General features: G+C 41.1%; 15 protein-coding genes across 20 annotated transcripts in view; 2 read left to right on the top strand and 13 right to left on the bottom strand.

The window, feature by feature from the left end:
• Positions 1-383: 383 nt before the first annotated feature.
• On the bottom strand, positions 384-19,112 carry arhgef18a (rho/rac guanine nucleotide exchange factor (GEF) 18a). The gene is made up of 21 exons (XM_041949961.1): positions 18,840-19,112; positions 14,441-14,507; positions 13,368-13,499; positions 12,873-12,979; positions 11,961-12,101; positions 11,124-11,374; positions 8,785-8,910; positions 8,371-8,488; positions 7,956-8,207; positions 6,899-6,975; positions 6,593-6,774; positions 6,222-6,277; positions 4,864-5,043; positions 4,438-4,581; positions 3,709-3,824; positions 3,564-3,614; positions 3,410-3,457; positions 2,707-3,192; positions 2,187-2,499; positions 1,743-1,847; positions 384-1,394 (listed from the first exon to the last, which is right to left on the bottom strand). Exons 3-21 carry the CDS (start codon positions 13,433-13,435, stop codon positions 1,240-1,242), a joined length of 2,976 nt encoding a protein of 991 aa, XP_041805895.1. The 5' UTR covers positions 13,436-13,499; positions 14,441-14,507; positions 18,840-19,112; the 3' UTR covers positions 384-1,239.
• Positions 19,113-21,386: 2,274 nt separating this feature from the next.
• insra (insulin receptor a) lies at positions 21,387-73,574 on the bottom strand. The gene is made up of 21 exons (XM_041950027.1): positions 72,533-73,574; positions 62,300-62,848; positions 43,523-43,859; positions 39,449-39,588; positions 39,105-39,249; positions 38,524-38,738; positions 37,171-37,297; positions 36,535-36,788; positions 33,549-33,716; positions 32,054-32,252; positions 30,827-31,113; positions 29,983-30,122; positions 29,180-29,339; positions 28,503-28,602; positions 28,337-28,404; positions 27,145-27,374; positions 26,710-26,820; positions 25,431-25,590; positions 24,664-24,793; positions 23,972-24,106; positions 21,387-22,929 (listed from the first exon to the last, which is right to left on the bottom strand). The coding sequence occupies exons 1-21, from the start codon at positions 72,636-72,638 to the stop codon at positions 22,572-22,574; spliced, it is 4,119 nt and encodes a 1,372-aa protein (XP_041805961.1). The 5' UTR covers positions 72,639-73,574; the 3' UTR covers positions 21,387-22,571.
• Positions 73,575-82,904: 9,330 nt separating this feature from the next.
• mfsd14a2 (major facilitator superfamily domain containing 14A2) lies at positions 82,905-101,571 on the bottom strand. Its single transcript, XM_041949832.1, has 12 exons — positions 101,352-101,571; positions 98,315-98,410; positions 94,662-94,724; positions 93,079-93,206; positions 92,724-92,838; positions 92,332-92,550; positions 90,935-91,048; positions 89,748-89,819; positions 88,953-89,065; positions 87,399-87,496; positions 86,931-87,088; positions 82,905-86,833 (listed from the first exon to the last, which is right to left on the bottom strand). Exons 1-12 carry the CDS (start codon positions 101,433-101,435, stop codon positions 86,621-86,623), a joined length of 1,473 nt encoding a protein of 490 aa, XP_041805766.1. The 5' UTR covers positions 101,436-101,571; the 3' UTR covers positions 82,905-86,620.
• Positions 101,572-102,926: 1,355 nt separating this feature from the next.
• On the bottom strand, positions 102,927-131,042 carry myo9b (myosin IXb). Of its 4 annotated transcripts, none has more exons than XM_041948759.1 (41): positions 130,946-131,042; positions 129,379-130,218; positions 122,637-122,731; positions 122,386-122,448; positions 122,053-122,152; positions 121,402-121,502; positions 119,634-119,757; positions 119,231-119,320; positions 118,944-119,060; positions 118,379-118,513; positions 118,013-118,134; positions 116,726-116,867; positions 116,183-116,372; positions 115,938-116,013; positions 115,288-115,380; positions 115,118-115,157; positions 114,781-114,903; positions 114,329-114,409; positions 114,112-114,222; positions 113,274-113,396; positions 112,911-113,060; positions 112,556-112,695; positions 111,653-111,994; positions 111,384-111,465; positions 110,949-111,146; positions 109,985-110,091; positions 109,774-109,853; positions 109,107-109,291; positions 108,298-108,405; positions 108,021-108,191; positions 107,897-107,938; positions 107,692-107,803; positions 107,518-107,591; positions 107,196-107,388; positions 106,557-106,685; positions 106,313-106,418; positions 105,966-106,097; positions 105,697-105,820; positions 105,290-105,390; positions 105,074-105,198; positions 102,927-104,489 (listed from the first exon to the last, which is right to left on the bottom strand). In XM_041948759.1, the coding sequence occupies exons 2-41, from the start codon at positions 130,150-130,152 to the stop codon at positions 104,206-104,208; spliced, it is 5,685 nt and encodes a 1,894-aa protein (XP_041804693.1). In that variant the 5' UTR covers positions 130,153-130,218; positions 130,946-131,042; the 3' UTR covers positions 102,927-104,205. The 4 variants fall into 4 exon arrangements, with proteins under 4 accessions (XP_041804693.1, XP_041804692.1, XP_041804694.1 ...); XM_041948758.1 differs by lacking the exon at positions 130,946-131,042 and adding an exon at positions 130,548-130,839; XM_041948761.1 differs by lacking the exon at positions 130,946-131,042 and adding an exon at positions 130,548-130,839 and having other exon boundaries at positions 104,353-104,489; positions 105,062-105,198.
• Positions 131,043-154,266: 23,224 nt separating this feature from the next.
• On the top strand, positions 154,267-162,110 carry LOC121615209. Of its 2 annotated transcripts, none has more exons than XM_041949462.1 (3): positions 154,267-155,689; positions 156,821-157,468; positions 160,489-162,110. In XM_041949462.1, exons 1-2 carry the CDS (start codon positions 154,682-154,684, stop codon positions 157,364-157,366), a joined length of 1,554 nt encoding a protein of 517 aa, XP_041805396.1. In that variant the 5' UTR covers positions 154,267-154,681; the 3' UTR covers positions 157,367-157,468; positions 160,489-162,110. The 2 variants fall into 2 exon arrangements, with proteins under 2 accessions (XP_041805396.1, XP_041805397.1); XM_041949463.1 differs by having other exon boundaries at positions 160,492-162,110.
• A 7,123-nt stretch (positions 162,111-169,233) lies between these two features.
• Positions 169,234-173,250, bottom strand: LOC121614910 (protein-lysine 6-oxidase-like). Its single transcript, XM_041949007.1, has 7 exons — positions 172,380-173,250; positions 171,830-171,938; positions 171,266-171,403; positions 170,937-171,093; positions 169,636-169,731; positions 169,425-169,540; positions 169,234-169,240 (listed from the first exon to the last, which is right to left on the bottom strand). Exons 1-7 carry the CDS (start codon positions 173,248-173,250, stop codon positions 169,234-169,236), a joined length of 1,494 nt encoding a protein of 497 aa, XP_041804941.1.
• Positions 173,251-175,263: 2,013 nt separating this feature from the next.
• On the bottom strand, positions 175,264-179,792 carry LOC121615542 (lysyl oxidase homolog 1-like). Its single transcript, XM_041949920.1, has 5 exons — positions 178,922-179,792; positions 178,372-178,480; positions 177,810-177,947; positions 177,481-177,637; positions 175,264-175,416 (listed from the first exon to the last, which is right to left on the bottom strand). The coding sequence occupies exons 1-5, from the start codon at positions 179,790-179,792 to the stop codon at positions 175,408-175,410; spliced, it is 1,284 nt and encodes a 427-aa protein (XP_041805854.1). The 3' UTR covers positions 175,264-175,407.
• LOC121615543 (E3 ubiquitin/ISG15 ligase TRIM25-like) lies at positions 175,286-177,280 on the bottom strand. The gene has a single exon (XM_041949921.1). It carries the CDS (start codon positions 177,263-177,265, stop codon positions 175,577-175,579), a length of 1,689 nt encoding a protein of 562 aa, XP_041805855.1. The 5' UTR covers positions 177,266-177,280; the 3' UTR covers positions 175,286-175,576.
• Positions 179,793-181,805: 2,013 nt separating the features above from the next.
• Positions 181,806-183,839, bottom strand: LOC121615541 (E3 ubiquitin/ISG15 ligase TRIM25-like). The gene has a single exon (XM_041949919.1). It carries the CDS (start codon positions 183,805-183,807, stop codon positions 182,119-182,121), a length of 1,689 nt encoding a protein of 562 aa, XP_041805853.1. The 5' UTR covers positions 183,808-183,839; the 3' UTR covers positions 181,806-182,118.
• A 1,045-nt stretch (positions 183,840-184,884) lies between these two features.
• Positions 184,885-187,906, bottom strand: LOC121615540 (tripartite motif-containing protein 16-like). The gene has a single exon (XM_041949918.1). The coding sequence runs from the start codon at positions 187,829-187,831 to the stop codon at positions 186,137-186,139; it is 1,695 nt and encodes a 564-aa protein (XP_041805852.1). The 5' UTR covers positions 187,832-187,906; the 3' UTR covers positions 184,885-186,136.
• A 7,925-nt stretch (positions 187,907-195,831) lies between these two features.
• LOC121614773 (nicotinamide riboside kinase 2-like) lies at positions 195,832-198,784 on the bottom strand. Of its 2 annotated transcripts, XM_041948834.1 has the most exons (8): positions 198,637-198,784; positions 198,440-198,530; positions 197,540-197,588; positions 197,124-197,301; positions 196,945-197,016; positions 196,743-196,849; positions 196,526-196,611; positions 195,832-196,420 (listed from the first exon to the last, which is right to left on the bottom strand). In XM_041948834.1, the coding sequence occupies exons 1-7, from the start codon at positions 198,660-198,662 to the stop codon at positions 196,526-196,528; spliced, it is 609 nt and encodes a 202-aa protein (XP_041804768.1). In that variant the 5' UTR covers positions 198,663-198,784; the 3' UTR covers positions 195,832-196,420. The 2 variants fall into 2 exon arrangements, with proteins under 2 accessions (XP_041804768.1, XP_041804769.1); XM_041948835.1 differs by lacking the exon at positions 197,540-197,588 and having other exon boundaries at positions 198,637-198,674.
• Positions 198,785-201,942: 3,158 nt separating this feature from the next.
• Positions 201,943-211,824, bottom strand: atcayb (ATCAY kinesin light chain interacting caytaxin b). Its single transcript, XM_041949228.1, has 14 exons — positions 211,757-211,824; positions 211,249-211,450; positions 208,803-208,915; positions 207,611-207,669; positions 207,299-207,526; positions 206,891-207,049; positions 205,980-206,082; positions 205,704-205,835; positions 205,509-205,595; positions 205,170-205,268; positions 204,586-204,621; positions 204,423-204,470; positions 203,967-204,013; positions 201,943-202,563 (listed from the first exon to the last, which is right to left on the bottom strand). The coding sequence occupies exons 3-13, from the start codon at positions 208,877-208,879 to the stop codon at positions 203,974-203,976; spliced, it is 1,068 nt and encodes a 355-aa protein (XP_041805162.1). The 5' UTR covers positions 208,880-208,915; positions 211,249-211,450; positions 211,757-211,824; the 3' UTR covers positions 201,943-202,563; positions 203,967-203,973.
• On the bottom strand, positions 211,289-217,475 carry LOC121614911 (excitatory amino acid transporter 1-like). Its single transcript, XM_041949009.1, has 12 exons — positions 217,286-217,475; positions 216,935-217,072; positions 215,348-215,522; positions 215,218-215,293; positions 215,053-215,122; positions 214,775-214,949; positions 214,194-214,427; positions 213,901-214,095; positions 213,514-213,648; positions 213,057-213,149; positions 212,050-212,149; positions 211,289-211,450 (listed from the first exon to the last, which is right to left on the bottom strand). The coding sequence occupies exons 1-12, from the start codon at positions 217,473-217,475 to the stop codon at positions 211,289-211,291; spliced, it is 1,743 nt and encodes a 580-aa protein (XP_041804943.1).
• Positions 217,476-231,285: 13,810 nt separating this feature from the next.
• rx2 (retinal homeobox gene 2) lies at positions 231,286-236,290 on the top strand. The gene is made up of 3 exons (XM_041949813.1): positions 231,286-231,638; positions 235,451-235,707; positions 235,853-236,290. Exons 1-3 carry the CDS (start codon positions 231,356-231,358, stop codon positions 236,288-236,290), a joined length of 978 nt encoding a protein of 325 aa, XP_041805747.1. The 5' UTR covers positions 231,286-231,355.
• Positions 236,291-242,283: 5,993 nt separating this feature from the next.
• Positions 242,284-258,195, bottom strand: part of LOC121615557 (dynein heavy chain 8, axonemal-like) — a 34,317-nt gene continuing 18,405 nt past the window's right edge. Inside the window, exons 48-92 of the mRNA XM_041949938.1 lie at positions 257,959-258,120; positions 257,617-257,863; positions 257,103-257,344; positions 256,874-257,014; positions 256,555-256,786; positions 256,278-256,420; positions 256,051-256,185; positions 255,606-255,728; positions 255,288-255,501; positions 255,088-255,197; positions 254,836-254,999; positions 254,561-254,753; positions 254,346-254,468; positions 254,127-254,257; positions 253,096-253,249; positions 252,707-252,871; positions 251,861-252,087; positions 251,620-251,738; positions 251,396-251,499; positions 250,881-251,057; positions 250,629-250,796; positions 250,182-250,397; positions 249,759-249,896; positions 249,542-249,669; positions 249,264-249,435; positions 249,010-249,165; positions 248,770-248,925; positions 248,507-248,689; positions 248,108-248,213; positions 247,763-248,015; positions 247,274-247,464; positions 247,066-247,187; positions 246,570-246,685; positions 246,273-246,475; positions 246,085-246,158; positions 245,841-245,993; positions 245,522-245,677; positions 245,219-245,335; positions 245,034-245,135; positions 244,773-244,933; positions 244,517-244,673; positions 244,287-244,439; positions 243,827-244,016; positions 242,778-242,899; positions 242,284-242,571 (exon numbers count right to left, since the gene is read on the bottom strand). Of these exons, the coding sequence (XP_041805872.1) occupies positions 242,284-242,571; positions 242,778-242,899; positions 243,827-244,016; positions 244,287-244,439; positions 244,517-244,673; positions 244,773-244,933; positions 245,034-245,135; positions 245,219-245,335; positions 245,522-245,677; positions 245,841-245,993; positions 246,085-246,158; positions 246,273-246,475; positions 246,570-246,685; positions 247,066-247,187; positions 247,274-247,464; positions 247,763-248,015; positions 248,108-248,213; positions 248,507-248,689; positions 248,770-248,925; positions 249,010-249,165; positions 249,264-249,435; positions 249,542-249,669; positions 249,759-249,896; positions 250,182-250,397; positions 250,629-250,796; positions 250,881-251,057; positions 251,396-251,499; positions 251,620-251,738; positions 251,861-252,087; positions 252,707-252,871; positions 253,096-253,249; positions 254,127-254,257; positions 254,346-254,468; positions 254,561-254,753; positions 254,836-254,999; positions 255,088-255,197; positions 255,288-255,501; positions 255,606-255,728; positions 256,051-256,185; positions 256,278-256,420; positions 256,555-256,786; positions 256,874-257,014; positions 257,103-257,344; positions 257,617-257,863; positions 257,959-258,120 (7,287 nt within the window). The remainder of the gene's footprint in view (positions 242,572-242,777; positions 242,900-243,826; positions 244,017-244,286; positions 244,440-244,516; positions 244,674-244,772; positions 244,934-245,033; positions 245,136-245,218; positions 245,336-245,521; positions 245,678-245,840; positions 245,994-246,084; positions 246,159-246,272; positions 246,476-246,569; positions 246,686-247,065; positions 247,188-247,273; positions 247,465-247,762; positions 248,016-248,107; positions 248,214-248,506; positions 248,690-248,769; positions 248,926-249,009; positions 249,166-249,263; positions 249,436-249,541; positions 249,670-249,758; positions 249,897-250,181; positions 250,398-250,628; positions 250,797-250,880; positions 251,058-251,395; positions 251,500-251,619; positions 251,739-251,860; positions 252,088-252,706; positions 252,872-253,095; positions 253,250-254,126; positions 254,258-254,345; positions 254,469-254,560; positions 254,754-254,835; positions 255,000-255,087; positions 255,198-255,287; positions 255,502-255,605; positions 255,729-256,050; positions 256,186-256,277; positions 256,421-256,554; positions 256,787-256,873; positions 257,015-257,102; positions 257,345-257,616; positions 257,864-257,958; positions 258,121-258,195) is intronic.

Below are 258,195 nucleotides of genomic sequence, written 5' to 3' on the forward strand. Positions count from 1 at the left end.
ATACATTCAAAAGTTCATCTGAAGTTAATACAAGGCTTCAGCGATTAATCCGAGACAATAGTAATAAGAGGGAAACTGTCCTAAATTAAGACTGACTTTGGAAGGTTTTCACATGATTTGTCATATTAGCATCAGATGAATCAGACTTCAACAAAAACTGTTTTGTTTTTTTTCTGTTTTAAGACAGAATTCGTTTTGCTCTTAATGTAAAAGCACGTGTGCTGCATTTAGATGTCAAACTGGATTAAAGGAAATTATTGGAGCAAGTCACAAGGCCATGAAATCAAAAACCAAGACCTGAATTAACTTATTGTTTTAACGTGTCTTTAAAAACAATTTTTGGGTTTTCATCCACATGAAGTCAGTCCACAAAATGCTCAATGTCAAGTCAACCATCTTTTTATTCCATGACCCATTGTTGGGATTTGGAAGACAATTTACAGACAATTTACATGGAACCAAAAAGGTGACGGCGGCCATTGTGTGCAATGCTAAATGTTACGTTATGCCAGATTATTTACCAGTAAATGACAATCGTTCTGCTACATTCTCATAAATGCTTCCAAGCAGCTGTCTGAAACAGCCCTGCTCATATCGTGGACTGTCTCCAGTCAGAAAGTGCACAAAACAGCTGATAGTATTTACAACCACAATGCAGTTTCTTCCAATACCCCACAATTTATGATTTGATTATGATGCATACTGAGGAGCAGGGCCACAGCACAAATTGTAAGGTTATTTGATTCTTTCTGAAATAAAAATGTTGCGCTTTGCAGCTCATATCTAAACAGATGTAAACTTTGTAAATCTATAGCTTCCTCACACCGTATTATATTCATTAAATTAAAATCAAAGCTCGAGAGTTAAGACACGAGTGCTAAAGACAGCCTATGTTCATTTCACATAAAAATGCTAAAAAAGTACTTCTCAAAGAAGTCTTTGGCAAAGTCTTTTGCATCATCTTCGTTAAAATCATGATCTTCTACAATGTACAAATGGGCAAAGCTTTTGATATTTTTTGACCAACCTGTGCCACAGATACTTTCTTGATTTTAAGTTCAGCTAATTTGAAGGCAAAAAGCTGTTTTCAGAAAGAAAATTCCACGATGTTCCTCATATTGGACACACGGACGTCATGAAGTCAAGTCCAATGTCTTTTAACAGCTCCAGCAGTCTTTCCATGTGCACAAGTCTTTACGATAGACAAGACCTCATCCAAACTCAGTCTGTAGTTCAGGATTAAAGGAATATCACCTTCTCTTTGCCCTTTTCGAGAACATCTTTGGGAAAAGGAGGTGGCGCTGGTGGTGGAGCCTCTCTGCCGCCCTTGTTGTATGTGCTGAACGACTGAGACATCTTTACACCGCGGACAGATGCTGGTGGGTTGAAGGTACCTGATTGGAGAAGTTATGGTAAGTACCTGTAAAATGACAGTCATACCTGACAGTGTAAGATAATTCTCCCCTCCTACTTCTGTATTGCAATGTGCAACTGATTTTCATCCAAGAGTTATGGGAAACAAGCTTACGTACCAAAATTTCAGAATATTACTTTCCTGTTTCTTGGTTGGCAACCAATTTGTAAAACTTGCCCGTGCTCAGGAACCTCTTTACTTGTGTGCGGGAGGTTGCAGATTCTCCACAAGAGGGAGCTGTTCAGTCACTAACCAGCTCTGCAAATGCCAACCAATGTGGATTTATGTCTTCATGACAAAGTAAGAAGCCATTTCTCTTTGTCCGTACCTGACTGGAAGATTCTTTGAGGACTGGCGTCCCTTTTGGCTCTTAGACTGCCTCCTTCTTTCCCCGTCACTCGGATGGGCAGCACCTGGTTCACATCTATAGATGCTGGATGTAGACAGACAGGACTGAGGTTGACACACTAATCAAATCTTTAAGGTTGACTGAGCTTGCCTTTTGCTGGCTGTGGTGCTAATAACTGACCCACTGCAGACAAACTAAATGCTTCAAATCAAAATGTAATCAAATGAGATAGTTTTGGTCAATGTCTGCAAGTAATTCTTTGTCTAAAGTCAATTAACATCTGCTGTCTCTTGTATTGTACATGCATGATTTAGAGCTCCAGTTTTAAAACATTTGTTTTTACACAAAGGTTTAAAACATAACATCAGCATCATCTCTTTATGTTTTAGAACAAGGGTTAAGCCAGCAGGCCTGTATCCTGACCTGCACTGTGTGTCCTCTGGTGGGACCCCTTCGTCTTGAAGCCTTTCTCCTTTCCCTTGGACAGAGCAGCCAGCTTGGTGGGAATCTGCTGCTGCACGGCGGCGGGCTTGTGCACCTGGTTGGTGGTGCTGATCAGTTGGATGGGCAGCTCGGGCTTGGCCGGCTGGGGGCTGATGCTCTCCTTGCGTGGTGGAACCTTTGGAGGAACTTCCAAGGAGTTTTCCACAGCAGGGAGCTTTGGAGGCAAGGTCAGATTCCCACTTCCGTTCACTACGCTTCCCCTGAACGACTGATAACTGGAGAGACCCCAGTACTAGGGAGAGAGAGGAAATGCTTCACTCAAACACTGTAATTTCAGGGAGTTAAATCAACTGATCTCACCTCTGACTTCTCCCTCTCAGGTTTTGACTCTTCTGATCTTGTATTTTACTACAACATTCTAATTTCAGTCAGCCTGGAAACCATACAGACATGAATACACAATGTCAGTAATCATTCATTTCCTATTCCTACTCCTTACTTGTGCAGGATCATCGTAGTTGGACAGTCCTTGGTTTGGGATGCACTTCTTTATTTTCTCCTGCAGCAGCTCGAGACGCTCCTTCTCCTGAGTAAGACGCTCCTTCTCCTTGTCAACTGATTTGGTGGATTCCCTCAGCCTCTCCAGGCCCTGCTGGTAGCTTTCCTTCTGCTTCTCCAGCTCGGCCTTCTCCTCACCGAGCTTCTCCTCCCACTTCCGGCAGTCCTCCTCCCTCTGTTGCAGCTGAGCCTCCAGAGCCTCGATGTGCATCCTCTGACGCTCCCTCTCCTTCTCCCAGCGCTGCTGCTCCTCTCGATGCTGGGCCTGCAGCTTGTGCAAGTTAGCAAGTTCCTCCTTGTGCTTCTCCAAGTTGCGCTGCTTCTCCTGCTCGAGCAGCATGCCGCTGTAGTGACGAGCGGGCTGCTTGGTCTTTGACTGAAAAGTGCGCTGCAGCTCAATCTGGCTGTCCTGCTGGGCGACGATGGCCTGCGGGGGGAAGAATTTAATATAAACACATGACAGTGAAATCTACCATAGGCAAGCACACAGTTTATTGTTGTGGTACAAAACTGAAGTCATTCTTCTCTCAAATCACACATTTAGAATCACAAATTTAGCAAAAAGCAACGTTGGCAAGACGCTTGTGGAAATGAGATGGCATCTGAATAAAATATAGACTTCAGAGCAATTTACAATGTCTTACTTGTAAACTGTATAGCCTCTGTGCGAGCAGTATCACGCGGTCACACACCTACAGAGAAAAGGAATTGCAGCAACCGATATCAATATTTTTGCTTGAATTAACACAGAAGGAAAAAGAGGAACATAATTAACAAAACAGGTATCAAAAGGGTTACCTCTGCCTCAGGGAAATGACGGCTCTCTGGAATGTCTGTCTCGTCATCAGCCTTCAAACAAAGTGTCACAAACAATGTAAATGCTTCATATTTTGACCACCAGTGTGGAGGTAAGGTTTAGATCCTTTACATCTGTCTCACTCACACACTGTTCTCGGCTCCCAGAGGGGTACGTTTCCTGGAGCTGAGGGTCAGAAGTGGAGTGACTGCTGTAGACGAGGCTGCCCTCGCTGCCATCTGGCCTCGTGGCTGCTTCGCCATCTGAGAAAATGAAATCATACGCATCAAAAGTCGATTAACACCTTCACATATTCGATATGAGCAGAGCTGCATATATTTAGTGTACAGGTACAAACAGCGGGCTGGAGCCACAGTCACTACCTGGTCCTTTGGATCAGAATGTTTTTTTTAAAAGGAGTTGACAGTAGCATTGGGCTTGCTTTGAGGAAAAACGATTTAATTAATGTTTAAAACAAATACTTACATACATTTTAGTATATTGGCACATTTCATTTCATTGGTATATTTTATTGTTTACTGTTTATATACATTTTAGTATATTTCAGCTGCTGTCGGTTCATTTCACTGGTATATTTTATTCTGTTGGCACATTTCACTGGTATATTTTATTGTTTAGTATATTTTTATTGTCTTAGTATATTTTCATTTCTGGCATATTCTGAATTGCATTTGTGAATATTTTTATGCATGTCGGTTTATTTTATTCTAGTATCTTAATTTTATTTTAGAATCTTTCTTATTATCTTGTTTCTAACATGGGGGTTGCAATGCAAATTTCATTGACATGTCATGCTCAATGACAATAACGAAACATTCATTAAAAGAGGACCAAGTTAGCTTTAAGTCAGCTTACTTTTCACAGTGCTTGCAGCAGGGTTACTATCAGCCACTCCAAAGGTTTCAGCCCTCCAGAGCAGCTGCCCCTGCATCTTGCTCCCATCCTTAAAAGGGCTTGGGTCTCTTAACCTTGAGAAGAGCAGGTTCTGCAAGTTCTCCACTGCAGAGAAAAGAAAAATCCTTAATCTCCTCCCTAAAAGACACCATCAGTGTTCTCTAAGTCATGACTTGGCTGTATGGGAAAACACAACAGAGTATATTTACTTTAGTGCATATATCCAGAATTCAAACATGGACTCATGACAATGTTTTCATAACTAACTAATATAGAAATAACTGCAAATGCTGAATACTGCTTCATCATTCCACCCATGACAAACAAGACTAACTGACAAAACTGAGGCCGACTCTTCAAAACTGATCTTGATATCTCAGCTCTTACCCTCATCGATGGCTCCTATGAGCAGTGTCTCCCCCTGCTGGAGGTCAGTAGCGTCTCCTCGGAGCAGCAGCCCTTTGTGGGGGGTTTCCTGCTCCATCACTGTCTCATAGAGAGCAGCAAAGATCTGCTGTTTCTCGGTCAGATTTTGCATTATAAGGTCATCCCTCATCTTTAGAACATCTTAAGAGAAAAAGCATCAAATAACAATGTTTGTCGGATAATGCAGAGGTAAGTTGACTGAGCATGGCTGCCATCCAGTGATTCTTGCTTGATGTAGTGCACATAACCAAGGAAAATATTAATGGCAATATATTTCCATATTTTCAACATCAAAATCAAAAGAAAAACAAGACATCGTACAGACAATGAAATTTGCAGGCTCACTGCAAAACAACTGAACAACAAAACATTTCAACCTTCATGGACTTCATCAGGTGGAACAATTTTCTTTTCCTTTATGAAAATCTAACCAATTCCATATGAAAAATACCTCAGACCAAAAACCTCTACCCACTGCCATTCATATTGTACATAAATTACAATAGGTTGGGTGGCTGCAACCACACATATGCATTTCACCTCTGATGAAATGCATATGTGTGGGTAGACTATATGCATATGCAACTGGGGGGATGTAGAAAATGACTCAATTGAATTTCCTTCTGTACACTGATAATAAAGTAATCTTAACCTTAGAAGGTTGTTTCATTGCACCTGTAAGGCCTTTAAGTTTGGCTCCAATGAAACTGGCTAGCATTCGATTTTTGCAGAACAACAGGTGCTCTACTAGTAAGCTGTTGGCGAAGCACATCAGGATAGAACATTTATGCACCACATGGGCAATTCTTTTGTTGACTATCACCCCATTTACACCTGGTATAAAAATAGAATCTGGATAATAAACATCTGATCTTGCCTTTGTGTTTGCACCTGGTATTTTGTATACGTTTGTGTTTATTACGATCGAATCTCTCTCCTCCAGAGCAAAACCTGTGAGTGAGTAATCTGATGTGGTGGCAAATCAGCCCCATACTCCCCTTAAAAAAAAAAAAAAAAAAAAAAAAAAAAAATCCATTTGTCCCCTCTTGTAAATGTGGCAAATGTAATGCATTAAGTTATTCCTTTGTATAAAAAATATTGGGTCAGTTTGTTCCAGTGTGTTGCAGTGCAGGTGTGTCGGCTACTCTGTGACTTGATAAATTATATGCCTGGTTAACAGCAGATCAAGTGCATAGTCCACCTGTACTGCATTCGTTTTTCACCACTTCTGTTGAATAATAATAGATCTGACCCTCTGATTAGCTTTGTACACTGTTCTGTGGGACGTAATAAGTAATCGATCATCTTGGCTGTCTTACCTTGATACTGTTGCAGTTTAGCAGTCAGTTCGCGGTACAGCTCCTCTTCTGGATACCTGAATCACACAGACATCTTACTCAGTACTGTCAATGTCATATTTATGTACTACTATGTATGTATGTAAAATTATTAGTAATTTACTTATTTAAAAAACAGTTTTCCATCCATCTTAAAGGTCAGCGTCGCACAAAAGATACATCATAATATAACTGGTGTATTCTGGTGAGGATGTATTGCCCTAACACAGAAGTCAATAATGATGCTCTTATTTAAGTCATATCATCAATGCTATTAACAAAGGCTGTAGCACCTGTTCTAACATTTCCCATTAAAACAAATTTTTGTCTCTTCCTAGAAGTCCTCAGTTTACCGGTTCACAGCCTCCCGAATCAGTGCCGTCCATGTGATGCGTTCCTCTCTGGAGCCTGTGTGGATCTCGTACATCTCTGGCATGCTGGTGGTGCATGCACAGATAAGGAACATGGCTTTGTCCTCATGAGCCACTTCCCTAACTATCAGCCTTTGAAGGGGGATGACGGGTGGTTTGTTATCCTGCATGAGCCACGATAAAACAGCAGGTGTTATGATTCACATTGTTATCATGATCTGTCCTGGATTATTACATTATATCTTGATGGAATAATTTAAAATTCGGCATTAATTTTGCAGAACTCACCACAGCAGCAAACACAAGCTTCTGATCTTTCTCTTGTAAGAGGAGGAGCACGTCTGACAGCAGCACAGCGTGGATGTCTGCAGGAAGACAAATGCTGCTCAGCATCAAAACAAACAAAGTCCTTGATGTTTTTGACTCAAGACATTTCTACTGCACCTTGCGTTATGTGTGACTGTTAATATTTGACGTTTAACATCCGGGACACGCTGTCTACCTCAGTAGTGGGTGTACATTACGGAACCTCTTGCTCTTCATTTCGGGGCCCATGTCAGCATGTTAGAGAAGCCACAGCCTGTCTGTGTGAACAGCACTATTCTCGAGATTCAGCTGCGTTGCCTGCTTTTTAACATGTGATGTGTCCAGTTCACAGCAAAAATAGGCCGTGAAAATAATCTGTTGATATCTGTTGACATCATACCAGCAACACTACACCTGTGTGAACACCACATGCATGTGTACAGCAGTTCAGTGAGGCAGTTGTCACAGATAGAGGTTGGCAGTGTGTCCTGGACATAATGACATAGAAATATGCTGCTATACTAGTTCTCTTAATCTATTGGCTTTAATAAAACAAATTTGCCCCGAAGCTCCTATTAAACTAGAGTCATCACCTCATAGTCACCACATGTATAAAGCTGCTCTGAAGTGGCTCATTGTGGCCCATAAAAAAACAGCTTGTGCTTTTTTCCATGCCGATGTTAATATGCAGAGTTATTAACTGCATGTCTTTTTGCCGCCTTCTTAAGCTGTAATAAATACCACTGTAATAAAACTGTCACTTCATTATCATCTCTTAGGGTTTAATAAATCAGGAAAAAGCTGTGAATAAGCTATGTTATCAGGGAGTCTGACGCCAGATTCTCTGCAGTGTCGGGAAAAAGAAACAAAACAATACTGATCATCAGGCCATTAGTCTCACTTCATTTTTAACTTTCATTGATGACAACTGCTTACATTAAGAACATCCAGAGAAATGTTTTACATACACACATGTGAGCAATGGTCACTGACTAAGCCACAAAAAAGCAGCCACAGTGTCAATAAACTCATTACAAACCTTTTTGTCTACCAGAGGACTTCCAGGTGACGGCGCCTTCATGCAGCAGCGTCCTGTTTCCCTGGATCAGATCCTCCCTGCGGAACAGCTGACCCTCCTTCAGTCGGCTCTGAGATTTCGGCTCCAGACGCAGGCCGATCTCTCTCAGACGAGCAGCTTTCTCGTATTCACTGACATTATCGTTCACCTGAGAGATGGCGTCTTTGATCAGCGCCAAGCCCTGTACCAGAGATGCGTACTCATCTGTGTCAGCTGAAAGGAGCATAATATATATTAATCGACCTTGTCTTTACTTATATATTTAAAAACATTTCATATATGGGACCGTTCCAGCCCTTATTTGTGTTAACGAACAAGGTAGCCAATTGGATTTTAGTATTGCAGTTTGAGATGTGGGTAAGTGATGAGATTTTACCTTCAGTGTTCTGTATGAGTCGCTCCACCAGGGTGGGATATTTTGTGATGCGTTGAGTCACCAACAGAAAACACTCAGGGATTCCTAACCTTCGCACTATGGCCAGCTGACCTATTTTCTGTTATAAAAAGAAAGGTTTTGTTTTTCAAGACTTGCATCATTCCTGCCATTCTCTCTTTCTTTTTCTTAGTGTCATCACTGTTTGTAGAAATGTCATCACAGTCGTTTGTGAAAAGCCCCGTCTCTTAGATACCGTCACTGGTACTCCAGGCATGTACCTAATTCACTTCAGCTTCTAGTTTTTCTATTTCCAGTGCATTTTCTCTGTCACAAAATACAACCACAAGCCTCACTGTGTCAAGAAGAAAATCACATCCATGTACATAAACTGACCAATGGCTGTAGAGTGCTTACCCTAATGAGCAGCAGCAGTTTCTTGTTGTTCTGTAGCTGCTCTTTGTAGAAGCCGATGGCTTCATTTTGATGACTGCAGAAGACACTGTAACACTCCACCATTCCTTCTCCCAGTGCACCTGAAAACTAACATGAAAGGTACAAACATGATTTTACATAGTTGCATGTAAGTTACTGACAACATATGACTTAAATCATCAGGAAGCATTGCATCATATGACAGCCAAGTCACACAAACTGGACATGTCATACAGACACAAGAAACAGTATGGTAGTAAAAGAAATGCCAAATTGGAGAGCATATGCACTAAACTGCTTCAGTGACACACATCAAGATGCTGCCTGTGTGTGGGTTGCAGTTTTTGCAACCATTTTGCAACCATCGGATATTAATGGATGGCAAAAACTCTTTTCGCTTGGAGCGCTACAAGGAAATAATTGAGAACCGAAAGCTCTGGCGCATCTGTGCTTCTGTTATTCCTCAATCAGGAAAATGATTGACCATAAAAATGAAAATGCTCTCCAGGAATTCGATCCCAGGGAGCCAGCATCATTCCTGAGCTCATGGAGCAAACGCAGTTCCTTACAGCGTGTTTCAGACATACCAATCATTCCTATGGGCGTCTGTACACTCACTTGGCACATGCAGAGAGAATGACAATGGTGAAGAGAGGTGGCTGAACATACTAAAGAGCGAGGTGCAGCTAAGCAGGAACAACATGGGTGCAGTATAAACACAATTACTTACTCCTAAATAAAGCCAATAACAATGTCAGTGCTGCTGGGCATGACAACATGCACAAAGCACCTGGGATCAATGGTCGCAACTCATGTGCATCTTATTTTCAAACTGTAAAAAAGGTCATCAAAATATAAAAAGGTTGTGACTTAATCCCACTTTTGAAAGATGAATTACTGGTTAAGACAGCTAACAATGCTCCATGTCAGACTGTTTGTTGTAGAGGTCTGTGTAGAAATGTAAACATAGCATGCTTTTGAAAGCAACAGTTTTAGTTCAAATGTGCAATAGAAAAACATGGAAATACAGTGTATTCGGTACTAAAATAATCATTATTCTTAAGAACATTTGGATAATGTTGAACAGTCTGTTTACGGTACATTTGTGATCCTTTTCAACCTTTCTGGAACTTCAAAGGACAGCTTCCATATCCCATCAGCTGTTTTGAAGACATGCATGGAAAAGCCTCTACCTCACTGTGTTATGTTGACATACAAACTATACTGGCATTTTGACTTGAAGGTGAATAAATAGGGTCCAAAAGGGTCCAGGGTCCAAAAGGGTCCAGGGACCAAAATTAACACTCACCAAGTAGTGTAGTAGTGGCAGTGTAGTGCCAGGTTTACATCGCTGTGTTTTTTTATGTGACCCTAATTGTCCTCCTTATCGTGATGTCAGTGAATTAAATCAAAGTGGCTTTGCACGTTTTGTTTAACATCAACTCGGGACAACATATGACCCTCAATAATTGGCTATTTTTTAGTGGAACCTCGCTATTTCACACAACTCTGCTGTGAAGAATGCAGGAAGACACTGCAATAACACTGTGTGAACAGGGACTTTTAATTTGTCTTTTGTGACAGTGAAAACAATACACAGCCTCTCAGTAGCTATTATTACATGCTTATTTAGCCACATTACAGTTGATTAAAGTAACTTACCAGCACACACTTTTCTAGGCAAAGTGCTGGTACTCTCACAGACCAGGTGAGACTCACTTATCACAACAAACTCTTTAGTCTATGTCACATCCAATTTACCCACAAGGCCACCTTACTTAGGGGAAGCCTTGACTGGTAACACATAGGTGCAGTTAGGCTGTGGGTATGCTAACCTGACTTGTTAAAAGGAAAGGTAAAGTAAATATATCCAATTAGAAAAGTGTTTGTTTTGTTAGCAGTAGTGGAGGAACTACTCAGATCCTTTACTTAAGTGCAAGTAACGATACAACACTGTAGAAAACCTCTTTTACAAGTTAAAGTCCTACATTAAAAATGCTATTTATGTAAAACTTAATACATATTATCAGGTAAATGTACTTAAAGTATTAAAAGTGAAAGCAATCAATGCAGAAGAAGAGTAATTAAAATGAAAAGTGACAAATCCTCACATTTGTGGAGTTGCAGTTTGCGGCTGGTTAAACAACATTTTGGCCAGTAATTTTTTTCAGTTTACAGGCCATTGCCAGATAGACCCGAATGTTAAAATTTTGGACCCTGCTCCTCCCTGCTGGAACCCATTGATTTAAAAAGATCACTTAGATTGACAATGATTTACACAAGAATCTAGCCTGCTATGGCTTTAAATTAATCTGTCCTACCTGAGAGATGAGAATATCCCCCAGTTGTGTGATCTGGTAGTTGTTTGGGCTTCCTTCCTCCTGGCTTTCAGTTTGGCGCACTTTGAGGCAGTTAAGGAAGTGCTGGTGGAGGTTGAGCAGGGATTCCACACCAAAGAAGAGCCGTTCCAGTCTGGACTCCTCTATCAGCAAAGACTGCCCCAACTCGTGCATGTAGACATGGAGAAGGATTTTTAAGGTGCGTACATGGTGCATCTCCGTCTGGATCAACTCTAGGAAATTGATAGAAGAGGGATCTCTCGATTAAAATTTCAGAAAGAGGTCCAGGTTGCGTGTTTGAAACAATGACAGTAACATCTGTATACTTGCTCAACAGCTATCAGAGGCGATCTCTTGAGCAAGGCATTTAGCTCTAAATTGGGTCAGTGAAGCTGCTTCACTGACAACACAAAAAGAACTGCTGCTGTACGTGTGAAGGCAAACAAAGTCATGCAAGTAACAAAAGCAGTCCACCAGGTCAAAGCTGTAAAAATGTATTTTAGCGTTACAGTCATCATTATCATAGTAGACGTGTTTACCATCAAATGATGACTGAATTAAAGAAAACATCAGTCATCACCATCATCATAATTACAGACACTCATTGCTGCCTCAACACTGCAATTACCATGTTCTCTGCCATTAGTGATCAAAGACTTGTCTTCTAAACAGGTGATTGGCATGGGAAACTTCTGTCTGAATATACACACATACTTTAAAAGATTATATATGACCGCTGAAAATACAATTATGTTTTTGGAATTTGGATGGTTCATTTTTAAAGATTATCCATTTACAGACCTAGTTGGTCAAGCTTACCATAAATGATGTCCTGTTTTTTAACAGCCTCTTTGTTCAGGGCCTTCAGGTAGTTCTGGTCCACAGCCATGCTCCATGACTCCGCCTCCAGGTTCTGGGCGTTGGACTCGAGCTCGCCTCGCAGTACAGCATAATGATAATCTGGATGACACACAGAAAGTCATACTGGGACTTGTATCACACAAACAAGGCTTGTGCTTTGTGGTCAGATGGATGCATCTCAGTGATTCATTACTGGTCATGTACAGGTTATTTTTAATCATCTTCAAATGTCTTACTTTTGTGGCAAAAATGCTTTACACGGCGCTAATAGAATAATGTTAATAGAGGGAGTCAACAATAAGAAAATCTATTTAAAGAAAAACTGACTATTCTAGCTGCTTATAAAGGTGGATATATAAAAATGTTATACAATGTTAAACAATAATGCCACTGCTTCATTCCACATTATGCACGAACAAACCTTCTGTCCATCCATTATTGCTAAAAAATGATGAAATAAACAGCATGATTTCTATCCTTCTGTTGCTGAATTTTCTACATCTTAAATATCTTCAATGACAATATTTACTATTTAATCATTTATCAAATCTTTGTCAGTTGTATTCTGAATTCCCTGTCCAAAATGGCATTTGTCAAATTCCTATCACCAGGTCAAACTCATTCATTCAGCAGGCCGATTACAAAAGGTCTTATTGACAGGTGCATAGGATCAAAGTCAATGACGTTTGTACAATGTCACATATTTCATAGCAGCGGTTTAAACTTCACAAAAATAGTAAAGACTCAGCCATTCAAATTACATAAAAGTTGCATAAGCTCTGTTCCACATTTAAGTTACACCATGCTGTTGTGACAAAGGTAGAGGGAGCTTTCAGCAGCTTCTTATCCAGCTCATAGTGACCAGCTGACCTTCTATGTTGATGGCCTCAGGCAAAGAGGAAGCGAGTGACACGGCGTCCTCAGAGGAGAGCTTCAAACGCAGGCCTTCGATCTCATCCATTTGCACCGGACCGGATCTAGTTGGTATGTGAGGAGATAAATTTCAACAGGTAAGAGTGATGTCAGTGCACAAACATGAAAAACAAAGAGAAAACACATACACTGGTGCTTGTAAGCCTCCAGTGCTGTTGTTTGGACGGCTGACTTTACCTATCCTGTGCCAAGCGCTACACCTTTCAAAAGGAGAAATGTTGGCAGGAACAACAAAACAGACATGACATGACTCTGAATCAGGTTTTGCACCACACATCTCTATCAGGCTGACAATTAACATGTGTCAAACTCTTGACTGGAAAACAGTCTCTCACATATGAGGAAAGTTTATTTAGTACTGCCTGTTGCACTGTGAATGTAAGACACAAAGGTACAGGATGGAAATGAATACTTAAATAAATGTGCACCAACCTGGGACTTGTGTCGCTGTAAGAGGAGGAACCAGATTGAGCACTGTGTGTTTTAGGGGTGACAGTCATGCCTGGACTGAGGAAGCAGGCAGGGAGGCCATAGGAGGCCGGAGGAGAAGCTCTCTGCCCAGAGCTGAGAGAGAGAGCAACAAACAGAGAAATGTTGTGTGAGAGAGGTTTGGAGAAGACAAGTGCTGAGGAATGTTTAAAAATGTGGACACCATGACTGTAAATGTGCAGCAAAGTTGTTCTGGGGGAAAAACACATTGAGGAAGAAGTGCCCACTTTTACAACTGTGTCAGGTTTACATCATGAAAACAAAATAAATCCCTCTCAGAGCATGCGACCGTTTTTAAGTACATTACATTACAACTTCTGAGACTAATATATATCACAAAATGGCAAAGGTAAAATCACACATCCAATTTTCAAATGAATGCTTTAAAAAATCAGCTGTCACTCTAATGCAAGGATATTGTAATGCATATTTACAATAACTTCATTTCCCTTTAATGTACAATTGTCTTTTGTATGAAACACAATATGATCACATCACCACAATACAAAACCACCCAGGGCCATGTTAAAAGCAATGACGATTTCGATGATGAAGAGTTTACTATTCAACAGGAAATGCAAATAACACATTGTTTTGTTTCTGAGAGCACTTTCCTGACTCACAAACAACAGGCTCTTGCAAAACTAATCTAGCCGTGCAGAGAGAAACTGGTTTGACAAACTATGACAGCAAAGCTCAAGTCAGACCTGCTCGCAGGGAAAGATTTTTAAAAAATGGTGGCAGAGAACACAGCTGCATTACAGTAACAGCAGCTGCAAATGACATGATGTTTTTACACTGACACAGATACTGCACATGCACAAATACTTTCGTTGTTACTCTGTGACACACATCTCTGCAGACTGACGCAGTGAAAATGTTGATAGATGCCATAATAATCCTGTGACTGACACATCCTTTCAAATGCAGCTTTTAAGTTTGAAGTGTCCTGCATTTCTGTTCTTAAATGATTTAAAAGCCAATCTTCTTTCTGTCTGTGTCCAAGAATGACTCACCTTGTTCATATATACTTCTGTTTATTGTGTTCTGTGTTGTGTCTTCCACAGTTTCCTTGTTATGACACTGGAAAAAAAACATACAAGGGGAAAATCTGGTTAAACCTGTGAATAAACAAAAAGAGGAAAATGCAGATAAAAGCTCTTTGGTCACGTATTGATTGAATATGGTCCAAACCCTGACAGAAAGCAGAGTCTGTCCCAGTTTTAGAGCAGTGGCCCTCAGTGACCACACAGACTGGGTCTATGAGTGTCTTTACATGGACAAGAGTGTTCAGGTTATGAGGCTGAATGCAGTTTTGGTCATATTTGGGATATGGCGATTGTGCGCGTAAACACAAAACATGAGATACTTCAAAAACCTGATTAAAACTGGAATACTTGCTCATGTAAATGCACGCCATGAGTATCTGTACTGTATGTGTGCACATGCTAATGGGCCCTTGAGGGACAATGAGTCTGATCCACCGTTGTGTGCAAAGGCCTCCACCTGATTCAAAGGCAGCACTAGCAACGCTTGTGGCAAATCAAACAGAAGGAAAATAGCTCTCTCGTGGAGGTGGTAACATAAACCATGCTTAACAAATAAACTTGAACAAGGCATAAAATAAATGTTGAAAAAAGAAGGAAAAAAAGGCATAAACATGAGAAGCAGCGACAACTACGAACTGCACTGCATCAGAGCAAATACATTTAAATAGAGGTTTAAAGGAAATGGAACAGTTGTTCAACCACACCTAAAACATACACATTACTGTTTGACTAAAGGAGTTGTGACACAAAGTCACACAGGAGCTCTCCCGCTAACCTCTGTGACACCTGTCTGACACACACTGCAGAACACAAGCACTATAACCTGTCTGCAGCACGCTACTTAGATAGGCTGAAAACATCTCACAGCCATGAGGACTTTATCTCCCACTGAAATTAAAGTCTCCCAAACTGCTAGAGGTGGACATCATTCTAAAAATACATCCCATTGATTTGAAGTTATTCTCTAAATACAGGTGATATGGAAGCTGAAAAAAACAGTACGTCCTAGTAACAGAAAAAATAATGTGGTCAGGAGGACGCATTTTTTATTAATGTCATTTAGCAGATGTAGATTGATTTCAACGATTTTGTTAGTTACTGTACTGCCGTCTTAAATACTACAAAAGGCTATTAAAATATTTAGCTGAAGTATCCACAACTGTTCCCCTACCATCTGGCCTTAAATCTAGTGCCACTACTTGTAAAAGAATTAGTCCATTAATTGTTTAGTCAATTAACAGAATTGTGATAATTGATTAATTGTTCAAGCAATTTATCTACAGCCATGCTAGAAGACTTAAGGACAGTAGTGACTTGAGCTTGATGTGTACGACAACATGCCAACATGCCAACATGCTCACAATGACAATGACATACCTAATCATAATTAGCACTCAAAGCAAAGTACAGCTGAGGCTGATGGGAATGTCATTAGCCCTACAGGTATTTGGTCATAAACCCAGGTAATGACACTAGGTGAAAAGTTAAGGGATCACCACAGTTACAAAAAAAATCGTGCCACTAGAGGAAAAGCCACCAAAGTCATTAGGATTTGTCCTCTGGGGACCACAGAAGTTAATGGCAGTCCATCTAATAGTTGTTAAGATATTTCAGTGTGAACTAAAGCACTGGAACAATCAACAGGTAGACCAGCCAAAAGATAGACAGACAGTGCCATCCACACACCAGACATTTGCGGATTCCTCCTTCACTAGCGTGAGGAAGTATGTCAATTTTGCATTTACAGAATCAGTTATTTGTAAAGAAAAAAATCCTAGCCCAGTCACAAATCTCATTACTGCTTAGATTGTTCTGCTCTACCTGCTATTCATCCATTTTTTTGTTGTGTCCTGAATAATATTGTACAAATTGTAATAATTTGTATTACAATACTTTGCCAAAAAAAATCACATGATATTTTATTACTTTTTTCTATGGTAAAATAGTAGAAACTCCATGCTTTGGACTGAACCAACCATATATAAGTACCCCTTATGTACATGATTGTTAAGGTCAAGCACTTTTTCCCAGGCACTTGTATCATATTACTTTCTTTAAAGACCTGTTTCTAAGCCTCATGGTATGTCATTAGCTATACTGTGGTTGTATGGTTCAGCCCCTTGTTGTGAGTGGCAGCCACACCTCAAACGATTCGCCCACGCTGGGCGGGAACAGAGGAGCATGAAATACAAGAGACAAAACAAGACCAGCAAGTCTGCCAAGTATCCTGCAGAGGAAGGAAAGACTGGGGAAAAACAGCTAAACGCTGTGTTTGTGGAAAGCAGTGTCTCTTAGACAGACACTAGGTCCTGATCACCTCAACACCACAACAAGACTATTAAAACAAGTGAGAGGTGCTGATGTTCTGTCACAAGACCAGTGAAACCAGGCCATTGGCGGTTAACAGCTGTGAAACTATACCCATTAGCCTGGGGAGGACATAAAAGCTGACTGATACAAAGAAACCAGTGATCCGTGTTGCTCGTGTTCCTAATAAACCTTGGAGGCTGTATTTGTTTCGCATTATCACACAGGTATAATTTGTCAAAAACAGGAACACCAGACGACTGAAACTGCTCCTTCCTCACAGCAACAGGTTTTGCTTTGCACTTTCCATGTTACCTTCACATCATCCAGCCTTGACAGTTTACTCATTAACCTCCAGATACTGGCTGTGCACACCTTTAGTGTAGTGTGCTGTTAACACATGCCAATGTGTTTCTGTCAGTACATATAGATGAATCCATGACCTGAGTCTGAAGAAAAAGTGACGTGTGTGCATGCAATGCAGTTTGAGCCTTGGGTAACCTACAGCACTTCCTAACTATGAATATATGAGACTGGCAAGAAGCTGTATTCTCTTTAACGACTGGGCCTTTATCCCGCATTTAGGACCCTGGTCACCCACTCAGTTAAAGGCTAAATTTGTTTTGTTTGTTATTGAATGTTTCTGACTGTGTCAGGCATCGATTGCTTTAATTAATTCCTGTACAGTATGAACATTATTTAGGAGACTGAATTAAAGGGTCATCCTGAGCCTGCATTATTTTTTCTTTGTCTTGCATCGTCATTGAATGATAATGCCATTTAAGCACAGATTCATTTGACCAGTCTGCACTGCAATACCTCCTAATATAGTTTTGCCACAAGAACATACAGACAGGATGTTTGCTGTGATGTCAAGAAACTTGTTGAGTCTGCTGTCATGTTGTCTGAAAAAAAAAAGTAAACTGATGGCTGCATGGAACAGCAAATAAACAGTTTTTAAAGTACAACAGAATGGTTTGCAAAATGGTTAGTTGTGCTTTACAGTATATGTTGACTAAAGGTAAAATGGGCTGTTAAAAATGCAAAAACCCCAGGTATGGTATCAGTTACCCAAAAGAACTTCAATATACAATATGATATGCATGTCAATGTATTAGATTACATTTTAGAACAGAGGTTTTCATGTTTAAGAGGTCAGGATCCAAGGTTGAATCCTGTGGTTAGCAGGGGGATTAATTTTAATGTGCTGTACTGTAAACATTCAGTTATCACAGCGCTGTATTTGGTCAAACCTTGTACTTTACGGTTGGTTTTCAAATCCAAATGAAAGGATTTTATGAAATATGAGGGTTCATGCCATAATCTCTCATTTGGCCAAGTTTTGCAAGCCGTTAATTAAAAGACAGAAAGTGGGTCTACCGACATTATCGTTGTGTTGTCGAGCAGAAGGGGAATGTGAGGAATGCCAAGGTGCTAGTTGAGAGAAACTGACCTGGATTCATAGAGTCGCTTTACCCACTGAAAAAGCGGCGGATTTAATCAACAGAAACAGGTGTATCAGGGTTTCAGCTAGTTAAAACAAGCAGGTGAAATGTCAAAGAGTCGAGACAGGAGTGGCAGCAGAATAACTGACTTAACATGCAACTTATCCCAATGTTGGTGCTTCTGGTTAGCATTTGGAGATGTACGCTCATTGATACGCTAACTTACTTAAGCTAATAGCGACCACACTGGCAGCGACAGTAACGTCAAATTGCAGGACACTGGCATTATATATATTGCCTCAACTATTCAAAGTCAAAACTGACATGTAAAAGACGAAATTCGTGTTTCCCGGGTCATATCGAGTTAAAAAATAAGCAAGAGGTCACCGCTGTGGAAGCAACTGCTGTTTTCATGATCGTGACGTATGTTTTATAAAGTTAGTTCGCGTTAACTGCTAGCTAGTTTCGCTCGCTAACGTTAACCCAGTAACGTTACGTACAATATGCTCCAATTATTAACGTCAACAAATGGACGTTTAGCAACTTGTTTGGCGCGGACGCCCAGTTTATCCACTAACAAGAACAATTAAACAGCCCAACAAGTTTCATCTTACCTGGTGTTGAAATAAAGCAGGGGTGCGCACCTACAGCAACAGACACCTGCTAATTTCCAGGCTGAAGCGAGAGAGGGAAGATAATCTCTCTCAACAACTTCCACTAAAAATAAGAGGCAGTGAGTATGCCTCAGGAGGAACAAGTGCACGAATAAGATATAAATAAGCAGAAATGGAGGGGTTGTTTAAAGAGAAATCCCAGCCTCCTCTGAGTGAGCCCTCCTTCCCCTTCTAAGCATTGTGGGAAGCTGGTTCACATTCCGCGAGCTCGTTCAGCAGATTGACGGCTGCCGCTCCGCTTCACGTTCATGCTAACATGAGGCGTTCACGTCTCCACCCGCGTGGCCCTGCCTGTTCTCCTGTATGCTCACACTATTTGACATTGATGTAAATGATCAGATTGATCTTGGAGGCGACTTTCCCTCTAAGAGAGCCACCGATCCAGCAAGGTGGAAAACCAGTTCAGGTGCTTTTTATTTTGGCAAAAATTAGCAGCCTTATCTTTCTGTAGGCAATTCCAGGAAATGCAGGTAGCTCAGGTAAGTGGTCACTGTCACCCAGAATTTTTTGGCCAAACTGACTTATCTTATGGTTGTGTTTTTGGTATAGCTACTCTTACCAGATATAGTCCTGTGTGAAAATAATTAATCACTGTAATGCAATAATGACGTTTACCTTTTTCATTTTGATTGCTCTGTTTCAGGGTGTATTTTGATAACCAGACTGAGACGGGAAGCATCTTCAGCAGGTTTGCCAACAACATTGAAAGCAAAGGTGGTCAGTCAACAGGAAGAGAAAGTCACTATACTAACTAAACACTACCTTCCACCTCATTTAAGCCAATGTGCACGAGAAGTCCCTAACGTGCTCAGAAAATGGAAATGCATCCTTAATTCTACAACAACTGGGTGACTCTATCTGCTGGAGAAGTCTTGTATCATCAGAGTTTGTATCATCCTAGTTGCCCAGACATTAAACCCGTCCATACCCATTCCAAAAAGAACACCTCCTTACGGGACTCTAATGTGCAGTAAAAGACGGTGGAACAAAAAGCAGTCTTCTTTCACAAAAGTGCATTTTTAAGTTTACCCAAAGATTATTTGACGCTGCAGAAGTCTGAGTTAAAAAAAACCTGTCCCCATCACTTACAGTCACGTTAGTAAGGGGCAGGAGGAATAATTACAGCTGTAGATAAAGCTTTTAGTGTACACATGATCATGATTACTATATTAAAATGTGAACCTACCATTTAATACCATTTGCAAGCCCCTGCAGCTTTATGGAAGAGGGTCACAGTTATGTACGAGTTAGAATACATTATGACCTTGACTTCACTGCCTTTACACTGACAGTGTTATCTTCAAAGCTAATTTTCTGTTTCACACCAGGCTTTGTCACTAAAATGTATGCATTTTTAATATTGTGCAGACATAAGTGCACAATATTATTAATAAGTGTCAAAAATGTAAAGCTTGGCTTTGTAGGTCTCACACAGATGGTAGTTTCTATGCCATTATTGTCCAGCAGGTGGCATCATTGCACTAGAAAACACTTCAGGAGTTTAGTTGGGATCTTGAACACTGAGGCCTGAACTGTGGCACAGCCATCCAGCATTGTACCCACTCACAGATGATGCCCTCATTATGGCAACATTTAAAATATGCAATTTGATAAATACCTGAGATATGTGATAAGTCAATACTGTGATTTACATATCAGCATACATACAGACATAAATTGCTGTGCATGAACATTTTATAGCCTGCATTTTAATTTATATAGACTTGTATTTTTCTTTCTTTAGGGTTGGTGTAGGTGTTTTCACTTCTAGATCTCTGTCATATCTATAATTAATGCAATTTTGGTAAAATTGATTCAGAATTTAAAGGCAGAATGAGTAGGATTTTCACAATGTATAGACTCATACAAAAATAATTCCTCTTAATCTGTCTGCAGAGACCCTGTCCTCTGCCTGTATTTTCTTTTTTTGCTGTGTTCAGGACATTTCTGGGCGTCAACCTTTGGGCAGTGGGTGTGCAGCCCCCAGCCAATGACAGCACACTGGGTCTGAGGGCAGGACTCATAGGGACCAGGTGCCATCCAAGGGGAAGTTATGAAAATGGAGGAGCGGTACACAATGTTGTGTTTATAAACTGCAACTGACAAATCCTACTCATTCGACCTTTAATGTCTTCATCTGTTAGATATCTGTATGAGAAATGTTGCATAACTACATATCCTTATCAAAACTGGGAAAACATTTGATCACGTGGTTTAAGTGGTTGTGTAAAAAAAGGAATATCTACCAATATATTATTAAAAGATTTTCTACAGATATTAATATCTGAATGTCTGTAAATTGAGTTGAATTTGTGTACAAGGCTCTGTTGGAAATAAACTCCAACGTTTCCATGCTCTACTCGCTGAGTTAAAACCACAACTTCTCTTTATATACACATGACAAATCTCAGTATCCACTGAAGAAACAACACCGACTGGAAAAACACATGAATTCAGAGAATGGAAAATAACTGAAGCACTGCCAGAGCCTCTTCATGAATGCACCTTGCTGCATTATTTACAGCACTATTTTATTTGATCTTGATATGATGGGCAGACATTTTAAGATGAAGACGCCAAACACTCTTTTTCCGGGGCATCGCGTAGCAAAAAGACCAAGTGCTGTGGGTTGATCATGAGTCCAAAAAGCTAATTAGTATAATTTTCTGGATTAGAAAAAATAAACATAAGAGACTAACATGTAAAAACATTTTCTATGACCAGAAAATACCTCAAGAATGACAACATATCAACTATGTACAAAAACATCAATAATATATTTATATATATATTTATATATTTTTCATCTTCTATACCCACTAAAATATACCAAAGAAGCAGCTATTGGTCAATCTGAGGAACTCGTTCACCAACATGTTTTTGAAAATGGTTTAAATATCCTTCAGCTGTAAATGTGAAAACTCAAAAAGGGGGAGAAAAAAAAAACGGAAAAGTAAAGAAAGACACGTAAATAAATTTAAAAAATATAACCTGACAAAAAGTCCTGTGTTCATCCTGTGTGCCATTTTGGAATACTGCAGAGTGTGAGGAGGTAAGCCACTTCAACCAGCTTCTCCAGTGGATAAGAGTTTGTTCGAGGATGGGCCGTCTTTGACCGTCCAACAGAGAGTTCCCCAAGTCTTTCATTTTCAGTTCGTCATCCACTTGCGTACAAAGATTCAGACACAGTTCCATGACAACTGACGTAGGCCACAGACAAAATAGAAGGGCACTTTTTTCAAATCTTAGCAATCTGGGGATGAACCCTTTTTGTTGTATGAGGGGAGAGGGACACAGTCTGGACTCGGGAAGGGGCAGTGGGTTTAGCAGCCTTCTTGTTTGTCAAGAGTTTGTTTCACAGTTGAATCCATTATCCACCCAGTCTAGCACAAGCTTGACAATATATATACAGTATATAAACTACAATCATGAACAAGAGAGACGTGGGAGATTCATCCTTAAATACAAAAAGTGTCTTCTGGCATCCATATGTGGACTTGCTGTAGTGTGTGTTTGTGGCATCTGAGGAGAAAAATAAGGTCCTGAGATATGCGCTGATGGGCTTCTGAAGAGAGAGTGCTAAAAGTGTGATCTGTATAAAATGACAACAAAAAACAAAAATATATTTAAATCTATAGCATCGTCATGTTTGCGGGGGTTGTGTACAGTATGTTAGGAGGGGCTGGACCGCGGTAGGGCCAGTATTCGTCCATTGGTCTTTCCCCCGTTCATGTGTGTGAATGGGATGTGGTGCTCCTCGTAACTGCCCCTCAGGCCCATGGAGGAGGCCTCGTCCCTGTCCAAACACTGTTCCCTCTGGGAGTAGGACGACGGGTCCAGCGGGATGCTCTCCATGTTTTCCATGTCCAGGTCAAAGTCTTCGCTCTCCGGCGGCTTGTTCTCCTCACTGTAGAAGAAGGAGACCTCTTGGAAGGTCGGATGCAGGTCCTCGCGCAGCATCTCGATGATCTCCTGGAAGGTGGGGCGCATCTTGGGGTTGTACTGCCAACACATCTGCATGAGGTTGTGTCTGGGTGAGGACAGAGGGAGAGTGAGATCATGGTTAAATGATGCTGTCTGAAGTTTAGTTTGATCACCAAAGTTATTTCTTTCTCTCGCAAAGTACTGATGTTTCTTATTCCCCATAGAGCTCCACTGTTGTCCAAGAGCTACTAAAAACACATCACTGAGCCACACTGAGTTGTGGATGTTCCTTCACTACAATGAACGTGGGAATTGTAGTTTATTTTGAGCCAAAGCCACATTCACTGTCCTTCTGCTCTAAATATTTACTAGACTATAAAATGTGTCTTAATCAACATTAATCTGCCCAAAAGCAGGTTTAAGTAACATTTGCAGTTTTAGAAAACTACTTTGCTTTTATAAAAAAATAAATCTGTAGCATGTTTTTTATAGGAAAAATATAGAACATCACCAGCCTTACTCTACAATACACTTAATATTATATCTGTTTGTACATATTGTCATTTAATTATTGTTACTACATTCTAATCTGCATGTTCAGCCTCTATCGCACATCTGTCAGTACTCAGGAGGAATCTCTCCTCTGTTGCTCTTCCTAAGGTTTCTTTTCTTTTGCCTGTTTGTTTCTGCAACTAACTATTATTGTCACGATTTATTAATCTGCCAGTTATTTTTTCAATAAATCAATTAATCATCTGGCCTATAAAATGTCCAAAACTGTGAAAAGTGTCTTCTTTTCCCAAGTCGGAGATGAGGTCTTCAAATATCTGATGTATCTCACCAGCAGTCCAAGACGCAAAGATTTCAGTTTACAATGATGAGATATTAGAATATATGTTGTATAACATGATATAAAACAGAGAGAAGCAGTAAATAGTTGCTAACTGACTATTTGTCAAATAAGTAATTGATATATTGATTGTTGTTGCAGCTCTAATGCAGATTGTAAGAGGAGGAAAATCTGTGATTGTGAGCTATGTGAAAAATAAACTGACTTGTGTCAGGCAGTGTGAAATAAGTAAACCATTACAATACAACTCTTGTTCTTCTCAGTCCATATTTAACCTTGGCCCTACTCTTGTACTCACAGTCTGTCAGCGCAGTTGTCCGGCCGGTCCAGGTAGCCTCCGTCCATGACAAACTTGAGGACCTGCTCATTGGACAGGCCCTGGTACGGCTGCTCGGCCAGCGTGCTGATCTCCCACAGCACGACCCCAAACGACCTGGCAAACAGGCGGGTGAGAGACAACAACAGCAACACGGGGAGAATGAGACAGGCCAATTAGACACCTGGCAGAGTAAATCTGTCTGTAAACACTCCAAGCAGTGAACAGGTAGACTGAGGGCAGAGGCGCAGGCTTGTAAACAACATCGAATGAAAACAGGTTAGCTACACACAAGGATTCACATTTTAATAATTGTGATGTGTTTACTGTTGGTTATTCTAGTCTCTAAAAATGAATTCAACAGGAAATTATTAGCTTTTGGAACAAAGAAAAAACATTTAAAAAACAGAGCAACACAACTGAAATAATGGTTTTGTAAGGTAAAAATTTTTTCAAAAGCAAGCTGCTTTATTTTTTTCTTGCAGAATCTCTGAATATGCTGTACGATAAAAAATGCCCTCCACGAACCCTTATTTCTTACCCTGTCATTTTAGAGCTGCTAATTTTTCTCCTCTTTAAGATACGGCTTGACACCAAGTGTCACTCGACACCATATTATGCTAAATACAGCACCTACACCTACACACAAACCAAAAACGAGAGGTGTCACTGACCAGCAGTCTGAGTGTGCGGTGAAGACTCCGTCCTTCAGGGACTCAGGAGCCATCCACCTGACAGGCAGCAGGCCCTTCCCTCCCTTCCTGTAGTAGTCGGTCTCGTAAATGTCTCTGGTCATACCGAAGTCTGGGAAGAAAACATGGTTTTCATTAGTTGCAGTCAAACATACACTGATGTCATTTGATACAAACTGTTGAATGTTTAAGGGAAGTAATGAATTCTAATATGTCATCTGTTTTTCAGGTATGTCTCTTTGTTTATTCAGGTTATAATCTGTTGGAATATCGTTTTAACCTTGTGAAGCACTCTACAAGAAAGTGTTTTATTTTCAAGATGCTGAATAAATACATCTAATTTGACTTGAATGGTGTTGTTGAGGTAATGCCGGCCCCACAAAAGAGGATAACTGGGCAGATTCTGGGTCTGATTCCTGACAATTGCAGGGGTGTTCCCAAGTTGAGGCTGGTCTGAACAGACTATCTGCACATACAATGGTGTGGTGTGAGGGGTTTCTCACACATAATCTTAATAATGGCTCTTATATTGGTAAACTAATTTCAGGTACAATCTACTGTGACATTGACGCAAGTAGCAGCATGTTTTTACTACCACTGGGGTCAGTCAAAGTCAGAAAATGTCCAATTTTGCACATCGACATGTTTTTATTCATATGTTCTTTATTTAGAACTTTTAGAGTAATTCTAAACAAAAGCACAAACAACAGACAAGTACACACAGGCCTCCACCCTGTGCTACAACTTACCTCCTATTTTGACGGTGAGATCGTGAGCTACCATGCAGTTTCTGGCTGCCAGGTCTCTGTGGACAAACTTCTTGGCGTTAAGGTATGCCATGCCGTCTGCGATCTCAGCGGCCATTTGGATCATCTCCTTCAGAGTGGGCGGTGGACGCCCGGGGTTGTTCTGAGGGACACAAGGAAGATTTTTTTACATTTCTGATCTGCAAACAAAGATTCACACATTTTTTCTCCACACTCATGATTTTTTTAGCGATTTTGATTCCAAGTTTTGATACTTGAAAACTTCTTAGATCCCACTATCTATCATCACACTTCTCTTGAACAGCTGAGTAGCAAGTTTTCTCAGTCAGGCTGGAGGCCTGGTGTTCATCTCCTAACAAGCCTGTTTGAGGCTACTGCCGTTTTTTCAGCTGACTTGCTGAAGTCCTCCGTCAACAGCCATCCGCTTATCCCAATCCAAGTGCCATCTGTATGTTTACACACTTCAGAGGATGACACACAAGTCATCTGTACACACATCAAAAGTAAATTCAATGTGGGATTTAACACTGAGCAATGGTAACTGAAAAGGTATAGCAGTTTTAGTTACTGTGATGACACCACACAAATAGATCCATATTAGGCCACACAGCCCCTTGTTTAATTACATTACATTTGGTAATTTGGTTTCAACAATCTGGCTGGCAAGAAAACAGCAGATGGAGCAAGATGTGTTAGAAAAGTCAATTTACTTATTGTGCTAACTGCTGGTTAATTTAAACACTGATGGATTTAAATTGCTCTGTATTTGTGCAGTCTGTGTCTGAGTCTTCAGTGCTGCAAGAAGTTGAGGAACCATTGTGCTTTTACATGTAGAGTTAAGTAAAGTGTTCTCATATAGATCTATAGAGAAAGAAGATTCTAATTTTCAGAAAAGAGCGGTACAGGATCACAGGATAAGTAAAAATGATTATAGTAAAACAGTATATATGTATAAGCCACTGATAGTTGACTCGTCCTGTCTGTTATGCCCTATGTTGTAAAATGACATTTCCCACACAGAGATAAAAAGAAACCATGAGAAATTTGCGTACTGATAAGAAAAATGCCGCAAAGGACAACTGTACCATTTATCTACTTGAAATGCAGAAGTGAAAAGAAGAAGTTCATGACAGAAGTATTTCTGCATGTATACTGTCGCAAGTAAACTAAAAGTTCAATCCAACCTAAAACAAATATGAGCGTAATTCAGACACTTCATACTTGGCTCATGATTCAAGGGTCAGTGTTGCACTCTCGTTACCTCGGCGTCAGGTCGCAGAGAGCGCAGAAAGCTCTTCAGGTCTCCGTGGGTCATCAGCTCCATCACCACCAGGGTGGGCTGGCCTTTAGACACGACGCCCAGCAGACGCACCTGGGGGACGAGAACAAGGGGCGGTTTCATTTCTATACAGTCTGATTTAATCACATTATGACAACTGGTCTGGTAACAGCGGGTGACACAGCTGCCCTTCACGCAGCTAAATGTAGGAGCGGTCTGGTATTTGCACATGATGGGACATTTAGTACCTACTATTCTAGATCAGTAATGTGTCTAATTATTGACAGTTAAAGTATATTAGTGGGGTGCGCTGAGTCACACCCTTCCTTGCACATTTACACGTTGTCAGTAACCAAACGACACAACAGTATATTTATGAACGAGGTTCTCTTTAAAAAGATGTGGCCTTTTCTTTACCACATGATGGCAGCTGAAGGCCTTCATGACCGAGGCCTCGTTTAGGAACTCGATTCTCTCTCGGAGGCTGGCCGACTCGTTCACCGTCTTCACCGCCACACGTGTGTCCCCCTCGCCTTTGATGATGTCCTTGGCGATGCCCTCGTAGACCATGCCGAAGGAGCCCTGACCCAGTTCCCTCAAAATGTTGATCTTGTCTCGAGCCACCTCCCACTCATCCTCCTCATACACTGCCGGCACACAGGAACATGTTACACATGCGGCTGTATACTGTATGACTGAGTTCACGTGCACACAGGAAGCAGGTTAGCTACAACAAGAAACTGAATATTCTGATTATGCAGAACATGAGGAGTATTTCTCAATTATGCTCTACCATCTTCCCGAGATGATGGTATTTTATGTGAATGAAATGTTAAATTCAAAAAGAAACAGGTTAGTGCAGCTTCAAGAGATTTTGGCCAAGTTTCTTTGCTGTGGAGCATTTGAACCAATTGAATGAGCAAGCACTGAGTTCAGCAAAGTGGATTAAACTGTGTCACAGATTTCATACATGAAACATTACACTGTTACCTTTAGTTGTGTGTTTACTGCAGTGGGTGACTGTTTAATGCCCACTTAATGAGCTGTCAAACAGACCGGGGTCTGAAGAGTGCATTTTTGGTTTGATGAATAATTCTGCGAGATGGTCGAGGCTTAGATCATCAGCACTGCAAACTGTAGCTGGTCACCAAGTAACACAGAGTTGCACAAACCGTCATCTCCGGTGTTACTGGACTGTTTTGTTTTTGAGCTGATTGAATCCTTATTAAATGAGCACCATGAAAATATGGATTAAAAACTCACCTGCAGCACATAAGTGACTGAAAGTTGCTTTTAGTGATTTAGAAGTCCTCTTAACTGCCTCTCACTACTCTCAGACTTAGGACCTACAGTACTGTTAGAGTTAACATGCTTTGTGAATACTTTAAAACCAAAAACTAAAGTCTGGACTGACACAAGTCTTATTTACCAAATGCTGCCAGTTAGGAGTGACTTTTAGCTTTAGTATGTTTTGTGAATTTGGCCGCAGATATGTAGCTGGATTTTGAAGTAATGTGCCACAATCCCTAAAATCAAAACTACAAATCCAGTTTAAAGTGAAAAAACAGCTTCTGTATCATTGATCAAATGGCTTAAACAGTTTGCTCACCATCATTAGCACTGAGATACTCTGGGTTTGAAGAGGCATAGATGGGACCACTGGGCCCTTGAGTTTGACTGTGAAGATAATGAGAAAAACATTTTATAAGAATACTAAAAAAAATTAGGAAATGTAAAGAGCATGAGTGACCGAACAGGATGTGGTAATTGCGTACTTCTTCTTGAATATGAAGAATCCTGTCACGGTCACAAACAGCAGCAGGACAAAGCAGATGACTGGTCCGATGATGATCTTTACGATGTAGAGCGGGTCACCTGTTCAACACATCCGCCCGGACAGTGAGTCACATTTCAGGTGAAGCACAAAAACAAGCTCTTATGAAAGCCACTCATTCAACTGCAGCTAGGACCAATATGCTGCTCTGTGAACATGATCCGCATCACGTAGCATCGTTTGATCTTGTGATAATGCTTTCAGACTAAACAAACACGAAGTCCCAAATTCACACTACTGATTCTATGCAGGTTTTGAGTATTTACTGTCTAAACACGAGGAAAGTGACAAAATAAAGTGTACCAGGCAGCATGCAAACTAAAAACTATCGATATTTGAGTGTGCTGCTAATGGAAACTGTTCTCCCAAATGTGCGATGCACAAAGGAAATGGAGGAGCTGCTCAGTGCTGGGAAAATTTAAATACATTGTGTGCAGAAAAAGCTAAAATTAAGTGTTAACTCTTTGGAAAAACATTTTAATGTGTCTCTGTGAAGCTTAATCTGCAGCGGCTCAGTACACTTTGATGATAGTGTGTAGTACATACTGCACAGAATTTGTATGTTGTAAGGATTTGGGACAGAGCCTTGGTTTGCCTTTGTGGCAGATGGAGACTTACTTGCATCCTGGACGTAGAAGTACGTGGGCTCGGTCCAGGATCCGTTCCCAGCCAGCGAGGTGGCCCGGATCCTCACTGTGTAGTTCCCAGGATGCATCACTTTCAGCTTGCAGCCACGGGTCACCTTGTACATGTTCCTTGACACACAATAGTGCAGCTCCTGCAGAGAAACAACATTGAGGTTCAGGCTATGGACAACAAATGAAAAAACAGCGTCATATGGCAAACAGATGCTTCATAATTTCCAAGTTTAAAATAGTGTTTTGACTCATTGTATAGGATACACTGTTTCCTCTCCCTTGTTAAAAGTGTTTCATGTCTTTTATGTTTCCAATGTGGAAACATCTGAGGGAATAACAGCCAGATGTTTTGTAGATCAGTCTCCATAGCAACTAAAACATGGCGTGATGCTAAAGTAACTTCTCCATTAAGCTAATCAACCAAATTACAGTAGCGAGACCACAAGGCCAAATTTCAAAATATGAGTGAAGTAATGAGTATTGCCTCCCTTATTTGTTGGTGCTGCATGGCTAGTTTTAAGATGGACAAATTCAATTTGATTCTCAGTTAGCTTGCCATTAGCATTCATTTATTAGTAGCCTGAGCCATTATGCTTAATGAGAAAGGGGAATAGAAAAAGTGCCTTCTGAGTAACAATGAGGGTATGTGTTTACATGTTGTGGTGAACTCAGCAGTGAACTCATGCACTCGGTGACCCAACAACTCAAATCACTGCAAACTCTAAAGCCATAAAGGCCTGACAGATGTGTGTGCAGATGTGTGAATGTGTTGTGTTTCTTCACCTCTGTGTCTCCCAGTCTCTTGTAGTTGACCTCATACAGGATGATCATACCATTAGGGGCTACTGGCTCCTGCCATGTGATGTGCACTGTATTCTCTGTCACTTCGGAACTGATGGGACCCCCGATGTCATCAGCTTTGTCTGTGGAAAGCAAAATCACATGGTTTCATGAAAGATATTTCTATTAAAACTCATTTCTATTAAAACTGCATTAAAATATAAGCTGAGGTGCTGGGGTGTTCTTTCAGTTCTTACACTGTCATCTGTCAAACAAATGTAAGTGTGCCAAAAAAGCACAGACATTATTACTAAAAGTCCCATGAAAATGTCTCATTAACTCCATAATTCGACTTAATTCTCATTGAAAAAGGATGTTTACAGTAAGGACCACAATGAGGGATCAATTTAAAGCATAAAGCAGTTAAAGGGGATCTCCACTGATTTTAAACATCAAAGTCTGTTTACAGGTCTTGGGGGCTGTCACTGGGTACGATTACACGAATGATTACAATTAGGGCTGAAGACTGAAAGTGAAAAAAATCTGCGAGTGTGGAGTTAGGAAGAAATGCGCTTAGCAGATCTCTGTAGCTCACTTTTCATCTCTGCTCCAGGCTACATTAATGCTACGAGCAACACGCCTAAATCTCCTACCGAACTTTGAAAAGTGGCTGAGTTGCATTGTGGGTAATATAGGTGCCGGGTTTTGACAAGGAAAGAGGAAGGAAGAAAATCACCCAGTGAGGCAGCTACTACACTCTTGGAGTTGATGAGATTTTATTAAACAGACCCAGCTCTTCCCCTCTTTAGTAACTTTAACAAAGGACGAACTCTCAGTGCCTCCTCACCTTCAGGCATTGTGCGGGCGCTGACATACGCTGCCATGCTGCAGCGGGCCGGGTCGGTCGGGTGGTTGCAGGCGTGGATCTCAATCTGGTAACTGGTGAAGTGGCGCAGGTTGGAGACGACAGTGGACTCCTTGGCGTGGACGGTGACCACAGTCTTTGTGCTTTCAAAGGTTTCCTCGTCCTCGTCCTCTGGGACGTCTGTGCCCTGCGGCGGGCTTGGGGCGGTGGTGAGGAAGGGGTGCGTTCGGTTGGCGACACCCATCACAGACCGACGCTGTCTCGAGCGTCTAGGCAGAGATGGGCAAGTTTAAAGTGATTTACATGTTGCAAAAAGACGTCAAATTTGAAAAACAGCATTAGACTTTCAGAGGGTAAAAGGAAAATTTAGAAGAAATGAAAAAGATTGCTCGTATACTCCGTCAGAACTGCTTGTCGTGTGGTGGAAAAGCTTCAGAAACCCCCTCCTGTGTCTGACAATTTCTGTAACTTTAAGAATTCAACTATGCAACATTCACACCCATTTTACGACATGATTGGCCAGCTGTGCAGCATGAGAAAGGAGCCAGAGCTTGAACTTCTCTCTCTTTTTCTTTCATTTGCTACACAACTATTTCTGTAACTTTTAGTGTAGAATGAGTGTAAGATCATGAATGTTTACCAGGAGAGATGGTCTATTACCCACATGTTTGAATGATATTGCATCTCTCACCTCTCTATGACGGCCGGCTTTTCACTCTGCCGTCCAGTGTGGCTGTTCAGGTAAATAAACAACTTCTCTTATCGTGTAACCAGATTATACAGAGTCCATTCTGAATTTTGTTTGTATTTTACTGTTGACCATGGTACAGAAAGGTGGATGGTCCTAAAAGCAAGTTTAAGCTGAATCCCTGATACTCGGGTAACGTTTAAATAAAACGTAATTGGGCAGAATGTATTAGGACCATTTAATTCAGTCTTACACTAATGCTGCTCTTTTAATGAGGTTGCTTTGCATGATCCAAATACCAAACACAAGATGGTGCATGAGGACTTTGTTTTGTTGTGTGGGAGGCTAGACAATGTTGAACTGGATTGAGTTTGACAACATGAAGACAAAGAAAAGAAAAGCCTTTCTGATTTAGTCCAACATGACTCAAACCTTAACATTTGTGGACAATAAAGCTGACAAACAGGCCAGTTTCTTACATTTAATTCATAAAAAGACAACTATGTTGTCAGTTGTCTTACTTGATCTCAAACACTTCATTGTGGAGGTAATTCTCAAAGGTTTTGCGGTACTCTGAGTCCTCTTTCTCCTTCTTGAGCTCCTTGTCGGTTTTTGGGCAGGCACAGCATCGTGTCCCCTGGCCCTGCTCTTCCGTCTGGTTCCACTTCTGCTCCTCGTCACTGTCCACCTGAGTGGGCACTCGTGACGGAAGCTTCATCCCTGGTGAAATGGAGTATGAGAAAGAGAGAGAGAGAGAGAAAAAAAAACAAAATCAGACAGGGTGGGATGACAGGTGCAACAAACACAGACACATAACACAGTCTGAAGCACAAGTATCGACGCACACATCCTCCCACACACATGCCTGAGGGGCATGTCTGTCATTGTCATCCCCAGGTCCTCACCCTCTGTAGTGGAGATAAATTTCCAGTGACACGACCTCCCCGCAGACTCCCATCTCTGATGTGTGGGAGTTATGGGAGTTCAAAAGAGGAAAAGTTTGGGCTTGGTTGTATGCTAACATGGAAGGGCAGTGATGGCAGGGCATTGACGTAGGTCGGGCTGTGACAGGAATAATTCAAACGAGATAAATTTTTGAACTTTGCCTGAACCCGAGCTGAAGTGGGAAGAAGATCATGACTGTCCAAGTGTCAGGTTTCACATAGTTTAAGATACATAATACCACCCAAATACAAGACTCACCTTCACCGCAACCGATTTTCTTGCTCACTGGATCTAGAGTAGCATTTTCCCTCTAAGGGGCAACGGTTCAATTCAGAAGGGGGTCACTGTGCTTAAAATGCACTCAAAGATAAAATGATTCCACAAATTGCCTTTCTGTTGCACTTTTCTGTCCAAAATCTCATCCTGCAGAAACTCCATGAACACTGTGCCTTAGACATATTGCTGCCGTTATGTGGAGTTTTTTAACTTAGTGATTTGAATGTTTTCGTTTCATGAAAAAATGATATGCAACTGTGTGGGTTGAGTGAATTCTGCCAGTGATTCTGCAGCTTATGAAACCTTTTTGTAAAATGAGAAAGATGTCATCAAGTTAACAATGAGCGTTTTTTTCTGGTCCTAGAAAAGTTGAGTTATATCAGACTTTATTATTATTATTATTATTATTTCATGTACATGGAGTAAACTAACAAAATCAAGACAAGAAGGTTGAGATCGTTTGTGTTTGCTGCTTTTTTTGTTCTTGTTTTGTAGGTTTGAGGTGGAGGTCATTGTTAAGATTGGGATTGTGTTGATTTGTATATAATGTGGGTTGACGTATACTTGGATTATCTAAATAAAATCTACCCATCAAGGAGAATCAGATCACAGAGAGTCCTGGTAGCAGACTCGAAGTAGTCAAGAGCCTTTGAGTGAGGAGCTATTCTACTAATATAAAAGTGGCAAAAGACATTCATTCGCTCTCTTTCTTTCGCTCTCAGACAGTCAGACACACAAAGCCACCAACACAAAAGCAGACACTACAACAGGACGACCACAAACAATGTGGCTCACCCTTCTGACAGTAGTCAAACTTGTAGAGCTCGCTGGCTTCAGGCTGGCGCTGGCAGAAGACCAGGTAGTGAGTTATGTTGCCGTTGGGGTCATTGGGAGGTTTCCACTTGAGGATGATCTGTGAGGAAGAGTTGGATGAGGAAATGGGGTCCAGCGGGACTGAGGGTTCTGGGGAGACATCACAGACAAACAGAAGAGGAGGTTTAATACGTAGGAAAGGTCAATGTTTGGTAGGACCTCTTAAGGCATACTTATATTTGCTCATCCACCTCATTTATATCAAATAATGAACACTGAGCTGCGCAGTTAATCAATTCAAATTAATGTAAGTAATTCTACAGACCATGATACTGTTTAGTGAGTCTCCAGCCTGTGTTTCTGCAGCGTCAAAGAGATTCTGATTCTGATTTTACCAGAGAAAACAACTATTAGTCTGAATCACTGGGATTTGACGAAGATGCCAGAGGTGAAGTGCGGTTTCAATCTGATTTGCATTCATGTTACAGAACTCATGAAACAGGCTTACTTGTAGGGAGTTGACATGTGACCAACAGCTGCCTGCTCTGGGCAGTTTTGGTTTTGGTTTATGACACAAATTGATGTGTGTGGTTTGCTTATATCAGAGCCACATGTAATGTTAAAATTACAATGAGTGTTTGATATTCCCATTTACATTCAGATGTCCAGATTTTGCAAGTTGATGAACACCAAATAAGCAAAACACTTTAATGCTACTTGCTAAACTCTGGGCAGTACACGAAAGATCGTTTGTCTTTGTTGTAATTTGCACATTTTGGCAGATATTTTATTACCATTTTTTATGCTGATTATATGTTTTGATGACTGATGCTTCTCGACTCTACACTGGCGTACATCACAGTTTCCAGTGTAACTTTGGTAACTTTGGCTTAGTTCTTTTCAAGTGTTCTATCTGTGGTTTAGATGTTCAGTTTCACTTCTAGTTTTCAATGTTTTGCCAGGTGTGGTATTTTGTATATTTCAAAATTTCTAACTATTTACATTAATTCATCAACTTGTTTTCATAATAAGTTTTACATTCTCATAGAAAATTGTAGCTACAAGCTGCCTTTTTTAACCTTTATTTTAAAGATTGATCAATTGAGGAAAGTGCCTCAATTTTGTTTTTTTATCGATGTAGTTTTAGCTTAGATATATACTTACCAAAAATCTCTCCAACTAATTTGTAGTTTTATTTTAAAGTAATAAACATGGTAATCACACTAATCGGTTTGTGTTGACAAACTTCACATGATACATAACCTTTGGGGTATGTGATGCACCAGTGAAATTTCAGTATCAATTCATCGAAGACACGGCATGTGCTTTCAAATTGCAAAACAAACTGCAATGTGACGCACATTTTTCTATTCTTAATTCGATCCGACTTAGTGAAAACAGATTAACAGCACTAATGCAAGAGGAATAATAAACGTGAGTCAGTGTGTGATTTGCAAAAGCAGGACGGGGACTTTGGCACCAGCCACAAGTGCTTGTTGTTGGGGAGAATTAAATGCAGCTAAAATGTCTTTGGCAGCGACATAATCATTGTTTCAGAACAGATTGTTCTTTCTTCATCCTACCGTACATCTAAATGTGTTGTGTGATCTTTGCTTTGCATCAACTGCAGCCAGCTGATAACAAGTGTGTCTTCTTTGCTGCAACTACAAAAAGAGGTTACCAGCTACATGTGGCGAGACCACTGATCTCTGTGCATCACCGTATATCTGATTGTCTGGTGATTTTTTTTTTTTTAAGCAGATTTTCAAAATCAAAAAACAATGACAAATGTAACTGAACAAAGGTTTATGTGTTAACATTAATACTTCATAAGACGATCTCTGTGTGTGTGTGTGTGTGTGTGTGTGTGTATGTGTGTGGGATAGATGTGAGGAAGGAGTGGCGTGTGGGGAAGTCAGACTGAACCCTAAAGAGACACAGACACCAGAGCTTCGTTGTCGCAGTGTGATTATGTTGTCCCTGTTTCATGACGGTGCAACACACTGGTCCGACCGCATTGTCAGACTAAGTTTCATCAGCAGCAGCTCATCTGTAATGACAGCTTTGCCCTCTGACGAGGTATGCTGGTTAGAGATGACACAGACCAGGAACCCGGAGCGGTTGCCAGACGGATAGAAAACAACCCTGGCTGACTGAATGATGCCTTTCTGCTGGAAGCCAGTTTCGTGTGAGCGAGGGATGTCATGTTTGATGCGGTTTATCAGGAAGGAAACACACATTGTGCTAAAGGAAGCCAGTTAGACAGGACATCATGGCAACGACGAACTCAAACTGCACATGACACACACCGCGGGTGGCAAAGTACAATTAAGTGCTGGGGAAGAGATTTATGATTGCTGCATGGCCGACTGATGCATACACCTTGCACGCGGCGGCGCCCTGTCGGTCGCAGGCCCCCCAGGCGAATCATCCCATCTGTCTTCCTCTTCCCTGTTCTTGTGCCAAGGACATTTTGGCAGCAGCCAAACTGACACACACAAGGCTAAATCCACCAGTCAATGATAGTAACACCACAAGAAATGTGGATTCAAGACGACCCTAAAAATAGTTGAACTCTAGTACAGGAGAGGAAAACAGGCCTTTCCCACTACGGGAACTAACTGACCCAGTTTAGTTTGAGGTTCTACCTTGTGTTTCCACTATGTTTTACAAACCAGAACATTTTTTATTTAAAAATGGCAAAACCTCAGGACAAACTTAGTCATCAGATATTTTGAATCATACTATTGCCTGTATACTGAAACACACCTCCATGCAGTGCTTAGCCTTTTAGCTGCCATTCATTAATTCCATTTAATGCCCCTGAGAGTACTTGGAATTTGGATTTAGTTCCACCTCCTGAGAAATGCTGAAATTTAGGTTAAGAAACTCACCCCCAAATGGTGGGAGTACAGTGGAAACGGCTACACATTGAGCTACAGGCTGTTGAGTTCTGCATGGGTCTTACTGGTGGCGTTGGTGCGAACATAGATGATCTCGCTCTTGGCTCCGTGGACCTGGTGCTCATCAGAGGCTGAGAGCTGGGTCTTCACCATGATGGCGTACTGCGTCCAGGGCTTCAGAGGCAGGATGAGATGACCTGGTTCAAACTGCTCTTTGTCCCCCTCCGTGGCTCGACGTGGAGGGTCCACGTCAGCTATCACCCAACTGTTGGAGCCGCAGGCGTCTTGTCCATCAAACTCTGTTACGTTCTGAAAAGGTCTATTGTGGGGAAAAACAATAACAGGACATGGAAGAAAAAGATATTTTATATTATTTATTAAACTGTATTTCTGTGAGAAAAGTTAGAGTTTCAGTTTGATGTTTTATGTTATTGTATTTATTTAGGAAAAGAACCTTGAATAATATCACTGAGGCCAGAGAGATCCTCAAAATGATGCTTGTTCATGGGAAGTATAATCCAGGAGATCAGGGCTGACATTTTTTCAAAAACATCAGCAACATCGCTGAAGATGTGCCCTGGTTGGAACGACTGATGCATGGTAGTTTTTCTTTTCTTTTGTATACTTAAGCAGCTAAAAACAATACTTGTCTGAGAGATACAGGTCTCGCTGTGACTGTGGCTGACTGAAGATGAACTTACGCTTCTTTGTAGAGCACCATGAAGCCCAGCAGATCTCTGAAGTCTGGAGGCCAGAAGGGTTCCCACTTGACCATTATTTTATCGCTCATTGTTCGAATCTGTGTAAACTTCAACACATGGTTCTCACCTGAGAAAAGACATTCATCAATTAAAAGCAATGAACAGCAGAAAAGGTTCAAAGTAAATTTAGAAATATGGAGACATTAGCGAAGAAACATCTGCCTTTGTTGATTTAGTTTGAAAATATCCCAATGTCCTGAAGCAGCCGCCCACCTTCACCCACTCAATCATTTAAAGCATATTAAAAATAGATAAGAACAGCCCCCCCCCCCCCCTCAGACAAAACTGAGACAACGGCACTCCCCCAACACCACAAACCTCTGGGGCACAATTTCATATTCATATTTCACTTTTGTCTGTGTGTTTTAGGAGTTTCTTTTTTTTTTTTTTTTATGTATTTTTAGAAAGAGATGCAAAAAGGACCCCTCCTGGACTTGAACAGGGAAGTTGTGGTTCATGGTCTGCATCTGAACCCTTAAGTACAGGGCCACTCCAGTTTTTGGACCTTCTATGACACCTTCAACATGACAGAAACCTCAGTGACTGGATTCGCTCAGGCACCATAAACCACAAAGCTGCAATGTCCTGACCTTAAAATCTGGCCTGGGGCCTTTGTAGTACAGATCTTCACAATGCAAAAAGAACCAGAGGAAAAACTACAACAACCCAACATGGATTTTTTGTTTTTTAAACATAGCGAACAAGTTCAGAAATAGACCCCAGGATTAGAACCAATCCAAAATGCGGTCAATCCTAACAGAGACAGAACAACACTGGCAGCAGCCATCAATAAATGAGCATCCATGGTTGAAAAGAGTCGATTTATATGTCATTTTCCCTCAACTTCACACATTTTGCCTCAAAAACACACTTTCTCCCATGACAACTGGGACATAATCAGAGCTGACAAGGACTCTGCTCGGATCCACTCGGGAGACTCAAGATCTGCAGCAATAGAACAGGAACCCTACCTGACAGACCCTGCATTTTTCTCTCTTTCATGCCTGTTTTTTATGTCAAGTTAAGAAGAAAACATATCAATAAAGGACAAAAATGGAACAACACCTATATTACTGTGTTATCATGTTTAACAGCTATTGGTGCTTTGCTCTGTTGGTTGTTCCTATTTTGACTGTGTCAGTAAAGGTCTGCAGGAAGGCATTTGCAAACAGAGGGGAACAGGAAATGACCATCATAACAACGACTGCGTTTGCATCTGCACTGACTCTGTGTCTTCTGTTGCCATAGTAACTCCTGCAACAACTGTCACGTCTTCGGAGCCGAGGTTCTTACATGAGGCCTGGTCTCCGTTGGTCTTGGAGGCGATGTCGTTCTTGACTTGCCGCTCTTTGGTCCCCGTCACCTCCTCCATCTTGCGGATCTCAGCCATGCAGAGTTTGGAGTTGTAGTGGAAAAACATGCGCCCCTGCAGGATGGTCAGCTTGTGTTTGGACCAATCCCACAGCTGCCGCAGGTTCTGGTTGTCCAGGGCATAGAATGAGTAATTCCTGGAAAAGAACACACAAGATCGCATAAACATATTTTTCATGGTACACAATGCCATTTAGCTGGGGATATCATCACAGAGCTTCTTGAAGAACATGAGTAGAAAAGTATTTCCGCATGGTTAGCCTACAATTTGCATCATCATCATCATCCTTTGACATTTCCACTGTAAGTGTAGCTCATTGTGCTACAAGCCTCTTCCACCTCGTCTGAATGAAGCCTCATATATGATTTGGGAAAGTCTAACCAAAAACAGTTACCACAGAGAGACATTTTGAAAAGGTCAGTCCTTCCGCTTTTAACTCATAATTACAGGAGGAGGCTCTGACATGGCGAGGATAAGATGGGCTCAGAAGAAGGAGTCTCACCCGATTTCCTGTTCCTCCCCACGAATAACACGAAGTTTGCGGAAAAACGAGAGGGATACGAGGGCGTAGGAACGTCGCACTGTCAGGTAGCCAGTGATCTCCTCCAGCTGGCCGAGGCTGGCCTCCAGTTCAGCTGCTATGTTGTCTGCAGAAAACCAAAAGACACAAGCCTTCAAGTGACTTCTGCTTCTACATTATGCTAAGTACAAAACTTTTTTGTACTTTGCAAACCTTTATTTTCTTGAAGGCTAAATTTAAACAAACTGTGATTCAATGTGTTAAAATTCAATCTTTATGTAATTTCTCTTGTTGTTGTTTCAACCACACAGACCACAGTTACTCACTTCCTCCACGGAGGTTGATGACCAGGCTCCCGTTGAGAACAGTGCAGCCTCTCAAAGCCTGGGCGGCCGTGACAGAGTCCACGGTTTTCAGACCCATACATACCTTGGGACAAAGTCCTGCACAGGGAGTGCAGTTGAGCCTATAGCACAAAGGGAAAAAAAAATGATTAGAAAAATATTTCAGAAGAACGTGTGCACAATAACAAAGCATGGTGACATTACTAATGTATGGTATTTTCAAGTACATTACTGTCATTTTTCACCTATCTTACATTTCAACTCAACACAGAAATACTACAACATTAAACCTGAAATTAATTTTCTTTTGGGGGGGGGGGGGCAGCGGAAACAAATTGTAAAAGTGACACGGACAAATCTACACATTTTAAGTTGATATGGCAAACAAGTTAGCAAACAGTTGCTTTTTTATGAAACCAAAAGTTACCGAGCAACATTAATACTCATTTTGAGTCATGTTGTGTCCACTCTTGAATTTAAGTCCCATATTCACTCTTTTCTTCGCCCTCCACCATCTTCTCAGGGAAACATCTGGCTCTATACTTGCTAAATGCTCCGCGACTGTGTGTTCACCAGCTCAACGCTAATGCTATCTGTCTGCTGTGTGGTGCTGAGCAGCTAGCTCACAGTCTGTTGTCTTTCCAGGTGCAAAGAGCTGCCTGCTGCAGCCGCATACGCTGATGAGATTGAATTAAAAACAATCAATTTGGTCGCCAGACAACTAAACAGTGAGCTAACAGACATTAAAATGCCCTGTAGAACTGAGGAGAACTAGGTGAGCTGAGGCGAGTGGAGCGGTAAGTCTCTTATTTTCACTGTAAGGTAAAAATATTGATTAAAGTGGCTTCAAAAAAGTTCCTATCTGCATTGTATTACTAACAAAAGGTCTGAAAATGAAGCTTTGACTCATCTTTTGGTTTGAATGAACTGAAAATGAACTGACCACTACTCTTCACCTTAACAACCGACTTTTACAACCTAGCTTACATAATGTTTTCATAACAAGTCCCTTCTCATAACAGATATATGGTTACGGCTTTGTGTGCTGCCCATATTAACCCATTTCCTGAAAAGCCATCTGTACAATCCCCACACTCATAATGCAACAAGTGCAAACTTTGATGAAGCAAAATCCAGTAAAATACACAGTGACCTCTGCATCCTCTCAGACTCACATAGAGTGAACATCTTTTAGCGGTGCTGCGGCGAACATTTTTTTGAAGAGGATTATGGCGTGATTAGAGAATGATGGGCTGCCTGCATGGGGCCATTGTCCTGAGTGTGTTAAAGTATTTTTTTTGCTGCTAGCTGGTTCATGAGGTGAAAATGTCTTTGTCTGGCAACAGTGGAGTAAGCTGGAAGGACAATTACAGAAGAATGTGGCATTTCTTTTGTGAATGGCAAATAATGGGAGCGGGTGCCAGCTAATGTGCTACAGATTTCATGGTACTGCACGTCTACTCTTCAAAGTATAGATACATGAGAAATATAAAACAAGGGGTTTGCATTGTGGTCGGTGATCATGTGGCACTTGAGATTAATGCCAGTTTTCAGCAACAAAACAAACCACCCATATGACACAAAGGCTAAAGAAAAAAGAGCTGAAAAGTGTGTCTGTGTCTTGCAAATAAAAGAAGGTTCAGGGCATTGTTCCGTTATCTGGCTCATAACTTTGCTGATCCTTCTTGACCCTTTTCCCTCTCTCGTGCCATGTTCGCTCTTTCAGCCTAGACACTCATAACGCCTTTGAGTACACCGCTTATCCTCAAAGCACTTTCATTTCCACAGCTTAGTTTAAAACCAACGACGGCAGAGAGATGCCAAAGAGAGGAGATGGGCCATGAGGGGAATAGAGAGGGAGTTAGAATAAAAAAGATGAGATAGGAGTGCAGCAGGGTTCACTACAGGTCAATGGTAGCCTAAAGGTGGAGATGAGAAGGATTTTTGGATGAACTATATTATGATACTTCATATTTTTTACAATAAAGTAATATCTGATAATTTTCTATTAAAAAACACTACACATTTACATGTGATGCAATTAGACGTAACAAAACTATTCTCTTTCTTAAGCTTTATTCGAATAAGTGAATATTTATTTGGTGGTACCACAAATTCTACTGTTGCCCAAGTGTGTAACTTCATGACTTAACGTCTGCATCATTTTGGCCAGTCTTCTAAAGATGCAACCGGTCATCTGTGTACAGTATGTCATGTCAGAATATTACTCAGCCTTTATGTCACGCCACCCAATCGATCAGCTGGTTCCAGATGATGACAAAACACCTCATCCTGTGTGTATGTGTCTGTGTGTGATTGGTTGTGCTTTGCTGCATCTTTTGTCTGTTTTCATGACTCTGCTGCAATAACTATATCTAGGTTTCAATGACATTACCTGATTCAATGAAGGTTATATTAAAACACACCAAACAACACAAACATATGTCAATAACATTTTTGGACTTTCTCTGATGAAGAGTTGCACAGCTTGGAACATTTTATTGAACTGATAACAAATCAAGTTAAAGGGAGATTCTCAGTTCTTCTCTGCTTAGGTGTTCTTTGCTGAACACCTGAGCATATCCAGCAATGCTAAATATTCTAGCATTTACTAACCTGTGGACCAACCAGGAAAATCTTAACAGTGAAAGAAAGTCACCAGTGTACTTTTCTTTCTCTTAAACGGTGGGGTTACATTTGTGCAAGGCACTTCACCCTCATCTGCTCCAGGGGGCCGGATCTGCTCAGAGAGTCCCACTACGAATCTCTCAGGTGTGAATGTGAAGCCGCGCGTTGTTCAAACCGAGATTAGGAGCTTGGCAAATCCTCCATGGATAAATAAAGGTTAAATACACATGACAATGCAAACACCGCAAGCAGTAGCACAACCACTTTTCCTTGTCATCACCGTTGTCAGTGACAGACTGCCTGGACTACGCTGCTGCAGTTGCTTGCCACACAGACCCTCTATCTCTTTGCAGCCAGCCAGGAGAGTCGAGGCCCAGCACCCCCGGGGCACTGACACAGTCTGTCCTGAATGTCTCTGACTCCCCTGGTGTTTAACTGCCACCCAGTAAACCAGCCAGTCATGCTGTAACAAAAGACAACAAGTCTTGAAGGATCCAGCCGGGTTTTCAGCCTCTGCCAGGGCAGAACGATTAGGGATGTCTGGAGTGTCTGTGCTTTCAGGCACGCCCACACTAATCAACAGCCATGTCACGGTCAATGAAGGTGTCAAAGAGGGAGGCGATAAAGGTCACTAACAGGTCAGCACAAGTACAACACCTTTCTTTTTAGAGGGAAGTCTGTTCGGGTGCAGCTATAAAGATACACGCACGACAGAGGTTGTAATTTACAGATGAAGAGAAAAGGGAAAAAACACTTCACATCTGCAACTGCCTATAGCTCGCACGCCGCAATGCAGACACCAGCGGTTGGTAAACAACCATCAATTTTGTGCAGCGTGTGAGCCACAAAAAAATGTAGCGGACGGATACTGACTCAAAAGCAGAAACATAGATGTGCCAGCCTTCCTACTGCGCTGCACCACTTTGACCTAGCTGTCTGCAGTCTCACACACACAAAGAGGCGTGTGTGTGTTTGTGTGTGCACATAAAGAAAGTGTCGTCTAAGATCAGATAGAGGACCTTCAGTTCCTGTTCATTCTGTGCTACAAATACACTAAGAAAGAGCTAAACCAAGACAGGAATGTATGCTGGATGACAGATATTGTCTGTCATACTATGCTTTTATTCTCTCTGTTGTTGTATTCTTTTATTTTGTGAAGCACTTTGTGTTGCATTTTAAATGGATGAAAAGTGCCATGTGAATAAAGTTTGATTCATTGATTGAGAATTGGGGTTTTTAGGGAAATTATACACATGGAGGAGAATCAACAAGTCTCCTATGTAAAGGCCCAGGATTAAATCTCAACGTGTATATGAATGCGCATTTTCACGTATGCATGCACGCAGAATATCAAGCCAGCTTCACTGATCACACATTGTTCCATCAGACCATCAAGAGCCCATCAGACCGGCATGAGTATCCACTTACGAGGAAGAGCTGACGGTCGTGTAGCCGGAGGGACACTCAGGGATGCAGGCACCGTTGTGGATGACGTACTCGTGACAGTCGGGGCTCTTGCTGTGCTCCTTCTCCCGTTTGCATCTGTTGTGGAGATCCTGGCAGAATGCGAAGGAGACGCAGCGCCAGCCCTTGTAGGTGAAGTGGTTTTCGGGGCAGCGCTCCACACAGTTGCCCTCGTGCTGGAGGCCGCGGCAGGCCACGCAGTGACTGGCTGAGTTGGGCTTCAGACAGCCGCCCAGGCACTGGTCATGGCAGCACTGGTCGTCCTTGGTGCAGGCTCGGTGTTTACACTGAACAGGGCACACTGCAGGTGAGAGAGGAATAACAAAGGCAGGTTAATAAAGGCAAGGTGAGATAAGTTAAAGAAAAAGGTCCATCTCAAAGTGTACAAGTGCTAAGAATTGAATGTGAGCAGCAGGAAGAGAGACACAAGAAACAGGAACTTATCATTCAAACAGCTACATAGTATTTCAGCTCCCCGTGTCACAGGTGATTTCAATCAGTCTTCAATGACAGTATATCTTTATATCTCTAATGCCACAGAAATCTCATATGGTCAGATCAGCAGGGGAGAAATCCCTCTTCACTGCACTCGCCAGCAGCCCAGAGGACCATCTGCCATTGGCCAACAAGCGTACTGAATACAAACAGCGGGGATCCAGCACTAGTTGACAAAAGACAGACACTTATCCAGAAGGCTTGGTGAAAGTGAGGCAGAGGGGAAAACTGGCATTGGAAACATACACTATTTTGCAAGCGAGACACGTGTAAGATGTCTTTGCTTGGTTCCTTTTTTGTTCTTGTAGAACAAAAAAAACTAATTTCATCAGTGACTACGACGGTTAAATGAGTTAAACAAGTGCTTGGAAATGAAGACAAATATAATGAAAAGACCCGATGGATCAGCTGTTTTCGAAAACTATTGTGCAACTACAAAATTAAGCAAAAAAATGAAAGAAAATGTAGTTAATTGTCATCTCCTTTTTATGTTGTGTAGGGTTATTAAAAATCTGTATCCTAGGATGCTGTGCAGGTAGATAAAAATATATCACGACATCTGCTTCGATACGGCAAATCACACACAGCAAAGCGTTCGACTGGTTAGTGCTAAAACAATTATTCGACTAATCGACAGATGGTAAATTAATATCCAACAATTGTGCACACTGATTAATCATTTAGGCCATTTATCAAGCCATAACGGCAAATAGCCACTGGTTTCCCATTGAAAATGTACTTCTTCTGGGCTTAAGTAAAATAAGGTTTGTTGGACAAAACAAGGCAGATGATACAACATATTGTGTTAAAAAAACTGATAATGAAATGAATCCTTAGTTGAAGTCCTGCAGTGGATATAGTTGTTGTTCAACAACATGACAATAATACATGATACATTATAAATATCAATGCATTGCTGCAGTTGCCACAGTACAACTAAACTAAACTTTATCACAGGCCTCTTTTTAGCATGACCTACACATGCTCTTTGTGAGCAAGCAGGAGAAATAAACACAGAAAGATGCAGTGGCAGTCACACAAACAACAACACGCACACACTGAAGTAAAGTCAGGTTTCTGTGGCATAAAAAAAACGATCAAATAAAGGACAGAGACACAAATCTGTAGTTTGGCTGTTTATGCATACGTCTGCAAGTGTGTGTGTGTGTATCTGTAAAGCAGCCTGTTACGTAACATTAAACATTAGACTCTCAGGACTAGCAGGTGTGTGTGTGAGAGAGTTAAGTGTACCAGAGTTTGTGTGTGTGTGTGTGGACAGTGAGGACAAGTGTGCAAGGATGGATGGAGGCTCCTCAGAGGTAAATACAGCTGACTGACCTGCCTGCTGAGATTAGCTTCTCATCCACAAGAGCCATATTAAGACCGCTCAACAGCAGGGGAGATAATGAGTCGCTGAGGTTAGGGGCAGGTCACAGGTCAGACCGTAAAGATGTGAGTATGTGTGTCTTTAACGAGTCTGAACTAATATTCAGTCACAAAAACCAAGATGGGAAAGGGATATCTGGGTGCTGCACTTCAGATTACAGGAGGCAATGAACCTCAGTAATCTGTTATTCTTTGTGATAGTTTTCTTTTGATTGCCGAGCATGACTCGGTCAGTGACCGTCCAAAACTGCTTGGCCTCATTAGTGTCATGGGGTCAGCCCTTAAACGAACAAAACAACATGGACCCCCTGCCCTCTTACATTCACAGAGGCAGGCTCTTGAAGTGCATGGAGAGCGTGTGTTTGGGGCGGGCGGCAGCAATATGAGAATGGCAGGGTGAGGGGGAAGCTAAAGGGGGCACAGTGCTTGAAAACAAATGATATAACCACCTTTTATCTACGTCAGCCTGCTAGTCGAAATAATCTGCTCCATGGTGGGATTTACAAAGAGCACTGACGATGATTTCCACACGGACAAACAGAAATGCCCTCTTGATACGATGTTTTCCAGTTTATTTCAAAAGCTGCCCTTCAACTTTTCCTCAAATGCATGTACCGAACACACGCACATGTGCACACACACACAAAAGCTTTGCTGTATCCTCACACCGACTCCTGATCCTCTAGCAGGGCTCCATGTCGGAGCACAGGCCCAGCAGCAGATCCACCCTCAGCCTTAGCCAATGTGTTGGCTAGCTGTAGAAGCTAGCCATTCAAATGGCCTCTCCCATCTCCAAGGAAGACAGGCGCACAGTTTAACCCTTTGTGTCCCTCTCCCCTCCCTCCCAGCCAGTCAGACAGCAGCAGCAATGGGAGGTGCGCAAAAAAAAAAAAAAAAACGACACGAGAGCCACATAGTAACAGGCCGGAGCTGAAGAAAAAAGCACTGCACCGCTCCACTCTTTCTCTCGCCACACTACAACGAATCGGCTGCTTTTATACTAATGAAAAGCAGAAGCAGTTTTTATTAAGTACTTTTGATTTATTTTGGCATGCACATCTGCAGAGGGACGAACGCAGTGCTGCAGCAAAATCTTTCTATTCAGGAGTCCTTGTTGAGAGAAACGTGGTGCCTTCTGTAGTAAATGAGTTCAAACTCACGCTGACACAATCATGTCAGGATGGTGCTGAGCAGCCTCGGGATACGCATCATGTCTCATCATGTCCACAAGTGATTAGGAGTTTTTACAGACTTCAATGGTCCTGGAACAACAGAAAAATTTCCATCCACATGGAGATATTTGTTTAAACTGATACCTCCATCTGTAAAATGAATGCAATCAGTTATAAGAGTAAAGTCTTTCAGACACTTTTTGTTAATCTTTATTTTTTTTAACAAAGTCTGGTGGAAATGTTTTCTTTCTAAACTGATCACTATCACTTTTGGGTGAGATCCATTTGATGTTGCAACCTTTTAATTACAGTTAAATAATGATGTTATCTACATTTTGGCCGACTAACATTCTGCTCACATATAAAACACTGCATTAAAGCTGAAACAATTAGTCAGTTAACTGATTAGTCGATATATGTATAGTCAACATACAAATTAATCAGTGACAATTATGCTCATCAGTTAGTGTATGAGATGTATAGTCAAGCAAAAATTCTAAATATTTACTGGTTCCAGCTTTTCAAAAGTGAGGATGTGCTGCGTTTTTCTGTTTTCTATCATTTTAACTGAAATATATTTGGGATTTAAACACATTGACTGGACACAAGATATGTGAAGGCATCATCTTGAATCTTTCAGTTTTTGACATTTCATGTACTTTCAATGGAGTTTTACTGATTCATCAAAAAAAAAAAAAACTGCAAGCTGCAGCCCTACATTATATCTTCTATAGGTTTAAATTAGAGCTGAAACGATTTGTCTATTAACTAACTAATCAACAGACAGAAAATTAGTTGGGAACTGTTTTGATGTCACTTAAATCATTTTTCAAGTATAGATAGAAAACATGATCTAAAATAAGACTGTGTGAGGATTTTCTGCTCCTCTTTGTTTTATGTTATTTTAAATTGAATATCTTTACATTTTGAAGTGCTAGTAGGACAAAAAACGTCACTTGTGACGAGCATTATTTACTTATTTTGATATTTCAGCCTGAGTAGATCATAATAGGTAATGAAACTACCGCCAGCTGCGGCCCTAGATTGCATGCGCAATGCAAGTGTCACATGTCTGGTGTTTTTTGACGGAGGCACCAGTGAGTGCAAAAAACAAGGGTTAATGTGGGTCAGTCAATTTCAGGGACTGATGTCGAGCTCCAGGCATGCACTGAGTGCCACCTGAGAGAACAAGCAGGCGACCACTTTCATGAAGGACCAAAACAAACCACTCACTGTCCAAAAGATTTGTACAGTTCACTTCGCCAGCTGCTGACTTGGCCGTGTCTGCGGAGTTGCAATCAATGCTGGTAGCTGATCCTAAATTAGCAGCATTATTCACTATTAGACATCATAAGAGGCTTTTATAATATCAACAACAGTGACCACACTGAAGGAGATATACTTGTTTCTTGTGTGCTTGTCAAAAATGCTTTCAAGGTCGAGACCCTGAGGACCTTTGAGAGTGGGGCCACCCCAAGCCGTCTTTGATCTCCCAGAGCGGGAGAGAGCTAAGGAGACTGTTTGGGAGTTTGTCATTCTTTCCTTAAAACATGCAAATCTCTTAATGCAGACCCAGTTTCTTTATTATCATTACAAACCCAGCAGCCAGGACTGTTCATGAAGAGCATAGGTCGATTAGTTATGCTCGGCTTGAGTTTGGTCTTGTCAGCATCTCCACTACTTATCTTCCATTTGGACAGAGTAAAATCACTTGACAACAATAAATCAATGGGGATTTGGGGAGGCAAGTGCTGGGTCGGCAGTTGGACTTAGGTCTGTTTGCGACTCGCTACATCTTCTTAAAAAAAGTCTTGGGGCTGGATGTGTGTATCGCCTCCCTTCTCTCCTTATCCTTATTACTATGGTTCCTCTGGCATGCTGGTCAGGGCCTGTCTGATCTCTTGTCATGCGGTTTGTGCAAAGTACAGCAGGATCACATGAAGGCCGGGGTATAATGCTGCAGACATGCCTGGCTTTTTATCTCATCAGCGGAGGTTTTACTTGGATGAGGGGGGGCAGAGCCACACAATGAGATGCTCAATCCCCAAAGCCCGAATTGGACATCAAGAACAAACCAACGCAACTCCAGACCCCTGTGAGACAGAGATGAATGCACCATGTCAGGGCGATGCCAACATGGAAACGAGAGGTGAAGAAACAGATTTGCACAGCCTGCCAGGCAACGGCGAGCTTCAACAGCGTGGGGTGTCGAAAAGGCAGAAAGAATCCACATTGCTTGCAAGGAATGACTCATACAGTTCATAACGGTTCCTTGTCTGCTGTCTGCAAACAAATGCACACACTCTGTATGAAGACTTTTCTGTCTTTGTTTCTAGCAACATGAAAATGCACACCACACACTTCACCATTTCCTAAACTCTGGGATTTCTGCCTAAAATTAAGAGCCTCAGTACTTGTCATTAACCACAATCGTCCCTAACATCTTTGTGGTGAGTTTTTCCAAGTTCCCTTTTATGGCTGTGATGAAACAGCAGCTTATTCTGGCTTTTTTGTATTGAGATGATATTAGAACCCAGTAAATGCCAAATGGGAATGCGGTCGTGCGCTGGTTGGTAGTTAAAATGCCACGTCCATGACGAGGGTAGTATTTAGTTTCTTATGAAAGAAAGTTTTTTGCTGAAGGCCCAGAAGAGAATAATCTAAAGAAGAACAAATAATGTGCTTTTCTTTAAATGTTTCCACACTTCTGACAATTTAAAATAAACTGACAGAATAACAGCGCAGCAACTTGAGTATTAAAGAGACTGCCAAAATTGAAAAAATTAATTCCTGTTTCACGTACAAGTATGACATGGGTTGCTTAGCACTTACTGCTTGTACAGCAAAACAGCTGACTAGATATTTAAGGATAAGAAGGCCATACAAACATTATAAGAAAGGCAAAAAGAAAAGACAAACTAATTCACTAGTCTTGTAAATGCATAGGGGTTCAACTAATTACTATTTTCATTTTGACTTAATCATTTCAGTCAATAAAAAGTCATAAAACAGTAAAAGAAAAATGCCCCTGAACCCAGGCAACTCAAAGATATTCAAGTTGCAAAATAACAGAGAAACACATTTTCATTAACTACAACCCCAATAGTTGGGGCGCTGCATAAAACATAAATACAACCCAACCTTTTTGGAATCGGTTGTAAACTAAACTCTGTGAAGGAGGTCATTTAACTCATTGTTTCAGCATGAAATGCATACGTTACATCAAATTACAACAACCAGTGGTCATTGCTCAACAACCCAATCTACATGCAGCTGGTATGCCCACTTGGGGATTTTTTTTTTCCTAACCGAGGTACATATTCAAAATAACATTCCCTACCAGCTTGTTCATCTGTTTTTGTTGGTCACACAAGGGTTTGTTGCAACAGACTTGCTGGTGCAAGTTCAACAAGCTATTTACAGCACTGAGCCTGCTCTTCAATCACTGCGATATTTTTTAATACATTCAGTAAACCATCAGTAGAGATTGATCAAAGTTTATTCTGCTTGCTACAATCCTGTTTCCTGTCAACTGATTTTGGCAATTACCTATGTTTTTGTCTCCCAAATTCAATGTTTTCTATTTCAATTTTTGTGTCTAATCAATCACGAAGATATTCTAAATGTAATATCAATGAATTTGACGTTACATGTGATTGCACTATTCCTGATCAAACGGATCTTCTGCAGGAGAGCCTCCACATGCATCTTGAACACACCAGGTAAGTGGGTCTGACCGAGGCTACGCTCACGCTGGGGACCAGAAAACGGTTGTAGCTTTTTCATTTGTTCCATCAGAATATCTGACTCAGCGCATGCAGCCAGGAAGCCTTCAACAAAGTCGGGTTTTGCATGTGCTGATGTGGTTGCACTTTTGGGAGTTTGGTGACTTGATGAGCTCTTGCTAATGCGCTGTGTCTCTCTCTCTCTTCTTCTCTCAGACGACTTCCTCAACAAGACTGTGTGAGTGAGTGTGAGAGAGACCAAAATATAGCAACATAGTTTTTTTCCCCCTGTTCATTTGGATTTGGATGTTTATAAATTTGCATCCACATTTTGGTAATGTCTGCAATATTCCGCATTTTAGCAAAAAATTATGCCTGTGTCACGGACGCCGCACAACACAGGCCATCATTTTTGACTATTTTGCTTTCATCAGGCTCGTACATGAGGTTGTTTTTGGTCTTTTAATATGGCACAAGGCCTTCAGAGCAGTTCGTTGAGTATTGTCAGTTCCATAACCTCCAGGTCTATCCAAATACAGCAGTCAGAACATAAAAACTGTCCTAGAAAACACAATGTTCGAACTTCACAGTGCCTGAAGAATACAGAGTGTAAATACACGAAATGTCCTAAAAGCAATGGATGCAAATATGAGCCAGACATCTGAGCCCCTTTTCCTTTGGTCCTCTATCCAATTTGAATATAACAGATAACATTAGTCGACACCATCTTTGACGTTTCTAGTTTTATAACAGAATTAAAATCCTTGACAGTGCCCTTGGCACATTAAATTTATGATTCAACTCGCCTCAGGCGGTGATGACCGGTGTCTCTGCCCTTAGACTCACTAACGTCTGTCATTAATACAGAGCTGCCTGGTTTCCTCTCCACTAGTGAGGAACAGATGTTATATAGTCCCCACTTCTATTTCCAAACATGTCTCTGCCAACTGCAGCTCCCTCTATAGCTTTAATAAGAATGAGATGGTGGCAAATGAAGACGGATGGACGGAGGGACATAAAATCAACAATGAATGAATTCATCGAGTACGTGACATCTGAGTCGAGATGTTGACTTTGTAAAGAGTTGCATATAGACAGGAACATTATGCCAATCTACAATGTTAAATTCGCTATAAAAGCAAATCATTGACGATGCCCAGTGAAATTTAATGAATTACTTTATCATGGCTCAAACAGCCTCAGGCTTTGTTGACTGAAGTTAACACTGAAATTAACATCTCACATTTCTGAGTTTAGGTTTTGTAAGAGTTGAGGGTTATTACAGATAATCAAAAATGTATCACTAAAAATAAACAGATTTTGCAAACGGTGAGAGAAAAACTGTGCAGTTGTTTGGAGGGCCTCCACATGTAAAGGAAAGGCTTTTATTGACATGTGAAAAAGAAGAAAAACTCATTTATTGACCTTAAACACGAAACATTCTGTTTTCAGCATGTCTCCTTTTTTTGTTTTAGATTTTAGAGCTGTAACAATTGGCTGATTAATCCATAATTCAATCAACAGAAATTAATAACAAACATTTTAATAATTGATTAACTGCTTGACTTCACTTTTTTCAAGTAAAAACACAAAATATTTGCTTGTTCCAGCTTCTTAAATGTATGTATTTGCTGCATTTCTTTGGTTTATATAATAGCAAATTTAGCATCTTCAAGTTGTGACTGTTGCTTGGACAAAACAAGACACTAAATATGTTACTTTTGGCTCTGTGGTCTTTTTTTTTGTATTTTGTAATATTTTATAGACAATGCAATTCATTGATAAATTGAACAAAAGTAATTAGATTAATCGCTAATGAAAAGTTAGTTATATACCTATATAATTGTAAACTGAATATCTTTGGGTTTTAGACTGTTGGTCGGACAAAAACAAATTACATTTCACCATCTCTCGGTTTTGGACATTTTACACACTAAACATGTCATCAATTCATCCAAAAAACATAACTGCCAGATCAATCGTGAAAAAAGTGCAGCCTTTGAACAAACAAAGTCAGACTAGCAGGGGCTGATTTTCACCTTGTCGCAGCTGTGTCAAACATCTTTTTTATTGTTCTTTAAAGCAAAATAGATGGCAAACACACACACACACATCAGTCAGGAACATTAATAAATGTCATTCTGACATCTAGATAGTCAATCATGCATCGCTAAGACTCAGAAACGATTAATCTCATTTAAATTAAGGCAAAACTAAGTACGTCACAGAAAAAGATTAAAATTGTTGCCTGAACGTGACCTTATAAAAAGCAATGGCTCATGAACTTGGTTTATTTGTCTCATTTTTTCTTGGTAACCACTTGCCAGCTGGTCTGACTCAGCAGCAGCAGCAGGGCTCGTTTGAGACGACTCTGGTAGCAACAGGAACCGTAAACAATTTCATTAACCGGCCCCGGCCTCCGCTAATAGAACAAAAACACACAAACAACATGGAAAAGCACTTTTTGTTTTTAATGTCGCCCTGCTGCAGCGGCCATCTGAAGGCAGGATATCCAGTTTGTCCGTGACTGGAATAGAAATGATAAACACTGTGCACTCATTGATGGGCAATTATGCTGCCTGCTTGACAGGCAAATGACGCACGCTACAGCCTTGAATCTTCATTTCCTTCCAGGGCTCAGTGTCAGGCTAAAATAATGACTACCTCTGTGGCTGTCTTTGACTACCTGTTGTGACACCAAAAGCATTTATGTCATATTTATGTCATTTATGCAACATCACACAACCCTTTGTCTTTTTTAAGATGCAAATTTTAACGAATGTAACTGATCTCCTGTTGAGTGCAGAAGTCCACAGTAAAAAGAAATAAGAAACGCTAGCAGGAAGAGAGCAGTCACCAGACCAGAATTAAGGGTCGATAACAAATTTCTTACGGTTTAGATTGCCTTGTCGTTGTTTTCTCTGCATTAACTTTACTTTAAAGCTCATTGGAAGTGAGGAAGGGACTGTTGTTGACGGCTTTTAGATATGACGCTTGTGTCTAAAGTTGGGCCAAATTTTTGATTAGTGACTGATCTTTGGAGAGTTTAGTGGATATACAACAGCTCTGCATCCAAAATATCACAGAAGGACAAAGCCAATAATCCTGAGTCAACAAAAAGTTAATTGGTACTATTTCAATAATGGTTTAATTGAGTAATTTTTCGAGGTAAAAAGCTGAGGATTTTCTGTTTAATATCAATGCAAACTGAAAATATTTGGGTTTTTGACTGTTAGTTTGACAAAACAAGTTTTCTTAGTTTATACGCAAAACAACGACAATTAATAGAGAAAATAACGTGCAGATGAACGGATAAGGAAAATAGTCATTGATTGCAGTCCTGTTCAACACTAACGCCAATTTTGTGTTGTCCTCACAAGTTTGCTGCCATTTTCTATTTGATAGATTTTTTTCATTTTGCTTTTCTTGGACTGCAGTAACTAAACTAAGAAGCCAAAATCAATTACATCTGAGTCCCTGAATCAACTCCCTTTCACAAAACACACTTTTCAAGGGTACAGATGTCTGTAATTTCTTCATTTATTTGCAGCCTTGAGTAGACACAAAACAAAATATTAAGGCTTGGCTCTGACGGTGTGAGGTGTTATGATATTAGACAACAGTGATATTTTGGCGCACTTCACAGAAATGAAAAACAATTTGGTACACGCGCAACAGACTGTGATGACAACACAAAAATGATTTCCCCAAATAAAACAAAACTACTCATTTAACATAAAAATGACTAATAAACTGATAAAACATCTGGTGGTTGCATGTCACTTGCGAGAGTAGATAAAAAGAAACATTTTCCTGCGGGCCTGATTAAACCAGCAGTAAAACAGCAGCTTGTAAATCGAACGCTGTGGTGAGTGTGAGCGTGTACAGCGCTGAAGAAACGCCTGTCGGCCCAGCTTTAACAAATGCCTGAAATGTCTGGGATTCCACGGGAATGGCTCCAGTAGCTGAACGGCGAGGGTTCGCAGGGTGCAGCTCCACAAGACTGAGTGCCAGAGCAGTTAAGTCAGCTCAAAGGAAAGGACTCATGGTGGGTGGGTGTGTATGTGTGCGTGTGTGTGTGTGTGTGTGTGTGTGTGTGTGTGTGTGTAGGGGTGTCTGAGAGCATTCTGGATTTAGGCTAGTAGAATCAATCTGCATACTGAACCATGGAAAGAGTAGACTGGGGGAAAAGGGAGTAGATTTTTTTTGACTTGTACGCATCTGTCCGATCTCACGTGATTGCTTTTTTCTTTTTGTGGCTGATTACAAAGCGAAGTTTCCTGATAGAAATCAGGTCAAACAAGCCAGAATTTATACTCCAAAATAACTTTACTCGTTGGGTTATGAAGGTCCGTGTACAGAATGAAGCATTTTCATTTGTTGCTTTGTGCATTGTAATCAACGGACTCACATGAGTAGCGGGTAATACACGTAACTGGTGAGGATTTCAAGTTTTGCTACAAACAATCACCAGCTTTAGCGTGGCAGCTTCATTTTTTTCCTCTTTACTGGGGGCTAGAGCACAACTCCATTGAGTGTTTTAAAGAAGAATCAATTATCCGAGGCAAGCAAAGAAACCAAAAATGAAAGACAAATAGCTCACGGACTAGTTGAATACTGGGTTAGAAGCTTTTGCAGAGCGGAAACCAATAAAGGAATTGATGATGCCAGGGCTGTACTATTTCTTTTGGACGTATAATCTACTAACCCATAAGAAAATCTATGGCCTTTACCTTGTAAACTCGTTGGCCATATGTGCACTAACAGTATAGTTTATTATATTTAGATGACGTCTGATGTAACGCTCTGTGAGATCACTGAACAGCAACTGAAGGCCTCTAATAAAATCCCAGCAGTCTGCACTGACGAGCAGTGACAGCAAATACATTTAGCACATTGCGAGGTAAGGTAAAGTAAGTTCATCTGTGCTGGTGAATTGAGGACATTTTCATCCATTTCATGACTGTTTATCTTCAGCAAGGTTGTAACGTCTTTATCGAGCGCAAATCTCGATTTCCTATCAGCTTTGTCTTCATTTTAAAGCAATTTCATTTACTTCTCGCTGCAGTGGCGGGCAACAACGTGCAGGAAGCTACAGATTGAAGCTTTAAGGTTTAATATTATATAGAGGAAACTGAATGAATAGGGGCCATGACAAAAATAGAAACAGAAGGAATGATTCATGTGATGGGAGGACGACAAGGCTGTCTTGGCTTTCAAACACTGTTCATGTTTTTAAGGCAGTGCTACAGGCAATGAATATATAAGCTCCACCAGACTGTTAAAACTGGCCCTTGCCGTGGCAGAGCAACATCAAAGAGCACTGTTCTTACACCGTTGGCAGGTATAAAGCGACACAGAGTCAAAGTTTTCAGCGCCAATACTGAACACCAGTCAAAACAGTATAATACAACCATGGTTCCTTCACGTTTTGCCACAGCAGGAGTCACTTCCATCTCAAAATAATAAAGCTCAGTAACAATATCCTCCCATTTCCCCACAGACAGCTTTACTAGCAGCTAAGTTTGTCCTCTTTCCTGCCTTGCTGACCTCCACGGGTCACCCATCAGTATTTTGGTCTCATAAAAGTGTCCGCTGCTACCGAGGCGGCACCCCAGGCCCCTGTGTCCATTCATAACCTCAGAGAGGAAACAGACCAACAAAGACAGGAAACAATTGGGAAGAACGCTCCGTGAACTTCTACGACCACGGTTGTTCAGAGTGGAAAAGGACCGTGGCGCCAGCGCTGACCGTTGCGTGTGGGAGCCGCGACAAGGTCGGCAGAAAGGAGAGCTGAGGGTCAACGGTGAGGCGGGACCCATTCCCCAAACCCACTCACCCCTCCTCACCTCCATAGTGACCAGTGACCTCGCTTTTCCTTCTGATCCGGCCTGGGTGAATGACTGATGTGTTCATATCCACGATTACACCACAGTGTTACTCTCCTGTTTCCTAGCAGCAAGACTAAACAATAGCTGTCCACTCTGTCTGCACACACGCACGCACACCCACGCACACACAGAGGTTATGTCCCTGTGTGATTTATAACCCATGTCTGTGATGCCGTTACACACACACTGACCCTGACAAATCTCCAAGTCCATCTTGTGATTGGTGGACAGACATAAGTGATGTGAGCCAAGATTAAATTTGGAACATCCATATCAAGAAAGGCCTGGCACCTCACCTGACCTGACTCAAATGTGATTCATAACAATACTCCCAATCGTGAAACCGACAGTACTCTCCCTCTGCCCACAGGCTACAGAGGCACACATGCTACAAGTGTGGAGAGTGCCAAACCAATCGGAGTTTGAGGCGTCTGCTGAGAGCTGCTCTCCACCTTATGGGAGCTTATTAAATATGTAACAGATCCTGCAAACCCAAACACTGTTGAAAGCTGCTGCTGCTGCGGCGAATGAGGAGGAGGACGGCGGCCTCCCGCCCTGCGCAACTCATCTCTGGCAGAGGTTAGATAATCAAGACCACTTTTAATAATGTGTGCAAAATACTAGCCAACAGGGTAATACATGCTCTTTTATATATCTCTCTGGGCTCGGTGAAAGGCTTGCAAGAGAAACCGCTCCGCAAAGGGAACAAACACAAGCTGCACTTGATTACGACAAAGATATTAAAAGGACCTTTGAAGATGAAGATGACACTTTCACTGCAATAGAAAACACAACACCGCTTTTAATTACTATGCTGAAAATCTAGTAATCACAACATAATTACTAATGACACAAAAATGGATTAACAATGAAAAATGTTTCATCCATTTAAGTTCATTTGTGCTGAAACTGACACTTCCACTTTATGGGCTTTTGACCCTCCTAGCTACTGTATGTAGCAGCTCTGACAGTGCACAAAAGATTAAACAGCCTCCTGTGTGTACAGTCCACTGCCACAACAATCTCACTTTTAGATTATAACCTCTCCAGACAGCCCACAATACAAAAACTGTTTATAACCAACATCCCTGTCACAGCAGACAGGAGAAAATATTTAATACTTTTGTAAATTAAATTTCAAAAAGACTTTTAAATGCCTTCTAAGGGCTTTTTCAAAAGAAAATGAACTCAAAAGCTCACCAAGACAGGTTTGAACAAGTTTAGAAGGTTAAGAAAGACCCAGCATTTATTAATGATAATTTTAAATGGGTTCATCATTCCATCACCTCAAGTCCTGTCAATGCAGGACCAAGCTGGAAAACAAATGTCGCTTTTGAGAGGACATGCCACTTCATTTCATTTTACAGTAATTGCAACTTTGGTGCACAGATATGACTCATACTTTTATCCTTCTACTGGTGTTTTCCCCAAATTTGAATAAAAAGAAGAAGACCACCCTTCAGGGCCTGGGTTTTTTTGGTGCATTCCCAATTTGAGTTTGGCCAGGCTCGATTGTCGCACGTCATTCCCCGTCTTTCTCCCCTCATTTCCTGTCAGCTTACTACTGTCAACTCTCAAAGACATAAAATGTCTAAATATATTTCAAAGAAAAAAACTGGCAAAATTAAAGAAAAAAAATGATGGACAGATGGTCAACCTACCAGTGCAGTTCAGCAGTGGAAAAAAAAAATAATATCCCAACAGGAAGCCCCTGATTTCTTATTGAGTCACAGCCAATATATTCAGCTGCCAGCCCTTTTCAGGGCTCAAGCAAAGCTGACGTCCTAACAGCCAAAAAGCTGTGCCACATAACAGCCATTACCAAAACATAATCAAATGCCCATTATCTTCAAATGAGTGTTGGCAAGAATAGTAATTCATTACAAGTAAATAGACACAACAGTAATATTTCTCTTCACACCAGCTCATAATTTCAAGTCAATTTTTAAAAGGAAATAAAGGTTTGCTTTGTTTTGCAACAAATTTGATATCGAAAACTAGACACTAGACACATTAAGCGTTTCACAACTACCGACTATTGCCAGTAATGGGGTTTTTCATGTCTTTTGGAATAACATTTCAGGCCCTGATACACTTCAAAATCAATGCAGGCACGAACAACAGGACAGCGTAGTGCACACAATTTGGTTTATTACATTAGGCGTTACGCAGACGCGCTCACACATGTGTGATGCATACAGTCCATATGGTCATAAATTTTGGGCTGCATCTGGATGTCTGCAATGACCCTCACGGACATGGGCTGTTGGCCAAAATTACGTCATGACTCTCTCGACTACATGGAAACTAGTCTGAACTTGATTTTTAATAACATTAACATACTGAGATAGTACAGGTTTTAAAATGCTTCGGCAGGCCTATTCCCCAACACAGCCTGGAGACATGTACCAACATTTATGATGATTTGTCAAAGTGTTAACAAGTGACGGCCATTTTCGCGCTCCACGCCTTGCAAACTTCTTGCTCATTAAGAAAAGGAACATGTATCTCAGTCCAGCAGTGGTTTATACCCATTTTGGTGTTGAGGTACAGGGTGTGGCCTTCCCAAAACTGCATTTCAGGGCCTTAATTATAGCGCCTTCCCCTTTTAAACCCTAATAATTTGTGACGTTGAAAAACGACCCAACCTCTAAAATGCACATGCACATGTTAAGTGTTCAAGCTCTGTTCGGAAAGCTTTTTTGCATGAATGTCTGATGTGTGAGTGTGTTTGTCAGGCATTTACCTTTAATAAAACTCTACAACATATACAACATAATTAGACTCAAAATTAATTGCAAAGATGAGAAAGATATTTTACAGGATGATGTCTTGTATTTGCCACTATTACAGCTGTTGACATTGTGTCTGTTTGTGTGTGCCTGCAGCCAAATCTAATCAGCTTTGGTAATGAGCATCTCCTGCAACCTTGTATTGCCACTTTGCTGAATGGACGCACCCAGTTTGGTGTAAAAAGGAGGGGGAAATAAACATTGGCTGCTCTGGGAGAGGCTCAAATGACCCCTGTTATAGAAGCAGGGAAGGGAAATGGGCTGCGACTCCAAACATGGGAGCTAAGCCAAGCCTCGTGGTCCTGCAGCTTTGTTTTCTGTTGGTGTACAGACCACAGAAAGTGTGTGTGACCTGCAGTGACCTTTGGCACTTACAGCAATTAACCACTGCCTATACTTTGCATTTAAAAACTTTTTCAAGACAGCAACATCGTCATTTTTCAGTTGTTCTCTGTTACATTAAGATACTAAAAGACACTTCTTGGAGCAAAAAATAATGTTGCAATCACAATTTTCTGCCTCTATTGGTATCAGATCCAATCTATGTTTGTGTATACATGCACGGTTTAGTGCATAAACAAAAGAAGACCTGAGACCAGCAGAGGATAAAAATAAAAAAAGCAAGTTTGGGAAAAGTATCGTACATTAAGTACAGAAGGTCTTTAAGAGGGTACATCTGAAGGGGACACTGAATACCTTGCACTCTGTCCTGTGGTTCTAGCTAGGGCTTAACCGATCTTTTCATGCTTTAGTGAAAGTAGGCAAAAAACCACAGGGCTCAGACCACAAGACCACAGGCCCTGCCCCTGCTGAATGCAGACCCATGACTGGAGATCAGAGCTTGCCAGTCATGGCCTGGTCTTAATTCATCGTCATCACACATTTAGGAAATCATCTCTGCTGTGAGACTTTTTATATAACAATTATGCCTGGACTTTCACCACATCACCACGATTTGACAAAAGGCCTTCTGGGCCTGTTCTGCAAATGTCTTTGTGATGACGATGAGGAACCACCTAAAGCACAAAGTCATCAGTGGAAACCCATAAAAACACTCAATCAGCTCAACAGAAACTGCATGTAACCGCCACACCAAACAAACATTAAGAAAAGCCTGAAAAAGCAGACATGTGCAGATAAACTTGTTCAAAAGAACTGTTAAACCAGTGTACGCAGTGTTGCGTAATGGTGTGAGCCAAGGTGTTCAGACAGCACCCATGCGCAAAATTCTTCTCAGCACTTGAACTTGAACTCTTTGGCAGTGTGAAAGGGGTGGGCTTGTCATTTTACAGTAAAATCCAGAACACAGAGGGAACGGCCCACATCGCCGGAGCTGTGCTTGAAGGGCACGATGACAAATGTGCCATGGAGTCTAATATCTTTTTTGCCTTCTCAACACCACATGAACAATGACAACACTAGAGTCTATTGAGAGTAAACATTCAAAGACTAACTGACCAGGTGTTGCGTCACATCTGTGAGGTTCAAGCTGCATTGACACAGAACTTGACCTATTTAAGCAAATGACACAGCTCTGACTTTTCAACACTAAAAGGGGATAAACTAACAAAAAACAAAGAACTATTTTTGTTTTAAATAGTAACCCTCATGTGCTTTAATGTGGTCCAAATGAAGAGTTGAATTCTGTAAATGCTACATGTTGTTGGACGTGGTCCAAAAGCCTCAGGAAATGGAAATAATGATGCGTTGATGGAAAGTAACTGAGATCTACACAAGGAGCTCCTACAGGTCACTGATCTAATCATAGGTGTCAGATACAGCCTCTCATCTAAAACTAGTGTAAAAGTTTTAGATGTAATTAACTCTCAGCATTACAACAAAGTAGAAACCAAACTGTGACAAATATAGGACAAAACTGAGCAAGTTTCTGAATTTTAAGAGTTTTATAATCACCATATTACAGCTGTAACCAGCAATTGTTTTTTTGATTAACCTGTTGAGTTTTGCCCTATAAAAATTGCATATTGATACCATTTAGACAACCAAACTTTAGAATATTCTAGGAGCAAGTCTTGGAAATTACTTGTTTTGTCAGATCAACATTTCAAATATATTAAATCAAAATCATTTAAACCTGACTCCTAAACAGTTGGCATGCTATGTAAATATAGATATTAACAGAATGCTGATACCAACAAGATGTGCATCTGTCTATCTATCTATCTAATTTGCAAATCCCTTCAGACATATACTCAATTGAAAACAGTACAAAAACAATATATTTAATGCTTTACCTCATCACCTTAGCTTAGCTTAGCTTTTTGGGACAGGGGATTTTAGAAATATGAAGTTGGATGGAAGGCAAAGTGTCAGGCAGTAGTAACATACACAGAACAAGATTTACTTCCACTCTATTATACTGCTGTGGTAGTGTGCTCAGTGTTGCCACTGTCAGCCTGTAGGCTTGTGCTGATCAGTAATAGGATCATATATTGACAACTGAAGGGATGATCAATGATCGTTTTTTTCCTACAGCGATATGAAGGGGAACATACTCTCAGACCTAAGACGTTATAAAACTGGAAAAGTCAGGTCTTGTCTGGAAAAGTGAAGGGGGTTAACCACAACATAAGTCCAGCATTCCAGTCTGGAAGCTGATCAGGAAAGGCTCACAATATGCCTGCTCACCAAAGCTTTGCTCTGCGTGCCGTAACAGTAGTTAATGTTATGGATATGAAATGGATTGTGATATTAAAGATTATAATGTTAAACAGAACACGATGCTCTGATATTGTCGCACCAAGCACAGACACACAGACTTTAAAAAGGACTTCACTGGCACACATCTTTTGATATCCTCTGTCTCAGCTTTGGTATCTGGGTAAAGCCCATAATATCCCCAAACACAAGATGTTACGTCACCTATCAGTGATCTCCAGTAACCACGACTGGACAATATGAACATAGAAATGATCGCCTGACCCTTGCAGGCAGAAACTATTTTTTAAAATCACTGAATAAACCACAGTCTCATTGATATATATTGATATATTGTTATAAATTGCTAAGAGGAATGCCTTCATCCAGTGCGTACTTATTCTCACCATTCTCTCTGTATCGAATTTTACGAATGCTAAAATGTTTGGCTTCGCTCCGACCGCTATCCAGGACCTTCATCTCACATATGACGGTCCTGGATTGGGACGAGGTAGTATTGCTGTTTGTTTGCAGATTGCACGAGTCAAATTCTGCCATAAAGAATAACAGAGATCAAACAGATTACATTAGAGTTAGAGGAGTATAACAAAAGACTGCTTACTTCTTTGGCAGTGGTTCTGAGTCCAGCAGCGCTCACTGAAGTGCCCGTTGATGGTGGTCGTCTGGCAGGTGGTCTTTCCGATGGCCGCCCCTGGGCACACGTCTCCACACTCTCTGTCGTTCTTGTTAGCCATGATGTAGTTGTCCTCCACTGAGTCTAGGATTTTGGACCAGTCCAGAGTGGAGAGATAGCAGAGATCTGGGTTCTTCTCGACTCTCACGGCTCCTCGGGTGATGTTCATCAAGCTATGGAGGCCGATCTCTCGCAGCTGGAGCATCTCGAACATCACGAGAGCATAGTTGAAGAACAGATTGTTGCCTCTGATCACAGTTAGGTTGGGGAAGAGGTCGCTAAGGCTCTCCAGGCCGTAAACCCTGAAGAGCAACAGGTAGTCGGTGACCACTATCAGTTTAGGGAAACTGAGACCCCGGAAATCCTCGGGCTTGGTCCTGAACATGAGTAAGATCTTCAGGTGACCTTCAATCACAGTGCAGTTCTCAAGTGTCTGCAGGTTGGTCACATTGTTCCGGATGTCCTTGCTAGGACAAACTGAAAAGACACAAAAACAAAGACAGGTTCTTTAAAACTAAATACCTTCATGTATGACACAAATCAAATCAAGTAAAAACAAGACTTGACCAATGTTGTGTGGAAAGGCAGAGATGGACAGTACAGTCTTAGGGGTAACTGGACAGTATTTCCTCATGAACAGGAAATGTTATGACTCTCGGATAGATTACAACTGCTGAACAAGACTGATGTGTTAGGCAAGACGTCTGCTCTGGAAACTGGAAAAACAGGGTTGAAGAAGTCAGACATGGTCTCAAGGAGGAAAAAAATAGCTCTCTTGGTAATTAGAGGGGATATTTTACTGAAAAATATACAGTCATGTCTCTGGCTTTGATGAAGAGCAGACCATCTTCACTGACATTTTGTTTAGCAACCACATATCTGGCCATGAGCCACTGTCAAATATGGAGTGCTGTCATCAGAGTGAGGCTGTGCTCATCCTTGGTTACGCTGAGTTGATTTGTGGAGCTTCTGTAACTCAAGACTATAAAAAACATTAGCTAATGCATTAAAAATATTTGTCTGCGAGGGGAACTGTGGCACTAATGGCCTTGTATTGCACTAGTTGTAGATTTGTGGCTTTGTCAGTCCTCACCCAGACACATGATCCTGTTTGATGAGAAATTCCTCAACTATGCAATTGCACAGATGGGCTACATTTTTGCCGTCTCAGTCATTTTAGATTCAACTAAACAAGGACACAGTGCAAGATATTAATGTAGGGCTGCAAATAACTTAGTTATCTGTCAATTATTTTTTTAATTAATCATTTAGTACAATGCCAATTCCAAAAAAGTTGCTCATAATTTTTGACACATTCTCAATTGAAAACAGTACGTAGACAACATATTTAATATTTGACCTCATCAGCTTTATTGTTTTTTTTTCAATTTATGCTTATTCTGAATTTGATGCAGCCCAAAACTCAATAACATAACATTTACAATGATATAAAACAGAGAAAAGAAGATCTCCATATTTATTTTTCATTCATTTTAGCATAGGTGCACCTCCTCTAAATGTAAAGTACATGCTTTTTATTTATTATTCATATCTTACTCATGTGCAATTTCAGAATTTTCCTCTGTGAATATCTTATCTTATTTGGGAAGCTAGACGTAGCAGATTTTTTGGCCTTTTTGCTTGAAAGAAAATAACTTCAACAATCAACATACTTGATGAAAAGTTCTCTTTCAAATGACCAACAAATTGTTTCAGCTCTACATAAATGTCAAGAAGCACTATAACTCCAGATAATGCAGTACAGTGATCTTGAAATCTGCAAAATATATCAAACACTATTACACTCAGGTGGGTCTGTATGGAGAGAGCTGACAGTATTAAGGATTTCCTCAACACTCTCTTCGGGAGATCAGCCAAAGACTCAAGGATATGCTTTGTGTGACATAACACAAGTAATGACGGTCGTCAAGACATTTTCCTTTGCAGGTGCAATGTGGGACATCCCAGGCCCCATTTTACAGTTCATGGCCGCAGCTGGAAGTGTGCTGCCTGGTGAGAGGACTGTATTTGTTTACCAACCGACCCACCATTGAGGTGGGCACATCAGGCAAACTGGTCAGCCATGTGGGGGAAGTGGTATAAGAGCTAGGCGTGCACATCTTTATGGCAGCAGCTCATTTTACACCTTCTGTTGCATAACAGTACAAGAGAACCAGCACACACACAGAGTGTCCAATTACGGAGTGTTCAAACAACAAGTTTTTCACTCCATGACCTTAACCAGCATGCTCACTCCGCAGCAATTATCTAAAGTTCAGCCTACAACTCTGAGGCCTGTTTAAAGTACACACAAAATGTCCTAACATGGGTTTAAACTGCAGGCTATTAAAGGCAACTTGGCATGTTGAAAGTACATTTCTCTTTTAAAACTACATTTAGATCTGCAGTTCTCTTTGTGGTCTTGGGAGTATAGCCGAATTGTAAGCATGAATGGCATGCCACAAGCCTGTCATTTCAACACATCCAAATGAAACATTTCCTATCAAACTGACGGTAACTGCCAGATGAGTCCGCAGCAAACGCAGCTTACTGTAAATCCATCAAGGAACACATTTACAACTACAAAGAACCCCACTCTCCCTCATACAACATCCCATACACAGTCAAACAAAACAGTGCAACAGACAAAGAGTGGCGGTGTACAAAATGAGGGGACAGTGGTTCTGTAGTGGCACTTAAGTCAGCCAGCAGAGTACTGAGTGACCCTGTAAAGAAGGCGAATCATCGCAGGGCGGTGAGTCCGGGCTCCTATCAGTGTACACTTTCAGCCAGGCCAGTATTTTTAGCACCGCATTCCCAATAGAGAATCTAATACACTCTGGCCGTACCAATAGTGGCTCACATTGGAAACTGGAACATGGCAGCCCTGGTGTGTAAGTGAGGAATTTTAGAGCAGCAGCAGAGGAAGAACTGGCTGAGCCGACTTCTCCATGTGTGACTACTTAGTTTAGAAACAAAACTTTGGCAGAAGTAGGAACTTTAAAAAAAAAAAGTTGTTTTACAGAAATGGGCTGAAACCCATTTCGTCTGTGACGACACGGCATAGCTCAAGCAAAGCAAACCAGGTGCATCCCAGAATTTAAATTCTCCCCATTTTGTTAGGAAAGAGGAAAAAAAACAGGAGACAAAACAAAGGTTACTATGGTGACTGGGCCAGCTCTAGCTCTCAATACATTACCTAGTCTGAGCCAGACAAGACTGAAAAACACAGCCGTGCTGCTCCGAATCGTCAATTAGAGTCATTAGAGAGGCAGATTTTCATTGACCAATGCCATCAAAGGTCTCTCACTGTCTGAACCTCTGAGACAGACGAACGACGAAGACGAGGTTTAAAGGTTTAGCTTTTTATCATCAGCAATAAGTCCAAAGACAAGACTAAAACCAACAATGAGTTTATCCAACAAACAAAACAAAGCCAAGCTGATTTATAAAGCACTTTTCAAATTCAGAGGCTAATCAAAGAGCCTTACCTGAGGCATATAAGTGCATTATAGTGGCAACTGAAAACACAGTGAAGAGGAAAATAAAATCAATTTAAGTAAAGCACAAAAGTTAAGTCTTAAGTTAAACAATAATGCCAAACAGGATTCTTGCTGCTAGTGTGGGACATGCAGACTCTGCATACACAGCTAAGTATTGATGTGTCTCAGAGCCGCCAGTATTTTTTGATCAGTGGAGGAGAGATGCGCCAGTTTTACCTTCAGCATCAGATCGCATTGTAAAGTCCACATCTCTGTAGCCAACTCATGGTAAAACACAAACCATGTCTCTGAATTCTGTGTCAGGAGGAAGATAATCCGGATGGATGTGTGCATTTCCCAGCCGGAGTTTCTCAAGGAGTTGTGGGGAGGCGCGGTAAAACCCAGAGTTTTGTCTTTCTTTGTGTGGTTGTGAACTGGACTGGAACTGAACTGTTTTGGGGTTATGAGGAAAACAAAACAAACGCTTTGCCAAGTGGACTGAACTCTGGGACTGTGGGACGAGTCTTTCACCGTCACGCATACACTCAGACCGACAAGAATATTGCTTTGCTTACTTGATTTAATGCACTGATTGAAAACTGAATTGAGTTGTAGACTGTTTGTTTTTGCAGCTCTAGTTTTTGGTGACATATACAGTATTTCATTGCTACTTGCTATTTGTTTTATTGTTTTGTACGACTTGGCGGAGCTGTTTTTATTTTTAAAATCATAATTCAGTCAGATGTGACTGACTGGCACCCAACTTCATTCAAAAGTGTCAACCTTGCTACAAAAAAAGGTTCTTCTCATTCCAAATAGAGCTACTCATGTCATCGGGTGAAATTTGATGACAAGTTTTTTTTTTTTTTTTAGTTCCTATGCACTGAACCACGCATGAAGGTGATCTGGTTCAGACCGCAGTCAAAGTCAGCAAGACATAAAGGACATCCATACAGCTTGATCATCTTTGAGAGAAAAATACACCCAGAAGAAGAAAATATCAATTTGTTGATATCTGACAGCTGACTTCTGTGACCTTACTGACGCAGTTTCCATGTCACCATTCAACACAACAATGCAGACAAGCTGCAAGCAAGGCAATTCATTTCCAGTGTAAAGGCAATGCAAATGATGCCATGGCGGTGACCTCGTCACAGACATCATTGTGAATGTCTGATGTAAGTTGCGTCTAGGTCACGAGGTGGTCCTAAATTTAAATCAAAGTGCACTGAACTATAAATCTGAAGTGTGAACACAAATACTGTACATATCATATCGCTGTGCGCTCAGTGGCACAATGTGTACAAAGCTACAATCCTTTCACTACAGCTGCAAGCATCAACAGGCACTGACGCTTCTGATCTACAGGTTGTTAGACTGATGGCATATATTATCACTGGGCCTCTGAGAGAACTGAGGCCTCAGTAAGCATGCAGAAACACAAACACTCAGTGATTGCAACACTTCCCTTTTCAAGGTTTCGCTGTTCTGTTGTTTTCCAACCTAAGCTAAAACTAACCGCAAAATGCCGAGGTCACCGAGATACACGTTCACTGTGTCCAAACTGACATGTGATGTAATCCACTTTAAGAAGGGCTGTAAAACCTAACCATCCGTCAGTTTTAAGGTATGCCGTAAACACAGAAAACAACTTTCAGGAACTTTCTCTTGTCTCAAATGATCAAATACTGACATATAATACGAAAAAAATACTCCTGTTCTGAACGTGACGTCAAAGACGTGCCTGTGTCAAGTCTGACCGTTTCAGCTGAAGGCAATCTTTAATAACTCAGCATACAACCATTGACGTAACTTTGAAAGGCTCTCAGCTGCAACCACAGAGAGGTTTGTCATCTCTTCAGCTGCACAGGATTAAATATTACAGCGGTTAGAAAGTGACATTACTACAACTCTAAAAGATACAGCCCTCTTGCTCTTGCTCAAGAGTCATCCTCAAAAGTACAGGCTCTCCTATAAGTGTCTTGTAAGCAGGGCCCGGGAGTAGAGCGGGTATTGAAACGTGCCAGCTGTTTGGTAGGGGTGACATGGCCAGTGCAGCACACTGACAATACGATTCAGTCCAGGGAATAAAATTAAACTGAAGCAATTCAGGCCCTGGTCTTTAAATAGAGTGAAATGGAGTAAAAGAGTGAGCCTATAAAACCACAAAGTTCCCCCTTGGGATAACTTGATGTGTATCCTGTAGAAAAGTGGCTCTGAACCAAAGATCATTTGGTGATTCAGTTGCCCACCAGCTGCCCTCGCTTACAAACTTGTTCTCTCTGCCAAAGCTGGCAGTGAGGTAATTATTACCTCTGAAGTGTGAAAGGACAATAACAAGCACATTTCCCTTTAACCGGGTCACAGTGTCAAGGGTAAAGATCTGACACAACAAGGCTTCCTTTTCAGACACCTGTGTGGGCAAAGATTGAAGGTCTACTCATTTTGAGGCCATATATAATTTTCAAATGTGAACCTGTCACCCAGGACTAGACAGTCATTGTTGAAGTGCAAAAATCGTTCTATTGTATACATGCCAAACAAGTCATGACTGCGATACTTGAGACAGTAGCGGCAGTTGGTGTGTAGTGTTTTTTTGGAGAGGTGCTGGGGTGGCTGACAGTTTCATCGCCTTCCAATTGCTCTCCTTGTCGGGAGGCGTAAATCAAGGGTGCCAGGTCGCTGATGGTTGCCCCCCCACCTCCTGCTCTGACCAGATCGGCGCTCAACAACAGGCTGCAGGCGGCTTCGTGGTGAGCCCCCGCTGTCTGACACTTTTGACAAAGTGATGTGTTATTATGGCACAACAATACGCTGCAGTCTGACAGCCCGACCACCTGAGACTTCAACCCATAACATGAGGTGAACCAGTTTGTGCCTCTTACATATCACCATCACATGACTCACAGTATATGAATAATAATAAATAAATAAGCAGAGACGTTTGGAAAACCCACAAGGTCGTTAAACAACATTTAGCACTGTTTGGGAGGTATTTCCAGAATCCTCAAAGAGTCTTTTTAACTGTGTGGATTCAAAAATATTTTGTGTGCCGCACAATTAAAAAAGATTTTGAACCTGCTTCCTTGTATAAACTGTTTCCGTCCCAGGTAGTCAGAAATGACATACCTCCTTATTCGTTCTGTACGAGGCAAGAAAAAACGCGTTACTTTGTATGAAAGTGTGTTTCCTAAACACTGATGTATTTGTGGTGGCCCGCCACAATTAGGGCCTTATAAGATCATCATAAGAAAATATTCAAAAAGTAATGAATATCAATGAATTTGATGTAACACAACATTGCACTGTTTTTTTATCAAACAGATTCTGCAGGACAAGGCTCCATATGCTGCTTGAACACACCAGGAAAGAGGGTCTGACGGGGGGGGCATGTTTACAATGCTTGACCAGAAACGGGCATAGTTTTTTCATTTGTTCCATCAGAATATCTGACTCAGCGCGTGCAGCCACAAACTCTTCAACGAACTTGCATCTTGCATGTGCTGATGTGGTTGCACTTCTGAGAGTGAAGTGATGAGCTTGTGCTAGTGCGCTGCCTCCGACATGACTCTGTGTGTGTGTGTGTGTGTGTCTGCCACATTTTTTTCATTTCTTTACCATTCAAAAAGGCAAAATCAGTGCAAGTCAGCCCTCATTTGTGAAAATCCAGTCAAGCCGCCACTTTGAAGCACATCTATTCGCACTGCTACGGTACCGGTGCTTGGAGCGGCCAAAAAGGCTAAATGATTTGCAGTGATTTGACACAGAGTCAAGCAATGGGGCACTGTATATATTTTGTTGTGTGTGAAGCAACAGAGCTGTATAATGTTCAGTTATTTATTCCATTCTGTTTTTTCTATGTAAAGCACTCACTTGGTGCTTGTGATTTCTTTCTTGTAAAGCACTTTGAGCTGAAATTCCTGTATGAAATGTGCTATACAAATAAAGTTCATTATTATTATTATTATTATTATTATTGTAACTATAAAACAAACTAAAAACAACAAATCTTAAAATGCAAGAGGTTTAGCATTGAAGAGTTAAACAGCATGAATGAACAGGAGCGTCGTCAAGTATTTTTTGATATTTTGGTTCACATTGTACAAACTGAGCAATAACATGTTATTTCCAGCTGACATCTTTGTTAGGAAACAGTAACAGAACTTGATAAATGGGTTAAAAATCTCTTTCATTGTGCAGCGGACACAATATTTTTGCATCAAGATTTCTAGAGGAGTCTTTGAGGATTTTGGAGATGCCATCAGACCAGCAGTAAGCATTGTGAAACGACAGAGAAACGGGTGCATCGCTCTGCGGCTAGAATGTACATAAGAGGTCCAAACGGGGGCTAGCTGAAGGTTTTCAATATGCAATAAGTAACAATACAAATGACACATTTGCAGTCAAATGGCCAAACTGGCACTCAAATTTTCAACTGCCAGCCGAAGCTAAATAAATGAAACCAATTCACACTGCTGCTAAATATAAGCTTTCATTATTAAGTGATTTTTTCCATCAAGCTGAGCTGGACAGCTACCAGCTAGTAGCGCACAAGATTTCCTGACTTCGACACTGGTCAGTCGAGCTTATGAAATCAGCCAGTGTGAGGCCCAGGTTTCACTCTTCCCTTCTGTGGTTCACTCTCAAGTCAAGAGTGTGTGTGCATGTGTGTGTGCGGGGGGGTTGCAGTGCAATTACACAACTTGCTTTTGAATTATGTCTTAAAATTCTTGCTCAAACTGGTTTGATGACATCGCTCCTTCACTAAAATCTGATGAAAGGTGAGCGTCTCTGCGGTTCTTGTCGGTCAGAGCGCCTCTTGAATCAAACTGCCATATACTGCAGGAGAGTCACTTTTAAAGCTACCTGAGGCTACATACTGCGTGTACATGCAGGGGGCAAACTGCTTTTTCTGAACGAAGGAAGAGTGTTGGTTCCTGTTTATGTGCTTGTGTCAAGATTACTACAACAAACAAACCTTGGCGCATTTTTTTTCCCCTCAAAGACCAGAAAAACATTAACATATTCTTTTGTATACATGTCAATAACAATACAGAGCATTACTTAATATTGCAAAATACATTTAATTGCCCACAGTGGAGCTTTTAGGCATTACTTAGATTTTTAATGAATTTTGCTTTCGTTTACCTGCCTTTTAGGGCTGAACAATTCATTGAAATATTGACAAAACAACTTTATAATGAAGTACTGCAGAGAAAAAACAATCATTCCTACTAATCGTGAATCAAAATAATAGATTCTTTTTTTTAAACCATATCATGCAGCCCTACTGACTACCATCTATTTCTGCCAATATTTTGTGAGTTAATTCCAAGACAAAGTAGTGAAACATGAACCAAACACAAGCTAACGTTTCTTCCAGCTATGCAAAGCCAAGATTAATTCATTATTTCAATAAGTCCTAAAGTCTGAACAGCGGAGAAACCACATGAAGAGCTGTGAACAGATTAAGTTTGAAATTTTAATCTCACTAAGAAATCACCAGTACCTCCCCCGAATCATCTGTTTAGATAGAAAATTTTAACTGTTTGGACAATATAGGACAATGAGTGAACCCTATCACGCTGACCAGACTGGTCCCTGTCGCTGTCATCTTGAAAGTGCACACTCACAGCACAGCAGTTTAAACCAGCGAGCAGTCCCGAAGGTTTGTTTTACATTTCCTCACAAGCATAGCTAATATTTGCTATAAGTAACAAATTCCAACAGAGTAAAAGAGCCAATGTGTGCAGCAATTGTGGTGTTTGAGAAATGTGAAAATGTCTCCGGATGATTGCAAATGCGTTCATTCATTCTTATCACCCGGGCTTGTTGGCTGGTGAATATAAAGGGATTGTCAGGAGCTGTAAAGAGGGCTTATTGTTTCATTCCTACACCGACCGCAGCAACATGCCAAGGCTTTCCATTCTACAATAACAGCCAATTAATTCTTCTAAATTCTCAGACTTACTTACTTACTTATGTGGGACAAAACATTTTGTTTACAGTTCCTGTAGACTCAAATAGCCGATAAGTGTTAACCTTTGTCCCTTCAATGCAGTGACTGTCTATAAAACCACTGTTGCAGCTGTCCTGCCTTCATCAAATTACCATTATTAAGAAAACAAAAAAAAAATCTTTGTGACAATATTGCAGCATGACTTACAGGGCGTCTGCACTGCTCACTGGTATGTTTACAGTATTCCTCAGCATGTGATTCTTTCCAAATTTTGTTTGTCTGTTTAATGCAATTGCACTATCTGCTGTATATAGTTTAGAACTTGTATGTGCAGCCACATAATAAATAACACCACAATTATTTGAATCCTACGTCTCTACACCCATGGATCTCTCAATTATAAAAGGGTAAAATAATTCACTTAACCCCACACAATTAAGGAATGTGTAATGATTGTAAGATTTCAGTGTTAATCACCTCACCTGCAATAAACAGAAAATTGCACATATTGCAAAAAACTTACATACCTCATTAAAAAAAAATCGAATTTGAGTTTGTATCTACAAATGATCATTTCTGGCTCTTCACTACATTACATAATTTGCATTTTCTTAACTGAATACTCGAGCAGATGTACAAGAGCAACTTTTTCCAAGACAGTTTTACACAGTTAAAAGACTTCACAACAACAATTAAAAATGTGATATTAGTGTAACCTACCCTCTCCACTCGCTCGATGACAGCTCATCATGAAGCAGCCAGCGGTCAAAACAAACCCCAAACACAAAGTCCGGAGCCACATAACTGACTCGGGATAAGACACCATCCAGCACTATTCCCGGTCAAATACAGAATAATCCTTGGCGAGGAGGACTGTTCAAACTGGAGGAGAAAAACCTTCAGGAAACTGGTTTTGTTTTGCGGCGTGGGCCAACAGGTAAACAAAAATAAATAAAAGACATCCCGGAAGATGGGCGGAGGAACGAGTCCAACGTGTTCAGTCAAACACAGGCTAACGCTGCTGCTGCTGCTGCTGTTGCTAAAGTTAGCCACCTCATGGAAAAGCGCCCCTAACACACGCCAGCACGGGACATGGGTGCTCCTTTCATGTGTTTAACTGCTTTAGTTACTGAAACTGGCCCAGTTCGGTGTGTCCGTGTCGGGGATGAAAAGGGCAAAAACAGACTTGATGGCCGAGCAGAAGCTAACGTTGGTGCTAGCAAACGGCAGTTAAGCTAGCTAGCTAGCTGCCTAGCCTGGCTCCACCAGTCTGGTCCAGGCCACAAGTGAAGTTTGCGCTGCTTTTCAGCAACCCCCTCAATTAATCTTAACTTTTAGAAATCTCACAACATACACACGCAGCTGCACGGCATATCACTTATGTAAAAAAACATGCTGCATGCATGAACATCACGGCAAAAGCTACCCTTAACTTAATTTAGAGGAATTTGGGAGCCGTTTGGTGCTACCTCGATCGTTGCGGCATGCGTGGCGTAACGTTAACGTGTCTTTCGTAAAAAAAAAAAAAAAAAAGATAAATCCCCTCAAGTCCTCCAGCGAGCACAAAACATCACAGTTGACTTTGCTTGTGAAATGAGGTGGGGTTTTTTTTTCGGGAAGCTGGTTCGCTCCAAAGCGACAACTCCTCTTCAGTCAGTGCAGAGATTTCAGTGGGACCTCCACTCTCTGAAAGGCTGACAGACAGACTTCGTCGTGGCTCAGCAGCACTCCTCTCCTCTTCTTCTTCTTCTTTTTTTTGTTTGGAAATTAAAAAAAAAAATGCTCCAAGTTTTTATGCCCCGCACAGCTGACTGCTCGCACGGCTGACCGTATGTCTGAACCAGAGCAAAGCAGCTGAAATAAAGTTTTCGACTGATGTTTTCCTTTTCTTCTTTCACACACAGAGGTAGATTGTACAGTCTCCGAGCTCCTGTCGGATCCCCTTCTTCCCAGCCTCTCCGCCAGTAAACAAACCCTGCCAGTGAGCCAGATGGGCTTGAGGGGAAATACGGACTGGAGCTTATTGGATTACACAACAAACTGATCCAACTGTCAGGTGGTAGCGCGTTACAGTGAGTAAAGCAGTTACTTCTAAATCAGATCCTTTACTGAAGTACAAGTAGTAATACCACCGTGCAGAAATACTCTGTGAATGTCATGCATTTAAAATTTAAAAAATGTAAAAGTATTTACATCAAATTCTAATTAAAGTAGCCTACCAAAAGTAAAAGTTCTCATATAATTGGATTATGGTTATTGGTGCATTATTGTGTACATGACAATCTGCATATCTAAATGAATATCTATTGCAATAGATTATTAGTGGCACCCTAGCAAGGTATTTTTTCTTGTGTGTTTTTTTTTTGTGTTGACAGGGTGTCTTATTGGATGGCCATAGATGAAGCTTTCCACTTTCTAAAAAGTAACGACTTTAATATTTAAATTATCTAATTGGATTTTATGTTGCAGTAGTGTAATGCAAGCCAGTGTTAAACATGTGTTTTATTTGGCATTTATTATGTCATTTCCAGAATTAATAATTTGGGGAGAGAGGTGACAGAGGGAGGAAAAAGAGAAGGAAGGAAAGGAGGGGAGTAACGACAGGGAGGGAGGAAGGAGAGACAGAAGGAACAGTCAAGACAGTCGGGGTCATTTTGACCCAGGAGGACAACATGAGTTAATAATATAAGTAGTAATGTATTATGATTATGGTTATTGGTGCATTATTGTGTACATGACAAAAACATAATCAGTTAATTACTGGAGTAGAAGAACAAAGTAGCAGAAAACAGACGTGCTCAAGTAAAGAACAAGTACCTCAAAATTGTACAAGTAAAATACTTTCCACCAGTGAGTGTAAACAACTTCATATATCAGTTATAGTCTGCTATGGATTTATTGGCATTTAAATGAAAATTAAATCTATTAAAATAGATAATATCGTATACAATATATGATTTAGAAAACTAACAGATACTAGTGCATCGTAGTAGTGTGTCCACACAGAGGTGCGCTTTGAACTCACATTGAGAGACTGTGATCAAGTGATTCATCAAGAAAATATTAGGCAGAATAATGGATAATGAAAATTATCATTGTTCAGTCTGGAAATACATTTAAATAAATACCATTTAATAACAATAATAATAATAATATGAAATTATCAGATGATCATCTGAAAGTTAACAGGGATTATGTCTAAATGAGTAGATAAATCTATTAAAAAAATCACTAACACTTTAGTTTCAGTTAAACATTATTCAAGCTAAACAGGCTTTTTGGGGATCATTAACATAATAAGGTAATTATTCATAGATCACTGCTTTGATTGGCTAGAAGTGTTGTTGTCCCCTCCCCTAACAGACACAAACACTGGCCAGCAAGAGACAGGACCACGTGTGGCAGAGTAAAACTCTCACAGTCTTTCTCCGTGAACGGAGTTTGCTCCATTGTCGAGGAGATAGTTCAGTCGTTGTTGATTCGTTCACACTGCAACATCACACAGAGGAGCAGCTTTTCAACCGTTTTATTACATAAAAACCGTGACTCATTCAGGAAAGTCTCGTGTTTTTACTGTAATGTCACAAACCTGAGATCTTATAGTCTCCCTGATATGACATTCATGTAACAGTCATTACTCAGAATCACTCGTCGGTATGTTCAGTAGAAAATACCAGAACAGTCGTGGTGCCTTCAAGATGGAGATTTGCAGAAGACGCGGCTGTTTGAGTAAAAGGGATTGCCAGTTATTTTGCCAAGCCCTCTGCCCCCTCTTCACCCTGCAGTATATGGGTCTTCAGTAAAAACTTTATTGTTACAGGATTATTATAATAACACAAAACAAGCAAAAATGTTAATTGTAATTGAATTTATCCAATTTTTGTGTTTGTTCTGCTCTCACCACAAGAAGCAAACCTAAAAGCCAAGTTCACTGAGTTTACTCAAATGTGAATCAACAATACAGTAAGCAAATGCATCAAAAAGCTCGTAGATATTGCAATTATATTGTTGGAAAAATACTGTGAACTCCAGTTTACAGAAGCTGTGACCATGTCCTCCAATACCAGCAGCACTGACTGCCACACAGGTTTTCTAGCGACCTTTAATGTGGTGCCGAAGTGGTTACTGAATATGCTGCCGTGCTGCTCACCTAATTTGGTTAAAGTAACAAGACAACAAGCCTGCAAACACACGTGGAGTTGACTGATGTTTGTCCAGGAAATAGCACTTAAGCACTGTGAGTTGGCGGTATTCCAAAAAGTGAGAATGTTGAGCACTGTATCTTGCAATCGTGAAACACTGATGCAAACTTTCTGCCAAACCTTTAAATCCCTGCTTGAAAAAAGACAATCTGTGAGAAAGATCTAACTTTTTGACACTTGCACATAAACTATTATCTTCCTCTCAAGTTAATTCAAGATCTCATGCTAATGCGGAAAGTTTTGCAAGGATCCAACCAAAAAAAATCTATCCTTCATTTTCATCCTTGCGAAGAGTAGGTCAGATCTGATCCTTCTGTACGTGTTCGAAATTGAAGGAGATCCTCTGTTATTTTTAGGAAGCTGAGGGAAAAAGAGGAGGAAGGAAAATCCTCGTGTGATTCAGCCATTGTTTGGAAACAGAACCCGATTCTCCTTTTGATCCTGTTCTCACACCCAGACAGGCCAGTGGAAAGAAAAAAGTATTTCACACCGTACACGGCCGAGCTCTCGGAGGCCAAAAATATCTGAGATTGTTCTTCCTGGCGTGTTTGTGCGAGCTGTAATTGTGCCGCAGTACCATCTCCATCACCACTGCTAATTCACTACCTGTTTACATCCTCCATCAAAGCAGCAGCGTGTTTGGTGCGAGATAATTGTGTCCTGTTGTTTGTTGTGCTGAAATAGATTTTACTGGAATACTAAAAAAGCCGCGCTGTGTCACAGCTGCATTTCTGTGGCAGCTGGGACACTTTTAATCATCAGTTCATTGCGACTCTTCTCTTGCTGAGATTCGTCTGTAGTTGTGAATGAACACCAGGCGCTGTCCTCTGTCGATGCAGGCATTGATTCAGCGGGGCGTGACACAGGAGAGCAGCTCATTAGTAATATCAGCACTTGGTAATCAGAGTAATTTGCCGGAAGAGGAAAACTCAGAGGCTCTCGCGTGTTCACGACAACATGTCTGAAATGTTGGAAGGAAAACCCAAGCAAAGGGGTCAAGAGGTGATGCTCGCTAACGGCTTTCAACAAGCGCCACTTACTGGGCAACAAGAGGGAGAGAAAGGCTACCAAAGCCACAGGAGTGATCAGCTGCAGAGCCGATTGGACCATAATGCAGTGCGGGGACATCTGTCTTTCTTTAGGAAGCAGAGCTAAATTGCATCGCTGTGAATTCTATATCTTAAACATAATCCCATATTGAAGTATGCAGTCTGTAGGGGTGAGGTGTCTTAATGAGATTAAAGTCTAGTGAGTGACTGGTTGAAGACATGTTCTGCATCCCATTCACGAGCTCCCCTCTGTTTGAAAGAAACCGTTCTTTTTTTGACTCTCTCAACAAATATCAGTCATGAGGGGTTCAGGCTTTGTCGGATTTTCCGGTTTTCTTCAGTATTATTTCTTTCGATTGGTAGAAGACATCTGCTTCTACCCATCACTGATGATAATAACAATAATGATACAGTGTAAGTGCTTTACAGGGAAAAAAACATTGAAGCATAACAATGAAATGAAATGAAACTGAAAAAAACATCCAAAATACAAGAAGAGAAGATAAAAGCAGCAAAATGGATAAATAAATCATATCAGAACTGTTTTTGATATGTGTTATGTCCAACTGTGTGGACGTCTATATTTCCTTATGTCCTTTAAAACATCCATTTTTTATAGCTAGATGTTTAAAACAGTCACATGCCAGTGAATCATCTCTGAACCATTTTAAAACGTCATCGATCTCCTTCATCTCGAACTACTAAAATGCAAAATTCAAAACACGTTTTCACTCATGCAGAATTAACTCATTTTCAGTGCAACTTGTGTCTAATCTTCAACCAGCGTAGCCAAAGCAGAGTATGTACCCTACTGTGCTATTTTGACCAGATTAGGGTGATTATGGCTCAGAACTATTGATGTGTTATTGAGGCTGCGATGGACAAAAAAACAAATGACTCATAAACACATGATGTGAATGCTGACAGCCTGTTGCTCGGGACTAAAAAAGAGGTTGTTTTTTGAGCTGTGACTCCTAATCCTGATGACCTCCTAAGCCTGATCTCTGCTGGGGTCGTGTCGAACTGTGGAGGTTGGAGCAGTCCCACTGAAACGTGCACAACATGGCCTCTGCAAGTCTTGTTCAGGTGAAAGGTGGAGGGGGGGTCAAGCTGGCTGCTTGAGCACGCAGGTGATGTTTAAAATCAACTTGAGCCACACATAAGAGTTTATTAGATCTGATTTGGGGATGCTTGGTTTGCAATTTTGTATGTTTTTTATATCATTTAGCAGGGAATTAAAGGTTATTTTAGCTCAGGAAGGAAGGCATGCAGTGTAATTCTGATTTAATGGCAAGCCTAAATTATATCATAGTTTGTTTTAATGCTGTTGTTTGAATGGAACAGTTGTGGGTGTAGGTTTTATTTATTTATTCATTATGTTTTGGTAAACAGAGTTGGAGGTAATGTATGCCAACACTTCCTGGTCAAAAAATAAAGAAATAAAAATGAACCATCAAGCCTACATGTTTCTTTTTTTTTTGTCACAGTGGCATTATTGTTAATGCAGTGCAGATTTTGGAAAGCAATCTGTATTAAAACTGCATCACCTCTCCGCAACCATGTAACACTGACAAAATTATAGATGATGTTCACTGTGATGGCTTACAGAGCTCAAACACGGGTGAACAATCTTAATAGATTTTCATACAGCACAAGAATAAATGGAAACCAGTGGCTGGAAAGTAGAGAAAACAGAATAAAAATAAATTAAACAGCTACGTCTTTGCATTATAGAATCTGGAAAGTATACATGATGCTTAGTTCAGATATTTAATTGCATCCATCAACAAATTCCATGCTGAATACTTTAAATCATTGGTTACCATTTTCCAAAGGATACCAAGTGTTTAGACAGATCATTGTTTTCCATTCATTCTTACTGGAGTGTGAAAACTATTACGGTCAGAGCCGAGACTTCCTTAAACATTTCTCCACCATTTGGTTTCCTGCCAAAGTGGCGTGCTGCTATGCTGTGTGGTAATGCTGCTTGGAACAGGAACTCTTCCTTTGTGGTGCCTTCAAGGAAGCTCCGACTTCCATATTTACATGTTGGCTGTCAAAAAGCATTGCTTTCACAAGCCATGTTGTCAGGAAATCGGACCAGGAAGACAAACAATAAGCAAACATGGGTGTCCTGGAAAGAACAGTGAATTTGGCACAGGCATCAAAAAGGTTACTATTCGACAGCTGATTCTTAAGTGGTTTACAAGGTGAAAACAATGTAAAAAAAAACAAAACAAAAAAACCCCAGAGATGACAAAAGAGACATACCACGATCAACAAATGACAATGTATTCGATGAAAAATAGGAAGTAAGAAAATAAAAACAGTTTTAATACTTGCGATAAATTGGCCAAAGTTCTTGGGTCTCCACCTACACCTGAGTAAGTTCTCATGGCTGTGCAACATGGTGGACTTTTTAGGGGAGGACCTGCTTCCATCTAAATTTTACATACTGGACCTTTAAATATGTCAAGAAAAATTAAAGCTTATGTCAAGAATTAAATTAAAGTGATTTTGTGGCCACTTGGGGGCAGAAGAATGGCAAAAAAAGCTGATAGACAAACTAAAATAATTTTGAGTTGGTAAAGCTAACACGTTAGCTTCTTATACATCCAACAAACACAGAACAACATTATGATCTCATTGAAATCGTGTCTCTGGTCACCTTACACCTTTTTTTTTTGCTAAAAACTGCTTCCTGCTGTGGCTGCAAATGGAGCTGAGCGGCAACACTGAATCAAACAGCAGACGTGCCGTAAAATAAGAACAGCGAGATAAGAGAAGCTAAAAAGCTGGGTTTAAGTGAAAAGAAGTTTAAAATATGTCTAAAAAATAGAGAATTTGTGAAGCTGTAAGTGTGATCTCTGCAGGGAGGGTTAACACTGAGGATTGAAACTGACTTGGGCCCAGCTAAAAGGCTACGATGAGGCTCACAGCGAGTTAAAAGTGGTTTAACACGGTAACATGGTACACTGTACAAAGTGGTGGGAAGCGGCATAGAGTTGCCATGATTTGAAGTAAATCGCGAGTGGAGTATCCTAACTGTCACTCAGCACAGGTGCTTTAGTTTGTGTTTTGCCTCTCTCAGTAATGACATGAATCTGCCTGAAATGATCAGCTCACTGCAGGGCAGGATTAAAGTGCTCTTACATAAAAGCCTGAAGCTGCACTTTCTGTCACGCTTTAGGTGTGTGCCGCCTGCAGCCGCGTTAATAACAACCGCACACCACAGTGCGACCTTTACCGTATTCTAACTTACAGGTATGTTGGTAACACCCTGTTTGAATCTGACAGCTAAAACAACAGGGTCAGGGTTCAGAATGACAGGGCTGACTCACGCGCTATTATGAACATGCCGTGACATTCCTGGGTTATTTGTGTCGGTCTACAGCATCTATAAAAGGCGCAGGAGATATCGGAGAGGTAAATACAAGGAGTTTGTTTTTTTTTTTTTTTTTTTTTAAATGCGGCCTCGGAGGAAAGAAGTTTAGCATCCAGGGATGTTGGGGCCTTGTGTGCGAAAAAGCCAGCAACCGGGGGCCCACACCTATCCCGGAGTTAATCGTCAACCACATATGCTGGGAAGTCACATGAGGAAACGCTGGCGGCCTGCATATAGAACATGGGAAAGCAGGCATTGTGGCAGAGGTTAGTGACAAACACAGGTTCACACAGACCTGTTTGACTGGAAGAACAATGAGGTTCACACATGATTCATCCCGGGGCTCTTCCTAGACGCCAGCGCGCTACACTTCTCCACCACAGGAAAAAGATGCTGGCGTGTGTCAGGGCCGAGTGGGACCTCCACCCCTTCCCAGTGCGTCTGCGGGGCTCGAGGTGTACGGCTCTAAAGAAAGATTTCTTCCTGCTGACATTTACAGTGTTTGCAAAGACAATACTTCAAGTTTTGAGGCAGGGCTTGATGGATGCTGTGCCTCTCTGAGGTTAATGGACGCTCACATTTATAGTAACGGCGCTGTGGGCTGTGTGTGGCCTCCAGCCAAGTCCAGGAGGCCAGCTTTCAGACATGTAAGCACTCTTCCACTCTCATGCACCTAATTGAAGCCTGGAAAGTAAATGTGCAATGACAGCGACTCTGCATCACAATACATTCCAGCAGCTCCCCCATTTAGTCACATGGCCCCTTTTTATCCCCAACACGAGCACAAACAAACGACAGGGGAAACACTAGAGGGGCTCTTGCACTCGCACTTGCGCCTTGGAAGTGATCTGAGCAGCTACCCTCTCTAAAGCGCTCCGAAAAGTTGCTCTTGTTATAACATGAACAATCCTTTCCCTGCCAGAGAGCTGCTAATCCTGACAAGGCTGCATGCTCCTAATTCCCAGAAAGCTGGAACCTGCCGTTTGTTGATGCGTTGTGTAGCTACAAGCACCGGAGGCAGCAAAGTTAAGGCATTCCCCCTTCCTTTAAGCGCCACAAGAAAACAAAATATGTCAAACGTGTGTCTGCAAGTCTTCATGTGCAGTGGAAACTGCAATCAAAGTGTGATATAAAACAGTAGCAAGGGGGTCATCTTTCTGACACGATCCACTGGATTTCTGAAGGCCACATGCCACAGTATGTACAGCAGTTGGTGATTATGGATGCTCGATAAGGAACCCCCATTGTCCTGATGAGTCCATCGTAATTAAATCCATCTCAGTGCACAGTGCTGTTAGAGGGCTCGTCAGGAAACAATGGGCATGGATTACAGTTAAGAGTCTTATTATTATCTCCTCTATCCGAGGTTAAGACCACAGAACACCTGCTGCTCCATGTGGACACTATGCCTACATCATCATATTCCAGCAGATAAAAGGAAACCCCGGTCTGCTCGGGCATGCAGAGATTATCCTGTAAATGTAGACGGTAATGTGCCATTACAGTGAGAGTGGCTGAAGAGTCTTCAGGTACACAAATCTCTCAAAAGCAAAAGCGAAAGTGATGCGAAAACACCATCAATCTCATGTCGGACCACGTTAGCACATGTGAGGAGGGAAGTAATGTGCTGGGATTTATGGGAATGATATTTTGCAACACTCTCCTCCTGCCAATCATAGAAAAAAACCCTCATTTACATTCATATTAAACTGTTAATTTCTGGATGTAGAAGCGCACACACACACAACATACGAATGAGTGGAATAAATCCTCCATGAACGTATTTGAATTAATGAATGATTTCACACTCAGTTGAGAAGCTTTCCAATAAACAGGTAACAGTTTCAAAATAAAGCAACATTTCAAAGGGGAGTGGAATAAATACTATTTAAGTCTGAATGTACAAGTAAAGGTTCATGATGCATATTTGTGGTCAGCATTGTACTGTGGTACATGGCCATGGTGAGCAGATCAATACACAGACAGTAGCATCAGTAGGACCCAAATCACCCCAGGAAAGCATCTTTCTCTTCATCTTAGATCACGTATTAACATGCTTTTGTGTACATCTGTGCATATCAATTAACTCCATAGTTTAGAGCATTCACACAATGAACATGTAGTTATCAGTTACAAGAATAGTACAAAGAAATGCTTAATTTTGGTCAAATTATTAGCTGTAATCAAAATATATTTAGAAATAACCATTATTAAACACATTTCTCTCCCCTACATGTTACAGTAGCTGCGTTCAATAATAAAAATTATATTATTCTGGGCCTAGAATTACTTGATATTGCATCAAAAACAATTTTTGTGGTTTCGCCCAGCCCTTGTAGACACTTGTTCAAGGAAAGTAGGGCCTTGTTAAGGATTTGTTCCAGACTTTGCTACTGCCTCCATGTGGCTTCAATAAAGAAAGGCTCAGACCACAGAAAGTAAATGAGCTTAGGTCTGTGCATTAATAACAGCTGAGGATATATTGTAGTGTGAAGGTGGAGGAAGGCATTAGAGCTGCGAAGGAACTCTGGAGGGTAGGATTACTCAACAAACAACCACCAAAGTTAGAGCATTAAACAAAAAGTCTGGTATTAGGGATACTAACTGTTTGTAATGGGATCTAACAGGATTTAACTGCCATTTAATGTAGGATCTGCAATTTAAACACAACACTGAAAGAACTATTGGTTGCTTACTTGCGGAGGCACATTCTGATCACTCACTTAGCTTTGGCATAAAGAAGACGCTCACCCCAAAACCCACAGAGGCAAACTCAAACATTTCATTGTACAATAAACCTTTAATAAATAGTTTGTCATTAGTTTCCCATATTTACATAATAACCACCATTTACTTATGTTGCCATACTCATTTCTTGGCTAATTTTAGGCACACAGAGAGGGGGTTCAGGCCACAAACCACATTGTACTAAAAACAGGAGTGGCTAGCAGGTAAGTCTTGAGAAATATATAATAACTGCACCATACAACCGAATAGACCAAGAGGTGGCCGTCTCCTTGAGCAATAAATATATACATTTGCTGTACGTACAGGTGATTTTTGTACATTTACAGTCGTCTGCTTGGAAGCTGTACGAGTGCACGTGGGGCTGGTGCAGAATCTTACCCAATTTAGTAGGATCTGAATTTATGGGTTTACCAATGTGTTGGTCCAATAAATGAGAAATTAAAACAAACAAACAAAAAACAGTATGATGATATTCAGAGATTAAAGCAACAGCAATGGCCTCCTGTCTAGTAATACCCCCTCTGAAATAATAAAAACTGACAGGTTAAGTCAAAACGTTGAGGGTATGGCGTGGTCAACATGTACAGCTTGGCTGGGAACATTCAGTGACTTCTGTTATGCGTTACTGATAAATCAAGGAAGAATGAGCTTATCAAATGTAACTCACCACGGTGAAATGCTTGTTATCAACTGAAGACCGAGACTGAAAACAGACGGATGGACATTCGATAGTTTACCACGAAGCCACGATGTCGAAAAGATTCCTAAAAACTGGACGAAGATTTAAAAAGCTATTAAAAATAGCAATAAAACTTAAATCTTCAGCCAAAGAAATTAAGACAAGAGAAAAGAAAACAAAACAAACAAAATGCAAATCACTCAAGTGCGCACACATACACACACACATTATGAAAAAGCAAACCAAAAAAAAAAAAACATTTGGCACAAAATATGAGACATACGTTTCTCTTCAGATACAGTAGATGTTAAACAGCATGAGAGCCACTGTTAGTCACTATTCCTTACCAGGTTGGAATTTGGCTATTTAAATGCACTTGAGGCATTTCCAAATTAACTGTTAAAAATTACAAGAAGGATCATTTAACAGTTGCTGACACAGTACGTGTACAAACCAGGCGCAGCCAATATTTTTCAAATAACGAACATGCAGTTCAAGATCAACCTGCGCCACCAACTGACAAAAAAAGAGTAACAGCAGCAGTTACGACCTGCAGACAGATACGCTGATGTGCACCACCTACAAGCAAGAGAAACAGATGCAGCACTTCTGACACTTCCAGGTTCTTTCGCGTTGGTGTCCACATTTGAGGTTTTACATTTCTGGATCATATTTACTAATGAATTGTGGGATGACTACAGTTCTCAATTCACTCAGTGTCATCATGTAACCTCTGACATCCAGCACTGCCCTCCTGTTTTAGTTGTAGATTTCTATATTCACTGGAGGGTACATGGGAGGACAATAACTTCAATTTTAATCCAAGTATATTTTTTGCTGTTGTTTTCTGTGTTATTATCTAATGTTTTTATCTATGGTTTTATTTTCAGGGTATTTATTTTCTATGTTTTGGAAATCATGGTTGGTTGATAAGCATGTTTTTATTACTTCGTAAAACTTATCTTGAACTTTGAGTGCTGATGATGCTATAGCCTTACTTTATTGTAGCTAACAAGTGTTTGTGGAAAGTGTAAAATCTTTAAAACTCTCAAATACATCAGCTTGTAGACAGAAGAAGTTGCTAAAACGGGAGCAGCTTTTACCCTTCTTGCCTGTAGGGGGCGACAGACATCTTTTTAAATCTACAAGTCTGAACCACAGTGACAACTACCTTTATTTTGCTATAGGTGGCACAAGGTGGCATGTGTCGAACTGGGCTAACAATGACCAAACAGCTCCCCCTTGTGGACAATCTGAAGCCTGTTTAAATGTGAGTTACAAGCCAGTTCCACAAGGTGCTTCGCCTCTAACATTTCTACCATCTGATGTCAGTTACAGTTTGAGAAATGTGCAGTGCCTGTTAATAACTGTTTGTACGGAAGCTAAATGTCAAGCATTCAGTGAAACTGTTTTATAATTCATATCCAAATCTTCATCACATGACTTCACACTCTGAATTACCTACTGCAGCAGCACGAGTGATATCCTGTTTAACCTAATGATATTAATTCAAAGACTCTGTATTAAAAAGCCAGTGCCAACACTGGCATGCTGATAACAACGCTCTAGCTCCAAATGGTCCAGAGGCTTTCAAAATAAAACCATGGTTCTGTAAGCCTTAACCCTGATGGTGATAAATGTCAGGAAACAAAGCAACAGGAAGGGTATGAAAACAAAAGGAATAAAAAGTGTGTAACGGCTCCGATGGGAGCGATAGCGTAAGATTACAGAGCCTTCTCAGACCTCGGTCTTCATACAGGTTACGTAATTAATATATATATACATATATATATTAAGTCACTTCGAGGCAACATTTGTTTCTTGAATAAGAACTTGAAGCACAACTAGCCTTCAGTTTGAACAGAGAAAAATATACAACCCAAACTGTACTACTTATCTAGAGAATGGCAAGTAAACATTGAAAAACAGTTTCAGCTAATAAAGTGGTCTCTCTCACACACTTCCCTCTTTAAGAAGTGTGTTGTCTCAACAAAGTGTGGCCTTACCAAGCTTTTTATATCTGAACTGATTGACCCATCCTGCCCTAGATTAGGCAGCGCCTCTCCTCTACCCTCACAGGTACACAGCTGCTTCCCTGCAGAGAAGGGAACTCTGTTCCCTTCTTGGATGCTTTAAGTGAGCTGTGGCCGCGGCGACAAGCATCTGAACAGATGTTAGCTTGTGACAGACTGTTAGACAAGTGCTCAACTAACTGTCTGTTACACTGTCGTTGGACAAACAGACAAAGTTGCCACTTCACTGGCTACAGAGGAATATGAAGAATCACACAGGAATTTAGTAACATTTGATATACCCTACTCACACTCTAAACCAATCACGTCTGTTTTGCTCTGCACTGTGAGGGGGGGGAAGCTGTTGTATTCTCCACTCTGTTGCTGCTTTATCGAAACCAATGATTAGAGTCCAGCTCAGTCAAGTCACACACACACACACACACCTTTCCACTGCAGCCCGAAAAATACTCAACACACTCTCTTTATACAGGGTCTTTAGAGAGTCCTCACAATAACCTGCTTTAAAAAAAAAAGGGGGGGGGGCTGCTAAGAAAGGAGTGTCCACTTTTTGTGCTGTGGACACAAACACCTCTTCATGGCACATGAGCCTGATGTGTGCCTGAGGTGACAGCGTGTCGTCCATGTGGTAAAATGTGTGTATCTGTCCATGTGTACGGGGGGGTGGGGGGTATTTGGTTGGAGCGAGGGTGTCTGCCCCCCTTAGCTAAGGTTATACGCTGCTGTCCTCCAGCAGCGGCTCCTTGCCCTCGGCCCCGCTGCCTTGGGGGCTGTGGGAGTGACTCTGTGCCCCGTTGCTGTGCTTCTTGTAGGCGCCAGGCCTCATGCCGGGCCCCGTGTGCTCCGGGATAAACAGGGCCACCAGCAGAGACAGCAGCACTGAGCATGCACCAAACAGGAAGGGAGGACCTGGGATGATGGCACTCTGAAGAGACGACAGGAAAAAAAAAATGTTCACGAACTGCTACTACATGTGCAGCTTATGATTTGTGCTGTGCACATAATTCATTGATCATGCTCACCTCATCAGTGGGGTTAGCCATGTTGGATTTGGCACCTTTCTCAGAGCCGTCCGTGTCGGACAGCTCCACATGGAACAAGTAGAAGACAAAGCCATAGAGGGCAGGGCCCAAACCGTTACAGAGCCCCCGAATTCCAGTGATCATCCCCTGGACAACACCTGCAGGCAAACAGATATAAACAGAGCATTGTCAGGAAAATCTCTGAAAGATGCTACATTTCAGTGGACAATCAGCATGAGAATTTCTGTTATTTTCTTATTGGCAAATACAAGGCAAAGCACACAACATAACTTGGATTTGTTAATTATCTGTCTCCTAACAGCATCCATTTTCTGGCATACAGGCACTGAGAGGATACATACAAATCTTAAATCAATGGTGGTATATTTCAGAGTCAGCAGGATAGCCACTTTGCGCAGATCACAATTTGCAGGTAGGTATACCTGTGGTAATGGTTGAGAAACTCACCTTGTTGGTCGGGGTCCGCGTTACGCGACACAATGGCGCTGATGGCGGGGAAAGTGATGCTGGACATGGCTGCAACAGCTCCAGCAGCCCACATCATCCTACAGCCAACAACACACAGTTGTTAATGATAAAAACAGAATTCCACCTAACCTTTGAAAAAACTACATTAATACATGTCCTTGAAGGGGAGGTAAAGGCCATACTCTGGTAAAAACCTTATAGCTATCTGTAAGCAAACTGCAGCTATACAACAAACAGTGACTGAGCCTTTAAAGTCCAAAATGTCAAAGCTAATTTTAGATACAGCATTATTTCCTATTTCTTTCATGAAAAACTAAAACCATGACCATGATAATCAGATGGGTGCGTTTCATCATTGACTGCTTAAGAGTCCTGGTCATTTTTATAGTAATCCCAAAGGTAGAGAGACTAGTACTGGATACTGTGTATGTTTTTGTGACCATGTAAAGGCCTCTTAACTTAATATATAATAAGACCAACTTAACCTTTATTTAACTTAATTTACTGGGTACAGACCAAAGCAGACAGGAGAAACAAGGAGACATGTTGTGAATGGTTTCTTTCAGAATCAATAGATATTATGGTTGCTCTGCCTTCCCCCTCCAGGCAAAAACAACAAGAGAAACTGGTGGAGTTGTTAATGATCTCATCTCAAGAGAAATGAAACTGATAGTGTGGCCTGTGTGTATGGGTGGTGGTTGTTTGGTTAAAAGCTCCTTTCTTCATATTCACAGGTTTCAAGTGAATGAACGTGCAAAAACAATGAGTTGTACTCCTGCTTTTCGCTTTCAAAAGCGTGTTTTAAAAAGGTACAGAATCTCAAACTGAAATTTCTAAGACAGTAAAATAGCTTTTCATATGTTGCTCACACGAACTCATTTTGGCATTTACATCCGGAAACTAAAATCTTTTAAGTTACAACACGACATAAATGCCTTTAAAGAGTCTCAGTTATTACAGTGTCTCTACCGAGCTGGTGACAGTGCCATTGTGTAAGGCTATGCTCCCCTCTGGTGGCTTGTTGTGGTATTACAACAACAGTGGACAAAAACAGGTAATTCTAATGAGGAAAAAAAAGGTGTGCCTGTATGTGAGCAGTGTTGATTAGTGGATTGGGCATGAAACACGTATCATCATTTCCCATCTTGTAATGCAAGTTAAATATTTGCTATTTTACTGTGGCTGAATGAGGCACCATTAACGGATTCAGAGGCATTATGACTTCAACTGCGGTTTTGCATCATGCTGCAGGAAATGCTTAGTCATCTTCCTGCCTTGTGTGAATTATACCCACTAAGTGATTACATTTCATTGTATCACAACTTTATTTTGTAAAGCTTGCTCACTGAGCTCCATACATGCAAAACAAGTGATGCAGATAGAAACACCGATGTCCAAAGTCTTTCAAGAATCAATCAGTGGAATTGAAAATCATTTTTTAAAATGAATCTCTGGTTCTTCATGTGTGGGTCTCAGTCCATATGAATGAATGTAGCAGAAAGGTGTGTGTGTGTGTGTGTGTTGGTTACTGACCAGGGCTGAGAGCCGAAGCCATACCACGCCAGCTGGAGGATCTGGAAGCCGAGGCCGAGCAGGATTGTGTTCTTATTCCCTATGGAACGCATCAGGATCCCCAACACCACCGTCTGCAAAAACACAGCACACAGGTCACACAAGACAGTTCTAAGGAGGCATGAAGTCATGTTGCAAATATTTTTTCATGTCACTCTTGAGGTTTGACTGACGTAGAGCTGAAATGATTAGTTGATTAATTGACGGACAGAAAATGTATCTCCAACAACATCTAAAGTAAATGTTCAAAATGTTAAGAATTGCTGCTTTTCTTTGCCTTCTCTGTGACAATAAACAGAATAATTTGGGGTTTGGAGGCATTTTTTAGACAAAACCAGCAGTGTGAAGACCTTGCTGTTTTATCTCCTATATAGACATAGCATCTATTGCATGTCTGTCTGTCCATCCTGGAAGAAGGATCCGCCCTTTGTTGCTCTTCCTCCTTTTTTCCCCAGTTAACTTTTCTTCCCGGACTTTTTCCAAAGCGGTGATCTAAGCACAGAGGGTGCGGTGTGCTGTATAGACTGCAAAGTACTTTTTTGGAAATTTGTGAATTCAGGATATATGGTGCAAATAAAACGGGACTGGACCTCGAGTTGGCAACTTGGATTCTAGCAAATTAAGAATGGCCATTTTAACCATGTTCTGCCATTTTATAGACAAAATGATTAAGAACAACACTAAACCTCCAACCACGAGGAGAAGATGGCTCAACATTACATGTAAAGCTACAGCAAAAGTGTATTATTTCAGTACCTGAGCTAGTATTGAGAGGATCCCCACAACAGCGATAAAGGCAGCCACTGTCTCTGAAGAGAAGCCTATGACCTGAGGGTGAGAGAGGGTTCAGATAACACAGGTTAGGACATGATAAGCACAGTCAAAAACAAGCACGTATCTCAAACACAAACCTCCACCCATTTTTCACCAAACACCACAGAGGGCTGTTTGTTGGTGGCCTTTAGTAAACACATGCTGTTTACTACTGCACCTTTAAACAACAGAACGTGCTTCTCTCTTTACTCCTCTTGTTTTCTCTGGTGCATTTAGGTCAAATATGCAGCATCAGGAGTAAGGCAGCTGGTGCGAGGCGTGTATAATTTATGACACTGAATGTGGAAAGATATATGATAAAGCAATTTCTGCATAAAGGAGAGAAGGAGGAAGTTGTGTACAGTAATGCTAGCCCTAGCTGTGAAGACCTACTTTGCTGTCTTTCTTAAGATGGTCACAGATAAGTATGGCTGCTTGTGTGTCAGACTCGCTCGACTGGTTCATCTGACACTGTTTACACAAACTAAACAGTCCTTTTTCCAAGCAGTTCAGACAAGGAGCTCACATCTTGCCAGTTCAACTCAAAGTTGGCAGCTGCTTCCAGATGCTACTGTATCATTGCATAATGAGTAAAGCTGTACATTTCTGTCTATTTATGCTTTAAAATACATTAGGTTTCCTGCTTTAGCATTTTGCTGAGACACACTGAAACAGGCTGCGCAGCAAACCTGCTGATCCCATCTTTAAGCTATGTAGGTTAAAGTGTGTGTTGGGCAAATTTCCCTGAGATTTGCAGTTGTACCTTTAGCCTAAGTATGCTGTCACACTGAACATGCACATGCACTATTAATAGTAAATTGCCCCTCTTGACAAAATGCGACTTAACCTAACAAAGTCTGCAATTCTAAATATCCAGATTTTTTAGAATTCATTTTACGCTCAAACATCTATCTCATACCACAGAGAAAGCAGCTATTGGTGCTGGTGATGATGGTGTTGGTGTAGCTTCAGATGAAATCCTTAAATAACAATTCGGTGTCACACTGGGATGAGTAGGTGCTTTTATGTGTGGAACTGAGTGTACATAATGTGTCAAAACAATGTGTATATAATACAGTCATTTTTGCAGCCTTTCTCGAAATGTCTAAGCAGGGAGAGCAGAGTGTTACCTGTCTGAGATAAAGGAAGAAACTGGAGTACTGGCCAGCCTCGGGGAGGTAGGAGAGAAACACTGTGATACAGATGAGGAGCACCGTGGAGTCCTGGCCCACCTTACGCAGAGACTGGCAAAGAGAACATCAAGAGACAATTTAGCTTGTTGCATAGCTACATAATACGAAACATAAGCAATGTCAGCAGAAAGACATCTCTGCTGCCCAATGTCCTGCCATAATGAAGATGAATATTTCAACTGTCATGCCGATGAGGTTATGCAAGAAAGCTAGAGCTTTAATATGCATTTAGTCTACATTCATGTCAACGCAACAGTGCTGATTTGAACTCTGCATTAGAAGGATAGGTTAACTTTTTTTAAACTCTGTCTAAAAACAATATCCACTCATCAATATGTACAATGAAACAGGTTTTGCTTGCTGTAATCATTCCATCTGTTCACACTGGCCATTAAAAGATTCCTTCTTAACATACACTCAATGTAAGAGATGGGGAATAAAAATCCTCACGCCTTGTTTTGTGAGTTCATCAAATCAGTTGAGTTTCACTTACAGGTTTTAAAGTTTTTGGTTTTTTTTAGTACAAAATTTCCTCCTTTTGTTTTTCAGGGCAGTGTTTCAATGCTGAGCTGCAGTGGAGGGACAGCAGCAAGAAGGGGGACATTTGTCCTAAAAACTTTTGGAAGATACTCACTGGGTTCGTCACACTCAGACTGCTGACTATTATCTTTGGATTAAGGTGTAACAGGCTTAAAACGTTCAACCAGAGAGATCAGCAAAACACTTTTCAGGTGGTTATTAAGTTACTCTTGAAGGATGCCAATATGCAAATTTGGGAAGTAGGGACCATAATCTGAGCAGATCTATACACACACACAGACTGGCAGATACAACGCCACCAAAACAAACTCATCAAAAGATAAACTGCAGGTGCTTTTCCTTATTAAGAACCAAATCATCCCTAATGCTACAGCATTGCTCTCTTAGTTATATTCATTGATTACAAATAGGCGAATCTGGTTATGCATCAGTGCACTGCTATGCAGGAGTTAATGACGGAATGAATGAAATGTTCATTTTTGTCTGAGAAAGAATTTGACTGTGAGCAGCCCTTGCAGACAATTTGCAGCACCATCAAGTGCATTCCTGGCACTGTGCTATGATGGAAAACATTCAATTATACGGATCCATTTTTCTGTGAAGTAAAAGCTTCCACCCAGTGGCTTAACCTTGAATGATTATCAAGGCAAACATGCCTTTATTCCAATAAAACACTAATACAGATGATGAAACACTGCAATCAACTGCTTTCTGGTTCAAGTAACAACCCGTGCATAATACTGGGTCATAATTAACTGAAAATGATCAACAAAGAGTATTATTCTGTCACTTACAGCGAAGGGGTCTGCCTGCTCCCAGGAGATGGGTGCTCCCCATGATGCTGGCCTCATCTTCTCCGGCAGCGACTCTGGTACAGCCACCAGGATGAAGCAGATGTCGAGCAGGGCGATGGCTGTGGCCAGGATCACCACCAACGTGTCACCGTATGCCACAGACAGGTAGGCTCCGATGGCTGGGCTGGTAACCAGGCTGGCAGCAAAGGTAGCTGATACCTGGAGGGAGAAGCAGAGTTGAGGTGAGCAAAACAGAAGCAACTGATCTTGACAAGTTTTGAAATTAAATAAATGAAGACAGGCATGATTCTTCACAGATAAATACTTCTTTGGGTTATATAAACACACTGTAGGTGTTTAAAGACACATATTTTGGTCGACCATCTCCTTACCAAACCATAGGCTGTGCTCCTCTCATGCTCCTGCGTGATATCTGCCACGTAGGCAAAGATCACAGAGAAGGTGACGGCGAAGACGCCAGACATGGAGATGACTGCAAAGTACCACCTGAAAGAAGGAACAGAGTTTGGTTTTTCAGCTCAGACAAAATAAAATGGCTAAAATTTAACATTTACATTTAAATTGTAGGTCCTAACTTTTTAAAATTCATAATGTTGTTGGTTGCTAACTTCTGATCTTAAGTTTATTCTGTAGTTGTGTTAAATTGTGTTATATTGTATTGTTTCACCCTTCTACCTAAGAACAAGACTGAATAACTGTATCAAGTTGTTTGTGCTTTGAACTCACCATGGGCTGATCTTCATCAGCGGAATGGGCGCGCACGTGAAGAAGACTGTGAGCAGCAAGAAGGACTTGCGTCCCCATACGTCTGACAGCGCTCCAATCAGGGGAGCACTGAGAAATGATAATAGGCCCTGAAGAGGATGGAGAGAGACAGGGGTGGATGTAGGACAGAGAGGGTGGTGGATGGATCAGAAAAGTGCTTTAAATGGATAACTCTGGTGAAGTCACCGCTTAGATTCACAGGGATTGCGATTTGACTAAATTCACACACTCTTGTGGGTTTGGTAGAGGGCAATGTACAAAACGTGACTATGATCTATACATGAAACTGCCTTTTTGCTAATTAACACCAGGCACACATTTTAGCTTTACTTTTTTTGTGTTTAGACATACTGACACAAAGGCAACCAATATCACTTTTATTGAAAGATATTATAATTCTTTCAATTGTTTGGACGATCTAAATTCATGATTATGGACTGTGAAGTCTGGTATCATCAAGCTCTTGAAGCTGGCAGACTGGCAAGAAAATCTTCTCACTCTGAGTAAAGACATGAAGCCAGAGAAAACAGAAACAAAGCACCTAAGGCCTGCTGGTGTGAGGTCCGGTTTGAAGTGAAATCACTTGGGGCATATAGACTGACACATGGTGAAGGCCAGAGAACACAGAAACTGTCTTATCTCGCTAATAAAAATATCTAAAATAATGGTTCCTTTTTATCATCATAAAAATGCATTAGTTTCTGTTTCTTGACAAAATAAACAATCCAATATATGTTGACATATAGACAATAGATTGTAATAAGGGGCTTATGGTGGTCAATAATAGATCACGACACCCATAATGACAAGAAAATAGCAAATTTGGGCCCTCAGGCTATCTGGAGACACACTTTCTTCTCCCTGAATAAAGACTATGCATGGATGGTGCGTTTGAGGACTTCACCCTCAGAGGTGCCTCAGTGAGTTATTCTGTGGCCAGCTGGGGAACCAGCAATTGTTACTGGACAGCTTGCAGGTGTAAACATGTCACTGAATTAGTGTCAAGCAGGGCGTCGCTGAACAAGACCACACATGCTCAAAAAATCTTCCAAAATCAAGACAAACATGCAGTGCTGAAGAAGGATGTGACATAACAGCAGCAGTAGTACTTAAAACAGAAAACGTACATAGTGCTGGCATGCCTTACTGTATGGCTTTATGTGACGAGAAAAATAAGTACATTTAATATTTGCTTAATCCACAAAAACGGTCACACATTGCATAAGTATAAACGAGCTAAAAAATTCTATTTTTGCTTATTTATTTCTTGTGAAAAATTACAAATGAACTCTGCAGTGTAGACAACTGTTAGCCCTTCCATTCACTTACAGTCAATGCATTTCAAGCAACACAAAGATTGATATTGATACTGACAATTGTTATTGCTATGCTGCTGAGATACAGCCAATAAAAACACTAGAGATAACTCGCTCACAATCAAGTGGACTGTGTTTTGGTCAACTTCCTAGTTTCACCGTTCTATCGCAATCATGAGAGAGAGAATACTGAACCTAGTTATTCTGTTGCGTGTACTGAAGTCTTACCTTGACACCATGGATAAGCCCATTCATCAGGAATGTGTGTTGGGGGAATGTCTGGTGTAATACCTGGAAAACAAACACAGATAACAGAGATGAAACCATTTAATCTACCTAGTCTGCATCACTTTTCAAACAATGACCTGTAGTGGGTTATTTACTTTACAGAGTTTCACTACAGAGAAAAACCAACATGACGCCATTGGACAAAAATCTATCAAAGGTACCAAATAATGGAGGAATCAATTCATAAAAATAAACCATGAATTCAATCACTGAGGCCTACGGCAGAAAACAGAATTGCACATTGTCACTGTTAAAAAAAAAAAGGCTAATATTGTACATTGCACACATCTAATGTTTTATGACCCACGTGTTGACAATCATTAAACAGGCTTGGTTTTTAGCCTTATCATAAAACAACCAAGACATAACAAACTTTCACATATTCCCCAGGGAAAAAACACACGCAAAATTGTTTCAAATCAGCGTAAAACACAGAGATGCTGAAAAAACAAAACAAACAAACAAAAAACAAAGACAAAAAGTTTAAGTAACTTATTTCAATTTTAGTCCTGGCCTCCCCACTTCATGACTACTGCTGCTGTGTCCCTGCTTTGTTACTGACATGAAGATTAAGACAAGTTAAGACTTCCTTGATCCCTCACTGGGGAAATTCAGCAGATACAGTGTTACCTCTTATACAAAAGTGTACAGATTTACTAAAATACAATGCTTTACACATTTTTGAAATAGATTCCCACTTTATCTGTTAAACTGTTCCAATGTACTGACATTTAAAGATTTAGATCCAATAGTACCAAATATTTGAATTCAACTATTACTGTACTGGTCTCCAGTACGTTCACACCTGTAAACAGTCTTGTGGCAGAGTTACAAGCTAGGCTCTCACTGTAGATAAACATAATTCCTCCAGTGAGCACAAAATCCTTTTAAATTTACATTCAACTTTGCTCATAAAAGCAAAAGCCAACCTTTTTGGTCTGTAGTGTCAAATAAGAGTTTGAATTCAAAACACATTTTCAGTCCAGTCACTGTCTTTCCACAGGAGATGTCTCAAACATGTTTTGTGTTCTGGGACTACAAGTCATCCACACTCAGCACTAACACACCAAAAGACAGAAAATCATCAGGAGAGAAAGGCGGTACAGTTGGTGTTGTTTTGTTTACACCTAACGGATGCACTCACAAACTCAGCTGTATGAGCAGTCAAGTAACTAAAATAGTTCTGGTTTTCCTGTTTTGGTCTGGACTGTCATTTCACTGCTGTCATGGATGTAAACGACATTCATGGTTATTGCAACACAGAATGATGGAGCACTTTTACCTGTTTAACTGTTCATTTTCTCCTCCTCTGTTGAGGGTGAACATTCATTTTTTAGCAAGTACAATAGTCAGTCAGAGTGTGGCCACAGAGACTAGAGAGCTTTACAGCCTCATTTAAACCTGATATAAGAACCTAGCAATAAGAGCTATGTAATGTCAGGGTCAAGTAATCTCACCTCTGTCAAATCTCTATGACATTATGTTAAAATATTTGACTTTTAGCAACATCCGTTTGATGGTTTTTAGATGATCAACTGTTGCTGGGAAACTGCTCTGTTATCAAACTTTCATTGTAGACTAGGAAGTACTCAGAGAATGCATACCCCCATCAAGGCAGCACAATTGTAAAAACCGTTTCGCATTTATTCAATTTGTTATTTGTCAGTTGGATACCAATTTACAAAAAAAATATTAAAATCATAAAAAGTGAACTTTGTGTGTTTGAGTATCTAAAAATTACATTTTAAAGCTTATATTATAAACACATTAAATAAAAATGCAGAGTAGAACTTTTCTGTTTTTGAACATGCTTGGTTTACAACTGCTGTCCCACAAATAAAAAGAACCATAGTAAAATATGTCAGGATACATACAGCCAGACACTGTATTCTTAAAACCTTTGTGGGAATGTAGGTGTAAGGGGTGTTCGAATAGTTAAAATCCATGGGATGTTCAGATCAAAGTCCATAACATCCATGAGCGCCGAGTATGGAGTGCGAGTGTCATTGACACTAGTGTAGGAACATAAAACCTAGGATTAATTCAGGGCATGTGACGCTTGACAGAGGCTGAACAACAGGATCTGGTTATTGTTTAGGGGTACAGAGGGAAAGCTCACAGCATGGCTAAGAATCCCCTCTCTTCCTCTGGGAGTCAGTTACCCAACACACACAGACTGTGAATGCTCAGTGAAGACTGTTGCTGCTGGATACTAATGAAGCAGCACGCTCATTGGGAGCAGTGAAGCAGTCCCTCTCATCTTCAGGCGCCCTCTGATTAGTCCAAAATGCAAATCCTGCCTCCGCCCAGGAATCTTGAGGGCAACAAACCCCAAGTAATTAATGCTCCACAGTTACACATACAACAACCTCTTCAAACAAGAGACTGTTGAAAAGCATGCATTGCATAAGCCAGTCTGGTTTACATCATGTGGCTCACACGTGTTTGTTCATCATTTGTTTGAGATACCAGTTTCTACCCAACGTAATTCACCTTGGTACAGGAAAACATGTTGGTTAAAAAACTGGACAGGAATGCAATAAATAAGGAGGTTGGCAGAAAGATGAAACATCAGAAAAAAAGAAAACTACTGATACACAACCCCTGCTGGTATGAAATAAAGCATTTCATCATTATGAGTCATCTTAGCACTTTGCTTACAAATTAGATCTGTTTTTGAGGAAACTATCATCTTTGTTTTTGAATTATTGTCCAATGATTTTCTGGTGCCAAGATAATTCAAAAGCGCAGGTTACATTTTGGACAGAAAATCTTCTTAAAAAAACAACAACAAACAAACAAAACTGTTCGGGTTGCTTGTAGCAAATACTTAACCCACACTACTCTGCAGAGCACTGAGATGAATGTGTGGTGTCTGCCTGGCAAGCATCAGTGCTCTGGCCTGACAACACAAACCAGTGACCCCCTGATAAGCCTTTTCAACAAAGACCTGGTGCTTAGACAATACGATTGTTTGATGCGCTTTTCATATTTCTCAGTCCATTAGCGCTTGGCAAAACATCTGCCAACACACACGCACAAAAAACAAAACTGCGTCAGACAGGGCCTCGCTCATTTGATTAGGAATTCAATCATTCATGGACACTGATGGGCCTTGTGTGATTCCAGTCAATGGGAAATGTCACTCTTTGGCTAGGCTTCAAGTGAACAGAGGTGTAGGCGTATGAATACATTACAAACTGTCATGTCAGTTTACATAACAGTGTGTCTTGTGTGATAGGGTTGGGTATTAAATTTTTTTTCCAACTGGCAGCCCAAAATCCAGAGTTTGCTAATATATTTGCTCAGGTGTGTGCCACCTGTGAGTTTCTTTCTTTTACCAAACCAAGACAAGCTTAATTGCCTTGCTAACTCATCATAAAGCACTTCATTAAAATGCAACAGAACTTGGTTAGTCCTTCCACTGTTCCAACAATCACCAGTTCTGGTTTAGTCAAAATAAACACTTAATTTATTGAGTTAAATGTGAAAATATCTGGCTATATGCCGTTTTCCCCCACTGCTACTGGTTTAGTTCGCTGGACTCAGCCAAATTTTCGACATATTGTGTGTATGCATGCATCCAGGCTTACCGTGAGCATCGGGGTGGTGAGGAGACCCCACGCAAAAAACTCCAGGAAGATGACCACCACAGCATGGTAAACACTGGGCTCACCGATTCCCTGAGGCTGGATGGAGACAGAAAGAGACACATACAAATAGGAAGGTGATTAGCTGAGAAGTAATAAACAAGCTGGCATGCAAAGTGCATGTTATTGGTAACACATTAACAGATCGACCATAAACTGGAATCAATTTCAGGAAGCATTCGTCTAATGATACAAAGACTATACATAACCTGATCCTGTTGCTGGGCAATCTCATCTCAATTCTCACACCCAAGTGCAGGCTATCCAACAGAAGAAATTTTGACCTAGCCAATACAGTGCTCAATGTTGAACTAAACAGGCGATTTACATTCACACAAATATTTTGATTACTGTGAATTGACAGCTTCAGGGAAAGTTAGGACTAACAAATTTACATCATTCACAGTAACTTTCTTAAGATGAGTTTACAAGTTGCCTGATGAAATCAGCTACAGTTAGGAAATAAAAACATGAAAATTGTATTGTTTTCTACAATAATGAACTTCTACAGAACCTCATCACAAAAATATAAATGACTATAAATATATTTCTCAAATGCACAGCTTTGTATCTATGCTGTGCCTGCACAGTATCAAAATCACAAATCTCAAAACAAAACCACTAAGCTGCATACACGTCAAGGCTAATTTAAAAGCAGGCGAGCACTGTGGCTCTAGTAATCCAGGCATACTTACTCTCTAATAACGCAATTGATGTGAGAGAGAAAACATGGTTAAGCTTCACATAATATCTGCAGCATTAATTATATTGCCTTAGTCTGATGACAAATGAATTTTGTTGAGTACAAGCAAATGTAGACTAAAGCAAGAGAAGAGGATTCACTGAACTTCACATTCATACAGCAGCATCAGTGACTGTGTTGCCTGTTTACGGGCACAATATTTCCTTAAATATGTAAAAGTAATTCTTAACAAAATCCTTCAGTATTTAAGTTAAGTGTGTCTTCATCTAATTTTCACAACCAGAAACCAAAATGTTTAACTCAACAGGTAAATATGCTGTGCTATTGTTGACTGGGTCACTCTAAATACAGACCTATATCTGTAACGAATAAAACACAAATCCTTTTAACTTGCATAAAACCCAATCCCTGGAGAAGAGGTCACTTCATTGAAGCACAGTAAAATCTATACAAGACTGTCGAGAAAGTATGATGGCGTGAAGGTGGATGCTGAGCTTTGGCAGGAAACATAGTGAGGTGTGATAATTGTGAAGACTATAAAGTAGGGCAAGGCCAACTTAACAAAGACACTTGCTGCTAGTCAGTCCCCCATGTGGTTTGTCATTTTCCCATGTGGAATGGCTGAAAGCATCACAGAAAAAAACAGTCTACAGGTCTAGGAATGACCAACTGGGGTACAAGAAGCAAATCAGAGGAAACTTCCATCTGTTTTGTTAACGGATAAGACTATGATCACACCACCTGCTTAACTGAGAAAATGAGGAACAATCTGTAACGTCTGCAACTTCCTCTCCATTGAAATGACAACCAGCTATGGCTCACATTTTGCTGCTGACTTGTGAGTGTCTAAGCCAATTCGATGCTATGTCTGGATCAGGGCTGAATGTGGAAAGTGAAATCTTTAATGGCTGAGTGGTCAGACCTTGCTGTGGTAATACAGTAAGGCAATAACAATCATCTGAACTAAAGACTGCATCGGAATAGAGCCACATCATTTCAGGAGTTTAAAAACATGCACATCTGCAATAGGGATGACAGGGCCATTACTGAGGGAAAACAACAGTTTCTGGTGTTCATCATTATGATTACGACTGTGTGTCTTCATATAAATATCCAGCATGTTTGGCATAGCTGTCCAAGTGATTACATAACTGATGCTTCAAAGTATTTATAACAATCCTACCATACTCACTCATTGCCATCAGCCTAATTTGGGACAATTACAATAAATTGGGACAATAAAATTAAGCACTTACAACTATCCAGATAACTAGAATCACTGATGCGGTAGTTAGTTAACCATTTAATCCGCCTATTGAGTAAGTTTGATGCTCTCAGTGAAGGCCATCTGATCACATGACGGGTTCATCATACCTGGACTACAGGTGTCAATGACCCAGTAAGGGAGTACGAATACGTCAGAAAAACAAAACATGACAAATATTTACCCAGTCATAAGCACCATATTCTAAACAGTCATCGTATATCTTAAAAGCTATGTTAGGTTACACAGCTGATGTTAGCTTCAGTGGCTGTAGCATATCTGGAATGTTGACTTTAACGTTGTATTTACTTATTTTCAACCAACGCTACGAAACCCAGGGGCGAAATGTCTTGCCCTCGGCCATTTATAAAACACTGTCGTCTAAGGTTCTGTTAAGTGGTCTGACAAGGTACCTTTCTAGGTCGCTTAAACGATTAGCTAGGTGGTACAAAAGGTGGCTAAAAGCTAGCTAAATATATTAACTATATGTTGCAGCGGGGTAAAAACAACCCCACTTAAACACATATGCTAGTGAGCTAATGGTAACTTAGCCAAGTGTGTGCCTGTTATGATGCACTGACACAAGTAATTTCAACAAGCTTTGAATAAACGTGAGGGAACGTTAACATTAAATGCTGGGTTACCTTAGATAAGCTAATATTGTGGGGTAACTGGATTACTGTAGGAAGAGGAAGAGAAACACAGCTAATACTGACATTAGCCAGCTAGCGTTACCTGAGCTGACGTGTAAACGACTACAAACGCAGGCCGCTAACATTCGCGATAGCTAATACCAGTTCATAGCTAGCTGTGTTAGCCAGTTAGCGAGGCGGACCCAGCTAACGGTTAACATTATCCGCTGGAGCGAAGCATCGAACGCAGAAAGCCAGAAAGCGCTTCGAAGGCTACGTTTTCATGAAATAAACAAGGCTGCTAACTAACTTCAGCGACTGAGAGGCAGCTTCGCTCAGTGGCAAGCCAAGTTAACGAAGATAAATAAATATTTAACTCACACTTCCTCCATCTTTTATTATAATTTTCTTTGCAAGAAGAATGCTGCGGTTCAGCCGCTTTTTCTTCTTTTTCTCCCCCGTCATTGTTAACTTATGTCCATTCTTGATGTCAGAGGGTCATCGTTCCACCTATCAAAAGTAAAATAATCTACAGATTTCGGCTACTACGCTCATAACGCCCCAGGAGTCGGCTTCAGGCAGCTAGCAACGAGCTAACTGATGACTTCTCATCCCCACCTCACTTCATCCTGTCTTCCTGAACTAAACATCGACCCGCCCTTCCAATGCAACACCGTTCTACGATTGGCTGTCTGATAAAAGTACAAAACCACACTGTGCATCTGATTGGTTTAGAAAAATGTTAGGTGCGATTGATCCTCAAATGGTGATTTGTGAATATCACACCGCGGGTTCGGTGTACAAAGAGGAAATCCCTTATATGGCGAATTGCTGTTTTTGACGAAGAAAGCATACAGGATGTTCAGCGTTACTTCCCAGAACTCAATAAAACGATTCAGTGACAGTATACACGTATAGTTAATAAAAAATGTTACCATGTTAAAAGATGTTTTAAATTCACAACTCAGTCTCTTTAAACCTTGTTAATCCTCCGAATCAATCCAGCAAAGACAAACAAAGCAAGTTTCATTGATCTAAATTACATTTTCAAATGTGTCTAAAAAGTCTAATAGCTCTGACAAAGAATAGATAAATGTCCTTTTCTGGTACCTGAACCTGATCCCTGAAAGTGTCCACTGTGGAACTACACCATTATTTATGTAGATGTTTTTATACCTGTATTCCTTGTTTTGTTATTATATCATAGTATCTTTCCAAACGGTACTGACAAAAAGCACAACAGACAGATTTTAAATGCTACAATTAAATACAAAGCAGGGACACAATAACATTGAAAAATATCTGTTTTGTTAATGTTGTTACTATTACAACAGATTCATAATATCTCAAAATGTTAAATTAGGTAGGATCTCTTTCCATTTATACAAATTAGGCTTTGACCATAGATAATCGAATTAACTGAAAATATTTCAACCTGCCATTCATTCATGTAGAAGAGCATGGTAGTGCATTCTGGCACACTATCCATAATTTAAGAGGATAATCACAAACTAGAGAAAACTGAATCCATAAAATACATTTCAGAATAGATAGCAGTGGTGCTCACTGAGTTCAGATTCCTGGGAAAAGAATGTGGAGGGAAATTATTCAAAGTGAAACCTTTTGGGTTGGAAATCTGCCACAGGGCGTGTGCAGCTGCATGCATTTATAGTAAGTCACTAAAAAGAACTGGATGCCTGAAATACATGCTGTAGTACAGCTCAAACTGGAAATGTTGAATCACAAAGAATGAAAGGCTAATTTAAAAATGTCTGATCTAGAGAGAATAAGAGCAGGAAGGGTTTCTGACCAGTTTGTAGTTCATATTCAATAAGGATTCATGACTCAAAGTTAACACTGACAAGTCACTACATTTTTTTGAAATATATTTACACATAATTGCAGTTACACTACAATAACATGTCAGTTACATTAAATAGAAAATCAATCTGAATATGGTTTGCTATAGGCATTTTCATTTATGATCACATCTTTTTCTCTTTACAACATGGAGTACATTTTAGCTTCCTCGCATATTACAGTATAGAATTTCCCAAAATAAAATTGCATAGTAGCAAAATGTAGTAGCAAATCATGAAACAAATGTATTAAAGTATTTCAAAATCCTAACAGAAAATCAGATGCTTTGTATGTTTTGCAAAATAACTGATGGACCCATCTATTCAAACAATTGTTCAGTTTTTCATAAGATTTCTCCTCTCAGTATTTTTTGACCAAATTGTTCACAATAACATGCCATATACTGACACTTGTTGCTGTCAGAGCTGCATTATTGGCTTTAGTCATTTTACAAGTGTAGTCATCTGTATTACAGCAGGAAACATTTGAAACCGGTGAGTTTATTTCAGGTGGTGACAAAATTAAGACTTGGAAGATGTTCACCCAAATATGCATTATTCCTACCTCTTATTGAATGTACAGGCATGCATATTTTTAAAAACTTATATGCACAGACAAAACCTTTACTTGATGAAATGGCACAGCCTTGCAATACCAAGGAAAGTGACAGAGGGAAGTATTTTCAGTCGTTCTAAACAGCAGCAATCTGACCATTCCCTTTACAGGTATACCTGAGTGGTCAGTCACAGCAGTTATATACTAGAGGAAAATGAAAAGCAGAAAAACACAGCTAAGTCGTTTCAGACACACAACAATGCGCTCAATGAGAGCCCAAAATGCAACATCAATCTATACAATAGAGAATCAGATTCTCCTATGGACTTTTCTTGTACACTTACTGCATAAGACATCCACAAAACAATATAAACTGCCATTAGTACCACAGTGGTCGAGCTCACAATAATGTCCATTAGACACTTGTTGATTGTTGTAAATTATCTTGTATCCTCAATTGCTCCTCATCACAACAAAGCTGGTCACACAGCTTTACAGAACTGGTCCAAATACCTACCTTTTAAAAATATGTACTGTACAATTCTGAAACATATTTAAAATCACAAACAGTGTCTGGTATAAAGAGGCTCAGTAGTCCTTGCTCTTGGGTCTTTGTCCAGATCGGTTATAAAAGCCCCGAAGGGACTGTCCGAACGATCTCTCATTAAAATACATATAAATTCTCAAAGCACTTTGTTTCCATAGCAGCACTGACAAATGGGAATGTCTATAAAACAAAGTGCACTGTTCATTTTTGAAATAACACAAGCCTTCTATCAACATAAACTTGAGAATATTCCAATTATTACAACTTGTGGCGTTATGCTTCGGTTAGATCTTCATCCTCATCGATGTAAGGAATGTTCAGGTTGTCAAAGCTCCCATTCAAAGTCTTGCTGGTGATCTGGGGCTTGTCGGTTGGGGAGGCGTTGTCTTGGCTGGGCAGGAAGCACATGGATTGGGTAACAGCTGCTTTTTGTCCTGGGATGAACTGTACCTGTTCATCATATGTCTGAGCCATCAGACTCCTGACTCTCTGCGCCAGGTCAGGAGGTTTCAGAGGGCAGATTGGTTTCTGGGTTTTCAATCGCATGGTCACCTTTGCTGGAAATAGAAACATCAGACAAGTAAAATTTTTGCGATGAGCTTGTAGTGCACACACCATCAACCCCGATTTCTTGTGTTAGCCTGATACTGTATCTTATTTATGGAAACAATTAACAAAAGACACTTAGTACAAATAGAACCACTTATTCTAATGAGGGCACACAGTCTATAGGGCTAAAGAGGATATAGAGTTGGATAGTGTCAGTGCCTAATATGTAATCAGATCACCTGCTCTGTTGTGACTACTATCTCAGGGCGTCAGTATAGACGCCTCCTTTCTGGCCACACTGTGGAGTGGTGTAATAGTGAGCCAAGGTTTGAACTTTTCTCTCAAGCTCTATTTCTAATTCTTCACATAACCAATTCCACCAATTGTCATGTGAACATCCAAGAGCAACACCACGAGTGTCTTTGAGGACACACAGAAGACACAAAAGAGTTCCGTGGCACAGAAGGGTTTTTGTTCCGCCTTTGGTCACATTCAGACTGACTTTAGCCCTGCCTGAGAAAACCTGTCAGACGACACATTACACGACCCACTGAGGAAGAGGAAGGTGAAGGTACCTTACCTCCCTACTGACCTTCCGAGTCCAGGCTCCCCAGGCGGTCCTCTAGGCTCTCTGAGCTCATCGATGACGATGAGTCCAGGTTGTCATTGTCAGAGTTCTCCTGCTCCAGTTCAGGTAACCTGCAGGCCAAGTCCACCCTGAAAATAACATAACATAATATCATTCAAACTCATTTAAACAGTGCATTTAGTTCACATGAAAAAAAAAAAAAAAAAAATCTCAGCTCACTTTTCTTGCTTGATGGACTTGATCCTATCGATGAGGGTCCTCTCTGTTTCATCTGTATGAGTTTGCTCTTGAACGTCCAGCTCTGAGGGCTTTTCAATAATCTGTAGAGATCAGAGTAGTGGTTGGCTGTCAGCTGATAAATGAAGACAGTGGCTCAAAATCATTTGAATTTTATTTTAAGAATGAGCAACTCTTTAATTAAGCAATCCACTCTGCAGAATGTTCCAGAAGTTTAGCTCAAGTCATTTAGTTCCATAAAGCTGGAGGTTTTGAGTTTTTTAAATATCAGTGTAAATGTTAGGATGTTAATTTCTTGAATGTTTCTTTCCTCAGACTTATATGGAGTTAAACTATAACTGCTGGCAGACATAGATAATCAAGAAAGCGCTTGACAGTGAATTTAATACCGTGTTTTGTCTCCTCAGTTTGAGCTGATTGACAGCCAGGGCCTCTGCGTACTCCAACTCCTGGATATTCTGCATCTTCTCAATGTAGCGCCTGAGCTGCTCAGAGATCAGGATCTCCACACACCTGCAGACAACACGGTCAAAGATGAATCCACCCACAAAAGGACTTTCACATCTAAAAACAAATAAAATGTATCTCACAAGAACTAATACATAAATTAAAAAAACTTCTTGAAGACAGCGTTATGGGAGTGTGCAGTATGACTCACATTGTAGTCTTGGACACATCCTTCATAGCAAGGAAGGGGTCTTCAACATGAGGTGAACGCAGGATGCAGGGAGCAAACACAATAGCAAGAGAGCTTGGTGACATCTTATTGTGCTCTTCCTCCTTTGCAACCCTAAAAAGACACACAGATCAAGATCTAACAGGGCTTTTATCACACAAAAAGAAACAGCAGGGTGAAGTAATCATCGTGAGGGGCGGAGCATTCTTTCTGCAACCTGCATTTTAGAATAGAGTGAAAACCACTTTGTTTGGGCAGCACACACGACATGAGCATTACATGAGCTGAAGAGTAGAAGCAGGAGTAGGAAGTAATAGAGCTCTTCCTACCGGACGAGGTGAAAGATGAGCCGCTCTAACGTGTTGTAATTAGCAGGAGGAAGCTCATCAATCTTTTGGTAAACAGCCCGTATTCTCTCAGCTTTCTCTGGTAGCTCTGGCGGCAAACAAACATGGAGATCAATAAACTTTCACAACATGTCAGAGTAAGCATCCTAACCTGGGATTTTATCAATGCTAATCAGACCATTCGGGTTTAAACTTAAAAATAAAAATACCATCAATATTTACTCACCCACGGCATGCAGAAAGTCGCTGTAGAGGGAAAAGGTCATGAGGGGGTCCGGCAGCTCTCTCAGCCAACGTTTTACCAGACCTGTGATGGTGTGGATGGGGTAGTTGTCCAAAGATGGTGCCTCAGGATCTGATGCCACAACACAGAACGCAGTGCTGAAAATTATTCTATTAGCAATTGAAAATGTCTTTCGGTTTACGCAGTCGGGTGACAAAGGATGTGATAATAGAATGTTCTCATCATGATAGAAGTATAAAACAGTTTATTAAAATTGTTTTAAAATAACATAAGTTTACATGTTCTAAGTTTAGTTATTAGTTTAAGTTATTTTCCTAGTAGAATGAACAAAGGAGATCAGACTAAGAAAAACAAAAAAGAGAAAAAATAACATCATAATTTCAAGTGCCTCACTGTTATGTAATAAAAAAAAGTTCCCTTGAACTTTTGAAGTTGGAGAAAATTGAGTTGACTATGGCTGTCCTTGCTCCACACCACTGACGCCACTTAATAATACAAGGAACATCATGTCATGTGGAAGTCTAACCTGTCACGGAGACCGTAGCTGACTGGATCTGTTGGGTTCCGAAGATGAACTTTTGTGCATTTCAAGTTTAAGCAGGCGCGCAAAGATTTTCTTACCAGTTTCCAGGATCTGGTGGAGCTCCCTCGCTCGACAGGCCGAGCCCGACTTGCGGTAAATACCCTCCGTGTAGAGGCCGTTCATCTCCACGTGCATGAGCAACAACTCCACCACTTTGGGCACAGGGTTGGCTTTACTTGTGAGGATACACACATGCACCCCAAAGTGAAGGGAACCTGGTAAACTGTCATCCTATCACAAGCAAAGATAAATCATGTGAGATTAACAGACGGGGAGTCTTGAGAAATTGACATGTATGTCTTTAGATATACTCAATCATACTGTAGTATCTGTGGGAGTATTTAAGATGTCGCTTCCTACCTGCTTGGCACACCGTGTCGAGCAGTCTGTGATGATTTTGCTGAGGCATTTCTTGTGACATATTAACTTGCAAGCTAAAATGAGAATAGTTCAATATATTTCTGGCCATCTTTTATTTGTTTTAAAATGCTACATATATGTTACATTCTGTGGTCTTGCACCTTTTGAACTCACCACTACACATGTAGGCTTTTTCCATTCCCCAGATGTAGGAGCCACACAAGTCACATGACTGCATAATGTTCACCTGGTACGTGCTGAACAGGTGATCCAGAGGACTATTAGGCTGTGGAGATAGGTGTACAAACAATGCATTGGGATGATCTACGTCGATATGCAATGGAAAAACTTTACGATTCAGGAAAGATATTAAACTTACACATTTGTCCTTTTTCCTCCTCTTCTTTGTTGTCTTGGTTGCCTGAGAGAAGCCAGAAGAAAGAAAGATGAGTGAGTGATGTGAGTTTAGAGACTGATGATTGAAACAAAATTCTCAAACTTACCTTGGCTGGCTCGGACTCCACTCGCTTTATCTCGCCCCTGATAAAGCCGTCCAGCACAGACTGAAACAAGTTGACCACCAGCGAGACTTCCGTCTTATTCTTGGACCCTGCCAGCGTGCTCACTTTGTTGTGGTAGCCCTTCATCAGATATTTGTAGCCGATCTGCGGCTTCTGTTGGTCACAAAACGTGCATGAAAGATACCATTAGTGACCACTTTCTGTCTACTTTCTTCCTACTAGATTAATCATATTGTACAGAGGAGGCTGCTGAACTGACCTTGACAGAGTACATGCCTTTAATGGTCTCTCTGAACTGCATGGTGGCTGTGAGGAAGATGTTCTCTGTTGGTGACAGCTCTTTGATTCTAGTCCGCAGCTCATTCACCTGAGGATAAAGATGAGGAAATAATGAACATGTACAAAACAGGATTTTTTATTTTATCATTGGATGGGGGAGAGAGCGGTATGACATGCAACAAATGTCCCCAGCTGGAAACAGAACGGGGACAGCTATTTGGAATGTGCCTTAATTTTTCAGCTACTAAGCCAAAGGAATACAGGATTAATTAAAAGAAATATTCAATATTCATTGTCCATCCTGTACAACTTGCTTGAGATGGTTTCCAGAATGATAGAAATCAACATGGAGATGGGACAATACTTATGAAACAGTTTCTATGTAGGAAAAAACACAACTCTATGATACTCTACAAAACTGGACAAGGTAAAATTTAACACATGAATAACGTATTATAAAATACAAATATAAAATGTATATATATGGGTAGATAAAACTGTATAAAAGGACTTGTAAATGGCTAAATAATACAATAAATTATCAAAACTTCACTCACGACATGTTTCAGTGGAATTATTTTTCAAAATGCCGTTCTGAAAAATGTATGTACAAAGTTAAAAAGTTTAATTACCAATATGGTTTTGAGATTGTGTAAAATAACTTGGCTACAGTATGTAACGAAAGTACAAGTGAGAGCCGTATGTGTGTAAAGATTTTCAAAGTGCTATGAATACAACCTGCACTACAATCCTGTGTTTCAAATTCCCCTACTAAGATGAGGATCTCACCTGATTGCCAAGGAATTCGTCCAGGTTCCGCAGCTCTTTGGGGTCGGTGATCTCACGGTCCAGAGACACATTCCACTGCATCACCCGCGTCGCCCGGCTGATTCGAATGGTGGGGTTTCTACTGACCCTCCCACTGTCCTGGTTTGGCATGTGGTAGGGATGTGGAGCGTAGGTGGGCAAGGTGACTGCAGACAGACAAGGGAGATATGGCATTATTGGTCTGAAATGACAATTAAAAACCTGAACACTATATCTGCTGCTGATGTCTAGGGTGCTTTCAATAAAAATCTGAATATATTGCTTTAGTCAGTGGAGCCTCTTCAAACCTCCAAAGACTATGCTATGATATGAAGATGTTTTACACCTATTGCTCCTCTGTTAAGAACCTACAGATGGCAGTAAGTAGAGAAATATGTTAATCAATGATGTATGATGGTAAACTGTGACCATCATAAGAATTACATTTACATACAAAAAGCTGTGACACTGTCATTCTTTCCTCTTTCCTTTAGACCTTGCCCTCAAGTAACTCACATATTCACATTCATTGTTTATACTATTGTACATAAATTAACTGTATGTGCATATTTAAAATGTCCACATTGTACAAATAAATACATTAATGTTGCTGCTTCGGGGAATAAGTCTTTGAAAACTTTTTCGTCACCTGCTTTATCTGATGGAGAGTCATTGTTCGGGGAATTTTTAAGCGCACGCCTTTTCAGGAATTTACTGAGAAACCACATCCTGTAGAAAAGACAGTCTGTATCAATAGCATGCAGCAACATATCAAACACAAAGTGTTGTTAAAAACATAAAGTTTGGTTCTGAAAACTCAAAACCTTAAGAACTTCTTTGTGTTGTGTGAAGGGTTTTACTTTTCAGGGGTAGTGAGCTGTGATTGGTTAGATCCCTGTTGTCCTGAGTCCTCATTGGTGCTCCTTGCCGGAAGGCTGAACCTCGACCCATCAAGTTCTGATGGTATCTGCAATAGTACAAAAACACAAACATGCTTTACGTCAAAGTATAAAAATTGCAAACAAATGACTCGGCAAACAGTTGGTCCCCCTTCCCCACCATGCCCCCCTGCAGCGGCTGCACCACAGCTCCCCCGCCACCAAACCAGACTGCATGAGCAAAATATTAGCACGGCAGTGGTAGTCCTTCACCATATTTGTTCATCATGCAAGGCTTCACTGTCTCCTGCCAATCAACCGAGCTCTTAACTTTGTATGCTTTTGTTAGTATAAGCAAAGTTAGTTCATATACTAATAACACTGTGTCAGTGTGTTATGAACATTTACTATTTACAGACACAAGTGAGATTTAAATCACAAATTCGCAAAATTCAACTCTTATTCCCATGTTACACTCATTATTTGATGTGATTGGCTCTGTGCACTGATTGTTTGAATGTTTTCACTTTGATTTTGATTATTAATTACCTGAATCAGGTTCATAATGCATTTGGAGCATCAAATTTTTTTTTTTATTTTTTTTTTTACTATCTATACAACATCAACAAAATGAATGGTAATGAAGCAATAAGATAAATCAAGTCGCAATCCCTGTCTTAATTCTAAAGTTTCCAAAAACACTAACATAAAAACAATAGTCTGTAATGAGTCTGAACTGTACCTGCTGACCTACGGCTCATTTGGGCAAAGAGACAAAAAAAGATGTTTGCTTTTCGGAAGCAAGAGCTCATTCCTTGTAGTCCTGGGCTGAAGGGCAGAAATAGGAAGCCCCAGAGCAATGCAACCTTCAATAAATTTGGGGTATACACATGCAAGGCCTGCATGCAGAGGAGAGCCGTGGTCGGTCAAAGCATCTCTTCTCTACCTTGACCGAGGATTTTAGGGCCCGGACATCCACGCTACTGGCCGAGCTCTTCAGGTTGGGCATGTGGGGGCTGATTGGAGGCAGCGGAAAGCTCCAGTACTCGCTCTCCTTGGAGCCCCCAAAGTTAATCATCAAACCGCTGCGGGCGTAGGCTAAGCGCCGCTTGCGTTTGGGCTGCTTGCGGTAACGTACCCTGACCTAATTGGGCCAGGAAAGGTGATGAGGCACAGGCTGGGAGGCCTTCTTTGATTCATGTGTAAGGAGCCTCCATTCACGGGTTTGTCAGATTGTCAACATACATACAGCAAACACAGCATTTTGAAAAGCTGATTTATTGTTGTGCATGACACTAACAACAACTACATGAGAAGAAAAAGAAGAATGGATTAAATCACAGTGTTTTGGATTATGCAATAAAACATCAACAAAGCTTACCTCGTTGGTAGAGGGTGAACTATCAGAGCCCGATGAGCTGATCTTGGACAGTTCATCAACAGACATGGACTTGCCTTTGAGCCTGTGTTGCAGAAGGAAATAAGAGCACAGCTGTGTGGTCTATTGTGGGACTAAAATACCAGTATCAAGATATATATTTTGAGAAATATATACGAAAACACCTAACATCTAGAAAAACAGACCCACATGTTCAGATTGTTGACACACGAAGGAAGATTATGACATGTTTATGAGTTTAGGATGCTTACTTAAAATCATCTGTCCTATTGTCTAGACGTCGCCGTATTTCTGGACTTGAATCATCACTCTGCCTTTCCCTCCACCTCTCGGCCTTCTCCTTGATGCCCCCCATATCTTTGTAGCGCTGAAGCGGGCTCTTTGAGGGGCTGGTGGAGCGATCGTCACTGCCAACTTTAGGGTCCAGTGGGACGGAGAAGGGTCGGTTGAGAGGGGGAGGGGATCCTCTGCTCTCTCGCTTCTCCCTGCTCCTGGCCCTCAGTGCAGACTGGCCGTTGACTGGGTCAGGCTGCTGGGCCCTGCTGGGGCTGAGCTCCACTTTGTGCTGCCTCTTTAGCTCTTTTTTCTTCAAGCTGTGATGTAAGAACCACTAAATCAGACTGGCAGCAACTGTATCCATAATATTAATGCTGATGGATTATCTGCTTGATTAGAAAATGACCTGTAATAAACATGCAGTAAACTGAACTACAATGACCTCATTGTCAAGTTAAAACTACTGGATAAAAGCTGGGCAGACACTAACCCATTACAGCTTGTCACAGATATATTGGTATCAATTCGCACAGTCTGTTGGCCTGTAAGTAACAAGAAATGTTTATGTCTTATCATATCTGGCCACCAGAGAGCACTGGTAAGTATATTTTTCCAAAGCTAAATGTCCTGATTTGTACATTTCCTGGTCACAATTCTTTTAGTACCAATACAAAAAATTAATGGAATCCTTATAAAAAATGTTGACATGACGGGTTAACATTTTTTGGCTCATAACATCATGTCCGTGAACACTGCCAGACAGACACGCCTAATTCGCAATGTACTATTTAGAGTGTGGAATACAATATATGAATCTAAAAACTGACTTGAAATCTATGCAATCAGTGTAAGGTGCAACATTTGAGTGGCAGGTATACCTGTCCCGTCCAGGCCGGGGTTTGGACGTCTTCTCACCATCCTCCTTCTCATGCTCTGACCTCTTCAGGGAAATCCTCCATGCAGCCTGGATCACTGTAGCAGCTCGGTTCTGTTTCTCATAAAACTCACGCCAGCTCCTCTGAAAAACATCAGAAATCCTCTGTCAAATTTAGGCTGCTGTTGTGTTCTTTATTTGTTCTTCAAACTTTGGGAATATTTCTCATTTTTGCTGGGGCACCAAGCAGGTATGCCAAGGGGAGTGGCTATCTGCAACATTGTTGGCAACCTGTGATTGGATGATGTTTTTATTGACTTATTGATTTACAGTACAGTGTTCTCTATTATAAATGGTACCTGTATAATCATAGTGGCATCTCTCTTTTGGAGGAAGTGCAACCTCATCAGACAGGCACGGAACCAGCGCTGCAGGACGATGATGTGATGCATCACTTCTTTGTTTAGAGTGTCTTGGAGCAGTTGCCTCTCCTTCTCTTTGAGGAACACCTGAGTAGATGAAAGAGAGGCATGATGTGACCAATGGGAACACTTGTACTGGGTCATGTGAGTTACATTTTAGTACATGCATTACTGCTTAAGTGACTTTTATGGGTTTTTACGACTATGTAAATCATGAAATCTGCAATGTCTTTTTCATAAGTGACAGAGATCTCTGAATAACGACGATGTTCTCCCACAGATACGATAAAGAATATTTACCTGGGTTTTTCCTATTTGATAGGTGGTCTTATCCAGCTCCAACCTCTCAAACAATTCAGTTATGTGCTCTGGCGTTCCCATAGCTCCTTTTGGAAGCAAAACTCTGAACTTCTCGACAAATTCCTGTCATCAAGAGATCAGATGTGCAAATTAACTTTCTACTCGTTGTCAGGTCCAGAAGTGAACAAAAAATATTGTGTCAGTAATTAGTGTCTTTCAACTTTCCTGCTTGCTCGATCTCTAAATTTGTACAACAAAACAAGCATCCATAACAATGTTATGTTGTGGGTGGATGCCAGCATGTTGTCCAGGTTGCATTTACACCTACCTGAGATCTAAACACAATGCGAGCCAGACTACCTCAAAATGTGGCTGTGCAGATCTGAACACATTCTGATGATGATGCATTTACACCTTACATTAATGTGCCTTTTTCCTTCTTCGGATAAGATGTCCAGATACAGATCACATTTCAATACCAGATGTAAACAGGGGCACCATTAAATCATCTGTTGAATAATTCAAAAGGGTCATTGCAATTTTTATGGCCTTTGATGTGAGCAGAGGTTCAGGCTGTCTAGCTGACTAGAAGACCTTGGGATGTCGACATTTCTTCAGATATGCTTGTTAGAAACTGGTTCAGACCGGAGCCACAGACGCCTCTCTTTTTAACCTTGGATGCAAGGGTAAAAAAAGGCTACTGGAAAAACTGTTTGTCAAACAAACCCTTTGCTGAATCTCTGTGTAGAGTTTTGCATCCTGGTGCCAGTACTTGTAATACAATACATTCATGCAACTGTTGAACAGAGGGTGTTTTCTTTTTTCATTTATTGCCCACCTTAAATGTGTATTTGGCACTGTAGCCAGACTTCTGGACGTGAACCATCTGCAGTATGCCTGTGTACTTGATTTGCTGCAGCACAAGTTCATCATCAAAGTCCAGCTCTTTCTGTGAAAAAACAAAACATTTGCCCAAATGGTGAACTGAGGTATACAGCCCAACATGCAGGACTAAGTTTACCAGGATGATGTTACAAATTCCCAGATGACGTTACCTTTTCAGTGTTGGAGCGAACACAGAAAATAAAGAACGGCTCGGCCTTTTGAATCATCTCCATCAGTTTTCTGAGTGAAGCCTGTCAGACAGAGAAGTGCAGTGTCCCACAATTATGCATCAAACAAAAAAGGAGATACTACAGCTAAAACTCAAGTAACATCTGTAAGTGTTTCATTCCAGAATGTTATACTGTATATCGATTATTTGCAAGAAAGAAGAAGTAACAGACAGAAAATGCTGCTTGAAATTTATTTAAAATGTAGAAGTAACTCGAAACTAACAGCCTCCCATAAAGTCGTACATTTATCCATGTAATAAGCTGATAAAAGTGAGCATCGCTCAATCAAATAATGGATATTTCATTTTCAGATAACACAATGACACCTTTCTTCTCTGCATACATGTACGTCAAGTTGGACTTGATATGACAGAGCTACATAGAGGACAAACCTGAAACTGAGCGCTAACTGTAGCGGGCTTTGTCTTCCGATGAGGGTGGAAGATGAATTTACTGGTCCGGTCATGCGCAGTGAGACCAACGATATGTCGGAGTGAGTGCAAATCCATGAGGTTCTGTTTAATTAAACACGGTAAAGTCTGTGAGCTTTCAGACTCCCAAAACAAAAGGATGGACACATGGATGAATGGACAGGTAGACAGACTGATAGACAGATGAACTGACAGAACAAACAGAATTAATGCTCATTTACTTCACAACATCTGTGTCTAAGTTCTGCTTTTGACTTAAAAAGCTTCACCAACGCTGCACCCAGCAGTGATGCTTTACCTTTGGAATGAGCTGCTTCTGTCGACCGCTTCTACTTTTCCTGCAGAAGATACAGACAACATGAGGCTCCATTCAACATACAGCTCTGGAAGCATAATGTGAGAAGGGGAAGCGTAACATGTCAGGTTAGTTTAAACTATGTTTAAACTAAGGCCATATGATTCACTTACTTTCGCTTTTCATAATTGGCAAAGATGTCTTCAAACACATCAAGAGGCTGTTCATCAGAGCGATCGAAGGAGAAATCCAGAGTCAGGCTGTTGCTGTCGATGTCAAAGAGGTACTTTATCAGCTAAGAGTATGTTTTGTTTTGTTTTTAAAGGTGTATTTGCCTTTTGACAAGCATGTCTACAGGTGTTCATTCATGGTAAGTCACATACGAAGTTCCCTTGGGACGACAAAGGGAATATTACTTGTGTTGAGGAAACGTTTCATGTTTTGTTTGTTTGTTTTACGGATGGACTGAAACCATGCTGAGGGTGTCTCTTCTTGGGAAAGACTCCCACCACTGTGTAACTAAAACTAGATCTAGATCACAACATCAGCTAGCTTTAAAAGTTCCTCATACCAACTCTGAACTGGGAAAGACTGGTTTCCAGTACTATGCACCTTAATACTGGTTCTTCTTATGATGATCCATAAGTCTAGCTTATTTGTTCTCAGGTCTCTCTTTCAAATGAGATCTTGATCTCAGTGAGATTTCCTGAATAAGTAAATCTTAACTAAAATTAAGAGAGACAATGAATGAATGAATAAAGAAAAAAAGCCCTGCATGGTTAATGTAAGATCACTATAAATGCATCAGTGGAGAAAATGTTACCTTGACAGCCTGTCCACAGTACTGCTGCGCTGTTTCATGTCTTTAAGGGACTTACGGGAGCCTTTTCTAGAAGCAACTGTGGTGACAATACAAGTCAGTTGTATATAATCAAAAGGACATTACCAAAGAAAAAATAAGAAAACATGCTGATGAGACGGAGGGTGACTGAGTTATTCAGAATAACCTTGTTAAACACATAATCCCTGACTGAAAATGCAACTGGATTAGTAACTAAAGCGACCTACTCAATTCTGCCCGCTTGCGTCCCATGTTCTTGAATACTGTGAGGATGCGAATGGTGGCTCGGAGGACTCCCCATCTGAACAGTGCTTCTGGGCTGGATGCCACCAAGTGATGCAGGAACGCCCGCTCGCTGCTCCGGAGAAGTGATACGACTTCAGGACGCATGTGCTCTGTGTTTTTCTGCCGGAAATCCTGAAGGAGGAGTAGAATCATGATCAAGAGGCTGAATACTTAAATTCTTGCTGCAGTCACACAGAGAGGGGAATCTGCGATGCTCCACATTCATTACATGTTCTCACAACTTTAAACTTCACGGAGCAACAACAGTGCTCTTGGGGGAGGGAGCAGCATTAATCATTCACTTAGTCCACAAAGATTTTCAAGGATTTTCCCACAGTGGCTTATCTACCAAGGCTACTAGAGACCCTCACTATTTTACAGCGGTTGAGCTGAATGATGGAGTGTACATGTTCTGAATTTCAAATGTAAAATTACTATTTACATTGCACAATAAAGCTGTTTGCAGAGTGGGAAATATACTCCACCTTGATGTGATATTTAACTCTGCCAGCAAAGTGTTGAATGACAAAAGTCAGCTCTGTATTTGAAGAGGGTATAAAGAATGGGTTGTCCTGGTGCTGTTGCTTTAACTTGTCCAACAGGGTTTCATCTGTGGCCTGAGGGAGGCTGAAGATACACAGTGAGAAGGACAGAATAGCAATATTAACACATAATATGTGACAAAGAAAAAAAGACTGATCCTGGCTGACCAGAAAATCCGCACAATAATTTAACATCACTCGCTGATATGACGCTATTATGATACGCAATGCTGATGACTAACTAGAGCATTTTTAACTAAAAAAATGTAAGAGTTTTGTTTGATAGTAATTTGATATGATCATGTATAATCATCATGATTTCAACTTTATCATTCAGTTACACTTATAGCTAGTCTCTGTCATGGACTGCATCAAACATGGTCGTAGTCTCCATGATGCCACACAGAGGTTTCTGAAGAGTCAATGTGAAGCACAGTGACTCCGGATGTCGGCATCCTTACCATGCCTGACTACGCCTAACTTGTGTACAAAGAGGTGCAGGGTGGGCGGGGTGAGGCGGGACGAACGAAGCCTGGTTGCTGAAACCTAGCGGCTAGCTGTCACTCAAAGTGGCCATGCCCATATAATTATGGCCATGGCCCTACAGTCTTAATATAATTGTCTTAATATAATTGAGTGAGTTATATAAAAATTCACCCCCGTACAGTTGTCACAAACAGGGAAATTAGCTTTAAAGACCTAATCCATTTTTTGTACCAGGCTGTAAACATGTTTATTTGTGCTGTGAGGTTGGGCATTTTAATATGGGGGTCTATGGGGGCTTTTGGATCCAGCCTCAAGTGGCCATTCAAGGTAGTGCAATTTTTCGCACTTCAGCATTGGCTTCATTTTTCAACCCCAGTGGTTGCCACTTGGTCTCTGTTATCCTGCAAATTTACATTTCTTGAATCTGTATTCTGTGTTTTTAGGTGTTAAGTAGAAAGAACAAACTCTTTGTTTACTTGATGTTGCTTGAATATGGAAGATGAATCCAAAGGAAATGAGTTCAACTGGATTTCTTGAGGTTACTGAACAGCTGACATGATGATCATTTGTTGGCATTTATTGTTCAATAAAGGAATCATTCCTGAGACCTTTTTATAAAAGGTTACAACTAAGACCAGTCAGACTGGCCAGTCTGCCGTTATATTGTAGTTAAAAGCCTTTTACCTTGATATTTAATGTGAGAAATCACAGCAGGGAATAGCATCACAAGCAAAGTTAACCTACTTGCTCTCCTTATCGAGCAGGTCAAAGAGTCCGGTCGACTTCTCGTCGATCAGCTGAATGCAGCCACTGTTGTCAGAGTAGTCGATGTTTTGCCAGGTGATGCCCTCTGACACGTAATCTTCCTGGAATGTATTTTAATTAGATAATCAGGTTACTCAGGTGAAAAAAATGACAATTCATTTGTCCCTGTGAAACTGACAGTACATACAGACACAGAGAAACGCACAGGACAGACGGCTAAAATAGCCACAGTGTCTGCAAGTTTTAAGACTCCTTGCTTAATAAGTTACAAGTGCTAGCCACGAGTCCAAATAAAGACTGAATACTAACCACTCCAGAGTGTCATGACAAATGAAAAACACCCACTTGCTCAAGCTTGAAGATGTGCTGGTTGATGTAATACTGCATTTTCTCATTGGTGTAGTTGATGCACAGCTGCTCAAAGCTGTTTGTCTGGAGGTTCTCGAATCCAAACATATCAAGGACACCGATGGACAAACACTACAAACAAAACAGCAAGCAGGACAATTCATAACCAGCATACAAAGGACAGCACTTGAAACATGCTAACGTAATTAGCTACACTAAGGCTGCACTTTTCCTGCTAAAACTACAGTATATTTTTGATGAATAAAGCAACTATGATATGACTTCAAATACACGTGTGCACACAAATTTTTTAATTCCCTTTTCAGCACTTCAACAAAGTACTTCAGAGTTGCAATATAAAAATAACAAGCAATCAATGATAATTTGGTATATTTGAATATAATTTAACACTTAAATTTGAATTCAAATTACATTTGAAGTTAAAATCTTACTGATACTGAATTTTGGAGGACGACTATTGAAAACATTTTAACGTCTCATCTGACTAAACTACCTTTTTTCTACTTAATAGTGCAGCCCTAAGTTGCATCACATGACTTACCGTGACCGAGTCCTCCATGTCTCGTCTATTGAGCATTGCATGGTTGATGTGGAGGATGATCCAGTCAAACAGAGCGCCGTATAAAGACTTGGCCATGGAGTCCCGCGCTGTGGAGGCCTAAACACACAGAAACATCAAACAAACAAAGCCAAATACAACTTCAGCTGAAATGAAAAAAACAGACACAACTGAGTCTTATGCAATGTGATGATTCAACAGTCATTACAGTTAATGACTTCACAATTCACCTTAGGGGCCAGCCCTAATACTAAATTTGAACTCCATACCTCTTGTAGAGTGTACTGTGACTCCACACTGGCGTTGGCAGTCACGACTCTCCTCTTGGTCAAAGTCTTCACTAGTAGCTCCTTTTTTACCTAGAAACAATTAAAAAAACTGTTAAGACAGCTCTACAATACAGTAGCACATTGTTAATCCACTACTTCTGTATTGACAAACAGAGCAGGTTGAAGCACGTTAAACAATACAGACAGCTATTTTAGGCGTAGCGATGACGCACTTCACAAGTTGATCTGCTCACTGAGTCAAAATATTTTTAAGCTAATGTGATTTTCATCCCCGACTCTATAAACCATCCTGGAGGCTCTAGATGATAAATCCAGATGATGATTTAGCAGCGGGTATCACAGGTTAGCTTTCGTAATCAACTGTTTAACTTCAGGAACGTACTTTGAGCAGGACAGACAGTGCGGACAGAACTTCAGCAGGTCCGACCTCCAGGACTTCAGCGTCCTCTGTCAGTGTGTACGTCACGTTTCCCAGGAGCAGGATGACAGAGAGGATGGAAAATACGCTGCATAGTGGAAATAATGGAGGTCTTCAGTTGAGAATAGCAGGATAACAGGTGGTGTGAACAACAACACTAAATGTAACTTGGCCATCCCACTAAAATTCAATGAAACTTTCTCACTGATCAACTGACTGAAATTGTGGTGATTTTGAAGTATTTCAATCTGTCAGGATGCTACAGGAGTGAAGTAGAAGCCATCGCTCTCAATTATTTCCGACTGAAACGTATATACTGATCTTTTACCTGCTATGTATTCTCAGTTGCACTGTGGACTTTCACTTTAAAGGACCAGCGTGTAGGATTTAGTGGCATCTTGCAGTTCATGTTTTTAAAACATACTCATATTATATTATACTTGTATAATATGATATTCCATTTCTGCCAATAGATCCCCCTAAATCCATCCTATGCAAGACCTTTAAGTATATGTTGTGAAAGGTCTGAGTCACAATATGCATTTCAACAGCTAATCTGACTGACTTGTTTGAAATATTGTTCACTGTCTGCCCTTCAAATCAGGCTTAAGTTTCAACACACTCCAGCTTTATCCAATAGTTTTATTCACACTCTTATATTTCCTGAATATTGACAGTTGTATGTCAGTACTTGTGCATATGTAGCCACCTAACAACAGTGTCTGGTAGGCTAAACAGTGCTGTGTTTATTTAAACACATCAGGGTTGCATTGAAGAAAGCACATCTAGAGCTGCAGTTGATAATAACATGATCCATTTTCCGATATTATCAGCTAGGAAGAGGAGCTGTACATGCAGGTCGAGAGTTACTGAGAAATTCAACCAACTGCAAATGCAAGTAAAAGTATGCCTTAGCTGAATATTCATATCTATTTCTTTTTTTATGCACTTTACTTTGTGCACAACCAATTCTCCACTGGACCTCTGCGACTGCATGAAAGGTATTTATTAAGGAATGTACGAAGTCCTGTCTGCAATGCTACACTGCCTTGCAGATTGATTCACTGTAACAGTTACTGTGTACTCAGTGTGGCTATGCACCAGGGAACCATCCTGAACAGGTTATAAACTGTGCTGCTAGTGCCTTTATATATACGCTGTGTCCCGAGGCTGTCGGGCGCTTGTCGACATGCTTGCTGCATATTTTTCCCAGCTTGACTTGACAAGCTCTGACCTGTCACTGACACCAGTACAGACTGTAGAAACTCTTCGACAGTGAACACTGAGATTAAAAATTACTTCGCCTACCTAGACAGTATTTAGATTGGTGCAGCTTACTGACAGTTGTGCATCGTCACTGTAAACACTGTGTGGAAACAGTGAAATGTTGCTTGGCACAGCACAGCACAGCAAATATTTCTGTAAATCCCAGCTTTCTTCATCCTCATAGAAGACTGAGGGATCTACTGTAATAATATACCCTCCTGAGAGGGTCTATCTGGCATGTACTGTTGTGTCCCTGATGACAAATCCCACACAGAAACAAAATTAAACTAATCGCTATTTACAAACACAAAATACTGCACATTTCAAAGTCATATTGTTTTATTATTATTATTATTATTATTGTTTTTTATTGACTTTCCCTAAAGGTTAAGCACAGGCACACCACCTAGTTTGATCCCGGCCTGCAGCATTCCAGTCGTGTTGTGTATTATCAAATCATACTTACTGTTTCTTAGTGGAGGCCAAGAAGCCAACCATCTCCATAGCTTGATGGAGCCGCTTGTACTCCTGCCCAAGTTTTTCCTCATCGTCTAAATGGAGGTCCTCCTGCAGAACAATCAGACGAGAGCGGGAGCAAAAGAGGTGGTAAATATTAATCATAGCCACAGGGGTGCAGGCATGGACACACATGTTGCACACTGGTTGTTGGTCCATATTGCATTAATAACACACATAAAATGCACCAGATTGCTTGAAACTAGACAGAGACAAAGTTTGAGAGTACATTTCTTAATCTGCAGCAGGGTTAAATCAAACAACAACATTTTCAAAAGACATATATGAACAGGACTAAATAGGCAAAGATATATGAGTGTGTACATGGTCTTAAATTCAAAATATAATCAAATGATTTTGAGGGAAAGCAGGTGCACCACCAGCCTACTTAAGAGGTAGGTTTACAGTTTTATGTGAGTGTCTGTTTATTCGCTACGCAGGGAAAACACGCTACAATTTACTCGAGAAGTTTCTACATATTGTGGGCCTGTCTCAATACCACTAGTTAACCTCATTTGACAGCATCAATCACACATTATGTCTTACTGCTGCTCCTCCCCTTTCTCTCTGACTGCTGCAGCGGTGCGTGGATAAGAGGTACCTGCTTGAGGTAGAGATAATCTTGCGGCTTTAATAGATGAAACTCCTCCTGCTCGTCTTTGGGCGCACCCATCAGCAGATAGTAGAACACGTGGTAGTTCCTGCAGGTCACAGAACGCCAATACAGTTAATCAGGGCTCAGGCTAGTTTTATTTTAACTGTTATTTACACAGTGTTGTAAAGAGCCTCTTTTAATGTGTTGTGAGTGTTGTCTGCTTATACTAGAGGTCAAGGTTCAGGTAGAAATGCGTGATCATGTGAGCAAAGTTTGCACCAGTGAAGCATTAGTTTCTCTGCCCAGGTTTTGAAAATGAAATGTGTATTAGGATTATACCTTTCGCTCTTATCTCTGGACACCAGCCGGGACTTTTCTAGTAGGTACTTCTCAATAACTGCCCTGCATGAAACACACAAGAAGTGAATGTGAAGCTTTGGTGCGGTTGCCAACAGAAAAGAAGAAAAACAAACGGCTAAATGAAATAAATATATCAACCAACATAAACTGTTAACTGTGATGCAGAAGCCTTGAAGATACACCAAATGAGTACAAAAGATTGGTGAGAAAAGTAAAACACGATGTCTTACCCTCTGATGACACCGCTCTCCAGAAAGTTGAGCTGGATGAACTTCCCAAAGCGGCTGGAGTTGTTATTCTCTGAAGTCCTAGCGTTGCCAAACGCCTGTTTAAAACATAGAGAACATAATTTTTTACTAAAATAAACAGACAAATTTGTGGGCATGTTTCTCACAGACACTGGCACCCAGACCTAAACACTTTAAATGTTTGCAGAGCAGCTATCAAAATAAATCACTTTGGTTTGTGGATGGCAGGAGAGTGCTTTTGTGAGCTACCTTACGCAGCATTGAAGATCAAGTTGGTCTAACTCTGAACTAGGGCTGCAACTAACATCTACTGTCATTATCAGTTAGTTAATCTGCCAAACTGATTCGTTTTTGGTCAACAAAATCTCAAAAAATTGTGAAAAACGTGGGAATCACAACTTCATCCCAAGGTGGCGTCTTCAAACTGCTTGTTTTGTTCGACCAACAGGCTTTGTTCAGACTGCAGGCAAAACAGATTTGTCCCCCAAATCAGACTTTGATGACAGACTGTCCACACCATTAAGTGATCAGATTGGATTTGTGTGTCCAGACATCACCGGCCTATCTGCATGAAAACTGATCCAAAGTGCCAGCAGACAATTTATTTTAGCGTCTTTGCATGGACTGTTGTCCAAACCACTCTGCTAGTAACATCATGGATTCTGCTCAGCTGCTCTGATGCACTTCTGTAACTCTGGACTTGACGTTGTCATTGTGTGTCTGATCTGAGAGGCCAGAGAGTCCAGACCGAGACGGATCTGCAGAAATCCGGTTTGCAAAAATCACTTCTTTTTTTTTTTATATACTGTCCAGACTTTCTAAAATTAATCTGGATACAAACTGGATATGCAAAGAAAAGATTTGGACTGGAATATGGCCAAAAAGACTAAAGAAACCAGAAAATCAAAACTCAAAACAATAAACCAGTTGTCAAAATAATGAAAATCTACATCAATCAATTAAATCCACTAATTGTTGCAGCTTTACTTTGAACTAATCTAGAGGAAGCAAACTCTCAGTAATTATTTAGAATTAAGACAAATGAGACAATAATGATGATATAATATATATATATATATATATATATATATAAAACTGAACAGTATAAATACATTGCGTTTTATCAATAATGCAGTTGAATCTGGAGACTCACATCAATTATGCACATGGTTAAGTGGCTACGAGCATTGAAAATAAAAGCGTTATCGAGCAGCCTTATCAGTGAGGTTTCTGAATAAGCAAAAAGAGTTTCAGTCTCACTTCTAACAGTTTCTTCTTCAGTGGTTTTTCTGCTGTGGTTTTTCATTGAAGTGAAAAACATATTTCTCTATCACTGGGCCGATAAAACAGAAACACCACTACTGTTGCCCCAATATTATCATCTGGGAAACAATAAATTAATCAGTTGTTAAGAAACAACTATTACTTATTTGACTGATTAGTCAACCACCACAGAAAATTGACAGCTACCTTAACAGATTAATTTATCATTTCAAATTATTTATTAGGTCAAACATTAAGTGGTTCCAGCTCAAATGTGAGGATTTTCATCTTATTTTCCTGTTTTGTATCATATATTAGGATCCTTTATTTTTCAACTGTTGTTCACACAAAGTAAGAAGTAATTTTAACAGACACTTTGGGGCTTGAAAAACTTGATGAGCATTTGTAATTATCTTCTAGCCTCAACAATTAATCCAATAACAAACTGTCAGAATTGATGATGAAGATAATTGTGTGCTGCAGCCTAAGAGGAAACGTAACTGCTGATGTCACAGTTGCAAGGATTGTTATTCTGTGACTGGAGACAGTAACTAAGGTATACCAACAACAACGCAGAAGACTCCACCCAGGCAAAGACACTGGGAAAAATGGCGCTCATTAGCTGTGGCTGACTCTGGATCAACTTCTACTTCCCAACATTTAACCTGTAACAACGGAGAAGAAAAATCCAAACAGAGCCCATGTCAGCGTCTAAAGGCATCATTCTCCTTCATTCCAGTGCGAGCTATGCTGAGGGTCGTGTCATAACAGGCCAGAGTAATGCTTATGCAGACAGGGCGCTAGACCTTCATACTGTACTGATCGCACGCTGGCAGGTAAAGCTGCGATTCACTGGAATGTTCCAACCCAGTACGCCTATGATTTTTCAAACTTGCATGCTTTTCATTTTCAACCAGATCAGACTTATATACAGGTGTCGAATACGCCGTGGAAAAGGAGGAAAGGCATGTGGAAGCTGGTATGTGGAGGAGGGAGAGAAACAGGTGTCTGCCAGATCCGGGTTCAGGGGCTGGATCCTCTGGAGGACACTATCATGATGAAGAGACCCAGGCTGAACTTGCTCCTCTTTCCCAGCAGAGACAAAAACTAATGATTCATTCAGGGGGGTCCTAGTCTGAGTGTAAAGTCAACAAAATTCCAAGTTTATCAAGAGGAATTTGGCCTAAAAAAAACAAAACAGCCAAAACCTGCCAACAAAGTGTGAAATACCAGCAGTAAAGCTGGACAAGTCTCATGATACCTGAGCTGACAGAGTGAGCTGTGATATTTCACTTCGACAGACGATGGACGCCCGGCAAATAATGTCCAACAAATAAACTACAGATTCATTGATAAAGAAAAAAACGTTAGATTCAGCCTTCATCCACACAACATCCATTTATATGTGATGCTGTCTGATTAACTACCAAGTCATTCAGGCTGCTAAAAAGAACAAACAATGCCTACTTGTGACCCATCATAACCAGTTGCATATGATTATGGGTTTAAATTGGGTACTCAAAGAGTGATTCTTTTTTCTATTACAGTAATTGTTTAAGTTAAGGCCTTAAGTTTTAAAAACATCAATTAATACACAAGAAGAAAAGGAGTCTGGAGGAAGAAACATATCTTCTGTATCTTCATAAACGCTTTTTCTGCTTTTTTATCCTGTAAAATGTCTTGTGACCCCTCAGATTGATCCTGCGACCCCATTACTTGGTCTTAACCCCCAGGTTGGGAACCACTGGTCTAGTTCATATAATACATTTCCCGGTGATAAATGGTGATTTAGATGGTGTGATCATGTGATATTTCCTGAGCTGCAAGGATCACCTAAACACTAATTTGGACAACTGATGCAACTGAAGCGAAATGGATTGTGGGATACTGAGGGCTGTGCGTACCAGCTGTGTCCTAAAAACTCATACAAAAGAAGGAGACACTGGGACAGAAAGTGGTCCCAAATGTGAAAAAAGGGACAAAATTCCACCTTGAAATGCAAACGTTAGAAAAACCCAGCTGAATGAAAGGGGAAGGAAAGAAAGAGTGCATTTGTGAGAATAGAAAGAGAGAGAAAGCAGTCGATTTACACTTTGTTGTGCAGGTTTGCCAGCAGACCTGGCTGAGCCTGTTCTGACACGTTCCTGTTTCTCTCCCCTCTCTGGTGTTCAATCAAAGACAACGCCCTGCACATTCCCCCTGTGGAGCTCAGCCCTCAGCCACCTGATCACCAACCCCCAACACAGACCTGGAGCAACAACCACCCAGTCAGTCAGGACCCAGTCAGTCAGGTAACCACAACGCAAGGTGCCATCACCTGCTGCAGATCTCTCCCTGATTTTCAAATTAAACAACGTTGATATATTCATGACGTATGTTTTAAAGAGGCACTCAAGATATGAGGCAGGAGCTGTTACGTTCCACCAGGGAGATTAAAATCTTGTGTAGTTTCTGTTCCATGAAAGTGAGATAAAATTCAATTATAATGCAGAGGAAAAGACAGTGGTCAGGATTTGTTGATTTCAGATAAAGAAGGAAGTATCTTAAGGTGTGACTCATGTATACAAAGGAAATGCAAATGCTAAACAGCCAAACTACAGAACCATAAAAAAAACCCCAAAACAAATTAACTCATGATTCTCATCACTATAGCAGGAATCTTGTCTCTATGTTTTAGCTTTGCCTCGATTAATATTCAGCTTTGGTGTCAACACACTAAACAAGGCCTTCTCTGGTTCAACCTAAGGCTAAATGCTGTGGCATGACCTCTGCCATCAGTAAGCTTGTTCCTTATCCGTTAAAAAAATCTAATCACACCAGGATCAATCACAACCACTCTCTGCCTCTTTCATTGCCTATTGAGACAAGAGCACAAAACAAGGAAATGCCAGAAAGATCAACTGACAGGAAAAATACTTCAACTGCTGCTTATATCAAGGAGGAACTTGCTGGACTTGTTCAGAAAAGGGAAGAATCCATATTTAGACACCGTCTAAAGAAAAGGCTGGCCCCTTGGGATTGTGTATGTGTGTGTGGGGGTGTGATCAGTAACAAAGTGGGTCAGGATCCCTTGTGTAAAAGGTTAGATGGCCTATCGATGGATAGATAAACCGTGCACTTGTGCAACGATCCGGAAAAGTACAATCTCCACCAGATTTTCAAGGTATTGGTAGCTGGAACAGATTTGAAAGAATGTGCAAAGAGCCACAAACAGCTCTTTGGAAAACAACGTGAATAAAACAAGTAATTTTGTTTCACAATAGTGTATTTTAAAAGGTACAATGTGGAAGAATTGTTCCACCTGTCGAAGGTCATGCAGCACATCGCCAGAGTCTGTAACTGCTGCTCACTGTACTCACCTATGGGTGTAGCTACTAGCTGCCATAAGCTAGTTACCTCAGTTAGCTGTGCCTAGCTAGCGGCCCCATTAGCTGACTTGAGTCCGGACTAGACTTTGTTTGTGTCGAGTTTGAATGTAAAAGAGTGTTTTATGATGAGTTAACGAGACAAATAAGCTCATTTTAGCTCAGTAAAAGAGAGAAACGTGAAAGTTAAGCTTGTGAAACATAGCAAACTCGCTGCTCGCATACATCTCCCAGCTGAAACTATGTGGAGCTACAGTATATTACTGAACTATCTCCATTACAAAGTGGTATTATGAGACACAACTAGCCGGAGCTAGCTGGTTAGCATGCTAACTTAAGTAGTAGCAGTAGCTGTCTGTGTATCGTGTTGCGGCTACTACTACTACTTAAGTTAGCCGCAACACGATACACAGGCGGCTACTTCTTCACATTCTGTTGATAAAGTTAATTTCTTGAATGTTTTAAACTACAGTTTGTTCATACATATTACATATTGCCCAGCTAAATGAACTGAAACCGACTAAAGCCTTGCTGTGGGCTCCTGGAAGAAGAGATAACAGTGTTTGTCCCGTAATACACAAAGTTTGTTAAGTCCCAAGGAGGCAGGCATTTCCCTAAAAAGGCATTTGGCCTAGTTTCATGTCAGTAACCATGTAAGCTAACAGTCAACTGAAACAGAAAGCAGATTTCATAGGAAAATGTGGGCAGGAGTTGCTGGTTTGCTCATTGACACGGTTACTGAAACACAATGCTGATGTGAAAGTCAACAATGAAACCTCTTCATGCGTGAGACTGAAGCTGAGGTGACGTGGTAAAAAAGTGGGAATTCCCAGAGGACAGTTCTAGTCTTTGGTGCTTTTTGATCTGATAAAATGATCAAATGTGAGAAGAATACTGCAAAGCAATTGGTGCAAATGCTGATATTTAGATACTGTTGATCATCAAAATTAGGCATGAACAAAACAGATTTCCTGCCTTCTTACTCAAACTGGTAAATGTTTGTGGCACTTCATGTTCTGCATTGTTGCATTTTGTCTTACTAAAAAATGACTAAGAAAAGACCACAAAGTCCCTCATGGTTTAGAGCACGCAGATGTTTTGTGGTTATTGCTGATTACACTGATGTTTTTATAGCAGGAAATGCAAAACACATGAGGCTGATAGACACAAAGGGAGGGGTTTCTTGTTTCTTATATGCCAATTTCTATTTTAAAGAAGGGACATCTAAAAAAAGGATATGAAACTAAAGATAAGTTAAGTGACTGGTCTCATCAACTAAACTGAAAACACAAGCACCATATGGGGCTTTTTAAACCATTAAAGCAAGCTAGTTTCTGGTGGGGTGAAAGATTGGGGTGGTGCTGGACAGCTGGAAAAGCCTCAAAAAATGCTTTCAATTAAAAAATGGACGGTCAGCTCACTTTTGCTCCCAGAGGCTTAAATTTCATTGCAAAGACAAAAATACCAACCAGTACCACCAACAGTACAAAAAACATACATTTACAGTAAAATAACTAATGTAACTAACTAACTAAGCTATAACTAGAAAATGAATATTTCCTTGATGAGTGACATTATTCCTTCTCTAATTGCTGCTTTTCTCTGTCTCATATCACTGTAAACTTCATAACTTTGGGTTTTGGACAGTTGGTTAGAAAAAACATAATGTGAAAATGTCATGCTGGGCTCTGGGAAACTGTGATGAGCATTTTTAACAATTTTGTGTCATTTTATACACTAAATGATTAAACTTACAACCCTGATTCCAAAAAAGTTGCAAAGCTGTGTAAAACATAAATAAAAGGGAATATGATCATTTGCAAATCCTTCTTGACATATAATCCAATCCCATAATCCCATATATTTGAGGGTTTATAGCTGGGGACTGCTCAACAAATATTCTTCATAAAAAAGGAATGAAGAATAACGTAAATAAAAACACATAGAAATTAAATATAAAGCTCAAAGATATTCAATTTGCAATGATATTCAATAGTAACTCCTGAAACTAGAAAATGTTTTAACCTCAAACTATAAGTTAACACTGTGGACAGACCGGCTGTCAGTGGTTTTAGCTTTACATCACAGTGACCTACCTCTAGCACCGGGCCAGCCCCGAGGATGGTCCGTTTCAGCCCGCTGGAGTACGTCTTTTGGCTGAGGGCAGTCAGGCAGTGGATGAGGTAACTGCTGCTTTCAGTCTTCCCTGATCCACTCTCACCAGATATCACAATACACTGGTTGGCCTGCCTGTTCAGCATGGCACGGAAGGCCACGTCCGCCATGGCAAAAATATGAGGGCTCAGTTTGCCCAGTGGCTGGTTCTCATACATCTTGACATATTTGGGATTGTAGTAAACAGGCAGGAACTTATTGGGGTTGATGGCGATGAGGATTTTGCTGGCGTAGGTGTAGATTTTGAGCCTGTAGAAGCGCTGGCGTAAAACCTCCACAATACTCTCCTCAGACACAGTTTGGAGGTTACAGAGGTCATCATAGTCGTCTCTGCTGCCTTCTACTTGGTTGCCTCCAGCATTGGCTTGCTGCAGGATGAAGTAGTACCCATGGGTCTGATGGTGCCACTTCTGTTTCTCTGGTGGCCACTGCAGGACTCGCTCCAAAAGGCAATCCCCAGCCTCCAGCAACATCTCCTCCCCGCCGCTCTTCCTCACCTCCAGCAGGCTGTACGCCTGGCTGGCATCCAGGCCCAGAGTGACCACGGCATTGTGGATGACCATCCTCGCCGTGTCCTCGCTGCTGATCTGCAGGGGACAGTAGGCGGCTGTGTCCTGGGACAGCCTGGGGTAGATCTGCACAACGCGGGCCTCCTCATCCTGTTCAGGCGCCCCGGCTCCATCTGTAGTGCTCATCCTGATATGCAGATATGCAGGCAGGCTTCAGCATAACTCACTGCACCAAGCCGCTGCCAGCATCCACTGCAGAAACACACACATAATGTGACCAAATGTCAGTTTAACATGAAGAATGGAAAGTAGGAATCTAGATACAAGTAAAGGTTCATCTAAGCTTGAGCACATTTACATTTCAAACACAAGCTTAGCGGTAAAATGTATTAGTTCTGGTACAAAAACGTCCTTGTTTGCCTTATTTCCGCCTACAGTCTCAACATGTAAATCCCTACTGTAACACTAACCACTATTTCCTCTAATGGCCAACCAGATTCCCACATATTCATCCGCACAGGTGACAAATGACACATGGTACAAAGTGACAAACACGACCAAAATGTTAAAATAAGTTTCACCTTTGGAGAAAAACCACTCATTTCATCTTTAAAAGCCGAAATACTCCTGAAAGCGACGAGAAGGCGAAGATCCCCGCGCCTCCGGTTAGCGTTGACGAACTCCAATCACACAACTTCTGACAGAAAAAAAAGAAAGTTTCTTCACCTGAGCTTCCCAAAAAAGGTGAGCCGACAAACTGCTTGTTCACAGTTTTAAATAATGGAAAAGTAATTTCCCGGCAGTTCGGCGACGTTATGCTCGTATAAATCACAGTTCCTTTTGGAAATTAGGGATTAACGTCTCCTCGTCGCCCTGGAGAAGTTGGGCTAAGGTTACTTCCTAGATTTCTCCACACGCACACGCACACACACAACCGTCGACGAGGTGGAAATAAAAGGATGGGTTTCCCTTTACTAACCTGAAGGATGTCAGCCTTTAGCCAACAGGAGATAAAACTGCTGAGACAAAACACCACAGGAGCTTAAAACAGACAGAGAGAATGTGACACGTTCATATTGCCGAGGAGAAGTTAAGTTAGAGAGCGATACGAGTGACCAGTCTAATTGACCTCGTTTATTATTACCGGCGAGCTGTGTGGTTTGGGTACAACCTAGTGGACGTTTGAGGTGTTACAACTAAGTCGTATCACAAGCAGTAATTGTAAAGAGTTCGTTTGTGGAAAAACAGATAAAAGCCATTATTAAAGTTAATAAAGTGACACCAGTTTGATACTGAAAAAAAGAGAGAAGTACTGTTTTACTTTTGCATTCGAAGTTTTACTTAAGTACAAAAGTATTAGCTTCAGAATGTTCTTAAAGCACCAAAAGTGAAATACTTATATTATTATTTCAGATTATGTGTATTAAAAGTATTGATGGATTAATGTGTTCATTAATTCATTAATGTTGCCGGGTGGACCTTTTTAATTTGAATAATTTGTGAATTTACCCCCATAGGACCAACAAAGGCTTATCTTAACCTTTAATAATATATAATCGTTCATTTGTTATATAGTATAGTGCTTGTGTAAATGTACTTGGTTACTTTCCAGCATCGCATTTACTGCAATACTATACTTTAGTACAATTTCAAAATGCTTGTACTTGAGTATTTAGATTCTTTGCTACTTTATACTTGACTAAAATTCAGAGGAAAATACCGTACCTTTTACTCAGCTATATCAATTTGTCCGCTGTTGTACTCCAAGCCTTTTTTAAGATTTAACATAAAAAAACAAACTCAAAAAATGCTGTTGTTCAACATTAAACCTCCTAGATTGGAAACCACTGGACTGAATTACCTAACTGTATATAGTAGTTCAAACTAGCTCCACCTTGACTGAGTACAACACTGCTGCTTACACATTTATGCACCAGTACTAATGGTCTAATGTAATATCTACACTCTTAAAAAAGTATTTCTTTAGCAGAACAGAACAGAACAGAAAAGAGTAAAATAGACTACAATAGAACAGTTCATTATGACTAGGGAAGGAAATTTATCTTTGTCTCACCACAATGTACAATAAACAGTCAAAACAATGAACATTGCACAATAAAGATAATTAACAGCAGTTACACAAAAAAATCATCAGCTGAACAGCAACATATGTGCCAAAGCTGATGCAATTGATTGAAATATCCCAGCAGGGGGGTTACTTCAGTGCTACATGTTCATTATATTGATTGCACATGGTACAAAAGACCACTTATTTTTCTTAAAGTTTACCTTAGGTGCTCCATAGTGTTATCCAGAAGGTGCTGTATCAGATTAATTAATTCAGTCATTAACTGTCACAACTTATGTGCAGGGGAACAGGAACACAGGGGGAGGGCCCAATTGCAGACAACTGAAGCAGTTCTGATGCTGTTCAGTGATTTGATTCTATAAAACTGAGGTACGTGGGCTTCGGGGGGTTCAAAACCAGAAAGCAGTATAACAACAGCAAACAAATCCAACAAGGAGCAGGCAAAAATCCAAAGTCCAATAAACTTAACAAACAAAAACAGGTTGCAGATACAGGTCTCAGGATAACAGATAAACAGAATACAAGTACAGAAGCCAAAGAGCCAAGACATGAAGCACATGGTAACAAAAACGAACAATCTGGCTGGACATAAAGCATGTAAACTGGCATATGTGGAGAATGTTCAGCAGAGAATGAGGTGCTGGCGAGGAGCTGTTGGAGTAGGCCAGCAAACTGCAGGACTGGTGAGAAGTGGGAACAGGTGTGTAGACGGGAGGAGGGAAAGCCCGAGGGCATCTGGTGGAAAGGTGGAGAATGACAGGAAAAAAAGGTTGAAAAGGGGAATTGAGGAGCATATTGTGACATTCACAACAGGCAGAGCTTTTGGTGATGAATTTCTAACTCCAGGATTTAATGGCCTGTGTGATGTTGCTGTATCCTCAAAGTAGAAGAAATGGTCAGCACTCGTAAAGCTGCTCCAGAGGCTACAAATCCTTTCGACACTTTTAATTAACATTTTGGCCTCAAACCATCTTGCGCAAGTGGTGGCTGAAACTTAGGGGTTGTTCGGTCTTGAAAACTAGTGTAACATTTACTTAAAAGGGGTTATGTAAGGTTATTTTAAGGTCATGTTTAACAGTATATGGCTTGTACAGCCGCTCCAGGTGAGGACAAATCCCAACAATGGATTTAAAATAATGAAAATAATCCTGTTGGACTGTGGTGCTCAACAGGGACTGAAACTGTTCTTATTGGCTTTCACTATAATCTAGCCTTACTAGTGCTGCAGTACCAGCAGAATATAATGCAAATCAATGCAAATCTGCAGCAAACCTGTTGTGATGTGCATGATGTTGTTGTGTGTATGCAAGGTTCATCAGTTTTAGTTTAAAAAAACAAGTTCATTTTTAATTACTGGAACATTTTCTGCTGTGTTTTTTCCCTCTTCTTCCTGGTAACCACAAAGGTCTCATAAATTAAGAAAAAAAACACACACATACAGGCAAGGGAAGTCTATTCTGTCACATTTCATACACAGAGACAGTTTAAAGTGCCTCACATAAACATTTAAGAGAAATATAGCATCTAACATATAAATGCAAATTAAATTACACAAAATAGTATATGCCTTTAAAAATTAATAGCTCAGAAATAAATATAGGATAGTTCAAGTTGTAAGTGCAGAGTGGAAACCGAAACTGCTGCAGCTGAAGTAAATAACAAACAACACAAAAACATTCAAGGTTTCTTTATTAGTAGCCAACATTTGTACGTGTGTTGTGTAGACGGAGGTTCAGCATTCTCTGCCAGGCTCAGTTTTTGACATATTCAACCCAGAAAAACACACAGGAAAAGCAGAGTCTGTGTGCTTTTTCTATGTACTCTGCACCTTCAGGCGAGAAACGATAATAATGAGGGCACAGTCCAGTTTGTGGTTCATGCTTTCTCAACATGGATTTAGAGTTGAGTGCCACAGATATGCAGAGTAATTGCAGGAAAAAAAAAGCAATATGAAATTCTGAATTAATTTTAAGCAGGGGTGTATTCATTTTTGCACGTCTGCAGATTTTTTAAATGAATGAGTCCACAGGAAGATGGCCCAAGGTGATTGTTCACACGGCAACCTGACAGCTGAGGACATGCAAAATCAATAACATGTCCTACGATGATCAGCTTTGCTTATGCTAATGCAGCGCCTGTCCATTCAGGTATGTAATGACTGCAGAGGTGTTGAGCCAGTGTATCCCAATTTAGTGAGGAAGCTCGCGGACACAATGACAGCTTATTATGGTGTGAGGAATGAAGAGAGGCAACGCAAAGTGTTACTCAGCACAAATCAGCTGCTGTTGATAACGACTACCTGCAGAGGCAGCCAGATTCACCCACGCAGGAAGACAAATTAAGGCACAAACACACACACACACACACACACACACACACACACACACACACAGACACACACATATACACGTCTTTGTGCCAGAATCGCAAATTCATCAATCCTGACAAAATACCTTCAGCTGCGATAAACATGTTTGTGGTCATTTACAACGTGCTTCCTTCTGATCATTTTAATGGGATCGTGGCGGCCTCGTTAGCGCCGTCGGTGACATATTAGGTGTCACTCTTGTTCCTGCTGGACTGAGCCAGTTCTGCAAAGACACACTGAATCCAGTTCAGTAGGCACAGGAGTACACAACTCGAAAAGTCCACACTATCACACAATCCCAAAATGACTGAGGGCTTAGAATTTAACAAGCTGTGGTTGTATTTTGAACTCTGTGAGGCAAACACAGTCTATTGTTCATACACTGATGTCGTTTTATTGACTGAAATCACTTTTGTTCTGGATAATCTGAAGCTTTCTGTTATTGTCTTTTCCAAAAAAAAAAAATATAGTGTTGAAAATGAGCACACAAATCACACTGATTTGACCTTCTCTCATCCATCGTGAGTCTGCTTCATAAACCACTGTAAATCAGAAGGGGCTGACTCCTGTACTGTGTGTCTGGACATGCAAAACCTTTTGCAGCATTCCTCTTTTTTACAGTACAGGTGGCCCAGCATTTTTCCCTTCTGTGCACCCTTCCTCCCTCACCTCACCGCTTGGGGACAGCTGGGGGCTCTCAGGTATGTGGGAGCTCATTCTTTCATGTCAGACACTGAACTTAGCCACTGTGAACAATTCCTGTTTGGTTCAATGCTCACTAATGAGCTAAGTTCTGCATCTTCAGAAAAGTCATTCCACAGCAGTGTTCGCAGCAGGAAATCTGAGCTTCATGCACGTCTCGCTCTGCAAGAAAAAAAAAATCTTCATACAACTTGTAAAATTATACAGATTTTGAATGGAGATTGTGGACTGAAGTGATGTTGCAATCAGTCCTGTAAAAGCAATAACGTCTGCTGCTCTCATGCTGTGACTTATCCAAATGAGAGGTCCAGATCCACTGCAGTCAAATAAGTCATTAAATATAGAAAAAAATCAGGAAATTTGCTCATAAAAACAAACTATATTGGTCTAAAATATTACACTGACCACTAATATAACTGGATGTGTGGCGACGTAAGTCGAGTGGTTGGCCAAAGAGTTGGACCACAGCTTATTACTTTCAAATGCAATAACTGAATGGGCTCTTTTCAAGACGTGCATGTTAATAAAGCAAACTGCAGCACATCATTCCTCAAATCCAGCGGTGGAAGAAATATTCAGATCATTTACTTAAGCAAAAGTACACATTCCAGTACAAGTGGAAGTCCTCCATTCAAAATGTTGTGTTAATAGCAAAATGTACTTAAAATATGAAAGTAACAATTCACCTTTTAGCGTCATATCATTTTATGAGATATATGACATATTATTGAGTTATTATAACTGATGCATTAAACATTTAAACTCCATTTTACTCTTTGCAGCTTTTCTTTATACTTCATACACCGTTGGAAAAAACAATTCATCATATTTTCTTAAATGTTCCTAATTTAGTTAGTAATAAGTAACTATAGCTTTAATATTTTCCTCTGAAATGTGGTGGAGTTGAAGTATAAAGTGGCAGAAAATGTAAATATTCAAGTAAAGTATCCCCACATTGTACTTAAGTGAGTACTTGAGTAAATATGATATGATGCAACATGATAAGAATGTGTTTAGTTACTTTCCACCACAGCTCAGATGTCAACCCAGGCCCAGATGCAGACCCCAGCTTTGGGCAGACCACATTAAACTGTGCAGAAATTACATGATCTCTAGGTGTGTTATAAGCTTTAAATGCGGATATCGTCTGTCTCTTCACACAGTGGGCATGATGCTCTCCCTCCCCGGCTGTGAAGAGTCTCTACCTTCGTCGTTTGTACTCAGATAGTTTGTCGGAGCCTCAGGACACGGGCTCAGTTTTCAGAATAAACTGTTAGTCCGCCCAAACAGTGGTGCCATGACATCACCGCCCGGTGGAAAACAACTTTGCTCTCACGTTCATGCCGCCTCAATCTGGAGCCTTACGAGAAAAACTTGCTGCACACACAGCTATGTCTTCATTTTCTACAGTTTACTCCTCTTTGGTCATTAAGATGGCAAAATTTGCCTGCAAAGGTCACAGGATCATGTTTAGACTCTTCCCACCACTAAGCTGCACTGGTTAAATGTCAGCAAACAAGAGCAGGACTACATGTGAGGATAACAACACTTATTCACAGTATTAATCAGAGCATTCTCTGATTTCCTTGTCACTTCTTTATTGTTGTTACCCACTTGGATTGACTTTGACACTCTCGCGGCGGCACAAATCTTGTAAACACGACCCAAGAGTTGGATTAGTTTCAGGGGTATCAGTGTCCAAGTGAAGTTACCTGAGCTCGACAGCCATTATGTCATTTTTCACCCTGCTTCAGGAGAAGAAAAGGCAGCTGCAGCCTTTGTCATCCCGCCACCTCCTTCTTTCCTGTGGAGAAGGAGTGTGACGATCCATCTTGGGATAAAACAAGCAAAGCCTCCGCTCTCACCGCCACACATGACTTTTTTCAAACCTCACAAGTCTTGCTCAGCTCAGGTTAATGGTCGCTTTTTGTTTATGTGAACAAAAAATGGGTGTAATAGGAGCAGAAGAGAAAGATAAAAATGGGGCAACAGAGGGAAAGAGTGGCACACTGTAAAAAAAGTCTATAAAAGCAATTAGGCAGCAACATAAAGCAGCCAAAATTTTCCCAAGTAAAAAAAAAATGCACTTAAATGCATCACAGTATAATTCCAAGGCACACTATTGCTTCCATCCTCCATTCCTCCTCTGCTGAACAGCTTAGTTACCAGCCTTCATGCATGTAGTCCTAAAAGTGCCTGAAAAGGTTGTGAATGTCATCTTACCTGTTTGTAAGGAAGCGAGCGAGGTGACAGGAGGGAGGGAGGCCTTCAGCGTGCTCACTCTCTGCTGGTTCCTCTGCTTTCTGTTGCATGTTCTTAGCAAGGCAGCGCCGCTCTCTGCTTCTCAAGCTGTTCGGTGCGAGGTGTGGGTGAGCGAGGGGGGGGGGCGTGTGTGAAAAGAGAGAAGACACAAAAAGGGGAGGGGAGAGTATGATGGGACAGGTGTGGAATTTACACACCCTGCTGGTAGCGCACACTATTGGCATATTTACCTCAGCGTGATGAGTCACCCTTCTTGTGGTGGAGAGAATGTGGGTTCCTGAGTGAGAAGGGGACACAAATATAAAGGAATATGTCTGCAGGATGAATGGTTGTTTCAGTCAGGACCAGCCCAGAAGTTTAGTTTTAAAAATCCCCTCCGGACATGTTGTAAGATGTAAATATAAAACTCTTTGCCTTGAATAATAATTTGTGTCTGCAATGGTTTTCTCCACAACACATTCAAATATCTTGTTAAAATCCTGAAAATGGCCTCTCCCTCTTTTCCCTCGTACAAAATTCCAGAATATGTAATTATTTTTCATTTCCCAAGTCGAACTGTTGGGCACAAGATGTCTCCCACTTCACTGAAAAGCCTGTGTTTGCGCACTGGAGGCTTCAAGAGTCCACATCACACTTGTGCGAGCTGAATATTGGACCACAAATGATGCCCCATATGATGCTCGTAGGTCCGCTTGTTCAAAACTGGATTCTCAGTGAGCACAGACAAACTTTCCACTTTCAGTACATGAACATGAAAACAGCCTTCATGCAACAATCCAAAAAGCACGTATATCTGTTTTTTACCTCGGGAACTGTCTGTACTTTCAAAGCTGGTGGCAGTTTTTTTACATAAAAACCCAAGTAATAAAACAGAATTCAGTATTTTTTAACACTTTCTGTTTGACTCTAATGGATGAGTCTGGTGCTGTTCTATCTGTTTCTTGCTGTCAACGACATGGGCTGAGTCAAACCGACAATGAAACGATCCCACGGACAAGTATTGTCTGTGTGGCTAAAAGCCTCATATAGATTATTCCTCTGTGCTGCAGAGCTCCATTGTTGTCTTCAAAACACATAAATTAAGCACGCTGTTACACTGGGTGACATGTTCCTTCATCAGAATGAGCATGGCCACTGTAGTTTGTTTTGAGTCAATCCCACATTCACTTTCCTGCCACCAGAAATGCTCAACAGGGAACCAAATATGTATTAATCCGCAGACGAAAACAGTCCCCAATAAATGCAACACTTACTGCTGTTTTGTGTTTTCTGAAATCTAAAAATTGTAGTTAACAAATTGAAGCTATATATTTGAGACCCAATTTTTAAAGATTTATGTCTTCATGAGGAAGCAATGGACTTTGGGAAGAGTACTGCAGGCTGCAGTGAATAGATGCACTAACACACAGTCTGCCTTTCCATTGACACAAAAACTTAAAAATACACATGTCAAAGATGACAGTGATTTACAAAATAAAACCTAAATTACTCCAGAACACACTTTTTGTAGTTGGTAGTTTTTTTGTTGCTGTTGTTGCGTGCTCTGTCCAGTTGTAACAAAGCAGAGGAAATGGAAGACGTTCCCCCTCCATCACACGAGGGCCCTCATGTCAGTCACCACACCCTCCATGTACATTCTGCCCTCTCTCCATCAGGATGATTGTTTTGATTTGACGGCCGCAACCCGATACGCAGTGCTTCCATACATGGCTGGTACCTGTCACTGTCCCTCTACAGCGGGGCAGCGGGGCTGAAAAAAAACAGGGAGGCTGTCTCGAGTTGTTTTTCTCCCCTCGCCTTTTAAGAGCACTCTGCAGCGCGCTCCTCTCTGGCCCCTAATGCACCCGGTCCATTTAGCAAGGCAGAGCTGTGAAACCCAAGATCACAGGCATGGTCAAAAACAATTTCACCCTCTGATTGAGCCAATATCCACTTTACATTTTGAGGAGAAACAGGAATTTGATATGTGTTACTGTACACGAGCAATATCCAAGACCTGCATTTTATTATCTGTTACAATCTGCTGTTATATTTGTAACCATTTCCAATATATTTGTCCAGTTAAACCTCAGAAATGTTAATTATTTTGAAAAAATACGTCATATCCTCTCCTTGACTTTACAACCTCAGCTAATAAATCCACAAACGTATTAGTACGAGAGAGAAAACGCACATTTTCTTAGCAAGCGTTTCTCAGGGGTCATTGGTTTGGAGTGAGCAGTGCTCCGAGCACAAAGAGATGAGGCGGCTTCTGTGTGAAACCAGATCCAGTCTCGAGTGATGGGCAGTGCATGGCAGGGAGTCCTGGATGCATTAGCCCAGGCTAATGGGCTAGCTGGCTCCGAGAGGCCTGACTGTCCATTATGTGAAGCTATACGGCTGGAAGAGTTTGACGGTAAACTGCTTTTGACTGCTCTGATGGCCAACAAGCCCCTTAACTCTCACCTAATTATGTTTTACTGATGTCTATGATACTTGATTTCATAACAGATGTATGACAAATTGTTTTTTGGCATTCTGTTGAGTTATAGTTAGTTTTTTTTTTTTTTTTTTTTTTTTCTGGCTGTTGTGCTAATTGGCCATGCATGCAGCTCAGCTCTATGGGATGGCAATGTAGGTCTGTCAGTCAGTCCACCACTTTGGTCTAAACTGAAATATGTGAACAGTTATTGGATGGATTTCTATGGTATTTTGCACAGACATTCATGGATCCCAGAGAATGAAATCATCTGACTTTGGTGATCCTCTGACTTTTGCTCTGGCGCCACCATGAGGCGTGAGTGAGAATCATGTTCCCCTTAGGATGGATTTAACTTTTCAGTTCCTGCAATCATCTGATAAAAACATCTCCAGCTGAGTAGCAAATGTTAGCATGCTAACAAGCTAAACTAAAATTGGTAAACATGGTATATGTTATATCTGACATTCATCTATCTATCTATGTATCTATGTATCTATGTATCTATCTATCTATCTATCTATCTATCTATCTATCTATCTATCTATCTATCTATCTATCTATCTATCTATCTATCTATCTATCTATCTATCTAAATTATTCAGTACACTTTGATTCTCATTTCTAGAAAACAAACAAACAAATAGACCAATGGCTAGTGTGGAAGGATGTACGGCAAAACAATTTAAGAGGAAAAAAGTACAAGACATCAGTTCCATCTGATCTGTCATTTTTATGTAATTTGACATTCACCAAAAATGGCTAGACAAGAGCGAAATGTTCCCTGCTTCAGTGAAAAAGTGACCGTTAACAGATTGATTGAAGGTGGATAATGAGGGACTTGCAGGTTCTCTGTCCTTGCAGTGGAGTTCAGGTCATCAGCAGAGAACAAAAAGCTTAAGATTGTGAAAAAGGACACAGAGATGGGAAGGAGCAGCTCTTTAAGTAGAGACCTGTTGGCATGCAAAGCCAACAGGCAGTTTGGAGTGAGTGAGTAATGTAATAGAGGAGAGAGAGAGAGAGAGAGAGAGAGAGAGAGAGAGAGAGAGAGAGAGAGAGAGAGAGAGAGAGAGAGAGAGAGAGCACTCAGGCTGCTGGTTTTTGGATGCACTGCAGGACTTTGGAGGATGTGCCATAGAGGGTGCTGTTGCATTAATCAAATCTGGAGGTGATAAATGCCTGAATAAGAGTTTCAGCAGCCAAGAATGAGAATGAAGGACAGAGACGGGCAGTGTTGTCGTGGCAGATAAGGTTATTTCACTCAGCAGGATTATTCAGAATAACACCCTGGAAAAGGCTGAGCAACATATTTCTGTGTTTGATTTAACTTGATTTTCATACAACTCTGAAACACACTGAGGCAGGGACCTCATTTACGGTGAAAAAAGCAAGACTAAGATAAAGTCAACTCAATAAAATAATAAAACCTTAGGAATACACGAAACAATTAAAATTTAAAGGAGATGAATCAACTAAAACAAGAACAGCTGGAAGAGAAATGAGATTAAAAATTTAAATGAAGCATTTTAATTGTGCTAAGGAGAAGAAATGAGGTTAATTGTTCTGCATGTTATCCCAGGTTGCAGGTGCACAATGAGAACAACTGGATTTTAGGATTTAACAGGATTTTTAAAAAAGATTTTAAAAACACATTTTCAAATGAAACAGGGCAAAACATGTGAAATCTAGTGAATAAAAAAAGTAATTTGTGACCGACTTCGTGTTCATGGCTCTAATTTATTCCTGTAAAAAGATGACTTAGCAAAACTGTCAAGGATCATGAGTGCCACCTATTGATCATGTTGAGGAATTTAATCCACTGCAGAGGCACAGGAGATCATTTCAATCAATTTCATGCCTGCTTGGTTAAATAATGAAGGCAAAGCAAAACAATTTAGCAATGTTCTACATGCGAGATCATTTACTTTGCGAGCAGCTGCAGAATGTGTAACACATTTAGCCTGATGTCCCAGACCCTCGCTGGGATCAGTAGGTAACCAGTTGCTGACAGAAAAGAAAACAACATTTGTGAAAATGGCTGGGCAACCTTTGACCCTCTCAGGGATTGGCTGGAGTCAGTGACACTTGCGCATTCCAAGCTGTCAGGTCGGCCGCTCGGCCTCTCACTACGCCTCTGTGGTACAAGCGGTATCACACAGGAAGCGCAGAGGAGCTAATTATATTGAGTAAGTGTCTCACTCCAAAACAAGTATTTCAGTTTGCAAGGATATAAATAATCATCTAGAAATTAGGTCACAGTATGTTTTTCCCCCAAATGGTGGCTATCTCACTCTTTTATTAGAGGTTTTGTTTCACTAACACTTAAGTAAGTTTCATGTGTGTTTCACTGACATACTTAAAAAACAAAAATATCCTCATGCATACTGTGTGTCATAGCTGTGTCCCAATTACATGGATTAATTTCAGCTATTTTCTCAATTAATCAGTCAATTGTTTGCTTCCTAAAACAACAGAAAACAGTGAGCCCTTCATTATTTTCTAGTCTTGTGTTTCCAGGCAGCAGATTTTCTGAGCAGCTTGGAAAGTGACTCAAATAATAGTTGATTAATTGATTGACAATTAGTTTTCTGTCCGTCGACTAATCAGTTAGACGGCTAATTGTTCCAGCTCTAAATTCCATGCTACATATTAACTGCATACAGAATACAATATATACTCATCTGTATAGGTTTTTGCAGGGAGCGTAGACAGGAAATCAACTTTTTACCATTTTATGCTAACAGGAAGTGATGCAAACGGTACTGCCACCTGCACAAATAAAAGCAAAGTGGTTTTCAAAGATTTTTGTTTACTTACATCTCTCTGGAGACGCTGCACCATTTGCAATTTATTTGAATGTTTTGCAGCTGTGAGTACCACCTCAACACCTGACCTCGATTTCCCTTAAGCATTGGCAAAAGTGTACAGCAACGCTTACAAAGTGTTTTTAGTGTGCACACTGATTTTTTTAAGTGTTCTTAATTGTGGTACTTTTACCACTGTGATCACACAAACATGACATATTTTAATTATAAAAATTAAAACACTCAAAGTTCTTTTTAAAAAAAAAAAGAAATGTACTGCAAAGGACGGAGTAATCATGATCCTAAAAGTCACTTAAAATGGTGTTGCTGCTCACCAAAATGGCTAATTTAATCCAAAGTGTTTAGCGAATGTTCATCATTCAGAAGCTCCTTCAGGGAAAGCATCGTGCTGACTGGGGCCAGCTGTTGGTGGACAGCGGCATTTATTTTTCAGGCACACAGGGAGGTTTTCCTGTTGTTGTTGTGTAGGTGGCAGTGAAACGATGCTCTCAGATGGCACGCAAACATTCTGTCACACTCTGTATAGTTCCCTGTTTCCACTTTGTTCTAATATTGTATTTTTTGGAACGATAGCATTCCAGCATGCTCTTTTTTCATTGCACTTTTCATTGAGATAATAATTTTGCTGTATTATATATAGCAGCAGAATTTCTTTCCTGTTTTAGTTTGGATTTCTTCCATTTCAGCCAGTTTCCTATTACTTCATCCCTGCATTATAAGTGCATCCCAGTGTCGTTAGTTTCTAGTTAATTGCTACTGGAGATATGAAAGATTTCACACCAATCAAATGTTAAAAAAAAAAAAATGTAAATCATCAGTTGGAATGTGCAGAATAACATGTAATCACTGAGAAAATGCAGGCGTTGTTTTTTAAGAATGACCATTGGGGCTGTTGTAGGGAAAATCCTGATCTGTTCATGCAGTGAAACAGAAATAGAAGAACAGCTGAAGCATCTGCAGAACATGACTGAGGGCAACACAATTCAGAAAACAGAAAACACTGACAAATATATTCACTATGCAGTACTGGGAAGATCGGAATAAATGCTAAGTAAATAATCCATCTTGCCTTAACTTCCAGGCTTTTGAGACAAAGTTAGCAAGCTTGAACACATCAACAATTTCCAGTTTTTACTCATCTGTACACCAGAATATTTCAGGGTTTGGACTCTCTTCAGTCATAGTAACCTGTACAGCACAGTTTAATTTTTACAAGTTTGATAAATGATAAATGTCTGGACTTGAACGGGGCTGAACCTGAGCTTGAAAGTTCCCTCAGATGGTCTTCACTACAGTTTTGAGCAATGATTTAGAGGACAGAAAAAGACTCAGTTCACACAGACAATGCTATATGAGAGCTGCGGCACTAAATAAGACACTGCCACTTAGGAAAATAAGAGAGGTCGCATAGCTGCAGCCAAGATTGAACGTTGTGTCAGCACAGTGTGTTAAACCACACTCCCAGGCTTGGCTCTCGGTGGAGTTGGTTCAACCAAGGTCTTGCAGGACTGCCCATCTTTCTTTAATGGCTGTTTACGAAGCATAAAACTTTCTCGACACCTCCGCTGACCATCAGCGGCCCTTCTAACGTTAAGGCTACATGAGGACGTCTTTGGAAACTTTCTATAAATGAGGTCACAGGGCCCTTTTAATGATGTTTGATCCATGTTGGCACATTTCTCCTCAGATTAGATGTGAAACAAGTAATGGTCTCACCAGCAAGAAACTATTGCTCTCAAGCGTCTCCTCAGTACATCAGAAAATGATTTATCTTTGACATCTGCTGTACATTTCCATTATGTCTACACAATAAAAGACACTGAGAGCTACTTAAAACAGCCACAGCCTTCTATTTCTTCAGAGCAGGCGTTTGTTTGAGGCTGTGTTAAAACCGCTATTTGAAGCGGATGTGAAACAGCGAGAAGCAAATGGTGGTTTTGACGTTAGCTGGTTACCTTGGAGGATTTGCACATTATCATAACGGATGTGGAGTTAAACACAATAGATAGCGGGCGGCTGTCAAGTTGAGCACAGCTTTGATTTGTCCCTCAGCGCGCCGTTTTAAGAGCATCGCTAGTCATCTACAATGGGAGAATATGAAGGCTGGAGGCTTCACGGTTTGTGCTAAAATGCAGTGGTGGACAATAAATGATTCAGCTGCTGTTTGGGGGGTAAACACGAGAGATTGCTCTGAACAAACGGGCAGCCGTGATCGTGAAGGTCAGGGGAATGTTGAGAGCAGTGCTTGCTGTGTCCCGGTGAACTGAAGCAGGCGTGGAAAGAAGCACTATTTTCTGCTTAATATGTATCACAGCAAGGACATTCGCAGTAATTATATCTCACATGCATCTAAGTTCACCAAATCTGAATAAGATTCAAGATTCAAGAGTCTTTATTGTCATTGAGCATGACATGTCAATGAAATTTTCATTGCAACCCCCATGTTAGAAACAGATAATAAGAAAGATAAGAAAGATTAGAAAGAATAAAATTAAGATAACTACAATAAAATAAACCAACATGCAATAAAAATATTCGTAAAAGCAATTAAAAATATACCAGAATGAAAATATACTAAGGCAATAAAATATACTAAACAATAAACAATAAAATATGGAAGTGAAATGTGCCAACAGAATAAAATATACAAGCAGAATAAAATATACACAGTGAAATGTACCGACAGCAGCTGAAATATACTAAAATGTATATAAACAGTAAACAATAAAATATACCAATGAAATGAAATGTGCCAATATACTAAAATGTATATAATTTAGTTAAGAATAAGGGAGGTCTGCTGGGTTTAATGAATGGAGCCTCTAATTTCCCGAAATGGGATGTGATCAGTTTTAAAGGTCTGGATATGATATATAAATAAATAGTTACTCCCAAACCTTTGGGCTTGTGAACCACCAAAATAAAATAAAAAACATTGTCTACTTGCAGACCATTGTCAGGGGCTAACCCCATGTCTGTGGGCTATGATCAGATCAACAAAAGAGGGATTTGCTGATGTTATTGCAACAATTTTTAGAAGCCTGGAAGTAAAACTAGTAATTGACAAGGAAAAAAAAACAAAGAATGGAGAAATGTCAGAAACAACACATAACATTTTACGAGGCATAAATGTTTTTTTTAGCCATGCTAGTGAAATGGCTGTAGGGATGGCTTGTTGGTCGGTTGGTCCACCACTTTTGGTCCAGACTGAAATATCTCCACAACTATTAGATGAAGTGTCATAAAATTCTGTGCAAACATTCCCAGACGATGAACTTTTAATGCCTTTTGGTATCTGTGTGACTTTTCCTCTAGTGCCACCATGAGGCTGACATTTCTGGTTTGGAGTGAAGTGTCTCGACAACCACTGAATGGATTGGCCATGAAATTTGGGACACACACACATTCATATTCCCACCAGCATGAGCTGTACTCACTTTGGTGATCCCCTGACTTTTCATCTAGCGCCATCATCGGGTCAAAATTTCAATTTGCCCAACAGTTCAGTTATTGGCCAAATACCTGCAGAACTAATGCCATTCTTGGCCTCAACCGTTCCTTGTGTTTAGCGTTAATGAGTAAGAATTAGCATGCTAATATGCTAAAGTATGAGGATAAACAGTAAATATAAAGTTAGATAATCTTTTGATTAATCCCACAGCAGGGGAATTCACAGTGTTCTTAAACCTGCTAAACATCAGCATGTTAGCACTATTACTGTGAGCATATTAGCATGCTGACATTAGCATTTAGCTCAAAGCACCTTTGTTCGTAAATACAGCCTTGGAGCTATTAGCAGGCTGCAGACTCTTAGTCTTGTTTCCGGTTTAATTGTCTTGTAATCGCTCAGATTTTCCTAGTGACCTGCCAGAGTTGGGAGCATTACCTCATAGTATATGGCAGCACTAGGAAAGCTGATTTATGTGATTCTTACTCCAAAGTATAGCATGTCAGGAGTTGTAACTTTTTATCATTGTAACTGATAAAGATACTGGTTTTCACAGTTATCATACTGTAGCTGTTTTGCAGTTCACTGATAAATGAAAAAGCATTGCTTTGCTGTTGCCTTCCTTCACTGTGCCTGGAATCACACAAGGAGAAAAAAACAAATTACTTCAACTTACTGTAAATGTGGAACACGTGCACCATTTTGCTATATAATTGTTTTTTCTAAGGTCTTTGTGCTTTTGTTTGACCAAGTCCTGTCGCTTCTCTGTTCAACGCAGACCTTCACGCTGTTGCCTCAAACAAAGTGTTTCTCTAAATATCAAAGTGGGAATACTCTGGTCAGTCATCACAAAATCTTTTTAAAAAATACCTATTTTTTCATTCAAAATTGGACAGCAACTGCCATTCATAAGCAACAGAAACAAGCTATTATACATTTTAAAAAAGCGTGCATTTATGCCAATGTAATAAAAAACCATCCACATATCAACTCTCGTGTGATCATTTTCACATCATGTCGATATTAAGTACTGTACTACTACTTCCTTTTTACTTCAGTATTTGCATTTCATGGTACTTTACACTTGGACTTCTTTACTCCGTTTATTTTTCTCATACACATGCGATCGATTCTAAAATATGATGCATTGTTACAGAAAAAAACACAAAAACTAACAACAAACTATGAGCAAAAACAGTGAAATGCCACACATAAATGCAACAGTAATAGTAAACCATACATATGACAATAATAATATTATACTCTGGGGACAGTGCTTTCTTTGACACTGTAAGTGCAGGACTTCTCATTGTAGCAGTGTATTTTTACATCTTGAATAAAAGATCTGATTACTTCTTCCACCATTGCAAACAAGTCAATGGACTTTGGCAGTGGTCATTACAGATTTTCTGCAGTGGACTAATGACCAAAGGCCCTGGCATTGAGCTGTTTAATGAACAATGTGATGCGGGCTTATCTGGGTCAGTGCATGTTACTGCTGCAGGTCAGATGTGAGTGAAAAGAAGTCTGTCTGTTCCTGTTTTAGACTCCGTGTCCCAGGCTCTGAGACGACGCCAGGCCAGACTTTCATGTTCCAGACTGATGAGTCCGTGGTGCCACTGCGTTTAGTTCCCAGATAAAACAAAAGGTAAGAGCCAGACATCAGACTTCAAAAGGATGTTTTTATTTATATCTTTTATGTCATTTTGTAGCCGCTGGCGACGTTTCTTGACTTGTAAACACTTTGTTGACATCGTAGGCTTGTATCTGTCAGACAGTATCTCCACCTCTGGACATTTCCTTGTCATGGGATCTTGTCATGGCTTTTTAGCAATGTGGCTCTATGGATGGCAGTGTATGTTTTGTGGTCCACCACACCAGACTGAAATATCTCAACAACTACAGGAGGAGCTGCCATGAAACACTGCAGTACACACATTCATATGCCCCTCATGATGAATTATAATAACTATGGTGATCCTTTAACTTTCTGTCTTGTGCGGGCTCCTGGGCCAGAGTTGGACCACAATAAGGTCTGATTTGGCCAAGCAGAATTTATAGAGGAAAAAGAACATAATAAAAAATGTATAATATAAATCCTAAATACTTTGATAGCCCTGGAGTCATTTTTCATATACAAGAGGTGTTTTGTTTTGGCCCCTGCCCTACCATTAAGTGTCAGTTCTGGCCCTCTGACGAAAAAAGTTTGGGCACCCCTGATCTACCATGATTTTCATGTCAAAATTTTAACTTGTACGATTGTCCAAGTACCTGCACCTCCTCAGCTGTACACATCTAATCATCAGCATGCTAGCATTGTTGTTAGCGTTAAGCTCAAAACATTGTTAATTAGTGGCCTCACAGAGCTACACCATGGCTGATGTGAAGTTGTTTTTTTCTCCACCTGGTTCCTTAAATGAAATCATCATTATTATTGTTATCATTCTTATTATTATTTATTTTTAATGTCCTCCTCAGCCCTACAAGCAATTTGTATGTAACGGTCCCATAAGCATCGATTTATCAAAACTTAATAATAATTAAGTGATAATGTGTGGAATGACAAACCATTTATCATTTTACCTAGCTTTTCTCTTCAGCTTGCAGGGATCTGGTCCACATGAACTGACTTACGCTCATCTGTGGTGGTCTTAACTGCAAGCATGCCCTTGCATTTTGCTGTAACGAGTCCTTTTGTGCTGTCAGTGCAGAGCTGATAAAACCCCTCTCCCATGCCCGCCATCTATCTCTCCTTCCCCCTTGTCACTATTCAAGAGCCAAACAAGGTGACCATGAGCACTTCTTTTACCCTCTCCGTACTTTGCCCCCATGGCAAGTGCAATCTAACGCCAGCAGGGCAACATGAATCATTTCATTCCCATTTTCTTACTGTCAGCCATGGCAACAGCTTTCTGCAAACCATCTCAACTGTGCTTCTCAAGGCAATGCTCACTCTCCCCCTGTCATTATTCTGTCCATTAGTGCTTTTTGCCATTGTCATTTGGATTTCAGGCCAGCTGACTCCCATGTGGTGTCCTTCATGTTTGCCACATACACATTTGTTTATTGTGTGCAGATTCACTGCCTGTAAAATATGCTTGGCAAGTTGCATGTAATAATGACTGACCATGTGAAATAGTCTCAAGGACTAAAAGCTATAGATTTAATTTTGATTCCAATAACGACAATGAAGATGTATTGACTCTTGTCTGACAGTAATTATCCAACCTTGTACAAAGAATGGAGGAATAAAAGCAGTAATTTGCTTGATAGTCTACTTTTGTTCCCTTTAAAGCAAGACCCCGTTCAGTCTCTCAGCTTCTAACGTCAAACTGTAACCATTGTGCTCTCCCACGAAATCTCAGGGACTAACTTATCTTATGAATTGAATGACGCAGTGCTCTTGTGGCAATGTGATGCAATTGGGTTTCCTGGCTTGGAAATCGGGATTGTTTTGTAATCCTCTTCGGAACAACGTAACCATTGTGTTTCCTAAAGCAGGACGTGCACCGACACACCGAGCACTGATATGAGATATGACCTCACTGGGTGTTAGACCTAACGTTGTAAAGTAGGCTTGACACTGTCACCAGTCACTATCCGACGGTGGAGAAATCATTTCTGGCTGCCTCAGTGAGTCCTGTCTTACTGAGGCAAGGTTTTTGGACATTAAATACCTCTCGGGAGAGGTGAATTTGGCTTAACTCATGTGATTTTTGACACTTAAAATACACCATTGGTCTGTCGCTACCTCCTCTTACCATAAAAAGAATACAATCTCATTCCAAGGTGAGACAGAAATGTGGCTATTTCTTGGTGATGGTAGCTCCTCATGAAATATAATAATTCACTCACACTATGAGATCGTTTGGGAGGGAAATTAGATTGACCTCATCTACAGATACAGGAGCTGCTCATTCTCATTAAAGAACCCAGTGTGCACTGACTGTGCCAAACATCAGGGGTACTAACTCTTTTTTTTATTGCCATCGATTTCCTTTATGAAGGCAGTTTTTACGGAAAATGCCTGATATCTACATTGCAGAGAACTCATTACACGCCACGTTCCTGTGTGCTGATATGGAGTAACGGGCTGATAAGGCGGAGTAACATTTTCATATCAGAAGATGACACACATATCGCTGTCAAAACCTCACAACTCCAGTTTGTGACTCCATTAAACTGAGCAAAGGTGACAGTTAAAGTTAAATCTGAAAAAATGGTCTCCATCATTTCTGGGAAGTTGGCATTTTGGAGATTCTATCCTATGATTTTATTGAAGGATTATAATTCGGGTTTGATGTTGAATTTATTATCTTGTTGAACTAAATTGGATTTTAAACTGTAACACACTTTCCTTTTGATTAAATAGTTCCAGATTTAAATTCTAAAAAATCCAGTTTTACAGTATAAATTCAACACAACTCTAGTGATGATATTTAGATTTAGATTTAGATTTGACTTTATTGATCTCACAATGGAGAAATTCACTCCAGGATATAGACCTGTTTTACTCAATGAATCCTATAAAACTCTGTCTGGTCTGACAACATTGTCCGTGCCTTTATCCCCGAAGGTAAAAATACTGTAAATAATAAATACACTGCATATATTTTTGGCATTTTGCCTTTAGCTCACAGAAGAGACAGATAGGAAATATGGTGAGAAAGCAAGGAGGGCTGACTTGCAACAAAGGTTTTCAGCATGAATTGAATGTTGCTTTTACATATTGAGGACACCCAATATATCACTTGCAAACCACTTTTCAAAGACAAAATCTTAACAAAAATGTTAACAAAGGGCAATACATGCATAAAGAACAATAAAACACTGGTCAGATTCATAAAAGGAACTGAGACAATAAGCCTAAAGCAGGATATGAACATTTTGGCTCTTCAAATATGATCTGATAAGCTGTTCCATAAGCTTTGTTTCCTTTAGATTTAGTGCCAGCCTGGGAGTTTGTTATTTCTCCATTGTCCGATGATTGCAGACCGACTGAGGGACAGTATGGCTTTAAATTTTTGCCATTGTATTCTTGAGCTTTTTCATAGTAGTGCCCTTTAGGTAATAAAAATGAATTTAAAATCAATATTAAGCCAGTCTGGGAGCCAATTTTAATGAGGCTAAAACTAGCCTGTACAGTATGGTGACATCACAGACAAAACATCATACAGTATTTCTAGTAAATGAATGCCTTCCAAACAATTTCCATATCGTGTGATGTGGGACATGCAAGTCTGGATCAGTAAATATCCATGCATCTGCAGGAGGGGAAATAGGCCACACACAATCTGACACATCCCTGACACCATACTGAGCTCCTGTTATAGACTCATTTAGAAGTATCCATATGTGTTAATTAGGTCATCTTGACCCTGGCCAGGGCAGGAGAGTGGTGAAGTATGGCTCCCATTCTCTTCTCCATGGGTGCCCTCCAGTCGTGCAGCCAAGCGGGAGGTGGGCAGTCCAGCGCAAAAAAGCGTGATGTAAGAGCTGCACAAGCTGGGAACTTTCTGAGGCAACACACACACATACAAGAGCCATCTATATGTATGGGTGCAGACAGTATGACAGCTACAACCTTTGATATTCCTTTTGTAGCTCGTAGACAAGGATCTGCCTGAGGAATCCCTACTGAGAACTGAAATACTGATGACAGGTTGAGGTGTTGTTCTGTCTCCTCTTATCGACTTTCTCATCCTTCTGTCTGGATTTTATGTTTGCATACAGTATATATGAGATAGATAGAGTTGGAGTGCAGTACTTATATTCAGGGGTGGCAAATATCCCAAGATGTCCTACTGAAGTGGAAATATTGTGGCTTTGCTAATATTTTTGCCCAAGTCAAGGGAAATTTTAAAAAGAGGAAAAAAAAGAGTTTGTTTTCAGCAGTGAACAGTGATGCAATTCCCAAGAGGCTGAAAGGACACAGTCGACTAAAAATAAATAAATAAATAATAAAGGAGAGCCAGATTGCTCCTTTTTCTTGGTTGACTGATCGTTGCGGGTGGCTCATCCACCGGCCGTTTCACAACGGGCTCAGTTTCAGAGACTGTGCTTACTAAGAGACGACAACGTTTGTGTAGTAGCATTTAAAATGCAGCGAGGCTGCTTGTGACGTCAATTATTGTACATTAGAGGTCAGTGATATATTGCACTCTGTGAGACAATGCAAATCAAGTGAGATTTTGTCACATGTTATTTCTGTCTTTGACGATGGTCTGCATGTCACATCCAACGATCACAGTGCCATAAACTAAAGCCACGGCTTTGGTCGGGTGACCCCGACCAATCACGGCTTGTCTTATTTCATCATGCGTGAGTTGAGCATGAGAGGCGGGTGAAGCAGCTGTCAATCATGGCGACAGAAGTGTTGTGCGTGATGGTGGAGGTCTGGTCTAGCAAAAAAAAAAAAAAAAAAGAAAAGAAAGAAGAGGCTGGATTGGTATAGTCTGATCCCCTCATTACAGACAGAGATTTTTCCTTTCAGCTTGTTGTTTTGGTTTTATGGTCAACAGAATTGCTATTTTGGTTCACTCTTGATGCTCTCATAGTGCTCTAAAGCAGACTTAATCTGCCCAGCATCAAACAGCAGACAGACACAGTTAGCGAGTTGATGGTGAACATAGTGGAGCAGCTAAAGAGAAGATCTTCCCCTCAGGAGTCGGTGGAGACCAAAAACAGAGCTAACAGCGACTTGACACTCGCCAGGTGGACGGAAACACAATGTTGCACCGGGTGCACTAGATGTGTACAGTGCAGCTATTTGCTAAAATATTAGCCTCATCAACTTTACGATTTGATATGTCAATGTTGTGTTCACAGCTTATTTCTGCTGCTCCCACGTGGCACAAAATAACAGTAATTGTACATTTAACCTATTAACAGTTTCTTAATTGATTTTGCAGAAAATGTTTTAAAGTACCACAATATCTGCAACATCACTACAGAGGATTTTACCCGTCTCTCCCAGCACTGTGTGCCTACTGATTTATATATTATTGCTCTCCTGTGAGATCATATACTCTATATGTTACGGTAAAGTCACTCCAGCTGCGTTTCATCTACAACAACAATCTCTCCCAGCGGCTGGGACGAGACTGCTCATCCTCCTGTTGGGATGGACGAATCTCCTTCATCCTCCTCTGCTGTTATTCTCAGCAGTTTTTTTTTTTAAAAACAACCCATTGTTTTCAAAGCTTCAGTTATTTTCTTTGAAAATAAACTCATAGCGGTCTTCAGTTGCTGTGGATTAAGAGCCACAACACAGGCGCGTTATGCTATTTTGGAAAGAGAGATAGATCTTGATTGCTCATCCTGCTTTTCTAATTTTGTATGAAGGAGGGTTTTTTCCCCATCTGGAGATTATGGTTATCTACAGTGAGCAGAGATTGATTTATATTGAAAAGCATGATGGATTTAACATGGCTTCGAACACATGGTTCGACTTCTCTGACAGTGAGCTGTTTAAGCTGCATTGAAACACTATTGTGTGGAGTTGAGGGGGAGAAAAGTGCATACTTTTTTATACAGTGCTGCTATAATGCCTGTGCCTGCCTCAGCAAAGTGAAGTTTTGCTCAACTGTTGAGGTGAAATCACTTGAACCGAGACAATGATAGAATGGGAATGACAGGAGAGTCAAAGACAAAGAGGGGTAGAGAGGGGAGATACAGGATGGTGAAAAAACTGTTCCCCTTGTACAAAGGCAGTGGTTCTGTCTCCTTGACTCAGAGCTGTCTACTCCCTCGTCTGTGTATGTTAGAAACCCCACCTCCCCCAGCGCTTTTCTCCTCCCCTCCCCTCCCCTCCCCTCTCAGTCTTCGGCCAAGGAATCCCAGGCAGCGTTTAATTGCAGAGGCTTTAGTTGGGCTAATGAGCTCAGCACCGGAGCTGGGACTCGTTCACGCACTCTCTGACAGACAGGAACCCATATGGAGTCCTTTACCAGAGGAGCCTCACAAGGCGGCCGGTTTCTAGGTGGAGGCGAAAGAAGGAATTCATAGATTCAGGTACAGCCTACTATGTGAGAGAATATACCAGAGGCAGAGACGGAGTAAGAGGTGGAGAAAGAGAGGAGAGCGGGAGAGGGGAGGGGAGGAAACGGGAAATACACAGCCAGAGAGTGAGAGAGAGAGAGAGACTAGAAGCCTGCAGCAGCAAATGAGACAGAACAACGAGGCGGGAGAGGTAGAAAGGGAGACAGAGAGGGAGGGAGGTGGAGAGGGGCCCCGTGTAGGAGAGAGGGCTACAGGGTGAGGAAGCAGAAGGAGCAGAGAAAAAGTTAGCAGAAGCAGGAGAACGAGGGTCCGGGGAAAGAAAAGAACAGAGATTAACAACTACAGGAGAGCAGAAGAAGGGAAACAACAGACAGGAAGGAAGGGGAGGGAGAAGTCTTGGGTAGAGAGGAAAAAAAAACGAGCTGAAGAAAAGTTTTCTTGTGGGAAGACGCAGATGAGGAAAACAGAGCGAGTGAATGACTGGGCTGGAGAGAGCAGGGACGGGAGGAAACCAGTTGTTTTCTAAGGCGTTGTCCACACAAGCCTCTGGACTTCTTTGGAGATGTACACAGAAGGCGCACAAACAACGGGACACCATCGATTTCTTCAGCACATCAACGCCTCCACCCCCTGCCCCTGCCAGCACTGCGTCCACTATGAGCAGCCAGCGTATGGCCACCACGGTGGGCCGGGATGCCAACCAGCATCGGCCAGACAGACAGACCACCCGTCTCTGGACTGCAGGAGAGACATCCAGGCTCCTTGGGTTAAAGACGTAGGAGGGAGAGCTTTCGCAGTGGACAGAGTAGAGAGAAGCGGTCATCGAAGCCCACAGAGGAGGCCTGTGTTCGCAGGGCCGGGCCCTTACAGCCTCTCAGATGACTTGAGCCAAGTTTGCCCCTGGGAGCTGAACCCTGCCCAGTGGAGCTACCCGCCGGAGCCTGGGGTGAGACACTACCCATCTGTCAGAGAACAGTGTGGCTGTGTGGTGCGCAGTGACACCAGGGCACACCCCTTTAATGCTGGGATACCACATCCTCTCCCTCATCTTCAGGTCAAAGGTCAAGGGTACAGGCACAAGAGGACTGTTAGGTACGTTTCTGTGGATGAGGAGGAGCGAGGTTGTGGATACACCTCTGATCATCATTTGGAGCCACACAATCCCCATCTGAGTCATTTGGACAAGCCAAATGGCCACTGTGGATCGAGGCCTGTGTTCTTTGAGGAGGGGGAGGAAAGAGATAGCCATCAGGACTGGGGCAGACTAAAGGGTGGATCAGAGGAGGGCTGTAATGGACGCGCTGGCTCTCACAAAGCTTTCTTCCCTACCGAAGTCCCACAAAAACACTTGAACCAAAGCAGACAGAAGGGGCCCTTCGTCCCTCCCCCTTGCATCACCAGTCCAGAGCCCTCAAAATCGACAACCAACGACGACCGCCGGCGGCAGGGTTCGGAGGTGGTCAGGCAGAAGAGGAGGCAGGATTTGGTGAGGGCTCAAATCCGACAAGTGGTGACAAATCTGGAGGATGTGTTAGGTGGTTTGAAGCAAGTTCACGTGGAGATGAAAGAGGTAGGTGGGTCCATTATTATGCATGTTTACCTTTTATGTGTGCATCAGAGGTCTAAATACAGTATGAAGGTCTGCATCAGGTGCAGATGTCCCAGCCTTTTATCGATGCTCCCCCCACAAAGCTCCGACGCTGACAAAAGCGCAGCTCAGACTGACACAGGTCGGGCATCTGCGGGTGCACGCTCATGGGAGCATATCAGTATGCTTGTGTGTGCGGGCTGACTACATTGTTTGTGACTCACTCATCATCTCTTCCCGAAGCGGCGATTGAGAACGATTTGCACTGACCTTTTGCAGAACGCTGCTGAAATTGGCAGCGTTCCGGCCAGCACATTAAAAAGCCTGGCTTCAAACTGTTACTAAATTATGCCTTGCTCTTACCGTATCCATTTTGCACGCAGCTGTGAAATAGCATTGTTTCACAGCACAATGCGTCCGTGCAAGGCCACTGCATTGTGCTGAGACAACATTAAAGACTGAGACAGTTGGGAACCAGAAGACATGAAGACAAACCAGATTTGATTGGAGTGATTGACTGAATTGTTGATTATTGCTCCATTGAGAGACACTTACAGAGACCAATACTACAATGTGCATACATCCCATTTCAATTGAAAGTCCTGCATTGAAGTCTTACTTATATAACAGTACAGAAGTGCTATGAAAGTGTCAGAAATGAAAGTACTCATTTGTGAAAAATGGCTCCTGTTACTGACATATAATCATACACCACATCAATAGCTTGGTAGTGCTAATGTATCTGCATTTTTCCCTTGTAGCTGGTTGAGATGGAGGTAGCTTATCTACTTTATATACAGGCAGAGAGTCTAGTCCAGTCGTTCCCAACCAGGGGTCAGGGCCCCTCCAAAGGGTCTCAAGATAAATCTGAGGTGTTGTGAGATTATTAACAGGAGAACAAAGAAGAAAAACTAAATTCTACTTAACAGATCTATATTCATTTGATAGATATGAGATAAATATATATATATATTTCCCTCTGAAGTGTAGTGGAAAAGAAGATAAAGTGGAATTAAATGGAAAAATTCAAGTACAAGTACTGCTCTGGATTAACTTAGTCTCTTTCCACCACTGCAGTTTGGACAAGTACCGACTCTCTTTATTGTCATTCAGGTGGTCGAGCAGATCGATCGTCTCACAGCCAGCATCGACCTCAGTGAGGAGGTGTCCTGCATCGCTGAGGGGTCGTCCAGTAACTTTCACAGCTCGATTCATCCAGGTGACCTCAGGTTGGTCCCGCTGCCCAATCACAAGCCTGCTCCAGTACAGGCATCGCAACACGTCGATGAAGAGCGCATCATCTTAAGAACTAACTCTCCCTCCCCTGTTCACATGGCATCGGTCGTCAAGACCAGCCGCTTCACCCCACCCAGCCACAGTAAGGACATCAACCATGAAAGGTCAGGTGTGAACGGCCATCCGCCTCACCTGTATCCCCCCAGAGACTCCAATCACATTGGGCAAAGTCATCCTGAGCCCCACCCACAAAGCTTAGACCCTAAGGTCATTATTGGCAACAGCACCTCTAATTCAAGAACTCAGAAGCCTCCTCTGTACCCTCAAAACGGGCGGTGTGGGAAGGGCCCGTACCCACCTCCCAAGCCCGTGAGGACCCCTGCCTACCCCGGGAGAGGCCGCCAGAGCTCCAGCATGGTGTGAAGGAGGGGGGTGGTCTGCCCCACTGCCATGGGGGCCTGAAACATGAGACCCTGCTGCAGCGAGTGGAGGTCAGAGTGGGACCATGCAGGGGAACAACTCATGGTAGGTTCATATACAGGAGGGCTGTTTTTCTCTCTTCTTTTACTATGTTGATGTTTCCGTCAGCGCTCGCAGCTGATGACGTTTGCTGTGTTTACTGGCAGCGTAGTTTTCAAAGTCAGTAAATGAATTGCAGCGTCCCTCCCTACTACAAAAAGGGTTTATGTGTGTGTTTGATGTGTGTGTGTGTGTGTGTGTGATGTCTGTGTGTGGGCGGCAGCGGAGGTGGGCGTAATGCGTCTGCTTTTGTTGATGTCACATGATTTCCCAGTCTTTGCTGCACTGCAAAATGTGTCTGTCTTGGCAAGTGGAATGAGAAATGAGTGTTTACTCTGAAGTTTGGTTCCACGTGTGGTCAAGAATAGCCAGCAGGGTGAGAAAATTTCACTTCCTGGAGTAAAATTCAACTTTTTTGAGTAGATATGAGGTATTTCTGATCCTGCAAAGAAAGATTAACCATTGGACATTCCATATTTTAAAAAGCTTATCCCAAAATACAGTGAGTATTAGATTAGCATCTTAAAAATGTTTTGGTTTGTACAGTTTTTTAGTCAATGAATATGCAAACCCGAGGATAAAATCTTACAGACCTCTTTTTGCAGTGTAACTTAGTCACAACTTCGAGGGAACTGAGAGTTGGCAGGAGCTCAGATGTTTTTGGCTCAGGAAGACCCCACAGCCGCTTGACTCCAATCATGTGACACAAAAGAGGCGTCATTATATTTACAGGATGATCATAGCTCTGACTCAGAATTGGCATGATTTACTGCTCGGGGTTGATGAGAGGAACTAAACCTTTCTTCTGGTGCCACATTCAGATGTATCATTACTGACTGTGAACTAGAAGCAGACTTAATAACAAGATGACATCTGTGAAAAAGTCCCTCCAGCAGAGGGGAAAATTAGACACATACAGTTTAGTATTCCCCCCAAAAAGTCCACCTTTACAGATGCTGCAGAGGCAGGCGTGCACGTTTCTGTACTTCCCTCTTGTGCAGACTATGCGTAACTGCAATCTATTTTTCTGGTCTCTCCGAGTTTGGAAAGCACAATCTGGTTTTAATCATAAAACCCCTTGGCCAAATGCCAGTTACGGAGCGAGGCAAAGTCTTGGTATATTTGTGACGTCCATATAAACATAAGCACCGCCGCACGGCAAAGCGGCTCCCCACATTATGCTGCAGGGAGAGACGCGCTTCCAAGGCCGGAGCTCGAGGTCGAGGCTGGCAGCCAGAGAAACGGGTCAAAAAACTGCATGTTCTCGAGCTTTAATTTTTATAGCGAGATAAATGTTTAATTACTTGTAAGTACAATGCAGCTTTTTTTTTTTTGTTCAACTCCGTCCTTTCTTTTCACTTTCAAAGTCTTTCAAAGCACTGATGCTGATGACATTTTAAAGGCCTGAATCATATGAATTAGTCACCCAGAGCAGGTTCAGTGTTGAAACGGCTAGCACAACAGATTGGGTGCTAAGCAACCCAGCCATGCACACGCACATTTATTCTTCTATGCTTGTGAGGACCCTCGTTGACATACCGCATACCCTTATCCGGACTAATCTGATCTTAACCTGAAACCAAGACTTCCATCAATCACCCTTTTTGCTTTTTGTTCAGGGAATTCTTATTAGCTTCTTCTAACGTGGTTGCTAGTCATAATGGAGTCTATGAACACGCTCATATAACAAAAATCTAGACATTAACATCAACATTTATATAAAGGAAAAAAAAAATTTACAAAAGGAATGTGAAATGCAAAACTAAAAGAAATTATTAAAATTTAAAGAAGACATAACCCAGAGAGAAATAAACTTTATTTTCAAGTTCCGAATCTTGCTTCCTCAAAGTACAAGACACACACACACACACAAACATTTCTACTTCTGTGCTTGTGAGGATTCTGATTGACTAACCCTGACCCAGGTCTTAATCCTCAAACTTATATTATTTAGAATTTTTCATTGATGGTTATATAAGACATGATAAAACTAATTAGCTTAAAACTCACTTCTGCATAACCCAGAATAAAATAGAAGAGACAAGTCTGAAAGGATCATTATATAAATTTGGATGTTTATATTCAAACCAAGGCTGGATTACTCATCAGTTTGTAATGCAAATTGCGCAACTGCCCCATCCGCCTGCACCAGACACCCGGTGACCCAAAAAGCTGCAGGTGTGTGTGTGGTTTCTGATAATTTATGTATTTGCATCAACTGAACTGATAATGGGTCCTGTGTCTTGTCCTTTCATGGTGCACATTACTAAATAAATGTGTGTTCAACTAAATTGCCACAAACTAATTGGAACACAGCAAACTTGTGAAAACTGAGCTGGCATCTGAAGTCTGTTTTCATGTCTGTACTTGATTGAAAGGAAACACATTATGTACACAATGCACTGATTTTATACTATTATTCTACTAATCTAACTCATTTTTAAAATTGTTTTAATTTATAGTTTTTCTTTACTTTCTACTTTATATTCACATAATGTGTTTATATGCTTTTATTTGCTCTGGAGTTTCTGTTGCTGCACAAGTCTTTACCTTTTGACTGTAGAATGGGGCCCTTCTATGTTAATCTGGCCATGATTAGAAGTGCATGTAGTTCACTTGCAAGGACACTTTCGATAATGCCCTCACGCTGAAGTCTAAAGCTAATATTGGTCTTCACAATGACAGAAGTACATGAGCAAACACACAGCACCGACAAACACATAGATACACACTCACATACAAAAAGTTCTTGCTACTGCAATACTTAATAAAACCTGCTTTACAGTACTCCTCCACAAGCAGGGCTACATTATTCACAAGGATGCACGCGCGCACACACACGCTGCCACACTTTCAGTAAAGTCGAGATTAACGCTGTTTTTGTGGTTCCATCAATGCATGACGTTATAAGAGAAGTCCTGAGAGGAGGCACAGTTTGTACATGCAGAATTGAATTTGGGAGCGCTGAGCTTCTGAGTCCTGAATTTGAATTATTTTTCGTCACTTTCTTGTCATGATGTTTCCAGCAGGAGCTGATGCCACTGAGACAAGCTGTCAGCCGGTGGAAACAGAGCACGGCCTGAAGGTGGGGGTATTTCCAAAGGGAAAGCTCCCCCAAGAGTCGACCCGCGACTGTATGTCATGCAGGCGCAGAAGCATGGAGAAGTGGCAGTGAAACCTTTCTTCGGCTTCTGCTGTCACTGGTGATGTAGTCGCAAACAGTGAGAAGGATAAACTGTGAACTGCTACTCAACAACCACACATAGAAACATAAAGGTATCTTTTCATGACAGTGTTAATTTATTTGTACTATTTTTTTGTGTAAAGAAATCTATTTTCGGGCAGCTTACTCCAGTTTTATCTACTGTACGCTATACTAAGGTTTATATCTTATACTTAAACTATTGTTCAGATATTTTACAAATAGATTTTAGACTGTTTCTCTCACTGCTTCATGGCGGGTTCATTATGAAAGACGAATAATCTGTAAGGAGACAGGAAAGCTGGAAAGGCAGAGCTGAGATTAAATTGCAATGCAATAAATTCTTCTCATGCAAATCACCCTGACGTCTCAGTTATCTAACCCTGGAAATGTTGCATTGGTCGCTCATGTCCCACATTGGAATATGAAATAACACAAAAGATGTCTGCATTTCATGGCCCCTGACTCTGAGAAAGGATTCATGCATAAGCACTGAGTCTGACAGATGTATCCCAAATGGTTGTGGAAGTTGTAGAGCTACTTCTCAGGCTGATCTGGAGATGGCGGTGGGTGATCTGTCATGGCCTTATTCTGTCAGGACTTCCCGGGCCAGTCAGGCCAGCGTCTGTGTCTCTGTTTGTTTAAATCTTGTCTGAGATTTTCACCACTCTGCTCTCACAAGCTCCTGCTGCTATCAGAACACACCGCTTCTAGTATAATCCATCCACCTCGCCAAACATCCCTCACTCCCTGTCTGGCTTTCTGTCTATATCACTGATGAGCTATGGTGACAGATGGAGAATGGCGGACGCAAGCTGTGAACTGTCCCGGCCACTTTGTCACCCGCTGCCTGTGTCCGCAACCTATAGCTGTTAGAGTAATTGTGTTATAATGGCAACAGTCGATAAGCCGCTGAAGGTTAGATAGATGGGTGAGGTCAAGTGCCAGAGGCTGTTATTACTTGTCAAGATCAGCCAGCTGTTTTCAGTGAAAAAGCTGTAAAAACAACCCACTGTACGCTACCTGCTCAGCATCAAGCGCCTGGCAGACACAGTTAGCAGCCAGCTGGTGAACAGAGTGGAGCATTTAGCAGCTAAAGAGCCGGATATTTCCCCCAGGGGTTGAGACCGAAAAAGTGAAAAGAGAGCAAATATTCATCTTATGTTTGCCAGTTGTACAGAAACATGAATGATTCTGCTGCTGCTGCATGTACGGCTATTTAAGCAACTAACAAGTTCATCAGCTTAAAAGGTGATGACGTGCGTCAGTGCTCACAGCTTGTTTCCAAATCCGTGCACACTGCTTCAACATGTGGAGATATCTCAATTCTGACACAGGGTCACGTTGTCCATATATCAGACAGACGTAAGACAGAAACTAATGCTGATATTCCAACCACTGATTTATGGGCCTGTTTATTCTGTCACATCTGTAGTTAGCTATATTAGAGTCCTGTATTTGATGAAATAAAGCTGATTTTAATTTTCAAACTTGGGCGTTATTTCCTGGTACACAACGTTTCTTCTTTTTCTTCTATCTCCTCCTCCGAATCGGCTTCCAGTTTGAACATTTATGGCTGAATTACTGTTTATATTACAACTTTGCATTGTGTGGCACACTGTATATACTATATACTATAGAACACAGTTTAACATAATTTTATTGTAAGATAAGTACATTTTCTGTAAATTGTCCAGATACAGTGTCCGTCAGACAGACAAATCAATGTTGCATACCTACAGCTCCTGGAGGTTGAGTGTGACGGTGACCTAACAGGTGGCACTGCTCTGGAAGACGATTTGGAGGCCGGTGACACAGGTGTGACGGCTCAGGAGGCCGACCAGACACCAGGACAGATGGGCGGATGTTGGGTCGCTCTGGAGGACAGCTGAGAAAATGCATAGACCGGCAAGATCGGCGGCGAAGGCGGGACCTTTCTGGGCTGGGCAGGAGGCTGGTGACCACTGCAGCTCAGGAATGGGGACTGCTGCAGGTCAGGACCAGGTGTGGCCGGACCGCCGACTTTGGATCAGAACCAGGTCTTGACTGGGCCGCCGACAGGAAAGAGACACTGACTGACACAGAAGCAGTCTTTGTATCAGCCAGTTCAGACTCAGGAACAGGTGAAATTTATCCTGACTCAGACTTGGCGGTGGCTGACCCAGGTACTAGAGAGACATCAGCCTGGGCACTTGCCAACGGGACCTCCGTGGTGCAGGGCGGGTGTGAGGATGAGCTTGACAGCTGAGAAGCACAATGTTGCTGGGATCCACGCTTCCTTCTTGAGGGCTTCCAACAAAGTAGCTCCAGGGCAGGATCAGGCAGGGAACTCCCTGGTTTTGAGCTGGCGGACTGGTCACCTGACTGGAGGCTAGGAAGCTCTTCAGTCCCTGCAGGGCCCGTGACTGGTCGTACGGCCACAAAGAGAGTGGAGCAAACGAACTGAGCAGACAATGCGGCAAGGACAGCTGAAAACTGGACAAAAATATAAACAGTTGAAGGGATGAGGTGCGGGGGGAGAGATGCGGGAAACATTGGGAACAGGCAGGGCTAACGAGGCTGATCCAGACCAGGTGTGGGGAGAAAGCAAGCTGAGGTGACACAGGAGGAAAACACAAACAGGCAACAAAAACCCAAAAAACAACAGAAGCAGACAGGAACACGATATCATTTCGTCTCAATGTAGATTTTGTATCTTGTTTTGTACACATACAGCAAGTGTGCTGCTGGGATAGTTACTTTTGCTAAGCCATGATTGGACAATCTCTGTTTCATCAATTACACATAGTGAAGTTTCAGCCTCAGTCTGTTTTTTAGAGTCAATTTTTGTTTTTATTTGACTGAAAAAAGGTGGATGCTGAATTTCTCCACCAGAATTCTACTGCAGAGATTTAAATAATAAATATATCCTAAAAACAGTTCAATTAATGTAGAAAGGGAAACTTTTACAGACTGTTTTCTGTGGCTGGTTAAACAGTTTTGAGAGGTTGGGGATGCACTTGTTTCAGCACTGAAGTAATGAATAATAGGTGCAGCATTGTATCTCTGAAATACTGTGTTTTCTTGCTGAAGCAAAGACTAAATATTTTTATAGCTTAGTCATGAATTGTGTCAGAATATTTTCCATATTCCAGATACAACAGCGATCTGCTTGCTATTCATAGGAGAGGTCTGTTTTGGCAGTGAGATAAAAGTATGATTTTTAAAAGGCTTTCCTTTCAACTCTTCTATTTGACTCCAATCTAACTTTCAAAAACATGTATCTCATGATAAGACGCTGTGTGAATACCAAGTTGGAGTCGCAAAACAACCATCAATCCTCGGAGCGATCACGTAAAGGTCTGCGGGCCCGGATCTCAGATAACGTCTGCTGCACCTAAAGCCTGGTGGGCTTTGAGAAAGGCCACGTCTCGGCCCGCTGTCTGAGTCTATGAATCTTGTCAGACAGAAGGCGCACCGGCTGAGCCGCTGGCCGTGCAGCCTTTGTAAATACTGGAGTGACTCTGGAATGTCAGACAGAGATTCAGACCAAGAACAACATCGACTCTTAGAGCTACCACCTCCCGCTTCTCTCATCTGCCCAGAAATAACACATGAGTAGGATGCTGTTAATACCGCAGGATTTCTGTCCAGTGGAGAATTGTTTCCTGGTTCCTGTTAAAGTTCTGGATGGAATACCAGCACGCTGAACAACTGCAGTCTCAGCGGCCTGATCCTGAACAAGGACTCGGAGCTGATAGAGCCAACCAGCCACAGTCAGCAGGGAGAGACAGTATCAGCTTTAAGTTCTAATCAAATACATTAAAATTAACTACAGTGGGATTTAGTGACCAGAAAAACACAGAACTCACATTTCAGTTACATATGAAGTTAAGTTGGTGCATTTTGATTGATATAGTGCTGTATTATGCTACTTTATGTTAATTAAAGACAAACTGAACACACTACCATCTGATATCAACTTAATGCAGATATGTGTATCAGAGTAAATTATGCTGACCTAAATGAACAATAAACAGCATATGTCAAAGATACAGTCGATTAGAAACGGTGTCCAAATTACATGATTTGTCCATCAGGAAGTGACGACAAGTTGACGATTTAAAGCGTTAAAAAGCAGCGTTTTACTTTCCTCTGGTGTAAAGTTTCAGGTGTGTTTCAGTCAGATGTGTGAACCGTAAACACACCCAACAGTGACTACGTTTACATGCACAAAATGTTCCAGGTTTTTCCTTATTCTGAAAAAGACACTAGTCCCACGAAGCTGTTTTCATGGCTGATGAAAATGAATATTTTACTAATATTCCCGTTTACGTGCAGCCATGCACACTCAGATTAACAGCAGCCTCCGTCTGTCATTCGTTCAACTGCCCTCTTGAAAAGGAAACCTCTTGATATCCAAGTCTTTCATAATGTTTAAAAGTAGGTGTGTTTCTCCTTCTGAACAGAAATGTGGGCTTTTCTTTTTTTCTTCTTTTGCATACATTTCTACCACAGCCTTGCAAACTGTTGGGCAATGCACAGAAGTGAATGTAAACAGGCAAGAGTGTTGCAAACTGCGGTAAAAACCCCAAATGAGACACATTTTCCACATGTGCTGTATACATGACCAAAGAATGCTCCTAAAACCCCAAAAATATCCAACAAACCTTAATCAGAAAATTCACTTGGTTGCAATCTGCAACCTCACTGCTAATGCCAATAAATCCTACACACTGGACCTTTAAATAACTTGTCTCACACCATTTTAGTCCAAGTAACACAAATGAAATTCACTGATTATGATTTGGGGATTTTCAGGTTTATCTTTGTAGTTAACAAAACACCCATTTCTTAAAGACAATCAAACAGGGGATTCATTTCATTGTTTGTTGCCCCAGAACAAGGAGCCTCACAATCAAAAGAGCTTTGCCGTGTCCGTTATGACTGGAGGCTTCCTTTCAAAGTGAACAAAACAGACTGGCCCAGAGAAAAATTAATACAAGTGTTTGAAGTAAGAGATGAAGAGCTTACACAAAGACAATACAGTGGATCAGCAATCAAAGAATAGCAAATCCTTTGAGCCGTCCCTCCAAATACCACCCAAGTCACAGTACCACCCAGTCTGAAAGAGAAACAGAATTCATCATCAGTCCCGCTCGAAGATGACTCCTCTGTGTTTTGTTTCAGCGCACGATGTAGTTTTCACTCTGTAAATTTTACGACACTGTGTCTGCTTGGTTGTGTAAGTGACCCCGGGTGAGGAAGTGGCCCAGGATAACTGCCCTGCACGCCCTCGCTGGTCTATGGCTGACCTCAGCGTTGTTCTTAATCTCAACAGGATGACAGAAGTGCTGAGGAATTTCTCTGCTCTGTGCCTAAACCAACCTGTCGAAGCGTTCCCTTTGGGCTGAGCACGTTCCTCTGTTACGTCCCCGCCGGCTCTCACGTGGCCCCGCTTTGTTGAAATATGACCTGCAAATACCAAACCCTGGCCTTAGTAACCCCTCCAAACACTGCCCACCTACGTGCAGATGCATCCGGAAAATGTCTCTCCTTACCACAGTATGTTCAGTGTAGGCTGCAGGCAGACGGCAAAAACCCATCCCCTCCTCACCTTACCTACCTGCACGCTGGATTGTGTGTGTTGAGGCCAAATGAGAGGTGCCAACCTTGTTCTTTTTTTTTTTTTTTTGGCCTATTCTGTACTTGTGTAAGGCTAAGGAGAGACTGCATCCAGATGTTGGTGTGAAGCGGCACAGCTGAGCAAACAATCACTGTCTTCTCTACAGCATGACATGTTTAAAATGACATGCTGGTCCAAAAAGGAGGAGACCAGCTGAGCTCTGAGGAACACAGTGAGCCAAACACTGATCACAGCTAAAAGTTCAACATCCCTTCAACTTTAATTGGCTCCGGGGACGGCAGCGTTGCTCTGAATTACAAGCGAGTTCAAAAACAATGTCAAGGGAATGCAAAGTAGGAAAAAATCAAGAAGTTAACACCAAATGGCAAGAAATCCTGCAGCATCTTTGGTTTTATAAGGTGGACTTCAATGGGAGGGATCTGGTCAGTGTAAATCAAGGTTTTTCTTCTCACTTTGCACCCATTGAACATTGTTTTTAGCCATGATAGCAGCAGGGCGCCTGTGACTACTAGTCCACTAGTTGCACCATAGCTGGCATTTTAGTTTTTTAGTAAAATGTCTCTTACAACCATAGGATGGATCATTATGAAATTAGGTGCGCAATTGCGCATATAAATCTCGTTCACATGATGAATAGTTGCAACTTGGTGATCCGTTAGCTTTTCATTTAGCTCCATCATCAGGTCAAATCTTTAATTTGTGCAACAGTTTGGTGACTTTAGATCAAATACCTGCAAAACTAATGACATTTTCATCAGCCTCAGCTGTACTTTGTTTTTGCAGCTAATTAGCAAATGCTTGCATGCTAACATGCTAAGCCAAGATGTGAACACCGTAGCCATTATATGTCCTTAGAATCAACATGATAACAATCTCACTGTGAGTGTGCGAGCTAATATTAGCATTTAGCTAAAAGCATTCACAGAGCTTCTTGCTGTAGGCTGTTTACCTGTGTTGAGATCTAGACTTTACCCCTCCGGTGCAGCGACCCTTTGCTGAAATAGTCGCTGTCTGAAAATATTGTCGTGAAAATTCAAAGACAGACAGGAACGGAGTCGACTGAATGGGAGTTGGGGGTGATTTTCCAGACACTCTCAATAACATAGACAATCTATTCTGGCAGAGGAGCACCTTGGCGACTTCCAACGTAAACCATTTCAATTGCTCTTAATCTCCCCGGTTCGCTGCTTTCTTAAGATGAGGCTGAGCGCTGTTTCGTTGTAAATACCCAACATCTGTGCATTCAACAGTGCATACATTGTCTGGATCCTGCATGTTTTCCAGCACATCAGTCAAAACTGCTTCATGATATATGAAAACCTGTTCAAGGGAGTGATTTGTTCAAGGTAAAAACATCTTGGAATCAGGTACCCACTCCAGACTGAATACACGCGGGTGTAGCATTTAGCGCTTGTCAGTCTTTTGCTGTTTGAAACAGTCTAGTGCTTGCTGTAAAAACACATTTGTCCTTGGTGAAAACATCTTTGAATGACTCTCTGGCGGGTTGTGTCAGTCCTCCCACACAGACAAAATATCCCAGTGCTGTTATAATGCCTGTCGCCTGAGATGGTCCCCAGTGGACCTGAATGAAGCCACGATGCGATGAAGCCCGGGCCAGGAAGGAGTCCTCTACCGCAGCTGAATGACGCCTCTCTTTGCATGCACGGAGGAGGAGAGAGCGAGAAAAGGCCTCCATTCATCGTGCTCTGGCTGTGTTTTAGTAGATATGGCACGGCTGTATAAGATCCTGCGGGTTGTGTCTTCACAGATGCCTGTCAGCAAACATGCCGCCAGCGTCTGCCTGCAGGCCTGTTTGTCTCATCTGCATGCATCACTCAAAGTAAAGCTCCCCTGTTTAACAGGACGGGGACGAAATACAGATCGGACAAGCCGCCAGCGACCGGATTTAAAACCGTTAAAAGAATCTATTCTTTAACGGTTCTTGACATTTTTATAACCAAACACACAGCTACAGAAAAAGATCTTCAAAGATCAGTAAATCAGCTGGAACTATTTGGATATTTTGGCATTTTATAAGATTAAACCGATGCCTGCGGTTATCATTCAAAAAAGAACCAGGCAGAATTGCTATGATAATAAACTCCTCTTTCCTCAGTAACATCTTTATTGCATTAAATCCAACATACCAACATAATATAATAAGGTTTTCAATGTTTCAGCAATATTAACAGTTCTACATTACATTTTCCCACATTTCCCATTCACTCAGTTATACACAAGCGCACATTCTTAAAAACATAATCCAGTATATCCTTACTATTTAACATAAAAAGAGATATCTGCATTTTACTAATGTGACCAGCGAGTGGTCAAAGGATAAGTCTGGTGATATTCTGTATTTTTCTTGTTGTCGACACATCCTATGAAAAACCAGCAATGAATTAATTCCACTAACACGTGCTCGAGAGCCACAGACCATGCAGGAAAGCACTGAGAGACAGACCATTATGTTGTCATTTCTGTCTTTTCATGAGCTTTGTTGCCAAAAAACAAAAGAACAGAATGTGTTTTCCTTTAAATAAAAGTGTAAAAACTAATGACGTGCACACAACGATAACACAGAGCAGGAAAAAAACAAGACAAAGACAACATGTGGCGACAAAACACACATTTCAAGCACTAAACCAGCGTTCAAGAAACAATCCTCGATGAACACAGTACACGCATTTGTTAAGGCGAACGAACAAGTTGTCACATAGCACATTTGTAGAAATACACAATCAAGTAAATCTGGTGATCTCACCAGTTTAATGTACAAAATTGGTGTAAACTTTTGCATTCATTTCCAGTAAATGCAACACAAGACTATGTAGCACTTCACCAATTGCACTTTTTGTTAGTCATAGAGTTGCTGCTGCTGTACAGTACAGGTCCAGATGTTTGCTGCAAAACTCCTGCAGAAATCACTTGAAAAGGAAGATTTCAACCTCTGAAAAAGAAAAAAAAGAGATAAATACAGACATCACACTGTGAACATATCAGAGTTGATACAGTCAGTGTCTCTCAGACTGTTTTTTTCAATCCCACATATAACCTGTTAATTCTAAATACATGTAAATAAATGCTATAAATGATGATACAAATGAGAATAGGTGCAACAGAAACTCTCGTACCTTGTTACTCGACAGTTGCGTGTCTGGACGTAGACTCCTGTGTATGTGACGTCACATCTCACTATGTTGTTGGTGAAGTCTGACTCCAGGACGTGGAAATTGGGATTGACGGTAACCTGAAATAAAATCACGGATAAAAAGAGCGTGAATGAAATGAATCTCTCTCATGCTGAGACAGAAAGTGACATGAAGTCAATGTGACCTGCGTTACCTTCAAGATATAGTTTCCTGGAGGCACGTCAGTGATGTCAATCCACTGACAGTCGATGTTGGCAGCATAGATGTCGTGGCATCCTGGGCTCAGGCCCTGAGAACACAACCCGAATCCCCCCCCAGTGAGGCTTAAAGCTTTGACTTTAGAAGACTTTGACGACTATTTTCCTACAAGCGCCGCAAATGAACCAGATTTGAGTTTTAGTTATACAAACAGTTCTTTGGAAGCAAAGCCTGCACTAAGCAGCTCAAAGCCAGAATCACTGAGCCCAGACAACAGATATAATAAATATTCCCATGTCCTCAGGATGTTTTTTCTTTATTGGCATTCACTGGAGTTTAAGATCTAAAAAACATTTCTCAGAAATAGATCCGGAGGATTTGCCAAAACAAAAGTAACTGTGCAGCTCAGAGCCTCACTAAATACACTATGTATTGTTTGGCAAAATAAAATAAAATAAAAATAGCTTCTAATGAAACTTTGAGCTACACATCAAAGACATTAATCTACTGTATTGCATACAACGTGATCTAAAATGAATGAACTAAATAACTAAATCTATGCTAGTTAGTCGGTTGTCTGTCTGTGATCCCTTTTCTATTTTACTTGCTTACATGAAGCTGTTATCTAGTTGCATTATAGAAGGTGTAAGATCCAGAGTTTTAGATCTTAACCCAAACCAGAGACTAATAATCAGGATATTTCAAGCCTCTGAACTTTTATTTTTTTACTTGCTAACTCTTTAACTACCACATTATAATGGTCTCTTGCTTCTGCAGATTTCATCTCCTCCAAAATCTTAAGCTCCTGTTCACCAGACCAAGACTGACTAGCCCTGATCCGCCATAAAAGGTTTCACAGTTTTATCACAATTTCATATGAGGCGACTTATAAGATGAGAAAAACAACATTTGGCAGGAGGACATTTACAAAAAAACAGGATTTATTCTGACCAGGTTTCATCATGTTGTTTCTTTCTCACCTTTTAAAATTAAAAAAAGAAAGTTGCCTTCTATGAATTTGGTATTTTCAACGTTCTTCCTGTAAAGTATTTTATGAACTGCTGAGTGACTGAAATGTCCAGTTTTCATGAGATGAGAATCAGGACTGTGATATTGATGACGATCCTGGATCAGAGCCAGATACCCCACAGGTAAATACTCATCTCACACTCTCAATCTCATTGGGTGACTTTACACTTTATTCTCTTGCCAAAGTAATCTTGACGTCAGTGGGATTACCTGATTGATTAAAGGTTACAGAACATGTACTTCACATACTCTGTAAATGTATATTACCTGTGTATGAGACGTACAGGCGTAGCGCCGCCTGAATCCGGCGTCACAGCCTGTGTCCTCCAGGCAAAAACTGGCCTTGTGTCCCTCGGCCACCTTACGTCCAGTGACGACATCCAGCAGGTCGTAGTTGCTGAAGGCGTCCATGCTGTGGTAGTGCCTGAGGGCGTAAGAGCAGAAAAGAATGACTCACTTGGCTCGAACGAGGCACAGGAATGCCTGTAAGGCCACAATCGTGTGCTCTCGAATGGATTTTTGTCATATCAGAGTGGAGCCAATCACAACATCTAAATGATGTGAGGTCATTTCGCTTTGAGGCTGGGTGAACTCACTGGTGACAGCTGTGCCAGTCCCACTGATATCTTGGCTTGACAGGGAGGAAGTCTGTGGTGCCTTGGTTCTTCACTTTTTGGGGGAACCGCAGGAGAACTCTGAAGTCGATGTCTCTCACGGCGGGTCCATAAGCCGACCTTGGATGGATCACATGGGAAACGGGCATAAGCTGCGTTGGAAAGTGCTACTGGCTGAGCTCCCGGGGCTAGTTTTCTGGAGTGCAAAGGGTTTGTTCCATTGTGCTTAATGCTTTTGGGAAAACCAACCCAGAACATTTATATCTTGGCAGGACATCATGTTGGAGAATCATTGCTCCATATTAACATCAAACAGTTTTTGTAACTCTATCAACAGAAGGGTTATCCTGCCACAGTGAAAAGTTAGACAGACACACAGTAATTGAAAGTAAAGTAAAACGGCCAAAAGTCGTGCGAAAACAAGTAAAATTAACCTTCAGTGAGCAGTAAAACAAAGGAAGTGTGTGTGTATGTGTGTGTGTGTGTGTGTGTGTGTGTGTGTGTATGTGTGCTGAAGAAGTGACTCATTCTGGCAGCACAGATTACCTGGCCAGACAGTTCTCCTCAGCTGCACAGCGGAGCGCATACATCTGCATGCGCTGGATATAAGCACCTGCCTGGATGGCATACGGGTCTGGCACGAGGTCTGGCAGTCCTGGGAGAGGAAGTTAAAGGGACAATCCATGTTTTTTATTTCCTTCTGTAATTCTGTGATCTTAATGTTGCCAGTTTATTCATTCTGAGAACAATTCCCTGAGATAGACAGAGTCTGGGCTGGAAATAAGAGGAGCTGTTTGTGTTCGTTGGCATAATTCAAAGTGTTTTACATTCCTGAGCTGTCAGTCCAGGATCCAAAGGCCAAATAAGATTTTTTCCCTGATTCTCATTCAGTTTTTTCCTCTCAGCAAGTGAGGCCTGAGACTGGCTTAAAACCAGCTGATTTAAAACGGTTTTTTTTAATGCAGTGGATAATTATTGAGAAGGTTTAATCCAAACTGACGCATCCACTGGACCATCATGTTAGTCTAAGATCATTTAAATCCATGTCAATTAAGAAGGCTAAGCTCATTCCATACAATTAGGACACTTAACTCACCATTTTGGAAATATCTCGTTCCGTATCCCGTGCCAGGCGGACGGTGCGTGCGGGCCACTGACCTCCCTCTTGTGGGATACATGTTGTGGAAAACAGAATTCCTGTGGTTTTTAAACGGGTTTCGAGGGTCGTCGTTAACCATGCCCTCTCCATTAACGGCTGCCTCGTTTGAAACATCCTCACTAGGGGCAGTGAATGGAGCAGGAGCCTCAGATTCCCTTTGTGGAAATGCTGAGATGGCGTGATCTGTCTGCGCGGGTTGTCTGTCTGCGGAGACAGACATCTCTGGCACCCCGCGTAACTGCTGGTATTGCGCACCGGGCCCTGGTTCTCCTCCCCTGGTGTGCAGTGCGGTGGCAGGCCTGCCTGGAAAGTCTGTGAACCTCCCCGGTGCAGAGGCATTGATGGTGTTGCTGTGTTCAGGGTTAAGGCGTCGTGCGCCTGGATAACCCGCGGCTCCTGCTCCGGAAGGACGCTCAGGCTGCTCTCTGGTCCCTGACGCACGACCGGTAAAAGGCGCATACTGTCTAACAGCGTGTCCTGGCGCGATAGATCCTGGCTCCACAGCCTGATCAGTCCTGAGCTGTCTGGACTCAGCCTGTCCGGGTCTTACGAGCGTCGCTCCCCTATGCGCTCCCGGCATTTGCCTTCTGGTGGCATCCCTCCTGCTGCTCACATAAACCCTCGACAGGCTTCTGGACCGAACCGGAGCCTGGTACTCTAATCCAGTGCTCATTAAACTATAAACTTGCCCGTTGTTCTCCCACTGAATGCGGTGCCGCCAAGGGCCGGCTGTGCGCTGCTGCTGCCCAAAGATGAGGGGGAGTATTCCTTGGAACAAGTATAAAAATAAAAGTGACCATTTTGCCATGGCAGTAAAACTAGAAAAAAAAATCCCCTCCTGTAAATCAGCGATAAATGAGAGTATGAGATGAATTGCGCGCACAGATGTTGCTTTGTGGGGAGTGGATGAAAAGCAGGAGTGCGCTCTCAGTTCCAGCTTTTACGCAGAGCCACATATCAGTTCTCAGGAGGACTGACAAGTGGAGAGGAGAGGAGGGCCTGAGCCTTTTTTCCTGGTCATTTATCGAATTCACCCAGTTACTTGAGCAAAGTCAGACTTTCAAGAAAATTTAACCCATGCCTGGCCGTGGTTGACTTCTGTTACACAAGACTTACACAAGGACGTTTGCTTAGTCAACTTTACGCACGGGTGTGAACTGAAGTCATCTAAATGCTACCGTTCAATCTGGGACCAGTTCGGCCAGCAGAGGAGAAAACAAAAGTTATCTCCTGGAAAAAGTCATGTTTTGATTTCACCTTCAAACAGTCCATAGATGAAAATATAAACAGCGGCAGAAAGAAGTTAAGTGAGGTTCGCTGTGTTAAAATGTCGTTAGAGAAATGAAGTCATCTTTTTTTCTCCATCTCATTCAGGCAGCTACCACACACGGTCCGCCTATCAACATTAATAAACACATATCAGATGCTAGTTGTGAGCCAAATATATTCACACGGTGCAACAGCTGTGAGGGACTGAGCTGCACAGCTTCACTGCGCTGCGCCGCTTCACTGCGGCACTAACCTCCACCACACGGCGGCAGGATGCATCTACTGTTTGTGCTACATCCTGCCGGCACTGCTGCTCTTTAGGAGCTTTTTATCATCCACCATCATCCTCAGAGAATCTGCAGGTCCAGTGACAGAAAAACGCTTTTTATTGTTAATGATATACTTCCTGAATTTGCTTTGTGTTTTGCGCATGCGCTGTCGTCTCCAACTATATCGTCAACTTCATTATTATTTCGGTGAGGTTTAAGTTTAATGTATATAGCAGCAAATTTAAGAACTGTTTAACTATTTTCATAAACAAACCACATTTTCTCAATTATAAATGATGTATTATGCATTATTGTGCATTATTACTGTTATTATTATTATTGTTATTATTATTATTATTAGTAGTAGTAGTAGTAGTAGTAGTAATTTTGCCTTATTTGCTCTTCACCTCATTTTATAAATCCATAAAAAATGTTTTAATCTGGCGTCCTCTTTCATGGCCAGTGTTTGACAAACATTCATGTCATTTTTGTCCTTTATCTGCGAATAAATTTGTTCTAACTTTCAGTGTCTGATGCTATAATCCTACATCTATGTGTCAAAACATTAAAAAACTGTTAATTAATTAATTTCATCATCATATTCTTTCAGTGATAGTTGTTGATGAGTCTCTTTTAGTCTATCCACAGCATCCACTCACTTCTCAGTCGTTTACTTTGCACATTACCATTCATTCATCAACTCATCGACACATTCTCTCCCATCCTTTCAAAACATAAGCTACCCACCTTTTCACCTCCATCTTTTAGTGAAGCTCAGGCCGTACGCAGGCGTAGGCGTAGGCACAGGTGCGGGCTCAAGTGCAGCTCAGGTTCAAAGGTCAATAACCTTGAAGCCTTCAAGATTTTACGTGACACAGTAAACGTACAACACATATGTGATTCATTCATGCATCCTGTCTACCTCAACCAGCTTAATGATTAAATGAGCAGATAATTATCATTACAGTTCACCCAGATAACATTTCTTTGGCACAATATTTCATATCCTGTTGTCAGATGCATTTCTAAACTATATATAATAAAATATCAAAAGTAGCAAACAGTAGTAATAAGAAGTATTGTGCAAAAGAGTTTTTTTTTTATTATCTTATTATTTTAGTCTGTGTAATAAATCATCTTTAATGACTAAAGTGCACACAGAAAATCATTGCTGTAAAAAGCAGCATGTGATATAAAAAAAAAAACTAATATTAATTTCACATTTTCTCCATCAGTTGTGTATGATGTCCTGGAACAAAGACAAGAACACAATGCAGTTTACGGTCTTGAAAAAAAAAAACTTTATTCAAAGAGAGATTCAGAGAAGTTTCTGTTTTTCATGCAGAGAAGAGTCAGTTCAGGTAAACAGCGATCATCCTGAGCAGCGAGAGCCTCCATGGCTGAACAGACACAGGAAGTAGCTCCACCTAAACACACTGAAACATTTACAGAACAACACATGAGAAGACGTCAAAGTCCCACCCACAGTGTTTGATTGACAGCTGATCTCTGTGCAGCCAACAAATGCCACAACAATCAGCAACAAACATGAAGACAAGTTTCAGAATTCAAACACACAATTTAACCCACTGTCCCTTAAATGACGTCTGACTGTTGGAGTTTACACAACTCAGCAGTGTCAGAAAAATAAAAAAAACGAAATCCAGCACAGAGAGGCTGAGTGAATGTGGTCTGGACTCTGTGGAGGAGAGTCATGGTTTCAGAGATGCTGTAGAAGGACAGAATACCTGCACTGTGATCCAGGTACACTCCGACTCTGGAGGACCGAGGACCTGAGACGGGAGTTTTCACATTGATGTGCCAAAGCTTATAACTGTTGTTCTCACAATCTAACGCCCAAGATTTGTTATTTCGTCCAAATGCAGATTCATTCCCATCTGCTCTGCTGATATTCTTGTATGCCACTGCTACACAAACTGTTGACCCTCTCCACTCCACCTCCCAGTAACAACGTCCAGTCACACTCTCTCTACTCAGGACCTGATAATAAAAAGTGAATCTGTCTGGGTGATAACAATAAGACTGATGTTTACTCATTAATGTTGCTTGTCTGTTCCCCTCAGATAACAACAGCTTTGTGTTTGCTGTGTTTGGATCCAGTGTCATTTGACGTGAATATCTGAAGAATTCAGCTCTGGTCTTGGGTTCTGGTTGTGAAGACAGTAAAGCATCCACTTCAGCCACTCTCAGTGAGATGTTTGTCCATTCCTCTGTCAGAACGTCCTGTAGTTTATCTCTGACTGCTGACACAGCAGCTGTCACGTCCTCAAAGTAGCTGAGAGGACGGATCCTGATGCCAGATGAGTCTGTAGATCCACTGAGTGGTGACAGTGAGGGGTAGTTGTGTAGAAACTGGTTGTGATCCTGTGTGTGAGAGAGCTGCTTCAGCTCAGCATCTTTCCTCTTCAGCTCAGTGATCTCCTGCTCCAGCTTCTCCTCGAGCTCTTTGACTCGCCTCACTTCAGTTTCCTGCTGGGATCTGAGCTGCCGCTTCACATCAGACCTTCTTTTCTCCATGAGACGGATCAGCTCAGTGAAGATCTTCTGGCTGTCCTCCACTGCTTTTTCAGCAGAGCCATTGATAGCCTCCACCTCCTGTTGAAGCACCTTCACATCTTTCTGTCTGTCCTGGATTCTCTGCTGGATGTTTTGTCGTCTCACCTCCAGCTCTCTCTGCCTCTCAGTCCTTTCTGCTGCAGCTGACACTGTGTCGTGGCCTTTATGTTCATCCACAGAGCAGAGATAACAGATACACTGCTGATCAGTACGGCAGAACATCTTCATCACTTCATCATGATGAGAGCAGATGTTCTCCTGGAGCTTCTTGGAGGGGTCCACCAGCTTGTGTTTTTCAAAGGCAGGTGAGTCATAATGAAGCTGGAGGTGTTTCTCACAGTAAGAGATCAGACAGACCAGACAGGACTTGAGGGCTTTTAGTTTCCTCCCAGTGCAGACATCACAGGCCACATCTTCAGGTCCAGCATAGCAGTGATCAGCAGGAGCAGCCTGGAGTCCAGTCTTCTTCAGCTCCTCCACTAAAGCTGCTAACATGGTGCTTTTCACCAGGACAGGCCTCGGAGTGAAGGACTGCCTACACTGAGGACAGCTGTGGATTTTGTCCTCATCCTCTTCATCCCAGACACCTTTAATACAGTTCATACAGTAGCTGTGTCCACAGGGAATAGTCACCGGATCCTTCAGTAGATCCAGACAGATCGAGCAGGAGAAGGTTTCTCGGTCCAGCTGAACTCCTTTCTGCGCCATTTCACCTCTCAGTGTCAACGACTGTCTGAGTTTCACTTTCTCAGAAGTGAAACCAGATTGAGCTCTGATCTAAACAGCATGTGATTCTGCAGTGAATGGGGCCTGTCAGCTCCTGCACTGCACCACATGTTGGTTAGACCCATCTTCAAAGTGTAGATCTGAAGGGGAGGGAACCAGGAAATATGTACTTCACATACTCTGTAAATGTATATTACCTGTGTATGAGACGTACAGGCGTAGCGCCGCCTGAATCCGGCGTCACAGCCTGTGTCCTCCAGGCAAAAACTGGCCTTGTGTCCCTCGGCCACCTTACGTCCAGTGACGACATCCAGCAGGTCGTAGTTGCTGAAGGCGTCCATGCTGTGGTAGTGCCTGAGGGCGTAAGAGCAGAAAAGAATGACTCACTTGGCTCGAACGAGGCACAGGAATGCCTGTAAGGCCACAATCGTGTGCTCTCGAATGGATTTTTGTCATATCAGAGTGGAGCCAATCACAACATCTAAATGATGTGAGGTCATTTCGCTTTGAGGCTGGGTGAACTCACTGGTGACAGCTGTGCCAGTCCCACTGATATCTTGGCTTGACAGGGAGGAAGTCTGTGGTGCCTTGGTTCTTCACTTTTTGGGGGAACCGCAGGAGAACTCTGAAGTCGATGTCTCTCACGGCGGGTCCATAAGCCGACCTTGGATGGATCACATGGGAAACGGGCATAAGCTGCGTTGGAAAGTGCTACTGGCTGAGCTCCCGGGGCTAGTTTTCTGGAGTGCAAAGGGTTTGTTCCATTGTGCTTAATGCTTTTGGGAAAACCAACCCAGAACATTTATATCTTGGCAGGACATCATGTTGGAGAATCATTGCTCCATATTAACATCAAACAGTTTTTGTAACTCTATCAACAGAAGGGTTATCCTGCCACAGTGAAAAGTTAGACAGACACACAGTAATTGAAAGTAAAGTAAAACGGCCAAAAGTCGTGCGAAAACAAGTAAAATTAACCTTCAGTGAGCAGTAAAACAAAGGAAGTGTGTGTGTATGTGTGTGTGTGTGTGTGTGTGTGTGTGTGTATGTGTGCTGAAGAAGTGACTCATTCTGGCAGCACAGATTACCTGGCCAGACAGTTCTCCTCAGCTGCACAGCGGAGCGCATACATCTGCATGCGCTGGATATAAGCACCTGCCTGGATGGCATACGGGTCTGGCACGAGGTCTGGCAGTCCTGGGAGAGGAAGTTAAAGGGACAATCCATGTTTTTTATTTCCTTCTGTAATTCTGTGATCTTAATGTTGCCAGTTTATTCATTCTGAGAACAATTCCCTGAGATAGACAGAGTCTGGGCTGGAAATAAGAGGAGCTGTTTGTGTTCGTTGGCATAATTCAAAGTGTTTTACATTCCTGAGCTGTCAGTCCAGGATCCAAAGGCCAAATAAGATTTTTTCCCTGATTCTCATTCAGTTTTTTCCTCTCAGCAAGTGAGGCCTGAGACTGGCTTAAAACCAGCTGATTTAAAACGGTTTTTTTTAATGCAGTGGATAATTATTGAGAAGGTTTAATCCAAACTGACGCATCCACTGGACCATCATGTTAGTCTAAGATCATTTAAATCCATGTCAATTAAGAAGGCTAAGCTCATTCCATACAATTAGGACACTTAACTCACCATTTTGGAAATATCTCGTTCCGTATCCCGTGCCAGGCGGACGGTGCGTGCGGGCCACTGACCTCCCTCTTGTGGGATACATGTTGTGGAAAACAGAATTCCTGTGGTTTTTAAACGGGTTTCGAGGGTCGTCGTTAACCATGCCCTCTCCATTAACGGCTGCCTCGTTTGAAACATCCTCACTAGGGGCAGTGAATGGAGCAGGAGCCTCAGATTCCCTTTGTGGAAATGCTGAGATGGCGTGATCTGTCTGCGCGGGTTGTCTGTCTGCGGAGACAGACATCTCTGGCACCCCGCGTAACTGCTGGTATTGCGCACCGGGCCCTGGTTCTCCTCCCCTGGTGTGCAGTGCGGTGGCAGGCCTGCCTGGAAAGTCTGTGAACCTCCCCGGTGCAGAGGCATTGATGGTGTTGCTGTGTTCAGGGTTAAGGCGTCGTGCGCCTGGATAACCCGCGGCTCCTGCTCCGGAAGGACGCTCAGGCTGCTCTCTGGTCCCTGACGCACGACCGGTAAAAGGCGCATACTGTCTAACAGCGTGTCCTGGCGCGATAGATCCTGGCTCCACAGCCTGATCAGTCCTGAGCTGTCTGGACTCAGCCTGTCCGGGTCTTACGAGCGTCGCTCCCCTATGCGCTCCCGGCATTTGCCTTCTGGTGGCATCCCTCCTGCTGCTCACATAAACCCTCGACAGGCTTCTGGACCGAACCGGAGCCTGGTACTCTAATCCAGTGCTCATTAAACTATAAACTTGCCCGTTGTTCTCCCACTGAATGCGGTGCCGCCAAGGGCCGGCTGTGCGCTGCTGCTGCCCAAAGATGAGGGGGAGTATTCCTTGGAACAAGTATAAAAATAAAAGTGACCATTTTGCCATGGCAGTAAAACTAGAAAAAAGAATCCCCTCCTGTAAATCAGCGATAAATGAGAGTATGAGATGAATTGCGCGCACAGATGTTGCTTTGTGGGGAGTGGATGAAAAGCAGGAGTGCGCTCTCAGTTCCAGCTTTTACGCAGAGCCACATATCAGTTCTCAGGAGGACTGACAAGTGGAGAGGAGAGGAGGGCCTGAGCCTTTTTTCCTGGTCATTTATCGAATTCACCCAGTTACTTGAGCAAAGTCAGACTTTCAAGAAAATTTAACCCATGCCTGGCCGTGGTTGACTTCTGTTACACAAGACTTACACAAGGACGTTTGCTTAGTCAACTTTACGCACGGGTGTGAACTGAAGTCATCTAAATGCTACCGTTCAATCTGGGACCAGTTCGGCCAGCAGAGGAGAAAACAAAAGTTATCTCCTGGAAAAGGTCATGTTTTGATTTCACCTTCAAACAGTCCATAGATGAAAATATAAACAGCGGCAGAAAGAAGTTAAGTGAGGTTCGCTGTGTTAAAATGTCGTTAGAGAAATGAAGTCATCTTTTTTTCTCCATCTCATTCAGGCAGCTACCACACACGGTCCGCCTATCAACATTAATAAACACATATCAGATGCTAGTTGTGAGCCAAATATATTCACACGGTGCAACAGCTGTGAGGGACTGAGCTGCACAGCTTCACTGCGCTGCGCCGCTTCACTGCGGCACTAACCTCCACCACACGGCGGCAGGATGCATCTACTGTTTGTGCTACATCCTGCCGGCACTGCTGCTCTTTAGGAGCTTTTTATCATCCACCATCATCCTCAGAGAATCTGCAGGTCCAGTGACAGAAAAACGCTTTTTATTGTTAATGATATACTTCCTGAATTTGCTTTGTGTTTTGCGCATGCGCTGTCGTCTCCAACTATATCGTCAACTTCATTATTATTTCGGTGAGGTTTAAGTTTAATGTATATAGCAGCAAATTTAAGAACTGTTTAACTATTTTCATAAACAAACCACATTTTCTCAATTATAAATGATGTATTATGCATTATTGTGCATTATTACTGTTATTATTATTATTGTTATTATTATTATTATTATTAGTAGTAGTAGTAGTAGTAGTAATTTTGCCTTATTTGCTCTTCACCTCATTTTATAAATCCATAAAAAATGTTTTAATCTGGCGTCCTCTTTCATGGCCAGTGTTTGACAAACATTCATGTCATTTTTGTCCTTTATCTGCGAATAAATTTGTTCTAACTTTCAGTGTCTGATGCTATAATCCTACATCTATGTGTCAAAACATTAAAAAACTATTAATTAATTAATTTCATCATCATATTCTTTCAGTGATAGTTGTTGATGAGTCTCTTTTAGTCTATCCACAGCATCCACTCACTTCTCAGTCGTTTACTTTGCACATTACCATTCATTCATCAACTCATCGACACATTCTCTCCCATCCTTTCAAAACATAAGCTACCCACCTTTTCACCTCCATCTTTTAGTGAAGCTCAGGCCGTACGCAGGCGTAGGCGTAGGCACAGGTGCGGGCTCAAGTGCAGCTCAGGTTCAAAGGTCAATAACCTTGAAGCCTTCAAGATTTTACGTGACACAGTAAACGTACAACACATATGTGATTCATTCATGCATCCTGTCTACCTCAACCAGCTTAATGATTAAATGAGCAGATAATTATCATTACAGTTCACCCAGATAACATTTCTTTGGCACAATATTTCATATCCTGTTGTCAGATGCATTTCTAAACTATATATAATAAAATATCAAAAGTAGCAAACAGTAGTAATAAGAAGTATTGTGCAAAAGAGTTTTTTTTTTATTATCTTATTATTTTAGTCTGTGTAATAAATCATCTTTAATGACTAAAGTGCACACAGAAAATCATTGCTGTAAAAAGCAGCATGTGATATAAAAAAAAAAACTAATATTAATTTCACATTTTCTCCATCAGTTGTGTATGATGTCCTGGAACAAAGACAAGAACACAATGCAGTTTACGGTCTTGAAAAAAAAAAACTTTATTCAAAGAGAGATTCAGAGAAGTTTCTGTTTTTCATGCAGAGAAGAGTCAGTTCAGGTAAACAGCGATCATCCTGAGCAGCGAGAGCCTCCATGGCTGAACAGACACAGGAAGTAGCTCCACCTAAACACACTGAAACATTTACAGAACAACACATGAGAAGACGTCAAAGTCCCACCCACAGTGTTTGATTGACAGCTGATCTCTGTGCAGCCAACAAATGCCACAACAATCAGCAACAAACATGAAGACAAGTTTCAGAATTCAAACACACAATTTAACCCACTGTCCCTTAAATGACGTCTGACTGTTGGAGTTTACACAACTCAGCAGTGTCAGAAAAATAAAAAAAACGAAATCCAGCACAGAGAGGCTGAGTGAATGTGGTCTGGACTCTGTGGAGGAGAGTCATGGTTTCAGAGATGCTGTAGAAGGACAGAATACCTGCACTGTGATCCAGGTACACTCCGACTCTGGAGGACCGAGGACCTGAGACGGGAGTTTTCACATTGATGTGCCAAAGCTTATAACTGTTGTTCTCACAATCTAACGCCCAAGATTTGTTATTTCGTCCAAATGCAGATTCATTCCCATCTGCTCTGCTGATATTCTTGTATGCCACTGCTACACAAACTGTTGACCCTCTCCACTCCACCTCCCAGTAACAACGTCCAGTCACACTCTCTCTACTCAGGACCTGATAATAAAAAGTGAATCTGTCTGGGTGATAACAATAAGACTGATGTTTACTCATTAATGTTGCTTGTCTGTTCCCCTCAGATAACAACAGCTTTGTGTTTGCTGTGTTTGGATCCAGTGTCATTTGACGTGAATATCTGAAGAATTCAGCTCTGGTCTTGGGTTCTGGTTGTGAAGACAGTAAAGCATCCACTTCAGCCACTCTCAGTGAGATGTTTGTCCATTCCTCTGTCAGAACGTCCTGTAGTTTATCTCTGACTGCTGACACAGCAGCTGTCACGTCCTCAAAGTAGCTGAGAGGACGGATCCTGATGCCGGATGAGTCTGTAGATCCACTGAGTGGTGACAGTGAGGGGTAGTTGTGTAGAAACTGGTTGTGATCCTGTGTGTGAGAGAGCTGCTTCAGCTCAGCATCTTTCCTCTTCAGCTCAGTGATCTCCTGCTCCAGCTTCTCCTCGAGCTCTTTGACTCGCCTCACTTCAGTTTCCTGCTGGGATCTGAGCTGCCGCTTCACATCAGACCTTCTTTTCTCCATGAGACGGATCAGCTCAGTGAAGATCTTCTGGCTGTCCTCCACTGCTTTTTCAGCAGAGCCATTGATAGCCTCCACCTCCTGTTGAAGCACCTTCACATCTTTCTGTCTGTCCTGGATTCTCTGCTGGATGTTTTGTCGTCTCACCTCCAGCTCTCTCTGCCTCTCAGTCCTTTCTGCTGCAGCTGACACTGTGTCGTGGCCTTTATGTTCATCCACAGAGCAGAGATAACAGATACACTGCTGATCAGTACGGCAGAACATCTTCATCACTTCATCATGATGAGAGCAGATGTTCTCCTGGAGCTTCTTGGAGGGGTCCACCAGCTTGTGTTTCTTTAATGAGGCTGCGTCATAATGAGGATGGAGGTGTTTCTCACAGTAAGAGGCCAGACAGACCAGACAGGACTTGAGGACTTTCAGTTTCCTCCCAGTGCAGACATCACAGGCCACATCTTCAGGTCCAGCATAGCAGTGATCAGCAGGAGCAGCCTGGAGTCCAGTCTTCTTCAGCTTCTCCACTAAAGCTGCTAACATGGTGCTTTTCACCAGGACAGGCCTCGGAGTGAAGGACTGCCTACAGTGAGGGCAACTGGGGATTTTCTTCTCATCCTCTTCATCCCAGAAGCCTTTAATACAGTTCATGCAGTAGCTGTGTCCACAGGGAATAGTCACCGGATCCTTCAGTGGATCCAGACAGATTGAGCAGGAGAAGGTTTCTCGGTCCAGCTGAACTCCTTTCTGCGCCATTTCACCTCTCAGTGTCAACGACTGTCTGAGTTTCACTTTCTCAGAAGTGAAACCAGTTTGCGCTCTGATCTGAACAGCATGTGTTTCTGCAGTGAATGGGGCCTGTCAGCTCCTGCACTGCACCACATGTTGGTTAGACCCATCTTCAAAGTGTAGATCTGAAGGGGAGGGAACCAGGAAATATGTGGACAGAGTGGAGCTGCTGTGTTGGAGAGCACGAAGAAGAGGGAGGGGTTATCAAGCTCTGATTTATTCAAGAAGACGAGCAGTTTGAGAGAGATACTGTGTGTTCAACACTTGTTTACAACAGAGCTCATTTCTCATTTCAAACCACTTCTCACTTCAGCTTTTAGGAGGTCAACTCTGATTAGAATCAGAGGGTTTGGAGATGATCCCTGTTTTCATTGAGGACATAGTAATGTATGTCATGAAATGCAGTGGTCCCCAACCCTTTTTATCACCGTGGACCGGTCAACGCTTGACATTTTCAGATTAGCATGCAGAGTTAGCTATTAGCATCTCGCGATCTGGTCCGGGCCTTGTTTGGTTTTGCACAGAATGTGGTGAGGAAGAAACGACTTCTTGAAGGTAAGACAGCTCATGCTGTTCCTGAGTGTTTATGGCTGTTTAATGAATTGTTCCAGTGTTTGTCGGACTCTGCGATTAGTGCTTTGATGATCAGTTTAATGTGAATTTTGACTTTCAGTGCAGGACTTGGTGACCACTGACAGAGACGGCAAAAAGATGCAAACGGATCCTGTGAATGGAAATGTATCACACTATGCTTCTAATATTTCACTGATGCATCTAAGGGTTAAGAATTTGCTTTTGCACGTGCACTGTGCTGCACCAAACTCCATGACTCATGTAAAACAGCTTCTGCTTGACTGTGGACTGGACTGAACCTTTTGTATAGACATCACACAAGAAGACATGCATAAATCAATTTTCTAACATGGCTATCAATGGAAGATTGTGGCATCACCAATTTTAGTATTTTCAAATACTTTCCAGCACTTTGATTTCTTGAAGACTTTTGAAAGGTGATATATTTATGAGACTTGAAGAGGTTAAAAGAGTTTTTGTTGCAATTTATTTATTTATTCAAGATAAGATAGAACTTTGTTAATCGCCAGCTGGGAAAATTCGTTTTTTACATGCAGGAGCAATGGAAATAGCAATAGCAAGGCAATGGAAAATAACAAATACAAAATACAAAATAAGAAGTTGACAATATATACGGACATTTTATTCAAAAGACGCTAAAAAAATTTTGCTGATGGAAAATATTTAGAAATATTGACCAATTGCACAAGGAGTTGATAAAATTGAACATGGTTGGTTTGGATTACTGAAATACAGCGATTGCGCCATTGCAACAGGGCAAATTATGGTCTGTCCTGTAATGTGTGTATTGCTATCATATTAGTCTCAGGTTTCTCTTCTAGTTTTTTTCTACTCTGAACAAATGAAAAGAAGATTAATCATTGTCAGACTCTTGTTCATTGACTGCATATAAAGATTCACGTTGTCAACACAATAATAATATCAGCGCCATAATGTCAGACAGTGAGACTGACTGACTGTTGAACACTGAACTTTCAGGTGTTTCAGGAGGAAATCTGCCTCAGTTTTACTCTCATATTAGTTTCACATGTTTTCCATCAGATTTGTGTGATATCCAGGAATGAAGACAAGAAGAAAACACTGTTCATTCTTATAATTAAAAAAACTGTATTCATTATGTAAAGCTTCAATCAATAAAGTCTGTTCAATGACTCTTGTTCAGTGATTTCATGCACAGATTCACTTCATCCACACAATCAGCTTGTTTGACCAGCATCTCAGCTATGTGAAAGAAAACAACGAGTGTTCGTACTGATTATGATCATGTTAATAACAAATAAATGTAAATGTATCATAGATTTATGAGAAAAGAACATGTAGGATAAAGGACGTTCTGCTGCTTTCTCTCTAAACACTCGTGCAGTGGAGGAGAAACAACAACATACAAATAAATCAACACAAACACTCAACAAACATGTAGAGCTCAGACAAGTTTCTGTTTTCATGCAGAGAAGAGTCAGTTCAGGTAAACAGCGATCATCCTGAGCAGTGAGAGCCTCTATGGCTGAACAGACACAGGAAGGAGCTCCACCTAAACACACTCAAACATTTACAGAACAACACATGTCGTCAAAGACCCACCCACAGCGTTTGATTGACATCTGATCTCTGTGCAGTGAACAAATGCCACAACAATCAGTTCTCAGCAACAAACATGAAGACAAGTTTCACAATTCAAACACACAATTTAACCCTCTGTCCCTTAAATGACTCCTGACTGTTGGAGTTTACACAACTCAGCAGAGTCTCCAGGAGAACACCAAAACTGAAATCCAGCACAAAGAGGCTGAGTGAATGTGGTCTGGACTCTGTGGAGGAGAGTCATGGTTTCAGAGATGCTGTAGAAGGACAGAATACCTGCACTGCGATCCAGGTACACTCCGACTCTGGAGGACCGAGGACCTGAGACGGGAGTTTCCACATTGTTGTGCCAAAAGTGATAACTATGGTTGTAACAATGTAACGCCCAAGATTCGTTATTTCGTCCAAATACAAATTCATCCGACCCCCCTGTTCTGCTGATATTCTTGTATGCGACTGCCACACAAACTAATGTCCCTCTCCACTTCACCTCCCAGTAACAACGTCCAGTCAGACTCTCTCTACTCAGGACCTGATAATAAAAAGTGAATCTGTCTGGGTGATAACAATAAGACTGATGTTTACTCATGAATGTTGCTTTTCTGTTCCCCTCAGATAACAACAGCTTTGTGTTTGCTGTGTTTGGATCCAGTGTCATTTGACGTGAATATCTGAAGAATTCAGCTCTGGTCTTGGGTTCTGGTTGTGAAGACAGTAAAGCATCCACTTCAGCCACTCTCAGTGAGATGTTTGTCCATTCCTCTGTCAGAACGTCCTGTAGTTTATCTCTGACTGCTGACACAGCAGCTGTCACCTCCTCAAAGTAGCTGAGAGGACGGATCCTGATGCCAGATGAGTCTGTAGATCCACTGAGTGGTGACAGTGAGGGGTAGTTGTGTAGAAACTGGTTGTGATCCTGTGTGTGTGAGAGCTGCTTCAGCTCAGCATCTTTCCTCTTCAGCTCAGTGATCTCCTGCTCCAGCTTCTCCTCGAGCTCTTTGACTCGCCTCACTTCAGTTTCCTGCTGGGATCTGAGCTGCCGCTTCACATCAGACCTTCTTTTCTCCATGAGACGGATCAGCTCAGTGAAGATCTTCTGGCTGTCCTCCACTGCTTTATCAGTGGAGCAAATGATAGCCTCCACCTCCTGTTGAAGCACCTTCATATCTTTCTGTCTGCCCTGGATTCTCTGCTGGATGTTTTGTCGTCTCACCTCCAGCTCTCTCTGCCTCTCAGTCCTTTCTGCTGCAGCTGACACTGTGTCGTGGCCTTTATGTTCATCCACAGAGCAGAGATAACAGATACACTGCTGATCAGTACGGCAGAACATCTTCATCACTTCATCATGATGAGAGCAGATGTTCTCCTGGAGCTTCTTGGAGGGGTCCACCAGCTTGTGTTTCTTTAATGAGGCTGCGTCATAATGAGGATGGAGGTGTTTCTCACAGTAAGAGGCCAGACAGACCAGACAGGACTTGAGGGCTTTCAGTTTCCTCCCAGTGCAGACATCACAGGCCACATCTTCAGGTCCAGCATAGCAGTGATCAGCAGGAGCAGCCTGGAGTCCAGTCTTCTTCAGCTTCTCCACTAAAGCTGCTAACATGGTGCTTTTCACCAGGACAGGCCTCGGAGTGAAGGACTGCCTACAGTGAGGGCAACTGGGGATTTTCTTCTCATCCTCTTCATCCCAGAAGCCTTTAATACAGTTCATGCAGTAGCTGTGTCCACAGGGAATAGTCACCGGATCCTTCAGTAGATCCAGACAGATTGAGCAGGAGAAGGTTTCTCGGTCCAGCTGAACTCCTTTCTGCGCCATTTCACCTCTCAGTGTCAACGACTGTCTGAGTTTCACTTTCTCAGAAGTGAAACCAGTTTGCGCTCTGATCTGAACAGCATGTGTTTCTGCAGTGAATGGGGCCTGTCAGCTCCTGCACTGCACCACATGTTGGTTAGACCCATCTTCAAAGTGTAGATCTGAAGGGGAGGGAACCAGGAAATATGTGGACAGAGTGGAGCTGCTGTGTTGGAGAGCACGAAGAAGAGGGAGGGGTTATCAAGCTCTGATTTATTCAAGAAGACGAGCAGTTTGAGAGAGATACTGTGTGTTCAACACTTGTTTACAACAGAGCTCATTTCTCATTTCAAACCACTGCTCACTTCAGCTTTTGGGAGATCAACTCTGACTAGAATCAGAGGGTTCGGAGATGCTCACCAGATTTAAGAATGAGCTCTTCTGTTCTCCTAAAATACAGCTTGATGAAAGTTTTTTAGTGATTAAAATATTTCAAATCCAGTGGATGAAAATAGAGAATTTAAATCGTGAAGCCCTTAAATTATTTCTATTTCAAACAGGTTCATTTCAGAATATTGCATCTCTGAGTCCCAGAGAACCTGAATGCACCAGATCATCGTTTGGCTCTGCAGTTCAGCTGTCATGACTGGATGACTCTGCAACATGTCCAGTTTTATACATATCCGTTCAGTTTGGTCACAATGAATCAATGTCAGCAACTTTAGTTCCTAATTTTAATGCTTTGACTGTCAATACAGTTATTCACACAGCACATCAGCATTAAAACAACCTTCTAGTACAAGCACATCAGCGTGAAGCTGAACTTTGGTGACTGGCGAGATGTAGAGAAAATAAGGCAGATGACTATTAAAAGAAAGTCAAACACGTGAGGTTACTGAGCTTAAATAAGGGCAGAGTGTAGCCTAAACAAACAAACGCAAACTCCATCAAATCAATCAGCCTGTTCGTAACATTTTCCATAAAACCAAACAAAAGCAATCACTTCTTCAAATGCAAACAAAAGACTCTCTTCTTAACACTAGGGGTACAAGGAACACACGCTGGACTGACATGTAACACTGGGTAGGCACAAGACAATCTGGCACAGGACAGGGGAAACGCAGACAATATATACACAAGGTAGCAAGGAACAGGTGGATCCAATCAGGGCGGGGCAGACAATCAGACAGGCGGGAAACACCAGGAAGTCAAGGGCCTGAAACGAGAGGAGAATTAGTTTTCACAATAAGACAGGAAGTGCAAGACACAGACCAGACACCAGTGAGCAACACCTCAACAGACCCGAGGAGATGTAACAAGGAATTGCAGCTCAAAGTGGTTTACAAGAAAGAAATCACATACACCAAGAGAGCTTTACATAGAAAAGACAGAATGGACATATATAAAAAGAATGCAAAATAAGATCTAAAATAAAACCCAGTTGATTACAAGACACAGAATGAAATAATAATAAAACATAAGTAAAAATAGAGTGGAATCAGGATGGAAATAAAAATGAGGCTAAAGCATCGAATCACAGCATGAAGAAATAAATGTGAGGCGAAGAACAAAAGTTTCAGGCCTGTATCAGGAATCACAGCTTGTTAAAGGCTCAAGTGAAGAGATCAGTTTTTAGCTTTCTGCTTTATAAGCGTAGTGTGAGTTCATGCTGTGACTTAAAGTCTGTGTGTGCCTGAGAAACCGAAGCATAATTTACATTGCAGGAGAAAATTAGTAAAGTAAAAGCAAGTGGTGTCAAGCCAAGGAACACAAATATAAAAGGAAAAACAATAACATCTAAACTAAGTCAGTGATGTAACAAAGCAAAGCTAGCTTTAAAACAGATATATTAAAAATATCTTTATTTCTGATTAGAAACCTTCATAAATCCATTTTCAGCCTAATAGTCCCACCATACGTGCATATTTGATTTTACGTGCAATGGCAGCATTCAGTTTTGATGCAGGAAGTCGTGTGCCCTACATGTAGGGTGGTGGAGGAGAGGAGGCGTGTGGTGGAGGGTGGATCATATTTTCATGCAGGAGATTGACGTTTGCTGCCGTCACATGACTGTAATGACCATATACATCTTTTCCATGGGCAGACATTGTAGAAACAAAGATTTTTAAAATGCCGCTTGATGACAGTTTTGCCGAATTTTGTAATATTGACATTCTTCTTCTGTGATAGGGTTACATTTTTCCATTTTTATTGTCCGTCATTTTTAACTATATGATTTTTTGTTTTTGTTTCTGGTACAAATAACTAACTAATGACAACCGAGACTGGCCCAGGAGCTCAGAGACATGTCACTGTCTTTGTCAGCCTTTTAAATAAAGGTGATTGAGGAGATAAATACCACACTGGGTCCTTTGTGGTAACATTCACGTGCACAACTTATTTCTCTGATGTTCAGAGTGCTTACATTCAACTTGCACATAGAACACAAGTATTTGCCAGTGAGCTCTTATCAGTGCAAATATACAGCACATAGCACAGTCATGGGGAGGGCAAAGCTTCGTGACTTAATGAGGGAAGGGTCCTCTCTGTCAGAACCAGCAGCACAAGTTGCTAGAAACTGTTCTACCAGCAGGAGGCGACAGAGTTCCACTGAAAGTTCACCAGTGTGAGGAAACGTGTCAGGACAGGAGAGTTATTTTATTCTGTGTGATTGTCTGTCAGACAGCGACGACTGAAGCTGAATGTCTGTTTATTTTTGTTTCCACAACACAGCTATACTGATTTTAGATGCACCACCAACTCTTCACAACACTGGGTTTTGATTTCCAGTGGCAGAAGACGCATTCAGATCCAGATATCCTGGACTGCCCTCTGTACATATATATACACACCTATGTACAAGAGAGATATAAACAGATTATATTGCACGGATAGGAATTTATTGCACCATGTATCTTATGTCACTTAAGTCACTTCATGACTATGGAGGTTGGAGCCACAGGCCTGAAGTCATTGTTGTCCACAGGACATAGTTTTTTTTAGCAACCGAAGTGATTACTGATTTTTTTTCCAGAGACTGGGGATGGTGTATGAATCCACAGATCTCTGGAAGATGGGGTACCAAGCTGTTGTAAGCTCCTCTGCACAGGATTTGAGCAGAAAAGCAGATATCCCACCTGGTCCTGTGACCTTTTTGGTGCAAACAGACCTGAACATGGATTGGACCCTATGAGGATGAATCACCAGCTTTGGATCCTGCTCAGCTGCTGAAATCGACCTCAGGACCTCCTCACATTCAGAGGAGAAGTCCTGGATTTCAAATCTTAAATAAAAGTAATTCAGCTCTGTTGCCCTCTGCTGGTCATTCAGGGTGCTGAGACGTTTCTGAGCAGGAGTCGTGTTGGTGATTCTCCTCATAGTGTCCCACATTTAGTGTGTTAGGTGTGGGCTCAGGTGCAGCTCAGGTTCAAAGGTCAATCACCTTGAAGCCTTCAAGATTTTACGTGACACAGTAAACGTACAACACATAACTATGTGATTCATTCATGCATCCTGTTTACCTCAACCAGCTTAATGATTAAATGAGCAGATAATTATCATTACAGCTCACCCAGATTACATTTCTTTGGCACAATATTTCATATCCTGTTGTCAGATACATTTCTGATTGACATTAGCTGACAGCTTTGTTTAAAAACCAAACATGAGTATTTTCATGTGTACATATTCTTGAAATGGGACAAATTGTGCATAAAAGGCTGTGGTGGAAGATCTTTTACTAAAGTAAAAGTAGCAGTACCACAGTGTAAAAATACTCAAGTTAAAGTCCTGCATTTAAAATCTTAAGTAAAAGTATGCAAGCAGGCCCTGTTAGCATTAAACTCACCAAGAGCCAAAAGTTAAAGTGCTTTCTATGCAAAACAGCTCACTGAAAAAAAATATACATTATAAGTAGTGATGCAGCAATGCAGCAAGGTGGAGCTAATCTCAACTACTTTATATACTGCTGGTGTCTTTACCTTTAATAACACATCGTAATTTATTAGTTAATTGTATTTTGTATTCAAAAAAGTACACCAAAGCTGTTCATGAATGTAGCAGAAAAAGTGCAATATTTGCCTGCAATGTGGTGGAGAACAAGTGCAAAGTGGTATAAAAATGAAATACCCAAGCACCGAAGCACAGTACTTGAGTAAATGTACTCAGTTACATTCAGCTACTGGTTCCTGAGGACGTCAGACAAGCTGAGCTCATTAAGTGGCTGCTAAACATCATCTCAAGCCGTCACAACAGAAATGGTTTCATTAAATGCATGTATTCATGAGCACTGTACAACTGAGTACAAGCTGGGATGCACTGAGTGCAACAAATAAACCGATGTGCAGCCTGTTGCTATTTAACTGTTGTAATCTAACTGAAGACTATCAACACATCACTATCACACAACTTGGTCTGTTTGATCTCATGTAGAGTAAGATACACACTCTGGTCCACAGAGGAGTCTTGCAGTATTTGTCACCTCTCAGATGAAGCACTAAATAGGGCATCGGGGTGGTGAGCCGGCGTGCTTTTCTATTCTTAGTCAAAGAACCCTTCCCCTGGTCCAAAGTGCTGCCCGCCCCCGCTCTCTGCTGCAGTCCACGTTTATAAGAGCCACAGATCCTCGGCACTGGTTTGGCACAAGACCTCCCGAGCAGGACATGTAACCCACAAAATGTAGCCAGTAAGTATTGACGTCGAATTGAGTCTTTCTTGTGTGTCTGACCTGAAAGTAAACAAATCACAACAAATGTTGCCACAAAAACTAATCTTTACTGTAAAGTAGGAATGTGTGGAAATAAAATAAACAGTTTGTGGTTGTTTTCTTGGTACACCTACAGCAGCAGCAGCAGCAGATCTTTCCCCGTGTGAAAGACTAATTCTTTTACGCTTTGAATATATCTTATCCCATGAATCTAGGTGTCCAGGGCTGCTCACAGCTTTGCTTCTTGTGAGATTTAACGAAGATGATGGTCTTAAAATGGTTTTACCACGAGAAAACTTCCCCACAAGGAATATACCTGTTGTCTTCCCCTGAGGCCTCACACTGCCAGTCTGAGGAGTTTACAACTAAATGATAGATCCAGAGGGTTTACCACAGATCATGGGGAGACAATACAGGTGAGATGCTGAAAAAATGTTGTTGTGGGACACTCTCCCGTTATGTGGACTTTGACTTCCCCCTGAAAGCCAAACTTGTGTTGCTTTGACAGTCTAACCTGAGTTAAAATAGAAATGTCTAATAAATGATAAATTATTAAGTGTTATTTGACAGGTTTCTTGTGACACCCATCTTGCTCATCGTTGACTAACCGTTGCCAATATCAGCGTGATCAGCTCTCCTCACGTTTCAGCTTTGAGCAACATGCTGCTGTGTCTTTCTAAACATTGTTTGGTCCATCTACACGTGACAAATTAGTGTTGAGGGCACTTAATATGTGAGCCATTAAAAACTGACTATTCAGTCGACCCCTAACCCAAAATTTATTGTTGATACTTGCTGATGTTAAGAGGTTATCTTGGCCTTTAAGCTTTAATGTTGGCGACTTCTGTTTCAACACAGTGAACTTAAAGCACGAGAGCAACAAGAGTCATTTTAAGTGTTTTGTCTGGAAGTGGATAATTGAAACTCATATGTAGGTCAAGCATGAAAGCATTGGTTATCTGCATTTCCTGGCCCTAAATCTAAATCAAAGCTTTTCCATTTTCCTATATTTTCTTTTATATATGTAAATGCACTGCAACTTTATTCATTCATTTGTGAGAGACAGCACACATTAATTAAAGCTACCGTGATGTAAATGAGTTACCCAGAATCCATTAAAATTGGCGGAGAAACAAAAAAACCCAACATGACGTCTCTGAGGAGGTAAATGAGGAATAATTGTGGAAGTGTAGATAGTTAGTAAGAGGCTGCCAGGTGTTGTTCCACCTGTTTCAGGGTGGGTGGGTGCAGGGTATTGATTGTTTGACTGTAGGCACCTCAGTGCCCCTTTCTCTAGCAGTCCGAAAGGACAGGAGAGGAGCTCTTACGTATTTGCTCCTCAGCTGGTGGTTTGAACCTCTTCTGTCAGCATGCATTAGAACAGGACGCCATTTATTTCTCTGTCAGTGGGTTTTAAATCACTGCAAAGGCTCAGGATCGAGTGCCTGTTACCTAATCGGCCACTTTATGGCCTTTGGAAGACTGAATCAAGAGACTTAACACTTTACTTTAAGTCTGTCTGTTTAACATTCAAAAGCAGCGTATTAACATGTAATAAATGCTTCATAACAAACTATAATGTAGTTATAAGTAGTGTAACTCCTCCTCCTAAGTGGAGGCTGCTGTGTTTAGAACTGATAATATAGTAAAACATTGGTGTAATAATGTAAAATATGTAATAATCTGAGAAATTATAACTGCTGATACATGGACTCTTAAATGTCGGTATACATGCTTACAACTACATTATAGCATAATATAAACCATTTATTTTATGCTGATCATAAACGCTGAAATTAAATGTTACACAAAGATGAATTCAGTTGTTCACATATGTTAAGTCACAGCGAGGCAGCCATAAATATTCCTGTCATTCACTCAGTGGCATAACCACAACTGTTCACATGCCACAGGGGGCCTCAGTCCCTCACACAGGGGGGTCTGCACAGCATGTGACAGCCACTCATCTCCTGCCTCTCGACCCAAATATGGACGCCCCAGCTGTACTTCTGGGGTTGCCATGGCGGCGGGTGACGTGGGAGCGCATGCCACCCTGCGAGGGTCTCACCTTACCCTCCTGGTGGTGGCGTGTGGGGACAGGCCCCTGAGTCAGAGCAGGCTGTGGAGTGTGGAGTGGGTGTGTAGGTCAGTAATTGGCTCCTTAAATATATTCCTCAGGCACTTAGCCTAAATATAAACCGACAGACCAGCGAGCCTCTGCTCCAGGCCAACTGCTGGCATGCAAAGACTCCCAGAAACGTATCACAAGACCCTGAACTCCCCCAACGCACCCTCTGCTCCTCTGCCAGGTCTTGGGACAGAGCGGGCATGTGTGCGGTGTGAGGCCACGTATATGATCAGAAGATGGAGCGAATCAGAAAAAGCCCACATGACACTGGTGACATGCTGCGTAATCAGCAGCAGTTAGGAAATACAAGCCTGAAGGTTACATTATAATTCACTGGAGCTTTGATATTGAAATATCAATAAAAGTGAACGTTTACTGCTCTGCGTTTCCCCTCATTTCTGTGCAGACAGTGTTGGCTGAGGGTAGAACTTCTGGAAGGACATTTGATCCTCTGCAGAGGTGATGACCTTGGTGCGTCTTCATTAAACTGATGCCAGTGAGAGAAAAAAATAAAGCTGACAGAGTGGTTGTCATGACAGAGATTTATTGAACTCTTTTATTCTGCAAAGCTCCAGGCCAGAATAAAGTAGGATTATGTTTCTGCACGTGGGAAGCCTGATACGTCTTCAATTAAACGGTCTGGGTTTAAGACACATTCAGTGTGTTCTGTCTGACTGCGTGGATGCATGTGAAAAGACAAATTCCCCAAAAAGGATTTTTTGACTTAGTGCTTCGCAGGTGGGCGTTGTGTCCTGATAAGCGCTCCTCAGCTGATACAATGACCTTTTTCTTTTAGCTTCCTCGTAATTACCCTCAGCGCTGCGCTGGGATGCCTGATTTTAGCATTTCTTCTTATGAACAGTAAAAGACGTTGATACAATCTCATAGATGCTGAACTCACACTGACACCCAGAACAAAGTGAGGATGTTTTAGGTCATGGTTAAACTAATTCTTCTTATATTCTATATATTAAAAGCTGAAAAAAAAATCATATTGAAGTTATAGACGTAGTGTTAGAGGAAAAAATCTGCCCTCATCGATGGCATGTGGCACTCAAGTGTAAAAACACACCAATTCATACACACACACACAAAAAAGGCTCAAGTTTGATGTGTTTTTTATTCAAATATATGTGTTCAAATGTTATATTCATTTTTATTTACATCCTAACGTTTAAGGTGACAGTTAAGTGGAGCCTTATTTGTCCTTTCTTTTCCCTCCCTGTAAACTGCAATAGCTCATCTATTGTCTTTCAGAGGAAAACTCTGATCCAGTTCCAAAGCCCCTTTTATTGAGGCTCTAAATCTAATCTGGGTGACAGGGAGTCTCATTCAGGAGCCGCCAGATGTTATCAGTCATCCTCAGCGTCCATAAATGTTTGCGTTGTAAAACGTGATTCCGAAGTAGATCTTTATGGGAACCGCGTGGGCGTGTGTGAAATGAGACAGGAGACACAAAGTTCAAAGGATTCAGTTGTTTCATTAAGTTGCCGAACACAAATCCATCCTTCCGGTCAGCATTTTATACTTTCACATACAACAAGATCAGAGCTGCGATCCGTTCCTGATGTTAAACACTGGGCAGTCCAGAGGTTGGCTTGTCTTTTAGAAAAAAAAGTTACACGGGATTATACAAAACACAACACTTCTGCCGTCAGGTCTTAATAAGTTACAGGATTAACTATTTACAAATCAGGCTAGAAGTACAGAACTGGTGTTACACATTGAAGCACAACGATATTTACAAGTCTATACACAAATCCACTGAGATCCTGTGATGCTGCAGAGAGAGAGAGAGAAGAGAGAGGAGTTACTCCCACTGAAACAAACACTCACCAGTCATCTGTCAGGGAAAATTATAGATATTTGGGAATTTAGTGTTTACCTATAAAGTGTTCAGCAGGGAGTTCTGAATGCTTTCATACACTTTGTTGTAGATATCGTCCTTTGATGTCATCCCGTCAAGGTACTCTGCCCAGAAAATCGACCGATCAGGAGTCAACAGTTAGCAACTGAATCTTTACTTTTGAATATTCTGCTTTCATTTTGGCATTGAGCACGGGGATATTTTGTGCCAGAGGAGAGGAAGTGGCTTGACCTACCTAGCCTGTCACAGTTGTTCTCCATCTCCTTCCTGTGTTTCAAGTACATGGGCCAGACGTGGCCGTCGAACAGGCCTGGGGGGTCAGGGACTGTGTATGTCCTTGTTCTGGGGAAACACATCAATCAAGTCACATTATAGCCCGTCACACCTCGTGTAACGTTTAAGTGTAATTTGTCAAAGCGGCTCCAAGAGCTTGTTACCTTCTCCTCCTTTTGCACTCCTCATAAGGAATGGAAAGGTAGAAACATTTGTCATAGACGTCAATAAGAGGCCTGCAGGGGGGAACTGAGATTAGTGAAAAGCTTCAGAGGGCAAGAGGCCTGTAGGTTAAATTTTAGAGCTTGTGTGAAAGAGAAGAGCAAGATGACGGATGACACACTTGTAATTGTAGATGAGGAAGCCCTCGACGATGAGAATATGAATCCCCGTCTCCTCCGAGCCGGCTTCCTCGGCCTCGGGTGACAGGCTGACGCCGTGCGAGCGGGCGAACTTGACCGGGTTCTCCTGCCAGCCTTTCACAGTGCTCACCATAGCCTCCATGTCCAGGGCGGTGATCACTGATACAGAACAAGACGAGAAGAGAGAAGAGCAGGCTTCACCACACATGCGACCAACACTCCTCACCAATGTGCTTCAACACACATTAATCACGGTTAGTGAATGTCTGAGGCATTCACAGAATAGATGATAGAAAAATCACAAAGTTTAGGATTGATTGGTTACCAAACTAAAGAAATGTGCAGGAAAGAAAAAGTACATTACTGCGTGGTTTTCCTACGTGAAATCCATTCTTACCATCCCACTGTCTAAAGCCGTCCTCCCCGACTTCTATTTGATCGGGTTTCTGAAATAACAGTCACCAATAAAACATTGCTGCAACCTAGTAACCAGCCGGAGCTGATCACACCTGGACAGGACAAGTCAAGGACTCGTCTCCACCAAAAGTGACGCACGGTGACATTTTTTGGATGACGTTTTTTCCAATGTTGCGCTTGCGAAAAATCGGTTGCAATCCCTTACGACTTAAGAAACTTATAATATTTGAAAACTACGCTTTTAGTGTTTGCTGTTGCTTTACTTTGAATACAGGAAGATCATTTTTAAAGATGATAAAGATGAAGATAACTCGTCTCGGACTCCTTTTCTTTTCGCGATGAGGAAATTGAGATTTTGTGCAGCTGTGCGGCCTGAGACGACAGCCTTGGTGTAGCAGTAAATCATACATGTGAAAAAGCGACATTAAGTCATTTTGATTTTAAAAACGACTGTCGATCAGTGGTCAAATCAACCTTTAGTGGCATGCGGTACAGATAAAAATCTTCTGGCTTCTTTTAAGCCAAATGAGGTTAATGATGGTGCAGAACATAGGTTGCAGAATTTGCAACGTGATTGGACAAAGTCTGACTTTAAGTGGGGACGCTCAGCCCTTTCATTGGCTGTCCAGGAGACAATCAGCCAGATGTATTACTAGGCTACTGAGATGACAGGACATCTGCAGGTCAGAGTGGCGGGTTATTTCTGAGCCCAAAATATCCTCAAGGACAAATATAACATAGCAAATGAAATATATCAAATATGCTACTTACAGTATCAGCTCAACATTAATACATTAAAATAGTCACTGTAGCTTTAAACTAAACATCTAGTAATTCAAATGTCAGAAGCTCAAAAGAAAAGTGACTTTAATGTGCTTACCTTGAAAAAGTCATCCTGGTGCACCACACAACAGTTGGGTAATGTCTTTAGTAGTCTATTTGTTAAAGTGGTCTTGCCACCGTTGGTCACTCTGAAATTAAAATACATTTCATGCCACACAGATGAGTTACACTCTCGGAATGTGCAGATTTCAATTGCCAGACAAATCTGATATGAATCCAGAAAGTGAGACTCACCCTCCAATGCCGATGATGAACTTCATTTTCACGTCTGTGTATTGGTCAGCTCTGGAATTCAGTAAATAAAAGAAGGGAACCCAGCCAAAGCAAACAGTCTATCAAAGGCTTCTTCTAAAAAACCTTTCCCTCTCCTCTGCCACAGATGTCCCCCCCTTTTACTACTTCATTGATAGACAATCTCTCTGCCGGGCATATAAAGGATTTAGTTGCAGCGTCACAGCCTCTCTGGCCAATCGGCCCTCCTTTCCAGCAGCCAATTAGCTTTCGCTTTACAGGGCGCAGCACCAATGGCAGGAGGATTTAGGAGCCTCTCATTTGCATGAAAGTTGATCCCAAATCTTTCACCTGCTGTTAGGGGTCAGTGAAGACTGGCCAAGCAAATGCACGACAAATCCCACACCAACCAGAGTTAATGGAAGGTAATAGAGAAACGGTGATTGGGCTAAACTGTGAAACACAAAATTAATACTCTTTTTGGAAACAGCCACAGGCACATGTGGAGGATCAGAAAGCTACTTTGTTCTGGTGATGCCAGATGATGTCATTCAGAGCTTGAATAATCTGAATTTATTCTTAATTTTACACTCATTTCGTTGTAAAAACTCCAAATCTTTTAGACTAAAAGGTAAGACATGTGATTTAAGTGCAGACGCCATTTACCATGAGGGGCTATGCTAGGAAAGGTGCTTTATGGAAAGGCGGCAAGTTGTACAATCATTAAAATGTAGTGACAGAGTATAAGAGCCATATTCTGTTACTGAAACATCTGTTTCACAGCTCACAGAGAAATCTCATTATTTGGGTTTTTCGGAGGGAAAAGTTTCCATGCTTCGACAGCTCCAGGTGGCTGAAAACCAGTAGCACTATATTTAGTCGGCCGTTGTGTGGCTGCCCGCTGCGTCACGCATATTTCTGATGCAACCGGCCGGAGTACACGGCCCGCGGCCATGTGACCACAGTGTCTCGAGTCGCGGCTGTAGGTCTGATCACACAGGTGTATTTCTTTAACTTTAACGAGCGCCCGCTGCCTTTCATCAGCCCCGTTTGTCACACGCCTCCGGATGTGAGCATCGTAACCTTGTGTTCGTTGTGTTTGAACAAATGTGTTTACAGTTGTAAATGCGAAAGAGTTGAACTTTGAGTCCCAGTTATCAGAGAACGTGGTTTCATGTTTCACTGCCATGACTCCCCCCCCCCAAAAAAGGAAAAAAAAAAGTGTGGCCTCTTTACACCATGTTTAATATTTCTTTTACCTCTTCTGTCAGAGGTGATCTGCTTCTTTGCAGCTTTGATGTGCAGTAGTAGTCTGAACAGAAAATGGTGATTTCTAGTAGAGAATTTGGGATTACAAAACTGTCCCATTTATGCTCAGACATTCTAGGGCACCAAACATGTGGTCCACCATGTGAAGCATGTGGCGCACATGCTTCTTCCACAGATAAGACAGACAACCTTTCCCTTTCCAGCTGTTTGGAGAATAACTGTATTGCCTCAACATATTAAAATATTTCAATGTCAATGCCCAGGATGAATCCACTCAGACCTTTCCAGGCTTAAAGGAATATTTGATATTTCTTGAGATTCACTTGCAGAGACGTAGATGAGGAGATCTGTGTCACTCTTGTGCGATAGCTGCGGAGCTGGAGCCAGGAGGTGATTAGCTTAGCTTTCACGGTTGGAAGCAGTTGGGAACTGCAAGTCTGGCACACACCAAAGCTCAGAAGATTGCCAAAAGCTCATTAACATCATCTGTGTTGGTTGTTTAGTCTGTCGACAAAAATAAATGTAAAAAGGCAAATGTGCGGTTTTGAAAGGAACTCCTTAGCTACCTCAGGGCAACATGACACCAGGAAATCACTGCATCTGACAGTTGGTCGTCAAGAAATACTTCCCACATATTTACCCCCTTAAGCACAAATAGTTTTTGCATTTCTGCTTGATTCCAGATTAAACAATGTGTTCATCAGTCAGGTTTAGAGGTATCGGGAGATGTTTTTTATAGCTTTTGGACTCAGTGGTCAGTCTCGTAGCCAGAGGGAAACTCATGGACTTTTTCATATATTTTGTTGATGAAGTTAATTGGATTTTAGAGTATTGTGCAAGAGACTTTCATATTGGGCTTGCACCATTCTAATCACAGCACCATATGCCACCATACCCCGAGCCAAACAATATGACAGTATGGAAAGAGCAGAGTTATGAACTGTAGGCTAAGTACACTGACAGCACAGACTCATCACTCATGACAAAACCATATTTTGCTGCTATTGCTTGCTGCTAAACAACGTTTTGTTCAGGCTATGGAGGCTGATTCTGGTCTAACCCCCCCCCTTCCACAACAGATCAGTATAGACAAAATTACCACAGGAAGCGATACAACATATTACAGTAAACCATGTGGAAAGGTTTTACCTCTTGAACTGATCAAAACAAAGATTGCAGGTGGCAGGGACCTGGAGAGGTGGAGAGTAATGTGATAAAAACAACAATATACTTCGGCCAGCTGGGGTGCACCGTTGTGCCCCTGGGCTTGGCTACAGTGGCTGTTTCTTACTGCTTCCGGCCTTTATGCTAAGCTAATAGCCTCCTGGCTCTAGCACTATACTTAATGCAAAGACACCAGAATGGTATGATCTTCTCATAGAACTCTGTTTTCCAAAATGTGAAACTGCTCCTTTAAAATTAAGTGGAGTGAACATGTTTACACCAAAATACTTATTTTACATTATTACAGTCTGAGAGACATTTCACTGAACTGACTCTGTCTGTCATGCCTGAACCAAACAATCATTCATAGTTTAAATGACTGAAATTACATAATAGTCTATAAAAGTTAATGCTCAAAATGAGGAAGAGCAGTTTATTGTTGGTTCCATATTGTGCTAATACCTTGTGATCACAGTAATGTGGCACTTAAAAATAAAGAAAGGTCACCGTGCTGGAGCATAATGTCCAAATGACCCCTGTGAAGAACAGCACAGGACTGTCAGGTGACACAATGGATATCAACTGACTTGGCCAACATTCTCATAAATCATAATCATGCCCCTTAATAACTCGTCAGGAACGGTCTCTCAAAGTATTCTGGCGCAAAGTGGAACACATTTACAGCCAACAGAAAAAAGATGAAAATATAATCTGTAATGTGTAAGACTGGTTGGTTAGACCCAAGACGTGACTAATAACGACAAGAGCTTGTTCTAGTTCACTCATTTATTGTTTTTTTTTTTTTTTTTACAAACAGTAAATGGCACATCTTCATAAATAACACTTTAAACAATTAATTTGACTCTCTCTTTAAATATATTTCATTTCATTTGTAACAACGTATGATTTACATCTTGTAAAAGTACTCTTTGAAACATGATGGCAAATGACTTAGAAAGTGACTGTAACAGAGATAGAAGGATATAAACAAGCATGCCACCTGCATCCCAAACGCTAAGTAACATCTACTGAATGTCTAAGAGGAACATCATTGCACATAATTTTTCATTAAACCATGAAACCAAACAGTTCTCATGCCATTCATATCAAAAACCAAATAACTGTGCAAATGCCTCTCAAAAATATATATACACATATGTACACTTTGAAACAGACGACCCCCGGCGTCAGTGTTCATCCAAATCTATCATTTTAAATGTGTATAGTTGAAGTCATGCTGTAGATAAAGCCCAACTTGACATGCAGGGGGCAGATGCTTTTTGATTTAGCTATATCTTGAAATGCTTCGGTGTGGATGAACTTTTCGTCAGAAGCGAGCATGTCACTGCAGGTCATGTTTTTGAGGAATGATTGTCTTGCAGCTAACGGATCCTGTCGGGAGATTTGATCCTGTGCAGCAAGCGTGTCATGGTGGTCCAGGCTGGCTCCCGTTTTAATGAATGAATGTCCCCCCCACTGGTCCGTCAATGTAAAGCTCTGCAAAGCACATACCGACAGTTTAATCCTCTTTCTTCCTCCCTTACTTCATTCCAACAGCCTGATAGGTATCATATGACATTTGTGCATTTCCACAAATACAGTATCCTGAAATTTCTCAGCAGGCATGCACAAAATCTAAACTGAATCCAACTCGATGCATATCAGGTTTGCCTATTTATTTTTCCCCTGCTTCCTCCCTTGGCATTTGGTGAAGAGATGGTGCCTGTGTCCATTCCTGGGATGCTGGCCAGTCCTCCGGCTGATAGCTCCTTTGATATATGGAGGCTGAGAGGAACAGTCAGCAGCACAGACGGGGTGGGGGGAGTTTTTAAAATAACCCACCTCGCCCACCCTAACACACCCCGACCTGCCGTGGTGGGTATTTCCCCCGATTTCAGGACAGGCTGTGCGTCGTGGATCAATTTGCCAGACCTCAACTGTGTGCCCCATCAAAAATAGAATTGATTGGCGATGTGCAGGCAGACTTAAAGAGAGGAGCAGCTGTGCCTTATATAACACGGCGTACGGAGGGAATCTGATGTTTGAGGATCGGCTAACGTGTCTCGGAGTCACACACAATCTGAATTTAAAGAACTGCAACATGACTTGGCAAAAGAGAAAATGCGCCGGACTTGATGACAGTAATGATACTGCACTACGTTTTGTGCTCCAACCCTTAGTCTGGTGCTCTCAGACAAGGAGGAAACACGATTGTTTCTTTACTTTTAATTATTTTTACTCATCTAACATTTTGAGGCAATTTGCATCCTCATCAGAGCCAAAACCAGAGAGTGATCTTAATTAAAGAAACAGGTGTGTGTGCTGCAGCTTCCTCCTGGGACATCTATCCATGAATGAGGTGGATTTGTGTTCTAAAAGAACAGATTTGACTGATTTGTAAATATGATTATTTTCTCATTATCATTTAATCTGCTGATTACTTCCTTGATTATTTCATTAATTGTTTCATCTAGAAAATATCAGAAAACTGTGAAAAATTCCTAAAATATAATAATGTAAGAAAAAGTAGGAGGTCTACTTGTGAGTGAAAAACTAAATGAGCTGCACATCCTTGTAAGATAACTTTTAAATTTAAACTAACGGGGATCTGAGTCAGTCTCATTCTTTCTACTTGTGGTCTCACCTGATTCAGTCAGGATACTGTAAATTGGATCTCGGAGCTCCTGAACTTAGAGCTGACCCTTTGTGACCCAACACTCCAGACAGACCATCGGCTAACATTCGGGTGATTTACTGTATCGCTTCTCTTCTGTGTGTGTGTGTGTGTGTGTGTGTACGCAGCAGAGAACATTTCCCTGTATGTCGGAGATTAGTTACAGAGGGCTGACATTACAAACCAGGCGGGATGGAAAGGCAGTTAAGTCAACGAGAAGCCTTACCTTAATGTCAGATGTCACGGCCAACCTCTGCCATAACTGACTTTGGCCTGGAAATGACAGATTAAAGTCAAGCCATAAGTAAATATTTTGCTTGGTCATGGAGCCCATATTAGGCTGTGCTCTCTGTTGCTGAAATACATCCACGTGGCTGCAGAAGTAGCTCATGTTTAATTCAAAGAGAACTAAATGCACGGATTTGCTATTCAGCCTCTTACATCACATTTTCTTAATACTAATGGAGGGAGCTGCTTAAATCTTAACTGACTAAATTAAATAACTGAACAACTATATTTGTAAGTGAAATGGTTTCCGACTTCTAGCAGCCACCAGCTTTAAACAAGACAAATGTCTGATCTCTTGCCATGTTCTGCTACTGTAGTGCTGTGCTAGAAAAAGGTTTGGTTTATCCAAAAATGGCAGTGGACTGTACAGTATGTACTGCAAAAATGAGGTCACCTTTCTTTAGGCAGCGTTGAGTTGGTCTGCTGCTGCTCTTGCTCAAGTCTGTAAGGAAGATGGGCAAATAACTATAAATACTACATGGATGCAGGAGGAAGAGCATGCATCAGAACAGGGATTTTTTTTTACAAAAAATTGAAAGTGAAAATCTACGGCTCACCTTTCCCGTTGTGCTCTTATCTTCTCGTCATCGTACCTTTGAAAAAAAGAGGATGAAAATGTGGAAATGATGTGTATTACATCAACATGCTTTTTACCAAAGAAGCACTGCAGAATGATTATTTCTGCTGTTGTAGTTTGGTCCTCTTTACTGTGTTTAAGTGTTTACTGCAATGCTTAACAAACCTTCTACTTATGAGGCTTAAACAGATACAAATTATTACCAATCTAAGTTGTTGTTTTTTGGTTTTTTTTTTTGTTTTTTTTTTAGAAATCTTGCTCTGCTGTATGTTGTAGAGCTGCTGGTTGTCATATGAACATGCAAACTTATGGCCCACTACCTGGATCATCTACTGTTTCACCAATCCATGCACATTAGAATAAACAGCGACAACTATACATTAAAATAAACGCTAACATTTACAAGTGTTAAAGAGTTAACCAAAGTTTGGCTCTGGTTCAGTCTGATCACTGTACAGTGGACATTCTTTCAAGGTCTTATTACTGTAAGCATGAAGCTCTTAACATAAGCTGTGATTGACCCAAGTGTCTCAACAGTGACCCTTGGTGGCTCGGTGCACTTACTGCAACACACACTCGGGGATCTGCACGTGCTCCATGGGGATGATCTGGCTGAGTTCCTCCAAGGTGTGAACGTAGCGGATCTTATCCATGAACTTCACACTGCAGAAACCATCAGCGACATGCACATCATTGATGTCTAAACACAGGTCTGCCTTATATCTCTTTTGTTGTCATGGAACAGCTGCACTTGTTTTCTGATGGTCTACATGCAGCTGGATCATTACGTCATGACTGCCTAATTTAGCTTTGTTCTGTTTGTTAGATTTGTTTGGAGTCACTCTCAGCCAATATGCAACCCAAAGGACAGACGGATGCACTATAAACTGAATACATCCTCACCTGATGAAAGGTCTTGAGATGGCCAGGACGGTCCGGATGAACCACGTTGGGTGAGCGATGATCAGACACTTAAGATTCTTCCTCAGTCTGCAGGAAACATTCAGATCAATGTTTGTTCTCTTATCCTGTTAATCATTAAGGATTTAAATTGCATCATCACTTGTCTTTAGCATCAGCTTGAGTTAGCAGTCTTACTTCCTGTCAATCATTTGGTAGCATCTCTTCAGCCAGCTGATGCCGGGCATCTTCCTGCGAGGAGTTGCTCCGTTCATGTAAACAATCATGTAATCTTCTGCCACCAGCAGCTCCAAGCTGCTTACCACATACCTGAAGAGAGAACAAACAAAGCTTAAATCTCGCTGTGCAATAACATACAGGATGAACGCGTGGAACGATCCAGATTTATGAAAAGCCTCATAATATAGCACATCGCTGTAAAAGAGTCCCTTCAGAGAGCAGACTGGCTCTTACAGGAAGAGATTCTCCATGATGTATGTGTAGTCCTCACAGCTGCTGTCAGGGAGGTGGCAGGCTGCAAACACGATGATGGCATTCAGACCTTCACCGTAATAACCTGAAAGACGAGAGAGACATGCATCCAGTACGGCGGCAGCTGCATTGGCAGAGGTACGACGCTGGCAATTTGTTTCACCGACTGCATTGGTCACACACATTTTATGGCAGTTGCTCACATGTTTCATTGCTTTCAAAGCAGCTTCACAACTTTTCTTTTTCATATTTGCTTTCGTTATTAAGTTTTGCCTTTTTGTGATTAAAATTGTTGTGCGTGCTTTTTGCATGCCTGTGAGTGGGTGGTTGCAGACCTGGTCTGGTTAGCGTCATTAAAGTAACCCTTTATAATGTGAGAGTGAGTTTGCCTTGCGCATGAAATGTGCTGTATAGATCCGTTTGCTTTGCTTTTCCTCATTTCCTTCATGAGTTCTGATGTTGCTTGATGGTCTGAATGCTATTTAAGGCTTTTCCAAATTGACACTATCATTACAGTCTTATTTTTTCAGCTGTTTTTTTTCTTTACCACCCAAAACAATCCTTCAGTCTACATTGATAACAATAATAATAGTAAACCTTTTTTGTTTTTCCTGTGAAATTAAATGCATGTTTCAGCTGTATGCCATGTTCAGAATGGATAATATTACTATACTACCAACTATATACATAGATATATACACTCACAGTTTATTAGTACACCTCACTGAAACTAATGCAGTCTAATACAACTGTCATGTAGTAATGAACTGTATCGCTTTTCTGTTACATTGTTAATTCGATTTCTAGTCTAGTATTCTAGTATTTAGACTAAATACTAGAAACACCTGTCAGTATCTGTATTTAATTAAGTACACACACACTCTTTCACTCACCTCCATGTGTGACCACCCTCAGGTACGGCCTGATGACCTGCATGTCAATCCGCTGCTCCTGATCACCGATGATCACTGTTCGCCACAGACGACCAGATGAGTCTCTCTCCTCCTCGCTTTCGCCGGGAAGCCGCTTGGCAGTGGCCACGGGAGTGTCATCTGGACACAAGGTGACACGAAAAAGATGAGCTAAAACGCTTGCTGTGGGAGATTAATGATGAATGATTAGGGCATTCAGTGTTTGTTTTCAGTTTTGCTATATCTGACAGCTGGCAGCATTTGTGTCAGGAAAGCTAAAGGGAGAAAACGCAAAGTCTGAGTCAGGACTCAAAACCCCAGGACACTGCAGGTAATAACTCCCAACATGCATCCCTCGACTTTAAAAAAACAAGAGCCCTGAAGCCTGACCTTCCCACTCCAGCTCGTTGCCATTATTGATGAACTCCAGTGAGTCCGTCTCATCCGGAGTCTCGATGTCGTCTACGTTGATGTCCAGGTCGTCGGGCGTTTCCAGGAAGTCATCCGACAGCACCGACCCCTCGCTCTGATCCAGGGAGAGGTTCATGTCGGGGGCGACCAGAGTGCGACGCTTACGCTGGGCCATGGACTCGCCCACATTCAGGGTGGTGGGAGGATCTGGACAGGCGGGCCAGGAAAGTTTAGATACAGTATCCCGTATAGTAAAAAAAATACTGAATGCTGTGTATTTATACTACTTACTGGTTCTGTTGTCTGTGAGGCCACATGAGGAATCAACATCTCCATCCTCTGGTAGTGGCCTGCAGAGAAAAAAACATGAATACAGAGAATAAATACAACTGTATCAAGCCTATTGTTTTCCTGCTACCATCTTAATGTTTGTTTTGCCTTTTTATAATTACTACTTACTTAAATTCATTGCTATGATAAAAAAACTACAATGAACTACAAAGTATGAGCAGTCATTCCAAACATTTTTGCCCTTAGCCTTTTGTTATTGAAGAGTGATTTAACTATTGTGTGTCCTTTGAGAAAACAACACCAGTAATTAGCGACTCCTCTCTGACGTTATAATAAGACAGCTGAACCCTCAGTCCTGGGGGACAAGAGGGCTACATTACAGTAGATACCACTCATACAAACACACACACAGACAAAGAGGGACACAGACGTTAACACAGACTTGCATGCACAGACAAACACGCCCTGAATGGCCACAAGTATGGGCTAGCTGATGGAGCTGCGGAAATAATTGCTGTTATTATGTTGTCAGTAGCTTTGTAGAGGTACGTTAAATATGGTGCCATTAACATTAGGGAGGAGAAAAACAATTTGCAGTGTAAAAGCGTTCTTAAACGTTTCACTGTACAGCTGAGACTCAGGTTTAAACTGACTGCAGCTATTTGCATTGTTATAAAAACAAGACCTGTGTCTGTTTTCCCCTGCTCAATCACATTACTCCATTTGCACTGTATAAGCTGTAGTCAAATGACATACCATGATATCATTGGTATATTATATCTTATAAGCATCAAGATGACCTGCAGCAGATAGATATTAAACATGGCGCATACTGTGTAATATACTGTATATAAAAATTGGGAATCTGTTGGATGTCCTTGAATAATCAGGTTCCTCTGTTCATTTTCCTCCTCTGCAGAAATGACGCCTGCCAGTAAAAGAGCGTGGGCGGCCGAGCATTTTTCTACTGCTGGACGCTGCGATGTGTTCGACATCTCTCCTTTTGTCCTCCACGCTTGCTGCTGTTTAGCTCGCTGACATAAATAAAGCCTCATCACCTGACACGTAACGACCGCATCAAGGACAGAACACACCTGCTGCCTGTCAGCATTCAACACGCACGACGAACTTCCCATCACAGCTGGGCCTAGCCTGTACACACACACACACACACACACACACACACGATTACCTGGGGAAGTCCTCATCCTGCCACTCGTCCTTAACCTCCATGCTGTCCATGCGTAAAGTGGCTTCTGCTGTACCCATCCCCTGCCAGGGAGGACGGGCTTCAGCTCACAGCGGCTGACAAACAGATAAAACAATGTCATTCAGTGGGAAGCCAAGTGCTACAACCTTGTTAAAACACGCAGCACCTGTAACCATCTTAAAGGGGCACTCCACCCGCTTTACACAACCCTGATGACTTTACCAGGATTATCTCAAGTTTTGCCTAAGACTTGAAACTTCTGACACAAAGTCAGTGTTACAAATTCAAGGTGTGGAGTTTGAAAGACGTGGGCGTTTACCAGTCAGGGAGGGTTTAATGAAAAACACCATCCAGCTGCATTATGGGAAATGAAGGATTCAGTCGTTTTTGGAGCTTGAACCATGCCAGGGAGGAGGAATTAGCATACCTCAGCCTCTTTCGCTTCAATTTCAAGCGTTTTCATTTTTCAACCTGTGTTTCACAAAGTAAGTCCAACAAAGAAGAGATGTGAGATATACAGCTGGAGCAGCATTAAATAGGCCAAGTAGAAGGCAACTTATCCATAATATATAGCTTTTCTGAGCTGCAGTCACAGTCTGGAGAGCAGCTAGGGAAGATAACGAATCTGTAGTGAAGAATCCCATCAACAATCTTGCCAAATCTTCAACTTCTGTCCTTTTCTAACAAACATGTAGTTGCAATGGTAAATTGCAATGGTTAATTCATGTAAAATGTCATAATTACATTAGAAAATTGGCAAAAACTAAGTCCCAGTGGATTTCCATTCCCTACATCCCTGGGGAAAGAGACAAAAATAAAACCCCAAATTGCTCATACAGCCCCTCAGGGTGATTCAAACAAATCACACGTGTTGTCATACAGCAGATTTCACATAAGCAAACCAGAAATGACAGAAGTTTGTTCTCAGTATGTGACGTAAAGCTTTACGGCGTCTCGTGTTTGGGTCATTGGTTGCAGGCTGGATCAGTCATGCACAGAGCGAACATCATGTGTCTGTCTCGCGTCAGAAATGTGCGCATGGGGGAGGAGTGTCTTTCCTACATGGTCGTCCCAGCCGGAGTTCATGTTATAGCAGACGTTAGCACGGTCCATTTGTCCACTGGGATGGCACTGATGCACGATAGCGAGACACATCAGAGCCTATCCTGGGAGCAAAAAAAACTGCAAATGTGGGCTAAAAGGCACAGGCCTTCAGGCTACATGCTGCTGTGTTGTGATTGGATTCTGAATGATGGAGGAGAATGTGTTTACACTGTGTTATCTCATGAGGAAGCTGCAGTGTTTGATGTGGGATTGTTGGGAAAGTCTTTAAACGGCACTTAATAAAGATTCTCCTTGCTAAATCACGCTCTGAGTCACTGTTCTCACACTCTAATCTTTCTGAAGCACACTGATTCTTTTCCCTGCTAAATTAAAGAATGAAAGAGGAGTGTGAGGAGCTGAGAATAAAGTGTGTATGTGTGTGTGTGTGTGTGGATTGTTGTCCGTGCAGATGTCTCTTGCCAAGGCTCAGCTGCTCATACATTGAACTGCTGATTGACGGACACAAACTAATGTAGCAGTAGCACGTGTTTGGTGGGGATTTGAGTCCAGATGGCAGAGCAGCCTTCTTTTCGCAAACACGATCCCGTGAGCCATTCACTGTGCTGCGCCTGTCAAACCAAACACCTAATACTCTGTCACAGAAATGGAAAGCAGAGAGCTTCCACTTGAATGAGCACCACAGCAGCCTTTCCTGTTCTGCATTATGAAATCATTTACATGGCTCGCAGCTTGGAGATAAGCATCAATAGAGCCACTGATGATAAAGGGCACAGCAAGGCCACGCAAGAGCCTTCCTCAACTCGTCTGACAGCAATTTACAGACAAGAGAACACTGATTTAAAGGCCCAGATGTTTGGATTCAAATCTTACATTTCCCTCTATAAATATTTAGGACTCAATACGCAACAATCAAAGCTGAAAGACATCTGAAAACATAGCTGATGTGCTTCATCAGGGCTGTGGTTGTGGCTGTGGTTTGACCGAGACCAAGCAACCCACCAACTGCCATCAGATTCTGATTCAAATCCTGATTGAAAGTAAGAGAAACATAAATATCTCATGTAAAATAGCAGACAAATGTCTACATTTGTGCAGGAAAAGAGGGCGTTCATGCTTGTGTTGAGGGAGAGAAATTACATTATCAGGATGTTAAAGTGTGTGTGAGCGGAGAGAAGCTATTATGTCACGACTGCCATCCTTTCCTCGTTTGACAAATGGAAACAGACACTCTGTAATTTGATCACACAAGCAGAATAAAATCCAAGCATCAGATATCTTATCATTGACTGAGACTCTGCTGCCCTGGAGGGAGAAACTGCCAAATTAAGCCAAATTAAGCCTCATGTGCAGGCAGGGTACTCACAGACTGTAATCAGGGCGACCTCCTCTTTGCCGTTTTGCTTTCAGATGGTCCTCTTCCTCCTCAGACCCGGCTGGGTGGGGTGAGGGTCATCATTGTTTACATCTGCAGGCGGGACACTCGTGCGCTCGGGACCCGGACTGCCGGAGGATGCCTGCTGCTTTCTGACGCTGCGACTGGAGGCTGAGAGGGAGACAGCGTCCTCCTGTGGAGAGAGCGGCCGGGAGAGTCAGGGTCAGCACACAACCAGCGCCATCCTGCGCGCATCTTTTCAGCCTCCTCCGCCAGTCAGATGCTGCCTCCCGGACAAAGATAATCCTCGCCCTGCGCTTTTAGCTCGCCCCGCTCTCCACCTCTCTTCCTCCCATTTTCTCCTGCTGGTCTCTGCCGAGCGCCCCCCTCCTCCATCCATCTACACTAATGCCACCCACCCCAGGCTCTAATCCTGTTGTGATGATGTCACCCGTATGGGGAGCTGCGTTATGGCGGTTATGTAATTACACCTGCCTACCTTCTCTGCGGATGCTCGAGGTCGGGATCAGCTGTTTGTCTTCTCCTCACGTTCAGTCCGTTTCGCATGCATCACTTTTCTATCCTCCCGCGAGCTGGAAAAGACGGACGATTCTAGCTCACCGCTGTTCCCTGGCAACAGCATCCTCCTCCCACACGTACAGTCTCTCGCTCTCTTGCCTTTTCTCACCATCTCTTTTAAGCTCTCTCACTCCTGATGAAGGCCCTCCTCCACGCGATCCCCCCTCCTCTCCTCTTGCTCGCTTGCTGTAACGCTCCCTCCCCCTCCCTCACCTCCCTCCCCTCACAGCTGCACTGAGCTCTGGGCGATGTCAGTGGCATCTCTCTGACGGTGCAAGGAACAGCCAGCTTCCTGTTCTTCTCCTGCCATTGGCTGTTGGGCAGAACAAGGGATTTCGGGTGTGTTTACAGCTTTCTATTAATAACGCCACTTTGCACAGCTCTGACATACTGCAACATGCCCAGACTTGTGACTAAAACCATTTGTTTTCCCACAGATCCAGCGCAGATGAGACAAGCTGAATTTAAGAGTAGATAGCTTTGGGTGTTTAAGAACAGTCCAACATTGTTTTACTGTTTTTCCAAGAAAGGCTTTAAATTGTTAATTGTCTTGTTTTGATTACTTGGCAAATTTAAGATCTTTGAGATGATATTTTAATATTCTCGTTGTAGCTTTTGACAATAATGTTTAAGTTCCAGGTCTTAACTTTCATAAACTGAGGGACAATTAAGGATTAGACTGCTTCATATGTGCTACACTTGCGTCGCCCATGTGCAACTGGGTCACTGAGAAACTGTTTTTGTATTGCATGTTGATTTTCCTGCCACCAGATGGCGGTAGAGTGTTCTCTGTGAACAGTGAGCTGCTGTGCATCATGGGTTACACTGACCTCTTGATAACCTCAGTTAAACCCTGTATTCTATTCTAGGGTTAACATATTTAGCGTCCTAACATTTGTAGTGTTTTGATAAAAGTCCTGTAGACTTTTTAACATACTGCCTTGCAAATGGCAGAAAATGTTTTATTACGACATGTAAGCACTGTGAGGGCAAAATCAGAATAAAATCAGACTAGAGAAAACACCACTTCCAGTTTTGTCCCCTAATGTCCTAAAGTGTAACATTTCATATCTAACATACTGTAACAGTCATTCTACTGTATACAGAGAAGTAAAATTAAGAAAGTAAAATCACAAATTTTGTCATCATTCAGCAACAACATATCATGTGAATCTCAGCTGTTGGAAATAGATGCAGTCGAGGGTCATGAAGCGCAGAGCGGAAAGCTCTGCAGTTCGTGTCTGGACAGATGCTGCACTACACCCACGCCGATACAGTCGCCCAGTACATTGGTGGCAGTCCGCAAACGATCCCTATAGACAAACATACAACAAGACCTGAGGTTACAGTTCGTGGGTGTGACGTGAGCACAATTACACGCAAGTTGCTGGATACTTTTAGGGTGAAAGTTAACCTAGTTGGAGGTGAAATCAATAGCATTATTATAACATTATTCTCTGGATTAGTTGAAAATGTTCTCGCAGTTTTTATAGAGCTTCTACACTTTAATTCCTTTGTAGTTTTGTACTTATAAAGACCTTCAATGATGTACTCATTAACCTCAAACTCTAACCTCAAACAACCCTTTGAAGACATGAAGATCACATGATCAAAATGTCCACACTTTCCAAACATTTTCCAAAATCGGAAACTGATATTGGCTGAATGTACACTTACAGGATCCAATCAAAAATTAAGAGCAGCGATATGTCCTCAGTGGGAAGTCCAACTGACGACAACACAATAAACATGGACACTATGCCAGCCTGCGGGATGCCTGCTGCACCAGAGCTTGTAGCTGTGACAATCAAACTGAAGAGAAAAAACAGTGATTATCATTGGACGTAATCCTTCTTAGTGCATAAGAAAACAGGCATAACCCATTAACAGTCCCCTGAGGCTTGGCTGCTCACATTTGTGGAACTACACTAACTTAGGTATTAGTTAGTTAATCGTGGAAATTAGTTAATTGCTTGACTGAAAAAAAAAATACTTTAACAGTTTGAGCTTCTCAAGACAGGAATTTCTAAAACTTGCAAAGCTGCAAGTGTCTTTTGAGCGTACCTGAGGATAATGATTTGACCCAGGTTAAAGTCCATATTATTAACCTGGGCAATGAATAAAGCAGCTATACATTCATAGAGCGCAGCACCATCCATGTTCATTGTGGCCCCAATAGGGAGCACAAAGTGTGTCACGTGTTTGTGCATGGTGTGATTACTTTCCATACAGTGGAGGGTAACAGGTAGGGTTGCAGAACTGTGAAGAAACCAGTACAGTATATGAAGGAAGCTGATATTCCACCATTGTTCACATGCCTTCAGCGTGTTATGTTTACTGTAAAGACTCTGGCTCACCTTGATGAAGTCCCAAAGGCCATGATGAGAGCCTGGAGGATACCACTCATAAACCTGTAGGGATTCTTACGTGTGATCATGAAATAGATGAGGGGCAGAGTGAAGAAGCTGTGAATTAGCAGGCCAGTGATCACAGTGGCAGTATAAATGGCAACTCCACGACCAATCTCCCCAGCGTCTGCCATCTTCACAATTTGTCCAGCCAGCAGGAAGAGGGTTCCCACTGGAGAATACCTGTGATACAGAGGTGAGACACAGCAGAGGAGAGGCAGTGAGAGACACTCAGTGTAGAGGGAGTCAGTGGGCATGCAGAGGTTTCAGAGCTAGGACGACAGAGCTCACACACTACTGCAAGTGCACTGAGATTATCACCAAGACAGTCAATCACAAGCAGTCAACTTCTGACGTGTACCTAATTAATTGCTTACCAAGTGCCAAAAATGTATCATGAAGATAAATACCAGCATGTAATCAGCACTATAATCAGCAGTAAGCAGCAGAGGAGACTGCTGCTAGGCCCTAGCTTTTGGACCGATATCAGCATAAAACTGAAGAAATGAAATGTCGCCTCATGTGATTACCACATGACTATGTCCACTAGACGCATAATGGTTTTATTCAGGCAGTCAAAGAAATCCCTCAGAAGTTTTCCCTCAGGGCCCATATTTCCCAGAGTGAGGCCAAAGGCAACAGAGAAGACCAGCAGACCCAGGATATTGATTCCATCTGAGGTGACTTGCTCTGGTACTCTATCATCTATAGGGGTCCCAGGAATGTTAAGAGTCGACAGTGTAATGCTAATTTAACAACAATAATGAAGATACAGCAGACAACAAATTAAAGCAACATAAAGGCTCACTGTTTTCACTCGTCTCAGTCATATTGCTGACATTTCCTGCAGAAACACGACTGGGAAAAACTGTTTTATGCTAGATAAAAAGAACAAGCAAATGTTAATTGTTGGTAAGTATGGAACAGTGACAGTATGATGACAAAAACAAATCATAGCCTTTGCAGATCTTACCTTTCTGAAACAAGCTTCCACCAGATTTGAGGGAATCATGTTTCTATAAATCAAAAACATAGATTTGGTGTCATTACTACCAACTGTATCATTATATGTTTGTAATTTCTATTAAAAAACAAAATTTTGCACAGGCTCTGCATCACTACTAGAGGACACTGAGCCAGTCCTGGGCGATTTCCCTGGTTGGATAAGGAGAACTAGGGCAATGCCAGTGAACGCAGCAATAACTGTTGTGACCAAGTAAAAGCTGAGGGCCCTAAGCCCAATTTTCCCATAAGCCTTTCTGTCCACAGATGAAATTCCTGAAATAAAAAGATATGGCTGTAATAACAATTTGCATGATAATAAGTTTGATAAATAAACTATACTATGTGAACACAAGCTCATCAGGTGTTTCAGGGTTTGTTATCTAAAAAGACTGACCGACTGAATACTTATTGGAAACTTCGTGTAGGAGCCATTTCTGTGCATGTGTTTCATTTTTATTTTTGTTAATTTATTTTTACTGTGAGCTTCCCAAGTGTGAGAGGTCATATAATCAGCCAGGTGAGGCAGTCAGGTGTGGCTGATGAGAGGGAAGCAAACAGTTCTAGACCATGGCGTGTCGTGTCATGTCGTGTAATGGTGTTTGTGTTTGTTTACTCTGATTGGGTAATCTGCATCTGCATTGGTAAGCAGACAATTAATGGGTTTTGGAAACAGTGAAATTGAGGAATATGAACAATAAACAGCACCGTGGATCAAAGCAGTGGAGTGGGCATGTCATTCACGCGTCGAAACATCCTCACCATCAGCAACCAGGCGCCCTGATCGATTGGCGAAAGGGGTCACCACACTTCATGTTAAATATTGAATGATGAGGCGGTTATGTTTAGTACATACCAGGAAACAACCAAGCTGGATGGATTAATAATGGGAAAATAACATATTCTCACAGTAGATTCTTGCCACATGTTTGTAAACTGAAAAGTTTGGTTTCAGCGTAGTGCTTAATGAAAAACCACGTTGATACCTAAATTAAATGAGTTCATCCTCGGCATCATAGGTGGGCAACCTATTAGCTGGACATTAACTGGAACTGTATCTCTTCGGTGAGGCATCTGATGTCAGATGGTAGTGATGCTGATGATGCTCCTCACAGCTGGTTTGCCAGGTTTGGGTCAGTCAGTGTTGAGTGGATCAGAGTCTTTGCAGAGTCAGTTTTGCAAAGAGCTGCTCACAGAAGTAGGTTGCTCAATGATTCATGTTGTTGCACATATGCTGGTTCCACACTAAACGGCACAGCAAATATATTCAGTTCCTTTTGTTTACTTTTCATATCCTGAAATGTTTCATCAAATACCTGAAAGAGTTTTCACACTCACCAGAATATTCAGAGCTCATCGCAGCTCATGTTCTTGCAGAGTAGGAATATATATATATATATATATATATATATATATATATATATATATATATATATATAGTCAGATTTAATTTTCTAATGCTATTTTTTCCCAAACTGCTATTACCTGCTTAATAAAGTCTTATCTTATCTTATCTCTTGATAATGTTTGCCCACAAAGTATTGAGACTATTATTAGTGGTTATCTACTGTGTGTTTATCTACTGTTGTGATCATTATCAGGAAGCTATTATCACATTTTATGTGGGTCAGACCACTTACAAATAAGACCTGAAATCCATCTTAGCCAAGCTGAAGTGTGGCTCTAACCTGCAATCAGACTGGAAACGATGAGAGGAAGCACCAACATCTGCAGGATTCTCATCAGCAGTTCTCCAGGAAAGGTTAAATATTTTACGTCCCTGGCTGACATGTTAATGTGTCTCAGAGCCAAGCCCAGGCCAATACCTCGGAGGAACGGAGACAGGAGTGGACAAGTCAGTGTGATATCAAAGGTTGAGTTCAAAATGGCAGGTATACAGAGCAGCGATGAAGTTACATATTAATAGACAAGCAGCAGCAGTTTGTCTTCACAATGGTACAGTAGAGTAATAGTAGATTGGAATAGAATTTCCAGGCTTTATGGTATAATGGCGTACAATGTGTTTGAAATCCACTTACCTAATGCAACAGCAGCCATTGTAAGAACAACAAAAGCATTCCTCTTGAAAAAAGCCATAACATTAGATCCTCTCTGGGATGAAGATACATGACCTGAATATGCATTGTGTATTTCGTTTTCCTGGGGCTCTGTAACCTCTACTGAGTCCAACTCAGTCAATTCATTAGGGCTCGGCAGCATCTCTTTCATAATTAGTCCCTTCAACCCGTACAGACTGCAGAAAAAGATGTGTTGGTCTCCGACTAACACCAACAGAACAAGGAACATTAATACATGAATTACTAATAGTTTACAAAATTTGTCAGAAGACATAAATCCTAGAATATACAACAGGTAGGCAGGTTAAAATTGTGAAAATAAACCTATAGTTACAATAATGAGATTTAAAAAGTGACAAATAGATGACACAATACTATAACCTGTCTATGGAAGTAACAAGCAAGTATTATGAGAAGTGAATTGAAAAATTCTTACATTTTCCTCAGTCTAGTGGTGAAGATAGAAAAAAAGATCACTGCTGAAGTTCGATTCCTTGTCTTTATGCATGATGTCCAGTCACCGCAGTAAAGACAGCATTTAATCATCAGCTTTGAGCGCGTGCTTTTGCCTCAAGAAATATGCCAATAGTCAGTGTTTAATTTGGATAGGACAGTAAGTACACAAATACCTGGAACATTAACAGTGTAATGTCAGGTAAAGTACATTTCTTATTTATTTTAGCAAAAAAAGGTTTGTCAATGAGTAATTCATCTGCACTTTTCAGAAGGCTAAGTATACTCATTGCTTTTAAGGCAAGGACCTTTCATTTTATGATGTGTTGTACAATAATGATAATGTTGTTCAATAATGATAAAAGATGGCAAAAAATGACAAAGAAATATCAGTTTGAACATTTATTTGAATAACAGCTTCATTTGACAAAGGGTTGATCCAAGAAAAATGTCATAATGTCCATATAAAGCTCTCAAACCGCCCTGTTGTGTTCATGCATAGAATCGCAAAACTGTCACACCTAAATACGCCTAAATCTCTGGATCTTTGAGGAGAGGAGACAGCATGACACAGAAGCAGAAGAAGTAAGACAGTTTGGCTCCAGCCCACAGAATAGAGAAATAATTTAAGCTTGTTTAATTACATGATCTCAAGTCCTACAAGATTAATGTCCGGAGGTGTATTAGTTCTGTGTTAGGTACAGAGGTTTTAGGTCTCTGAGGTGTTAAGTCCACAGTGTCCCTAAAGTACTGAGTCCTTGGAGGACAATATATGGCAGCAGTAGTGGACACGGGAGCTGATCAGGGAGATTTTAAGTATCTTACAGCTTCCTGAGTCCCCTTAAATCACAAATCCACTAGTGACAGAGGTACCATCAGGGCATGCCATTAATCCACAAAATATCCTTTAACGAGTGTGCACTCTGCTTCATGTGTGACTGTAAAGGATTATACTGAGATTGATATCACTAAAAGCCTATGACTTCCCAAAAGTTCAATTATATCTGGTCCAAAATATAGTAAAAGGCCAAAAGGTTTTTATTTTTTTACACAACCATCTGTGTTTATTTTTATATATACGCACACACACATACATACATACATATACATATATTTATTGCTCTCATTGTCCTTATTTGCACCTCCAAGTGTTTCTGTAAGAGTAAATTTCTCCATTGCAAGATTAATGAAGTCGTATCTAATCTAATGTAGTATACACACACACACACATATATATATAGAGAGAAAAATCTAATTTAGTGACTGAACTAATAATTCTGTAGTAAGAATTTGAATCTGTGTGCTATTATTGCATTATGGGTTATATTTGTAATTCTTCCTTTTTTCCGTGTTAATCAGCACATTGCCTCACGTCTACTTTAGTAATTATTGCTGTTAATGAGGTCGATAGCGGTAGCCTACATCCTGAGGGTCAGTCTGGCTGCATCTTGTTGAGAAGGTACAGTAAAGACTCTCTCTCAGTGTCTGTAGGCTTCCAATTATGAGCTAAGCTCTTTAGCGGTTTTACTCCAGCCACAAGTTATTGATACAGTCTAATCATCCTGACACACAGTAGCCAAGGTTTCAATTCGGGAAGTCTGAATAGCAACCAGTGCTTGTTCATAATTTGTAGTTTGTGTTATTTAGATTAGATTTTAGCATTACCTTCTCACAAGCTGTCGGCTTCCCTTTCCCTGTAGCCCTCAATAACATCTATTTGCACTGAATTGTGAATCAAATGATGGGTATGAAGTTAAAGAGTTTCCACTAGAGGAGGTGATGACCATGAGAGTAAAGCAGGAGTCGATGGAAAGGAAACGCCAGAGTCCAGAAGCATGTCCAGGGAGGAGTCTGAGGAGGACCAGAAGCAGCTTGTGGAAGAAAAGTGAGTGAGCACACATGCTTAGATTACATCTTTAAATCAAGAGCAGCTACAGTGTCAAAAACATTTCTGACCACTTAAACACAACAAGTAAACTGAACATGATGTTTTGCTTAAAAATGCTTAATTGATGTATGTTTTCTGTGGATGTATGTACACATACCAAGGACCTTAAGTAACAAAGTAAAATGCCTAAATGTTAGTGTCTGGAAGCTCTTTGCATAACAGATAACACTGAGCTGTATTATTTTATGAACAAAAGTCGGCATAATTCATGTGAGATTGTTTCATACTGATTTGTGCAGTGGAAAGCAGTTGGAAAGAGAACATATGACCTACATATCAATTAATCAGGGATTAGCAGGTATGATTAGTATTACTTAAAGCAGGCTCCTGCTTCATGTGTGTCTCAGAGCCACAGATATAAACACAGACATTAGCCAAACAAAGCCTCACACCTTCGGGTAGCAGTGAAGGAATGATACAGTATTGGCATAGAGCACATTTTTTACTCTAAACGGTGTAATACAATGACGCAGGGTATTGCTGTGGACCATGCTGGTAACACTAGAAACAAGAGGGTTTACATTTTCCAGCTATGATTCATGGCTGTTACACAGAAGCCTCCATCTGTGTTTCTAAGTACTGGCACTGGTCATTGATGTTGAGGTTACAGTCAGAAAAACACAGAATCTGGATTCAGAATTATTCCAAACTGTCTCCTCAGGTATCAACTCTTATTCCAGATGTTAAGTTTAAAGGAAGACAGCTACAAGAAACAAAAGCTGGAATGTTTTGTCTGGATTAACTGAGAGGGATTCATTGCGGCTCCCACAAATTTTCAGACGTGATTATGACAGCATTACACTGATATTAGCCCTTTAACACTGTGAAAAAATACCATAATCTAACTATATAATTCTTTTGTAACTGTAAAGATGTTGTATGACTATCCCCCAACATTATAGTTTTCTAATACCTCACCACATTTGATATGTGAACAGTGAGAAAAGGCCTTTTTAAATTGCTACCTGCTAAGCTGGTAGTTCAAATGGAGGAAAGGTTTGTTTGGACAGGTTAGACTAGATACACCTTTCAATATAATGCAGTCCAAGACAACAACACCACTGACTGCAGCCTTAAAACGGCCACAGAGTTGAATCAACACACATCTGACACCGTCAACAAAAGCTGAACATCATACGTTCCACAAAGACAGGTTTAATTGCAGGGCTAAGAATTATTGGATTGTATTAGATTGAACAGATGTTCATTCAAATCCAGTCAACTGTGCTGAGTGATTCCTGATATTGTATTTAACTCTCAAATGAAAAAGTCAAAAGAACTGGTTTGGTCCAACCCGGTCCCAAGCTGATTTAAACTCTTGACTGGAACTTGACTGTGTGCAGTCTTTGATTTTTTCTGGACTCATCTTAGTGTATGATTACTCAAGTGATACGTTACAGTAGACGCGAGTTTAGATACTGACAAAATAACATTACATGAATTTTGCTTATAAAAAATAATTTGTGTTATTGTTGTCACAGCTCAGATCAGATACCACATTTGCTCTTTTTTATAAAACTGTATTGGTATGAAGCAGTTTGAACTTCCTTGCCAGTGTGGCTATGTGTGATGCATGTGTGACATCAACGGATGCGAGGCTTATAAGGTAGCTTTAGGTGGGGGTTTATTTCCTTGGGGCTCAAATTAGCCAGAGAAGCAGATTAGGCTGCGTGTTTAATAACTTGTCAGGGCTCGCTTTTCGAGACACGGCACACGCCCCAACTTTTCAGTATATTGTAATTCAAGTGGTCTGAGAGAAAACTAGACTTCTGCACCTCTTGGCTCTGTTTTTACGGCCTCAGATAAGCTCATGACGGGAGCCTCTGGCCGATCACAGGTCACTGAGAGGGTGTTCCTATTGGCTGTTCTACCAATGAAAGGGCGGGTGCACGTCCCTTATGACAGTGCATGTCCTGTCTTGCATAGCCAGATCTATATCCGCACAACATTTTAGTGTTGTGCTAGCGCTGGAGAAAGTGAAATCCTGATTCAATGGTGGAAAATCCTGCAGGAAATCCAGCAACTTGTAGTAATTTTCCAATACCTCCTTCGCCAACATGTACAAAACGTGTGCTGGCTCCATGACATGAGGCATAGAGGTATTATAATAAACAGCGATGAATAACTTTTGAGAGGGGACAGTGGTGTGTGTGTGTGTATATGGTGTACAAGCCACCCTGCCTCCCACTGTTGGGGGGCGTCGCAGCTGCCTCTGAAGCCTGGGGTGCCACGAAGCGCTGGAGGCTTTTCATCTTTGAGAAGACCAGCCACAGTAAGAGGAACCGGGGTCTTGGCGAGGCAGCAGAGAGGGCAGTGAAGGTTTTACATTTTGTATGTTCAACTGTTTCACGTCTTTTAGACAGTGTGCTTTAAAACAATAATTATTTACACGCTTAAAGTAATGCTGATTGTAATGAGGTCAAGTTCCCATTGTCTAATTGAAAGTGTGTCGCAGTCCCTTCATTATCTTTATGCTAGGACTAATTAAACCGGCCTGGCTGTTAAAACAACTGATTACTTGATTAAGCTATTAAGGATTAGTGACAAGTCATCATTTTGCTTTATGTATGTAAGAGACAGTATTGGAGGACTGTGGCTGTCACAGTTTCAGTAAATCCACACTGTCCAGAGAGTGATTGAATCCCTTTGACTGCAGGAGCTCCATTGTAGCTGGAATTTATACTGGTTCACATTTCTGACAGAGCACAAATGCTCTATCTCAGTAAACGCAGAGATGATGTTCAGGTATGGATGACACAGCAGCGTAAGGGAACAGACGGTGAGGGAGCGCGGCCCCGGCCAAGACATCAAGTAACCACAGATCTGTGCCAAGCTGCAGCTCCTGGTGCAGCTAATCTTATTAAAAGAGAGTCAGGGCCAGTGCAGACCACCCTTGAATAGAAACAGGTCAAATGCAGGACCAGTATGACTGCCCTAGAGCACTGATGACGACATCAATGCAGGGAGACTTACAGCAGTGGGTTTATAGCACAAATGAAAATAGTTCTTTCCTGGCTAGACAGAAAAATCTGGAATGAGGAGGCAAATAAGTCACACTTTATTCTCTGCTTTAGTTACTGTACAACCCCAAGGTGTTTATTTACTTATTTTTATGCAAATTCTTAACAAAAATGAATGCCAATATTCTTTTATAACTTCACTAAACAAAATGATTAACCTGCATCCAACCAGATTAACCTTAACCAAAGTAATTTAACATGACACTAACACTGACCTGAAGCATAACCAAAGAGAGGAGCCAAGCCAAAGTCACGCTATGAATGTTCCAGTTTGTTGTCACTACAGAAAAACTAGTAATGCTGGATTTTGTGAGGTATGTTTAAACAAGTAGTCCTTGTGTCTGCATCAACTCTCCATGCGATAATGAGATAATAGATTTTATTCTACAACCTTTCCAAGTTTTTAATTTTGATCCTCGGCACGTCCATGTTTTGTCAAATTCAGGTCAGTGGTGTAGGGGATATCAACTTAAAAAATGCAGACCCTTAACTGAAGCAGGTGCACTGGGGATTTGAGAAGCTGGTTTTGTGGCTTTTGGACTGAAGGTCTTTTATATTTCAACAGGTGAATTCGTTCTTAGTTTCAAGAAACAAGACCAAATGTCATCACTTATATCTTTGTGAATGAACCTGATGGTGAAGGACAAACATGAAGAGAACCACATGAGGTCATGGGTATGACAATACAGCTCACAGTGCAGTGTGAGTGGTTGCTTTATTACAAATAAGATAATGTGTCTTGGAACGGTCTGTTGACCCTTGCTAACAACATTACTGTACTGTAATGTGATAATGCTGCTGATGACAACACACTGATCTATCTTCAAGGAAAGCTTTACTTTAGCTTTACTTTAGCTTAGCTTTACAGAGAGCCACCTGCTTCTTTGTCTACCTTCATTTAACCTTTTCATACACTGAGCTTATGCTGGGACACACTGTTGGGGTTTTTGGCGTCTTGGACACAGAGACAAGGGGCACATTCCAACATGCAACAACATTACAAAAAAATTGGTTGTAGATTGAAGATAAAAATAACTGATTTTAGTTGAAGAGTAAGAACACAATTGATTCATTGAATTGGTGCTATATATACATATATATATATATATATATAGAGAGAGAGAGAGAGAGATGTGAAGCTGGAAAAGAAGCTTGGGACAGAGAGAAGGTCAAAAAAGATTTTATCATTTTGCCACAGTGTGGTGCCAGGAGCCATCATCAACAAACCGATTTCACCCCGCTGCCACCAGACCTCCCTGTCCAGGCCACACACAACGACTACTGCTCATTCTGTAGGCAAGACACTGTTTGGCTTGTGCAACCAGACTTGTGTGTTTGGAAAAATGTCTTCAGATTTGGAAGTAAAACAATTCATTGATTTCTACTTAATGTTTTACTCATGTGCCACAATAATGTAATGTTTTTCATTTAAAATGTCTTCATTGGGATACAAGGATACTTAAATGGAACGTTGTCATTGTTAATGTTGTTAGTTACACCTATGTTTCCTTACCATTACAATGTAAATGAGTCTAAATGTAAAGGTTTTGAAAATGTTTACACGCTAGGTTTTTTTCTGCTTTTGTCTGTCAAAATCATCTAATCTCATCTTTCATCTTATATTTGTTAAATTTTTTTATATATTGTACAAGTAATTAATTCATTACATTACAAAACATTTTGGGTCTTGCAAACGACTGTAAAAATGAATGAGCATGAGCTAGGATCTCTACTGGATCATTCAGAAACTGTTGATGGGCCGTCAGCCTGAATGTAATACTATTTTTATGTCTTCTGTCACAGAGCGGTCCAGACTCTGCAACAGTTCAGATGACCAAAGGTGACACTGACTTGCCAGAGGAACTCACACAAATGGTGGATGAGATGAGGAAGATAAATAAGCTTCAATAAACTGCAGAGGAGCAGTGTACTCTCTGTGACTATTATTAAAATATACTGTATCTGCACCATCCCGACGCCTTCAGAACAAGACCACATTCATGTGAAATCCAGCGGCAGACCACTTCAGTTCAACGCGTATTTAACACCTTTCACAGGTGTTACAGTTGTAAACTGATCTGGGCATTGAGGGCAGCTCTTAAGTTACTTCCTTAAATCAATTTTCCATCTTCATGTTAGCACTAATTTGCTTTGTTTACAGTATGATGATATGTGTGACTTTTTACCTAAATTTGTTAAAGTATTTAATATGCCATCTTTGAAGTTATCCTTTTTGTGACATTCACTACACAGCTTAAAAGGTTAAAGCGGTTAGACTCGAGGAGAGAAGAATTAACCCTTTAATGTCCCCTCCAGAAAAAAGCAATGCAAAAATTTAAAAAAAATTTAAATATATATATATAAAAAGTATTTTTTACATACCACCAGTTTTTAAAATATGGAACTCCAACTGGTTGAGTTGGCTTTAATGGTACAACTATCCAATACATGACAATAAATATATATTTTAAAATAATATGATAAATTAATAACTAAAAGGAAAAAAGGAAAGTGGAAAAAACCTCAAATAACTGGACAACAAGTAATGCCAATCAATCTTAACCAACAAAAACAAATTCCAGCATTTTCAATAAAATGTGAATTTTCAAAAAAAAAAAAAAAAACTTTGGGGACTTAATTTCCCTGTCTCAGTTCACACAAAAAGGCCAGACGTCTAACATCTCAAATACGCTGTGCAAAGAATCTCAGAAGAAATTAACCTTTGTTCTTCCTTAAACAAATTCAAAAACTTGTTTTCCATAATAAACATCTCAGGGGCCGCTTGAAACCTCCTGGGGGTCTGATCTGGCCCCCTTGTCCACTTTATTAATGATAATGCATGCCCTCTCCCCGATCAAGCACAGGAAAATGTTGCACTTCCCACATTTCCATCTTGACACCCTCTATGGGCAGAGGTTGCACCACCCCCGGTTGGCAGTGTGAAACGGCCAGTGTCCATAGAAGTCATAGGACACATCTGGTTGTGGTTGTGGGGGTCCTGCTGGGAGATGCTTCTTCTCAGAGGATCTGTGGCAGTGGAGAGGCAGAGGATAGTTGGCCAACTCCGACCGCTGGCTTGTTGACTTGCTTCAAACTGTGGGCCACAGCAAGGCGAAACTTTTTGAGAGGCATTGGTTTCTCTTTCAGGAGGCCGCAATCTCTCTTGTAGACCAACCAGGAATTGGAGATGCACAGGTCAAGGGCATATCGGTACATTTCACTAATAAATTTTTATTCTGTTGGTACATTTCACTGTGTATATCTTATTCTGTTGGCACATTTCACTGGTATATTTTATTGTTTACTGTTTAGTATATTTTTATTGCCTTAGTAGATTTTCACCCTGGTATATTTTTAATTGCATTCACGAATATTTTTATTGCATGTCGGTTTATTTTATTGTAGTTATCTTAATTTTATTTATTTCTTGTTTCTAACTTCTTCTTTCTTCTTGTTTCTAACATGAGGGTTGCAATGCAAATTTCATTGACATGTCATGCTCAATGACAATAAAGAATCCTTAATCTATCCACATAGGGGGCTGTACCATTGTCGTGACTTGGCTGGGGTCTTGTACAGGTGTACCAGCATGTCAGAAAGATCAGTAACACTCATATGCTAATTGTAGGTAGGAATGACTGATAGGACAGGAATCTTTGCTTTGTCAGCTTTGCTCCACTGTTGGACAGCTGAAACAGGCATGATGCCACAGCCATTGCTCAAGAGGGCAACACATAATAATATTATAAAAACCTAAGCTTACCTTTAAAAGTTCATCCAAAAACAGTCCACATGTCAGGAAAGATTTCTTCGCTTCCCACTTTTCGGTGGCAAACTAACTGAAAGAACTTACTGTTAAAAAGCAGAGTGACAGTGGTGGAGGTGGCTCAATAAGGTTGAACTCAGTTTACCACCTTTGTTAATAAGATACAGTGACCCAAAGTGAGTTCTAACAAATTGTTTAGCAGACTATTAAAGGGTTAACCAGGGTTTAAGGAGGATTCTAATTTAGATGAGTGGAGGAACGGTTAACTCCTTTGACTATTGTGACAGACCAAAAGATTAAAAGGTAAAGTACCTGAATGTTCCAATTATTGGTCCTAACGACTTTGCCTGCATCAGTTGAAATATCAATTACGCAGGCTTTAAAGTAGCATAGTAGTGGGACAAAAGCAAAAGGGTTGAAAATAAGCAAATTTAAAAACTTACTGTACATCCATCAAGGTTGCAGTTCAGCTATAGCGTAGCCTGTTCTTCCTGGATGTGGTTTATATGTGCATCTTGGTTTGGCAGAGAATTAAAGTTGCTTGTACCTATAGAACACATTATAGCACATACTGTTTCAATCCAGTATAAAACTTTTTACCATCATATCTGCTTGTCCCCTCTGTTACTCGACAATCAAATTAGATTACTTGTTCTGGTTGATAATAATAAAATAAATATATCTATAGCCATGTGCGATATCCTTAACTGAAATTTTAAAATTCTTCAACATAAACTTTAAAGTGAATAAATTATTTTAAAAATAAAACAGCTCCTGTTACAAACTGGCTCACACAGAATCATCATGAACCATACTGTACAAGACAGAGTCATCTTTTCCTTCACATTTCAGCTCAAGCCGACCACATGACCAGTCTCTCAGCATTTTACCCTCCCTTTCCATCATCTCCCTGTCATCCCCCTGCTGCTCACCATCCCCCTTTCCCCCTGTAAGCTGACACAGCGCCTTTAAACATTAGCCGCTTTCTTCCTAATAGGATCTCAGAGGCTTAAATTGTCATCTGATAAAACTAAGGAGCTTGATAGCTATGCTGCACCCTCTTAACCAATTTGTACTCAATTAGGATAATGGGGAAACAAGCAAAGAGGGACAGCTTTAATATATTAATGTGATAAAATGATTATCAATTTCACTTGCCTGCGACTAGGGTGGTATTAGGAGCATCTTGCAAGTGTCATAGTAAATATTAGCAAGTAATAATGGGAGGCAAACAGTAAAGGTCATCAAAAGCATTTAAATTAGATCTAAGAATGAGGTAAACAATATCTGTCGACCGTGGCACAGGATTCCTGAGTAGAAATGTTTAAAAACAAATGTAAGAGAACACCTTTTGTCTGATCAAATATCTGTAATAACAAATAATTATAGGCTAAAATCCATGCAGGTGTATCATTTCAGGCCACCTGCACACATTGTACATGCTGGCACACTAAAACATTTCAACGGAACTAAGCTATCATCAATGAATTATGAATTAAAACAGCACCTTACTTGCTATGACATGTCGAAATGTTCGGCAGGTATGTTCGCTACAATTCAAAGGGGTACTCCGATGATTGAGTGCTGCATTTCTATAAAGTTTGGGGACTCACAAGGGAGTCAAAACTGAGGCAGCACAGGCTGAGATATCCAGCCTCATTGGTCCCCAGTATGGGTTAATCTCCCAAAACCCTGGATCCTACATTTCCCATAATGCAACTAGATTAACATCTTATTCTTAGACCCCACCTGCCTACATCAATACTGCATACTGCTGAGATCTAAATTTCTTGGCAACAACTTAATGCACTAAATGAGTCTTCTTCTCACTTGCATAGCTAATTATGAGACTAATTTTCATCCGGTAAGTCCATTGACTAATAGTATCGGCTTACTAAGGCAATTAATGCTACTTTCAATGTTTTGCCTTGGTGGAAGAATATTTTGAAATCCTGGTGCAATATATTTGACAAGAGAGAACCCAACAGAACACCAAAACTGCCTGTCATTTACAAACTGCATAAATATGATAATACCATATTTATAAATGAATACATTAATGAAGATAATACATTGTTTTGGCATGCTCTTCCTATTTTTTTGCGTATATTTAAAGTTGAAAATGGCTCTGCAAAAATCTCACCGGCCTGACTCTTTATGGTCACCATATGGTAGCAACCGCTTGGCAAATCCCTGTCACAGGGGCATCTTTAAGTTCTTTATTTCATTATTCGATTGCAAAGCTTGTCGCTCACAGGCAAAAGTAATGGGCTTTGCAGGCTCTGGTTTCTTAGAAAACAACCCTGACAACCAAGAAAAGGTGTTCAGCCAAAGTCACTTAACCCAAAGCCATTCTGCTCTTAGAAAGCGATGCAGCCCAGTGATGCCAGATGGCTTTAAACTTGTTAGCATTTAAAGTTCCTCGTCAGCTTAGGCATGTGTCAATCTTTCAGACGAGTGTCAAGTGTCTGTGCATCTCCCTGACTCCTAAGAGTAAGATGTATCCATGGATGGAAGCTCCTCACTATGGTCTTTAATAGGTGTCAAAAGGCATATTAAAAAAAATGCAGAAACTTTTTACAATCAGATGGGTGTTTAAGGGATATTAACATATTTAATAAAAAAGTCAGCATGCTCTTGAGGTGGATTGGTTAATGTTGGGGATTCAACTCATGATTTCTCAACAACATACTGTTCGAAAAGGCATTTCCTACAACCCTTTTGTTGGCTTTTTTGTTTGGTGTGCAAAGAACTCCTAAATATAGCTCCAGATAGGAGGAGTGAGGTCAGAGGAAATCTCTAGTGAAGTCTTTAGGCTCATTAAGGATGGGATTGATCTCTGCAACACCTACTGTAGCTGCCACAGCTTTGGTTGTGCCAGCTGGCAAAGTAGAAACATGCAGGCTGCAGGATAAAATGCTCCCGATGCCCCCAACCCAATTCTACTGTGAACTATCAGAGGGTGAGAGACAACAATTATCCGTAAAGCAGGCTGTTACTTTTTATTTTTTGAGACGTTAAAGCAATATGATTGTATGTCGCAGTCACCACAGAAATCAAAGGGGTGATAAGGACTGGGTTGAGTCTTGTCCACTAACTGCTCATGTTTGAATTAATTAGGTTAAATAGAGGATAGTCCCTTATGACTTTGCTTCTCTGGACCTGTACTTTAACTCACTGCTTTTTTGGCTTCTTGGACAGTCTGGTACAAATCCGAAAAATGTAGCATAAGGCATTGTATTATAATCATTATTATTATTATCATGATTGCAGCGTAAATAGTTGGTTACCATTTCTAGTAACTCTATAATTAAACAACATTTCTTAAAAATTGATAATAATAGGGTTGGAAACTATTATAACATAGCTTTGTTCCCCTAACAAAAGAATGCAATATAATAAAATTTGCTTTGAACACGTGATTCACTCTTGTTCTTATTTTAATTCATTGTTTATACCTGCTCTTCCAAAAGCAACGCTGCACATTCAGATTTAAGTGCCTACTCGAATGAAACTCTTTTTTGAGTGTAAGCCTTTACAGTGTGTGGCCATTCAAGTTAAAAGTGCATCTCCGTGTCTTTTCTCCCTTACATTGTCTATAATGAAGGGATTAGTGAAAACTCTCGGTACGAGCCATTATCTTTCAGACAATAGATTTTTTGAAAGAAAGTTTTGTCGTGGCTTCATTAGCAATGGCCTCCCTCTGTGGTCTGAATGCAGGACACATTTGGAGCAATTACTTGACCAGAAAACAACTGTCAGTCATTCTTAAAGGGGAAGGATTCCAATTAATAAACCTCATAAACCCTTTGGTTTTACTACCATTCCCCCACAAGCGTTGGTGTTTTGTGTGGCTAAGGACAGTTTTTTCAGGAGAGAAAGACATTACATGTGCCTGTTGCACAGGACTCCAACAGCTCCTTTGCTCATTTGTGTGGAGGGGATTTCAAGGACTTAACTGGGAGTAACAAGTGCCTTCAGTAGATATTGTTAGTGTCATTCGTCTACTTATGGACTACAGAGACACCATGTGCTTAGCGTAGCCTGTAGTAGGAACCTGAGGGAAGGTAAGATTACTTTATATACTTCCTTATAATTCATTCACTCAATTATGGCATTTGCTAATGTACTATATCAGTTTCCATAATGCTCATTTGTATTCAAGTAAGAGACTAAAATGTAAGTGCAGTTTGCTCTTTGGTGCCTTTCAAGATGTATAGACATTTGTAAATTTTAAATCTAATAAAATGTATACCAATGTAAAAACTTTAAAAATGCTGAGGTCTAAAATGGGTCTTTTAGACACTAAACATATTTGCGGAGTGTGTATTCAACAACACGCAACTTTTTAGAATTATCCATCAGAATGGAAATGACAGCACAACTTTAAGTGGAGGTTAAGTTTCTTGTTGTAGAAAAAGGAAGATATTAACACTAACTATTTAAAGCAACTTATCTAAATAATCAAAACAAGGGAACTGCTTGCTAATAGATATCAAACTGACATGTCTAATTTCCACCACAACTCTTGCCTGTAAGTCTGTAAAGAACATTTGCAAAACCATTAAACTACTTATTAGATGTAAGAGCACTGCTTTGCTATACTTGTTAAGTCTTTATTTCTTTACTCTTATTCTTTTGCAGACAAAGATGTGAGTTTGCTCTACTTTTGTGTTAACAATACATTCAGCCTCACTGAAGCGCTCCTTGAAGGATACGGCCCTCACGCATCTCAAGCCATTGCATGTGACGCAGAACACCACAACAACTGCTCTGCCTTGTCTGACTGAGTAGCATTTTGCTTCATTTTGCAAACAAGAGATAAATTGTCTCCAAAGGCTCGGATGCATTTGTCAATGGATACTCTGGGAATAGTGGACGATAGTTGCCTGGATAACTATGACATGGCAAAAGGTGCTGGGTCGAGCGGTGGAGGCAGGGTCCATAGTATTGATGTCATACTGGGATTCACTAAAGACCAGGACCCTTTACTCCATTCCGTAGGAGATGATGACAGCCAAAAAACAAACATAGAAAACCCACAGCACCCTGAGAAGCAGGTCCCGTCTGACCCCTATGGGCACCTTCCAGACCTGGGTGACAGCTCGCAACAATCTTCCTACCACGGTGAGTCTTTTAAGAAAAGACACTATTGTCAGTCACAAAACCTCTAATACATGTCTACAGGATCATAATGAGTTCAGGGGATTTTGTCCTTAACTGTGTAACAGGTGGAATTAGTGCTGTATTAAGTCTGTCAGTCTTGTATGTCCGGTTTAAACGCGATACTCCCACACAGTTTTCCCCAGTGTATTGGACCAGTGTCCTTCCATAAACATGGACAACATGTCAACTTCTAGCAACCACTCTCATGTTGGCATATTCGGTTGTCTGAAATGACAGTGACTTGAAGCATGTAAATCAAACTTCTACTTAAGCCCCCAATTTGCAAAATGTATTGTAATGATGGGAGCTTTGGTGAGTGGAAAAGGAGCTCAGTACTACGGCAAGTGCATTTATATTGTGTGCTTCCTTCTAAACATAGAACATACCCCTGTCACTTCTATGAAATGCTATTTTATACAGCTGGAGTCACACATTTGTTGGACAACAGCAGATATACAGAAGCCAAACAAAGAAAGATGGAATAATAACTAACAGCAAATCAAGCATAATGTTGGCTTTGGTCATGAATGCCTACTTATACTTATACACATTATAATACAGACTTCGGGGCTGCTTGTTCTAAGTTTTGAGTTAATCTACATGAAGCTTGAACTAAGCGAAGTAATTAAAACAATGATGATGACCTGATCTTTAGTGTATATCATACAGAAATATATTAAATGTCTTGTACATCAGTTTGCACAAACATCCCAGGAACAGCTTTCTCTGTCTTTGTCTTACACTGAATAATGGTTACATTCCAGTCAGGTGTTTCAGTGCCAGGGCCCTGGTATTGTGCATGCAAGCTTAATGGAGGAGAGCCAAAACTAATGTAATTAGTTACTGTAAACCTTTGCTCTTCTTGCTGTGCCTATTGTGACAAAGGTCTATTCAGCTTGGCATATTTACCTTTGCAGTGTTGAGAAAATTTAAAATAGTGTTTGGTGAATTAGAACATGCTTGTCCACACAGCAGTGCTTTGTACGTATGGACCCAGGGATCAGGGTTAGAAACAAAAGGTTAAGAAGCCAGTAAAATTAGCCTGCTGCCAGGCATTATTACCTACCGCAAATCAGCTGAACTTAATAAAGAATGCGGTTCAGTTTTCTTTCACTTTGTTTTACAACTACTTGTATGCAAAAATCCTATTAAATCCTGTAACAGACATGACATGAAATGTCTGGAAACTAGTCACCTACTGTATACTTAAGTTACCAAATCCAATACTGTTATTATTTATGGACATGATGATGTTTTGGTATTCTAAAAATGAGCAAAATTACTAAATAACGGACCTTGCAAAAGCCTACAAACAGAACAGTTAGAGTGCTGTAGATTTACTGACACCCTCATAGCCATAAACAACTGCAACACATGCTGTCTCTCAGTGGCCATGCTTTAATGTGCCCTGCTGTTACTTGGTCAAGATAAAAGATCTCATATGCGTCCTGTGGACACCTGCAAATTACAGATTTTTAATAACCAAGAGTAACAACAATTATTTGTATATGTAGAATGTAAGAAAGCATGATTGAAAATAGCCTGCAACTGCTGTTTACACTTAATAACTGAATATATGAATGTCATATCGATGTGAATGGTATAGTACAGTAGCCACATAAGACAACAGCCAATGAGTGAACTACGACAGGTCTGACCAATGGAGGAGCATGGACGGATGGACAGTGAAGAAGATTAGAAGATTACTGTATGTACTGTACGCTGGACAGGAGTGATTTGTGCTTCTTTGGAGTATTTGATTGGATTTTGAGTGTTTCATACACCAAAACAAGATTTTGCAAGTCTTTCACATGAGCCCTGAGGGAAAATGTAATATGTGAAAAAAGATCTGCTAAATTTGGACTTCAGTTTAGATATTAAGATTACATTTCTTATCGCTACACTTATCACCACATGACATGACTGATATGACAGACTACACACCACTATGAGGGTGCTTAATGCCAGTTACTTGTACAGATACAGATGCAGAAGTGTATGCCAAAGCCACAGAGTGACTCCTATGTCAAGAGAGTGGATCCTGACCAACCATGATACTTTCCTTATAAGAAAAATATATCAAGAGTTTCAAGTTTAATCTAGAGTTAATGATATTATAATCAATGATAACACAGTTTAGATGGCAAGTTCACACTTACTTAACTTACTCACTTAAAGCAAGCAGTTCACATAGATTAATATAAACTAGCTCACATTCACAGTTCACATTAATATCTTGATTTTTCTTTTAATTTTAAATGCGAAGGCTGCAGATCTCCTATAATGTAGTTCAGTACAAGTCTGCCCACTTGTTGCTAAATAAAAGCAACAGGTCCTTTACAAAATGCACACTTTAAATTTTGCAGCTGTTTGCTCGTGAGCTTACCTTCTGTTAGTGATTTCTTGTGATCATCATGCACTTACAGATATTTCCAAAGACTTGTTGGATGGTTCAACTCATGTCATTTCTAATTTGCTGTTGATGTGGTTGACGTTCTGACTTGTTTTTTCAGCTCTATTTACTTAAAAATGCACATGCATTTTTACGTAAATAGAGTCTGGAGTCTGCATTGACTTGTTCATAAAATTACTCCAAATATTCATAGTTGAGTCTGAATTGCTAGTCGCACTACTGTACTTCCATTTAATCTGGACTATGACTGTTTACTTGGCCTGTGCAGGAGCCAACAAAAGTCCCTTGTTCTTAGAGGAGGCGGGGACTTGCAGGTTTAGATGGTAGCATCTGTTACTATGGGATTACTGCAAGGGAAGAATTCAGTGAAAGACTTGATGACATTTGGACTTGCCGAACCCCTGGTGTTTACAAGCCCTCAACTGTAAAGGGCATCAGTCATTAAGCTGTTTGATCATGAGGAGAAAAGTTAGGATTTCACTTTTTGATTAACTGTTCAATCATTCACACAAGTAAATATTTTACTCCAGCATCTTTTCTTCTTGAAAGTCGACAAAAAACAGCATGTACTTACGAGGTGAAGTATAATTATTTATTTGATATCAAATAAATAAATAAAATGGTAGTAAGGAGAGTTTTATTACAAGTGTACAGAGAGAAGAGAGAAGAATAACTGTTTTAGTTAAATAAATAAGAGACCCAATTTCTGGAAATGTTGTAGAACATGAACCCTGTTAAAGCAAAAACGTTTAGGTAGTCAGATATTGCTAATGCTGGTAACAAAACTTCAGGTGGAATCAGGATGACAGAGTGGGAAGCAATGTGGGGAGTGACTTTTAAAAAGTCATGCATGCGTCCACACACATAGACACTTGTTGACATAATGCATTCCCTAGCTCCTTACCACAACTCACAACTGAATGCCTAACCCTAATCCTAACCTGACAGAAGGTACCTTCTGAGAAATGCTTTACCTACTATCTTAAACCTTTGAAGTGTACTCCCAAAGATTCACTAAAATGTTATTATTCTTGATTTCTAGGTTGTAGGTGGGATACAGAACAAAACTAATGGACTCCTTGCCTGCTTTTGCAGTTTTAAATGTACTATGGTCAAACCTCTCCAAGATTTCCTCAATTGCTCTTTTAGCTCCTCCTTCCTCTATCCTGATGCCCTAGCCTCAGCCAAAAAAGATTTGTTGAGATGGTAGAGTTGCCAAAATTTAAAGACCGCTAACTGGCTTGAAACCAGTTGTAAACCAGTTGGCTGTTCAAAATGTTACATTCATTCTGAGAGGTGTTAAGGGATATGTTTTCTTACATCTTACACATCTTACTATGTATCCTGTCCTTCATTTTAGAATCTGACCTTTTCTCAGGTGACAAGTGTGATGAAGAAATGAGCAACCTACAGAAGGAACTGGATGTTGCTGAGGGGTCTCCAGAGACCATGAAAGAGGAAGAGCACTCTAAAAAGAAACACAGAAGAAACCGGACCACCTTCACTACCTACCAGCTTCATGAGCTAGAGCGAGCCTTTGAGAAGTCCCACTACCCTGATGTCTACAGCCGGGAGGAGTTGGCAATGAAGGTTAATTTGCCTGAGGTTCGCGTTCAGGTAAGGACTATGTGATATCCTAATGGCTTACCATTAGTACCATTTCCAACTTCTACACCACCCACTGGCATTATCAGTGCTATTTTTTTCTCAGTGCCTTACAGCACCATCTCATGTAATCTCTTCTCCACATCCCATTGTCCAGGTGTGGTTCCAGAACCGGAGAGCAAAGTGGAGACGTCAAGAAAAGATGGACACTAGCACTATGAAGCTCCATGATTCTCCCATGCTATCCTTCAATCGTCCCCCGATGACTCCTAGTGTGGGCCCAGTGGCTAACCCGATGCCCCTAGATCCCTGGCTGACCTCGCCCATCTCCAGTGCCACACCCATGCATACAATCCCAGGGTTCATGGGTTCACCGCAGGGCCTGCAGCCCACCTATCCAAGCCACAGCTTCCTCAACAGCCCACCTGGCATGGTACAAGGCATGCAGCCGATGGGCCCTCCTCCCTACCAGTGCCCACCCAGCTTCAATGATAAATACCCGATGGAGGACGACAGGAGTTCCAGCATCGCAGCACTCAGGATGAAGGCCAAAGAGCACATTCAGTCAATGGATAAAACCTGGCAGCACATGTGATCTGATGAGGCACTGTGGACAGATTTTTGAACTGCTCCCGTGAATGTTTACAAACTGCTTTTCCACTGTTTGTTTCATGTACCTGTGGAGAAGGTACATGACACCAAAGGAGTCATAAGCAACTCTGAAAATGAACTTCTTGTGATTTTTTAAAATCATTTTAAAAATGTAATTCATTTTTAACTCACCATTTTTTAGCCTCATATCTCTGGGGGTCATTTTTTCGGTTTAGCTCGAAAGGTTAGAGAATAGAAAATCTTCAACATGAATGTTTCAACACTAATTTTGTATATTTCTGACAGTACTGACAAACTGCAATATACAGTAGTATATGAGAGGCCAAGTATAGCCACGTGGTCAGTAGCAGCAGTGTTTTTGTATTTGAACTTATTACATGATGAGAAATTTCAACAATTTATACATTTATAAGTTCGCTGTCTTAATTGAGGGGTGTCCATTTTTGTGGAAAGAAGATATTTTTATCAAAAAAAAAAGAAAAGAAAAAAAGTAATACTGACCTGAAGTCTGTCTGTCTGCATGGACCTGTGTATAAGATTTTCTTTAAGTGAAAATATCTTCATGAGGATTAATGAACACTGTGTTGTGCTTTGAGGGCATTTGCTGGTATCTAGATCCTATGAACAAGACAGTTTTAGCATAAATTTAGTTTGTTCCTTGTCTGTTTGCTGGGTTGTCTCTTTTTATCGTATATCTCTTATTTTTTCTGGTAAATGCTGTCCAGCATTTTCTAGTACATTTGCAGTTGCTTTGAAAGTGGCCACAAATGAGTATTTTAAAACTTCTCACGCTTAAATTCAAGTGTGATTAGGTTTAAATGCGATATGTGTGTTTTTATTTAAAACATTCAACTGGCCTTTTGGAGAACATGGAGTCATGATGGGGGATGTTATCGGAAGTCACAGAGTGTAATCTGGCTCAGAGGCTAATTTAAACAGACAAGCATACCTCTTAACACCTAATTACTGCTTTTAAAGCGATTAACCCCGGATTCTCAGCCATAGACAGAATGCCCTCAGATGCCCCCGAAAAACCCTTTTCAAGACCTGATTAACTTCCCCCCTCCCCTCAAACCTGACTCAAACCATTTATATTATTTCTAATTTATGGTTGTGGCATTTTTGCATTTTATTATGCATGTAATCTTCATCCTTATTGGTAAAGGATGCATCTCACTCCATTGTTGACAAAATATTCACTTAAGTCAGGTGGATTTAGAGTGAGAAAGTTAATGGGTTCTGGCAGCCTCTCTTACCTCTTGGATGTAGCACAGGTTGATGTAACTGTGGGGCCACAACTACAAGGAAATGACGTTGCACTGACGTTCGTAAGAGACATAAGGTCATGGTGACACTGTTTGTGTGTTTTATACAGTGTGTATTTGGTTTGTGTGCTGGGCTAGCAAAGTAAACTGTCTTCCTAGATCTTGAAAGGAAAAAAAATATTTAATTTATTGCAATCAACGGAACCGAAACAAATTTACCCATGATTTCCATTATCTTTCAAAAATTCTGTTATCATTATCTGCCAAAAGTTGATACTGAGTACTAAGGCAATGCTTTGAGAAAAAAAAAATATCTGGCAGTAGAAGTCCTCTGTGGACATCATAATGAAGTGTAAGGTAGAGTTATCCTTTACACCACTTCAAAACATTATCTGTATATCATGGCCTTTAGAAATGGCTCTGTGATGACAACAGTGGACTAAAAAGCCAAAGAAATAAAAAAGAGCATTTCTTATTGCTAGACGACACATTTTAAATGTGTGAGGAAATATTCATTTCTAGTCCTTTCAAGTTTTTAGAATGTGACTTTGATTTTCCATGTGCAAAACACAGAATAAAGTTACAGTAGCAGCACTGTAGAAGCACTCTGATTGTGGATCTTGTTTTTCTTTCTACACATGCATTAGTGAGCTACCAACATGACTTAGTGCCGTTAATGAGCACTGGTGTACAATAGGCCATGTAAGCTGTGACAGACGAGCTGGCCTGATGGAGGCCTGTTGTGTTCTTCCAGGCCTGTGGACCTTTGCCAGGCCGTTAGACAGATGAAGCTCCACTCCATCAGGCCCAACCAGGGGTGTCAGGAGGCCCCGCCTGCTAGGCTGCAGAGGCCACAAGGGCTCAAGCTCTAATTGCCCTCCAGTAGCCTGTGTGACTTAGCTGCTCCAATTTATTTTTGGATGGAGGTTTGTAAAGACATTTATTTTGCATCTGAGTACTTTGCAACAATGCACTAGTAGGCACACAACCTAAACTCAATACCATCTTTTGTGACACAGTGAACTTCTTTTTTCAATCATCAATCAATCAGATGCTTCTGTCAGGTGCTTCACATTGGAAATTTTTAGACAATGAAACGGTGGCTCTATGGAAGCTTCATTATTTTACAAAAGAACAATGCAGTGCAAAGATTCTCTAAGGACAAGAGGTGAAAATTAAAAAAAAAAACTCTTCTGTGTGCAGGGTTACATTTATTATATTTGATTTGATAACACTGCACCAGGGTTATAATGCACATACTATTATGAAGTTTTAAACAAGGCAGGGCTTTACAGGGCCTTTGATGAAGACATAGGGCTAAAAGTACCACTTTTTGCCTAGGCAGCACTGCATCAGTAATACACTGATGTTGAGGTGAGTTAAGTGCCTCAGCTTTAACCATGTTTAATGGACTGCTACTGCTCAAACCCTTTAGGATGTGTTTAGCCAGTGGAAACACTTCCTACCTATACATATCAATTCTTTAAGACTTATCAATGAGGTTAATACTAGTCTTTGCCAATACTGGAGACAAGAGCAGAACACTTTTGGTTTGGTCGACTCTATAACAAAAATTATTGCAAAGTTTAACAAACAATACATAAGGTCCTCTGCACTAAAATAATTGGTTATAATAGAAAATAACACACCTAATAAGTTTTTTTTCTCTGACTGCCCTGTTATTAATTGCTACCCTTTAGTTTTAGGGAGAGCAACTGCTAAATATTTAAGCCATTTATATGCCTCAGCAGTGAAGCATAAAAAGTGAATGGAGTGGATCTTAATGAAAAGTGTTAAGACTTTGCTGTATTTAGTGATAAGTCCCTTTCACCACACCTTTGTCAAAAATACTTAATGTAGCAACACCCAGAATTTGCTAGACGCACTCAGAACTAGTAATTAATTACACACATTATTATGTTATCTTGCTTGGCCAAGCGTGACCCTCGCTGAGGCCCAGGCTCTAGTTAACAGGCTGACTAGCGGGACGTGGTCCATGGTGGAAATAATAAGGGAAAGGAGCGGAATTAATTGGGTTTGATTAAGAACACTTTTCAAAGGGACACCATTTTCCCCTCTTGACATAATTGGGGATCACTCAGAGGGTGGGGGGGATTTGATGGCTGGCGCCAGTTGCACGTCTTGCCCCAGCGTTCACTTTGAGAAAGAGGACATGTCACTCAAAGACCACTCGCTCCCTCGCCTTGCACACATGTGCATAGTATGCACTGGCAGACATGTTGTGGCCTAATGGCTTAATTTTGCATTCATTGCATTGATGAACATTCACTCCCTGTAACTCATCGTCACCTTAAACCACTAATAAATGCCCAACTAACCCTAGTACTGACCTTTAGAAACCATATTAGCAAGTGCTGAATGTAACTGCAGGGAAACCAGACTGGCAAAGCAAGTTTTGTCGTTAATGTGGACAATTAACTGACAATAAAGGGTCTTCCTCTTTGCCATCATATCTTGCAAAGGGGTTTTGCAGAGGGGGTTTCAAAATTAGCGACTGTAGGGATATAAAAATTTTATCTTCTTTGCCAGAAATATAAAATGCTAATCCATAATGATGTTACTGCTTTAAAATAACGTGTTATCTGCTATAATGGCATCTGAAATTTTCTTTTACCAATGTGCCACCAGGTTTAGAAAGCCACCTGTCAACACCCCAGCTACCAGTTTGTAGAAGTCATAGATGTCCTTTACCTCTTCCGCTAAAACACATATCAGTAAACACCGTTTCTGTGTAGCTATTTTAAGCACTAACATGAGACAATAATAACAAACTTAATTTGTAAAACACCTTTCATACAAGAAATGCAGTGCTTTACAACAACGAAATCACATGCACCAAGTGTTTCACAAAAAAAACACATCAACGCATAAAAACAGGGATAGAAGATGGAGAATAAAACCCACTTCATAGTAATAGTAAAAATAAGATTAAATGAGGATGAAAATAGAAAAAAGACAATGCAGAAGTTAAGATGGAAAATAAAGTAATAAAGTAAAAAATAGAGTACATAGAATGCATAAAATCAAGTAAAATACAAGGTTTAAAAGAAGTGCAGCAGTGCGTAAGTGCAAGGCAAAGTGCAAACGTTTCAGGCCTTTGCCAGGAGAGTCATAGCAAGTTGAAGGCAAATTATGGGCATGGGTCCTTTGAATGACAGCTAGTAGCTAGTTTTAATCAGCCAAGCTTCATTTGGCCTTCCTCAGCTCCACCCACGGCCCACCTCTTTACCCATTTTTGGATGAGCTGGGAGTTTGGTGGAGTCAGGCACTCCCAAGATAGCAATGGCTGTCACTGAGATTCACAAAGGCTCTTTAGAAACCAGTAGATGGCATCATGTAGACTGTTTCCATGTTTTATACAGTCTACAGTAATACAGATGAATTTTCCCCAAATTCCTGTTACTTGGAAATGTGGAGAAGTTCACTGGCAACCACCCTGTTCGTGCGAAGTATGTCAAATTAATGTTCAATGTTATTGTTTTTACAAGAAGTGAGATTAGGAGTAGTTTTGACACCAAACTTTTTTGTAATGATGTGTTTATGCAATGATAGGGCATTCATTTTGTGCTCTTCCCTGGACTATAAAATATTATGCTTATACCCAATATTTTTATTCCTGTCATCCACATTTTGTGAAAAATTCAAGTGTGAAGTGTGAAAATATCCCTAGTTCGCTAATTAAAGGAGAACACCGGCTGGGTTCAGCTTGATTCAGTTTTGTAACATGTTTACCATAATTTGATGCAGTACAGTTCAAGGTTAACTACTCACTAGTACTCTTGTTGTGGATAAGTTACCTGTATTTGAGTGTGGTTCTAAGTGGTCTGCTGGATGTCTCTCTTGTAAGGTGCTGGGCTGTGAGGCGTTATTTCTACTCTCCTCCTGTATACAAAATTAAGCGTTAGCATCCACATCTAATTCATTTCACAAAAAGCATGAAGATCAACTAAGAGACTTCTTCCTTACATTAAACCCGGTGTGACTGACAGGATTGGATGGCAACAGAGACATGCTGGTGGTCAAATTGACAGCTCTGTCCTCAGTTAATGTGATCTGACCAGACTGTTTGAAGCTGTCCAGCTGCGTCAGGCCCTGTGAATACAAACCAGGCATAGAGCATTAATTTGTTGCTGTGGGGTGATGTTTGGATAGTTTGTCTGATGATTGTATATCTTAACTTGTGCAGTGGTCCTGGGTCCCCACGTAAATGTAGTAGCTGCTCTGTTGAGCAGACTGTGAGCATGAACCCCTCTGCCAAGTCCCCTCTTTGATTCTTAGTTGGAGGCATTTTTCACACATTAGGTTCTTATGATGTGCTTTCTGGGGACCATTTTTGATTCACAATAGTGAGGAAATGTAAGCTATGAAGACACTTTTGAAGCAAAGGGATAGTGTTTATTGAATATCATATAGTGTATCATCTAAATTGCATTCGGGTTACTTGACCTCAGCGTTTGGAAATCCTCTGGATGTGATTTACATGGGAGGACATCCTTTATGTCAGATGGAAAACAACTAAAGAGAAAATTAATGAGGTTTTGATAATAACAGGATGACAAGTGACATTTCTGATTAAAGCATTTCAGCTGTGTGGTAGTGATCAGGCATTTGACATTAAAAATTATTTATTTATTTATTACTTATTTTCCCTAAGCAATATTACAGATTAATAAAGACACGCAGCTATCTTTTATTTGATGTCGCAGAGCAGGGCAACTCCACGCAATATCCAGTGGTCTGGGGACTGGATGGTAGGCAACACCACTGCTGTGACATAATTTAGGTCTGTGCGCCTTGGTTTCTTGTAGATGGGGCAGACATAAAGCTTTGGATCCAAGGGGTCAGCGGAGTTGATGGCAAACATGTGGATGACAGGCAAGGGTGTGAACAGCACTTTGGGTGAGGATTCGATGAGGTGGTTGTTTCTCTTGTCCCAGCCGGCGCCATCAAGGTACAGACCATAAACATAAACTCCCTCCTGTTGAACAATGACAGTCAGTGACAGAATAAACTTCAATTGTTCACTTGTCTGACAATCAAAATGAGAAGACACTGTTGTACATTGTGGAATGTCAGACCAAGGTTATCATGAATGTAAGTGTAGATGAATTTGAGATTGATCTATTATTATTATTATTATTATTAGTTGGTGCATCACTAGTATTTCCATGTTTTTTGACTCACTGCAGGCGAGGCTGTGATGTCCTCCTTTGCCTGCTTCAGCACTTTGTTGTGCAGGGTGACTGTGTCCAGAGCCCAGCCTTTGTTTGCTCTTGTTACTTCTTGTCTCATAGCTGTTAGGAACCCTGCAAACATTCCCCAGGAAAGACATTACCAGCAATTATATTTATCGAACCGATATCAAACTGATGGTGACTGGAGGTTTTCATTGTAACACATCCTATCACGACAAACTCAACATGTCTCAGTCAATAGGAATTAATCTGTTGGGATTCATTAATTTTTCTTTCAACTGAAAACTACAGTCTAGGCCCTATTTAAAGGTTGAAATTTAATAATGCCATAATAACGCCAGCTGGATGGTCTGACACCTGTGGCAGACCGACGGACACTGAACAAGCTCCTGTCCATAATAGACAATCCTGATCACCCGCTGCACAGCACCATCTCCAGGCAGAGGAGCAGCTTCAGTGACAGACTGCTGTCATAGTCCTGCTCTACAGACAGACTGAAAAGATCGTTCCTCCCCCATGCCGTACGGCTCTTCAACACCTCTCGGGGAGGGCGTCATAAGTAATAATCAACACAACAACTCTGGACTCACTACACACTCACACCACACACCATGGATACATGCACTTTATCACACACACATCTATATGCTGGACTTAAGTGTGAACAAACCGACTGTTGCACACTGTCATTTTGCACAACTGCACTGCTGTGCTCATATTTAACCACCAGATGTTTATTTTAGGTAGCTTAATTCTATATTTTTATCTCACTGTTTTTTTTTTTTCTTATATTGTTATTTTTATATTGTATTTGTACCTCCTGGTTTATGAGTAGTCTTTACACTGTATTTGAAAATTGTTCTTATTTTATGTGCCCTCATGTTTCCACCCTTTAAGCTGCTGAACCTGTAAATTTCTCTTTGGAGATCAACAAAGTATCTATCTATCTATCTATCTATCTATCTCTCTCTCTCTCTATCTATCTCTCTATCTAACTAACTAACTAACTAACTATACTCTACTAAAACTCTTACTCACCCTGTGGGTTGAAGAAGCCTGTCATCCAAAAGGTTTTGGGTCTTCCTTCAAACACCCAATAATGGAACTGTTTGTTTCTCTCCAGAAGCTCTGTGAACCAAAAGCCCAGTGTGGATGACTCCCAAGAGATTTTCCTCCATAGGTTTGGCACACGGGCATCAAAAATATTGTCCAGGGCATCACGGAGGTTCTGGGAGTCAAGTTTGTACAAATGAGTTCGCTTCAAACCCTTACAAAAATCCTATTTTGTTGGATAGTTTAATCATCTTATTTTTAGGAATAAAAAAGATTTCAAGACTTAAAATTCAATACGAAACATTTCAGTATTGCAACATGCAAATATTCAGTCAGAAAAAAATGTTGGAATTGAGCTACAAACATGCAATGAAGTTAGTATTTTAAGAAACAGTAAAGCGCTGGTGTTTTGGAGTGAGTAAATGGGATGAATCAGTAATCTGACCTCGCTCATTATGATAGTACCATCAATGGCCAGCTTGAGGTCAGTCAGACTAGTGTGCACCACACTGATAATCCTTTGCATTCGATCCACCTCCTGACGCAGGAAGATGTTCATTGGATTCAGAGCTCCCATCTTAGACAGCCTGGCTTTGACCTAGAAATATTGAAGAGTATAGATTTAAATTGGTGCAAGAATTGGTGACTAAACCCCCAATGATTAAACAAACTGACCTCATGTGGCACATAATTAGGGGGCAGTTTCTCCAACATATCCTCTGCCATCTTGTAAACAATGGACTCACGCGTAACTCCTGACCCCCCTCCACTTTCCTTGGGCTGGATATTTGTGATTGTTTCCAGGACTTCAGCAGATGTGTTTGTTTGATACCTACTCAATATTGAATCAAAGCATGAATGCTATGACAGCATTATACTCACACATTATAAGCACAGTGTCATTAATAGTTTTAGGATAATGTTTCCTCACGTGATATCAGCATTAGGATGCAGCCCCAACACTTGTGGTGAATCCACAGTGGGCAAGCTCTGAATGTTTTCCATGTACTCCTCAACTGTCTTGCACACAGGAATTTTGTAGCCAGTGTAGAAGCAAAATGACGGGTCAAACATCTTCTTACTGAACCACACCTTCAATGAAAAACACAAATTCTCATTTACTGTAACAAACAAAATAAAATTATTGATCAAGAAGATAGCATATGAGTGATCAGAAAAATTGAATGATTACACGAGCAAAACACTTAAGTAGGCGTTTGTCATAGTCATCTGTAACCCTTCCTCCATATTGCACCTCAGCTAGCATGTATCGCACAGTTACCCATGACACATCCTGTGGGGAAAAAGACAAAATGATAAGTGAGAGAAGATGATATGAAAATCTTTAAAGTTACAGCACTGTTGCTGAATCCTCACCTTCCTGTGGCTGCAATCATCCAAATGTTTCTCAACAAATTCAACACTTGCAGTGAAATCAGCAGAGTTGAACTCATACGGTATATTCCAACCCAGTGGTCCAAATTTGCGACGTTCCTAAAAAAGGAAACAATAAAAGACGTGATTACATTTAAAATCAAGTCAATGAGCACCAATTAATACTTAAGAAAAAGACAATCAAGGACTTACTGTTGTGACCAGTTGAGCATACTTTACTTTTAAAAACACTGATGACTCAGTAGGTTATCAGATGGATTTCAATGACATTGGAATGGACGATACCTGCACAGCAGTGTGGAGAAAGGCCACACAGTAAAGCATGGGCTTCCACGTGGTCAAGTTGCTGACTTCCAGCTGGTTCTGTGAAATTCCTGCAAATGTTCGTTTCAAACCAGCACGCACTCCCTGGGGTGGATCATTGGTAAACTTGATCGACGACTACAGATAAGAGGTGACAAGCAATTGCTCTAAGCTTGTGCATGTCCTGTATATATAATAAGTTCCCCACAGTATTTGTAGAGGTTCAGTCAGGAAGCAATGACTGTAATACATGATGCCATAAATTCATAACACCTTACATAAAAGGTTTGTAAGATGTCACCTGTAGGAGTGTGATGGAGAACTGATTGTGTGGTTCTGTGGTGATCCACACCCTGAAAGTATCATGTATGGTTTCTGGAGTTGAAATCGTTTCAAGCAACTCATCCATAAACTCCAGGCCCAGGTGGCAATTTTGTAGAAGGACCCAGCCTCCCTATACACACAGGCAACAGATCAGGTGTCACGGTCAGCCATCACTTTAAAAAGTACTCATCCAAACATCATACTACTTTATTAACACACACCTGTGTCATTGATGTCTGAACAAGCTTCCTTGCATGCACCTCTTGCCCTTGTCCCATGGATATAGCTCTGCATTCTACAAGACACACCAATGCAGTGAGATTATGACATGTGGCACTTGCATGATTTTTCTTACTTGTATGATGAGAAACTTATAAATGCTGTCCTTTTATAGGGCAGTCAAGCTCACCAAGTTGAAGTTTCTTAGCGAGTGCTTCAATTTGGTCGGTGGGATCTGAGCCCATTGAAAGGAAGCAAATGAGAGGGGTGCGAGGGTCACTCTCCTCCCATGTGCTGTGAAGGTTCAAGATGACCGGCTCAGCAAATCTCATGCCCATGGATTCTCCTACATACTTTCTGGCCTGAGACAAGGTACGGTCAGGGCAAAAAGACCTGTGAAGAAGAAAAAGCTTGTAAGAATATTGTATTAATAAACATATTGTGTATTTTTGTACTTGAAGCAACACGACTGGTAGCGGGATCCAACCTTATTAACAAAAGTTTATGGAAGACATCGAGGGAGTTGTATCCATCTGGGATGACAGCTTTCTCTGGGGCATCAAGACTAAGCCATGCTTTCCAGGGTTTCCCATTTTGAGACACCTTCAAAATACATTGTGTGTGTATATTATACTTACAGGGTTCATTTTACAAATTAATTTTCATTACAAGTTTTACTAATTTTTGTATTCTGCTTGTCTTTTTGTTTCACCATTTTGTGTTCACATGACCTGTCATTTGACACCTTTGGACAGGTACTTGTAAGGTGTGTCTCTGCATTTCTGTCATTTCTGAAGAAAGGCTTGTACCTAACATGTCACATGGTGGTATACTAACAAAATTTCTTGGGAGCATGTCCGGACTCAATTTTTCCATTTTACAACTTCAAAATATGTCAATAGTAACATCTTAGTAACAAGACAATAGCAACAGGACACTTTAATAGATGATTCACATGTATGATCTACTGAACTTCAGCTCACCTGGAATATGATGTTAGTGAACTGTAGCAATTTGCTGAGTTCCACCAAGTTCAGCCATACCATATCCTGGAGCCACCTGTATGGTTTTGAGGGGCAGGTTTTCAGGTCAAGAGCTGCGCCACCTGTTTGTATATTCAAAGAAGCTATCATCTTACATGATAACATTAAAAGGTGCGTTAACTCATTATTGCAGTGCTGATTGTGTTACCTTTAATGAGAATCTGAAATTTGCTATGATCTATGTTGGTATTCTGTAAGTCAATCTTAAGGGCCAGCAAGAGTGTGAAGATGAATTTGTGGTTTTCATACAGGCCTCTCACTGTATATCTGAACACCTCATAAGTCAAATATTCAATGATGTTGGCAATTCGCTTCTGAGTTTTAGAGGACTTCTCAGACCTGCAAAAGCATATTCACAATAATAAGAATAGCAAACAGAGGACTGAATGAGACAGAGAGAGTATGCAAAAAGGAATCTCAATATGATAAAATGACAAAGTGAAGAAGACTGCTATGACACAAACTTGGTGGTTGTTAGACTAAGCCATGGTTGGGTCAATTTATTTAATTCAAATCTCTATTATAGTGAGGAATATAGAAGCATAATACAACAGCTGTTACAGTCATGAGTCATCCTCAAAATAAATGCCAAGGTTGTACAGACATACTTCTTAAACCAGTTTGGATGAAACCGTACCTTGCCAGTGATTGGTCAAAGACTTTGAGGAACTGACCCAGTGAGGTCTGGTACATGACGTTGACCATGCTCATCTCTGTGATGAGGAAGTAGAGGGTGCTGCCTCGGGACGCAACGGGACGGTATTCTGCTTGAGCTATATTGATCATCCGCTCTGCGTCTGCAGCAACATTAAGCTTTTCACTAACTTCAGCAGCAGTTTGCTTAGTTGTACTAAGAATGCCAATCATGGAATCATCATCGACCAAGGAACCTTTAATCACACAAACAGAATTTTCTTTTATTTTTAGAAATATATAAATACATTACAGGTATGGCATTAACCTACACCAGTGAATGCTGTACCTTCTGTGCTGCTGAGTTTGTACAGCAAGTTGTCTTCCAACTCCTGCATCTTTCTCTTATTGGCAGTAACATCCTCGATTAGCTTCAGTCTTTCTGCCTCTAATTCCTATTAAATAATTGAAATAACTGTCACAACTAATAAGTACAGGTAAAATTCATATACAGTCCAAGGCAAGATCAATATGGCGTGCTCAATACTGTAAAAATAAGGTGAAAAAAGAGAAAACATTGATTAAGCTAACGTGACAGAACAGACTTGTTTAGAGCCTGCCTCGTGATGACCCTAAAACACTCTGCTGGGTCATGTCTTCACAAATTAGTATTGTATTATTTACAGCGAAAAATATATCCATGTGAGGAAATCCTATTTTGAACAACATGGAAAAAATAGACGCTTACATGTTTCTCTCTAAGGATGACCCGACCAAGTAGCTGGTTCTCCAGGCCCTTCATGTTTACAGTGAAATCGATGATGGATGTCTTGGCACTGACTTCTGGGGTGTATGCTGGATTAGGCAGTTTGGTGGTTATATAGAGCTGGAAGCCATCCATCACATTTACCTCTTTGTCTCCCACTTTAACCTACACAAGACAAATCCAAGAATTTAATAGAGGACACATTTTACAGTTGTTGACTTCAAGTGGCTATTACAGCTGATTACCTTGAAACTGGTTCCAGATTTGATGAAGTTTTTCTCAAGAACATTGTCAAGGGCAGGGTCCAGCTCCTCACATACATCTTCAATAAGCAGTGGATGTCCTGATGACAGACAGTCTTCCAAATGAGAGCGAAAGAACTTGTGATTGAGAGATGTCACCTAAAAGAGAGATCAAAGATTATTCCACACCAAACAACAAATTTGAATGAAAATTGCACAACGCCATTGCATTTCACCAAGTACTTGGAATCTGTTAGTCTTTTCTTTTTCCTTAATCCAAGCCTTTCCCTGAGTCTGGGGATCGATGAGGAGGGGATATCTTGTTGCTTTTGTGACGATGATGCCATTTTGTATGGACAAGTCATCTCCTGGGAGTCCTTGAAGATTCCACTCACTTATCTTAAGCATAAGTGGAAGTGTGAAAATGTTTCATCACATTAATGAATTTTTGTGCAGTTAAGAGTGAGGTAAAATTAAAATTAGTTTGCTCTTCTTACAGTGGGAGGGTCCACCAGGGCAGAAATGAGGTTGAGGTTTTCTGTAAAAGGGATTTTATGTCTCCTGAGCTCTGCCTCCCAGATGTCTTTCAACAACATATCACGGAAACTCTGGTTGAATGGCCCACAGTAAGACAAGAAGCCAGCTAGCTGGAGCACGTCACCTACAAGTCTGCCAAGAACAAAAGCAGATGACCTCATTTAAACACTTTCATAATCAACACACTGCAAATCAATTGTATTTTTCATTATTAAATTCAGTTTTCCTTGTAACTTACCTGTTGATCTGTGATTTAAATTCTTTGCTTTGCTCTATCCAGCGAACTTTCTCTCCACTAAGTCCATCAATAAGTGCAGATGCAGCTTGCATTTTATTCTTACACATCTCAGCATCATCGAACAAGTCCTGAAAAACATAAAGTTTTAAGTTACATGATTCCGATTTCCAGCTTAAAGTAAATGACATTAAAGATGTTTTATAAGGCTGAAGCACACCTGTTTCTCTTTCTTAGCAGCATTAGCTTTGGCTTCAACTATGTCATACTCTGCTTGCTTGTTGGCCAGTTGAGCCTCCGCTTTGGCTAGCTCATTATTAGCCACACTTAGCCGTCTTTCCTGAATGGCCAGGTTAGCCTAGACACAGACGAATGACACTGAAGTTAACAAAACGACATGGGGCACAGCAGATGGCATAAAAAGTCAATCAAGATCATAAGTATTTTTATCACTATCATAATATTTATGTCTTCAATGAAATCTATAGTTATGAACTAACTACTACAATTCCTGCACTAAAATGGATGTGAACACTCTAGAACCGGCTAAAAACATTTTGAACCCCATATGAAAGTGCAACTGTCAACTCTGTGAGATGCTGTGAGAAATATGATTAGGTGCCATAATGAAGATGAACTTTACCTTGAGTGGCAGCACTTCTTTGTTGATGCCAAAGAATGTGGCCATTGCCCGGGTCCATGCTATCAGACCAGCTACATTACCACACACTTTCTTGGCATGTTCCATTGTGTAATCCTCCATGTCAAAGTACGGCTGCAGCAGTTCTACTGTTTCGTCATTTATTTTGTCATTTGGGAACTGCTGGAGGGAGGTCATAAAACCAGTACCACTAATAAGCTAAAGAGTAGACAAGGAACATTTGACAAAAGGGAGCCATTAGTAACTTAACAATAAATTATTTTTGTTATTATTATTATTATTATTATTAACACTACTTAGCATACATACTGGAACTTAGACACAGACAACAGCCATACCTCTCTATCTAGGTTCTTAGAAAGGGCTTACAATGTCGCTGTGGGTACTGAATCCTAACAACTGAAACTGAATTCAAATTATCTTTGTTACCTTCAGTGCTTCACCCCATGAAGGCTTAAGACAATTTCGATCTAGATCAATAGAGACAGTGTCCAACTTCTTTTGAAATAAAAGCAGACAGCAGTCCATAACCCTCATGATCAGATGTGGAGGCTTGGCCAATTTTCTCACAGTGGCAATGTCAGCAGGCTTGATGGTCTGTAAATGTTTTAAGTTTATCATGTCATGCACTTTACACAGCATGGTGTAAATACACAAATGTTCAAGTGACACAAATCTCACATTTAGTGCAGCTTCAGCCTCTTCTAAAGCTGGCTTGGCGGCCTCCAGTTTCTCCTCTGCAATAGCTTTCTCCCTCTCAATTCCCACCACAATTTTCGTGGCTTTATCCTTCACAACCTGGACCTCATTTTTTACGATGTTAGCAGCTTCAGCGCTGACTGTCGCTTCTGCCACCACCTATGTTAATGCAGTAAGAGTCGTGTAATAAACTGTATCACATTAAAGTCCATAAGATGTTGACCTTTCATCCAGTTTTTCAGTTTTCACCAAACATGGGACAAATATTCATAATGCCATGTTAAAAATATTTCCATAACTGCCTTTGACCAATTAATGGCCTTACAGTTTTTTTTCCCCTCATGTCCAATAGGTGCCACACTTGGCACAACGTTTCATGCTTGTTTTTGGCACTTTGTAAATTCTGATCAGAGAAAAGTTACACTAATTGTCCATCCACCATCTATACATACTTATCTTGTACATGGTCACTGAAGACTGGAGCCTGTATTATTTACCTTTTCAGCTTTGAGAGAAGCTATTTCCAGCTCTTTTTCCTTGACTTCAAGATCTTTGGATAGTTGAGCCACGGACCTACTAGCCTCCTTTAGTTTGGCCAAACCTGGAAATCAGTAACACCTTTTAAAATTCTTTCCCTGAGTAGACTTTGCAACCTTGCAAAAGTTGTCTATGCATGTCATCTTTTGTAGCATGTCAAAGCCATGCTGCTTAACTTCCTTACCAACATGCATGCGCTCTGCTAGTGTGTTGATATAGTTGTACTTTTCAGTGTACAGTGTTTTGTAGCCATTTATAAAGGAGAGGTATGATTTAGGGGTGACATGAGTCCTTCTACGGAACCTGAAAGATGAAATAGCAAACAAGTTGATGCAAAATATGCTTCTGGTCTAAAAATTTGAGAATATCAGGATATAAATAATTACGATGTAATATTGTGAACATAGCTGATTTGTTTGTTATACCTTTCGAAGTAGCTTTCACAGATATTGGATACTTTGTCATGATATGTACCCATGGTGCTCACCACAGAAGCCTTCACATCAGCAGAGCAAACCATTGGAAACTCTGACAAGTAGTAGTTGGACACAGCCACCAGAGCCTCACTGGGCCAAGGTTTGAACCAGTCCATTGTGCAACCAGATATTAACCCTGGAAATTTCAAAGATCTGGAGCGGAATTTCTGCCCCACCTGTCAAGGAGGTACATACAATGCAATCCTAACTAGAATATTCACTGATGCAGGGGTGCATGTATAATGTAATTGTGTGTTTAGACCAAATTTGTTGTGCGGTGGAATTACATACAAAAGTGAATGCAAAGGCAATGTGAATGATACAAATTCCGCAATACGAATAGGTACAATTTGAAAATATGTAACTGAGGAAAATTTGCGCAGTTTGTGGGCCTTTGCAGTGTTCTTCAGGGAGGACAGGGCGAGGTTGAGGGACAGACGGCTGCTCCAGTGTGGAGCTCTGGAGGACAATGCTGCAGGCAGAGCCAGAGCTTCTGGAGGATTTTTTTTTTTTTACATTACGCCAGTTACGCAAAATAACACAGATGATTCTGCAATCAAACTCAGCTATGTAATGCAAGGCCAAAATTTGCTTTACATTAGGTCTGAACACATCTAACAGTTTAAAATTGCCATACATGAAAGAGAACAAATATGGGCCATTAAAGAATGAAAATACAGTAGGAAACCATGTAAACAAATAGATAAAGATGCAGAAAAATATAAAGCAAACAAAGTATCTGAGTACTATTGGGTTATTGCTTTTGGTTCACCAATATACAAAGTTTTAACCTACTGGTGAGAAGCAGAGAACTACATGCAGATTCTTTCTGGCCCGGGATATGAAGAAGTCGTAAAGATTGTCAAAAGTTGGTGGAACACGGGGAAACTCCTTTTTCATCACAGAGATCAGGTTCTGGGTGATCTCTTGTATCTCATCTTTGGCAAACAGGTTGGAGACCTGCACACAGTTAATTCACAGTGAAGTAATCAGATCAATAAAAGCTTTCCTTTGAGATCTAAGATTTTGTCTGATCTTTGTTTCTGTAATACAGGAATCATATACTGCTTCAGTGGGAAAAAATAGGTAAGTTCTCAATTACATTGTCTGAATGCAGGTTTGGTTAACTGTGGATTAGGGTTTCAAAGATGTCAAACATTTTACTTTTGATGTGAAGTCCTCACCTCTCCAGAAGAAAGAATATTGTTGAGGTACTCAAGGAAGGCTTCATCTTTTATTTCATTATCCGTAAAGATGAAGGTAATGCCTTTTCCCTCAGCTCCAGCTGTTCTATACAACAGTTTCAGGTCATCCATGAAATTACTTATGCTGTAGGTTCTGATGGGAACAAACACATCAGCCTAAGAAACAAATGCTGAGTATATACTGTGTATTGTCCTGTAATTATGAATGCAGTGAAACAATAACTGGAACAAATGCACAAAGTGGGACAACTTGATCTAAAATACCAATGGGACATGGGTTCATGAGATGCGTACTCCTTTCCTTTCTAACAAAAACTGCTTTTAATGCTGTGCTTCTTTGAAAATGTTTTGTTTCTAATGAAAATGACCTTGCCATGAACACAAAGTACAAACCAGTTTGTTCTAGTCCATGGTAATAAATACCATAATAATCACCTACTGTATGTTTCATAGGTGTCCTACTGTCAGACAATGGCCTTAAATGATCAATGTTTTGTTCACTGCTACTATGCAGAAATTAACAGCCCATGTTTTTCAAGTATAAGACAAATTGTATCTCAAAAAGTCAAGTTCGTCAACATTTTATCAAAGTAATCAAAATTACGAAGGTGACAAAGTGATCCAGTATTACGTTAATAACAAGGTCCCCCAAAATAACTTTGCAATATAAAAGTTCACTTGTAAACATTTGAGTCGATGGTGATCCAGTGACATGGTAATAGCATGTTTGTAATGTAATTACAATGGTGAGACTTTTCTCTAGATTAACAGTATCAGTTATCTTACAAGTAAATTTTGCAGTTGATTCTAATTACGACTCATACATTATATTTAAGAAACTCATTCTAGCCTATCTACAAACATTTTACAACAACATACAAAACTGCATATGGACTTAATCAAGTTTTCACTGTATTTACCACCATAGCTTGTTAATGCAAAGACCACTCTCTTTCATGTTGCCTCACCAATGCCAGCAAAAGACAGCAGTTTTGTTTTCCTCTTTTTACCTTGTCAATGTGATCTGGAAGATGCTGTATCCAGCTATGTATGAAGCCAGACGAGTCAGGCTCTGTTTCCCTGATCCTCCGACTCCCACAAGAAGGGCGTTGCCGTTGTCCGCTCGAATGATTCGTGAGATCTATAGGAAGGCAAATCTCAAATAAATGAGAACTATCTATAGCTCACCCTACAGGATATGGATGAGTCAGATTGTTTTATAGTCTGACCTTGACAAGATGAGTCATGGCATCCGTGAAGAAAACCAGATCCAGGTTGGAACCTCTTATGACCTCATTGTGCTGGGCCTGATACATCACTAACTTTTCTGATAAGAACTCAAAATTTGGCACCTGGAAGAATGTTAGTTTGCTCAGATGATGGTGACAGTTTTCTGCATCTACAGTACAAATATCTTACAACTGTTTAAATTACGTGGTCATACCAGTTCATAAATTTTGGGGGCATCAAAACAGGCATCATCATCTTCTTCTCCAGTGGGCTCAGGAGCATCTCGCAGGAAGTCCACAAAGTATGGCTCAGGATGAATTTCTGGGACAAGGCTGGGGTCAACGTGTTCTTGAATCACCCGACATAGAGCTTTCTCAAACCACTCTCTGTCCTCACAACAAATAAACCTAAAACAAAACAACGTTTCAATTTGCCTCTTTGACATTTTGTTGCACTTAAAAGGGGATTGACTGTATGTAAGCACTGTACCTGTCAGCAATCACCCTTGTACATTCACTCTTAAAAAGAGCCAAGAGAGTGGAGATATCATTACACTCCTCAGCCTTAATGTTTAACATTCCATGCCAGATCCTGGACAAGTCTCTCAAATTGAAGATGTAGTGGAACTTAGATGGTGTAGGAAGCATTTTTGCCTTCAATATGAAATCATCAAATCAGGTCATCTCCTCATTAATAAATATAATCCTATATTCAATTTCACGTCATCTTTCAAGTGATTACCTTTGTCCACTGCCATAAAATCCTCCCAGCAGACACAAGACACTTGACCATATCTGAAATCTCAGGCTTGAAATCCCTGCAAGTATGGAAATATCCAAAGCCGATTACACCTACAGACGGAAAGCAAAACAATAATTCAACAGTTTCATGCAACCCGAAGTAAAAAAAAAAAAATAAATAAAAAATTTAGACACAGCTACCAAAGATCTTATCAATGGAGGTGTTGGATGGCAGAGTACAGTTGAAAACAGTAAACTGTCTCTTCAGTCTTTGTGGGATGTCATTTCTCCCACCACCAGGATGAATCATGGCAGCAAGCATCTGTACGTCCACAACAGTGGTGAAGTCTCCTGGTTTGTCCAGATTGTACATGCCACTCATTTCCATCAGCTGTCGTACAATCTCATTGGTGATCTGGCCAGACAGTCACATACAGCTGTTATTCAGACAGAACATGAGATATATATATATATATATATATATATATATATATATATGAACTCCTGCTATATAAACACCTGATCTCCCCATTCATTGACAATAGGCATGTTGATATCATCAATGAACACTGTCATTCTGCGTCCCCCAGGAGGTCCATAGGTGCTGCCAACTCTTTTCTCAATGTAGCTTTCCACTGTTCGCTTGGGAAAAAGATAAGATAAGATAAGATAAGATAAGATAAGATGACTTTATTAATCCCCAGCTGGGGAAATTTGGGGATTACAGCAGCAGGTAGTGGCAGTTGGAAAAAAATAGCAAAAGAAATAAAGAAATACAAAATACAAAATAAAAGCTGCCTATATATATGTAAATTTATACGAATGACTATATAAAAGAAAAATATGTAAAAAATACATATATATTCCCGCCAACAACTATAAGAATTGCTTTTCCAAAAAAAACCAAACAAAACGATTTAGAACTGTATAAAGCCCTGCATACAGAATACAATAAATACTGTACCTGAAACATTACAGGTGCTGTTGCAGACGAGAAGTTCAGGGACTTGGAGAGGTCTGTTTCAGGATCATATTTTTTTGTGTAGCTTTTTATCATCACTGTCTTAGCTGTCCCTTGTTCACCAATAAGCAGTACAGCCTGTACAAACACAATACTCTTCTTTCACAGAGACATTTTGAAGTAAAAAAGCAACTAAATTTTACAATGAAAAAAAAAGGAGAAAAGATTACCTTGCGTTGTTTGGCAACAGTCTCCAACAGGAAAGAGGTTCTTGTGTTATCCACATTTGGCACAAGGATGGAGGCATAGTCTGGCACATGGTCAGTTGGATAGACATACTCTCCCACATGGTTATTCCAATGACACCATTCACCTGAAAGAGAAGTTGCCATACATACTACAGTCGTACATACAGTATGCCCACAATAAAACAGCACTTCAAACACTCACTTAAAAACTGGATAAAAATGGCAAACAGGTGTTGTTTAATGTATAAAATTACTGTACCGTTTGGGCTGACCATGTACTCAAACATAGTCTCTCCTGGCTGTGTTTGAGGCACATCAATGTTGCTGTCATGAGCTCTGATGTAAGCCTCCAGTTTGTCTCTATCCTCTAACTCTAAAAGACCTCCCAGACTCCACATCAGGCAGAAGACAAAGAGACGTTCAAGGTGTTCCTTGACAGCTGAGCCCTCCTTCTCCTTGGTTGGGATGAGGCCCTCCAGCAGATTCACAGACTGAGAATGGATTCCGATTGTTCAGTGTTTCATAAAACAATCATCTAATTTAAAGCCATCATCAACTTCCTGAATCTGGATACATACCTGCATTACATAGTTGCACTCCAAAAGCTCCATTTTGGGTTTTAGGTTCTGCTTCATATATAAGTAAGCATCCTCAAATATCTTGTCATATAAACTCATAATGCTCTCTGCCTCTTTTGCATTGCGCTTGTGAGCCCATCCCTACAACGTAAAGCTCATGTTCCACCTATGCACTTAATTTTTTTCTGCAAACACTCTCTCCATTGATCATTTTACAAAACAACTGTACCTGGATTAGGGGTTGCCAGCTGAGAGCTGAGGAGCTCATGAAAACCATACCCACCCGAGACACAGTAGCAGGGGAGGCATTATCCATGTTGTGCACCTCAAACACCAGCTTGCAAGATGGAGACATGGTGATGCGGTCACCATTAGCCAGGGTCAGTGTTTTGTTATCATCCAGCACAGAGTTGAGGTTCTCAATCCATATGGCGTCTACAGGGCCATCCAGCACGATCCATATGAATTCCCCTGAAGTGTTAACATTTCAACGCCATCACAATTTTCAAATTCTCTTACACATTTTCAGTTACTCATTTGGTTGGGACAGCCCATTTTTTACAGGTTAATCATTTGTAGATTTAGTATATTTTCTTAAAACTGCAACAAGCTCCATATTATTCTATTTTTCGAATGATACTGAATTTAATATGTTTTGGTTAGTGTAAGAACATTTTCATAAAGGCGATGTGCTATATAAATTGAGTTTTGTTTAAACATGTACTGAACTTTGTGTTACAAACCTTTCTTGGCTTTAAGTGTCCTCCTCCACAGAGTGGAAAATATCCCATCAGTCCAATCATTGGTGGCTGCATCAAGACGACCAAACATCTGTGGTGCAGTGATTGCTTTGGGGTTCAAGCGCATCTCCCTGTGTGGGGATCCACATTCAGTCAGAGCTCGCATGAGAATCTTGATGACTGTGGTCTTCCCAGCTCCACTTGGGCCCAAAGTCATCAGGCCATGACGCACTCGTGAAGCCTCATAAAGCTGTAAACAGTTACAGATCAGTAAGGCAAGGTCCAAACAATAACTTCATAAGACACAAATCAGAACAGGAGCTGAGCATGCAGATGAAGAGGTACCTGAACCAGCTTGAGGTTCCATGGTGGGTGGTTGACAACACCAGCAAGCTCAACTTGATGGGCAACAGCAGCTTGAAGTTCAACATATGTGCTCCCATCCAGCTGGATACCAGGGAATAGGTCATTGATCAGACTAAGGAAGAGGGGCTCATCCTCATCCACCTGAAACATATAGTTTCACTCACAGAGTATCTGCTCACACGGTAGAAATATCTCCAAAATGTATTATATTATCCC

The sequence above is a fragment of the Chelmon rostratus genome, chromosome 12, assembly GCF_017976325.1.
Source record: "Chelmon rostratus isolate fCheRos1 chromosome 12, fCheRos1.pri, whole genome shotgun sequence".
Lineage (NCBI taxonomy): Eukaryota > Metazoa > Chordata > Actinopteri > Chaetodontiformes > Chaetodontidae > Chelmon > Chelmon rostratus.

Coding starts and splice junctions, on each gene's coding strand:
- myo9b (XM_041948759.1), bottom strand. CDS start 130,152: ATGAGCACTACAGATGGAGCCGGGGCGCCTGAACAGGATGAGGAGGCC. Junction 118,135..118,378: donor ACATCTTCAAGCTTGAGCAA/GTGGGTGTTTTT, acceptor AATACATTCCAG/GAAGATTACGTGTCAGAGGG. Junction 113,061..113,273: donor ATCAAATAGGAAAAACCCAG/GTAAATATTCTT, acceptor TCATCTACTCAG/GTGTTCCTCAAAGAGAAGGA.
- mfsd14a2 (XM_041949832.1), bottom strand. CDS start 101,435: ATGACGGGGGAGAAAAAGAAGAAAAAGCGGCTGAACCGCAGCATTCTT. Junction 93,207..94,661: donor GGCTTATCCATGGTGTCAAG/GTAAGACTTCAG, acceptor CATCCTCTTCAG/GGCCTATTATCATTTCTCAG. Junction 89,066..89,747: donor TCCTCTCAATACTAGCTCAG/GTACTGAAATAA, acceptor GTGTTTTTGCAG/ACGGTGGTGTTGGGGATCCT.
- LOC121614910 (XM_041949007.1), bottom strand. CDS start 173,250: ATGGCAAAATGGTCACTTTTATTTTTATACTTGTTCCAAGGAATACTC. Junction 171,939..172,379: donor AACGAGATATTTCCAAAATG/GTGAGTTAAGTG, acceptor TTCCTCTCCCAG/GACTGCCAGACCTCGTGCCA. Junction 171,094..171,265: donor GACTGGCACAGCTGTCACCA/GTGAGTTCACCC, acceptor TTACGCCCTCAG/GCACTACCACAGCATGGACG.
- LOC121615209 (XM_041949462.1), top strand. CDS start 154,682: ATGTACACAGAAGGCGCACAAACAACGGGACACCATCGATTTCTTCAG. Junction 155,690..156,820: donor TTCACGTGGAGATGAAAGAG/GTAGGTGGGTCC, acceptor ATTGTCATTCAG/GTGGTCGAGCAGATCGATCG.
- insra (XM_041950027.1), bottom strand. CDS start 72,638: ATGGTGTCTTATCCCGAGTCAGTTATGTGGCTCCGGACTTTGTGTTTG. Junction 43,860..62,299: donor TCAGAACCACTGCCAAAGAA/GTAAGCAGTCTT, acceptor TCTCACCTGCAG/TGTGCCCTGTTCAGTGTAAA. Junction 37,298..38,523: donor CAACGGAGACCAGGCCTCAT/GTAAGAACCTCG, acceptor GTCTTTTCTCAG/GTGAGAACCATGTGTTGAAG.
- LOC121615541 (XM_041949919.1), bottom strand. CDS start 183,807: ATGGCGCAGAAAGGAGTTCAGCTGGACCGAGAAACCTTCTCCTGCTCA.
- LOC121614911 (XM_041949009.1), bottom strand. CDS start 217,475: ATGAAAGAGATGCTGCCGAGCCCTAATGAATTGACTGAGTTGGACTCA. Junction 215,123..215,217: donor TGGAAGCTTGTTTCAGAAAG/GTAAGATCTGCA, acceptor CTTTTTATCTAG/CATAAAACAGTTTTTCCCAG. Junction 214,950..215,052: donor GACTGAGACGAGTGAAAACA/GTGAGCCTTTAT, acceptor GGACCCCTATAG/ATGATAGAGTACCAGAGCAA.
- arhgef18a (XM_041949961.1), bottom strand. CDS start 13,435: ATGACTGTCACCCCTAAAACACACAGTGCTCAATCTGGTTCCTCCTCT. Junction 8,208..8,370: donor ACTCATACAGAACACTGAAG/GTAAAATCTCAT, acceptor TGCTCCTTTCAG/CTGACACAGATGAGTACGCA. Junction 1,395..1,742: donor TCAAAGAATCTTCCAGTCAG/GTACGGACAAAG, acceptor TTCTCCAATCAG/GTACCTTCAACCCACCAGCA.
- LOC121614773 (XM_041948834.1), bottom strand. CDS start 198,662: ATGAAGTTCATCATCGGCATTGGAGG. Junction 197,589..198,439: donor ACCAGGATGACTTTTTCAAG/GTAAGCACATTA, acceptor CTGTTATTTCAG/AAACCCGATCAAATAGAAGT. Junction 197,017..197,123: donor TTCCTCATCTACAATTACAA/GTGTGTCATCCG, acceptor TCCCCCCTGCAG/GCCTCTTATTGACGTCTATG.
- atcayb (XM_041949228.1), bottom strand. CDS start 208,879: ATGGGTACAGCAGAAGCCACTTTACGCATGGACAGCATGGAGGTTAAG. Junction 205,596..205,703: donor TACCAAATGATTGACAGGAA/GTAAGACTGCTA, acceptor TGTTTCCTGCAG/ACTGAGGAAGAATCTTAAGT. Junction 204,014..204,422: donor TCAACGCTGCCTAAAGAAAG/GTGACCTCATTT, acceptor TGTCATTTCCAG/GCCAAAGTCAGTTATGGCAG.
- LOC121615542 (XM_041949920.1), bottom strand. CDS start 179,792: ATGGCAAAATGGTCACTTTTATTTTTATACTTGTTCCAAGGAATACTC. Junction 178,481..178,921: donor AACGAGATATTTCCAAAATG/GTGAGTTAAGTG, acceptor TTCCTCTCCCAG/GACTGCCAGACCTCGTGCCA. Junction 177,948..178,371: donor GAGGAGAACTGTCTGGCCAG/GTAATCTGTGCT, acceptor GATCCATCCAAG/GTCGGCTTATGGACCCGCCG.
- LOC121615540 (XM_041949918.1), bottom strand. CDS start 187,831: ATGGCGCAGAAAGGAGTTCAGCTGGACCGAGAAACCTTCTCCTGCTCA.
- LOC121615543 (XM_041949921.1), bottom strand. CDS start 177,265: ATGGCGCAGAAAGGAGTTCAGCTGGACCGAGAAACCTTCTCCTGCTCG.
- rx2 (XM_041949813.1), top strand. CDS start 231,356: ATGCATTTGTCAATGGATACTCTGGGAATAGTGGACGATAGTTGCCTG. Junction 231,639..235,450: donor GCAACAATCTTCCTACCACG/GTGAGTCTTTTA, acceptor CCTTCATTTTAG/AATCTGACCTTTTCTCAGGT. Junction 235,708..235,852: donor TGCCTGAGGTTCGCGTTCAG/GTAAGGACTATG, acceptor CCCATTGTCCAG/GTGTGGTTCCAGAACCGGAG.